The sequence below is a fragment of the Miniopterus schreibersii genome (assembly GCF_964146895.1).
Source record: "Miniopterus schreibersii genome assembly, chromosome: 1".
Classification (NCBI taxonomy): Eukaryota; Metazoa; Chordata; class Mammalia; order Chiroptera; family Miniopteridae; genus Miniopterus; species Miniopterus schreibersii.
Window position 1 is genome coordinate 72148190 of NC_138101.1, and position 288358 is coordinate 72436547.

General features: G+C 43.2%; 4 protein-coding genes across 12 annotated transcripts; 1 reads left to right on the top strand and 3 right to left on the bottom strand.

Annotated features, from left to right (window-relative positions):
* The first annotated feature begins 16245 nt into the window (after positions 1-16245).
* Positions 16246-79504, top strand: PFKP (phosphofructokinase, platelet). Of its 3 annotated transcripts, none has more exons than XR_013999232.1 (23): positions 16271-16459; positions 29004-29077; positions 43668-43745; positions 46479-46668; positions 47633-47798; positions 48448-48492; positions 48695-48803; positions 51679-51774; positions 54431-54523; positions 55283-55408; positions 57192-57256; positions 57734-57803; positions 58011-58157; positions 60026-60096; positions 61714-61801; positions 62386-62538; positions 70671-70835; positions 72538-72599; positions 72975-73086; positions 74073-74172; positions 77852-77954; positions 78078-78280; positions 78888-79504. XR_013999232.1 is itself a non-coding variant. In XM_081143367.1 (23 exons), the coding sequence occupies exons 1-23, from the start codon at positions 16345-16347 to the stop codon at positions 78220-78222; spliced, it is 2526 nt and encodes an 841-aa protein (XP_080999493.1). In that variant the 5' UTR covers positions 16288-16344; the 3' UTR covers positions 78223-78477. The 3 variants fall into 3 exon arrangements, 2 of the variants coding, with proteins under 2 accessions (XP_080999494.1, XP_080999493.1); XM_081143367.1 differs by lacking the exon at positions 78888-79504 and adding an exon at positions 66586-66738 and having other exon boundaries at positions 16288-16459; positions 78078-78477; XM_081143368.1 differs by lacking the exon at positions 78888-79504 and having other exon boundaries at positions 16246-16459; positions 78078-78477.
* PITRM1 (pitrilysin metallopeptidase 1) lies at positions 79495-114425 on the bottom strand. 3 transcript variants are annotated; one of them, XM_081143341.1, is made up of 27 exons: positions 114134-114425; positions 110156-110255; positions 107392-107498; positions 106937-107088; positions 106117-106231; positions 105941-106037; positions 104590-104750; positions 101682-101808; positions 100598-100686; positions 99660-99788; positions 98913-99026; positions 96408-96504; positions 95732-95866; positions 94873-95011; positions 89891-90007; positions 88346-88478; positions 86715-86835; positions 86539-86615; positions 86127-86292; positions 85685-85785; positions 84187-84307; positions 83348-83419; positions 82673-82785; positions 81750-81875; positions 80649-80794; positions 80142-80244; positions 79495-80040 (listed from the first exon to the last, which is right to left on the bottom strand). In XM_081143341.1, the coding sequence occupies exons 1-27, from the start codon at positions 114184-114186 to the stop codon at positions 79947-79949; spliced, it is 3105 nt and encodes a 1034-aa protein (XP_080999467.1). In that variant the 5' UTR covers positions 114187-114425; the 3' UTR covers positions 79495-79946. The 3 variants fall into 3 exon arrangements, with proteins under 3 accessions (XP_080999467.1, XP_080999466.1, XP_080999468.1); XM_081143340.1 differs by having other exon boundaries at positions 110156-110258; positions 114134-114210; XM_081143342.1 differs by lacking the exons at positions 86539-86615; positions 86715-86835 and having other exon boundaries at positions 110156-110258; positions 114134-114210.
* Positions 114426-122262: 7837 nt separating this feature from the next.
* On the bottom strand, positions 122263-149637 carry LOC308560119 (uncharacterized protein). 2 transcript variants are annotated; one of them, XM_081143747.1, is made up of 6 exons: positions 149542-149608; positions 146501-146680; positions 143643-143747; positions 142113-142219; positions 141653-141809; positions 122263-132143 (listed from the first exon to the last, which is right to left on the bottom strand). In XM_081143747.1, exon 6 carries the CDS (start codon positions 131629-131631, stop codon positions 129706-129708), a length of 1926 nt encoding a protein of 641 aa, XP_080999873.1. In that variant the 5' UTR covers positions 131632-132143; positions 141653-141809; positions 142113-142219; positions 143643-143747; positions 146501-146680; positions 149542-149608; the 3' UTR covers positions 122263-129705. The 2 variants fall into 2 exon arrangements, with proteins under 2 accessions (XP_080999873.1, XP_080999874.1); XM_081143748.1 differs by lacking the exons at positions 143643-143747; positions 146501-146680 and having other exon boundaries at positions 149542-149637.
* A 1001-nt stretch (positions 149638-150638) lies between these two features.
* LOC308560101 (uncharacterized protein) lies at positions 150639-178363 on the bottom strand. 4 transcript variants are annotated; one of them, XM_081143715.1, is made up of 5 exons: positions 178260-178363; positions 175217-175398; positions 171528-171634; positions 171068-171224; positions 150639-161564 (listed from the first exon to the last, which is right to left on the bottom strand). In XM_081143715.1, exon 5 carries the CDS (start codon positions 161050-161052, stop codon positions 158875-158877), a length of 2178 nt encoding a protein of 725 aa, XP_080999841.1. In that variant the 5' UTR covers positions 161053-161564; positions 171068-171224; positions 171528-171634; positions 175217-175398; positions 178260-178363; the 3' UTR covers positions 150639-158874. The 4 variants fall into 4 exon arrangements, 3 of the variants coding, with proteins under 3 accessions (XP_080999841.1, XP_080999843.1, XP_080999842.1); XM_081143717.1 differs by having other exon boundaries at positions 175217-175364; positions 178260-178329; XM_081143716.1 differs by lacking the exon at positions 178260-178363 and adding an exon at positions 175823-177318.
* Positions 178364-288358: the final 109995 nt, after the last annotated feature.

A 288358-nucleotide genomic window follows, 5' to 3' on the forward strand; every position in this document is an offset into this window, starting at 1 on the left:
CACAGGGCCAGAACTCTCCAGGCTCCATGCTTGCAGCTAAAGACCCTGAAGCTCTCATTAGCGAGAACCCCAAGAATGGATCAAAGTGACCCAGATACGGGATGATTCTAGGTCCCTTGCAGGGACATTCCCTATGGGAGGGAGTACCTGTCCTGGGTCTACACTGAGTGTCCAGCTAACTTAGAGTCCAGGCCCCTGTCACCCTTGACATCCCCATGTACAGCCCAGTCTGAGCTTCACACAAACTCAGGAAATCTTTGAAAGGTTAATTTTTTTTTTTTTAATGTATCTTTATTGATTTCAGAGAGAGGAAAGGAGAGGGAAAGAGAGAGAGATAGAAACATCAATGATGAGAGAGTCATTGATCAAGCCCACAACCCGGGCATGTGCCCTGCCCGGGGAATCGAACCCCGATCGCCTGGATTCTAGGTCGATGCTCAACCGCTGAGCCACGCCCGGCTGGGCTGAAAGGTTAAATTTAATATGTCTCTAAGATTAATTCACCCAGAAGTGACCTCAAAGGGATGTTCAATAATTCATTCACCAAATACTGATTTTACGCTACCAAGGGCCAGGTAACGGGCATATAAGAGATTAATAAGAGAGCCATCATACATCTTCCTGTCTGGGCACATTTGGGGCAATGCAGTCTAAAGCTGTGGTTAAAACCCCTAAGACCATGTAGTGTGAACATGCTAAACATCTCCTTCCTGAAACTGACCAAACAAGACAACTATTCTTCCTTGACTGCAAACACAACTTGATGTAGGATTTATAGACTTCCTGGAAAGAGTTCCAGAGAAATGTTTGTAACATTAGCAGACATGACGAACACATTGGGAAACTGTCTTGTGCGCTCAGTTTATGAAGAAATCCTACTTACTTTCCAGTACTGTAAGAATGATGTTGGTGTGATCTAAAATTAATATTTACCAAAGGACAAGAGGGCTAAGACTGAAAGAAATAATCCTAATTTTTTTTTATTGTTGTGGTAAAATATACATAACATAAAATTTACCATTTTAACCATTTTTAAGTGTAGAACTCAATGGAATTAAGTACATTCAGATTGTAGTGCAATCATCAGCTCCATCCATCTCCAGAACATTCTCACCTTCCCCAAACTGAAACTATCCCCATTAAACACTAACTCCCCATCTCCCCTTCTCCCAGCCCCTAGTAACCATCATTCTACTTCCTGTCACTAGTAACTTCACAACTTAGGTCCTCATATAGTGGGATCATATAGTATTTGTCTTTCTGCGTTTGGCTTATTTCACTCAATGCAATGACCTCAGGTCCCCCCACATCAGGATTTCCTTCCTTTTTAAGGCTGAATAATTTTCCATTGTGTGTACAGACCACGTTTTATTATTCATTCACCCATCAATGGACACTTGGGTTGCTTCCATGTTTTATCTATTGTGAATAATGCTGCTATAAACATGGGTTTACAAACATCTGTTCGAGTCTCTGCTTTGAATTGTTTTGGATAACTACCCAGTAGTGGAATTACTAGATCAATGGCATTTCTATTTTCAAATTTTTGAGGCAACCATCAGTTCCATCCATCAGCTCCACCATATGGTTTTCCACAGCAGCTGCACCATTTCACATTCCCACCAGCTGTGCACAAGGGCTCCAATTTCTCTACATCCTCCACAACACTTGTTTTCTGGGTCCTTTGGTCCTACTGTGTATGAAGTGGTATGCCACTGTGGTTTGATCTGAACTTCACGTGCTTATTGGCCAATTCTATGTCTTCTTTGAGAAATGTCTATTAAGTTCCTTCTCCCATTTTTAACTTGGGTTTATTTTTTGCATTGAGTTAATAATGGTAATCTGTTAACATGTATTAAGAACTTATTATTACATTCCAAATATTCACTTATGAAAGACTTTTATTTTTTAAAAATCTCCAAGAAGTTTAGGTGTGAGCTATGACAGCTTACCTTTATCCAGTGAGAACTGTGTAACCTCGAGCAAGTTCAAATGAGGGGATTTAGCACTGAGTCCATTAAACATGTAATTCCCTGTGTACAAGGTCAAACTTATTAAACAATTTTCCTGTGACCAGAAATGCTCTGTTTTGTAACATAGTCATGACACAGCAACAACGCCATTGTCTATAGTTTTCTCCTGATTCAAAACAAAAAAAAAATCAATACACATTTTCTGAAACAAAACCTGGCAATTTTTTTCCTAATTATCCTAATAGTGGAACTTCTATTCTGTCATACCAGGACAGTTAAAAGGCAGGCTCATACCATTTCACACAGTCTGTTTTAAGATGGGTTATGTGAGCCACACACACTCTCCCAGCCAGATGATATCAGAGTAAACACTCGAGCCCTCCTGTCAGTTTGACTATAGGTCCTCTGCCTGTCCCACTGCATTGTAGCATATGCTCGCTGCTGATTCTTTCTGTCATTCCTGTCCCTTTCCAACCCACTAAATACTACAGCTATCTTGTTTTTCTAAATATGTTAAATGTTTGAGAAAAGGCCAGTTTATTAGTCAGGGTTCCCACGAGAAAGAGAACCAACAGGATGTGTACGTATATTTTTTTCTCTGTGTGTGTGTGTGTGTGTGTGTGTGTGTGTGTATATATATATATATAGAGAGAGAGAGAGAGAGAGAGAGAGAGAAATATTTATTTTAAGGAATTGGCTCGTGTGATTGTGGAGATTTGGTAAATCTCACAAGGGAGGGGGAAGCCAGCAGGCTGGAGACCAGAGAAGAGCTGCAGCTGGGGTCCATTTGCTGCAGAGTCCCTACTTGCCCAGGGATGGTCAGCTTTGTTCTAGTTAGGTCTTCAACTGATTGGATGAGGCCCACCACATTGGGGAGGACAATGTGCTTTCTTCAAAGTCCACTGATTTAAATGTTAATCTTATGCAAAAACTCCCTCACAGGGACATCCAGAATAATGTTTGCCCAAACATCTATGCACCATGACCCAGCCAAGGTGATGCATGAAATTAACTACCATAACCAGCTAGGAGAATAGTCCCATCAGAGAAATCACATACAAGAGGGGAGAATGGAATATAAGAGGAATTCACACACAAACACGAATACATTGTGCTGTGTTTCATTTATCCACTTATTTCTGTGGCCTCTGATTCTCTTGGCTGGAATGAATCATCACAGGGAGACAAGCAGAGGTGCATTGGAAAGGAGAAAGAAATGGAGAACTGAAAACCACCAAAAAACCACACCCTTCAGTGTGAAGGGAGATGGTTTGCCCAGCCCATGAGTCTTCCTACTCCTCCCCTTCACTCCCCTCTCCTCTTCTGGTGCAGTGTTCCTTAGAATCAGGAAAGTGGAATTCAAAAGGGAAGAATAAGTATGGTGTTGGTTTTATTCGAGCAGGATGGGACAGGAGGGAAACGGGACGCAGGTCTGTTCCTGGCTGCTGTGAGAAGTTCAGGAAGAGCAGTAGGAATTGGGAAATCCCAATTCCAAGAATGGGAGGAAATTCCTGGCAATGCCACCTGAGGGCACTGTGTGATTCTTTGGCAAAGCACTTCCACCCCTGTAGGTGGGGAAGGAGGGGAAGACAGGATAGGGAAAAGCAGGAAGAGAGGGCCGAGCACTCCACACCATCAGCCAAGAAACACACAAAGTAAACCTGGACTTGGCCTTTGGTAACATTTGGAAATGCGAGAAAATAGTTTTCAGCCGCCTGAACCGAGCCAGCCCGGCTGCACCGTGGGCGGCACGGAATCAGCACCTGTGGCCTCCACTCCGGTTATTAGGCACAAAGACACACTAGCTCAGCTCTCACATCTCACTTAAATATTTAGTTTTTTTAACCAAGTAAGCCTGTTTCTTTCATTTTTCCATCAGCTGCTCTAGGAGGACAGGAAATGAGAAGGACATCCACAAGTTAAAACCAAAGAAAACACAGACATTCTGTATGTACAGACCTCCTGTGGGCCTGTAGATCTGGTGTGGACCTCAACTATCTGCACACCTAATGGCAGAAAGAATAATGCACCCTCCACCCCTAAAAATGCCCATGTCCCAATCCCTGGAACCTGTGAATATGTGACCTATAAGGACTTTCAGAGGTGATTATACTAAGGATTTTGAGATGGGAAGATGATCTGGGGATTAGGCTGAGCCCACTGTGATCCGAAGGACCCCATGGTTGGGAGGCAGAGAGGAGAGAAGCTACCCTCTGAGCTTTGACGATGTGAGGGGCCATGAGCCGAGGAATCCTGCTGCTTCTAAAAGCTGGAAAAGCAAAGAAAACAGATTCTCTCCTAAAGCCTGAGAAGCAGCCAGCCACGCTGACACCTTGGTTTAAACCCAGTGAGACCCATTTTGGACTTCTGATCCCCAGAGTTGCAAGATGGGTGTGTTGTTTTAAGCCTGTTCATTTGTGGTCATGTGTTAAGCAGCCAGTAAACAGCTTCCCATAGTCACTGGGTCACAAACTAGACCGGAACAAGGACTGCAAAGACCTTTGAGTGAGCCTGGCTCTAATCTCCACCAAAGGAAGCTAAAGTACATTTAAAAGATGATCTCAAATACCTGTTCCCGATAAGTGACTGATTCAAGGGGTAGAGAAAGAAGTAACAGGTACACATCCTCTTAAACTCTTTCATACAAGGGCTAGAGGAAGGTGGCCCTGTCCTTCTGGCCCATGGGAGATGGTCCGGTCTTCAGACTCAGGGCCTCCCAGTGCCTTCCTCCTGGGAGATGTGACATTCACTGTTGTTACATTGAGGGGGCGCTCCCTCAAAAATAGGGTTGGTGGTGCTCATTCAAGAGAAACTGCTTCTCTTAGAAAGTCACGTTGATTCTGTATTTCGATTTTATTTCCTAAAATGTTTGAAAATCTATCTTTGAAACTAATTTTAAAATACAAAAAATAAAATAAAATTATTGTAATAGAGATTTGTTCTTGCCGCCAGATCTTAGTTGGCTCTTAAAAGCCATTATATTATGTTTCAACTGTAAAAATGTTGAATGGCTATGGTCCACTCTAAAAAAATGCCAACTAGCCCTAGTGTTGACCCACTCACCGAAGGATCTTGGGTTCAACTCCTGATCAAGGGTATGTACCTGGGTTGCCTATTCAATCCCCAGCCCCCAGTTGGGATGTGTGCAGGAGACAATCAATCGATGTGTCTCTCTCACATGGATGTTTCACTCACTCTCCCTCTCTGTCTCCCCCTCCCACCTTCCCTCCCTTTCACTCTAAAAATCAATGGAAAAAATATCCTTGGGTAAGGAATGACAAAAAAAATTTTTTTTTAATGCCAATCACATATTTCCCATTAAGCCAGACAGGTAAGATTTACTAGGCTTTTCTGTATGTTAGCCTAGTAAACTTAATAGACAATTACCCATTACACCAGAATTTTATTTTTAAATATATTTTATAGATTTCAGAGACAGAGAGGGAGAGAGAGAGAAAAAAACATCAATGATGAGAGAGAATCATTGATTGGCTGCCTCCCGCATGCCCCCTGCTGGGGATCAAGCCCAAAACCCAGGCATGTGCCCTGACCAGGAATCGAACCACAATCTCCTGGATCATAGGTCAGTGCTCAACCGCTGAGCTATGCCAGCTGGGCTACTCCAGCATGTTAAATAAGTTGGAACCTAAGTGATTGTTTACAGAAGTGGTAATCTTATTAATCCTTTACAGATATAAATGAAATGCTTCTTAGCTTAAAATGTAGCTGACTGCTCCCTTCTCTTTATAGCCCTTTTCGTTAAGCCCAGAGGAGAGACTTCCACATTGTCGGGCAGGGCTATAGGCATGGACCTGACAAAACAATGCTCTTGAGGTTCGGGTTCATAAGAAGATTTAAGCGTTATTATCACCACCAGGGCCACACGGGCGGGCTTACTTTTACTTCCTCGATAAGAACACGGAAACCAAGGCAGTTCAATCCGCTTGTGAAGTTCACTGCCCGGCGAGTACGTGGCTGAGCTAGATCTGAACCAAAGTCTGAGTGCAAAGTCCAAGCTCGTTATCAAGTCACTTTTCATTATGTTTTAAAACACAAAACTGGCTGCTTACCAGGAGGTGCCCGAAAACCGCAGCGGAGAATGGGGCCAGTGTACAAGCCAGACTGTCTGGACCTGCCCCTCTGGTGTGTGACTGTGGGCAAGTCACCAAAGGGCCTGCCACTCAATGTCCTTGTCTAGTTACTGGGAACACTGATAGGACTTTCCTCATAAGGTTGTTAGGATGATCCCCTGGGTTAGAAATGTTTGAAAGGTTTAGAATAGTACCTGGCACAAAGCACAACACTCACTGATGGATGGATGGATTTTTCAATAAAAAGACTGTGCTCAAACCTAGATCATGTTCCTGAGGCCCAGGATTGGCCAGCGCGAGCTTCCTTAATCCAAGATTCCCCCAACTGACCAGTGTTATTCTGAATTATTATAAAAGCATCTGCATAGTATTTGTTGGAATGTGACTTATAAACATAACCTTTGGGGGAGAAAATAAAAGGTTGCAAAAGAGAGTGAACTCATGAATTTGTTTTTAACCATCTATAATAGATGAAGCCCCATGTTTCTGAGCACGCATGTGATTCCTGGTAAAAAGATATTTTAAGGATATAAATTGTTTCCTGGATCAAGTAAGTATGACAAGTATTTAGGAAAAATGCCAATAGATGAGGCATCTTTGTTCAACAGAGTGGAAACTAAGATACTGTCGAGTTTTATCTGGAAGTTCCTCTTTGTTACCGTATAATTTTTAAAATAGCTTTGTCTGAATCAGAAACTTTGAGGAACCCGAAGGAGTTGAGTGAGTCAAAATGACCCCATCATTCTGAGGATTAAGAAAAAGAGTAAAGAGCCCGGCCGGGCGTGGCTCAGTGGTTAAGCGTCGACCTAGGATCCAGGCGATCAGGGTTCGATTCCCGGTCAGGGCACATGCCTGGGTTGCGGGCTGCAGCCAATCAATGACTCTCTCATCATTGATGTTTCTGTCTCTCTCTCTCCCTCTCCTTTCCTCTCTCTGAAATCAATAAAGATATATTTAAAAAAAAAGAAAAGAAAAGAAAAAGAGTAAAGATATTTCTCTCCAGTCCTTTTGTTCAGCACTGAATCCCATTTTCTCACTGCAACCAAGAGACCTCAAGCTGAGACTTTCCTTTCTAAAAAAATAAAATAACCTAAAATTAACAAATAGCAAAATCCCCAGTGTTCTAAATGGTGGAATCAGAACCCAGTCACTCTTTTAACTGTTACACTGATTGTCCCCAAGACTTTGGGCATTTTCTGCATGTGTGGTTTTAAATCAAGTCATTCTTTTAGAAACCTTTAGCAATCTTTTTTTTCTCCCCCATCTTAATACTTAACAGGCCAAAGTTTTCTATAAACATAGGAACTTCATGTCCAGAAGAAACACTCAGCATCAAAAAACATTCCTCATGACTCAGCATCACTCAAAGAGCCTATTCAAAGGGCTCAGAGTAATAATTCATATCTCTCAAAAGCAAATATGGCCTTTATTAAATCTAGAGAAACACTTAGGACTGAGCCATGGCAATTTGAAAAGTAATGTGGTAACTTATATAATACAGCACCCTCGGTCAGAAAGCACCTTTCTAAAGTCCACATTCTTTTTTAAATCATTTTTCCTTTTTAAAATTTAAATATAGTTGGTATACAATATTATATTAATTATATTAGTCTCAGGTGTCCAATGTAGTGATTTGACCTTTTAATACCTTACAATGTGATCACCACACTAATTCTAGTAACCATCTGTCACTGTGCAAAACTATAACACTATCATTGACTATATTCCCCTTCATGTTTTTCACCCGTTCCCCCATTTTACACATAAATGAAATCATATGGTATTTGTGTTTTTCTGTCTCACTTATGTCACTTAACATAACACCCTCTAGGGTCATCCATGCTGTTGCAAATGGTAAGATTTCATTCTTCCTTATGGCTGCACAGTATTCCACTGTATGTATGTACCACATTATCTCTGTCCATTTGTGTATTGAGAGACACCTAGGTTGCTTCCAGAGCTTGGCTATTGTAAATGATGCTGCAGTGAACATGAGGGTCACATTATCTTTTCGAATTAGAGGATTTTAACTTGATGTTTTATATTCTTTGGCACCAGATTCTTCACTGTCAGGAAATATGAACCTAGCACATCTAAAGCAACTCATGAAGCTGAAATTCAACAAATTATCCAGAGTACTCAGTAGAACCTGAGCCATAGAGACATTCAATAGACTTTCATCCCGGTCACTCACTCCTGCTCAACAAGGAATGGGTGATCACTGTTATCTATTGTTTCTTCGGGAACAGTCTCTGCTGGTTCAAGGCTATTTTCTCTGAGTCCTGCTACACTCTCAGACCTTGTCCACACAGTTATGTCCATCTCTCCTTTCAAGGCTTTTATTCCAAAGTTCAGTCTCTGCTTAGAACTTGTTCCAAGTATAGTCTGTACATCGGTTGATTTCCACTAAATTGTGCTTCTCCCCTATCTGTTCTAAATTTGGAACAAAGCTTGTAGGAATGATGCATCTCTCATCTGGGCGTCTTCCCTCTGTTCCCTGTGGAGAATCTGTTTTCTTCTTTCTGCTATGGCAATGAGGGTGGGGTTTGAGGGCCATTTTTACCATGAAACCACTTCCTACCCAGAAGAGGAATTGAAAATAAATCAATTGTTTGAGTAGCACTGTGACACGTCCTCTCTCAACCTCTGTCTCTCTACCTCTGTCTCTCTCTACCTCTGTCTCTATATCTCTGTCTCTCTGTCTCTGTCTCTCTTACACACATACCAGCACCTACTCAAGAACATCACTGTTCCATCATTTCAAGCTCAATGTCATGTAGGTTAAACACGATTACATAACATCTGAAACTCAATGATTATGTTGACATATTGGCTGACCAGATGTACGATGAGAACCATTCCACAGAGGACTCGTGTGACATTATTATTTCCACCCTCGCCCTCACCATGATGGAAAAGGACTGTCTTAATAGGACAACACCATCCCTGCTGGGAATCAGTCCAGTCCAGAGCCAGGGAGAATGTTCAGCAAATCTCAGGGTCCCAAAAAAACGAACGAACTCTCAGAGCTGGTTACTATTTATATCGAGTCCATGGTACCTTGAAAAAGTATACTGTACTGAAAGGAAGAAAAGCCACACCATCCTATGGGGACCTATAAATCATTACACATGTGGCCAAGAACATTCCTGGGAAGGTGTCCAAATCTACTCCTGAGAGAAATTGTTCATTGTCTTCTAATTTTTTTATTGAGGTATAATTGATGACAATGTTGGTCAAAGGGAACAAAGTTTCAGTTATGAGATGAAGAAGCTCTGAGGATGTGAAGTCCAGCATGGCGACTCTATTTAAAGTGCTGCACTGTGTTCTTAAGGGTGGCTAAGAGTGGCCCTGCCGGGCGTGGCTCAGCGGTTGAGCGTCGACCTGGGATCCAGGCGATCGGGGTTCGATTCCCAGTCAGGGTGCATGCCCGGGTTGCGGGCTCGATCAATAACTCTCTCATCATTGATGTTTCTGTCTCTCTCTCTCCCTCCCTCTCCTTTCCTCTCTCTGGAAACAATAAAGAGATATTTAAAAAAAAAAAAAAAAGTGGCTAAGAGTAGATTTTAAGGGTTCTCCTAATTTTTCAATCTGGGAATAAATATGACTGTTGGGAGGGCTGTTCAGTCTCCTGTATGTGACTTGTCAACTGTCCAGAAATTAATAAAACTTCAAGTCAGATTGGGCAGGATTTTGCTTTGTCAGTACTGCAGCCATGGTAACAAATAAAACTCAGTTGTTCAAAATTACTCTTCAGATATGTATATGTTTCTAAATTCCAATGTTAGCTAGCTAGGGAAAAACAGAACAAATAAATGATTTTTTAACAGCTTTGCTGAAATATAATTCACTCAAACTATTCCACTAAAACATCTATGTGACCTGCATGCCCCTGGAATCAGGTTCAGGTAGCCACAGCTGTTCTTACTAAACGTGAGCCATTTGGACAGTTCCTATTTTCACTGTATTAAAGGAAACATGCTGATCATAGCCTGCAAAGCTGAGGTCATCACCAGGACACAGAGGACTTACAAATTACCCCAAACTTGTCGGCCCCTGCTAGTAAGGGACCCAGAGTGTCCTGCTTTGTGCCCACGGGGACTGCAGCCGAAGCCTGTGGGAATGCCCTTCTCCCTCCCTGCCCGCTCTGGCCTTTAGGGTCCACCCAACAGCCCCAGACAGTCTGAGAAGTCCAGGGCCTGCTCTCAGCCCATTCAGCTCACACCTCCTGCTCCAGGGCTTGGCCATACAGGGAAGTCACCTCCAGCCAGGATGACTAAGCCCCTGACCTACCAGAGGGTAGGCAGGGAGAGGGAGGACTGCCTTACTGTAAGCACACACCATGTTTGCTTTTACATGTCCTTTGGTGGAAGCCACAGGTCCTCACTCAGTGACCCAAGGTCTAGGAGAAGTGAGCTGTGAATTAACTTCAGCACCTACCCGTTGGCACTGAGGGGTTAAGAGTCCAGCTCTGTCCAGGCCCCCAGGGGCTGCTAACAGGGCATGGGGGCAACTCCATCTTCAAGGCGAGCCCCGACTCTACAGTGCACAGTGACAGGACAACCTCTCATCTCTAACTTAACTCTCTAGCTCCTGTGGACTCACAATAAATCTAAACTTCAATATCTCAGGGCCCCTCCTCATCCAGAGCCTGTGAGCCAGCTCTCTCCCCCTGCTCTCTCTCCACCTACCTGCAGCTTCTCCCCAATCTCTCCTGACACCCTTCCTGGCTACTACCCAGCACAATGTCCACACAAACCTTGCTTTCGCCTGACACACATCCTTCTTTCTCAAGGCCTCTGCTCAGAACATTTCAACCCTTACCTGTCCCTCTAGTGGACAGGTCACATCACTATTTCTAGAATTGGGCTTTAAGCCCCAGGGGACTTAAGCTGACTTCTCAAACATTGTGCCACAGGTTGTGTTCATCAACCCTGAGAGGAGGGTGACTAGACCCTTACAGACCCAGGGCTGGCCCAGGATCGCCAGCAGGGAGATGGTATATCAAATGTACAACATGGGAGTATATGAGGTGGAGGAAGCCAAGGCCCGGGAATGGGTGGGAGGCCCAGAAGAATGTCCCAGGTCCTGGGGACACAGGCTGGTCTGTGGCTGGGAACTTAATGTTAACTGATAAAGGATGCAGGCCAGAGCTCCCACTGAAAGCTGGCCTGATAAAGGATGCAGGCCTCATGAAAGCTGGGAACACAAAGGAAGCTTGTTTAATGTCCTGCCTACAGCCTGTGTGCATGTGTCTACACACCTATATAGTAACAAATAGGAAAAGACACTCAGCGGAGAGAGCTAACCTGAATGAGGTTCGGGAATTCATAAACACTATCTAAAATTAGCCATCTCTAGAAAGGATTCCAGAAGCGTGTCTCACAGAAAGAAATGGGGCCCATTTGCTAATAAATGGAAGTTGTTTCACCAGGACACAGATAACAAGGTGGGAGAACAAACCTGAATCACAGGAGCCTCATCTTTTTCAGATGGATGTAAGGAACAGAACCAGAACAGCCAGAGACAGTCATGTTCTAGAAAAGAGCTGCTGCCTTACCTGTGGCAGAGTCTCCCTAAAAATGTTCCCGGGGAGGCTCTGGATGGTTGCTGGTTGCCCGGGATCTCCAGGCAGAAGCGGCGAACCATCTCTCTCTCCCCTCCCCACCCTCCCCATTTAACACTTCAGTAGACAACTCTCTTAAGATAATCCAACAACATCCTCTGTACTCCCTCCATGTGTACCAAGCTGGCCTCTTCTCTGTACATTGGTTCCCTTTTCCTGCCACCAGGAAAAGCCCACACTCCTCCTAAGAGATCCTGTTGTATTATTTCTATGATTCCAAATCACTAGAAGTTGAGAAAAACACTCTGCAAAACCCCTTCACCAAAAAATGGGACCTTGAGAATCTTACCATTTCCTCTGTGTGTGTGTGTGTGTGTGTGTGTGTGTGCGCACGCACGTGTGGTTTGGGTGCTAGGAAGCTCTGAGCAGAACCGGACCTGCTGGTAGAAGCCATGCTGACTGTTAGCATCTGCGAATATACCATCTGGTCATCTAAACTCTCTACTCACATTTTATTCACCTTACTTTGGATATATATACATTTTATTTGCCTTCCTTTAAATGTGTTCTTTAATTTTTTCGTTGTTTGACTTTAAAAACAAATCTGAGAATAAGTGTACAAAGAAAGTTTCTGAACCTTCTACTGAGGTCAAAGTGTTGGCGGAGGTGGAAGACCAGTAGCCAAGCAACCTGAGAGGAGAGGGGCGCCTCCTGCCCCAGAACCAGGCGCCAAGGACAAAGGTTTCTATGTGCGGCTCCACTGTCCGGAGCCTTGGAAAGCAGTGTGTCTTAGCCAAAGAGGCAGAGGTCAAGTGAGGCAATGACATAGAAGGGACTTCTTCCTCCCAGGCCTCTGGGACTGGGTGTGGGAGCCGGGGAGGGGGTGTGGGGAGTCAGGGCTGGAATCCCTCAGATTCTCTTCATGGAAGAATTGACACTCCGTACCTGCCCAGCTGACCCTCCTCTCCCTGTCCCCATGTCCAAGAGGACTGTGGCCATTGTGAGGCTGGCTTATTTAAAGTTGTTGACAATATTGAATTTTGACATTTAACTAAATCCTCAGTAATTCTCATAGTTGGGCAAATTATCTTAACGTTTCTAGTGATCAATTACATTGTTTCCAGAACAATTCAGCTTCCTTGCTAACCGTAATGCTGCTTTAGTCTGTTACCTGACTTTTTGCCGGGTCTAAACTCAAGTATTCTAATATCAGATGTGAGATTAGGTGGCAGAAGAGAACAAACAGATGAGAAGCTATTGCTGTACTATCATCACAGAGTAAAGAAAGCAGGGACCACAACACTAAGACACTAAAAAGCAAGAGACACTTTGAGAGATATTCTAGTTAAAGTATTGGCTAGATCCTCCATCTTTGACCAGCAGAACTAGTACAAACTCAAGTCTTGGCACCAAAATTCTAGGCCTTTCCCTTACCCACCAGGCATGCCATTAACTTGGGGGGGGGGGATGCTAACAAAAGAAAATTTCATTTTTTACTACTGACAGACACTTTGCCAGATCTAAAGTAAACAAGGACAGCTATGCATGGAGAAGAAAGGAAAAGCAAGTGGGTGTCACCAGTACCGATAGAGAACATGTGTGAGAGCTTGTGTGCTGCCCAGTGGGCACTGGTGCCCGCCGTCCTGCTTCTGCTCACTACACAGGAGGTATGGGTTGAAGGCAGTATTTCCTAGTTTAGCAAATGGTTTCATTTATTCTTGGATTTTCCAAAATCTAGGGAAGAGGGAGAGGGAAAGAGAGGTGTCAGGAAAAAGGGGATGGAAATGTAGCTGGGCCTGCAAATTAGCTGAAAGTTAATTAGCTCCTGGTTGGAACGTAGGAAAAATGCCAAGATGAGAGACAAAGTTTAAGCCTGCAGCTGGTGAAGGACTGAGGCCCTCTGTCCAGCAGCACTCAGGGGATAAATCCTGCCCACAGCATGGGACAGAGTGCAGACCTTCCCTTCCCCTGATGAGTTTCAGACCCTGGGCCTGGGCTGACACCTGAGGGACCCTGAGCAGAGGATCCAGGGAAGCCCACCTGAACTCCTGACCCCTGGAGTAATTGTCCCTATGATGTGTGGGCTGGCATAAACCACACAAGTTTGGAGGAATTTATGAGGCAGCAATAGAGAATTAAGGCGCATCATGTCCTACTGGAGGTGAGCTGTATTGTACAGTTGACAGGGCATGCAGTTCTGCCCTCTGGTATCAGAGAGTTCTCTTCTAAGGCCAAAGTTAAAATACTTACGGTTGAACTATTAAAATGCATGTATTGCAAAAGAAAATGGGAGGAGAGATGGCTCTGTCTTTCCACAGATCTCTGTATATTATTCCCTGAGAAACTGAGCTCATGAGCTTAGTTGGGGCAGAATAACACATTTCCTATCTGAACCACAGCTCTGTGTAATTAGCTTTTTCTTTTTTTTAAGTGTTTGCAAAACATTCATAACCTTGGGAGGTCTGACAACTCTAAACTTTATTGTTTTTATTTAACTGTAACATTTTTTATACCAAAACAATACTAGTTCATTGGAGGAAAAAACAATACCTGTAATAAGCAAAAGGAAGGAAATAAAAATGTCTGTATTTATTTACAGGTATATACATACACATACACAGCAGGCCCCAATTATTTCTAAACTTGCCTCTTATTAATATTTTCTGAACATATTTCCAAGTCAATAGATATTTACCTTCATAACTGAAACAGAAATTGAAAACTGCATATATTTTTATCATAATTTATAAAATCCACTGTCGTGTGTTTGAACTCTTAGCTTGTACCTATCATCTTCTGTTACAGACAATTCGATGACAAACAACCAGTACTCTAAATTATAAAAACATCACATTTTTAAGAAGATAAAATTCAGCATGCACAACTTATCCAAGTGTAGTATGCTCTAGAAAGGGATGGATTCTAGAGCACAAATCTGGGGTGGGGGCACTGGAGACCTCTGAGTGGAGGAGCTTAGAGCCTCCAGTCCTTGGAGAGTAAGGGCCACCTGTGTGCCATCATCAAAACACTCAGTGTCCTTTTCAGCATCACTGGCCTTGCTGGGCTCAATCCATCAGCCAGCTGCTCTCAGACTCTGCAATTGTCAGAACAGCTGGGAGCTTGTTAAAAATACATATTCCCTGGCAGCACTCCAGAAAACTGGACTTCAGTGGTTCTGGTGGAGCCAGAAAAAAAGAGGCCAGGTGATTCCCAGAATCACAGGGCTTCAGGAATTCCTACATTAATCCTGACCGAGATCAGAGATCAGACCTCCAGGCTTGTCCATGGCAGGCATTTCCCCCCTCCTTTTACAATAAAATTTTTGTGCTCAGAGAGATGAGCTGGAAGATGAGGTGGAGGTATTTACGCAAGCACCCAACCTAAGTCTGCACACCCCACTCCCCTTCTATCTGGGATGGCCCTATAGCAAATAGCTTCACTGTGTTGTTATCACAGGCTTCTCTAGGTGGACAGAAGGACCCTTCTTAGTCTCCTTCCCTCTTATATCCACTCGACAAACATTTATTGCGCATCTAGCAGGTTCAGGTGTTGTGCCATCCCCACCGTGAACTGCGGATGGATGGGACCTGTATGAAACTATTGGGGTCACTGCACCCCAGCAGGGTGCTTCCTGAGACCACGTCCCTGATGGGCCCTTCTGGGTCAGCGGCAGGTAACTGGCACGAGGTTAAGCTCCGCAAGGAGTCAGCCTGTTCATCAATCCCCCTTCACACACACACTGGGTGCAAGTATGTTAGGTCTGGAGCTCCCAGCAGGGCTCAGCGCATCTGGCTGACTGCACAGGAACTCGGTTTCCTTAGGTAGGAACTTGGGGCTTATCTCCACCGCCAGACTTTCCTGCCCTCCTCCCGTCCAAGCCCGCGCTAGGGTGTCGCTAAGGTCCGCTCTAGAGTCACGTCCCTTCTCGTCCCCGCGTGAGGGCGCGCGCGGGGGAGGGCGCGCCAGGGCCCCTGTGGAGACAGGGGTCAGAGCTTGTCGCGGACCGCAGCGACGCCTACGTTGGCCCACGAGCTAGGGGATCCGCTCCGAGTCCTTCCTCTGCACCTGAGGCTGGAGGAGAAACCTGGGGCAGCCTGAGGAACCGCTAGGGTTGCCGCGGCTCCGGGCGCCGCCCGGCGAGGAATCCTGCGGGCATAAGGGCGCGCGCCACGGCTGGGGTTCGGTGCCCTCCACGCGGCGCTCCCGCACAAACGCGGCGCTCCGCCCACCTGCAGCGGCCCGCCGCCTCCCACCGCGGCGCTCTCTTCCACCTACACTGGTCCGTCCCCCCGAGGTGTGGCGCCCCCCCCCCGCTGAGATCCCCAACACGAAGGACCCACCCACCTGCGATGCTCCCACAACTGAGCTGATCCCGCTCACCTATGAGGCTCCTCCCTTAGGCGATCCTTCCCACACCCCGACGACGCCCCCCCTCCTCGTAACGTCCCCCACACACGTGGGGCTCCGTCTGCGTGCGACGCACCCGCACCAGCCGCGCGCCCCGCCCCGCCCCGCCCCCACCCGCACGCTCCCCGCGGAGCGGTTTGCCCAGGTCGGCGGCGCGCTGCCAGCAGGCCCCGCCCCGTGTGCCCGCCCCCGGCTGCCGATTGGCGCGCGCGGGGTGGGCGGAGCGAGAGGGTTCGAGCGGCGGCGGCGCGGGCGGGGGTACTGGCTGCCTAGCACCCGGCCCGGCGCTGTCTCCCGCCTGCTCGCCATGGACCCCAAGGATGTCCCCTTGACCCCCAAAGGTTCCTACCGAAAGTTCCTGGAGCATCTCTCCGGGGCCGGCAAGGCCATCGGCGTGCTGACCAGCGGCGGGGATGCCCAAGGTGCGCGACCACCTCCCCGGGCCGGGGCAGAGGGGGGACCCCGGGGGGAAGGGATGAAGGAGGGTAAATGTGGGGACCCGGGGCAAGCGATGGGGGTACGGGGAGAAGACAAGCGTGGGAGAGCTGCCCGGCTCCCGGGAAGCGCAGGGGTACCTTCCGGGGGCGCAGCGGGCTGTGCGGGCTCGGCAGTGACGGCGGGGCGCGGGAGGGGAGGGTCAGGTAGCAGAATCCTTCATCAGCAAGGTCAATTAATTTTCCACCTCCACGTTTATTTTTTAAATTGAACCTGGCGCCGGGGTCGCCTGGACCGCCCTCGTCGGTCATTCTGGATCCGACTCGTAGGATGGGGCGGAGGACCCCCTGAAACGGGGACAGCTCGGCCACCTCCAATGTCCCGGCTCCCACCCGGTGCCGTGGGAGGAAACGGCCGGTCCCCGGAGCCTGACCTGAGGACTCGTGCCCCCTGCGCGGCGCGGGCGGGGTCCCCGCTGCGGATTGTGGGGCGCGACAGGGGGCGCGGGGGTCCCCAACCGGAATTGCCGGGCGTCAGGCACGCTTTACAATGACACCGGGAGATTTTTTTAAAAGGTTTTCCGCCGCTCTCATCTCCTTTCCCCTTCCGGCTCGTGACCAAACCGAAAACTAAAATGGGTCACTAGGCCTCCCCGCCCGCCTCCCTGGAAGGGAAGGATCAGGAAGCGGGGGCTCCGGGACGCCCCCAGCGTCGGGCTCGGGCTCCAGGCTTCCCCCCCGCCAACGTGGAGGCGGATTGGGGGGAGATGCGGACCGGAGTCCGAGGCCCGCGGGCGCACCAAGAAAATATTTCAACCGAGTGGGGGAAGGAGTGACACGGCCACGCCCGGCAGTCGCCTTGGGTGCACGTGGGGGCTCAGGGGTGCGCAGGCAGTGGGCTTTCCAGATTCAGGCAAATCTCTGGGTGGTGCGAGCCAACCGCTAGAAAGGGGATCCACGTTTTCCAGGCGGATGTGTCCTTGGAGCCTTAAGGATCGTGCAGGCTGGAGACGTGTCCCGGAGCTGGCGTTTGGTTATATTTTCCCCTCCTTTGCAGCACACCCCCTCCCCAGACTAGTTAAAAGGCCCCGAGGCCTCATTTCCGCCTGTTGCGAGGCTACACACCAGGTGGAGGGATGCTTGGGTTAAAGGTCTGGCGCCCTCGCCCGTGCCCACCCTCCCCGAGACCTTCCCTTTGCCCTTGAGCGGGGCGGGGCTGCCCGGGTGCGGCAGGTCTGCTCCGTGGCGCGCGCCTACGTGATGCTCGGCCTGTCGCTGTCCGCGCGCCCCGCGCCCCGCGCCCTGTGCCCTGCGACCTGCGCCCTCGGCTCTGGGCACCTGGCCGAGGCGTCCCCTGAGCGTGTGTCCCAGACGAGACCCTCCCAGCCCTCTCGAAGGGGTCTGTCGCAGCGCCAGTCACCGCCCCCACCCCAGAGGCCCACGCTAGCCGGGCTGTTCTTATTTGATATCCTAGTGAAGTGACTCAGGGTATAAACATTTCAGAGAAAGAAAATGTTTGATATAGGAGAGGCTGGGATTGGGGAAATGGCAGGGTGAAATCGATGACATCACCCACGTTGCTTGAACGAACACCAGATGTGCCAGGTGGGGTGAGGTGGGGTCATGGTGCGGCTGAGAGTGGCTTCCCTGTCAAATGCTTCAGAAGCACGTGTGTCTGGAGATGCCAGCACAAATGAGGAAGCTTCTTAAATGAATGGCATCCTGTCCCTCCAAAGAGACTAAAACGTTGGCACAGGAAGGGGAACTGGTCTTTTTTTTAAAAAAAATAATGTGTGTATATATATATATATATATATATATATACACACACACACACACATATATATAATGTGTATATATATATAATGTATATATATAATGTGTGTGTGTGTATATATATATATATATATATATATCTTTATTGATTTCAGAAAAAGAAAGGAAGAGGGAGAGATAGAAACATCAATGATGAGATCGAGCCCTCAACCCGGTCATGTGCCCTGATCGGGCATCAAACCCTCGATCTCTTGGGTTCTAGGTGGATGCTCAACTGCTGAGCCACGCCCAGCTGGGGCTGGGGAACTGGTCTTAAGCCTCCAGGCTTCAAGGTCAGAGTTTCAAGGTTATTTTACAATTTAGGTGCTATGCCTGTTGAAGAAAAAAAACTATGGGTCATTCTTTTGAATCCTTGTCCAAAAGTTTGTTGAACTACCTGGTAGTTGGCCTACAGGAACTCTGGGTAATGGTGCAAAGGACAGAATCAGCATTTTCTGTTACTTATCCTGGCTCTGCCACTTGTGAGCAGTTATAAAAAGAGTTCATTCAGTTAGTCCACACCTCTTCTCAACGGAAAGTGTACTTTGAGAACAAAAATTCTATGAGGAGGTTGCTTGGTTGGTGTCATGTCAGGTTAATAGGAGATGGCAGTTCTCACCTCAGTGGGTAACATCACATTTGATGGCCTGATGCTCTCAACTGGTGTATCTGGGCTGTCCTACATTCCTGACAACCCACCATAGCCACTTGTCTCCGGCCCCTCCAGCCCCCTTCCAGGCAGGGCTTTGGCTGTTGACTGTTTTTTCTTGGACTTCATGAAAAATGCCAGATCTCCTATTTTGATTCCATGTTGGCTCTGCCTGAGCGTTTGGATGCATTTCTTTCTGAGGAAGCTCACCCAAGACATGCTCAGAGGGCCTGGTCTTGGCAGCTGCAGATTTTCTGACCCTTAGAGTAGGTTATTCCCAGAGATGTTTTGTACTGCCCACCATTCTTTCACCACTTGATCTTGATTCTAAATTAGATCAGTGTTGGATTTCCTCTGAGATAGAAGAATTTTACTCATAGCCATAGATAAAAAAGAGCATACTCACAACAAGAGCATGCTCATGTCTACATTTCCTGATAATGTTCTAATCAGCTGTGAAGTTATGGTAAAATTTCATACTGAGACACTATAGCTGCTGTATATTGGCATCTTTTATGTATTAGGGGTTTTACAGGTCTTGTTTCCAGGCCTGATTACATGGCTCTGAGACATACGTGTCTTCATTTTGGAGGTGGGACAAAGACCCATAGTGAGATAACTGACTTAGCTAAGGTTATGAGGCATTTAGGCGGCAGTGGCAGGATTTAAGCTGTTTTCACAAGATCTGAATCTAGAGGTTTTCCAGTCTGTCGTGCTCTTAAGGGACCTTTCTCAGGTGAGGTTGTAAAGTCTAGTTAATGCTCCAAAGTGAGCAAAACCCAGTTTGCTCAAAATTATACAGACAGTTTTTAAGCAGCTTTTTAGTGGAACAGAAAATGCCTTTTTACAGTGATAGCAATCACTTTAAAATACAGTGAGAGTGGCTAAAGTGATGTAACATTTGATTGCAAAGTGATGAGATACTTTTTATTCCCAATGGAATTTGCATTATATATATATTTTAAAAACATCATAAATCCCCCATCTATATTCCTGACCCCTTACCCCCACCCATTAGGGAAGAGTATTTCTAAGGCTAATTATTTTTTTCATTGTTTGGGTTTCTTTCGTTGTCACAGGGAATCTGCAAATTTAAACTGATTTTCATTTTAATCTAAAATAAATTCCACATTGCCAAATGGACAGGCTTAACCATGACTAAGTACCCACCCTCGAGCAAGATTGTGTCACGTACCAAAAATGACTCATCATCTCAGACACTGACTGTGGACTTCTGGAAGGTCTGGTAGGGCTGAGAGTTCTGAGCAATGGGGGTAAACCTTAAGGGCAGAGTGAACATGAAGGCTGAGTCCTTTTTTGCCCATGGCAAAATAAACAGAGCGTTCACATAAACCAAGTCTATATTAAGGCTTCCCATTAACAGTAAGAATAACTAAAGTTTAGTGATCATTGCTATGTGGCAGGCACTAATGCTTCATGTAGTAATTCATCCCCATTTGACACATGAGCAAGGGAGATTTGAGATAAGCCAAGTGTACTTTGTACATCTCAGAACTTTTTTTTTTAAATATATCTTTATTGATTTCAGAGAAAGGAAGGGAGAGGAAGAGAGAGAGAGATAGAAACATCAATGATGAGAGAGTCATTCATCGGCTGCCTCCTGCACGCCCCCAACTGGGGATCGAGCCCACAACCTGGGCGTGTGCCCTGACTGGGAGTCGAACCTGGATCTCCTGGATCCGAGGTCAATGCTCAACCGCTGAGCCACGCCCAGCGGGGCTACATCTCAGAACTTTGAGATGTCATCTGCTAAATAGTAGGGCTTCAGTGGAAATGGGAAGGGGAGGGTTGGGACACAGGTGTCCTTCCCCAGTGTCTTTCTGGTGCCCAGCACAAGGGCTGGCAGCTCACTAAAGAGTGTGGGCCAATTCCTTCCTCTAGGCATTCTGGCTGTTTTCTTTTCACATGAAGTCATGTAAATGAATTAAATCTCTGCTAATCCAAACCACTTTTTCATCTCCTGAGCAATGTCTGGGGATGATGAATTCCTAGAGATTAGCAGTCGGAAATGTGAGGTAATGTGGACAGGGCCCAGACGTCTGGTCCTTCGTTGAATGTGTATTTCTTGAACATTGTTTTGGGGCACCGCTTGGGTGTGTTCCTTCTGCACCTGTCCTGAGCTGTGCTGGCATTAGAGCCCAGTAAGATACAAAGGGCAACTGAGAACAGTGGGCATCTCTCCTCACGGCTCCAGCACCTTATGGTCCTGGAACTCTGTACCTCTACATTGTGTTTGCAGTGTAATAATTTAACAAAAGTGATTGGGCCTAGCAGGCAGTGTGTTACAATGATAGTGTTAACCTCATGTATACTTTGGGGAGCCTGTGCAATTGCATAGTTGTCTACAAATGCAAACACAGCTGTGTGTCATTTTGTCATCTTTCAAAAAAGTATGTTTTCCCCCTTGGCTACAGAAAACTAAGAGCTTTGATATAGAACTCAAACTTTTTATCAGGGATAACTTGGGCCGCATGACTATGCTGTACCCATCTGGTGGGCTGTCAGAAGCAATTATAATTAGAGATATAAAGATAGTGCAGTGCCATTCTAAAAGCAGACATCAGGATACAACATGGTCCATCCACACAATTGTAATTGTGCTGAAAAGGTGCCCTGGGATAAAGAACAGACGGCCATGTGTTAAGAAATCAGTTGAGTCACTTTTCCAGTTACTCTCTTCACCCAGCTTCCTAAGGTGCTGTATTTTTATTCATTACACAGTGTCTGCCAGCAGGCCCCTTTATTCCATGTGTCTTCCCACCGGATACTTAGTATGTTGGGGATCACAGTCACTGTGCTCGTCAGGAGGGAAGAGGCAGCAAAGCCCCTGGCGGAGCAGCACCCTGAGTTTCTCTCTACCAGCAGTGGGATGGGGTCTCACATCTTTCATTTGAAAATGAAAAAAGTAGAATCACTCAACTCCTATCTTCCTCCTTCCCTCCCCCCTCCTATTTCCCTTCTCCTCAGTGAAAGGCCTAAGGCCACAAGAAGACAAGGTCAAGGAGGTGTGCAAAAGAGAAAAGCATGTCACCGCTCTGCCTCTGGCCCTGAGCCCCAGGGCTCACAGCTTCCTCTCTGTCCTTGGTGTGGGCCTTGCTCAGACTCCGACTGTGGTTTAGAAGGTCAATTGGAGGCTCAGGGATCCACTCAAGCTGCTGGTCCTGCTGGTCAGCTGAGGACCACACTTCAGTCCTGGGTCCATGGAGCATTTTGAAATCCAGGCAGCTCGGACCCTTCTAGCAGTTTCCTACGATGGCTTTCTGGCCAGGAATTTGACTGGATTGTAGTATAGGACCCAGTCTATAGAAAGGTGGAAACAACTCATCCAGTCAGAAGTCTCTTTGGCTTAGAATCAGGGGTGGGGAACCTTTTTCTGCCAAGGGCCACTTGGATATTTTATAACATCATTTGAGGGCCATGCAAAATTATCAACTTAAAAATTAGCCTGCTATATTTGGTCAACCATTTAATTAACTCACCCCTAATGTGATGGCTGGAACTGTTTCTCTTTGGTGAGGCCCTGGCAGGACCAGACCAAAAGATTTCAGGCCAAATATTCCCTACCCCTGGCTTAGATGATGTGGGAAAGGGTGCCCTAGGGTAACCCATGCAGGCAATCCTCCCCATCTTTTTAGCTCTGCTTTAATATCCAAGATCTTCTCTCCCTTTTCATTTAACTGTTCCACAAATTAACAATGGCCTCCTAGGTGAAGGCAGACATGGCCCCTGCTCTTGGGCAGTGGCACTGTTGTGGCCTGGCGCAGATGTACATGAGAAGGAGGCAGACCTAGGGGAAGCCCTGGTCCTGAGAGGGCTCAGGGGCAGCCATTGTCACGTGCCCTCCACTTGACCTGGGGCAGCAATTTGGGGGGGTGGGGGTGGAGATGAGCCAGCAGGAGGCAGCCTGGTTCAGGGGCTTCAAGGAAGAGGTCAGGGACAGGTGGGCAAGGTTCCTGGGGAGGGGTAGGTGGTGAGGACTTTGGATTTAGCTTGTGTGACCAGGAAGCCATCTGGAGGCCTTGGCTGCCTCTAATAGGGGTGGTTTTATGGAGGAGAAAGGGGAGGGGAGAAGAGGCCAAGTCTAGGATATCATGAGGAGCAGGATTGGGCCTTAGGTGGAAGGTTTCAGGGGGGGATCTGGGCACCTGGCAGGACCCCCTCTGCATGGAGGAGGGGACAAAGGGACATGGGATGGGTTTGGTAAATGGAGGGTCTGGCCTCTGATAGGAGCTCTCTATGCAGCAGGAAGTACGCAGAGTATGGAGTGAGCAGAGGTAGAGGTTGGTCAAAGGACATTTTTTATAGCAGTGCTTATCCCAGTGACCCAGTGAGAACCAGCAACAGGAAATAGGCCACACTGGGTACTTGGAATGGAATATTCCCCGCCTTTCAGGAGGAGCTTTGTGCTAATGCATTTGGCAAGACTTACACAGAATGTTCAATGGTAAAGGGCAGGCTCCAGAGCGCACTGCGCAGTAGAAATGAGGCTTGGACGTGGAGCCCCTGCTCTACACATGACTTTAAACCGTCTAGTCACGCTAAAAAAGTAGAAGAAACAGGTGAAGTTAATTTAAATGTCTATTTCATTCAACCCAATATTCCTATCCATAGTCAATATAAAGAGTATTTAGATAGTTCACTGTTCTTTTTCCCATACTGAGCCTTTGAAATTCAGTGTGTTGGCCGTGGTCTGACATCTGCAGTGGAGGCTGGGACACAGCGCGTGGCAGGCACACTTCCACCGTGGCCTTGACAGGCCTGAGTTGCTCGTTTCCAGATGTCCATTTGGCTGGCCTCCCTCACCTTCTTTGATTCTCCCTCAAAGAGCCAGAGGCCAGCACCAGCTTCTGGCGGAGAGTTGCAGCCCCCCTCTGCAGCCCACACTCCAGTCCCCAGCCTTGCTCTGCATTTTATTCTTCCCCCTTCTACCCTCCGAGTGTCATGTGATTATCACGTTATTGTTTACCAGCCAGAAGGTGCCCCACCAGGGCCAGCAGCTTCCCCTGATTTCTCAGTGACGTAGACAGCAGTGCCTGGCCAAGAGAAGATACCCTTTGCATCTCGTGTGTTGGATGCATGGACAAATAAATGGATGAAATGGATGGATGAGTAAAAACCCCCTTAGGGATTTAGCTAAGTTTTCTGCTGACTTTGAACACAAGACCCAGCAATGTGGATTGTGAATGAGGAGGAGGCGATTCCTGACTTGGTACCTTTGATTCATGGGGAAGCTAGCATCCTTACACAGTTCTCCTTAGAACTTGTTTTTTTCTGCCCATTCCTAAATGATCAAAGAGGGAAGCTTTATGGAGAATTGTAGTAACAAGAGCTACTAGCAAGGTGTGTTTTAATGTTGTTTTCTAACACATCCTACAACTTTGCTTTGGTACAAAGATGAAAACTGCATGTATTCAGGTAGAAGCCAGTAAGAGAGTTGAGCAACCTGACTTTATTTTTCAAAAAGGAGATTAAATATCAAAATTAATTAGGAAATGGTTCTAAGTACTGAGAAATATGCAGGGAACGTGGCTAAATGGGACCCATAAGGAGGTTTATCATACTCTTCAGATCACATAGGAAATAAAAGAATGAATCCCAATTACTTTTATCAGAATCAACATATTCTTTGTTTCTTATAAATTACTCAAAGTTTAAATTTACCAGAATTGAACCTTAGGAAGCATTTGGAAAAGGGCAGTCCACCCACTCCCTGACCTCAAGGAAGAAATCACTTAGTGACCAGCTTACCTGCATGATGTTTTAGCAAGAAGCTGTTAATGTCAAGATAACAATCTAATAATCTACTCTTTCTATTTTATCTACACACTTCCTACTTAGCTCCTTTCTAGTTTTTTTCTGAGGTTTATTTTTGGTTCCTGTCATAGGACTGTACATCCCCTGAGGACTGGGGTTTAAATTTTTGCAAATGATGAAGACATTACTTTCCAAATATTAAGGTTTGTACTTGGTAGCAGGATTACATTGTCCCATGGAAACAATTATGAAAGTTGTTTTAATTCCCAGGTCTGGCTACCAAAACCAAAACAAAAGCAAAGTGAATGGACCCAACTATGTTGAGCTGTTACTACAAAGAGCAGCTTGAGAGCAGAGCGAGAGGTCCCCAAACTGCCTGTATTCTGCATGGATGACACCTGAGCCCCAGGACAGTACTCTGTGAAACAAAAACAAAACCTGTTGGCCCTGCTCACCCAGAAGACTGTCGGACCCCAATACAGGGGACCCGTGTCTTGATCCTGTGTCATGTGTGTAAGAGGCCATGGGTGAAAACTGGCTTTTTCTGTGTTCCTTGATGCTTGTCCTTCAGGGTCCCTTCCTCCTTGGAAGGCAGGTGCCTGCAGGGCCCAGCCTCTGCAGCAGGTTGGGTCCCAGCTGTGCACCTTGTTGAAAAGGAGAGCTGGCTAACCTATTAGGCCCCACCCCAAACAACAAACAGGAGTGAAGGCCCTGCAGGCATTTTTTTTTTTTTTTTTTAACATCCCATTTGGTGATTCTAATCCATAGCCATTGACCTAGAGGGAATTAAGACACCTTTTAAAGTAAAATAAAACGAAGACCAAGGTTTATACACCAGCTTCACCGTTTGTTAATTTTGCTGGCGTGGCTGTCAATTTATCTGCTCAGAGCCCAACTTCCATATCTCCCCGGGAGCACCCAGGACCCTGCAGCCTAGGCTGCCTTGTGCATCAGCCCAGATGCTGAGTTACTCCTACTGGGCTGTGAGCAGACAGAGGACGCCCCTTAGGCCCAATCAGGAGGCTGCTGCTGGCGCCCAGCTGTGGGAAAGGCCAGCTGATTCCACTAAATCACAGGAATTAAAAGGGAGTAAAGCCTGTGAGGCTGGGGCCTGGTCCTCAGAGTGCAGTTCGCTGCCTGGGAGCTTGGTGAAAAGGTGGTGCTCAGGGCCCTCCCTTGCCTGGGAAACCCCCCGGGGTGACGGGCAGGAGCCCCTACTGGAGGCCTGCTGCAGGAAGAGGGCCGACAGGCCGTTTTCCTGGTGAGTACAGGTTCACACCAAGAGACAGGTGAGATTGAGGCCAAAGGGCTGTCTTGAAGGTTGTCCAGACCTCCTGGGACAGAGGTCAGAGTTGGGGCAGGCTTTTACCCCACAGGGGATCTCCTGGGCTCACCTCTGGATCACGTCCCCCCGTCTCAGTTTCACACCTGCCATTTCTTATCCACTTCTAAAGCCCCCCAATTTGTCTTTTTTTATTCTGCCTTTAGGAAAATCTTCCTTTCCCCACCCCCTCAGGAACAAGGGCTTCAGGAAGGGGGCAGGGGGCATGTTAACTCTGGGAATCTCCTGGAGATGAAGCATTGGTGCGGTTCGGCTCTTGGTGGTTGATTTACCAGTTACAGCGGCCGCAGTAGAGTACAGGCCTAGACCCATGGAGCCTTTTGGGAAGGACCCATTTATCAGTTGAGGTCTGAGGGTGGGGGAGGCTCCTTGCACACCTGACCCTGTGAACAGGGAAGTTGTGTCAGCTTGTAAGTGCCATAAACTGACACAGGTGTGAGCCAGGGGCGGGGCATCTCTTTCCTTCCTGGAACCAGAAGAGTCAGGCAGGGAAGTGTCAGGAAACCGCCCTGGGTGCAGGAGCCCAGTCCTGGAGTTGGAGACAGGGCTCTGTGGCGGCTCTGACACTGGGACACGGGCAGTCCTTGGGCGCTGGGGGTTGTGCCAGGTAGCTGTAGCATGGGGTTCAAGGAGGAACGTACAGGGGGGCTTAGCAGGTGGGAATGGTCCCTTTGGGAGGAGATCTCTTCCTGAGGAGTCCGGTTTTATGCTGTCCCCCAAGGGCAGGCTGGCAAGTGGGGGAGAGAGACTTCTACCTGATCTGTGGTTGTGCTTTTAAGGCCTTATTTTTTTAGAGCAATTTTAGGTTCACAGCAAAATTGAGGGGAAGATAGAGTTCCCACATTCACCCTGTCCTCCCCCTGCACACAGCCTCCCCCATCATGAACATCCCCACCAGATGGAACATTTGTTATAGCTGATGAGCCTGCATGGACACGCCATCGTCACCCAGAGTCCATAGTTGACATTAGGGCTCTTGTACATTCTGTGGGTTTGGACAAATGTATAATGACATGTATTCAGCATCTCACAGAGCAGCTTCACTGCCCTAAAACTCCTCCGTGTTCTGCCTGTTTGCCCCTCCCTCCCCCCAACCCCTGGAAACCACTGATCTTTTACCTGTACCAGAATCTATAATTTTTTTTAACCAAAACAATGTAATTATAAATTACTTGTATAATAAACAAAAGAGAAAAGGCTGTTTTAATCATTCTGACTATAGTGAGGATAATGTTAGAGGAAGGAAACAGATTTCAGGGGAAGTGTTGGGAGACATTTACAGGCACAGCTCTTGAGAGCATTAGTAATATCCAGCTTGAGCAACAGAGAAGAGAGAATACAGGGGGAGGAAGAAAGAAGGGTAACATATGCCCGGCCGGGCGTGGCTCAGAGGTTTAGCGTCGACCTAGGATCCAGGCGATCGGGGTTCGATTCCCGGTCAGGGCACATGCCCGGGTTGCGGGCTCCAGCCGATCAATGACTCTCTCATCATTGATGTTTCTATTTCTCTCTCTCCCTCTCCTTTCCTCTCTTTGAAATCAATAAAGATATATTTAAAAAAAAAAAAAAAAGAAAGAAGGGTAACATACTGCATCTTAAAGTACTGGCCTTGAGGTACTGGAGAGACGACCACCAATGAATTAGTAGGCTGTTCACATTCTTTGTGTAATAAACTAGGTTCGAACGGGAAGTAATGAGACTACCAAATATAAATATGTCCACATGTACATAGATAGTAGATAGATATCAAACATGCATTTATTTCCAAGACGTGTACCCGCCTCCCCAAGGCTTCTCAGCTACATAAATATTGTAGCCTTTCAAAGTTGTCACCTTTCAGAGGCAACAGCCTTATTCTAGCATTTCAGAACTGGCTCAACATAATTTGATAATTTTTAACCACCTTCTGAGCAGGTTTGCCACACAAATATGTGCAAACTCAGTCTCGGTGTCCGTCGGGTGTACTCCTGGAGCCACAGTGCCTTTCTTTTGTTGTTTTTTATTCACCAAAAGTATCACTCAGTCGACGGTCCATGTTCAACATCCTTAGTCCTGACCTTTGTTTCCAAAATTTAAATTTATGAAGGAGGTGGATTGGAACCTTTGGGCGCCGCTTGGGAACCAGGAGCCGCTTGGGCGGAGTAGGCTTTGCTGTTCCTTCTGAGGCACAGGACAGCATCATCTCGGAAAGGAATGGCCCTCATTACTTGTCACATCTCTTCTGGCCTTAGCTCGTCAGCTAAGGTGATGATACAGAATTTGGCAGGTGTGAAATCTAGATTGTTCACTGAGCTTTGGACAGTGGTTCCGTGCACAGTGGCTGCTCAGATGGGGCTTCATCCGGGAGCAGGAGGGTGAACAGACTCCGATCACAGGCACTGCACAAAGCTGCTTTAATTTCCTTGAAGTCCTCTGAGAAAGTGTGGGAAATGTCCTAGATTTATCTTGATCAGGTGTCATTTATATAACGTTGGTTTAATTTTTCTTTTCATAAAATTGCATGACTTGTTTTGTACTTAAGGCCACTGGTGAAATTTTTTTACACTGGTAGCTGGTGATGAAATTGTCTATTTTTCACCTCCTCAAACCACAGACTGATGGTCCTTTTCAGTACTATTTTCTTTGAATTTGGCTAATATAAATGAATACACCTGTCCTTTATGTTGTTTTGTAACTAGAAGGAGTTGCCTGCAAATTAGTAGGCAGCTCCTGTCCGAGCCTGTGAGCAGAGCTATCCTCAGTTAAACCTGCGCCAGGCGCTTCTCCAGCAACGTTCACCTGTGGACGAGCCCACAAGCGCTGGGCTCTCTGCTTCGGGTTTTCTCTCAGTGCTGACACTAATCCTGGACACGTGTCAAGCCCATCTCTCATCTAGGAGCCTTCTGAGAGGTCGGGGTTTCCCAGGGTCAGGGCCAGCCGCATGCCTGTAACTGCTGTCCTGTCCTTTCCAGGTATGAATGCTGCGGTCCGCGCTGTTGTGCGCATGGGGATCTACGTGGGGGCCAAGGTGTACTTCATCTACGAGGTCAGTGCTGCATGACAGTCCTGCTTTCTCTGACCATCAGGCATCCCTGCCTCAACCTCACCTGGGGCGTTCATGCCTGCCGTGTCGAGCCCTGCTGACCCCAACCCAGGGTCAGCGGTGACAGCGTGCTCAGGGGCCAGCAGGGGATCCCAGGTCCCACCAGAGCTTACCTGGGAGGCCGTGCTCCCTGGGCCAGATGCCCCTCTGTGAGATCTGTGTTAGGGAGCCAGAGGTGGAAGGAGATGAGATGGACACAAAATGCTATTTTGATGTCAGCTGGTCTTGCAGGATTAATGATCTCAAACTGGTTTTATTTATTTGTAGCTCTCATTTCTTATAGAAATGATACAGTCACTTAAAATGGGGTTGAATTTGAATAAACTTGAGATAAATGGGAAAAAGGGGCCACTTTGAGCTTTTCATCATTAATGTATAACCCAGACCACCTCCCTAGGATCTGTGTATCCATTTACTTCAAAATGAGAAGTCTGAAATCCAACAGCAGTCTCGGCCCCTTATCTGCTACGTTTGAGGTCCTGGCCATTTAGAAGTGAGTAGGGTTTTGGGGGCAATGTACCGATATGGTTTGGGCCACATGATTTAGTTTAAAACTACTAGCAAAAATATAATTTATATTTAGATTTTAAATTTATAAAATGTAATAAAGCTTATAAAAAGGAAAGAAGAGAATATATTTTTAAAGGACTTAATTCCTTCAGGATCACTGTTAGTATTTGATACCAATTCCTCCCAGTATTATATATAGGAAAGACTGGAAGGAAATATGTACATTGCTAAAATTACAGCACATGTATTTTGTGTATTATGTTTCCTACCTGCCATTACATTATGATGGTTTTCTATATACCACATACATCCCACAACTATTGCTTTAAATGTCTATATAATATTCTATCACGTTGATGTCTCAACATTTACCTGACCTTTTATTTACTGGGTCATTCCATTGCCAACCACTGGACTATTTAGGTCATTTGCCCATTTATCGGCTATCATAACACAGCAAGATCCATATTAATATGTGAGGCTCTTCTATACCTTGTGTTATTATTGTGATCCCAAGGCACTGACTGAGTTAGAAGACATGGCCCTTATAATAGGTCTCGATGTAACTCACTAGTGACTTCTGAAACTTCTTCCATCCCACCCTGCACCCCGACGCTGCACCCAAAAGCGGCGCCAAACCCACCAGTTTTGTGTGTGTGGCCCTCGTCTGACTCGCCGGAGCTCGCACTGGTTCCGGGGCTGTTTACTAAAGTCAGTTTCTCCTTTCGTGATGTGGCCTTTCATGGTCTTTGCTCATTGGCCTAAATAACCATTTGCTTATTGTTTGCTGCAAAGATGATTTCTACTGTGCTTTGGTTTGCTTTTTTACATTGTGGTTCTGTGGGCTTAGGGTTGTATTCGTCTGATTTGGGCAGTGTTAAAATGATGGGTCCAATCGAAGCAGTCCCAGACTGTTTTTCTGTCATTTTCCATTTGGATGTATTTAGGGTCAAATTGCCCTTGGGAATGTCTGTCCTGGGCCCTGCCTGGCCCGGCAGCTGCTGTCCCCTGTTCAGTGATGTGGAATGAGCACATTAGACCCAGGGCCACGCTCACCACTTTGATGTTTGCGTTTGCACTCTGATGACTGTTCTGCTTCTGCTGAGGAGCATGTATGCATGTGCACGGCTTCCTCTGCCCTTTAGTTTATTTGAGGGAGGAGAGGGCATTGCATTCTGCCTTTGAACTTGAGAGAAAACACCACACCTAGCCTGATGGCAGTTCCTAACACATGAACATGGTTTTAAGAATCTCTTGGGGGTTGGAGCAGCCTCAGGTCAGGTTCTGTTATAATTAACAAAATGTTTTCAGCTTCCATGAAGATGAATTCACTTAGACGTGTGTGTCCCGCATGTTCCCCTGGGAAGCTTTGATTTTACTGGCTGCGGGCTCCTTCCATTTTTGTGACCCTCCCAGGTGATGCTGCAGCCAAGCTGAGGTGAAGATCCCGCACTACAGAGATGCACTTGGTCTTCGTGATGACTTTGCGGTGTGTGCAGGGAAGGAAGTCATTTCAGTTATTTCATAGTTAAAGGAATTGGCTCGTCCTCATGGACAGTTCACCTTCCCTGTGTCACTATTCATCATGGCAGGGCTGGGAAGACAGCTCGAATCCCACATCAACTCCCCCAAAGACATTAATGTCTGGAGACATTTTGATTATCCCATTATTGGGGAGGTGCTACTGGCATCTAGGGGATGGAGGCCAGGGATGCTGCTCAACATCCCACAAGGCACAGAACAGGACCCCAACAAGGAATTATCTTGCCTAAGTGTCAGTAATTCTGAGGTCCAGAACCCTGCACTAAACCAAAGGCCAAATCTGTACTTGGTGTGAATGGCGGCATCCTTGGTGCGGCTGGGGCTGATGGTGTATGCCTGTTGAATGTTTGGGTACTGAAACTGACAAAGTCACTGGTTATCTTCAAGTCCTCCTCAGATTTAAGAGTTTTGTTGTTGTTGTGTGTGTGTGTGTGTGTGTGATTTTTGAAATTAAAATTTTTTTCCAATTACAGTTGACATAAAATATTAGTTTCAGGTGTACAACATGGTGGTTAGACATTTATATAACTTAAACATGATCACCCTGATAAATCTATTACAAACTGACACGATGCATAGTTATTACAATATTATTCCCTTGCTGTACTTGACATCTCTGTGTACATTTTTATAACTGGCAATTTGTATTTCTTAATCCCTTCATCTTTTTCACCCACCGCCCAGCCTGCCTCCTATCCACAACCATCAAAATGTCCTCTGTATTTATGAATTTGTTTTTGTTTTGTTTGTTCATTTATTTTGTTTTTTAGGTTCCACATATACGTCAAATCATATGGTATTTGTCTTTCTCTGTCTGACTTACTTCACTTAGTGTAATACCCTCTAGGTCCATCCATGTTGTCACAGATGGCAAGATTTCATTCTTTTTTATGGCTGAGTAATATTCCACTATATAGATAGATAGATAGATGATAGATAGATAGATAGATAGATAGATAGATAGTGGTATGTGTGTGTGTGTGTGTGTGTGTGTATATATATATATATAGTGGTGTGTGTGTGTGTGTATATATATATATACCACATCTTTTAAATTTTTATTTATTTTTAATTTTTATTGAATTATTGGGGTGACTGGTTAATAAAATTGTATAGGTCTCAGATGTACAATTCTATAATACATCATTGTATATTGTGTTGTGTGTTCACCACCCCAAGCCAAGTCTCCTTCCATCACCATTTATCCCCCATGTACCACATCTTATCCATTTCTCTATCAATGGACACTTAGGTTTCTTCTATATCTTGGCTATTGTAAATAATGCTGCAATGAACATAGGAGTGCATATGTCTTTTCAGGTTTCTTTGGGTAAATACCCTAAAGTGAAATTGCTGGATCATATGGTAGTTCTATATTTAGCTTTTTGAAGAACCTCCATACTCTTTTCCATAGTGACCACCAATTTACATTCCCAACAGTGCACAAGGGTTCCCTTTTCTTCCCATCCTCATCAATACTTGTTGATATATTGATGATAGCTATTCTGACAGGTGTTAGGTGGTATGTCATTGTAGTTTTGATTTGCATTTTTCTGATTATTGACATTGAGCATCTTTTCATGCCTATTGGCCATCTGCATGTCCTCTTTGGAGAAGAGTCTATTCAAGTCTTCTGCCCATTTTTTAATTGGATTGTTTGTGTTTTGGATGTTAGTATGAATTCCTTATATATTTTGGATATTAGCCCCTTACCAGATGTATCACTGGTGAATATCTTCTTCCATTTAGTAGGTTGTCTTTTTGTTTCGTTGATAATTTCCTTTGCTCTGAAAAACTTTGCAATCCCATTTGTTTTTTTCTTTTGTTTTCTTTGCCTGAAGAGACATAAGCAAAAAAATATTGCTAAGAGCAATGTTGAAGAGTTTACTGCCTTCATTTTCATCTTGGACTTTTCGTCTATAGTTTTATGGTTTTGGATCTTACATTTAAGTCTTTAATACATTTTGAGTTTATAACAATAAACTTGCTGTGAGGGCTTCCCATGACTATATGGTGTAAGAAAGTGTTCTGTTTCATTTTTTGCATCTATCTGTCCAGTTTTCCCAACATCATTTATTGAAGAGACTGTCTTTACCCCATTGTGTAGTCTTGCCTTCTTTGTCATAGATTAATTAACTGTATAGGTGTGGGTTTATTTTGGGGCTCCCTATTCTGCTCCTTTGATTTACATGTCTGTTTTTATACCAGTACCATGCTGTTTTGATGACTATAGCCTTGTATAGTTTAATATCAGGGAGTGGGATATGTACAACTTTGTTCTTCTTTCTCAAGAATGCTTTTGCTATTCAGGGTCTTTTGTGGTTCCATATAAATTTTAGGATTATTTGTTCTAGTTCTGTGAATAATGCCATTGGTGTTTTGATAGGGATAGTATTGAATCTGTGGATTGCTTTGGGTAGTATGGACATTTTAACAATCTTAATTCTTCCTGTCCATGAACACGGTATATGCTTCCATTTATTTGTATCTTCTTCTTCAGTTTTGTTCTTCACTGTCTTATAGTTTTATGCTTGATGTTGTCCCAAAGGTCCCATAAACTTTCCTCATTTAAAAAAATTTTTGTTCCCTTTGTTGTTCTGATGGGGTGTTTTCCAATACCTTGTCCTCCAGACCATTGATTCAGTTCTCTGCTTCATCTAACCTGCTGTGGCTTCCCTCTAATGTATTCTTCATTTCAGTTATTGCATTCTTCATTTCTGACTTTTTTTATGGTTTCTAGCTCTTTGTGTAAATTCTCACTGAGTTTACCGCTAAGTTCATTGACTATCCTTATAACCACGTTCAACTGCATCTGATAGATTGCTTGCCTCCGTTTCACTTAGGTTTTTCTGGAGTTATGGCCTGTTCTTTCATTTGGGAGATGTTCTTTCATTCTCCACTGGTTTTCAGAGCCGGAAGTAATGGGGACTTCTCTTCCTAGCACTAACCATGAGCTGGGGGCCTGGGTTAGGGGTCCCTTGGCTGAGGAGGTCCTCCCTGAGGAGTGAGGGGTCCCAGGCCTCCCCAGCCCATGGTTAGGGGGGCCTGGGAGCCCTTACTCCTCAGGGGGGACCTCCACAGCCAAGATATCCCACCCAATTCTTAATCCCCACACACGAGTGTGGGACCAGCCTGTTTCGCATCTCTACCCTTCCTACCAGTCTTGACGTAGCTTCTTTAAATCCTTAGTTATAGGCCTTCTTTTCAGCTAGAACTTCAGGTCATTCTCAAGGGTGGTTTTTCTGTAATTTAGTTGTATTATGATATGGTCGTGGGAGGAGGCAAGCACAGCATTTACTTTGCCATCTTGACCGGAAATCTGTTTTTTATTTTATTTTTTATTGGCATCTGTCCTGAGGTTGTCCCTCTGTGTTCTGGGGATATTAAGATGTATTCCGACCTGTACCTACCAGACTCACACATTTCAAACTGAAAGAATTGAGACGGAGCACATCATCAGGTGTGCCTATGCCTACGAATCTTTGAGCTCCTTTGGAGGAGTCTTGACATAGAAAAGGAGGTTATTCTCTCTATTCTCAACTAGGAGAGGTGGGCTACAGAGTTTACTTCCCTCATAGGTAAAAGGGTCTTCCTCCTATGACTTTTGGGGGCTGCACTCTTCAGGTCCTTACTGAAGGCCGGGAGCTCTGCTTCCTGCCCCTTCCAGCAGGCAGGCAGTGAGGACTAGAGTCTGAGCAGATCCATCTCTGTTAGGAAAATAGAGGAAACTTATACAGTTTCTCCATTGGGAAGTTGCCATAGAGAATTCTTGTGTGGAGCTGTGTTAGGATGATTCTAATTTTCATACAACTGTTTTATTGGTAATTGGCACCTTTGACATCTCAGGGTATACCACTGATTACAGCATGTGTGACTTGGCACTAGGAGTGATCTGGCCTCTGACATTCTTGGATATGGAGGGGAAAGGGAACAGCTTGCAGACAGAGGCATCTGAACTGAAATCACCCGTCTGGAGATGATGCAATGCTTCTCATGACACCCATCCCCCCACCCTTAAAAAGAAATTCTAGTGAGCAGAAGGGTTTCTTAGTGTCCGCCCTACCTGGGGCTCACTCAGTCCCTGCTCAGACCCACAGTATTTTGCACTGGTGATCAGTATTATCTCATTGAATTGAAATAATTTGGGGTGTCATCATTTCTCCATGACAGATGTATCTGCTATTCTGAAATCCAAAAATGTCTAAATCTGCCAGTTTTTTTCTAAGTCATTTGGGTGACAAACCTTGGTGATGCTGCATGCAATCCTCTCTTGCCCACTCCAGTAACTGTCCCCCAAATGGGTGTCCTGCTCTTGACAGTGCCAGCTCACATATACTATATCATCTGTGGTGCTCAGGATTCCAATTCTGGCACATCTCCCACCCTACGAGTTTGGGGAAGTTATTACGAACCTATATACATATGCCCGTGGCAAGGGATAAATAAATGAACCTTTCTGGCCCTCTTTCCTCATCTGTCTAGTGAAAATCATATTCGCCCTTCCTGCACTTGGAAAGCTTTGAGCACAAGCTGGGCAAATGGGGCTGTGGGACTGCTGGGTGGGGGTGTAATGATGTGTATTCCTTTGACTCCAGGCATAGAATCAGGGGCATAGGGACTCTGAACTGAATTCACTTCTCTAAGACCTTCTCAGAACTGCAGATGTGTTCACATGTTCTGCTGTCTAGGTCCTACCCTGATGGACAGGGTTCCCTTCTACACCACACACCATGGCGCTATTGGCATTTGGAGGGGGTGACGGGAGGGTTTGTGTGTGTGTGTTGGGGGGGGGGGTCCTGCGCAGTGCAGGTTGCTTAGAGCATCCCTTCCTCTACCCACAAGGAACCAGGGCCACCCCCTACCTCACAGCAGTGACAGGAATGTCTCCAGACACCGGCCGGTGTCCCTGGGGAGCCAACTCTTCCTCCTTGGAGGCCACTCACTGCCCCAGACCTATTTGGCCTCAAACTTAGGACACGTTTGGTTTGTCTTTAAAAACATAATTTAGTAACTTATCCAACATGTCTGTCCATTTATAGTCAAGTTTTTTGTTTGTTTGTTTTTGTTTTTTATATCCTTACCCAAGGATGTGTTTATTGATTTTAAAGAGAGAAGGAGGGAGAGAGAGAGAGAGAGAGAGAGAGAGAGAGAGAGAAACACTGATTGGTTCCTCCCATGAGTGCCCTGACCGGGAGATCGAACCCGCAACCTTTTGCTGTAAGGTATGAGACGCTTCAACCAACTGAGCCACCTGGCCAGGGCCATTTATAGACTAGTTTTTAAGTCCACCTAGAGTTTTTAAGGTGACCCACATACCAAAACAGCGAAACAGGTCAGGATTAATTATTGATATGAAGGGGCTTGGGGTTTTTCCTGGAGCAGAAAATGTGTGGGAAGTGTATTGATCGGAAAACATGAGTGTTTCTGCTGGAGTCTGGCACCAGATTTGCTCTGTCTGGCTAGGCACGCAGTGAATCTGGGGCAGCATTATGTATGCTGCCTGCAGAGCCCTTGGGCACTGTTTAGGGATGGGCGGGGTGGGGTGCGGTTAACCCGTTCTTTCCACTTAACTGAGCCAGTCGTTGATTTGTTTTCCTCTCAGACCAGGACCTTTTCCCCTTAGAAACATACAAGTAAGTGCCTTTAGCTTCTTGCAGACAGTGACGGCAAGTACATCACATGCTTTTGCAAAAGGCTGCACTGGGGCAGCCTGCCCTGGGCCTAGGTGGACCTGACAGACAGGGTGGGAGAGCCCTCAGCTACCGGCTGGCGCTGTCTTGGCTGTAGGAACAGTTGGCTGGTTGTAATTTAGTGTAATGCCTGGTTCAGAATCCCATTAGCTAAAGGTTTTTCTACAGACTAGAAAAATCATTATCATTACAGCTCCGTAGATGTGACTCACAGAAAAGCCTTCCCTCTGTGAAATACCTCTCGACAGCTGGGCGCTGCTCAGGGACCTCGTTTGACAGTGTCAGCAGTGCCACTGCACTCAGCGCATTGGGTAGAAGAAAGGGTAGAAACAACGTCAGTCACTTTCAGCAGCTGCTCCTTTTGGGGTTAAAATAAGGCATCCTGCATGTTAGAGAGTCAGGACTTCCTACTGTTAAAGGGTAAGGGCATTAGAAGAGCCTCAGGGGGTAGTAGTCTGGTTTTCACAGGCTGCTCCAGGTGCCCAGGGCCTCGCTCAGTGAGCCAGTGGCTTTCTTGCTGGGGCTCTCCGAAGACTGCTTTGTTTTCTTCCTTTCTCTCTCCCTCTCTCTCTCCCTTTTCTCTCCCTCTCTCTCCCCCCCCCTCCCTTTTCCCTCCCTTCCTTTGTTGCAAGCTTGAATGACCACACTTAATCCAGGCTGCGCTGGGCTGGGACCCTGAGCAGCATGGCCTGACTTAACACACTAATAAATAAGCTTTAATTGTCAGTTAACAGATTGGTATCATTTCCCCCTTCCTAACAGAAACCGTCTGTTTGCCATTTGGCTCATTACTTTTCTTCTCAGATATGAGGAACCACCTGCTGTCACAGTTTTTATTGTTATTTTATTTACTTTATTTATTTTTAATCTTTACCCGAGGATATGTTTTTTATTGATTTTAGAGAGAGAGGAAGGGAGAGGGAGAGAGAGAGAAATAGAAAGACATCCATGTGAGAGGGAAGCACCTGTCAGTTGCCTCCCATAGGTACCCCACCAGGAATGAAACATGCAGCCTCGGTATGCGCCCTGACCAGGAACTGAACCTGCAACCTTTCAGTATACAAACAATGATCCAATTAACCGAGCCACACCGGCGAGGGCTGCTGTCACAGCTATTAAAGTGAGAAATGTTATGTGTCCAAACAAAAAAGCAGCAACAGGAAAAACCTCAGCCTTTTCCAAGAAGGGCAGCACTGGGAGACTCATGTCAGGCACTTCTCCCTGTGGGTGCTGGAGATCTGGGTTCCACCTGTGTCTTGGACCATGTGGGCAGAGACGGATGCTGATGTTCCCTGAAGGGACTGAGAACAGGGACTTAGAATGTCAGTGCTGAAGTTTGGGGATTCATCTGGTGTTGCCATTCTTTTCTCACCCCTCCTATCACCATCTTCACCTCCGTCAACAGTTCCCTGAAGGCCAAGCTAGGTGACAAGAATCACACTGTCTCCTCTCCTGGAGGTTTTACACATAACTGTTTCTGCATTTTAACTTCCTTACAGGCAAAGCTACTTAACCACCAAATGTCTGTCTAAAAATAGGCACAGTGATGCTCCAGTGTCCAGTTCAGTGTCTCTCTGGGAACTGAAGGGTAGATGTTTATGCTAAATTCCACCAGGCCCAGGCCCACCCTGGCCATGCACGCACATGACAAGGTGGGTTGAGTGTCCTAAGCTAATTCATGAAAGGCAGGTGACCTCGGTCCCTGCATTCCCTCCCTTTCCATGGGGATGTTGGCTGGTGCACACCTGGAACAATGAACACTATCAATGACAGCGCAAAGCTCCCAGCTAGACGCTTCCTGTGGGATCTGTGGCCTGGTCCTCACACCATCAACATGGTGCTCTTGACTTCAGACTATATCTAGTGACTGTCAACATGTTAGTGTTCAAATTGCAGAAGTGATCATCTCCCTCCCCTGCCTGTGCCTGCCCCCCCCCTCCCCGCCTTATCCCCATGGGGCTGATTAAGTACTTTACTGTGAGGTGACTGGGGACTGGCTCCATCCTGCTGTGGCTTTCAGTTTTATGACTTCCCTGCCATTGTGCATTGTTAGCTGTAGATTCAAGAAAACCAGGAATGCCAGCAGGATAGATAAGACATGTCTGTTTATTCCCATGTTTCCACAAGCATAGGGAAGTGCTAACAAGTTCTAACCTGTTCTAGGATTTTGGAGTTGATGAATCTCACCAAGGACAAATCCAAAGGCTATACAGCCATCTTCCCTGAAGTCATGAAATCAATGACCAGAGCGTTCATTCCCTTAGAACCTGGTGGGATTCCGTAGGCTCTGGGTGGGGAGAGAGGAATTGTGTGATCGGAGGTTCCACATATGAGTCTCCTGTGGACAAAGTGAACTCATAAATCCTAAACTTTGAAAACTGTTGACATGGAGAACCTTGGCCCGTTTCGTTTTTACGCACACCTAGTTGTGCAAGGTGGCATTTACTGCATCTGACACTTGAGAGTGGTTCAGAACCAATCTCTCCACATGCTTGCTCTCAAGTTCTATAAGTGAAATGCTGCAGTTTATTAAGGAATAAACCAGGAAAACCTTATTCCTACAGGAAACAAAAATACATATATACTTAGAAGCAGCAAAACCCCTGGAGAAGTCTCTGAATGCTGGTGATAACAATATCTAGAAAATAATTGTGGTGGTTGGAGTGTTTGCCATTTAAACAGTGAGTTATTGCCTGGAGAATGCAGGAAATATGATTTGGAAAAAAACACTGCAGAGATGACAAGACATGTGGACGCCTAGAACAGACACGTCCTGAAGGGGAAAAAAAATCTCTGCAGTAGCATGAGGCTGTAGCTTCCCTCTGGGCCTTCAGTTCAAAAAACAAACAACACACAGGTCTCTTATAAGAGAACGCCACCCACAGATGGACTAGCTCTTTTTTAGAATGGATTTAACAGGTGTCTGAAAACACAAGTCAAAGTGAACACAGTGTGATCAAATGACTTCATTTAAAAAATTCTGTGGGACAATGGATTTGATACATCTGGCTAAGGGGCACTTGGGCTCATCCTATGCATTGGGACCAATAAGAAACGTAGTGTTACTTTAGCTCAAATACTAAGCGTGGCTTTAAAATTTTTATGGTTTGTTTTTCTTACGTGAGTCATAGAACTGACTCTGAAGGCAAATTCCACAGAATTTTAGAAGATGCCTTGGGCTCTGGCAGTGTTGGAATCTGTTCAGCCTTCCAAGGAGGCTTCACTAGAGGAAGCTTACCTGAATTGTATAAATGACGGTACATTTGGGTAAAATCAGTTTTCCTGATTCAGTAACATCTTCCTCATAAAAAAACTGCCCCAAACTGCGGCTGGTAGTTATTTTTCAAACGTTACGTGAGTTGAACGGCTTTGCCAATGGAAGGTGAGTCATTTCCCCAGCCTGGCCCCGTGTGCAGGAAGGAGGGCGCTGCCTGCAGTCATCAGGAAGCCCGCCTTCTCCTCCTGGATTGCTTGCTTTGCCACACGTGTCTGTGCCACACGAAATAATCAAATATGTCTGGGGAACATTTTACTTTTGTTATGGTCTGTGAAACTGTTTTCCATGTTCTAACTCTGAAAACAAGAAGGATTTCTAAATGTTTTCTACCGAACCAGTATTTCACTTCTGAGGCATAAGAAGGGGAAGAGGTTTTGCCACTCCCAGGGTGGCATGTGCTAAGCGTCAGCCCGTCCGTGGCGTCTGACAGGGAGCACGTGTCCCAGGATAATCTGGAAGCTGATTCCGGCAGCCTGCCCAGGCTCAGGATCGTCAGCAACATGTGTCATCCCTGTAGGCTCTCTTCCTTTATCTGCTTAGTTACCTAAAACGTGATTAGCTACCTAACACGTGAACGTACAGAAACTGCCGCAGTGGCTGTTGGCGTGGGCTGGGAGGTCTCCCCTCTCTCTTCTGTCAGAGCCTGCGGTTAGTGCAGTTAGTTGGTTTTCCCTCCTCTCTGCCCTGGAACATCTGGTTGATTCCTGCTGTTCTGGCCTAATGTAATATTTTCTCTCCTCAGAAGTACACAGGTTTGGGCGATAAAACATCATCCCTGTCTGAGGGCTTGTTTCAGCGCAGGGGTTGAGCATCTGAAACTTGGACCTGGGCCACAGGCCTGCTCACGTGTGCCTCCCTGCCTCCCAAGCTTCATGGCAGCGAGGCCAGGAGTCGACACTGCCCCGGAGCGCAGTCTCTTCCTAATGGTCTCCTGCCTTCAGAATGGCGTGCTGTGCAGTGCTGCAGTGACAGGCACTCTTAACAGAGACCTGGGAGTGTGGGGGTGACAGAAGCAATTCAAATGGCAGCCCTAAGACTAGATATTCTGCCCCCCTCGCCACCCCGTCTCTCTCTCTCTCTCAATTTTCTATATATCATCTATCTCACCTATTATCTGTCCATTCATCATCTGTCATATGTTTATTATCTATTCATCCCTCATCTATCTATCTCTCTGTCATCTAGCTATCTGTCCATCATCTATCATCCATCATTCACCTATCAACCATCTATTATCTATCTACCTATCTATCTGTCTATCGATCATCTATTTTTAATATTCTGTTGAAATAAGACCCCTGGGCATCACTCAGAAGGAGAAGGGAGCTTGGATTTGCATTTGGTCCTGGAGCAGCCTCAGTTCCTGAGGTCACTCACATACCAGGAGGCAGCATAAATAGTGGCTCTGATAAGTGCTCCCCTCCCAGAGGGGCCTGGGTCCAGTCACAGTCTTGCTTATCACCACACCGTCCACAGTGACAGCCACACTGGCTCCATGCTTTAAATAGGTAGACTAAAACTGCGCACAGTGAGGCTTACACAAAAAGGGGGATGGGAGCAGAGAGCTAGAAGAGAGCCTTAAAGTTGGAAGAGGTGTGTTTGGAAGAAACTCCATGGCTGCTTCTTGCAGATAGCGGGCGGGTTGTGGGCCACCTGAACCAGCCTGTTCTGGGGGCTGGGGGCAGCAGGGCCAGCAGGGGCCAGGGGCCAGGGGCCAGGGGCCGGGGCCTCAGTGACCACAGCCTGCAGAGACACCTGCCGCTCCAAGGCAAACCTGCTCCCAACTTCTCTTTGTTCTGTGTCATTTCATGCTGGTTTTCCCTTTCCTGTTTGTCACATGTATGACATATGTGTATATATAACACTAGACTGTGGACACATGCACATACATATATGTATTTATGTATATTTATGTATTAGAATGTATTTTTATATAGAATACAATATATTATCTAATAATATGTGATAATGCATAATTATAATATACATTAATATACATTATAATTATATATTATACATGAATAATTAATAAACATAATTATATATTTTATACTATATAACATAAATGTGATTACATATATGTGCGTGTGTATAATAAAGTGTTATATATAATATAGAGTATTTCATCATAAATATCATAATATACTAATATATTAATAGGAATTTTACATGTATAAGTATACAAATTAATCATCTAGATGCCTGCACTATTAATTTATGCACAAGGCTCTATACTCAATGGGCATTTATTCCTTTTTTTTGTTAATTCTCACCTGAGGATATTTTTTCCAATGATTTTTTTTTAGAGAGAGTGGAAGGGAGGGAAGGGGTAAGAGAGAGAGAAACATCACTGTGAGAGAGACACATCAATTGGTTGCCTCTCGCACACCGGGGAACAAACCTGCAACCTAGGTACCTGCCCTTGACTGCGAATCAAACACGCCACCCTTCGGTCTGCAGACCGACACTAACCACTGTGCATGCCAGCCAGGGCTCTTTATTTCTTTTTTATTTCCTCTTGGCTTTCACCAGGTAGGGGACCTGAATTCACAATAATAGGCTATTATGATAAGCCTTACTAAATGGTTAAGGCCTATTCCTTTTTTTTTTCTTTTTTTCTTTTAATGTCTTTATTGATTTCAGGGAGAGGGAGAGAGATAGAAACATCAATGATGAGTCATTGATCGGCTGCCTCCTGCACACCCCCCACTTGGGATCAAGCCCGCAACCGTTGCGGGCATGTGCCCTGACAGAGAGTTAAACCACAATCTCCTGGATTATAGGTCAATGCTCAACTGCTGAGCCACTCTGGCTGGGCGGCCTATTTCTTTTTAAGGGTAAATGTCCTGGAAAGTGAGTCATCTAGATAAAGATGCAAATGAACATTTTTGTATTTCTCAATCTTGTATATTCTGTGGGTAAAAGAGAGATGCATTTAGAGTTGAAAGGTGATTATTTTGGGGTTCCAGGCAAAAGTGTGCACTTCTACCCTAATTTGCTCATAGTCTCCCCTTGGTATAGTAAGATGTCACCAATCAGAAGGAAGGAGGCTGAAATATTGGGGTAATATTCAGCAGTGCTCGTAAGTAATATTTTATATATATCAAAAGCAGTGTGGATTTGCCTGGGCAGATGGAGGCCCTGACAGGAGTGTTTCATGTTGTGTGTGATTGACACCATGTACGTCTGTGTTCAACGACAAATAGTTTTAGGGTAAGTGTGTCCCTTTTCAATCGCTCGGGCACCATTAGGCAACAGGCAAACCTTGTATTCCCCACAGTGCTCTGGATGAGTCTGGGTCGACATTTCAACTCTTAGAGATTAAATTCAAGGGCTCTTCCCCCCCCCCCCATGGCTACTGTGAGTGGCACTCGTCTGGACTGTACCTACAACCGCTGGGCTCCTAGGCACTTAGCTTCATCGTCACTTATATTTACATTTCAAGTAGTTTAGGATCAATTAATTCCACAACAACATTTACCCAGTTTTAAAAAGGTTTTGATTCTCTCCCCAGGGCTACCAAGGCATGGTGGACGGTGGCAACAATATCGTGGAAGCAGACTGGGAAAGTGTCTCAAGCATCCTGCAAGTGGTAGGTGCTGAATTCAGTAGATTGTTTATCTATGTAAGTAACTCCCTTAGTTTGAAACCTTTGGTCCTTATGCTCCTGGTCAGACTTAAAACAAATTTGTGTGCTGCCTGGCCTTATTTTTACCTGCTCAACAGGAAAGAAAACATTCTTAATGTGTCTTTTAATTAAATTTTGTAAAAACACTTTACATCATGCAACTGGAGGAATTATCCTTGCAATTAAAAGTTAGGCATAGCAGTTAGCGTTCCTCGTGGTACTTGCAGCAGATTTGGGGGTTTTACAGCAGATTCATGTTGAGGCAGCTTTGGTTTGTTGGTGCTGTGTGTTCAGAGGCAAACATATGTGCCTGTCGGGTTTTCTTGAGTTCTTTATTGTCAGGGTATCACAGCCTGGGAGAGACCCCAGCCAGTGGCTCTGAGGGCCGTGGATTCAGAGTGCACACAGACCCTGGCATGGCATGGCCTACTCCACATGGCATGGAATTCCTTGGCATGCCCAAGGATGGGGTCATCAGCACTTCAGGCAAAGAAACAGCTGCTTACTTTGAATTTAAAAGATACCTGCCTGGTTTTTTATGTTTATATTTCATTATGCCTGATAAATTTCCAGAACACTAGATAGGTTAGCAAAGGCTCCAAGCAGTTGAGAAATGGAGAGATCAAGTGGAAACGATGGGCTTGGTGAAAGGCTCCTGTGGCTTTACCTTTTATAGCATATGTATCAGTCTGTGACTCCTGTTGAGTACTTTTTAATAGAAAGAACCAAATGGGTACATTCCCGTGAAGGTGCTAGTACAATGGATGAATGGATGAAAAAATTATGAAAAAATATATGAAAAATAAATGGGGTATTATTTAGCCATATAAAAGAAGGAATTCCTGCTGTATGGGACAGCATGGATGGATCTTGAGGGCATTATGTTAAATAAGTCAGACAGAGAAGGAAAATACTGTATCATCTCACTTATACATGGGATCTAAAATACTGAACTCACAGAAGCGAAGAATAAATTGGTGTTTGTCAGGGGTTGGAGGGTCAGGGAGATGGGAAGATGATGGCCAAAGGTCCAAACTTTCAGTTATAAGATGAATACATTCTGGGATCACATGTACAGCATTGAAATGTATTAAGACAATAGATCTCAAGTGTTCGTCTCACAGCACACAAACAAGAGGTAACTATGCAGGTGAGGGATGTTTTACCTGATTGTGGTAATTATTTCACAGTGTGTACATATATTAAGCCATCATGTCACACACCTTAAAAATGTTAACAATGCTGTATTACATACTTGAAAATACAAAGAGGCTAAATCTTAAAAGTTCTCACCACAAAAAAGAAAGGTAATTATGCAAATTGATAGATGTATAAATCAGTCTTATTGTGGTAACGATTTAACGGTACATGCATATGTCAACTCATCACATTGTGCCCCTTAAGCTGACACAATGTTTATGTCAGTTATATCTCAGTAATGCTGGGGGGATGATAGTGGGCTGTATGTATTAATACCCATTGCAGATTCTAAAGTCTGTGCGTAGACCTTCACTCTGTTTCTCCTGGAAAGAGACTGAAGGAAAGTTTGATACCCATCAGTACTTAAGTAGAGTGATATTTGCAGAAAATCAGGACAATATTGTCTGAATTTCATATAGCAGAGGGCATGTCCTTCCTGCCATTGTGATTGTGCAGAAGACAGGAGATACAGAGTGGCTGTCGTGTGTGTGTGCGTGTACACTGCCTGCTTCTCTGCACCTTAGGCAATCCTGGCTTTATCCGTGAGGCCCTGGCCGTATTATCTCCTCACCATGTATTTGCTGCTGACTTAACTTCTGGTTGTTAGAAATCACATGACCATCTAGTTGCTCTAGGTGAAATCAAAGTCTAGAGAACCAGCTTCCCTTTGCCCTGCACCCTGCACCTGCCACCCAGGCTCACCTGTGCCGTACCAAGTCATGATGTCCCAGTCATATTGACAATTATTACACGGGATCACTGTTAATGGGTGACTCCATGAAGTGAACGTACATTTGAAGGATCGCATGGAGATTCCAGTTTTATATATGCATCCCTGACGTATGTGAGGGAACCCTGCATTTTTCTAAATAAACTAAGAATTCTCCATTTCTGAAGCACCAAGTGGTAAAGCTCCGGACTTACCTCTCTGGAAGCTGGGATGACCCAACTTAAGTTTTTTTAAGATTTGGCCTTTAAGAAGGGTTAGGACTGGGGAGATGTAGTTGAAAAATAAATCTGTTTGGTTCACAGATTCCTGTTTTGCCTGCATATATGCTGAGCTCTGAGTAACAGAAGGGGAGCCTTATTGCCTGGGGTCACTGGACACGGCTCTTCTCTGACCTAGGCTGATGACAGGCTGGGCCTGTCTTAGGCTCAGGGAACACAGGATCCATCTGCCCCATGCTGCACAGTCTCTGGGGTGGCTGTCAGCACCTCACAAACTCTTCTCTGCATGTTTAGCTGATGTTGATCCTTGCTTCCATACCCTACTTGACTTGCCCTGGGCATGGAGCCAGTCTCTCTATCCATTGAATTCCAGGAAGGAGCTAAAAATGGAAAACTACCAACTTTCCCAGTAGACTGACTCCAGATTAAAAGGAAGAAAACCTGACTTTGGGAAGTTGTGTGTCTGCACCAGCACTCACATGTGCCCACCTGTCCAGCTTTCTGCGCAGTTCTTAGGAGGTAGATAAACAGGATTTCATTCTTTTTCAGGGCGGGACCATCATTGGCAGCGCCCGGTGCAAGGTCTTCCGTACCCGGGAAGGCCGCCTGAAAGCCGCGCTCAACCTGGTGCAGCGTGGCATCACCAACGTGTGCGTGATCGGCGGGGATGGAAGCCTCACCGGGGCCAACCTGTTCCGGGAGGAGTGGAGCGGGCTGCTGGAGGAGCTGGCCCAGAACGGTGCGTCTGGGCCCGGCTGCGCCGCTCTCCTGGCTTTGCTCCCCACTTTCATCTTCTCTTCCCTGCAGAGAGCTTTGGCCTCATAGGCACTGCCTGTTTAGCTGTCGAGAGGTTTCCATGGGGCAGGTCTACAGTCACTGCCTCAGGACTTAAATTGGACCTCAAATAATAACAATAATAATAATATTTAGTTCACTATACTATGGTAAAAGTGTTGTTACATAATTGCAATTTAATACAAAGTATGACCAGAGGAGTCATATTGCTGGAGCTAATAGCCGCTTCATGGAAGGTGTAAACTTGCCCTGAAGTGAGTGGCCGTCAAATGCTAGCGGCAGGGGCCTCACAGCATCTCCTGCCCACCATCGACTGCACTCTGGTGTGATGCGGGCTGGGTGGTGACACTGAAGAGGAATAGCCACCTAAGTCCCTGCCTGGGCTGCCCCCAACCTTGGCCACTCTGACTGGCTTTAGGCAGATCTGCATACTATGTCAGTCTTTCCTAAGAGCGCTTAGTGACGCGACCGACAGACTAGCTCCCGTGGGCCTATAAGAAAACAATATGATGGTTGTATGATACTCTTAAGTACTTAATTCTGTGGTTGTGACATTTCCTCAATAAGAGCCACACTATTCTCCCTGGCCATTACCAGACAGAAGTCAGATTTTACCCACTGACTGCACTGTGCAGACCCTGACCCCTGTGATTTTTGCAGTCCATGCTCTTATCTGTTTTAGCTCCCACCTTGTCATCACCTCCGCCATGTCTGGCATTTATTTCCATAAGTGTAGAGAATTAGGTTGTGGAGAGTTCCAAGAAAACAAAACAATAGATAGAAAACACTTTCAGAGTTGAGTCGTGCACGGGTTTCTGTACCCATGGCCGGCCTGTCTCCCACTTCACGTGTCCGTGGGATCCACGGGCTGCCCCCAGTGACGGTGCGTGTGGCTGTGTCACTCGCAGGCCAGATCAGCAAGGAGGATGTACAGAAGCACAGCTACCTCAACGTCGTGGGAATGGTGGGCTCCATCGACAACGACTTCTGCGGGACAGACATGACCATCGGCACTGACTCGGCTCTGCACCGGATCATGGAAGTCATCGATGCCATCATGACGACGGCCCAGAGGTAGATGGAGGCGCCGGTGGGCAGGCAGGCGGCATGGGGCACACAGCATGCTGTGGTGAGATGCTCATGCTGGCCCTGGACGGTTCCACAGAGGCTGTTCGGGTGCAGCTCTTGTCACTTGTGTATTAGAAACAGTGCAAGGAAATTGCTCTCAGGGTCACTTTTTACTTTCAGTGTTATGAAGTTACTTCCCTCCCTCCCCCATTATAGAAGAAAAACCTCTTCATTGAAGAGAATTTAGGAGACAAAAATCATCATTATCCAAAGTCCTGCCCAGAGTTCTCCTGCAGGAAGAGCGGAAAGTACAAGTGTGTGTGACTGTGGCCACAGCCCTTGTTAGAGATGTGGGGAAGTGTCCCCGTCCCCGACTGTTCCGTTTCTAACCTGCCATGCACCCAATTGTGGATAAGCTTGCAAAATATGGAACTAGAAACTGAGCTTGCTGCCCAAGCCCCTTTACTCACAAGTCTGAAACACTCTTGCAATAGCGTTTGGTTCTGGAGAAAACGGGTCCCTTTTCGGAAGCTGGGTCCTGCTGTAATTATGGAGCAGCCTCTCCCTCTGACTTGGCTGTGGCAGCACTTGTCTCTGTGTATCCCACACTCTTCCCAGCCATGGTAAGTGGATGTCTCCTTTGTCTCTCTTGCAGCCACCAGAGGACCTTCGTTCTCGAGGTTATGGGGAGACACTGCGGGTATGTATGTGCAGACGTGATTTGGGTGGAAATGACCCTCACACGCCCCCTGGAGAGCCCTGCACCCCAGTGCAAATGCTCCAGGAGGGGTTCACCAGGGGCCAGAGGCTCCCACATAGGCTTGGTGTTCTGTCTGCCCTGCTGTCCCTGAGCTCTAGGTGCCTGGCGGCAACCTGACCGGATCCTTGCTATTTCCACGTAGGTACCTAGCCCTGGTGAGCGCCCTGGCCTGTGGGGCCGACTGGGTGTTCCTTCCAGAATCTCCGCCAGAAGAGGGCTGGCAGGAGGCGATGTGCGTGAAGCTGTCAGAGGTAACTCATTCTCTGCTTCCCTGCTGGCCCTGCGCTGGCCATGCCCAGTGAGCACCTTTAGGGTTTTCAGTTTGGACAGTTTTAGACAGGTGGAAGCTGTCGGGATTCTAAAGTGAATTTGAGCGGGGTGCGTAGGACTGGCATACTGACTGCTCACATGGGGCCTTCTTCCCAGTTCTGCAAAGAGGCGATAGAGAAGCAGCGGCAGCCCCTCTGTTTTTCATGCAAAGCACCAGTTAGTTTTACGTGGGGGGGGGGGGGGGGTACCATGAGATTGCAGCTATTGAAAGGTACCAGTGTTGGGGAGAAAGTCTGTTTCCTGTTTTATCTCCACATAACAGTGGGAAGGCCTGTGTTCTGACTCTAATCTGAATCTCCCACCACCTTAACACGTGTTACCGTGGTTCTCTCAGCTGTGTGTCCCCACTGCCCTGGGCTGGACATCAGGTTGGGAATTACTCCAAAGCAGGCTTTTCCCTCCTGTCTGTAGTTGGGTGTGTTTCACACTGTAGATCATTTGTGTAAGGCAGATCTAATTAAGGCACGTGAGGCCTCACTTAAAACGACAGCTTTCAGGACAGAAATCCCAGCATGTGGGGAGAATTTCCCAGGCTTTATTTTACAACCCTCTTATCACTCGTGTACAGGTGACGAATGTGAGCCTATGGCATAGACTAATTACGGTTGTATACAGCAAATGCATAAGCCCTGCCCACAGTGAGGACACAGGGGGAGTAAGACCTTGCCGTCACCTTCACGGTAACAGATTCAAAGACAGGAATTCAAGCAAAGTACCAGATAAGCTTTGCTGACTCAAACACTACATAAGAAACTACCAGCTGAGCTGCACCTTTGCTTGGAAGAGTCGGGCCCCTGTTTGAAGGTGGAGCTCTTAGCCGGAAATAGACCAGTGGTGACAGGGAATGTCCAAAGTACGAATACTAGCGTGGAAGTGATAAATGAGTCCACTGTTTCTCCGTCTGACCTGAGCACGTGGTGGCATTCTCTGCCAGCCAGCCGGTACTGGGAGATACGTGGCCGGCTGCGTGAGAGGAGGGTGGCACTCCTAGATGGGTACTTCTGTGCTGCTGGGGACGTCCATTTAATTACCATCACACAGGACATTGCAAAGGGCCGCAAGCCCCAAGAGGCTGTGCGTGTCTCGGGCAGCTTTCCTCTGCCCTGACAGTCCCTGGCCTGGCTCTGGATGATACTGTCATAGGCCAAGTACTGACGGCTGCTTTTGGGGACAGGGAAACACACCCTCCCTGTAGGCCGGAGGTCATGCGGAGGCTGCGGGGCTGAGGCGTCAGTAAGGGATTGGGCACAGATTTTAGGTTTGCCCATTATTTCTTAACTGTGTGGTCTTGTCTGCAAGCTCCTCGAGTTTCAGTGCAGCGCAGACTTTATAAGCTGCACTGCCAGCCAAGCATGAGTTAGAACGTGCTGGCCCCCTGAGTGCTCGCCTGTGTGTGAAAACACTTGATATTGTTATATCTGCAGTTCATTTTTGTTGGTTGATAATGTAGCACCAGGAGGATTTTTCCAAATGTCTTTCTGGATAAATTAGCCCAGGATGCAGGCCACAGGGTGCCCCCATCATGGGCATTTCAGTATAGGATTGGGAAAGACTGAGCGATCAGAAGGCCTGGGGTTGGATCCTGGCCCTGCCACCCCCAGGAGGACATCGGGCACCTTGCCTTCCCGTGGTTATAACGTGGGCAATGTGCTGCTCCTTAGCAGTTTTGTGACGAGTGAGTGAGTGAATGAGTCCGTCCAGATGGTGAGCCAGCAGGTGTCCAGTGACCTGTGTGGACAAGGCTGTCTCCCCACATAAGTGTGCAGACGATTCTGTTATTTCTCACCGCCTTGGAATATTATGTCATATGGGTGAAGGTAGCCAAGCCCATATTTATGGACATGTTATTCCTTCTGACTTTGGTTTTTCCAATGATGTTACAGTAAGCACTCTTGGAGTCACATCTTTATGCCTTTCAGAAAACTTCTGATGAATAATTCTCTAAAGTGGAGCACATCTATTACTATCTATCAAAAAACCCCCCCAAAAAAACAAAAACCAAAGGGCATATGTATTTGTGACCTCGGTCATGGGATGGGGCGGCCTCGTGAGAACAGCTCACTTTGGGTGATGTCCTCTGGGCTCCTGGCAGGGGCAGCTCCAGCACTGCCCACTTGGGGCCTCACTGCCCTACACAGCTTAAGGACCCTACAGGAGGGTCCTTAATGGGAGACTTTATAGAGAACAAAATCACAGAGAATGATTCCAGGGCATCCTTGGGTGACTGCCCCGAGCCTATGAGGACAGCAGAAGCCCGGGTGTCACAGCCTGTTCCTATGCAGGGCAGCTTCTCACCCAGCTAGGTCTGAGTTTTCCCACTTTCTCTCCTATGCCCTCCGGCCTCTTGCTTGGGCTTGGGGCTCTATCATCTGATCCCAATGGCCAAAAATTCCTGGGTTGGGGCAGGATTCCTGAAAGGTGGTGGGAAGTCTGGCTTCCAAAGGAGGTAGGAAGTCTGGTTTGCAATGGAGACTGCCTGGGGGAGCCAGCCTAGGGACACATGGATATCGGGATCACAGTCAAAGGTCAATCAGCACAGCCTCCCAACCTGGGGCTGCCTGGGTGCCAATAGCTGTGGTGACATCACCAGATCAAGCCCCACCCTCACCACACCACCTTCCCGCACCTGCTTTCCCAGAGCACCTTACCATCTTACTGCGTCCTTAGTAAACAGCGCTTGTGAAATTAGGTGAACATTTCTACCTGTCAAGAGGCCAGTTCAATTGGGGCAGACTGGCTTTGGTTTTGTTAAGAGCATTTTAGGCATTAGAAGATTTTAATTTTCTATTTCCTTAGAACCGGGCCCAGAAAAAAAGGCTGAATATCATCATTGTGGCCGAAGGAGCAATCGATACCCAAAATAAACCTATTACCTCAGAGCAAATCAAGGAGGTGAGTGTGTCCCACCGCCCCTCTACCACCTGCCTGGGAACGGGAGATGCTAACACAACTGACAGGGGCTGGGTTTGACAGGATGCATTATTATTCTGAAAACAGTTTTTTGTTCTTCCTGATAGTAAAAATTATTTTCACAATGACTCATAACTTACCAACATGAGAATCACATAGCTCCCAGCTTCTGGAGAGCCAGCGCTGCTCTGGTGACTGTTGGGGATATCCCCACGGGGCCAGATCTCTCCGACAGAGAGGGGAAATGGAGGGCACCAGCTGCCCCCGAGAGCCAGGAGGGTCAGCCCCCAACTGCGAGCCCTGTCCCCTGCTCTCCCTGGAAGCATGGGCTGAGCATGTATTTACAAAGAAAGCCCAATGTTGGATGTGAGTCACTGCCCCTCCCTCCTGCAGAGGGGCTGACACCACAGTTCTATTGCTACAGGGCTCCACTGCAGGTGCTGGCTTGTCAGGCCTGTGATGGTGATGGCAGACCCAAGGGGTCTGAGGCTGCCTGTCACTACTTGAGCCAAATTAAGCAGACACAGGATTGAATCATATGTAAGTGTTTATTTCAATAATGCCGGCAGTATGGGGAGAGTAGTCCGTCACCCTGGAAATTCTACTCTGACTCCCCTTGCCAGCTGGCTGATTATATATGGGTGAGGGAGAAGATAACTACATGCAGCTTCAGACTTCAGGTGTAACATGGAAAGGGGAGGGGAGGGTCTGCAGCCCAGCCTTCAGGAGCTCAAAGTGCAATAACAAGGTGGCTAATCTTCTATGATGTTACAAACAGCTCAGCTCATTCCTGGGACCTGATAATGGTCTGTGTTCCTGAGGCAAACTCCTGGAGGGAGTCAGAGTCTGGGCACAGCAACCAAATCAAAGTGTGTCCTGTCCTTTATCTTTTCTCAAAATGTATTTCTTTTCTGAGTGATGGACCCACCAAGGCATCTTATCTTTTACAGCCTTGTCTCATCCTCCAGTTTCCCAGGGTCTATAAGAAAACTTATCTATAGTTAGTAAGGTGAACGATCATTAAACAACTGTGGCTCTATTCTGATTATGTGCCCTTCCCCACTATCATTGGGATCAGCCAGGCTCCCCAGTTATGAAGACACCTGGGCATGTTCCAGACAAACCAGGGAGACAGACAGGCTCCGGTTGAAGCTGCCCATCAGGGCAAAAGATGCTATCAACTCTGCTTTGCAAGTTGCTTTCTCTGTTTTTCTTTCCTTATTCTTATACCAGCTGTGCACCTAAATCTGAAAATACTGAGAGATAGCTGTGAAAGATATCAGCCAATATTTCTAAGTGTTAATGGTGAATGGCACCAGATGTTAAGCCTCGGTCCTTGAGTTTGGGCTGAGAAAAAATTCAGAGCCAAGACTCAAATACAAGCAAAAGTTTGTTTAGAAAGTCACAGAGGTAGAAGAAGTGAGCCAGCTGGGCTTGGTGGGCTCCGAAAACAAGTTACAGAGGCAAAAGAAGGGTCCTTGGAGCTTAGGAGAAAGAAAAGGCAAAGAAAACGCATGAGTTGGGGAAAGAAAGGGGTGGGGAAAAGGTGCTTGAAACCTTGCAGCTTTTCTGGGCCTTGAGCTGAAACACAACTGAGGCCTAGATGTTATCTGTAGTTTGACCAAAACTGTCTCTGTGGTAAACAGATCTGAGGCTTGGTTCCTAAGATTATTTGATGTGGGTCATTGTCTTGAGGGCTTAATGCTTTAGGGAGTGGTCATGCAAGGGCTCGTATGGAAATCTTTTGAGGCTTTTCTCAGGCGCCCTTGTTCCTCCTCTAAGAGGAACTATAAATGTTCAGAGATATGCTAGGGGACAAAAGGTTACCCTGGGGGCCAGGTCTACTCTGCAGTTGTCTGTTGCTAGGCAGCCCTGGGTGACTTTCTGTACTTGGCCTTTCTTTTTACTCGGCTCATGACTGTCTAGCTACCTACTGTATCACAGGAAGCAATCTGTAAAGTGAGAGCAAAGAGTTTGCTTTCCCACTTTATTGAAGTTGAGACGGAACCATGGAATTCAGAGCCCAACCTCGTTCTTTGTGCAGAGGAGTGAATGAAGTCCAGCAGATACATGGCCTGTCCCAGCCACCCAGCTGTGTTCACAGGGGACAGCAGAGCCCAGAGTCCAGATCCTGGGTTGTTAGTCTTCACTGCAATTCACACCACAGACCAGACAGATCTTCCCCTCCCCTCCCCTTCGATCCCCTCCCCAGAACCATGGGACAGCAGATCTTCACTGCAATTCACACCCTGCCTGAGAGGGCACCTTGACTTACTGTGTGGTTCTTTTCAAACACTATACAAATGAAGGGTGGTTCAGAAATGTTCACATTTTTATAAAGTATTAATCATGCTTTTTACATAAGCTATAGAAACTTTTTTTAAAAATTATGTTATTTATGTTCATTTGCGAGGTAGGAGAAATTAAATTTCTATTTGATAATAAAAGTATTATTTAAAACCATCTTCAGCTAGCTATTAAACTAAGCATTCCTTCAAGAACCAAAATTTAAGAATTAGAACATTTCCCATGTAGATCTGAAGAAAGTAGAAAACTTTTTCTCCTGCACTGGCTCCCACTAAGGGACAGAGCTGGAGCTGAGAAGTAGTTTGTCCCCTGATGGAGGTATTTCCTGCAGCTGGTGGTGGCACAGCTGGGATACGACACACGAGTGACCATACTTGGACATGTGCAGAGAGGTGGGACACCATCGGCCTTTGACAGGATTTTGGTAAGTAGGGTAGAAACTGTCCGGCCAATTCACAATGAAGGGAGCACTTCTGGGAGCATGAAGAAAGCAACTTACTCCAAAGATTGACAGCTGTTCAGTAGCGCAATCCCGTAAAAGCATCTCCCTGCAGCTTGGGGTGGCTGTCTCTGAGATGCTCCAGCCCTTGTCATTGGGAGGCTCAGACTAGAACCAGGCTGGGTCAACCCAGGAACTAGGAGACCCCAACCCACATGGACAGGCAAGGGTGACAGGGACTCCAGGACAAAACCCAGAATGTGAGAAGGTAGCATTCACATGCAGGTTCCTAAAAACAGAACCAGGGGACAGCAGAGCCCAGAGTCCAGATCCTGGGTTGTTAGTCTTCACTGCAGTTCACACCACAGACCAGACAGGTCCTCCCCTCCCCTCCCCTCCCCTCCCCTCCCCTCCCCTCCCCTCCCCTCCCCTCCCCTCCCCTCCCCTCCCCTCCCCTCCCCTCCCCTCCCCTCCCCTCCCCTCCCCTCCCCTCCCCTTGCCTCCCTTTCCCTCCTGGCCAGTTCTTAGTGGAGACTAAATCTCTTTGTTGGAAGTGGGTTAAGCAGTAAGGACTTTGGTGCCTAACTGGGACTCAGTTCCCGAGAACAGAAGGGAAGTTGAGGACAGGCGTGTTTAAGATACAACGGGGCTGTCTGAACTGCCGAGGACAGGTGCTCATGGATGCATCTGCTTGGGGTCCCTGGGTGGTGGGCTGTCTCTGACTCTCCTGAATGTCATTTCCAGGCCAGCCGCTTGGGGGTGGAGGCTGTGGTCGCCCTTCTGCAGGCCACTCCAGAGACCCCAGCCTGTGTGGTGTCACTGAGGGGGAACCACGCAGTGCGCCTGCCCCTGATGGAGTGCGTGCAGATGGTAAGCATGGGAAGGGGGATACAGGAACCAGCAGGCACCTCTGTCCCCTGGTCTGTTGCTGACAAGCTGCACAGGATGTGATATGACCTTAATCAGGACACACAGAGCTGCCTTGTGTGCCTGGCAGTGGGCTCTGCATCACCTGGACCGGTTCCCTTTCTCAACTCTGCACATGTAGACTATACTCATTTCTACTAGGGGATGTGACACTGTCAGGAAGGATTGTGCTGGGAGGACCCATGAGGGTTTTTGTGAGGCAACTGTGGGGTGGGCTGCACAGGGCACATTTGGCCTCTGAAATTTCAGCCTCTCCTTCCATGTGCACTGGCATGACTAATTCAGGTGACATTTTTCCAGGTCCCAGGTTGTCATTTCCCACCTCAGCATCCACTAACAGAGATGGCAGTCAGCTGTATTAGATATTGTTCTTAGCTTGTATCTCTCAAAGTCTGTTCATGACTATCGTCCCACTTGTTCTTTCCAGCAGCTCTGAAGTTCATGCATTTGATAACATATACAGAGAGGTGGTTAAGTAATTAAGCCATGGGCTTGTTGGAAGTTACCTTAGACACATCACTTCAAAGCCTGTGTGAGGGAATTAAGCCGTGTGTGTGTGTGTGTGTGTGTGTGTGTTTCCGTATGTGTTTTTTGTTTAAGCATATGTGTGTCTGTATGTGTTTGCATGCGTGTGCATGTATCCATACATGTGTTTTTGTCTAAGCATGTTTGCCTGTGTTTTTTCATACAAGCTCATGTGTTCATGTGTGTGCATGCATGTATGTGCATGCATGCCTGTTTGTGTGTGTGTCTACGTCTGGGAGAGACTTGAGATGACAGGGTTAAGAGGATCAGGCTGTTGGGCTATGTGTAGCGGCCTGTCTTGAGCCTGTTTCTTATGGCGTGTATCTGTTCCTTCAGAGACAAACATGTAGGTATGATCTGGTTTGTCCTCTAAATGGCCATACACTGTGGCAAATTAGCCACAGTGGACCTTTCATTGGCACCTGCTGTTTGCCAGGTGTCTTCCTAATAGTCTGGCCTGTTTTATAAAATGGTTTTTTAAATTGATTTTCAGAGAGAGTAAAGCGGGGGTGGGGGGTGGGGGGGTGGCAGAGAGAGAAACATCAATCGGTTGCTTCCAGCACGTGCCCTGACCGAGAATCAAACTCACCACCTTTTGGTGTATGGGAGACGCTCCAACCAATGGAGCCACCCAGCCAGGGCGAGCCTGGCATGTTTTATAAGCAAAGATGACACTAGAGGTAGAGGATGCTCTCCTTATTGTACAGATGAGGAAACTATAACCCGCCTGAGTTCCTTGGGCCGAAGGGGCAGAGGCCAGGTCCCAGGGGGTGTGTCTTCTCCAAGCACTTCCCTCTGGCTGTGGTGACCCCATCCGGGTCCCCCAGCTCCTAGGGTGGGTGCTCCTGTTTGCTTTTTGCTCTCCAGAATCCAGTTGGGAATTTGTTAGATGCTTGTCTGAGACATGCATTTCCCCTGACTCTTCTCTGATGGAGCAAAAGCCCCAAGATCTCGGGACCTGCTGTCCTGGGACGGCTAGTGGGGGCACCTCAGCGTTTCCGTGAAGTGGCCTGAGCTAGTGTCCCCAGGTGTCTCCCTCATAGCTGGGTGACGACAGGCCAGCTGCAGCCCACTGTGGGCTGCTGAGCCCAGGCTGCCGGCCTGCAAAGTTGGGATGTGACTGGAACGAGGTGGAGGACCGAGCTGGGCGTGAGGCTGCGCCGAGTGCTGACCCTGCTTTCCTCCTCTTGTCTCTTTAAAGACCCAGGGCGTCCAGAAGGCGATGGATGAGAGGAGGTTCAAGGACGCCGTGAAGCTCCGAGGAAGGTGACTGTCCTGAAGGCTCTGGCGTGGGAACCTGCGCTGCCTGCCTGGCCCTGCAGAAGGCCCTTCGGGGTTGTACTTGTCTAATCTCCCTAGGAGGAGTCAGAACAGGGACGGCAGGCAGGCGCCTTTCTGCAGGTTGAGGGCCTGGGTGACGAGTTAGGGGGAAAGGGTTTATCTCTTTGTTTATTTTGGGCAGGGGGTCATCGGAATGTAATGAGATTAAGATAGGAAGTGACAAGTGGGTAGTGTGTGGGCAAGGAAACCTGAGAGGTACTGGACGCCCCTGTCCCTTAGCCCAATTACAGGATGTGGATCCTATATACCTGTGTCCCTGAGAGGGCACAGGGTAATGGTAGGACCCTGCCCCCAAGGGATGGAGCAGCGTTTGCAGACTGTCAGCTCCTGGTACCATTGTTCTCTGCACCCTGCTTCCCCTACACATTCTAAGTTTAGTCCAACAGCGTCATTTTCTTCTAGGAGCTTCGAGGGTAACCTAAACACCTACAAGCGGCTCGCCATCAAGCTGCCAGACTCCCAGATCCCAAAGGTGGGTGACGACGCTGCATGTCGGCTCCCAGAGGTGTTCCTGATGGTCCCTGCTGACCCTGCCCCCAGGCTGCCTTTCTGCCCTAGACAATGTCACAGCCTCCCCGCACTTGGCCATGTGCTCCTGGAACCTAGTGGTGGGCAGGGCCAGGTGTGCATGGAGCAGTGACACACCTGTGACAGGTGCCACACGCCCCCTGTCTTGCAGAGTGGCTTCAATGTGGCCATAATCAATGTGGGGGCACCGGCTGCCGGGATGAATGCAGCTGTGCGTTCGGCTGTGCGGTTCGGCATCTCAGAAGGACACAAGATGTTCGCCATTTATGACGGCTTCGAGGGCTTTGCCAAAGGCCAGGTGGGTCCCTCAGTGAAGGGATGTCTTGGGTGGGAAAGTCATGGGGAAACTGGGGACCTCGGGTTCCATCAGGAATACAGCAACTGCTTTTTAAAAAAAAAATAAAGTGTGTTTATTGATTTTAGAGAGAGGAAGGGAGAGGGAGAGAGAGAGAAAGAAACGTCTATGGGGGAGAGAAACATCATTCAACTCCTCCTGCACACACCCTGACTAGGGATCGAACCCGCAGCCTGGGTATGTGCCCTGACCAGGAATCAAACCTGCAGCCTTTTGGTGCACAGGATGACAACCAGCTGAGCCACCCGGCCAGGGCATAGCAACTGCTTTTTAAGGCCAACTTCTGCCTTAGGAGCCCATCCTAAGGAAGGGTCTTACTGCTCCTATGAGATTGACATGTGTTAACTGGTGTAAATCTCACAGTAAATCTGAGATACTATCCCTATTTTCCTTATGAGAAAACTGGACAGAGACATTAACTTGATCACGGTCGCACAACGCAGGATTGAAAACACCATGGCGAGGGTGCAAGTGCGCCCTGTCCACAGTGCTGGTTTACCTGGTTACTCAGCAACTGTTACTGAGTTCTCACACTGTGGAATTAAATTTGTGAAGAAAGCAGACAAAACTACTGCCTCCATGGAGTTCTCATCTTAGGGAGGGAGATGAGGGTAAATGAAAATAGACTGAGCATCTGTAGAGCACATGAGGAAGTGACCAGTGCTGGACAGACACACAGAGGGGGCAGGTGAGCCCTGGGCCCGGGGTAGGGTGTGTGGGGAGGAGTCTGTACTAAGACACTGAAGACAAATGCTGCTGGTAGGTGATCTCAGACTCAAGGTTGAAGGGCTGCGCGAGAGGCTGTCCCGGGCAGACAGAGGGCAGTGCCAAGGCCAGAGGGCCAGGTCCTTCGTAGGACTTGTAAGGAGTTTGGCTTTTATTCTGAGAAGACAGGTTTTGAGCAGGGGCCTAGCACATACAGATTGTAAGGGGCAGGAGTGGGAAGCAGGAGACTAGTTGGGGGGCTTCCTCAGTAACCCAGGCAGGAGGTTTGTAGGCTTGGTCCAGCCTGGCAACAGTGGAGTTGCTGAGACATCTTCTAGGGTCTTGGATATATTTTGAAGGCAAAGCCAATAGAATTTGGTCATTAAATATGCACAAGGGTGAAAAAAGGAGGTGAGAATGAATCTGTTTCTGGCCTGAGTTGCAGCTGATGGACACAAGGAAATGTAAGAGGCTCTGAGATTCCAAGATGGTAAGTAGGTGTCTGGTGGGCATCCTGGGGGAGGTGTCCAGTGAGCAGATAGAGATTGTGTTCTGGGTCTTCAAGAAGTGTGGGCTAAAGATGGGTGTTTTAGGGGCGTTAGAAAACAGATGGTGTTAAAAATTACGACACAGAGAGGCCCCCAAGGGTGTGAAAAGAAAGGATTTTGCTGTTAAGAGGAGAGAGGGGAGACCTGGCCCAAGAGACTGAGGCATGCTGAGGAGACGGTACATACACCTAGCTGGCATCTATCCTTTTAGTTTTCAAAAAATTTTTAATTAAGTTTCCTTTTAATCTTATGTCAATTAAAAAAACAATAATGTTAATTTTTCTTTTAATTCCCAGTGGTAGAGTTTGGTCAACTGAAGTGTCCATCGACCCTTTTGACGGGCTAAGCTGCAGGGGGGCTGCCATCACTGATGGCTGGGCCTTAGCCTCCGCTCTGTGTCTTGACTCCTTCAGCACAGTGGTGGAAGCTGCTTCCTAGCACGTCACAAATCCTACAGACAGGCAGCCCGCGGGAGGTGCTGACCTCTGAGCTGTTTATAAAACTTCTCATTCCCTTACTTTCTCACAGGAGCTGTTTCATTCTCTGTTTGCCCCTTAGATAAAAGAAATCGGTTGGTCGGATGTTGGAGGCTGGACCGGACAAGGCGGCTCCATTCTTGGGACAAAACGGTAATTTCCCTCCTTGATTCTGACCTGCTTTCAGGAGGAAAAAAAGGCCATATTCTAGAGGCGTGGCTGGTGCATATGCTGTAAAGGGGTCCCATAGGAGGGTGACCCTGGCCCACATCCTGGCCCCACCCCAGGAGGGCCCCAGGTGATGTGAGGAGCTGAGGCTGAGACGAAGTGCCCTTGGAAAGAAACTCAGTGGATCACGCATTATCTGTTTCCTCCCCAAATCTCTTCTACCCACGGGTTTGAAGAATCAGATGGTGGGCAGAAATCCTCCACCTCGTTTGAGGTGATAAAGATGAGCGACGTCACTGAGCTGCAGTGACCGTACCTGTAACCCGGAGCTAGAGCGTGGCTGCTGGTGGCTTAGCGTCTGGGCGCAGACCCGAGTGGCAGCAGCACCGGGGGCCAGTCCCAGCCCAGAGGTGTGCCCCGAGTGATCCTAGCACAGAGCCTGTGTTTCCCAACATAGCTGGGGGCAGAGTATGTATTTTAACCAGGCACCATGATTTAATATTAAGTCTGAGTCTCTTCATCTTCCATCTCAGGGGGTGCAAGTTAATATCAGTTGTTACTATACATCACATTTTATATGGAAGGAAAATAATTTGTATGTAAGTCTAGTAAATGTTGGGTCCAACACGAGTGTTAGCTCAGTGTCCTGTGCAATCTGTCCCACCCTCCATTCTGCTTTTTGCTTTGAAACAAGGCAGATGTGTCCCCCAGCTGCTGGGAGTGTCTGCAGGGCTGGTGCTCCCCAGTGGCTGGCTCTCCAGTCCCCCCGAGTGCCCACAGTGTTGGCAGAAAAGCCCTGATTCGAAGCAGCAGCACCTGCCAACGCGCCGCACAGCCTCTGCAGCCTGTCGGTGGCACCGCAGGCACCGTTTTCTTTATGTGCCATCCTGGCAGAGCCCTGGGTGAGCCGGCAAGCCCTCCTTACAGTGCTTCAAGAGCTTTACTCTAGACGCTGGGAGGAACCCTGTCGTTGACGTCACACCTACTGTGTGCCCTGACTGCCCAGGCCTGAATACGTTTGCCCTACGGCTTCTCATGAGCCTGCCAGCAGTGCAAACACTGTTTCCTCCAGTCTGCATGCCAGAGCAGTTGGGTGGGTGGTGGGTGGGCCCTTGAGACCGGGCCAGCTGTCATTTGTCTGACTTCACTTGTTGGCTGCATTTGAAACGCGGTAAAATAGGAGAATAATAGCAAATAGGAGTGGGTGTGACTTCAAAGGAAGTTGGGTAAGCTAAAGTATAAAACTGGAAGTTTCTATTTAAATGATACTTGTGAATAACTGCAAGTTATTATGATTAATTTGTTTTTCTAATGAGGCTGCAGAATTCTTTTGAAGTGAAGCTATTGGACAGCTGAAGTGTCTTCTCCCTGTTTTCTTTGGAAAATACACTCCTTTGGGACTTGATCCCTGGTCACTCCTGCTGTGGGTGTTTCCCCCACACTGCTGCCCAGCAGCTGCACAGAGGAGGTTGCAGGCCCTCCACAGCTCAGTGCCACTAGCTCCTCCAGGGAGGTAGGGCAAGGCGGCCGTCAGGGTGCTGGCAGATGTTTGGTCCACCTTGTGAGGCCTGTCTGGCCTCATCTCTCTCGAACTGTTTTTAGGATCCTCCCCAAGAAATACTTGGAGGAGATTGCTGCACAGATGCGCACTCATAGCATCAACGCGCTGCTGATCATCGGTGGGTTTGAGGTACGTCATCATTTCTGTTCACTGGTTGGCTCTTCCATGCTGTAGGCTTGCGTGGTGGCCTGGGCCAGCTCCACCAAGCTTCTCATGAACTGGGGTCATAGAGCCCCGGGCCCAGCCGCCACTGGACAACTGTGATGCAGAGCATAGCAGGTGGTGAGACTCACCCAGCGGGAAGTGACACCTGACTCCGTGACTGGGGCCCATCTGTCAGTGAGTCCTGGTGTCTTTCAAGTCAACAGAAATGATTCTCTCTCTTGAATCTGAAGTCCATTGGTGATTCAGGGAGGAAGGGAGTTATATGGCCAGATCATTTCTTTATCCCATATTGTATGGTAGGCCTTAATTTTTGTACTATTCAACCAAGATCAGTCCCACGATAACCTTATGGTTTCCTTTCAAGAAAATGCAAGTCTCAGCTACTCAGACTGAACCTACATGATGACATCCCATGGGTCCCTTTGTGCTTAAAGAATTGCTTGTCCCTGTTGTGACCTTAATACTTTCCATGTTGACTTTCTAGCAGTCTCGTCATTGCCCCCCTTCTGCTTCTCCCTGCCCCCCAACTGCACATGCTTGTCCCACAGGCCTACCTGGGACTGCTGGAACTGTCAGCCAGCCGGGGGAAACATGAGGAGTTCTGTGTCCCTATGGTTATGGTTCCCGCCACTGTGTCCAACAACGTCCCGGGGTCCGATTTCAGCATTGGTGCCGACACCGCTCTGAACACCATCACTGACGTAAGTCTGTGTGGCAGCAAAGTAGGGTCCGCAGATGCTAACCCAGGGCACCTGGCCCGTTTTTATCTACCAGTGCACTAGAGACGCGAGCCAGGCCTGATTCGTTTGTCTGTTTCCAGAAAAGTATTTTTAAAAAGTCTCCCCATCTCTGGTCCAGCTCCCAAAGATTTGTACCACTTCTTTTCTGGTGCTGCAGCCAGGCTGCTGTGCCCCTAAGTGGTGGTGAGCATCTGCATCTCCGGTGCTCAAGGTCACAGTCTTTTGTGATTTGGACAATCATCCAAATTAGTTTTGTGGGGTTTTTTGGCTGAACCCAATCTACTTCTAACCTGTCACCTTGCTGTGATGAATGCTGGGTTCTACGGCCCTGCTTTGATGCTTGAGGACAGAACCTGAGCTAAATGTTTTGTAATTTTGTTCATGGGCCTGATTCCGCCTTTAGTGTTCATTCCTCTTTGCCTGCGCCCATCAGCATCATCCTCCCCACTGTTGGTTGGGGATGCTAAATTATATCTATACAATATTGGTGCTATTTAAGGTTCTGTTTGTTTCTGCCTTTTTTGTTTGGCTGAAGGGCGATAACATAGAAATATATCTTTATTTTCTTATTTATAAGTCACACTTGGGAAATCGTATGGGAGTCTGAAGATCAGTATCTAACAGAATGCTTTTTTTTTTTTAATTCAGTGCCTAAATTTTTTCAATAAATTCTAAAGTTTTATTTTCCTTCTGAGACCTAGATCTTGTGAATGATTTTCTAAGATATTTTTTTCCTTAAACCCACGGCATCGGTTTTGTTTCTAGTGCTGGTAAATAAAAAGAAATGCTTTTAAAATAAAATTCAATAAGTAATGCTTACTGCTTGTCTGTTGCTTTTCTGAGAACTTCCTAACCTTTCTGCGATCTTTTTACTGAAAAGCCCTGCCCTGTGTCGCTGTGTCCCGCGTGGGAGATCCACCCCGTGTGCACTCCTAACTGCTTGCTGGCCCTGCTCCTGCTGCCCTGTGACTGTCATTCTTGCTTTCCCTGCTCCGGACTTTTCCCCTCCTGATGGATCTCCCAGCTGTGAATTGCAAGGTCCTGTCTGTCACAAAGTGAACTTCACCTTTGCTTGTATCGCTCTTTTCCCTGCCTTTGCTGAGTTTTGAATCTGATTATGCTGAGCTTGTAGTAGAAACAACTGGAAGTTAATTTTTCCTGTTACCGAATCAGAACCCTGGTGGTGGTGGTGGTTGGAGAGGGGAGTTGAAAGGGGCTTCTGCAGGTCCTGTCAAGGCTACGGTTTATTCCTCGGGGTATTTGATACACACTTTCAGGCATGAAGGCAGGGCTCTCCCTCCTTTGTGATTCCAGGCACCTCTCTCTGCTACAAAGAATATTTTTTCCATGTAATTTGGAACCCAAAATTTATAGGGAAAACAGTTCAAATTACCCACTCTGCTTCCCTTAGAGGGGTCTTTGAGGTTTATTATGTGGTCTTTTATTTATTTATTTTTAACATTTTTATTGATTTTTAGAGAGGGAGGAAATAAGAGGGAGAGAGAGAAAGAGAAACATCAATGCGAGAGCAAAACATCACTCGGCTGCCGCCTCCACGGCCCCTACCAGGGACTAAGCCCATGACCCGGGCATGTGCCCTGACCGGGAATCAGACCGGAAGCCTTTTGGTGCACAGGACGACATTCAGCCAACTGGGCGACATCGGCCAGGGTTATTACGTGGCCTCTGAAAGTCGGTGTTGTACTCATTCTGTTTCTTGAAGCTGAGGTAACCAGTCAAGACAGCGGTTTTCTGTTGGTGACGGGTCAGGCCACCTTTGCTGGGCGAGCCAGGTGGTCTTGGTGGTGCCATGGCTCTGGCTCTAGTTGGTGACCTGGGACAGCGGGAAGTCAGGAGGACCCCTCATGGGCCCTCTCAGTGTACCCTGAAGCTGCAGGGACCAAGGTACGGCACGGCGTGTAGAAACTGCTGTTTCTTCAGTTCTGTTTGTTAAAGATAAAATGAGGCTGAATGCTTCTCAGGAGGTTTGGGTTCAGGTTGGAACTCAGCTGGGCTGGCCATGGAAAGGAAAGGGGAAGTGCTGGGGGCAGGGGCCTGAGCCAGTGGGGCACGGTGCTCTGCATCCCTCGTGATCTGCCGGAGGATCCAGGAACTCTTGGGGCTCCAAGGCCAGAGTGGGTGTAGTAGCATCAGTTCATCCACCTTGCTCAGTCACTCTCCCCCAGAGAGGTCACCTGCAGGCCTGTATCCTGATGCCCTGATGACTACAATGTCACCTGCCTGGTCTTGAAAACCCTCAGGGGACAGACCTGGGGCATCTCCAGTACCGGCAGCTCCTTCTAGTCAGAGAGCTGGGTGGTTCTCACCTGGTGGCAGTTTTGCCCGCAGGGGACATCTGAGATGTCTAGGGACAGTTTTGGTCCTCAGAGCTGATCGAGGGGGTGCCCCTGGCATCCGGTGTGTAGAGCCCCCACGATGTAAGGACGTTCCCCAAACAAGGAGCTATTTGCCCAGAATGTCAAAGGTGCTGTGTGAAACCCTGAGACAGCCTCAGGTTATCAGCTATTACGTCTTTGCATGTTGAGTCATTGGTCTCAGTCCTTTGTTCCTGCCAGCGCTTAGCTCACAGGTGCATCTCAGGAAGCAGATCTCAATGCACTTACCGCATCAGAAAGGGGACGGGCCACTGGGACAGAGCAGGCATTGGGAGTCCCCAGGCTGTGGCTTTAGGTTTTCAAATGGATGCTGTCCACGCCCCAGAGCCAAACACTGTTCAATCAGAACACAGTGTGTGCTCTGAGCTCTGGGCAGCTATGAAGGCCTTGAAGGTAGCCGGGGCCACAGCCCTGCTGATGGCCCAGAATTGTGATTGAAGAGCTTGGAAACAAGATTGTTTCCCTATAAATCCATCTAGTTTCTTTTCTCGGAGTAGACAGCTCCTGTGTCCAGGGTCACTTCATGACATTGTCACATGTCTCCACTTGGACCCTGAGGCAAGACATGGGTGGGTGAAGGGGGTGATGGCAGAGGAGCTGTCAAGCAGGTGAGACCCCCTCCTCACCTTCCTCTTGGCTTCCTGGACTAACCCTCCGCAGGTCCACCATCCACCCACTCTCAGGCACAGGTACCATTGGACCTGACTCTTTTCAGAGAACCATGGGACAGCAGGGGGCACCACCCTTCCAGGAGGCCTGGGTCCCCACCTGCCTCCTATGACGTTCCTGCAGTAGGGTGTGCACTGACACATCAAGGGGATATATGAAGACCACACAAGGGCCTGTTTGCCCACAAATGTCTGCCAAATGCGCACCGTGTTTGGAGCTTCATGGGCGTGGGGTGGTGGACAGCGGGCCTGTGTACTAATGAACTGCTTTAACACTCAAGGCAGGTGATCCAAATCTCTGCCATGTCCCCAAGAACAGCTGACTTTTTCGACATAAGAGCCAAACAATTTCACCTTGGGGTTCCAAAGCAACTTGGGGCTCTAGCTCCTCTGTGCTGCTTTGTGTAAGCATTATAATGGGATGTGTAGTGGCTGTTCCCCCTACACAGAGCAGAGGCACCCAGACATGTGGCTGTGCGTCTCCAGCAGGACCACATGATGGCCACATCACTGATGGGGGTCGTTTGCAGAGTTCTAACAGGCAGGGCCCTTGCCCTGCTCACTGCAGGAAGTCACCAGATTGGCGTGGCTCTTAGATTCTCCACCTAATTGGCTTGCCTCACTTGGACATGCCTAGAAAGGCCAGCTGTTCGGCCACCACTAACCCTGATACCACTACCGGCCCTGCTTTGCTGCCTCCTGCTTGTGTTCCTTTGTGCTGGGCAGTGAGCACCCCTGCCAAAGCCCACACCCCACTCCCCCTGCACTGGAGGTCCCCATGCCAAGGTCTGAACCCGGACCCCATCAGATCACCCTGCTCCCGCACAGCACTAGCCCGCAGCTTTCTCTCCTCACTGACTGGCATGGAGGAGCTCGGCCACGCCTGCTGGTGGCAGGTGAGGTGCCAGATGCCTGCTGACCACCCACCCGCACTGCTGCTTCAGGCTATCCAGAGCTCAATCGTACTCGCCCACGCGCGGGGCAGCCACCAGGAGCTTTGCATCCCCATTTGTATCCTGCCTGCCACCATTAGCAACAATGTCCCTGGCACAGAACTGAGCGTGGGCTGTGATACTGGCCTGAATGCACTTGTAGAGGTAAGGATGTCCCCTGTGTCTGCTTCCCCATGTGTCCCTCCTTCCCAGGAGCACTGCTGCCCAGATGAACTGGGAGGGTCTTTCTCTCCCCCTCAAGTGGAAACCGAAAGGGGAAACCTGGCCAATCGTCAAGCATGAATGAGGCAAATTTATTATTCTTTTTTTCCATTATTGGGAGATTATATCACACTTTCCACAACAGGGTAGTTTTGCCCAGCTTCTCTATGGCAGGGGGAGCCCACCTTTATCTCTGCCAGTGCTCTGTGGGATGTTGACTCTGTCCCACCTGGACGAGGAACCTGGGAGTGCACAGGCCTGTGCAGGTGCCCAGGTGATGGCCAGATGCATGGTCTGTTAGGGGATCTCAGAGCAAGTCAGGAGGGCGTGAGACTGGGTTAGATGCTGGATAAGCGAGAAAATTCTAGAAGAGCAGGAGGCATCTTTCCTTGTGAGCTGGCCAAGCTGCAGGGGCTAAGACAGCGCTCTCCTGGAGGTGAGGGACCTGGTAGGCCCTGCACCTGGGCTGGTGTCCCTGTTCAGTCACAGGAACCGATGCCTCTCCCTGAGCCCCAACCCGCCTGGCACCCACTCAGTGCCAGACTCTGTTTGTGAGATCTGTGGTTGGTGAGTGGGCACGAGACTTCTGCTGTGGGGCATGGTCCTCCCCCACAGGGAAGGGAAAGTGGCCAGGCAGGGGCCATGACAGTGACTGCCTGGCATGGACGGATACCTCCTTTAGGCAGTCATGTCTCGTGAAAGCCCTGACTCTGTTGCAGTCCCCTATCCAGAGTGGCACAGCCTCTCTGAAGTCTGCCCTTTCGGTCCAGGCCCATTGTTGGAAATCTAATGAGGATGCAGGGAGAGGACAGGAAGGGCTGTAGCTAGGCACCCACCTGAGTTTCTCACTCTTGAACTGATGGGCGTGTCTGAGCTGCTTGCTCATTTCTCACTGGAGCTGCTGGTGGGAGGTGGGCTTGCTCTCAGTCTCCCAGTAGGGTGATGGCCTCGTTCCCAAATTAGAGGCTCCCATGGGCCTTGCACTTCACTTCCTTGCAGTTCTGCTGCTTTGCAGGTAAAATTCAGTCATAGACCCTTATAGCAGCCACTGGCCACTGGGTGCTAGAGATTCCATGTGTCCCCTTCACTCCTCCACGAGCACAGTCAGCATCTTCCCGCTGCTCACCCTGCTTCTGCCCATGGCCTGCACCTGGCATGTCACCCTAGCTTCATCACTGCTCTGTGCTTTGCGGGGGGAACCCCTTCTGGCCCTGGCCAGTCTGGTCCGGCCCCTCAAGTTCAGCCTACATTCCTCCTCCGGGGAACCCAAGTCATGGGAGGCTGATCTCCTAGCCCATTAATAGCACAGGACGGACCATGTCTCCACAAGTCCACAGGTTTTTTTCTATCTTTGCACCATTCTAAGCGCTACTTTATCTTTTCACATTCGACTTAGTTTTAAAACTCCAGTGTGGCAAAAGTTAGCAGCACTGGAACTGTCATTTGAGGTTTTTCCTCCAGTGGGACAATGCCTAAAATTTTTCTCAGAGAGTCGTCTGTTGGCTACTGGAGGGCGTCAGCATTCTCAGGAAGGGGCATCCCCACAGTGAACATGGCCTGTGAGGCCGGAGGGGCTGGTGCAGGGCTGCTGGGGGCATCTGGGTCAGGCAGGGCTATCTGCCCTCCCGGGTTCCTTTCCCTCACCTAAAGTCAGAGCCCTTCCCACCATATGCCACTAGCTGGGGGCAGGGGAGAATTTGCTGCTGTGGTCTCTCATTTGTCAGTACTGCTTTTAGTAACTGAATTCGATGGGCTGAAATAACATACTATTTTTAGAAGAAAGGAATTCGGACCCTCAGACACAACCAAGGGAATGCAGAGGGAGAAGTTAGGAATGGCACATCTAAGCTGCAAGCAAAGGCTGAGGGTGCCAGCCAGCAACTGCTGCTCTAACAGACAGTAGCTTACAGAGAACCGGGGCCTTGGCTCACGGTCAGGGTCACTCTGGCTCCTGACCTGCTTTGCAGGGTTGGTGCCAAGATGCACATATTCATACTGGCCTCACAGGAGAGCTGCTTTGTGGGCATCGTCTTCTGCCACTCAGTGGTTACAGTGCTGCTCTCTGCATTGGTGACAATAATCTCTGCCTCAGGAGGCCTGCTAGGGAGAACCCCGTGACTCTGCAGCTCTGGGGAGACCTGGGCATCCGGCCTGCAGTGCAGCCCTGTTCCATCTCACTCCCCCAGAATTCTTCTGAGACAGAGACTGTGCAGGGCAGTGTAAGTGCTGGGATGCCGCGTGCATCAGAGACCCAGAGCGTACACCACAAGCGCCTCAGAGCTTCATACCCGCCTGCAGCGGTCGGGAGTCTTCAGGCGCCTGTCTAGTTCCACCTCCCACCTGATTCAGAACCAGGAAGACAAGCATTGTCCTCATTGGTGCCTATTTCCTCTCCCATTTCAGCTCCTAGAGATTACAAAGTGGCCCAACTAAAGCACAGGCTGAGTTTGGAATGAATCCATCTAATTATTAAGGGAAGATGAGGCTCCATCCAAGAAATTGACAGCCTAGTTAGGAGTGACAGCAATTGGCCCTGTGTGTGAAAAATCAAAATGTTCTCACAGGTGATCCAAAGTACTCAAGTGAAAACGTCCAAATCGACATTGTACTTTTGTGTACAAACCTTCTCTTGCCCTCCCAAAAAGATCCGTGACCCCTGGTCTCGGAGCCACCATTTCTCAGCCCCGTTGTGGTTTCACTCCAGGTGCAGGACTGTTCAGTCCAGCGAGTCCTGTGCCATGGCCTTGACTGGCTGATGGATGGGTGGGTTGCTTTTATTCCATTCACTGCCAAGTATTTATTGAGTGCCAACTTTTTTCCAGGCATGGCTGAATGTGAGCCCGGCCTGTGACTGATGAGGGAGACACCCCAGGCCAATAGTTACACAGAAACTTGCAGGAAGGTGGACTGTGGTGGTTCCTGTGAAGAAAGGCCCAGCGGCAGGAGCTATCTCTTCCCAGGGATCAGGCCGTTTTCCCGAGGAAATGACACTTAAGTCTGGGTCGTGTTGACAAGACAGGAAAGGGCCTGTGCTGGTTGCTTTGTTGTTGGGCATCTGAGATGACTTCACTGGACTGAGGTCAAGGTGTCCACAGGCCATGCACCCTCTGTCGGCTCTGGGAGAACCTGCTCTTCTCTTCTGGCTCCTAGAGCTGCCTTGTGGAGTGCTTGGCCCCTGGCCCCTTCCTTATCTGCAAGGACTGCAGGTAGCATCTTGCTTGTGTCATGTGGCCTCTGTCACTGAGTCAGGCCTCCTTCTGGTGCCTCTCGGGGCCACTATCCAGCCCACCACAGGCAGTATGTGTGAGGGCCCTGGGGAGGACCAGGGTAGCTGTCCCTGAGCAGGGCAGTGCTGAAGTGGGCTGGCCCAGGGGGGTCCATAGAAAGGCTTTGAAATACTGGGGAAAGAAGGTGATGTTACTCAAGGCTGAGCAAGGCAAGGACTGCATCAGAGTGTTCCATAGACGGCTGGTTAGATAGGGGCTTGGCGGACTTGAAAAGAGGGGACAGCAGCCTGGACTGCAGTGTGTGGGTTTCTTCTTAGGAGACATGCTGTGTTTGTGTCTGGAAGATTCTTGGGGCCTATGTCTAGGAGCCACCGTCCATCTCAGTAGAGGTGACCTGACATGAGCTCACATTCAGGGATAGGTTGAGGGTGACCAAACTCAATGGTCACAGGGAGCCTTTTGGAAGAAAACCCAATAGAACTTCACAGTGAGTGAGGTCAGGACCGAGGTCAGCTATAGCTGCCCGTGTGGGTGCCAGGGTGTGACATCCGTGGCCACGTACTCAGGACCTGCCAGGCTCTTGGCTGCTCCTGTCCCAGCACCAGCCAGCCATGCATCTGAATGACCTGTGTCCTTCTCTGTGGCCAGACGTGCGACCGCATCAAGCAGTCAGCCAGTGGGACCAAGCGCCGCGTGTTCATCATCGAGACCATGGGCGGCTACTGTGGCTACCTGGCTAACATGGGGGGCCTGGCAGCGGGAGCCGATGCGGCCTACATCTTTGAGGAGCCCTTTGACATCAGAGACCTGCAGGTACATCGGTGTGCTCGTCACTGAGTCCTTCTTTTGATGGTATCGTACGATATGCCAGGCACTTCCAATGCCCCACCCTGAGTCCAGGTCGTGTGCAGACGCACTAACTCTGATGCTAGAGCTCCGTGCACAATGATAGCAGAATCCACAGTCCAGGGCAGCTTTCACTCACCAGGCTTATACAATTTTGTCTACTACACTATTTTGTCTGCTAAGCAGTTACCATTTCCTTAGGTAGGTCATCAGCCATTTAACAAGGACATCTAGTGTTTCCCGGGATGAGCCCTCAGGCTCACTGACGCCTCCAGTGCCCTGTGGTCTGGGCGTGGGCAGGTCAGCGGTAGTTGAACACCCTTCCTGGAGCCCAGAGGCCACCCAGGACAAGCAGCTCTGTCCACTGCAAATACGGGCTTTAATGAGGGAACATGCAGCTAGCCCTGCCCCCACCCCCGTCCCACCCCGTACACCTGCTGGGGACACAGCAGTGGGCTTAACGCACTTTGTGGGCACTGCCAACTATAAGCAAAATGGGAACCAAACTTACCTCCTGCCCTTCCCTGCAGCTCACTTCCTTTTTTATTACAGATTTTGCTTTTCTTAGAGCAGTTTTAGATTCATGGCAGAGATTTCCCATTTGCCCGCGGCCCTCACACAGGACAACCTCCTCACTCTCAGCACCCCTGCCAGAGTAGGACCATTCTTAGAGTCGATGGACCCCCACTGACATGCCATCAGCACCCCTAGTCCCATCAGGGCTGACATTAGGGTTCACTCGGGTATCGCTGCCTCTTTTAAGTCGTCACATAACTATGCCTACTCTTCTAAATCGATAAGGTGGAGGGCTAGTTGGGCAAGCACAGGTTAGTTGGGTCACTCAGCCCAGGGATGGACTGGAGGTCAGCCTGTTCAGGACGAGGCATTAGCCAGTAAAACACAACAGAAATACACAAAAACACAAATAAAACATAACTTTGTAAAAGTTACGATTTTGTTATGTTTCTGAACCAAATAAATCAAGCAGAGATATTTAATGTTTTTACTTATATGTGAAGTTTTATCTTGACCTATGAATTTCTCTCAAACATTAAATTAAATATTTATACTTCAAAACACCTACTGAAGATAGTGCCTGACCAGCTAGTGCCATCTCTCTTGGCACGCAGTAGGCATGTAATTAGGACTGGGATTTGCTTATATGTAAATACCTTTTTTGCATATTTCCTCTCTTGAGAGATACTATTCCTTTCCTTAGATAATTTGTGCACATGTTTCAGTCAATAAAAATTTATCTTGGCCTGAAAATGCTCATTAGGCAATTGTATATATGAGAGTCCATATAAACTGAGATGACAGATAATTTCCTCTGAGATTAAAAAACATTGTCATGAAAATAGGTAAGAACCAATAGATTATAAGCTTTAGGCAAGGACAGAGAATATGTGAATTAATGTCTTAGGATGGAAACCTATTTATTTTGGAAAGTGTTTCCCATGGAAGCTGAGCTCCACTCACTAAATATACCCAATAACATGTCCTTGTCTGTCATCTTCACTTGTCATTACCTGATGTATTTTCTGTTGTCCTTGCCACCCAAATGTAAACTCAGGGCACCTGCTACGTTGAGCACTTAGGATCGCATGGTGCCTGGAACACAGTAGGTGCTCAATGCTTCCTGTGTAACTGACAGAGCACTCTTTCCTAGTCCAACGTGGAGCACCTGACAGAGAAGATGAAGACCACCATTCAGAGGGGACTCGTGCTCAGGTAACAGGATCTCCAAGTTCTCATATAAGACCTGGCTTCTTAGAGCCCATTTCATGATCTGAAAACCAGGGAACCACCGCTTCGCAGCCGGGACCCTCACTGAGGACTGAGGGGATAAAGCAGCAGAGTAACTGTGCTTTGTGCAAAAAACTTTCATGCACTTAAATAACGGAGGGTGATTCTTAAAAATTCATTCTTGCTTTGTAACTTTGTTACGACATCTCCAAGACATTTAATGAAGCCACTGACATTTATAAAGGGAAGAAAACGTGTGGGGTCATGCTCGGGGATTAGGGCGGAGGCCGCCGTGAGCCTCCATCAGTGCCCACAGGGCAGACGCTTCCCCAGCCCTGAGCCCGGTGCTTTGTGTTCCAGAAACGAGAGCTGCAGTGAGAACTACACCACCGACTTCATCTACCAGCTCTATTCAGAAGAGGGCAAGGGGGTGTTTGACTGCAGGAAGAACGTGCTGGGCCACATGCAGCAGGTAGGGGCCGGCACCCCATCCCTCACATGTGGCCCCTGGGTCCCGCTAAACAGAAAGAGAAGCTGCTATTCATGTGACTTCTTTTTAGATGGATGTCTTACTTTAGCCATCATGGGAAAAATACTGTATATTCATAAATAAATTCCAAGATGATGAAAAACATCTGAGCGATGTTACAGTTCCATTTAGAAGTCACACCAGGTATCACTAGCTTTAGGGATTCTGTTGTGATATTTGGATCAATGGGTATTTTAAGGAAATGGTCAACTGTAATATATACCAGTTAATTGGAAAAACTTATTTAAATTAAGCCTCATTCAAAAATAAGCATTCAAATGGGAATATGGGACAAATGATGTATTTGAGATTTGCAGGGAATCAGAACAAGGTGGAAGGAACCTTGAGGTACGCTCTATAAGCAGGCCCCAGATGACAAAGCAGGAGGGGGTTGCAATCACAGGCCCAGCCTCCTGACCACGTGCCTGTCCTTGCTGGGTCACCATCAACCACTCCTGTGTCTTACAAACTCCTAACCTTGAGCCCGTAGTTCATTTCAGAGGGTCCCTGAATCTCTTGAACTTGTGATGAAATGCTAGGCAGGTGTGTATTTTGTGAAAGCAAGTCCACAGAGCTGATCAGACTGTTGAAGGAAACTAGGACCCCCTCCCCAAACCCAAATAAGGTTAAGGAATCCTGATGGGAGACTCTAAGATCATGAAGACCCGCAGGGGATGAAAGCACCTGGCCGCTTGCCTCGCAGGCTCAGCTTCCCCGCAGCAGCCACAGGGCTTGCTTTTGTCTGGCCCTAACTATACACGAGATAAAATTTGCAAATAAAACCCCAAAACTTAAAGCTCATATTTACAAATTTGATGTAAATTTTGTTAAATAATAGTAATTTTATTTCTACTTCGTTTAAAAAAAATAAACAGCAAGGAAGGTATTCCTGTGTAACTAACATTTCTTATAACTCTAACCACCAACAGGGTGGAGTGCCTTCCCCATTTGACAGAAACTTTGGAACCAAAATCTCTGCCCGAGCCATGCAGTGGATCACCACGAAACTGAAGGAGACTCAGGGAATAGGTACCGAGGGACATGTGGGGGCGGCCTGTGCTGGAGATGGGTCTGCATTTGGGAATGGGGCGCTGTTTCTCCTCTGCTTAAATCCAGCCTTGAGCTGCACCTGACAAAACGATTTTACTCTTACCCCAGACTCTGTGGTTGCTATTTACATCGTTCAAGTTTATCAGGTATAAATGTAATTACTACAAAATGCTTTATTCCTGCTTATTAGAGATGGGAGGCATCAAGTAATTTAGTTACATTCTTAATAAACAGAAAATTGCTCTTCACATACTGGGCTCCCCTGCAAGACCCTAAGATGTGATCTTTCCTTGTTTTCTTTCTTTGCCGCATGGAACACTTTGGACTGGCTTTTGATACTTAAGTAAATCCTTTGATTCATTCATGACTCTTCTTTTTAGAGAAGCCAAGGAAGCACCAGAAGTATCCTGGTGCCTGTTTCCTCCTACCTAAGTTTGCGCTTCTCCCATACTTCACTCCCCTCAGCAGAACCTCAGAATTCTGATAGCCATCCATCACTTCGCTTCCTTTAGAGTTTACCACCTGATTAAATCTTCCAGGATGTTACTTAGTCTGCTTTTGTTTTTGTGGTTGATGTGAATGGAAGTACAGTGTGCATTTCCCAGGACTGGTGTCACTGAGGTGGTGTTAGGTTTTGACAGCCACCAATCCTGACCCTCTAGCTGACCCAGCTTTGAGTGTCCTGGTGTCTGGCTGACAGGCAGTGCTTCAGTGCCCATGGCCATATGGACCCAGGGGCTGGACACTGGGTCACAGGGATGCGCAGGCCATGGCCTAGTTCTCCAGACCAGTCTCACCACCATGTGCTCACCTATAGGGCAACCCAGTCCCTTACCCCCCTGGGTGTTGAACTGCTGTGATGTGGGCCTCAGTCTCATTGTGGCTTTGAGAGGCAGGTTCTTCATGCTTATGTGACATTATTTCTTCTGTGGGCTCAAGTATTTTGGCTCCAAGGGTTGGTTATGTTTGTATTTTGCTTTGATTAAATCATTTTATAAGATTTAAAATTATTCTGATACTTTATAGGAATTTTTTTACATTTTGTTGTAGGAGATTAGTATTATATTCTGTCAATCCTGTTGCAGGTATGTGTCCCCCATCTGTGCATACCTTGTCACTTTCTGCAAGGCATCTTTTAATGAAGTGCTCTCAACTTTGATGTAGCCAATTTACTTTTTCCTTTAAGGTTGAGCTTTTTGTTACTAAAATGTTCTTTCACATTTAGTTCTTTAATTCACTTGAGTTGATTGAAGTTTAAGGTCTACTTTCATCTTCTTCCATGTGGGTGATCAATTATTTGAGTGCCATTTATTGAGAAAGCCATTGTTTTCCCCCCACTCTGCAGTGTAAGCTCCATCATAGAAAAGGAATCTATATACTTATGGGACTATTTCTCAGTTGTTTGGTTCATTTTTTGGCATGTAATCATCGATCTCTGCCAATACTACAATTTTACAAGCAATTACTGATGCCTGGTAGTGAAGATCCTACCTGGGCCTTCCAGTTGGGCGGGTCTCAGCCTTTCCTGCCATCATTGAAATAGTAGAATCAGATCATCCAGGTCCACCACAAAGTCTGTTGGATTTCTTGGGGGGATTACATTTCATCAATAAATCATTTGGAGGAAGAACTGATATTTTTAAAATGTCAAACTTCTAATTCATGAACACTGAATCTCTCTCCATATACTAAGACCTTTTTTTTCTTATTAAAGCACTTTTACTTAAAGATCTTGCATATTTTTTGGTATAAATTTATTCCTGATTCCTTGATCTTTAAAAAATATATTATTTTAAGTGGTAATAAATCTTTTTTCTTATTGTTGGCACACAGAAATACAATTTTTGCCAAGCTGATTTTCAATGAACAACTTTTTATGCACCTTGATTCTAATTATAGGTTCTTTTCTTTTGGGTTTTATATCCACATATATTATCACCTGTGTATGAGCTTTTGATTTTTTTCCTTGATAACTTTTTGTGGAGTATATTATTCCAGAGACATCCTGAATGGATACAGTGATGGAGAATGCCTGTCTTGTCTGGACCCTAATGATTAGGGAATGCCTTCAATGTTTTGTGACTACAGATTCTTAACATGTAACTTAAGTCCTTCTTTTCGCTATTATTTGCTGCTGCTCTGTTCCTTATTTTCAACCATGATAGGATTTTATACATTTTTTGCATCCAGTGAGGTGGTTAAGACTTCTTTAATTAATGGATTTCCTAGTGTTGAGCCCACCTTGCCTTCCTGGCGGACACCACCCTCCCAGCTGGGCATTCTCTCCTCACTGGTCCTGCTTTTTGCTCTGGCCATTTCGTGCTCCTCCTGTCCCTGTCAGGTGCTAGGTCAGCTTGTTCTAATTTACTAAGAAGTCAGGGAGTTCCCCCCAGAAATAATTAAGATGTTTTGATTTTTGGATGTTGATAAACTCCCAACCCTCCATCAAAGCTCCCCTCCTAGCCCCATGGTTTTCTTTGTAGGGGTAGGAGAGCTGACTTTGCTGAATTTCTTTACGGTTACTAGAACTACTCAAGGTTCTTTTTTGTTTGTTCATTTTTGTTGGTCTTTTTTGTGTTTGTTTCTTGCATCTCTTTTGTAAGTTATGTTTTCTATGAAATTTTTAAATTCATCTAAATTTTAAAAAAACTGACATGAAAATTTTCATATCCTTTTGGTTTAAATGCTGGCAGTACTTCTGATCCCTATTCATAGCAGGTTTAGGTTATTTGTGCCGGTATCTGTATGTCACTCCCCTCAGTTTTCTTCATCAGTTTTACCAGATCTGTGTGTTTATTTCCAGTTTATGACTTATATAAACACAGCGATATAAAGTTTCAACCTAATTTTAGTCTTCAAAGAACTGGCTTTTATTTTTTTCTACTAAGGTTTTTTACATTAACTTTTACTTTTATATTTCATCCTATCTTTTGGGTTTATTTTCTTCTTTTCACTGGTCATCTAAGGATGCTTACGTCACTAATTTCCAGCCGCTCACAGTATGTGCAGTCATGAGCACACTTTCTTACTAGTATATAACTGAACTCTTTCTACAGTTTAAGCCAATTTTTGTAGTCCAGTATTTAATGAGATACATATTTACCACCTTACTCCCCATGGGGAGTCTCACTGCCAAGCACAGGTAACAGCTCCTCTCAGGGTGAATGTGGAGTGAGGGTGTCCCATCATCTCTGCCTCTCTACCCCCTCATCTCGAAGGGGACTTTAGGGGTGTTCTCCATCCAACTCATCACAGCCCCAGGGGATCCTGGGAGTCTGGCTTTCCCCCAGAGTGTGAGGAGTCTGAATTCTTTTTTTAAAAAATATGTCTTTATTGATTTCAGAGAGAGGAAGGGAGAGGGAGAGAGAGAGTAACATCAATGATGAGTCACTGATCAGCTGGCTGCCTCCTGCACGCCCCCGACTAGGGATCAAGCCCGCAACCCGGGTATGTGCCCTGACCGGGAATTGAACCACGATCTCCTGGATCCTAGGTCGATGAGCCACGCCCACCTGGGCAGAAGTCCAAATTCTTAAATCTCCCAATAGTACTCTGCTCCCTCCCGTCAGCAAACCTCTCTCCCCTTTCACTGCCCATTTCACCTGACTTTCAACATGACCAAGTATCCATTCTCAGGTCATTTTTCTGTCCTTCATAGGAAAAAGATTTGTAACTGATGATTCCATCTGTGTGCTGGGAATAAACAAAAGAAACCTTCTTTTCCGACCTGTGGCTGAGCTGAAAGAGGAGACAGACTTTGAGTAAGTAAAATATCGCACACCTAAACCATACTGCAGGTAGAAGGAATGGAGGACAGGAGTCAAGGACAGAGGGACACCGCTGTTGTAGTCACTGTACTCACCTGTGCTGCCTCCTGTCTCCAGGCACAGAATTCCCAAAGAGCAGTGGTGGCTGAAGCTCCGGCCCCTCATGAAGATACTGGCCAAGTACAAGGCCAGCTTTGAGGTCCCTGACTCGAGCCAGATGGAACACGTTCACTTTGGCCACGGGGAACCTGCAGCCATCTAGATGACACTGCCCGCCAGCGATTCCCCAGACTTCCTGTTTACCGCCCGTTTTTTAACACGTATGTTATTTATCAGCACTTTATGTGAGTACTGTTGGTGTTAATCCCTAATCTCAGAGCACCCATCCTGTGCCCTTCACACCCCCACTTGATCCCAAGACTTCAGGGAGTTGTCTGCCATATCGCACACTCTGTCTCCTGCTTTACAATGTGCACTTCCAGTGGAATTAAACAGTTGGCTAAAACTCCAACCACAGTACTAAGCTTCTTTAATTTTTTTAAGTAGCCGTTTACACCTCAGGATCTGTGGCAGCTACCAAAGATTTGCGGCAGTTTTGTGGGCAGGTACTAGCAATGTATTTTTTATAGGAATCAGTGAACTAGGCCGCACGGAAGCACAGTCCTAAAGGGGAAAGGTAATGCTGTGACACAGACATGGGATATGTCAGGCATGCAGGGAAGGCCCCACACCAGGACATCAGGTAAGGTGAACCAACTCCAGCTACATGAGCTCCTTCTCAAGTGTAGAATTAGAAGCACCATGAACACGTGTGTCAGGAACAAGGCGAACTTACACACTTGACCTCAGTCCTCACTGTGCACTGAGGAAGGTAGGATGTGTTACTCAGTGTCTGGAGTGAAAAGTATTTCTGCCTCTTTCCTCCAGCCTCTGCTCTCAAGTCTGAGACGAGAGGAGCCAGCCAGTCCACCAGCCAAGGGTGGAGAAGTCGTGCATAGAGAAGGTGGATGGCGTGAAATACAGGACGACCACCACAATAGAGCCAGTGTCCCAATAAAGCGAGTTACAGATTTTGGGTTTCCCAGTGCATATAAAAGTTGTATTTACACTAAACTGTAGTCCACTAAGTGTTTGATAGCAGTATAAATGTACAAGACTTAACTAAAAAATACTTGATTGCTTCAAAGTGCTAAGGATCATCAGAGCCCGTTGGAAAATGGCACTGACAGACCTGCTCGACAGAGTGGCCACAAACCTCCAATCTTAGCACACGCAGCACCTGCGCAGCAGATGGTGCTCTGCCTGTGGGCTGTTCAGGAAATGAGGACCCAGTGAGAAGTTTACTGTCTGTAAGACGAAGACTAACAAAGAAGACAGAGCCCTTCAGTAATGATAAAATGGGAACAAGTTAACGCTTATTAACCTCAAACACACCAGTTCTCGAAAGGAGTCCCATCAGGCTGCCCTGCTGAAGTGCATCTGTCCAGAATTTTCCCCAGGTCCCTGGTGTAACACACTATTTTATAAATCAAGGCAGATGTTGGAATACCTTCATTGGCTTATTCATTCGCTCATTCATTTTTAGTAAAGGTCCTAAGAACTACTTAGCAAAATGTCATTTAAAATGACTAAAGCACAGGTTGGTCAGAGTTCCCTTTAATTTTAAATATTTAAATAAATGTTCTAGGATTAATAAGGTAATACAAGCATTTCTATCATTATTAGAAAGTCTTATGACAGCTGTGCATCTCTGGCATTTAATGCATGATTATTTCACTTTCTTCATGATCACCCATTTCCTTAAGACGGAAGACTTTGGGTCTGGCTTGACAGAATTTTGGCAAAGTTTTAAGACTGATATATGATCAAGATATTTGGGAAAAACAATCACTTTTCTAACCTTCCAAATTAAATTTGGCTCAGCTGACTTCTTAGGGGCCTGTGAGCCTATGTTAGCTGAGTACCGAGCACAGCTGGAGCTACTCGTCATCTGATGATCCAGGATGGGTCCTTGGCAATCTTTGTGTTCTCCGGTCCCAGCAGAGCCAGCCCGTGAGTGCTCCTCCCCACACCAAGGTACCTGAAAAGGCAGGTGCGGGAATCAGGACTATTTCCACGTCAGGCACCCTCTCAGGGTCCCAGGAAGTCTCTGAACACTTCAGGCCACATGGTCATACTCACTTGTTGCTCACATCAATGAGACCATCGCGATGGACGGCGAAGAGCTGCTCCCTGTGCACCTGCTTCAGGTCATCTGAGAGGCCATACAGGAAGTGGTCCAGCCCTGAAAGGAACGTAAGTGACTGGGGAAGAAGCTGGTGGCGGCAGCATGAGGCAGTTGCCCCAGGCGCTGACCCTGCTCCACAGAACTTGTTTCTCAGGTGCTGACCCTGACCCGGTCCCCTTTGAGGAAGATGATGGAGAGGAGTGAGGGCCAAGTCAGGATGGTCTCTGCCCCACTTGTCACATGGCCCAGGGCCCTCACAGGTCACTGAAGCTCCGAGATGGTGAAATGCGACCCCTTTCAAGTGGCAAACACCCAGATGCTCACTCTCAAGGTGGACCCTGGAGTCTCGCAAAGGAGGTGGCAGCGAGAGGTAGGGTGAGACGGGCACACAACTCAGGAGCTCAGCCCAGAGCTGTCTGGTCACAGCATCCACCACGGCGCTGGTTTTTCACTCCCAATACCTTTGTCCGAAGGCGCCACAGGAGCGTCCACAGCAGAGAACACGGAAAGCTTGGCCTCATCAATGTCCTGCTGTGAGAACTTCCCAGATTTGGCCCAGTCGACGGCTTTCGCAAAAGACTGGAGTGTTTCTGTTGAACGTGGATCCCTGGGAGACCCAAAGAGTTAGCTACTCACACGTGTACCAACGAAAAAATAAGCAACAATCATGTGCTGACTTCACAGCTTCAACACTTTATAGTTGTTAATGGCTCTACTTTAATGCCTAGTCCAAATCAACAATGCTCTGGAATTTAAATCTGGCGACACAGGCCATCTGACCCTCTCCCTCCCATTGGAGACGTGGTCTGTTCACCCAGCCTCACGACCAGGCCATTAAACGCCCCCTTGTGGCTTCCTTAGGAAGAAAAGTCCAACTGAATAAATGACTCGTGGAGAAACGCTAAGAAAGGTAAAATGAAAACCCTCACTCGGTACACACTGTGAGTACTTGAATAATCACCCATATCTGGGCCAATCTTGGGGAGCCTTCACTGTCTACGTGGAAAGAGCTGCAGAGGCCTGTGTTCACACTACAGACAGAGCACTGAGCGGGCTGGCAGACCTGGGGGCGTGCAGCTCAGGTGTTGTTTTTGTCCTTCTGCAGCTCCCAGCACCAACACCAGGCAGTGCTCAGAATCTGCCGCTGTGCGAAGCTAAGAGAAATGCCTCAGGGGCACAAACAATGTGTCCTTTCCCTAGAATATTCGAATATGTGTCTTCAGGCAGAAGGCCACAGAAAATGAAAAGGGCAAATGCAGCCTGTGCAGCAGGGAGCCCAGCCTCTGTCATCACATCAGCCAGAACGCCCAGGTCACCCTCTACTGAAATACGCTTGTCACCCAACGCCACGTTCATTTAAGGCACAGTGTTTCCTGTTCTCCTGCTGTCCCCGAATCCGAAAGGACAGTGCTAGATGTGGTTCAGTGCCAAAGAGGTGGGGAAAAGTGGGAACAGTTTTTCTCACGTTCACTCCAGTGTATGAGATGTGACAGTGATGACTGAACAGAGCCAGTGACATGACGTTGTGTCCACATGCAGGAGATGGTCGGAGAAAAGCTCACCTATATGAGTAAAAGGTGAATATTCCATTATGACTGAGCTTGGCGCCTCCACCGTAAGCACCACCTTTTTCTCGAATTTCTGTGTGCAAGAATTTAGCTGTCATCAACCGTGCCAGGATCTTCAGACTGAAATAAATGATCGAAACACGCAAGTTTAAAATATGGCTGGCAGGAAAGTGCTGTATATCACAGAAAGTAGTAATTTGAAAGAATGTTAAGTGTATAATTAAGTGAAAACAAAAATAAAGACACAGTAGCTTGGATGACGGGTGGGAGGGGACACACCTTCCCACACACTTCTAGCTCCCTCTTACCCTCTTACCACACAGGGAGCATGTTAAATCTGCAGCCACAACTTAACCTGCACATCAGCATGCGTGTGTGTCTGTGTGCATGTGGAAGGCTCTTGACCAGCTTTCCACAGGTGTCTTCCCTAGGGTTCCACTTGGTTGGAGCGCATGTGTTTTCTACATTCCCACTAACTTCCATTATGAATGCTCACAGGGACTGGGGTTTACCCTTCATGTGCTTTTCTTTAGAAATTTCTATTCTATGTTACCTAATGAATACACAGTCATTGTTGGAAATTATAAAATACAAAAAAGAGGCCAAAATATCAATCCTTCCACTCCCCACAGACACCTCTTGCACCATTTTTGTGATTTAACTCTACATTTTTCTAGTCGTTTTAACTAAACATCCCAACCCTGGTGGCATAGCACAGAGTATGTCTACTTCCTACAAATATGGAAATAAACCAACAAAAATGCTGAGCAACACACAGTGATTACATTTTCTACATGAACTTTTTCTGGAACATTTTCTGGCAGCCACCATGACATTTCCCTCCCTGACTCTCCTCTCTCCACGGCCACCCATCCCCTTCCTTGGAGTCATGGTTTTCACGCCCACCTCATTTGTACCTGGCATGGTCAGCATCTGTGTAGGGGGCAGTTCTGACACATTCACCGATGTAGTTCACAGGGAACGGAAGCAGGAAGTGCGTCTTCATCTGGCAAGGCTTGAAAGTGGGCTCCTGCAGAGGGAAGGTCAGGTCAGGCTGCGTCACAGTGAGGTGGCCCACAGGTGCTTCCCGTGTAGGTGCCACCTGGACGTCAGCATGTCCTACTTCCTGTGGGCATCACCAGCAATGGTCTCATTTTTGAGAGCAAGGCACTGATGACCGTGTCACACAGCTACAATGAAACAGTTCATTCTGCACCATCTCCATTGGTCACTGACTGTGCGAGCTTTCTTTTTCCCTCCATTTGTCTCCAGGAACATGGTCATCTGCTTTCTCAAGGACCAACCAAACCAAATGCCCAGATCACCCATGCTGAGTGAGTGGTAGGGACAACACTGCTCAGCTGGAGTTGAATTAATACCAATTCGGCAGCTAAGTTAAAACAGAGGCACAGTGATGAGACCACGTGGAGGAACAAAGGTCTTCATGGGCACTAGGACAAGAAACAGGACTCCCCTGGTCCTACATTCTGGCAGAGTGAAGCACCTGACTGGAATCTAGGATGGCCTCCAGCTTATCCTGGGGTCTAGCTGGGTTGTCTGGTTCTGAAGTGACAGGGGCTGTGTTAACTTACTGTGATTAGCTTCCTGATGACTTGGGAGCCACTGACGTGCGTATTTCCCCCAGATCCGTTAGGTACATGTTTCTGAAAATGTTTCCAAGAGAAATGAGAAAAATCCTAAACTCACTTGAAATAGCTAGAAGATACATTCAAAAAAATCCATTGAGCTAATAACAAGTGTTAGGGCACATTTGCTTAAGTGTTTTAAATAACAATGTTTTAACTACACACAGAATTTCCTTATGGATTTTCAGATGGTCTGGGAGCCGAGGCATTACATCCCTTCCATGTGGTTCGTGTGTCACACATGGGGCCCTAAGAGGGCAGGGAGAGGCAGGTCCATTTGGGGATAAGGGATGCATGGACACATGAAGGAGAAAGCAGAAGTCAGTCCTCTGCAAAATGTGCAAATTGTAAACCTGTGCGTAAGAAGTGAGGCTTCTCTACTGATCCAGGTGAGACTAAACCCACTTTGGAAGTTAATCCCATAGACTAAAATTTACTAGATATGATTATTCTACAAACCTATCATGCATTACTAGGTCAGGGAAAAGCCTCCTGGATAGCAGTGAGGCCAGCTTCCTCAGGTCACCAATTTTGGCTATTCTTATAAAAGCATATCCCAAACCCCAATGTCCTTCCTCATCAGGAGACCGGGCACAGCAGGGCTCCAGTGACAATAAAGAGCATAGGGTCAAAGGCCAAATAAGAGGATTTGAACTCACTTCTAACTGGGTCAGCACTGGGCTGCACCCAACCCTCCTGTACCTGGTCTCCTCATCAGCAATGGGGACATCGGCACCCACACACAGGACAGTCTGGGACCTGCCCCTCCCTGGAAGGGCTCTCACCTCCACCACGTGTGGGCGCACGGGCTTCCGCTCCTTCTTACTTCGCCCAACGCTTCTAAGGAAGTCTCCTACTGCTCGTTCCGTCTGAGACAGCTGCTGCGGGGTCGCGTTCACTGCACATCTGTTTAAAAAAATCACATAGGCACAGAAAACCCTTACTACATGGAGTATAAATAACAAAACTAAAAAGCTGATAATATATCGTTTTGTACAGAATAACGCTCAAACATTAAAAAGAAACAGTAGCCAAATGTGGAAATAACAGTAGATACTTCACCACAGTGCTTTCAAGTTCTCAGCCTGTCCTATCTTTCAGTGGGTTACAGCTAATAAACAGCCATCAAGACAGAAAGACAGCGTTTCTGACTCTAACTCCTGCTCTTATGAAGACGCAAGGAAAAGACGACTGCCAACACCTTCACACTCACACTTGTCACAGACTGAACACGGTAACTCCCGCCCAGAGGAGAAATCAACAGTGTGAACATGGAAACTGGTCATTAAAGTAGGAAACTATAAGTTGCTACCCATGCTCTCAAAAAAATACTTTTACATAACTCGCCCAAATTCTACAGAATCACAGATAACACTGTAATAGTTACTTGAACTCTACAGTAATTTGACAGTGTAGTTTTCTTCTTTTGGCCCTAAATCCTAAATTTATTTTAGTTAAATTAAGCACTATTATAGTAATATTAACTATATTCCAGGCTCGATTATCGACTGCATTGCATTTATTCTTTACTACTTTGGCATAAATCTGCAAAGTAGTGTTTTATGGAGGAGAAAAACAGAAGGTCCAAGTGGTTTAGCTGCCTAAGACACTATGGGTACAAAGTGTCGTGCTGGCCAGAAGCTGGCAGTCAGTTCTGCCTGGGTCAAGTCCCAGCACCAACCTTAGGGTTCCCCTCCTGTCACCCAGATGGTCTGGGGGAACCTCCTGGTAGTTCCAAGAAACTGATGAGGAAGGTATTGGGACTCTCCATGTAGAGCTACAAGCTAACCTAAATCCATGTCACTGATAATACAACACTGTCAATCATTTTCACATTCTGTTCACACTCACAAACCTGAGGGCTTATGGCCAGCTGTATATGGACAGCTGCACTGCTAGGTGTTTTCCTCAGACTATCGTGAAGTAATTAATCTTACAAGAACTTTGCATTTTTACTCTGGTCTTGAGCAAGCTAGCTGTACTGGGTCTCCCTGATGGCTCCTTTACAGAACATTGCTGTTTACTTTTAAGAACAATACAACCAAACATCTGCAGTAAATCCACCTCATAGTTCTAGGGTGAAATTTTCCCACATGAAATGATTTCTTAATTAGAACATCTGAAGTCTAGAATCAATTCTATAACTTACACCAAGCGTTCTTTCTGAATTGCAGGTAAGTTGATGTAAACACAACCTCACCCAAAAAGCATCTCCACACTTCACTTAATGAAGCTGGATCAATCGTTAAGATCTTTGCTCAGACACAAACCACGAACCCCTACCTCATATTGTCGCAGTTTAGTAAGTGCTTCTTGATGCGTGGGAGCTTTCTCAGGATGGGTCTGATGTCTGTCATTTCTGCAATTCTCTTCATCAACCTCACCTAAGACAAAGAAACCAACACATTGAGCCAGACGCTCCAAGTAGAGCAGGGAGCCCCTGGGGCAGAGCGGGAACCAGATACTCCTCTCTAGTTTGGAAACCAGACGCCCCTGACACAAGAACCATGACTCTGCCTGCGTGCGACATGCACCTGCCTGCCTTGGGGAGGGGTGGGAATGGGGGGAAGGGGAGTAGTCCACCATGAAAAGGGGAGTAGTCCACCATGAAATTTGGTCAGTTAGAGAGTTAGCTTTTCTGAGAAACAATTGAGTGCCAGAGAAGTTTAGCAACTCTGCAAGATCTGGCTAACCCAGAATAACCAATGTCCCCTCAGCTTGTCACCTGTTCCATCCCACTGAAGGTCTCCTGTAGGTCCCCTGCGGGCGTCAGGGTCCTGCTAGCTCTGATGGATGCATAGAGGTGCCCCGAGTCTGGGACTCCATTGGACAACTCTTGAGCGGTCATCTTAACCAACACTCTGAAGTGTTCTTCTTCTTCAAAGCAGGGGCTACGGTCAAAGAAAAGTACACCAAGTTCCTGGAGGCCCACAGACCCCTCAATAGCATAGAGAGTGTATCAAGTATTAAGTTTTCAGAAAATGGACACATCCTCAGAAATGTTACAAGTCCACAGGAAGGACAAGTAGAATTAGGCTCTGAAATCAACCCACTAGAGAGTAAAACCTCTCGTTAGCACACTTCAGACCAGATCTGTGATATAGCTCCAGGGTTAGTATCTCTGCAAATCAAGTTACCTGTTAAATATTTCACCCCACAGGTGCATCATGTCTGGCAGGTTTCTATCGAGGCAGAAAGATGAAAAAAACACACCCTAAATCAAGAAAGAAATTATGACATAATTTAAAAGAAAAAAAATGGGCACCAGAGAAACCAAGGTTTGAACACCCTGTGATGGAGACACAAATGCTACCTGCTCATAGGTGTCCAGGTGGGAGTCATCAGGGAGTACGTAGGGAGACACGGTCATCCCACCCGTCTTCAGTTCTATCTGCTGAGCCTGCTCCCTGTAGCTGAGGACGCCGCAGCCCAGCCTGTGAACAGCAGAGTTCCCGAATCACCAACACGATCTCCACCCATCATGCTGAATTGTGAGCTCGACTCAATCCAAGAACCACGGCCTACACATACCTCTTATACCTCAAATGTATACTGTGGGCTGTGTCGTCACAGGCCCTCTCCCCAGGAGAAACCAGGGTCTCCTGTTCAGGGTGTCACTCAGCATTGTACAGCCAACCAGACAGGTAGGCAGCTGCTGTCCAGCACTAAAAGTAAAATGCTGAACTGCTTCCCAGTGCTAGTCTTTCAAATGTTTAATATGTCTTGCCTATTCTGTTCTTCCAAGACATCAGACACAGACTATCTGCACAAATATTTGGTAGTGTTAGGAGTGAAATCTAAAAACTAAGCCTTGCCTAGCTGACGTGGCTCAGCAATTAAGCATTGACCTATGATCCAGGAGATCACAGTTCAATTCCCAGTCAGGGCGCATGCCCAGGTTTTCGGCTCGATCCCCAGGAGGGGGTGTGCAGGAGGCAGCCGATCAATGACTCTCTCTCACCACTGATATTTCTCTCTCTTCCCGTCTCCCTTCCTCTCTCTAAAATCAAAAATATATATATACATATTGAAAAGCAAAAAATCCACAAAAAACACCTAAGCCTTTTTGCATTTTAAGAAAAGCTGAAGTCATCTCAATGTTGATGTTGCTTTTGGTAGAAACACTCTAACTGCTGCTTCTAATGAGGCAAGTAATTTAAGCCAAGCGACACTCAGGTTTTTCTAAAACCACCACAGCTATAAAAGGATAAGCAGTGGGAGATGTATTTTCTAAAAGGGCAGAGAACACTGCAAGGTCAAAGGCATTTCCCATGTGATCTGACACTCAGCAGGGTGGGCGGTTCAGTGCAACTAGCTCCTGCACCTATCGGATATGGGGGCCCAGACGGTTTGCTGAGGTGATTTCTCTTCGAAGTCTCTATGTTCTGGGAACACAGGAAGGGGACCCAGCTGACAGCTCAACTACCTCACACTCAGCCTGTCATCCTCAGCCTCCAAAACCCAGCAGAGGAACAGGGGCACAGGACAGAGAATCACAGCAGTGCTGTGCCCCACCTGTACTCTTGAATCTGCTCACCCAGGATGACAGAATCACAAAACCAGCGCAGCAGACAAGGGCACACGATGTAGCCTCTCAAGGCCACCCAAGGCCCACATGTTAGACTTAATTACTTACATTTTCTCATACAAAAACCATCATTCTTTTCACAATATTAAAGAGCTTCGCAGCTGGGGTATTTTGTACATATTATACTCAGGGTTTATAAATATTTAATGTACTATATTTTAGTAAGAAAATATAATTTTCATAAGTAAAATCTCAACACATATAATACCCTTTATACACTGTAACAATCTATGGATTTTGAAAACAAATGAGTCACTGGAAAGCGATTCTGAATGCATTAAAACACAATAAACACACAGAGAATATCCACCAATAAAGCATACAAGCGCATGCTGAGTTGTACAAATGTGTCTTACTTAGTGAGGACACTGCAGAAGAGTGGCACGTAGGGCCGCAGCTCCTCGGGAAGGGTGTTCAGGCTGGAGAACGCTCTGAAGTAGACCACGCCATTGGTGGGCTGGGCACAGTACTGCACGGGGACGTCTCCAGCTGGAGAAACAGAGGTGCTTAACTTTCAAATTTTTACCAGTACAATTTTAATCATGCAGTCAGTGTTTAATATTTTTTAAATGGTAGTGTTTTTTAAGGGGGGGGGGTGTTTAAAATTTATACTGGCAAAGAAACACTATTCGTTTGCTGTAATTTAGACAAATTTCCCTATTGTACTTTTAAGGTAAAATTTAAACCATCTTCAATACTAAAGTACTCCTTGCTTTTGAAGAATCAGGTGAGAGAAACAGTGTGCTTCAGGTTCTAAAACTGCCCTGGCATTCAGGCTGGTCCCTGCTGGCCTCTGTATACCTCCCCTTCTACTCAGAATCTACTCAGAGTAGATTCTATTATTCCTCCAACACTGACCCCACTCTTCACCCAGCCCAAATGCCACTCATCCTCCCTAACAAGTCCATCCTCAGTGGTGAGGAAGCTGTGAAGCCCAGCTTCCTCAGTCCCAAGTCCCCCAGGGGGATGTATGTGTTCTATTTTACATCCCTAGCACAGTGCCCTGAGCCAGCAGAGGAACCAAGGCACTCACTGATAACTGACTTGTCCCCACTGATTCTGTAATAATCACTTGATGACCTTCACTCATAAACACAAACTGGGGGGACAGAAGATAGTGGGATGCTAACCCGCTTTCCAGAAGACAGATCTCCTTTGTGTGTTCACACGTATGCACACAAAAAACTCAGACATGGTAAACAAAACAGGCTCGTTACAAACAAAAGACAAGTGACAGATGCTTCACAGAAGCCAATGTGATACTCAAATACACTCTACACTCCTACACTGGAGGAGATGAGTCAAAGTGCAAGGCTGCCGTCAAAATTCCCTCAGGACAGAGCAGTGAAGTCAAGTCACACCATGTGGAAACTGAAGATCCACCCTGACAGGAGACATTGTTCTGGAGGCCTCTGTGCTTCCAACCAGAAGACAGTCCAGGAAGGAAACTCCAGGATGAAATGTGAGATGCCAGGGGCCTGCAACTCCCTTTGGTTCTCCACACCTCGGTACAAGGCACTGTGTGGCATTTCCGGTCCCTCCACATACTGTCACCTCACCTAGACTACTGGCTGGGCTGGAGAACATGGGTAACAGGGGCACAAAGGGTGCCTGTGTCCATTAAGAGCTGCATCTAATGCAGTTGCAGCATCAGACTGTCCTGACTTTAGAAGCGTGGGTCACAGAGCCAGGCCATAACCAAGGGGAGGAAAGGATAGGCCCCTCCTGAGTAGAGACGTCTGTTGTCACCGAGTGGCAACACCAGCTAAGGAAACATCAAGAACAGGACTACAAAGTCATAGGGGTGCTCCCAAGGTTTATAGCAAACGAGCAAACCCAATTCTACTCCTGCGACTTCAGCCATGGGCCCAGGCACCATGCCTGGCAGAGCTCACACTGACCTGCCAGGGCCACCGCCAGCTCAGTGAACGGAATTCTGGGCTCAATGTCTGAAACCTTCAGTGCCGGCAGACAGGAGGCATCCTGAGCTTTGCTTTGTTGAGTCTGTAATTCTAAACCTAGGAAAAAAGGGGGTGGGGGTGTATGAACATTAGGAGGATAATAACCAAAAGGTGTTAAAAATTCTTGTGGCGCAATGGTTGAAAATCGCTGATCTAAAGAACAACTGGGCTGATTGGGGCAGGACTTAGCTCATGCAAGGTTCCCACCCCCCAGGTTTTATACTAGATAGATATAACTCATTTTTAAGAGCTTTCAAACTATTTCTTGAATTGAAATTTAGAAACGTTTATAATTTATTCTTATTTCAAGTTCACTAACCCTAGCAAAAAGCTCTTCTAATCACATACACTGCTCAAATTATAAACATGCCTAAAAACATATGCTCTGGGCCTGCCTTCCGCTGATCTGACTGGAGGGGAGAGGCTCCTCTTTCCCAGAGTCTGCACAGAACCAACTGACTGTCAGAGGAGGGATCCAAACGGCTCCATGTGTGACTGAGGACAACTGAGTAGTGCACGAGTGAACAGACAGCACAATCTCAAGTCGTGTCAAACGCACAACTGCATCATGTCAAAGACAACTGATCCCCTACAGTCTGCAGAGCAGCCCTGCCCTCCAGGTCCTCCTCCCTGAAGTTCCCCGAGAGCCAGTGACCACAAAGCTGACAAGAGGTGGGTTTCTGGGTAGCATGTTACAGGCTCTGCCAGGGCTGGGCCCCAGGACCAGCACAGGCTGACCCACCTCCCCTCCGCAGCCCCATCCCCAGCTCATCCCATGACACAAGGAGGATGAGGCTCCATGCACCTTTCACTCCAACCTCTTGGATGTCCAAGGCCCTCCTTACCTGGTTCGCCACCCCCACCCCAATCAACCAAGTCACCCGACACCTTGCCCCTCAGACGCTATCTAATTCTGTGCATTTAGCCTGGAGGTGTTTTGCCTCTTTGCCTGTCCAGTCCTGGCAAGAGTTCAAGGGCATCTCCTCCATCCCATGAAACACCCTGCTCCTTTCTGAATGCACAGACACCTCTGGCATCATCTTTTTCTTTCCCAGGTGAAGCCCCTCCCAATGGCAGGGGCTACGGCCTTCACAGTACTTAATATGTTACATTACCTCAAAATGGAAGGTTAGTTAGAGTTTTTAATTAGATAATTTCCCATTCCCAATTTCCTTTGGTGCTTATCTTTAGAATGAACTCTGATTCCTCACCTAAAGTACATACGTAAGACTTACTGAGCTGAAATAATCACTAAGTGCACTAGCACTGTGTCCTACTTAACAAGCTCTGCAGTGATCTATAAAATAAAAGCACACATTTGTAATAGGGGCCCCACTCATTCACACATGGGTGTGGACTGGAGTAACTATTTTCTTAACACACATCTCCAGGGCCAGACCAGGAATCTGACCACTCAGGGAGTATCTGTTCTTTCACTTAGGCATGGAATTATCTCCTGTACAAATGGCCCTAAGTAAAAATGGAAGATGGTTGTTTCCATATCTTGGTTATTATAAATAATGCTGCAGTCAATATAGGGGTGCATATGTCTTTATGAATTAGTGTTTTCATTTTCTTTAGGAAAATACCCAGAAGACAAACTGCTGGATGACATGATAGATCTATTCTTAATCTTTTAAGGAACCTCCATGCTGTTTCCATGGTAGCTTCACCAATTTAACTGCCATCTGTGACTGCATGGGTTTATCTGGAGAGTACTATGCTAAGGGAAATAAGTCAGAGAAAAAAAACACACATATGATTTCACTCATACGTGGTATATAAAACAAGAAGGCAACAAACTAACAAAAAAACCCAAAAGACAGTCAAAGACACAGAGGAGGGAATGGTGGTTACCAGGGGGAAGGGGGTGGGGAGAAGACCAAGTGGGTAAAGGGTCAAATATATTGTAACAAATAGAAACTAGACATTTGGTGGTGAGCACAAATAGAATACATGGATGTGGAATTATAACGGTGTACACCTGAAATTTATATAATGTTATGAACCCAATGTTATCACAATAAATTTAGTTTTAAAAAATCTACAGCAATAGCAACAAAAACCAAACACAAAAAAATGGAAGATGGGTGGGACTCAAAAAAGAATCTCATGCACAGCAAAAGAAACCATTACATTACTAAATGAAAAAGCAACCAATGGAATGGAAGAAAGTATTTGCAATCATATATCTGTTGACAGTTTTACATCCAAAATAGATAAAGAATTCATAAACTCAGTAGCAAAAACCAATCCAATTAAAAAATGGGCAGAGGAGTTGAACAGACATTTTTCTAAACAGGACATACAGATGGCCAACAGAAACATGAAAAGATGCCCAAGATCACTAATCATCAGGGAATTACACATCAAAACCACAATGAGATACTGCATTATATCCATTAGGATGGCTACAATAATAAAACCCCTAGAAAATAATCAGTGCTGGTGAGGAAGTCTCTTGCACTGTTTGTGGGACTATAAATTGGTGCAGCTGCTATGGAAAACAGTATAGAGGTTCCTCAAAAAATTAAAAACAGAATTATCATATGATCTAGCAATCCCTCTTCTGGATATTCATTTGAAGAAAATAAAAACACTAATTTGAAAAGATATATGTACCCCTATGTTCATTGAAGCATTATTTACAACAGCCAAGACATGAAAGCAACCTAAGTGTCCATCCATGGACAAAATGATAAAGATGTGGGAAATATATACAATAGGAATGTTACTCGGCCATAAAAAAATGAAATGTGCCATATGTGACATGGATGGGACTAAAGGAAATTATGCTAAGTGAAATAAGTCACAGAAAGACAAATACCATATTTTACCTATATGTGGATCTAAAAAAGCAAAATAAATGAAGAAATAAAATAGAAACAAACTCATAGATACAGAGAAACTTTGACAGTCACCAGGTGGGAGGGACGATAAAAAAAAAGGTGAAAGGGATTAAGAAGTACAATTGGCAGTTAGAAAAATGGTCACTGGGATGTAAAGTACAGCCTAGGGAATATGGTCAATAATACTATCATAAACTGCATATGGTGCCCAGTAGGTACTAGATTTATCAGGGGATCACTTTGAAAGGTATATAAATGTCTGAACACTGTGTTAGACACCTGAAACTAACAGAGTCAACTGCAATTGAAAAAATAAATTTTAAAAATAAGTTTCAAAAGTTGTTAATGAAAATATGGTATATGTACATAATGGAATATCATTCACCCATTAAAAAAAAAATCCTGGCATTTTTGACAACATGAATGAACTGAGGGCATTATTCTAAATGAAAAGTTAGAGAAAAATAAATATCATATGATCTCAGTTATATGTGGTATCAAAAATACAGAAACAAAGGAAATAAAGAAAACCAAGATTATAGAGACAGAACAGATTGGTGGTTGCCAGAGGTAGGGGTGCATGAGTGAAAGGGGTCAAAGATACAAACTTCTGGTTATAAAATAAATAAGCCATGGGATGTAATGCATAGCACGGAAACTATAGTTAATAATACTATATTGCATATTTTAAAGTTACTGAGTAAAGCTGAAAAGTTCTCATCACAAGAAAAAAACTAAAACTGTGTGTGGTGGCAAATGTTAAAGAGATTTACTGTGGTGATCATCAAAGTACATATATATAATTTTGTTGTACACCCAAGATTAGTATGTCAAATATACCTCGATTAAAAACAAAAACAAAAAATAAAAAAACGAAAGATAGAACTTATCAACTGGCACTCACAAAACAAAAGTTTGTGTTTATTATTCAATTAGCATGTTAAATTTATGGGAAGACCTAAAATAGTTGTGTCTAAAGAATTAAGAGATAAAGAATAATAAGTTGCATGTTGATACTAATTTTGCCTTTACTAGATTAAATCACCTCAAACTTAGCTTGATCAAAATGGGGGGGTTGTATTTATGTGTGTACTATATGTATATTTTAATAAGACTTTATTAATACTTAATTTACATATGTTGAAATTCACAATTTTGAAAATATAATTCAGTAACTTTTGACAAATGTATAAAGTAATGGAACCACCACATCATGATACAGAACATTTCCACCACCCCAGGAAGTACTCTTGGCTCCCAGTAGGCTATTCCTTATCTCTATTCTGGTCTCACTTGCCTTCTGTCACTGTTCTTCCGCCATTTCTAGGGTTTCATATAAAGGGAATCACTCAGGAGGTATTCTTTGTGCCTGGCTAATTTCCCTTAGCAAAGGCTTTTGAGATTCATCAATAATGGATGTATCCAGATTTTGTTCCTCTTTATGACCAAGGAGTATTTCATTTTGTGGACATAGCATGTTGTGAGTTGTTTCCAGTTTTGTGTGGACACACACTTTCATTTCTTTTTGGAAAAGAAGAATAGGACCACAGGGCTTCACAGTAAGCGTATGTTTAATGCTGTTAGAAATTCTACAACTGTCTGTCTTTGCTGCACCTGCACCATCCAGACCCAAGTGTGGCTTCACCACAGCTCATGCCTTTCCCCATCACTGAGACAAGACCCACCTCCTCTGATCTCACAGCCCACACCGCCCACAGTACTGGGTGGACAGTTTACTCCACACTATAACACAACACTCACTTTGGTGGCATGTTACAGCACCTGATAAATAGAAGTACTTATAAAATTTGTGAAACGAATACACCTTCTAAAGGTGTATTCACTCATTTCCACTACTCCTGTCTTTCCTCCCCAAATACAGGATGAATTTTCCAAGACTAGCATCCATCCTATTGAGGTTGAACCCATCTCACCCAACACAGAACTTCACAGGTGCCCAACATATATCTGTTGGTTGAAACAAGACTTGCCTGCAACTATTTCCTTAGTAAGAAGTTCACCAAGATTGGGCAAAGGCTAATGAATGACTGGGAACAAAATTGAGCATCTGACCTTTGTCATAGATCTGCTGCTTGTCCTCCAGGGAAAGAGAGCTGACCTTTTGCTTCAGTTTTTCAGTTTCCATTTGTGCTTGTTTCTCAGAATACTTGTCATCTGGTTTCATTGATAAAGTCAACTTATGCTGATTATTCTGCAACAATAACCACAACAAAAAAGCCAAATTAAAACAAGATGTTATTAAAGCCCAGACATACTGAACCAGCCTCTTTCTGCCTGTGTGCTCTGGGTACTCAGTCCCACGTTCCATTTCAAATAGTGAGGATGACAGCACTTACCCTGAAGGTTGTCTTGCAAAAAATATGTGAGCCAGATAAAATTCTTCCAATCATACCTGCTATGTAGAAACTACTTCATTCATATATGCTGTTACTACTATTAGTGTGATTATTATTATGTTGCAACCATAAATGTATCAATACTCAACATTTTCTTTACACACCTTGGCTGTACAAGGAAACTGTCTACACTTAATATAAATTTTTGACTTCAGTCTAAATGGAAGACAACATAGAAAACAATTTAGCCTGGCCAGGCATAGCTCAGCGGTTGAGCATCCACCTAGGATCCAGGAGATCATGGTTTGATTTCCAGTCAGGGCACATGCCTGGATTTTGAGCTTGACTCCCAGTATGGGGCATGCAGGAGGCAGCCAATCGATGATGTTTCTCTCTTTCTCCCTCTCCCTTCCTCTCTCTGAAATCAATAAAAACATATTAAAAAAAAAGAAAAAAATTAGTCACCTATTCATTAACAGAAATTGATTTATAGAATGTAGATTATATTCCTAAAGTTCCTTTCATTATAAAATTCAACATCGAAATTATACACTTAAATTCTCCAATTTTCTTACCTTAAAATACTGTTTCACTTTTTCTTGCAAAAACTTTGGATTTTCCTTAAGGCACTGCCTAAACTGAGCCACCTGACTTCCCAGCTTCAGGAGCTCCACAGGGTCCCCATCATGGTTCCAGCAGGAAGCTATGTACTGGAGCAGAGTTTTAAATCCACAAAGCACATTACACAATGAACTCTACATCAGCTCAGTAATAAAACATCAAAGGCACGATGTTTTATTAAAATCTGTGTCCACGTTTAAAAATACCAAATGACTGATTATAATGAAAATTTAGTCATTCTTCGATTAAAAGACGAAAAAACTCATTTTAAACCTTTGTTCCTAATAAAATTTAAAAAGCACAGGTTGAAAAATTACTTTTAGAAAATATAATTACCAACAGATCAATAGTTACCATAAATTACTTTAAAGTGGTCTGTGTAAATCAGTTTTATGTATACAAACACAAGATACAAAAAAGTCAATTAAGTAATCTAGTAAAAAACAAACAAAATATTATAAAACTAAATTAGAAGTAAATTTTCATCAGATGCAAAACAGTGTAACATTCAAGGTTCAAATGAAAGTTGCTATAAATAGCAATCTCCATGCTATTTTCAAGAAACACTAAATCCAAAAGCAACAAAAAGAGAAAAGGAGGGAAAAAGGAGATGACTAAGAAATTACACACAGACGTCAGGGCGAGTCCAAAGCTCACAGACTGATGCTTCATTTGTATTTCAATTTTATGAAGTAAAGCTTCAATTCGATCATCTTCAAAACCATTCCTAAAGAAATATTAAAAACGGAGATGTTGAGAAGAAATGTTTTTTAATACAAAGCTGCAATAATCAAAACAGTATGTGATAGGCTGAAAAACAGACTTACAGCCCAATGGAACAGAACTGAGCGCCCAGAAATAAACTCACAAGTATATGGGCAACTAATTTTTGACAAAGGAGCCAAAAACACATAATGGAGAAAGAAAAGCCTCTTTGATAAATGGTGCTGGGAAAACTGGACAGCCACATACAAAAGAATAAAACTAGACTGCTGTCTGACACTGTACACAAAAAGTAACTCAACGTGGATTAAAGACTTAAATTTAAGACCTGAAACAATAAAATACATAGAAGAATACATAGCTACTAAACTTATGGACCTTGGTCTAAAAGAGAATTTAATGAACTGGAGCCCAAGGCAAGGGAAGTAAAGGCAAAAATAAATGAATGGGACTACATCAAACTAAAAAGCTTCTGTGTAGTAAGAAACCATCAACAAATCAAAAAGGCAACCAATCAAATGGGAAAAGATATTTGCAAACAATACCTTCAATAAATGGCTAATATCCAAAATATATAAAGAACTCATGCAGCTCCACACACAAAAAAAGTCAATCCAATTAAAAAATGGGCAGAAGGACCTGATCAGACCCAAGACGACATATAAATAGCCAACAGATACATGAAAAGATGCTCAACTTCACTAGCTATAATGGAAATACAAATCAAAACCACAATGAGATACCACCTCATACCTGTCAGACAGGCTATGATCAATTAAGACAAGAAATAACAAGCATTAGAGAAGATGTGGAGAAAAGGGAACCCTTGTGTACTGTTGTAAGAAATGTAAACTGGTATAGCCACAAGGAAAAGAGTTTGGAGTTTGTTCAAAAATTTAAGAATAGAGCTACTATATGAGTAATCCTTCTGGGTATCTACCCGAGAAATCTGAAAACATTTATTCATAAGGATATATGTACCCCTATGCTCACTCCAGCATTATTCACAACAGCCAAGACATGGGAACAACCAGTGTCCTTCCACAGATGACTGGATAAAGAAGATGTGGTACAAAGAAATGTTATTCAACCATAAGAAAAAAAAAAATACTGCCATTTGCGACATGGATGGATCATGAGAATATCACGGCTAAGCAAAATAATTCAGAAGGAAAAAAACAAGAACCATATGATTTCACTCGAAAGCAACAAAGGAACAAACTCACAGACACAGGTAACAGTGTGGCGGTTACCAAAAGGGAAAGTGAGTGGGGGGAGCATGAACAGGGTAAAGGGGGTCAACTATATGGTGTTGGGAGGAGACTAGACTTTGGGTGGTGAGCACACAATGCAATATACAGGTGATGTATTATAGAATTGTGCAGTTGAAACTTACCTAATGCTATTAACCAATATCACCCCAATAAATTTTATTTTTCAAAAAGGTACTTAGAAATTCTAAGAAAACAAAGGAGTAATTTTTCATAACCTTGTGTTAGGCAATGGTTGTGATACCAAAAACACAAGTCACTAAAGAAAAAAATAGGTAAATTGGACATCAAAAGTAAAACCTTTTGTACTTCAAAGGACACAATCAAGAAAGCAAAAAGATAAGCCATATAATGGGAGAAAATATTCGCAAACCATGTTATCTGATAAGGACCTTGAATCAAGAATATTTAAATAACTTTTACAACCATAGGAAAAAAACATAACCCAATTAAAAAATGGGTCAATAATTTGAATACACATTATTCCAAAGAACATACACAGTGGCCAGTAAGCACAAGAAAAGATGCTCAACATCACTAATCATTAGGGAAATGCAAATCAAGACTACTTCAAATTCACCAGGATGGCTATAATCATCATAAACCAGAAGATTAGAAGATCTGAGGATCTGATTGTCCTCAAGATTAGACAATTTGGAGCTCTCACATATTTTGGGTGGAGTTTAACATGGTGCAGCCACTCTGCAAAACAATTTGATTAAAAAGTTCCTCAAAAAATTAAACACAGAAGTACCAATTGACCCAGAAATTCCACTCTGGGTTATCTAGCCAAGAGAAAAGAGAATCTCTTCACACAAAATCTTGTACATAAATGTTCATAGCAGCATTATTCATCCTAGCCTCCAAAAATAGTGGAAACAACCCAAATATCAAGTGATGAATGGATAAACAATGTGGTATATTCACACATGGAATATTATTTAGTAATAAAAAGGACTGAAGTACTAAAATAAATGTTTCTGCAACAAGGGAGCAGAGATAATATTTAAGCAACTAAATGTGAAGAAATACATGTTTTATTATGTAGAGATGGCCCAACAATGCAGAAGGCCTGGCCCCTTGCTGTAAAGTATTCAGGAACCAAGGATGTTAGTGGATTGGTGCAGAGGGCCTTACGTACGTGATGACGTCATCAATTGTCCTGTCGATTATATCTCGGACTGTCTGAATGTCCTTCTCAGCGATCCCCTGAAGGCCCACACTGAAGTAGGCCTCTCTTGTGTAGCCATTGTATCTAGAATAGGAAAGTTGATGATTCATTAGTACCTATGGCTTCCTTCAGTCACTTACCATGTGCTTCATTTAAAGATCAATATGCTACAGAACAGAACTAAGAACATTAAAATACCAAGTCCTCCAGGACAAAGCCAATGAAATCAGTATCCTCACATACTTGCTTCTCAGACATAACTGGTCACAGTGACACCACATCTTTTGAACATTTCTAAACATCACTACAACTTAAACTTCAGAGTTGTGGCAAAATAAATCTAAAAATAGAGCACTGCTCAGTTTTATAAAACCTTAAGGCTTCAAACAGTATTTAATGACCTGACTTTCAAAACAGATAGCAGTATGCCATTCTGTGATCTTAAAAAAGCTGGCTTTTTCTAGGTACCCCCTGCAGGGGACATAAGTTAACCTGTACAGATACCATACTCTAGAGCACAGTTCTGTGCTGGGGCAGGAAGGGGCCATCCTCTGACTATGGGATTTGAAGCATCCTAGCTCCCTGGCCCACCCACCAGATGATAGTAACCCTCCCTCCCTCTCCAGTTGATACGAACAAAAATGTGTCCAGACATTGTCAAATGTTGTAACTGCCCCCAACTGCAAACTATGGATGTGATCTGACAATAAAACTTACCCAGCATCAGGAGAAAAGTCTGTGCCGAGTCCAGACTCAATTAAGGCTTTGTAGAAGGGAGAGTTGGGCCCACTGATCAAGAGTGAAGACAGAAGGTTTAACGTGAAGGCTTCAAATGTGTCAGTGATGCTTCAATTCAAGGGGGGCCAGAGGGAGGGGTGAGAAAAAAAGAGGAAACTATTGTCTCTTACAGATGTTTTCAAAATCATTAAAATCACTACTACACTGACACTATTTCCAAAGAAGCTGAAGTTCTATTAGAAATTCTTGCATTTCAACCCCTATTTTAATAGTTGTATCAGCAAGAGAGTAACTATTTTTTTTCACTTGGAAAGCTCTTGTATACTGGCACTTTTTTGTGAGTCCCAAACCATAGAGTCAGTTTAGCTACATATCAAATGCTATTGCAGGAATGTGTGCCAAGCACTTCGACTGATATGACTTCTGTTCTAATCGCAGCATCACAATAAACAGCAGACAAGAAACACTGAAGAGATGGGGCAACTCAGTCAGCTGTGCAGCTTGAGGGCAGACAACCCTGATGGATGGAGCGAGACAGGGTTCCTTCCTGCCCACACACCCTTCGTGTGTCTTGGCCTCTACAACGATGAAATTGTGTGTGCTACATATTTTTCTGAGGCAGTGTTCACAGTGCTCTTCTCATACTCAGTCACCTGTGACTCCAGTGGTAATAACTGCTGTTCTGAGCCAGTTTTTTCTCAAGAAGTGAGCTTATAATGCAGTGAGGAAGTTACTTTTCTTCTGAATGGCTACTCAAAGCGATTTCCCCTCAAACCATCCCAGGTGTTAGAAACTCCGCTGACATCCAAGACCTGCTGTAACCTGGAATCCTAACCACCCACCCATTCATACCTGACTGGAGAACTCACTCTGACCCTGCTCACCTGCATTTATCCCACTCTCACATGGATACTTACTCTGGTAAAAGGAAGCTGACACTGACGGTTGTTTGTTTAGAGGAACTTGTGGCCATTGAGTCCGGGGCACAGGTGATCTGAAATTCCCTCTGTAAAACCATGCAATGTGTGAAGGCACAGTGTATGAATGAACGGGTTTAAACTAGGATAGATTATCTAGATGACTAAAATGGTCCAAGAGATTCTTTTCACTGAATTAACTTCCTTTTAAAACAAATACAGTAAACCCTTGATTTTGCAGACCTCCAGTTAACAGACTTCAGATGTAAAGGACAAAATTACAGTTCCACATGTCATATGTGAAAAATAACACCCTGTTAATTTTAAAATGCTTTTAACCAAGATTTGCTTAGAATTTAATTAACTGGTTATTGTTTTTGTTATTAATTCACTGTTGTTGTTTTTTCAAATCTTAGCCAATAGGCCATACCTTAGAAAAAAACACTGCAATAATTTCACTGACATAAATAAATATTACATATCTACAACTATAGTCTACATATTTAAATTCAAGAGTCACCACTCACAAACAATTTTTGGCGAATAATTAGCACGTGATCACACGGAACCGAGTGTGTGGCATGACTTTCTGCGGCAGTTCTAACTAGTGCCAGCCAATGTTCTGAGCTAAGCTGTGCCCCAGCCATGTGCATTTGTTTACTTGAGGTGACTGGCGAATGCCCGCATTTACTAGACCTATTCAGTATAAATTTAAAATTAAGTAATACACAGAGAAAACTTTTTTGTAAAGTTAAACTTTTTATCCGTACTTGATTTTAATTACACAAATGTGTCTACATAAGTAAAAACAGGTAAACTAACTAATTTGTCAATTTTTAACATATGTATTCGGGAAACCGAACTTATTAAATAATGAACTTTCGGCTTTAAAGGACACCCCCGCACCTGAATTACTCCTTTATATCAAGGTTTTACTGTAACCATCTTTAGGCTTGATAAGATCTTACATGCACAGCAAAGCTCACAACCACCTTTTAAATCCTATTAACACAAGGTTGCAGTCTTGGTCTCCATATACTAACCGGTTGGTAAAACACTGATTATCCCCTGGATGGGCACTCACCGGTTTATCCCAAGGCTTCTGAGCTGGCACTGCAGTGCTTGGCTCAATTTTCTGAAATTTACTCAGAGCCTCTTCATGAATTTGTTTCAGATGCTGTTCTAGCGGAAAATTGCCGTAAGTGAAGAACCTAAAAATTTGAAAGAATATATTAGTCTATTTTAGTTTAAAAGATCAGAAATCAACACAGATGGCTTTGTTGTATGAAGCAGAGGGTATGCACATATATATATATAGCAGCCAATAACAAGCCAGCTTTCAAGCAGAAATGAACTTTACAGAGAAATACTCTTATTTTTCACTTAGTTTAACTATAAACACCAGAGGCTTCTGCTCTTTTTATAAGATAATTGGTTCAAACAAAACACAAGTTGTACAGGATGAATTAATTAAATTAAGTTTGGCAATAACTGCTCTTTATTTTAAATCTACTATAAAGGTGATACAAAAACCAAATAAGTTTTATGTTAAAATACTTTATGACCCTGGCTACATTAACACAATAATCCATCTAAGACAGAAAGATAAAGAATTTCACAAAGATCAATTTTAGGCTACAAATTTCAGGTTACACACGTTTTGAAACCCATACATTTATTCAGCCAGAAGGAAAAGGTTACAATGACAGAGTTGATATTCTTAATATTACATTGTCTAGACTATGGTTAAAACTTTGGGAATGAGTATCTTAGAGATCTTTAAAAAATTTCCTCAAAGGTTCAGAAAGTGATAACTGCACGGCTGGGTGTGGCTCAGCGGTTGAGCATTGACCTAGGATCTAGGTGATTGGGGTTCGAGTCCCGGTCAGGGCACATGCCCAGGTTGTGGGCTCAATCAATGACTCTGTCATCGTTGATGTTTCTGTCTCTCTCTCCCTCTCCTTTCCTCTCTCTGAAATCAATAAAGATATATTTTTAAAAAAAAAACAAACAGAAAGTGATAACCAGTAGCGGTGAGCACCCTGTGATGTGCACACACTGGTCTATAAATGCCTGTTCCCATGAGTCACAGGATACCTTGGGAAATGACTACCTGCACACCTGGAGCAGGATGAGTCTGGGTTTTGGGTGGAGGGACAGAAAACAAAGAAGTTACAAAACACTAAAAACTGTCAGAAAGACAAGATAAGCTTGATGGAGCTCCCTTGGGCCATAGTTGGGACCATGTAAGCATAAAAAAATGTAAATTAAAAAACCCATTTGAGCCCAGCTACCTTGGCTTAGTGGTTGAGCGTCGATCTATGAACCAGGAGGTCACGGTTTGATTCCCAGTCAGGGCACATGCCCTGTTTGCAGGCTCGATCCCCAATAGGGAGCATGCAAGAGGCAGCTGATTAATGACTCTCTCATCATTGATGTTTCTATCTCTCTCTCCCTCTCCCTCTCCCTTCCTGTCTCTGAAGTTAATAAAAACATTAAAAATAAATCCATTTGATCTCACACCTCAGATACATACATAAAAATGTGTATGAGGTCATAATAATATTAAAAAATAAAACAAACCAAACAAGGCTAAAAAGCATATCTTCATTGGAGGAGGAACTGCCACCATCTCTCTCCCAAAACTGGACAGCCAAGGGAAACAAGCACCCTGCCTTTCCCATCAGAATCCTATCCTCAGGATAACCCACAGCCTGTGAATGGGGAAAGCTCTTCTTTACAGAAGAGCCCAACTAATACATGTAACAGAATTCTTTAGAAAACTTTGCTAACACTACTTAAGGAATTGCTCCAGGCAATAATCATCAATGAATATGAGAACTATGAATACGCTGATGAGGGACACAATGTCCACAAGGTGCCTGGTAACCAACCCAGCACATGGCTTGGTCTGTTAGGAAACAGCTTTACTGTCATCCTGGAACCCACAAACCAGCTGCATCATCTCACTGCAGTAAGCAGGTCCAAGACATCTGGATGCAGCAGGTATACAGGCATCACCTATGAAGGTGAACCTAGTCTTTGGAGCCAAGTCTAGCTCTCAGCAAACACAAGAACACATACACCAATGTCATAGAGAGGCAATGAGATGTACCAGAAGGTGAGAAAACATACCTACTTTCTTCGATTTCAATGAAAAGGGGGGGGGACACAACTGTACACAAAAGGGCACTTAAGAGACACGCTGATAAAAGGCTATTTGTGGGCCTCGCTTAGACCACAAATTTGGGAGACAACTGTAAAGTGTGAATTTGAGGTATGTGGTAGGGGCCTTTAAGCAAGTCTTTTATTTTCTTAACTCTGAAAATGGTATCTTATATAAGAAAATATCCTTTTATTTTAGGGTAATAAATCCACATATTGGGGGTAAACCCTCATGTCTGTAATTTCCTTTAAATTATGTTGGTAAAGAAGATAGCCATGTGATAAGTGTATGAGAAATCAGTATTCTAGTCTCTCCACTTTTCTCTATGCATGCAAGGTTTCATAAAATTTGAATTTTTTTACACTTAATCTTGTAAATCTGACTTTACATTAGTGTTTAATTTGTAAATACAAGTATTAACATTTTATTTTTAGTGATCTCTAAAACAAGCAATTTACCAAAAAATAAGGATCCAAGGTTTAATACTTGCAGCTGCCATTGCTGAAGCACTGCTGGGACTGAGGGCATGAAGCTTTATGGGCGCCCTGTCACTCTGCCTACAAGGCGGGTGGGGCCCAGGCCCTCCTCCAGGAAGTGGTGTCACCACCATGCTAAGGTGCAAGAGTGGTCACTGTAGACTTTTACACTGAGGGTCCAAGTAAATCAGAAAAGCAATCTATGAAGTAAAGAATCTTGCCTTGATTTACTTGGTTCTTAAGCAAACATTTCCCTGCTACATGTAAGAGAAGCTTATCATTGTGTAAGAAAATGCAAACAAGTCAACTCCTAATCAAACCACAATTAAGCTTTAAAAACAGTATGTCACCTGGCATTACTGGGGTGATAATGCGTGGCATGGAACTGTTTAAGCTGCTCCCATGTGAGGTCTGGGATGCACAATGGGTCGCCACCAGAGATCACAGCATATGTGTGGTCAGGAAGGAGTCGGTTCTGAAGGTGCTGTGAGAATATCCTCTCGTTATCTGTCTTCAAATTTAAAAAATACACATATATGTAACATAACACACGTTATTACAACACAGCAAGTTAATCACATTCTGGGAGCAAATACCTGTAACACCTTGCAAGTAAAACCGTCCCAACAGTAAACAAGGGGGTGCACACAGATACCATTTAACAAAGCACTCAATTCACTCATGATCTGCGTGCAGGACCAGGGACTGGCTCTCTCGGAAGAGGCGGCACATCTTCTTTGCCATGTGCAGTGGGTGATGAACAACCGCACAGGCAAGAGCCAAGGGAGAGATGTCCTAGTTTCCCTCTACCCACGAGCTGAGTGGGAGATGTGGTTCTATGGGCATCTGGAGGGAAAGCAGTCACCCTAACTTGAGTTTTAAGGTGCTTGGAAGAAATTATGTCTAATCCAAGAACTGAAGATAAGAAATACCCACCAGCTGCAAGAGGTGGCCAGGAAGGGGGAAGGAAGGGGGCAGCATAAATGACATAAGCAGTACCACAGGTCAGGGCAGATCTCCAAAGTCAGGGGGCTGGGAGGACAGGGCCCGGGGTTCTCAGACTGTCTGACCCTTCACTCTCCCAAACATTAACAAGGTCCCCAAAGAGATTCTGATGACGGGAATTTCTTGACCATGTAGGGGAGTGTGTATAATTTTTCTGTATTAGAAATTAAAACAAACTTTATAAAACTACTTATTCATTAACTTAACCCACCATTCCATGTTAATCAATATTTTTTTAAAAACACTTTTCATAACAAAACAAAAAACTGTTGAGAAAATTGACACAGTTTTACATATTTTCTGAATCTCTTTAACATCTGGTTTCACAGAAGGGAGCTGGCTTCTCTATCTGCTTTTGTGCTGACACCACACACCATGTAACACGGTCTTGGGGAAACTCCTGCGTGCTCAGCAGGAATGAGGGTGGAAAAGCTTAGTTCTGTCATGAAAACAGTTCTCTCAGACCTGCAGATCATGTACAGGGTCCCCAGACCACAGACCTGCTCGTCTGCAAGAGCAGGTTCTAGGATGACCAGGCGCCTGCCCCTTCATTGTCCCCCAGCTAATTTAATTAATCCCATACAATGAGAATATTAAATGACATGACAGAATGTCCTCTATTTTCCAGACCTACTTATATTTCAATACTTTACAGAGTACAATGACTTATACACAACAAAAAAGGAAAAAACTCACAAACGCTCCCTTCATCTCATTGAAGACAACCCCTTTGAAGACCAAGGCTGTCTGGGGGTCACTTGGATTCTCGTGTTCCAGTCGCCATCCCTCCTGCCTAAAAAGTGACGAATAATTACATGATGATAGTGTCTCTAATATCAAAATTTTCAGTAAATTAATCACTCATTACATACCAGAAATCGAGTTCTCGCAAGCACGGGAAAAAGGCCGCATCCAAATACACGGACAGGAGATTCCGGAAGTCCTTGGGGTTTTGCGTGGAAAACGGGTACAGAGTATAGTCACTAGCTGAGTACAAACGAAAGGGAAGATTTTAAAACATCAGATTCCCACAGGAACTAAGGTCCAGCACCAGTTACCACAGGACTAGGATGGCGGCTCCTCTGTGAGGGGACCATTTAATCTGCTCTTTAACTGCACTTGTAACAGCACTTCTGTGCACACCGCCAGCCTGTTCACTCTCCTATTTCCCCCAAAATAAAACGCAAGTGCCACAACCATCAACACACCATGATGCTACAAAAGCCGAAGTTTACAGCAATATTCCCCAAAGAAAACGGTTTTGACCCTTTCCAGAAAAACCTCAGGTGACATTTTCCTAAAAGTCCAGTTTTGTGTTTGTTTTTTTTTAATCCTCAACCAAGGATTTTTTTTTAATTGATTTGAGAGAGAGAGAAAGAGAAACATCGATCAGTTGCCTCCTGTATGTGCCCCAACTGGGAATCGACCTGCAACCTAGGTATATGCCCTGGCAGGGAATCGAATCTGCAACCTCTCTGTGTATGGGGCAATGCTCCAAAAAAACGAGACACACAGCCAGGGCTAAAACTCCAGGTTTTATAATCCAACCACAGTGTGGCTTTCCTCAAAGATTAAATTTCTAACATTGCACTGGATCTGAGAATAAGTTTAATCTTGTTTCCGGGGTCTGAATACCATCCTTATCTTAGAAACAGACCCAACAGCAGTTTCAAGCCAGGATGTTAGTCTTACCTGTGAAGGCGTTCATAAAAGTGGAGAGCGACCTGTTCAACATTTTGAAGAAAGGATCTCTGCACGGGTATTTCTGAGAGCCACACAGGACTGTGTGCTCAAGAATGTGCGGGACCCCGGTACTGTCCATGGGAGTGGTTCGAAACTGCACGCTACAGCCAGAAAAGAGCCACGATGGGGCATGTTAGCTCACAGCGTCCAATAGCTTCCAAATGTGCCATCAGCTTGGATTACTGCAATTCACCATTTGAACACGGTAATCTCTCACAAAAATGTTTGCCAACTATAATGTACAGAATCACTGACTGCAACTGTCAACTTTACACAGCCGAGAACGTCAAGTCACTTTATCTTGTCTTTATATTTTCAGGGCACTGTCAGTACCATTACTTTAAACTATGGTGATGGCTCTAAGAAGAAACGTTTAAGAACGTGTTCTCAGGGTGCCCACTCACCTGAACAGGTTATTCGTGTCTTCTCGGGCCAGGTGCAAGTATCTCGCTCCTGTGCCATCATGGCTGAGCTTCACGGCGGTCAGGAACAGTTCAGGGACAGGCGATACCTGAATCAACAAGAACATGAGGCTAAACTCAAATGGAAAGGCATCCAGAACAGTTATGCTAAATCCACTACGGGACCTGGCTGGTCTGCCTTAAACTAGGACAATACTGCAACACCAGCCTATGGGTGCTGGAGGCACATCAGGAGCCACCTGTCCAAATCCCAAATCTTACCCATGAGGAAAGTAAGAGCTAGGGAGATAATAGTACACACCTTTCCTTTTTAGCATGCTTACTATTTACCAGACATTTTCTAAACAGCTCATGGTCACCCAGTGAGGGAGCTGTTCTCACCCATTACAGATGAAAACACTGAGGCTCAAAATGAGAACCACTCTTCAAGATTCAGACCCCTTCTGTCACACCAGGCCACCAGAGGAATGAGGGCTCTCACTTGGGATGTCAGAATGACACAACATAGGGACTTGGACCCGAGAACAGAAAATACCAGGTGGCCAGAAAATCAAGTTAAAACCAGGGGTTCAGAAGGTATTGGGATAAGTGACCACAAGAATGACCACCCCTCCACTCCCAACTCAAAACTCAGAGGTAGCGGATTTTACCCCCCTTCTGATTGCCTGTTTAAACCCCTAACCCACATGCCTAGTTGATCAACGTTTGACCTCTATACGACCTTGCTAGGGTGAAAGTAATGAGCAGTCTGCCCTCTTGCCTTTACAGTGCAGGCATGGAGACAGCTGCCAAGCAACCTGATTGGAGGAAGTCTCCCGACTCAGACTGGAAAATTCCACAAGTCAGCCTTTTTTCCAAAGAGCCCGCCTTTTTGCCCAAGCCCACTTTGTCCCTAGTTTATAAAAGCTGCCAAGCAGCGCCAGCTCCAGAGCCAGTTCAGAGGACTTTCCTTTCCACTGTGCTCCCTCCCTTGTGCTCAAGCATAAGCTTATTAAAATCTGTCTGGGAATGTCCCTGGGGTTTCCTCTCAAGTTCTATCTTGGGGAACCCATGAATCCCAACACAATAACAAGAACAATTCTGAGAAGTAAATGCTAAAAGGGCCTTAGTCTGGGGCAGCAGGGATGCTTGGGGACTGGGCTTGGCCTCATCTAGTTTATGAGAAGTTCCCAGCGCTGAGGTGGGAAAGTCACCAAGTTACTTGTTCCTAATGGGAGGGTCCAGGATGGTACAATAAAAAGGAACACACTCTCCCAGAAGGTGGCCATCTCTTTCTGTGCCGGCCTTCATGAAAATCTCCAGTCCTCAATACTGAAGCTGCCCTCTCGTCCAACTGCGCCAGGGTCCCTCTCCTTCAATCATATCACGGTGACACCCACACTGCTATCACCCCCACTTTTCAGAGGCCATGACAGTAACTTGCCCACACTGACACAGCAAGTTAGTGGGAGGACAGAGCTTAGAACTCGAGGAGGGAAGGGGGGAGCGCTGAGCCGTAATTTACAGCTATTAAATTATTTATATCTCAGAACTTACAATACTTTATAAGAGATGATCAATGTGTTAAATTGGTAGTACAGTCAGGTGTCTACCTCGTAACAGCTTTCATGGTAACTATTTCTCAAACAAAAATGGGTCAATGTTTCTCATTTTCCATAAAACTTGAAAAATAATATAGAAATTAACTGAACCTATTGTTATAATCATTTCACAATAACTGTAAATCAAACCATCATGCTGTACACCTTAAGCTTATACAGTGATGAATGTCAATTATTTCTCAATAAAACAGAGGAAAAAAACCTTGAAATATAAAAGAATCCACTCTTCTGAATAAAGCACTCCCTACCATACTGAGTAGAAATCCTAATCCCTTTGCATGGCCTTTAGGGCTCACCCTGTCATGACTCACCATTCCAGGGCTTTGCTTTGAACCAGCCCCACATCATTGGCTCTACCCATGCTGCCCTAGATAATGATGGTAACTTTCCTTCTGAACTTAACCACCCCCTTTTCTCTATAAACACTTCCTTCTCCAGGAACCTTCCCATCCTGCCACTGAGCAGCCACCCCCTCCTCCTGCTTTCCTTTTGATCTCTGCACTTCCACCAGGAATTTGTCCCATTATTTTTGTATTATGGTAGCACAAATCCTCTAGAATGTGAGTTGCTGGCCTTCGTATGTATCAGCACGTCAAGTACAGCAGGAAGCCAACAGCCAGCCCATTATGTGAAGAACACATTTCTCAATTATCGCATTAAAGAAAGAAAAAACAACACAAAAGTTTAAGCAAAACAAGAAAAAAATTAAAATCCATTTTAACGTAAGTAAATATAAGCTCACAATCTCTTTCCCATAATTCTGAAACCCAAATGGCTCAAAAAAAGAAAGTTTTTGGGTATGTTACAGCAAACTCATTTGATGGTAAAACTTGACCTCAATGGATGTGGGCACTCCTGGTCTTTATGCATCACACCCAGTGTGGACTGTCAGATGTCAGGGTGCAAAAACATTAATGAGTTTGACTTACTGCCTACAAATCTGAAGGGGTTCAGGGAAAGGATTGATTGGGAACCTGTACCTAACAAGTCCTTTCATTTGAAAACTCCACTCACTTGAGCACCTAACAGTGAAGCAGGAGGAAGCCAGGTCCCCCAGAAAACAGATGAAAACAGATGAAAACAGATCAGGGATCCACCCTGAAGGCCCTCACATGCTCTCATTGAAGAAGTAGGACAGGCCTTACCTGGCTCACAGTGAATCCATGGATCTTCTCTCCAACCTGGTATTGCAACGCCCTCTCACAGGCTTTGGTACTACTCCATCTCCATGCTCTGAGGTCGGCACTGCCACATTTATGGGAAGTCATCAAAGTTAGAGGCCTTGCAGGGAAACTGGCTCACATAGTTTAGCAACATAATGAAAACACTGTCATATGACAAAGATAATTCCAAGAAACATTAAACCTTGCATCTTCCAAACACATTCCAGAAAACTAATTTCTAGCAAAGTTCCAATTTTAATGATCTAAAAATTCATAACATCAACTAATAATTAAACATTGGAAACCTTCACTTGTACAGATTCATATATAACTATAATTATGATACCAACTTCCGTTAGTTGCATTAAAAAAACTCTCATGTCAAAATTTTTTTCCAACACAGTATCTCAGTGAACTCAAACTACAGTGAAGTCCAATGACATACCTACCAAATGGGGAAAAGTAAGAAGTACAGTATTACCCAAAATTCTCACAATGCTACTGGGAGTGAAAACTGGAACAGCAACTATGAAACAGCAGTTGGCATTACTGAGATAGCAGTTCACTCACCCGGACATGCAGGGATCCCGTTTTTCAAAGTTCGCTTTCTGCCACTTCACTTTAGGATACCTACATCAGTACCTGTTTCACTAACCAAAAGAAATCCCAAAGGGATTTTTGTTTTTGCTGGTGTGGAGGAAAAGATGCCACATGCTAAACCTGACAAGTCAGGGAAGGCCTGCATGGCAGTCTTGCAAATTCAGAGACCTAAAGTAACCACAACGATGGTATGATATTAAACTTTTTTAACTAAAAAGCTGTTTAAGGTGGGTAGTCATTTCCTTGGCTGGATCTTCCCTGACAAAGGTCAATCCTTACCTTATCTGATCCTGTCTATTGTCTTTTTGCATCTATGATAACATATAGTTGGAGTATCAAAGAAATTTTCCTTTTTCCAGACCCCTCAAAGCAGAGGCACTGCTCTGAGATTACAAATTCTCTCATTAATTGTTGACTGTTAACTATCCTGTACCCACCTAAGTAAAAGAAGTGTGTTCATCATTTTACTTTTTATCCAAACCCAGAGGTTTCCCAGCTTTGCTTTCTCCTGCCTCCCTAATCTATCACCAAAGGACTTCATGAAACCCACTTAAGGTCTCCTCTTTTGATTGTAATGTATAAAACGAAGTGCAAAACTGCCATTCTCTGGGGCATTAACACAATCTGTTGAGATTCTGCTTCCCAGGAATTGTCGTGAGGCTCAAATAAACTCACAAAAAACTTCTTCACAGGTTTGAATGTTTCTTATGTTAACACTGAAAAAGGCTAAAATGGGAAATAGCACTCTGCATTTGTTTTGCAGAAGCCATTAAGAGGCAACACCCACCCTGAGGGGGGAAAGTGGCCCCACCAAACTCCTTTCCTGGGAAACACGTTCAGCATCTCAGCATCAAGCCACCAGAGCTTTGAGCTGTGTCTGTGAGCATCTGTACTGTATCTTGACTTACTTTGTGCATTCTGGCTTTTACTATATGTTAGTATTATTTCAGGCTTTATGCGTTAATTGATATAACTTGGTACGTTATTTTGGGGGTTTGGGACAGCTCAAAAATTTTCCATATGAATTAACAGTAACTGCTTTTTGCTTTATGCCATTTTGGCTTAGGAACGGTTTCACAGGAACGTTCTACTTTAGAACCGCAGGGGGAACCTGCAGATGTCCTGGAAACCAGGACTGGAGCATCAGCACACATATATAACAAGGTTGGCACCATTTCTGAGTCCACCAACCCAGATGTCCACCAACAGAAAATGGATAAATTGTGCACTATTCAAACAATAAATTCAGCAACAAGAACAAACAGACTACAACTACGTGTAACAAAAATATGGGTCAACTAATGCTGAACCAAAATATAAAAATACAAAGGATAAACAGTCTTCTTCTAAACAGGTATTGTTCAAACAGGTAACACTGGATTGTAGGAGCATATATAGATGGTAAAACTATATAGGAAAGCAAGGAGCTACTTTCTGTAAACCAGGAGAGAGATTATATCTAAAAAGGGAGGGAGAGTTATAACCAATTAGGGGTAATCTTAAACTGGGTAATGGTGACACAACTTATTTTTAAATAAATTTCTCTCAACTGTATTATGTGTTTTATGAGATTTTCTATATTAACATATCTCACAAAAATATTTCTTTTAAAGATATGTACAGAAAAGAAAAAATACTCGGTCATTATCAGGCAATATTATGGAGATGCTATCATCAGCCAACATTTCCTTGTTGATTTCTAGAATTGTGGGATATTTTAATAAGTTATTTACCATCGAGAACCCAACTACCAAAAGCAAAAACAGCCAAGTGTATGACTGTCACGGCCAACATGGGCTCTCCTCCCATACACTTTCTAGTAACCAATTACACAGATGAACAATGCTCCAAGACCAGAGGACACCCAAACACATACTCCGGTATTTCTCACCTGTGCTAACAGTACCGTTAATTAAACAAGGTTTTGTAAATTAGCATGAAACTAAACTTAGCTTTTTTAAATAAGTAAAATGTTCCACTTTACAAACTCATAGGATATGACACTCATTCACCATTGAAAACTAAATGTAATCTTTTTCCATAAATATAGTCATTTGTAAAAGTTCAACTCCTGAAGGATACAATTTTATTAAAACATAGCAGCTTAAATTTAAGTACTTCCCCTGGAAGCCTCAGGTCTCTTAATGACTCTACGCCCACAACAAAAAAGGGGGGCAAACATATTAATGAGACCCATAAACTGCCAGTTACTGTCATTACACATATTAAATCCACATCAATGACCACCTTCACTTCAAAAGCCTTGACAATCTGCACATAGGGCCACCCACTCTGAGGTCCCAGAAGGAAAGGGGGTCACAGGACAGCTCTGTGGGCCTGGTCCTGTTTTACTCCACAGACTTATCTCCTTGCATCACCCCAAACCTGGTTCCTGGATAGGAACTCCTTTCCTTGGGGTGGGGAATAAGTTACTGGGCAGGGAAGACAATGGGGGGGGGCAGCACTCCCTTCAGGAGGGACTAAGAAGATCTGTCAATCAGGTCCTGAAATGGTTTTCAGGCTGGCGTCCTGGCTCTTGGCGTCCAGGAGCCCCAAGTGAGGGATCTAAGGGGCCCACAGTGAGGAGTCCAGGAGTACTAGAGCCCACAATGAGTGCTCTCTGGGTACAAGAGCGTCAGTGAAGGGGTCTAGGAGTCCAGGAGCCCCAGGAAAGGGGTCTAAAAATACAGGAGCACCTGGTTAGGGGTCTTAAGGTACTGGAACCCCAGGAGAGGGGGTCAGTACAGGAGCCCCGGGGTACAGGCGCCCCAAAAGAGGAGCCTTAGAAGCCTAGGAGCCCTAGGCGAGGGGCCTCGGTGTAGAGGAGCCCAGAAGCCCAGGAGAGTGATTTCAGGGTACAGGTGAAGGAATCTCAGGACACAGGAGCCCTGATGAGGAGTCTTGGGATAAGTGCTTCAGAAGAGGGTGTCAGGGTACGGGGACTCCAGGCAAGAGGTCTCGGGGTACGAGAACCCCGAGAGGGGTCTTAGAAGTCCAGGAGCCCTAGGCGAGAGGTCTCGGGGTACAAAAGCCCCAGGAAAGGGTTCCAGGGGTACATGAGCCCCCGGCGAGGAAGTCTAAGAGTCTGAAAGTCCCAGGCGAGGAGGTCCGGAGTCCTGGAGCCCCAGAAGATGGGTCTCGGGTACAAAAGCCGCGGGCGAAGGGCCTCGGAGTACTGGAGCCCACCGCGAGGGGCATGGGGGTGGGGGGGAGAAAGTCCCCAAAGCAGAGAGCTGTGGCGCGGCACCTTCAGCCCGGACGAGACACCGAAGCCTCCCTCCCCGCCCCGCCACCTACCGGCCCCCTCGCCGGCCCTCTCCTCCACCTCCCTCCCTTCCTTCCGCCCGCCCCGCGTCTCACCCGTAACTCAGCCTCCGCAGCGAGACCGGGACCCGCCCGCTGCAGCGCCACATGGCGTGTGACCGCCGCGGTCAGGGCTGCGTCTCACTTATCTCGACACCCTGCGCCGGCCGCGATCCCATTGGTTGGCGCCTAGGCGACGCCCACTCCGATAGGCTGGCGAGGAAGAGGGCGGGCTCCCGCTGCGACGGGGCGAAACTGCAGGGCCCGGGGCGGGGCTCCAGGGCGCAGGCCCGCGAGTTGCACCAGCTGAGCGAAGCTTCCACGGCCGACAAATGGCCCCAGGCTACGCGGGGAGGGGCGGGGCCGCATTGCAGAGCCCAGGGCTTAGGCTGATGGTGGGGCGGGGCGTCGAGGCGCAGCTACGGGTGGGGCTGAACGCGCAGCTCGGAGCGCACGAGGAGGGGCGGGGCCTGGCGAAAGGTGGGCGTGAGCTTGCGAAGGTTAGGGCTGTGCGGAGGGGAAGGTGCGGGGTGCGCGTGCGTGGCTGAGGGGCGAGCCAGTGCAGGTTTAGCCGGCTACTCTCCCCACCTTCCTTGTGTGCCTGGGAGACAACACGCATGACTTCTAAGATTTCCAGAGTAACCGCGGCCCTTCTTGAACCCCACGGAGAGCCTTAAGGAGGGCTGAGCATGAGTGGGTGGGCCGGCACCGCGCAATGGGCTGGGAGGGGCATCTGAGATGAACCACACCTGGGCGCTGCGGGAGGGGTGCTAGGAAGCAGGCAGCACCCAGGTCTGACTTAAGCTCTCAGAGTTTGGCCTCCTCTCCCCCTCATTTCTTCCCCTGGCCCACTAACACAAAGGGACTTCTTCCAGGTACCCCTTCTTCCAGGTTCCAAAGAAAAAAGGCCAAGTAGCCAGGTGCGATCGGTCTGAACTATAATATAAAACCTTTGGCAGCAATGTAGAGGTCCATACCGTGACAGAAAGAAACCAAGAGTTTACCAAAAACCGTCCACAGTGCAGCTGATTCTGCACCAAATACCTTTTTATCCAGAGGACCACCCAGCTGAACCAGAACAAACAGTGATGATAAGCTACTGATACAAACCCACTCCTTGCATATACCTTAATTCTAGTATGAATTCCTGTGATAATTGTTCCTGACGCACTACAGCAGTTCTGTGATCTTGGGGAGACTGTTGGGTATTATTAACCCTACAGTGGTTGTGCAGGAAGCTGATGCACTGGGTGGGAGGTTGGAGGGTTTTGATCTCTCTGAAGAATAGATGCTATTAGGTCCAGTAATTGCCACTAACTAGTATGTTCCCACAGGATATAACCTCACTGATGGCTGGCCTACACACACACCCCTACAAAAATAAGAAATTATAAATAACTATTTTGAGTAGCACCCAACATTTTCCCACCCCATGTAGTCTCGATTTACATAAACATAATTGCAATGTAAGATGAAAACTTGTCTATGCAATATCTTACATTACAAAAACATATCCTGTGTTATAATGAAACTCATTGCTTCGGGAAGATAAGTAAGCATTGGTTAGAATAGGTTGTGACTGGGACTTAGAAAGGCAATCACTATAGTGAATATTGGAGTGTTATGGTTGAATTGTGTCCCCAAAAAGATATGTTGGAGTTTTAACCCCCACAACCTCCAAATAAAACCTCATTTGGAAATAGGATCTTTACAGAGGTCATCAAGTTAGAATGAGGTCATTAGGATGGGCACTAATCCAATATGACTGATGTCTCCATAAAAACAGGCTATTTGGATACACTGAACATGAAGGAAAAGATGGCGTGATGCGTCTACACCCTAAAGTACACCATGGATTGTTGGCAACACCAGAAGTTGCAGGAAAGCCATGAACAGATTCTCCCCACAGCCTCAGAAGGAGCCAATATGCCAACACCTTCATCTCCAATTTCTGGCCTGCAGAGCTATGAGATAGTAAATTTCACTTGTTCTAAGCCACCCAGTTTGTGGTACTTATACAAAGATGTGGTATTTTAATGCAAACTTTAAATGCCTGTACTATTTCACCACAAATTTCACTTCATGAAAATTATCCTACAGTTAAATTCTCACAAGGGCACAATGATGTCTAAAAATGTTCCCTACAGCACTTTTTATTTAAACAAAATACCAAACAACCATAAAGCCTGCCTAAAAGGAGTTTTCTTAAAATATAACAGTCATATAACTAAATACTATTCAAACACTAAAAATAGTGATATACATACATATTTTTATCATAAATTAGTAAGAGGAAAGGAAGCCAGATGGAAACTGAAGCTGTCATGTGAAGGGGAAAAATATACTCCCATTTGAGTGGAATGAATGAAAATTAGATTTTAATTATGAACTTAACATAACACTTTAATGAAAGGCATCCAATGTTCATAGATAGGAAACCCAGTATGATAAAGATGTCATTTGTCACCAAAAAATGCAATGCAATTCCAATAAAAACCCCAACAGATCAGGAGCACAAAGTCATAGTGCAATACAGCTGATGGAAAGGAATAAAGAAAAGGCAAAAGGATATTGAGAAGGACAACATGGGAAACTTATTTTAGCAGAAATTAAGACAAATCTTATTAATCAGGACTTTTAGACTTACTGTTTTAAAACTACAGGAAATAGGACAGTGTGTATTAGCACAGAGAGAGAGTCAAAGAGGCAAAGGAGTGTATAGAAAGCCAGGAATAGACACCTAGAAGAAGGACAGTCAATAAATCTTGTAATTATATGGGTAAGAAATTGAATCGCTACTTCGAATAACTCTGTACCTACCCCAAGGCCATAGTAATGCTATATTTCTTCTAAGAATTGAACTTTTACTTTTCCCACTTGTGCTTTTAGTACACATGGTTTGAATTTTGTTCCGCTTTCTATAGTAGAAAATACTCAAGATTAAAATGACCTCTGAATACCTTGTTAAATTAGACCCTGCAATTCATGGCACAATGTTCAGGTTGGAGTCAAGGCAGAGAAAGGACCTCCAGCCATACATCATGTTTAGCACGTGTTTGCCGATGCCTGAAATACTTTAGCAGCAGATAGAACTGTGTTCCAAATTGAGACAAATGCTTGAAATGCAAATAATCATTTCCTTAAATTCGTGTTGAGAGTAAATGACTTTTATTGAATAATGTTGTGAGGAAAATTATTGACAGGGAAGGGGAGAGCAAGTGTCAGAGGCTATGGGAAAATGGTATCATCACCAGGTGGAAATGACAAAATGAAGAGGCGAAAAATAAAACCTGAAAGCTTCCAAAGACAATATTTATTTGCTTCAGATGTTTCTTTCCTAAGGCTAGCCATTACTCAAATCCTAAACATTTTGTGTGGTTCAGACATTTTAACAGCAACCACTACTGTTGCCTTGTGAATGACTTGGTAGCTGGTGTAACTAATCCACAGCTCACTCAGTCGGTTAAGACACAGAACTATTGCGTTTGACCTTGTATTTGCTCTGTGGTCATGCATTACAGAGTTCACGTGACAAAGCATTTTGTAACACTTGTAACAGTTTACACTTTGGTCATTGGTTTCGAAGTCGAACTTCAACGTGTTCAGAATCACTCCTCGGTTGGGTAAATAGAATGAGCTTCCAGGACAGGCTACATATTTTGCTGCTGCTGAGTTTTGGATAAAAGTTTAGAAACCAGCTCCTCAGGCAGAGATTAAAGGCTTGTTCTGGACATTTATAGAACCCTTGGTGTATCATGGGTTACAGAAAAGTGAATGGAAAATTGCTGTGCCCTGTAATGCAGTGCTCAGGGGAGCACTAAGGAAAAGATCCCGACACAAAATGATGGCTCAGCGAAGACTTCCTGTGGGAGTCAAAGGAGACGTTCAGACATGGTGAGTTAGTTACATTCAGACATGGTGAGTTAGTTACATGTGCCGTGTCCGTATTCCTTTCCTGTTGATGCCGCAACAAATGATCATGACCTGCTTGGCTTAAACAGCACAGGTGAATTCTCTCACAGCTCTGGAGGTCAGGAGCCCCTGACTGAAATCAAGGCATCAGCAAGGGCGGCTTCCTCAGGGAGCTCGAGCCAGAAGCTGTTCTCCTGCCTTTCCCAGCTTCGAGGCCACTTGCATCCCTAGGCTTGTGGCCTCTTCATCCGTCTTTCTTTTGTCCAGCCAGTCTTTCTCCAGATGCCCAATTTCTAGGCCTTCTGCTTCCCTGTTTAGTGACCCTTGTAATGACAATGGGCCCACCCAGATGATTCAACATAATCTCTTTATCTTAAAGTCATCTCATTGGCAACCTTAATTCCCCCTGCAGTTTTAATTCCTCCTTGTCTTGTATCATAACATAGTCAGAGGGTCCAGGGATTAGGATTTGGACATATTTGGGGGTCCTTATGCTGCCTACCATAATGTTAAAATAAATCTTCTTCCTGTATTATGAAATCCCAGGACAGTCTTTAAAAACAAAATATTTCCTTGATACCATTAATGTCTTACTCATCTGTTTTTAAAAATTTAGGGTAAAACTGTCAAGTTTATTGTCTATTGAATTAACATATATATGTATATATCTATATATATACATATATATGTATATACATATCTATATACATATATATAGATATATACACACTTTTTTTTCTAGCTTTTCCCTCAAGCTTCTTTCTTTAGTTTCATTTACTGATCAAAAATCATTATTTTACAAAATAAATGTGAAGTTTTATTGCCAACTTTTGGTTTTTGGCAAAACATTCTACAATATTCTAGTTTCTTTGTATGAAGGAGTTTTAACATGCTAGAAAGAAGGAAATGAATATTATAATTGAATTTTCAGACATCACATTTTGGACCTTTGAAACAGAATACCGCTCAGAGAAAACATAAATGGGTACATATCAGAGGACACAGAAAAGGAAAAAATACCCATGATGGCATTTACATAGCGTTGTTATGCATTATTGTTTGTGGCAGTGAAATAAATATTCATTAGCGAAATGTCTTTTTAGTGGAAAGAAGCCAGAAGCAATAGCATACTTATACAGCATAAAGCTCCATGGGGGAAAAGCTGTTTTTGTTACTTTTTAATTGATTCTTTTTTAAATTCATACAACATACTATTAAAGTAGATTGATTTCTACAACCTCTCAACATACTAATCATTAAAATTACTCTTTTATTGATGATATTGATAGAAAAGGTAAACTATTTACCATTGTGTCTTTTAGATAGTAAGAACTGAATAAATGGTACTTTAAAAGCTTTAAAGCCCAGCCCTGGCCACGTGGCTCAGTTGGTTGGATCATAGTCCCATACACCAAAAAGGTTGTGGGTTTGATTCCCGGGCAGGGCACATGCCTAGGTTACAGGTTCTATTCCTGGTTGGAACTCCTACAGGAGGCAACTGATTCATGTTTCTCCGTCACATCAATGTATTGCTCTCTCTCTAAAATCAATTAAAAACATAGTTTGAAAAATGGCTTTAAAGACCATATTACCAATTACTGCATTATGATGATAATCGCCATTCTAATAATCTAACTTACTCCAAACAGATTTCTTACAGGCTCTACTGATTAGTAAAGAAATCACTTTAGCCCAGCCAGCATGCTTCAACAGTTGAGTATTGACCCATGATCCAGGAGAACTCAGTTGTTTTCCTGGTCAGGGCACATGCCCGGGTTGTGGGATTGATCCTTGCTGGGGGGTTTGCAGGAGGTAGCCAATAAATGACTCTTTCATCATTGATGCTTCTATTTCTCTCTCTCCCTCTCCCTTCCTCTCTTTGAAATCAATAAAAACATATTTAAAAAAACAAAAATGAATTAAAACTTTTGAATATAATCATGTATTCTAAAAAAAAGACTCACATTCTAAACAGGTGTCTGTCCACAGATTCAGCTCTGAGGCTTCAACGGGAATTGAAACTGTTAGCCTCATCAGCTAGTTATTGACAAAGAGAGGGAGCAAATGGACCCAGGCATCTAATTAAGCCAGATTAACTAGGAAGCTGTAGCTTCCAGGCACTCCAGGGGGATAGCTGCGTTGCCCTGCAAAGGGGATTAACATCCCTCTGTTTTTCCCAGTGGGCTGGAAGAACTGGCTTTCCAGTCCCCCAGAGGATAACCAGTCCATTCCCCCAGATTACAGGGGATGGAAAGCCAGTAAACAGGAAGAAATTCCTCTGCTGGGTGCATGCCCAGTAGAAGCCAGGTGCCCAGGCATAACTTTGGGCAAGTGCAGTAGGAGCCAAAATGGACACTATAAGGGGGGAGGAGTCTAGCCTGCGAAAAGGAGAGGATAAGATTTACAATAGCTAAGATCTGGAAACAGCCCAAATGCCCATCAGGAGACAAGTGGACAAAAAAGCTGTGGGACATTTACACCATGGAATACTACGCAGCTATAAAAAAGAATGATCTCTAACCCTTTGGGACAGCATGGAGGGACCTGTAGAGTATTATGCTAAGCAAAATAAGCCAGTCAGAAAAAGACAAGTGTCACATGATCTCATTCATATGTGGAAACTAATGAACAAAATAAACAGATGAACAAAACAGATCCAGAAACAGAGAAGCAGGGAACAGACTGAGGATTCTCAGAGGGAAGGCCAGGGTAGGTGGGTGGGAAGAAATTAACCAAAGAATTTATGCACTTATGCATGACCCACAGACACAGACAATAGCCTAGTGAAGGCCTGGGGTGGGCGGGGAGAGGTCAATGGGGGGGAAAAGAGGACATCTGTAATACTTTCAACAATAAAGAAAACTCTTTGGAAAAACATTACACCGGAGTGAAAAAAATTCAGAAAAAAATTGTATCAAGGGGAAGAATAAAATACTAAACTAAGAAGAAAAAAGATTAGGGCAGGAAACCCCTAGAAGTTAAAGAAAAGGGATTAAAGAGGGGGCAGGCCCAGCACAAGCTAGAAGAGTGAGAAAGAGATTGGTTACTTTGAAAGAAAGCCTGCACTTTCCCAGGCCTGAGGCAAAATAATCAAAGTCTAACAAAGGACCGGGGTTCATTCATTTGTTCATTTATTCGTTTGCCTATCTGTTCACTCACGTTCTCTCTCTGTAGCAGATGCACAGGCCAAAGCAAGGGCCTGGGTGCAGCAGCACAGTTACCCACTGGGACACAGCCAGGAACAGACGCTAAACTAGCCAGAGGGGGACAGAGACTGAGCTGGACTACTGAAGCTGTGGCAGAGATGGAGCTGGACTCAACTGATCTACTGAAGCTTCAGATACCCTGCCCATGCCAGGCTAATGGCACAGCCCCTCTGGGCCCTGGCCCTTCTTCTGGGCTTGGGGAGGACAAGTACGCGTCTCAGGACCCAGAGGTGGACTTCTTCCTCAGAGAGACAGAGCTGAGCCAGCTGGTCCTGGATGAGACATCGGACACCTGGGGGCAGTCCTTTCTTTTTGTTCCAATAAACCTTGCCACAATACCACCCATCCTCCTATGCGTGTATCCTTGAAATGCCTTTCATGCAATGCCTTGAAAGAATCCTGTTTCCACCAGCAACACAACTACCTCTGATTATGGAGATGGGAAAATATTTAAGGACGATCTCATTCTTTTTCACATATGAGAGTCTGTTTCTGGGCACAGTGTTGCCAAATAGATGTAGAGTTTCATGCATTAAAGAGTTCCTTTCAGTTTAAACATTGATCAAACCATTGGCCATGTCAGGGCTGCCTTTGGTTTTTCTTTGAGATGCTGTAGAAATGTTCTCAAATCCTGGCTCCTGACAGTCAGCTTTACTTCAGCCTGCCTTTGTCAAAAATAACTATAGGATGAGACCTCCAACTGAAGTGTCACATCGTTCCCCAAGTTTACTTTTTGTTATCATTATTATTATTATTCATAACAAACTACTTGAATTTGCTTCTTGGCCACCTAGCCTCACCTAACACAAGAGAAACTCTCCAGCAGCCTCATTGTGCTTAGTTATCCTAGAATCCGATGGTTAGAAGGAACACCAGGGCTCATCTAATGTTACTTCCAAAGCCCTTCTCTCTCTAGGGTGTTGCTGGCCGAGCATCATTCAGTTTCTGCTCTACTGCCTCTGACTTTATTAGACAGTGATGCAAGTGGTGGGAAACTTTCTTATTATAAACCAAAGTGTATCTTTCTTCAACTTTTTCTATTAGCCTTTAAGTTACCTGCAAGTAACAACAACAAAAAAGCATAATTAAAAAGTACTATACTGTGGAAGACCAAGCATCTCCATTATTTCTGCTTTAGTTCTTTAAATCATCAGTCATATGATATTTACCCCAGAATCCCTCCAGACTCATTGTGAAACTTTTCAGGCTGGCTCCACAAAATTTTCTGGACATTTTCAAATACCTCTTTCAAAATACTCAGATGTTTTATGATATTCTTATGTGGTAGGATGACTTACCTCACCAAATATTTTTTAAGATACAAAAGAAATTCAACTTACATATGTTACACAAATAATTCATTTCTAGGAATAAATAGAGATTTCATTAGTAGGAAAAATCCACATACAATTTTTTAAATATTTCAGACACTCGATCCAAAGGCATGTTTACAGATATGTCACCTGAACTATGTGTTATCCATTGTTATTCCCCTTTGCACATAATATACTTACATACCCATAAACAATCAGCATTTCTGACCAATATTAGGTACTAATAGCAAATTTAGTATGAATCTATATATCAATAAAAATTTCTTTAACTTTAAAATTCATAATAAAAAAACAGAAATGTTTTAAAGATGAAAAAGACAAAAAGAACAGGCTATAAAATTATCAAAATTGTTTGCTTTCAGGGGAGAATCAATAAGCAGCAGCGTGTGGTAAAAGGTATCTTTGTGGGCCTCCTTCCATAGATATAGGAAATTATAGAACTTACCACAACATACCAGCTGTGGAATCTTGTGTCTCCATTTAATGGATAAAGCATACGGAAAATTTAAAAACAACCCTTAAGTATTCCAGGAATTGTGAGACAAAAGCAGAAAGACAACTTTTCTAAAGCCTCACTTTATCTCTGTACATTTTTATAGACAATGACTGCATTACTAAATCAAGATCTTAGCACTCACCAATGAAATGTGGCTGGACCTGTGTGTGCAGCTTCTACATCCCTGTCTACATAAAAAGTTGCTCGCCTGCTTCCCAGGTCCTTTACACCAGAACCCATGTGGGGCATAAAAACAACTTCAACCATACCCTAAGGCAAGGCATGCCCTTGGCAGAGCAAGAAGATGGGGGGAATCTGGCTTCTTGAATAACTTTATAAGGCAGAAGCAATTGTTTCTGTCTTTCTGGGCCACACATTATACATTTACCTTATTTTACCCATCATGTGTCTTTGCTGTTACACCAGCAAAGACTTTACCCTTCTTAATACAACAAGTATCCTGAGTTCTGAACTTCCACCCCTTATTTTTCTGTAAGTGGCTTTTGTTCAATTTTCTATTATTATTGTCATAGTTAAAGTTGGAGCTTTTAAAATCTAACCTCAATGTCTTTGGTTGGATTCATTTTCTAGGTGTTGCTGCCAATGTATTCTTGGAAACGCAGACATACAAGAGCACTTGAACTTCTTAAAATGCTCTAAGGGCTTCTTCCGTTCACATTTCACAAAAGAACACAGCTCACTTGATGTATGTGCTTTGAGTATGAATTTGTGACACATTTTTCAAAGCATTCACTGTCAATTCAGTTACCTGTCTGTTGTGGACTGTTTAATGGTGTCCATTTTACTCAGTCTGATACTTCAGTGGGTCCTAACACACACTGTTCACTGGGGAAGTCTAAACACTAAAGACACACAGGGTCGTCAATCAAGCAGCAAACACTTTCTGAGTTTCTACTAGAGGCAAGTTCTCTGATGGGTGAGAAACACTGAGAGAGGGTGAAACATGGTCCCTCGTATCAAGGAGACTGTGCTCTTCTTAGGGACACAGAACACACTCACCATGTGATAGGAGGTACATGATCACTGCCACTACATTCCAACAAAGGGCTGGAAGAGAATATTTTAGGGTGAAATTGATGCAAACATTTAAAGCTACCTAAACCCACTCGCAGACCCTCAGTACATACCAGTATTCTTTTTCACTCAGTTTGGGACCCTATCCCAGGTAAGTGCACTTAACTCCTCATATCTACCCTCTCTCTGGTCCTCACATCACGGATTGTTACCTAAAAGGGTTAAAAACAGCAAAGCCTTTTGTTTGGGGCTTTTTACCTGTTCCTTCCATAGTTCATTTTTCTGCCCTATAGAGATTTGGGCTCAAATAAGATCATGGTCTAGACAAACATATATGTGCTCTCATAGCTCAGGTAAAAGGTGTCCAGGAAATCCAGGAGTGTGAGAAAGAGAAGTGATATTCTAGATGGTGCGGGCAACTTGGCCTTGCTTGCAGAACCGTCTAAGCTCCTTTCTTCATTACAAGGGAAGCACGTACATGATCAGATCTCATTTACCTCTATGAAGCTTCACTAGAGTTGGCCAATAAGCAGCCCTGGTATGAGGATGCAATGCAGAAAGATGAGCTATTATTCTCGAGGGAGTTGCAGCCAGGTGTGTGGACAGACATGAGATTCCCTGTGGGTTCCGGGAGAGCCCTTGAGAAACATCCTTTGCTGTTGCAGACTGAGATCATTGGTGGCACTTCCCCTGAAATTCTACAGAGCGGCCACCATGTCCTGGAAGCACCTATAGCTATCCGCCTCAGACCGTGGCTGAGGCCTGTGCCCTTCAGTGTCAGCTCCCTTAACCTTTCCTCTTCCAGTTCTTCCTCCATCTGTGTAAGCCCCTCTTCCTTTACTAAGCCCTGCAACTCTGGAGCACATACAGTGGCATGGGTTTGCCGGGATGAAGCCTGACAGTCACAGGTGAGAATCCTTAGTGAGATGATGACGGGGTAGTGCTGGCCCTTTCAGGCACCCTTTCTCTGCAAAAAATACACACACTGCGCAATGCATGGGGAGGCTGGGAGAGATACATCTAATTCTAAATTCCATAACTTAAAGAAAGTAACACAGGAAGGTGGATCTGGACCAGGGCTAAACAGGAGGCTGGACATAAGTCAAGGGTTTAAAAGAGCCAGGACGAGATGCCCGAGAGAAGGCCAAGCAGGGAGGAGCTCACTGGAATATCATGAGGGACATAAGTAGACCCAAGGAAAGAGAAAAAGAAGACAAGAGTAAAATAGGGGCGTTAGCTCAGTTAAGGGAATCAAGTTACTTTTCAGAAATCAGTGTGAAGCCCTCGACAGGAGGCTTCGTTGGTTGGTGTCATCCTGTACACTAAAACGGCATGGCTTCAATTCCTGGTCAGTGCACGTGCCCTGGTCGCGGGTTCAAACCCCAGTCAGAGCGCTTATGAGAGGCAAGTGATTGATGGTTCCCGCTCACACTGATATTTCTCTCTCTCCCCCACCCCTTTCCTCTCTCAAATCAATAAAAATTATATCCTTGGAAGAGGATTTAAAAATAACTCAGAGTGAAAGTAGTTTCAATTTGAAACAGCTTCAACTATCTTGAAAGGATCAGAAATTGTTCTATATGAGGAATCGCAGCATTTCTTTCCCCATCCTAAGGAGCCTTGGCTCCTGTGTAGCTCATCAATGTCTGGATGGCAACATCTCAAGTTTCCATTTTTGATCTTCTTTCTTAATTCCATACATAATGTTTTTAAAAATATAAAAACCTAAGTTGTACTGCTGTCTGCCTTCTCTAAGCACTGCAGTGAAATGGACTTTAGAAAAGCTTCAGTGAACGTGAGAGGAGCCCACCTTAGTGACTTCATCTGATGAAACGTAGGTGACGAGTCTCCCAGTCCTGTCTGAATGGTACCATCCCTGAGGAAGCCAGTCACCTAAAATACAGGCAGTGTGTACATTTGTTAGGAAAATGTTTAAGATTTGTTCTGAACAGTATTGAACTACCATTCGAACAAAATTTTAAGTCAATCAGGCATGCAGCACATGTTTTTAGAAACTGGTATTCTAAAACAATAACCTCCCATTGCATTTGTGTATAAAAAGTCTACTTAGTGATATGAGTTTGCTTTGCAAAGAAGTATATTTTCTTGTGACGCAAAAACATCTTGAAACCTTACAATTTCAAGAATTTGTTCATTTCCTTATTTGGTATAAAAAAGGCCCAAATAGTAATAGTATTAATTTTTTTCAGAGTCAAAGGATGTCACCTCATTAGAGGAAGAAATGCAGTACAATATAAAGAGTCCATGGGGTTCACATTAATACCATTTACTATGTCAGGTTTTGTGCTTATTCATCAAAATTTCTAGATACCAAATAAAAATAAAGAATATCCTAACATACTTGAAATATATTTCTTTAGTGGAATTAAAAAGTAGTTATATTTTTAAAAATATATATACATCTTTATTGATTTCAGAGAGGTAAGGAGAGGGAGAAAGAAACATCAATGATGAGAGAGTCATTGATCGGCTGCCTCCTGCACGCCCTCTGCTGGGGATGGAGCCCATAACCCAGGCATGTGCCCTGACCGGGAATCGAACTCTGATCGCCTGGATCCTAGGTCAACACTCAATGGCTGAGCCATGCCCGGCAGGGCAACAAGCAGTTATTTTTAAACATTATTTTGTTGATTACAAACAAAGTAGGAATTTTTGCCTATGTTTTTCAATAAGAATTTCATTAAATTGAATAGAAATAGAAGGTCTTGCAACTAAATCTACTAGGAGAAAGCAAGAGAAAAAGTGCCTCTTTTTAAAAATTTCATTATGCTTTATTAATGAAAATAATAAGTTCACACATTTACTAAAAAGACATGACACACTGATTGTGTGACCATATGTAAAAATACACATTACAATTACTTAACAAGTGTTCCTCTACTTGTGATTTAATGATCTCATAGCTGGGTTTTCTTTGTTTTTTAAAATAGAGGCTAGTAACTTAGCAAAAATGGATGTACAATTACTTTATGCATTTAGGGATGAGTAATCTGTACTTTCTCACATATCCCTGATCATTTTTTTTGTTTTGTTATAACCACATCAATTAATGCTCATTGCTTCTATCTATGACTACTATGATGATACATCAGGATTTTAATGAACTGACATCACAGTTTCCTTAGAGTATTTGGAAAAAGTAGTTAAAACACAAAATGTCCCTATGTCTTCTATTAATGCAAGAAAATGTGTGCTGTCTGGTGACATACAAAAAAGCTCTAAGTCAACCACAAACAGCATCTCCATTTAGATTTCCTTCATACATTGTGAATTACAACGCCCTCAATCTTTAACGGAAAAGTAGATATGAGTGAAACCCACTTTATAGACTGGAGCTCACAGGTCTTTAAGGTAGTAAGAATCAACCCATCATTTCACACACAGACCAGGAAGAAAAACAAAACAGCATAAAGTAACATGAGAATGGAATCACACTTCTCAAAGTATCTCAAATACTGTCAATATAAAATAGGATACATTCTAAGTAATTGTACATATCCAAACATCCATCCCCTTGATATTTTTGAAGCACAGTATTAAAAAAAATTATCTAGTTTTTAAAACTTGAAAAAATTCTCTAGAGTAAGTTTTCTGATTTAGACTAATACTTGAAAACTATTAACATTCAACTATGAAATCTCTGATATTTTAAAATTAATTTTCTGTTACACACTCTAAATTTTTTTACATCTTTAGAGAGACTTTCAGGCATAAATTATTTGGGCTTTTGTGAAGTGTATATTGTGGACAAAAGATTTTCATTCTATGCTATGAACATAGAGATCCACCACAGTGTGAATTCCCTGATAGACAGTGACGGTGCAGGTCCAGGTACATGGTTTCCTACAATCTTCCTTTCTAAGGTTTTATTTTACTATGAATTCTCACACATTGAATAAGCTTTGAATGCTGAAACAAGGGTTTTCCACATTCTTTACATTTATATTGTTTCTCTTTAGAATGAATTCTGATTTTGAGTAAGGTTTGCATACTGGGGAGAGTTTTGCCACACTTTTTGTATTTGTTAGATTTCTCTCTGATATAAATTATCAGATGCTGAGTAAGGTATAAATAAGGATTAAAGACTGCCACACTTTGTACACTCTTAAGGCTACTCTTTAGTATAAATTCTTTAATGTTGAATCAGACTGGAATAATGGTTAAAGGTTTTACCAAAGTCTTCACATTTTTACTGTTTCTTTCCAGCATGAATTCCCCAATATTAAGTATCAAGCACAGGTTAAAGGCTATGCAACACTTTCTACACTTGTAACAATTCTGTCCAGTATGCATTCCTTCATGTTGGCTACGACACCATTGCCGAATAAAGGCTTTTGCACATATACTATATTAATAAGGTTTCTCTCAAGAATGAATGCTTCTTTCATGTATGGTAAGACATGAATGGCACTGAAAGGCATTATAACATTTTGCACATGCGTAAAGATTAACTACAGCAGGAATTCTCTGGTTTTGAGTATGTTCTGCATGCTCACAAAATCTTTGCTACATTCTTTGCAAGTTTTCTTCCTATTATAAATTCTTCGTGGTTTTTTTTTTTTATATATATATCTTTATTGACTTCAGAGAGAGGAAAGGACAGGGAGAGAGAGAGAGAGTAACATCAATGATGAGAGAGTCATTGATCGGCTGTAGGCCGCAACACGGGCATGTGACTAACCGGGAATCGAACCCTGATCGCCTGGATCCTAGGTCGACGCTCAAAGGCTGGGCCACGTCCGACTGGGCATAAATTCTCCTCTTATGTACAATAATCCATGAATGTCATTTAAAGGATTTGCCACATGCTCTAAATATATAAGGCGTCTCTCCACTATGATTTGTCTCATGACCACAAGATACCAATGATTACGAAAAGTTTTGCCACATTCTTAATATTTGAAACATTTCTCTTTAGATTGATTTGATTCTTAGAAAACTTGAATGTCAAGACTTTTCCAAACTCCTTTACATCTTTAAGATTTCTCTCCACTATGAATAACCTGATGATACATAAGCTTTAAGGAGTGATGAAAGGCTTTGCCACATTCACATTTGTAAGGATTGTTTTGAAAATGAATTATTTGTTGTCTAGTAAAATTCCAGTGCCAATCAGTTTTTATCACACTTATTACATCAGTCAAGTATCTCTCCAAAATGAATTCTCTCATGTACAGTAAGACATGAATGGTGTTTTGAGAATTTGCTCCATTTCTAACATTCTTAAAACTTACCTGCAAATTTTTTATTTATTTTAGACTTTTGATGTTGAATAAGTTTTGAGTGCTGGTAAAAGACTTTACCACGCAGTATGAATTTTCTTATATTCAATAAAAACTTAACAATGGTTAAAAACTGTCACATTTCCTACATTCATAAGACTTCTCCCCAGGATGAATTCTCTAGTGCTCAGTAAGTTTTAAGGACTGAGTAAAGGAGTTGTCACATTACCTACATTTTTATAGTTTCTCCCCAGTATGAATACTCCAATGTTTAATAAGGGCTGAGGATTGGTTAAAGGACTTGCCACATTCTGTATACTTGTAAGGCTTCTCTGCAGTATGAATTGTATGATGCTTAGCAAGAGTTGAGGACGAGTTAAAGGCTTTTCAACATTCTCTACACTTAAGGCTCCTCTCCAGTATGAATTCTCTGATGGTTAGCAAGAGCTGAGGACCAGTTAAAGGCTTTTCCACATTCTCTACATTTATAAAGCTTCTCTCCAGTATGAATTCTATGATGGATAGCAAAAGATGAGGACCGCTTAAAGGCTTTGCCACATTCTCTACATGTATACGGCTTCTCTCCAGTATGAGTTTTATGATGTTCAGTAAGGTATGAGGACCGGGTAAAGGCTTTTCCACATTCTCTACATTTATAAGGCTTCTCTCCAGTATGAATTCTATGATGGATAGCAAGAGATGAGGACCGGTTATAGGATTTGCCACATTCTCTACATGTATACGGCTTCTCTCCAGAATGAATTCTATGATGTTCACTAAGGTCTGAGGACCGGGTAAAGTCTTTGCCACATTCTCTACATTTATAAGGCTTCTCTCCAGTGTGAATTCTCTTATGGTTAGCAAGACTTGAGGACCACTTAAAGGCTTTGCCACATTCTCTACAATGATAAGACCTCTTTCCAGTATGAAAGCTCTGATGGTTAGCAAGACTTGAGGACCACTTAAAGGCTTTTCCACATTCTGTACACTGATAAGAGTTCTCTCCAGTATGAATTCTGTGATGGTTAGCCAGACTTGAGGACTGGAAAAAGGCTTTTCCACATTCTCTACACTGATAAGGCTTCTCTCCAGTATGCATTCTCCGATGGTTAGCAAGATTTGAGGACCAGTTAAAGGCTTTTCCACATTCTCTACATTTATAAAGCTTCTCTCCAGTATGAATTCTATGATGGATAGCAAGAGATGAGGACCGGTTAAAGGCTTTGCCACATTCTCTACATGTATACGGCTTCTCTCCAGTATGAGTTTTATGATGTTCAGTAAGGTATGAGGACCGGGTAAAGGCTTTTCCACATTCTCTACATTTATAAGGCTTCTCTCCAGTATGAATTCTATGATGGATAGCAAGAGATGAGGACCGGTTATAGGATTTGCCACATTCTCTACATGTATACGGCTTCTCTCCAGAATGAATTCTATGATGTTGACGAAGGTTTGAGGACCGGGTAAAGTCTTTGCCACATTCTCTACATTTATAAGGCTTCCCTCCAGTATGAATTCTTTCATGTATAGAAAGATGTGAATGCGATTTAAAGGCTTTGCCACATGCTTTACATTTGTAAGGCTTCTGCCCAGTATGAATTATCTGATGTTTCATAAGACCTGAAGGCCAATAAAATGACTTACCACATTCTTTACATTTGTAAGATTTTCCTCCAATATGTCTTGTCTTATGTCTATTGAAATTGAGCATTTGATTGACAACTGTATCCCTCAGATTATATTTGTAAGTTTTGTCCCAAGTATAATTGTTATCTTTCTCAATATGATTTGAAGATAGCTGAAATGAGTTGATCCTTTTATTTTCTTGGTTTGTATTATCCATATTTTGATTAACCTGATATTTCTTGTGATTTGAAATTTGGTCAAATGCTTGTCTACCTTTATAATGGTTCCCTGGAAGCTGAGTTCTCTGATGTCTCTTAGTATTTGACTCTTGGTGTAAGGTTTTCCAATGTCCATTGTATTCATAACTTCTGTCTCCATTACATGTACTCAGTAGTACTTTAGAGAACAAATCTTCTATTCCTGGCTTTTGCAATAAGGTTTGATTTTCTTCAGATGACATAGCTGGGGGGAGAGATATTGTTTTGTTTCCCTTCACATCCCAGTGCTCCTCTATCTGCTCCAAAAATTGGACCAGAAATGGCTTAGAGACAGCAAGACCCAAGGAGACCATGTTCCTGTAGTTTTCCAACATCACATCCACATACAACATCTGCTGAACAGGATACAAGCAATCCCACTCCTCCTGAGTGAAATATACAGCCACATCCAGGAAAGTCAATGGTCCCTGTGAAGCAGCCATATTGTCCTGTTCCTTGTCCTGCTCTGGATTTTCTCAGATGACCTGATGTTGGGAAGTCATGTATGAATTATAAGAATGTGTCTTGCAAGTGTCACCACAGGTCATTTATCTGCCTCAAGCACAGTTAGTCAGGACGACCTGAAAATGCTGAAAGGGCCACTCTCTCCTGTCCTTTGTCACAGAAGGATCAGAAACAATCAGCTCCACTGTAGGAGGCACAGTAAGATTTCAATGTCTGCAGTGACCCTCTGCTTTCATATGTCTTGGAATGTGGTCTGAGATGCTCAGGTTTAAACCAGAAAGACTGAAACCATGGAGTCCAGCTTAACCTTCAATGCTCCATAGCCACTTCTTGTCTCAGAAAAAAGCTTCTTGACATCACTCTTGACAATGATTTTGGAATCGACTCCAAGAGCTTAGGTGACTAAAGCAAATGTAGACATGGAGGGACTGCATGAAACTGAAGAGTTTCTGCACAGGAAAGGAAGCAATCAACCAAATGAAAAGGTAACCTATAAAATGGAACAAAAATATTTGTAAATCATACATCAGATAAGGAGTTCATATCTAAAATATATAGGAACGCATACAAATCAGTAACCAAAAAAGCGTAGTACAATAAAAAATTATAAGGAAATAAATAGATCTTTTACACAACACACAAATGACCAACAGATACCTGAAAAAATACTCATTATCATTAATCACCAGGGAAATGCAAACCAAAACCATAATGAGATCTATTACATACCCGTTAGAATGGTTATTATAAAGAAACAAGTGACAGTTCTATGTATATACACAAAGGAAGATTATTCATCCATGGAAAGGAAATTCTGCAATTTGCAATGATGTGTGTGGACCTGCTAGGTATTATATTAAGTGAAATAAGCCAAACATAGTACAAATGCTGTATGATCTTATAAATGGAATCTAAAATAGTCAAAGTTATAGAAGCAAAGACTACCAAAGCATTTTCCAGCGGCTGGGGATTGTTCAGGATAAAATGGGGAGATGGTGAAAGAGGATAACATTTCAGTTATACTGGATGAATCAAGTCGGGATATCTAATGTATAGTTTCATAACTATATTTAATAATACTGTATTTTGTACTAGAAATTTGCACAGTGGGTAAATCTTAATTGTTCTCACTGGCACAACTACGACAAAAAAAAAAAAAAAATGGTGTACTGGCGTAAATTGATAAAAATGTGAATTAGCTTGATTATGATCATTCCAAAAGAAATACATGTATCACAACAAGGTATACACCTTAAATACATGAAATTTTTAATTGGATCGGTGGTTTGGTGTCGACCTAGGAACCAGGAGATCAGTGTTCCATTCCCAGTAAGGGCACATGCCCAGATTTCAGAATCGATCTTCTGTAGGGCATGTACAGGGAGAGAGGCCAATCAATGACTGTCTCTCATAGTTGATGTTTCTATCTCTCTCTCCCCCTCCCTTCTTCTCTTCAATGAATAAAAACATATTTTAAAAAATAAATCTGAAAGTGTGCTCAAGAAAAAATTCCAAATTACCCAAGAGAAATCAACGAGTCATGGCAACTCTAAATTGTAGATAGAGCATCATAAAATCAAAATGAAAAGGGAACATGAGCAACAAATGTGAAATGACAGCCATGCCATCAGAAAGCCACATAGACATCAATTTCAGCTAGGACGAATGGGGAGGTTTACAGGTCACTCACCATCATCACCCTTATAGGCCAATTGTTAATCCTAGACCCAAGAAAATTTAGAAAACCATATTTAGGCAAGAAGAGTGAGGAAACATCTCTGCCAAGCTCACATATAACAGGTAAAAAAAACAATGGAACTATCACCCTTCTTTGGGAAAGTCTACTTTTTTATTGTATATTCTTAATAAATGAATGGTGGGGTGAAAGTCCGTTGAAACATACCATCCTACTCTGAAGTGCAAAATAAGGAATTAAAGTCAGCAGTTTCTTAGCACCCACTTCAACATTTATGTCTCAAAATGTCCAGCAGGGTGTGATTTCATTAAATAACCTATAAGTCTTCAAGATGAGAAAACCACACAAACACATACATGACTACTTCAATTTACCTAAAGAACACATTCATAGTACATGTCCTACTACCAAAGGCGTGGGCTGAGCACTGGTGAATGCAAAGATGAGCACAGCTCTCAGGGTTCTTACAATCCCACTGAAAGGCAAAATATCCATGAGTAGGACAAGGAAATGAGAGAACTCATACCTGGATGTGGCTTTATTATGAAAGTTCTCAGCCTTGTTTCCAAAACTGAGCACTTAGAGCCTCATCCCAAAGGTCAGATCTACCACATGTCCCAGGAAGCAAGTGAAGAAGCTGAAGGTTCTGAGTAAAAAATTAAGTTCATTTCACTAAACGCTTGGTCATAGAGATTTCTTACGCTACCAAAGATATATGCAAAACAGTGGGATAGACAGTGTATACTCAGGAATCTTAAAAGATATCAGGAAAACATTATGGAATGTTTTGAATATGGTTTCTACTAAAAATTAAAGAAGTTTTTAATATGCTACAGACTCAATAACAAATACAGTGAATAACTGTGAAGTGGTGGGTACCATTTCAATAGAGAAAAAAAGGAAAAAAATATGAACATAATCATAAATAAGTACTACACAACAGAAGTCATCAATAACAGTTTAGAGTTAAAAAGGAATATCAGGATCCCCATGGGGTAACTTCCTTATAAACAGTACCATGCCATATAATTTGACTCAATTATTAGCAAAGTGGAAATGGGAGGCTTTGTGGCTAGCATGGAAATGTGGGAAAACGTCTTACTGATCCACCCAATGGTTCTCACCCAGGTAAGACTAATTCATGGACACTCCACAGAGAGGAAAATACTGTGTCTTGTTTTGATTTGGTTTTTGTCCCTATCTCATCTGATAAGATTGGAGTGTAAAAGTTTGTTGGCAGTAGTAGTGATTAAGTGTCCTCTCTGCTTACACTTGTTTTTTCACAGATGTGAGCAAAAGCAAACAAAATATTATTTATGAGCAGCAAAATATGTACAACTAATCTAACTACAACATACACTACGGGTACAATCTTGCTCTGACATACTGTGTCTTAGGCTTTCATTTTTTTAAAAAGCAGATTAAGAATACAGGGGTTGGTCATCAACTTTCAGAAGTCTGCTTCAGTAAATGGTCTCTGTTTCCTTAAGGAAAAAAAAGAGAAGACATAGACCAGGAAAACGGTACTGAAAGCCATTTCTATTTCATGCAAGAACAAAATACCTCCTTTCCCAATTTCTTCACTTGAAGAGAATTTCTTCTGAAGTAATAACGGATTTCTTAGACTGCAATCTTTGGTGCTGCAGAATACCAAATCATCCAGCTACCAGCCACTGGGATTTACGTCCTATTTAACAAACTTGCATTACCACAAGCTTCCTTGTCAAATCGTATCAACACTTAATATAATGAAAGTCAAATAGCACTTAGGAGAATTGATTGCTCCTATCACAAAGCCAGACTGAGAAGAGAGAGGACATACTTGAATCCAACCAGCTGTGCATACAGACCTTCCAATAGGATTTTAGAGACTGAGGATGCAAAGCTTATATATTAAATGTTATCGTGAAGTAATTACATCTTTTATGGAAGTTATTTTGCCTTTTATTTCATGTAAAAAATTCAGTAACCATTTATTTTGAATGTATTTGAATTTTTTATTATTTTTAAAAGAGTTTTAGTATTATATATAAATGAACATTACATTCAAAAACTACAGGTGAAAAGAAAAACAATCTTTCATTAACAGTAGGAAAAAGCCAGGGTTATGTTCCTATGGAATCTTTTAATTCATAAAGAAAATCAAATCAACATCATTTGATAGACATATGTATGGATATGCAACATAATGTATGATCATAAAGATTTGGAAAATATGTAGATCATATCAAATTCTGTCTTTCAGTAACTTCAGCTCCATGTGATGAAAATTCCCTAATATTCTATGTATCCCTGGGATGATGATAATATCCTTGATGGGAAGGGAGCTGTTTAACCTATCACATATTAGTCCTGCTTTATCAGGTTTATGTATTTCAGCTGTTAAGTACTTCAACAGGGGTTGTTCAAAACTGTGAGCCCCAAAATCTCACTGGCACTCACTGTTAGGACTAGCCTCTGAAATCTGTCCTGATGTCTTATTCCCTGTCTGGGACTGAGAGAAAGCAAAAAGTGACTGATTCTGCCTCTGTCCCTGGAAACTTGGCCCAGAATGAAGCTCTGAGGGGACTAGAGCGCCCTGAAGCTCCCCTTGCCTTCAGATTAAATAATGGGAAAGTCAAAATGGGCTGAGAAACCTAGAGACAGAGTAGTGGTTGTGCATCAAACAAACCCAGGGCACAGGGAGGTTCATTCCATTCTTTAAAGATCCTCTTTGGGAAACAGAAATCCAGTGATACTCTTATATCAACAAATGTGAATAAAATGGCAATAAATACCTATCAACAATACTTTAAATAAAAATGAATTGAATGCTCCAATCAAAAGTTACATGGAGGTTGAATGAATAAGAAAACATGTCCCTTACACATGCGTCTACAGGACACACTCTTCAGATTGAAAGACACGCAAAATGAAAGTAAAGGGATGGGAAAATATATTTCATGAGAATCGAAACAAGCAATCAAAAAGTTGGGGTAACAATACTTTTCCATGTGTTTGAGTTAGGAAGTTACCAATCTCCTCAGCTGGAGCAACTCACATTGATATTTCTCTTGTAAGCAGTGGATAATGAACAGCAGTCCCCAAAATAGGTATCAGTATGTGTCTTGTTTGTGATTTAGGTGCATTACTTTTCTTCTCAGGTAGATTTTATGCATGTGAAAGGAATAAAATGTGGCTGATAGTTCTGCATTTACCCTGGAGAGCATCATCATGCAAACGCCTAGAGCATGCTCAGGAAATATTGGTGACTTGACATTGTTTTGTCAGCCTTGGCACTCTCTTCCTCAGCTTAGCATTGCTTTTGTTCTCACCTTGCTGTGTCTCACCTGCCATAGATTATACACCTGCGCCATGACTTTCTCTCTTTGTATATATAGGCTCTTCCCCAAAATAGCACCACAAATATTCCAATACTAATAGCTCCTGAAGATCTGAGAACTCTGAGAATGTTATTTCTACAAGCAGTTGTTTCTTTTGTCCTTCAGTCATTTTGCTCTATCAGTTTCAGTAATTACCTTCCACCCAAGTTTTGAAACCTACCGCCAATAACATATTATTAGACAGATACAAACTTTCCTAAAATAGATTAATGATAAATATTAAATTTTTTAAGAATTGAGAGATTATAACAATATTAAAAAATAGTGGTTAATATTTTAAGCATGACTAACCTGTACTAAAAACTGTTGCAAATATTTTATATGTATTATGTCATTTATTCCTAACAACTCTATGAGAGTATTATCCCCAAAGCAAAGATTAACAAACTGAAGAACAGAAAGGCTAAATAAACTTTCCCAAATTAACACATCTACTAACATTTGACAAAAAAATGAGTCATGTCTTTCTGACTCCAGGACCTGAGATATATGTTGATATGCATATTAGTGGGTATGTCAAGTAATAACCATCTTACAATTCAAGCAAGTGCCATAAATCACTCAAGAACCTGAGATAAGGCACCAGTGAAAGTTTTGTTCAAGAAAATGTTGACATTTTATTGTCATTAGAAAAAGAGCTGACTTTTCTATAAAAGCAAAATAACATATTCCACACATTTTGAGATAACGTTTGATCATAGTCCTTTGCACTCTATTAAAAAAAAAAAAAAGTCATTTAGATGGTGAAATCTGAACTGTGAAATGTAACTGAAAAAAAAATCCTGGTTATAAAATCTCTTTCTCAAGTTACTTATGAAAATTTTTGAAACTCCCCACCGTAAGACACTTGTGTTAGTAGATCAAGTTTTATCACATATGACAAAATGGTGTTTGAGTGTGAAGGGAATGGAGAAGTAGGGACTTGGAGAAAGGACAGAGGGAATATGTATCAGAAGGAAAACTGGTTAGAAAAATAACAGAGGAAGATAGAATTGCCTCCTAGATATCAAAGGAAGAGACATGGGGAAGTCTCTCCCTGAGAAAATTTCAGATGACAGGCAGCGTCTGCTGAAAAGTTTCAGAGAAGGCGGGAGACCCAAATACAATTGCCTAGATTGTTAACCACAGATGCAGCCCACAACCCAGAAAGAACAGGGCTTAGGACAATGACAGGGGTGCTCCTCAATGAGACTGTCCTCAATGTTGTACCCCTGACGAGCACCCCTGCAGTGCTGCCCAAACTCGCAGAAGAAGGTGAAAATCTGCGACTCCTTGGGAACACAAGGAGCCCACAGCCAGGAAAAGGGCCCTGAGATAAACACCTGGTTAAAAGTCTAGAGATGTGGTCCTTTGGGTCAATAAATTGACAACTTCTAAAATGAGCAGGAACACACATCATATTAACTCCTTGCTGTTAGTTATTGTTTCAATCAATTGCACGGGGTTTTGGGAGGTGGAGGTGGAAGATGGCACACAGGAGATAAATTTTGATGGCAAAACAATCATCAAAAAGCAAACTTTCTAATCACAAGATGCTCTGCAGTCCACGGTCTCAGGCTTAGGTGGTCAAAAGGCATGAGGCGCTTTTTGAAATGTTCAAATAGCATCCCCAAGTCCCCTTACCAAAGAACTTTCCCTTGGGCCTCCCTGTCACCAGTCTCAGATGCTTCAAAATCTGACAACTGCCCTGGCCGGTTTGGCTCCATGGCTAGAGCATCTGCCTGGGGACTGAAGAGTCCTGGGTTCTATTTCGGCCAAGGGCACGTACCTGTGTTTTGGGTTGCATCCCTGGCTCCAGTTGGGAGTCAAACAATTGATGTGTCTCTCTCACAGTTGTGCGTCTATCTCTCTCTCTCTTCCCCTCTTACTTTCTTTGAGAAGCACTGGAAAAAATGTCCTCAGATGAGGATTAAAAAAAAAAAAAAAAAAGACAACTTACCCAGGAGGGTTTTCTGCTCCATGAAACAGTATCTGCCTCAAAGCATGGGCTATACTGATAGTGCTGCGCCAACACTGGCTTTAGAGTCAGAATTTCAGAGCTTAAAGGGATCTTGTAAGTCACATAGTACAACTCTCTGGGGTCTGGAGGTTAAGTGACTTCCTTGAGGTCACCAGACTAAGCAGTGGAGAATCAGGTATATTAAGCCAAGTTTGCTGGTGCCTCGTACTCAATCTGCCTGTGCTGTGTTGGAAGGACTGGTATCAGGGAATCCTCTCCCAAAGAGATCAGGTGAAAGATAAGCTCTTTGCCTCGGCTGCCCTATTCCCCAGACTATTTAGGAAGCTCCTTGTGTAACTTGGGTAAGTGATGCTCTACAAGGTAGTTTCATGTAGTTGGGCTGGCAGATTTCTCTCGAATTTCACTTCCTGCTGGAAATGCAAGAGTCTCAGCACGAGACATACAATTTACCACAGTTCAAGCACATGAGTCAGGATAACATTTATGGGAAGGAGGTTTTTAAAAATGTCATCATGTGTACCTAACTGGGGTTTGATTTATCTTTTAGCCCTCACCAAGGATATTTGTTCATTGCTTTTCAGGGAACATGGAAGGGAGAGACAGAGAGAAACATCGATGTGAGAGAGGCACATTAATTCATTGCCTCTTTCACATGCCCAGACCAGTGCTGGGAATCAAGCCTGCAAACAAGGTCATGCCCTTGACCAGGATTCAAACCCGAGGCTCTTCAGTTGGCAGGCCAACCCTCTAAGCACTGACCCTAACCAGCGGGGACATGTGTACCTCTTCGAATGGCTAAAATCCAAAACACTAACACCACCCAATGCTGGAGAGAACTTGGAGCAACAGGAATGCTTATTTATTGCAGGTGGAAATGCAAACCAGCGCAGCCACTTTAGATAAGAGTTTGGCAGTTTCTAACAAAGCTAAACAGACTCTTACCCAACAAAACAATGAGCATGCTCTTTGGTTATTTGCCCAAAGGAGATGAAAACTTATTTCCACACAAAACCTGCACATGGATGTTTATAGCAATTTACTCGTAATTGCCCAAACTCTGAAGCAGCAAAGATGTTCTTCAGTAGCTGGTTAATAAATAAAGAGTGGTGCATGCAGACAATGGAATACTAATCAGTGTTGAAAAGAAGAGCTATGGAGCCATGAAAAGATGAGGAAGAACCTTAAGTACACATTGCTGAGTGAAAGAAGCCAGTCTGAAAAACATACATACTGTCTGATTCTAACTAGATGACATTCTGGGAAAGGCAAAATTAGAGAGACAGTAAATAGGTTAGTAGCTACCATGGGTACAAGAGGTGGTTAGGAGGGTCGAATAGATGGAACAAAGGTCATTGTTAGGATGGTACAATTACTCCCCGTGATACTGTCATGTCAGATCCAGGCATGAATCTGTGAAAACCCACAGTGAACCCTCAGGTAAACTACAGACTTCAGATAATCATGATGCATTGATATTGGTTCATCCATTGTAACAAGTATAACACAGGAAGGCAAGATGTTAATAATAAAGGACACAGTGCTGGAGAGAGTGGGTAAGTGGGGTTTCTTTATGCTCAACTTCTCTAGGAGCACAAAACTGCTCTAAAAAATGAAGGCTATTTTTTCAAAAGTAAACACTTCATATACAACAAGAATCTGGGTTGAATTCAACATAAATTGTTATTATGTTGATATATTTCTTGCTGTCACAAATTTCCAACGGAAAATTTTCTCATCGTTCAATCCAAGTCACTGAGGCCAGGTCCAAGGCTCCTGACTCACTATCCAGTGATTCAACAAATACTGTTTAAGCACAAGTCCATGCCTTTGTGGACAGTGCATTCTCCTGACAGCCTCACACATTTATGTTTGCCTGACATACTAGACAGTGTTTTAAAATGTTCCATGTGTTAATTCATTTAACACAATGAAACTTCAAGGAATGGGATATTCCTATCATCCATAAACAGATGTCAAAACTCAGGCTCCAAGAGGCTCAGTCACTTGCCCATAGTTATACAGACAGGAAGGTGTGGAAAAAACTGAGATCTGACTCCAGGCCATGTGGCTCCAAAGCACGTGCCCATCACCCCCATACCACGGCAGATAAAAAGTAAGGTAAAACTGAGGAATCCAAAGAGTGATTTCAGTTCTTCCAAAAAGCCCACAACTCGGTGGCAGAAACTAAGGAAACAAAAATGAACAGAATAAAATTAAATGCCCCAGGAATTCACTATGAACTAGCAATTGGCCCTGTGAGAAAGGGCTGGGAAGAGCAAGAAGGAAGCCTAAGTGAGACCCTTGGAGGTCACACTTCCCAGGAAGACTTCAGCTAAAAGATCCTTAATGGCAGAAGGTGGAGCAAAAAGGCTTTTGGAGAACTGAAGCTGGTTTGATAAACCCACCTGCATGTAAGGAAATGGTCCAAGGTCAGGCTTGCCTTGGTCAGATCAGAGACATTCCATACCAGGTGTTCTCCAGGTGTGGACCCTGGACCAGCAGCATAACCTGGGAACTTCATACTATGTAAATTCTCAGGTGTCTTTTTCCTAAAACTCCAGTTTTTGTGCTTGTTTTTTTAAATCCTCACCATAGAATTTTTTTATTGATTTTAGAGACATAAAGAGAAAACATCAATGTGAGAGAAAAACATCCATTGGTTGCCTCTTGTACATGCCCCAATCAGGGATTGAATCCACAACCTAGGTATATGCCCTGACAGGGAATCGAATTTACAACCTTATGGTGTATGGGTCAATGCTCCAACAAACCGAGACACACAGCCAGGGCTAAAACTCCAGGTTTTATAATCCAACCACAATGTGGCTTTCCTCAAAGATTAAATTTCTAACATTGCATTGGATCTGAGAATAAGTTTAATCTTGTTTCTGGGGTCCGAATACCATCCTTATCTTAGAAACAGACCCAACAGCAATTTCAAGCCAGGATGTTAGTCTTACCTGTGAAGGCGTTCATAAAAGTGGAGAGCGACCGCTTCAACATTTTGAAGAAAGGATCTCTGCACGGGTATTTCTGAGAGCCACACAGAACTGCGTGCTCAAGAATGTGCGGGACTCCGGTACTGTCCATGGCCGTGGTTCGAAACTGCACTGCACGCTACAGCCAGAAAAGAGCCAAGATGGGGCATGTTAGCTCACAGGGTCCAATAGCTTCCAAATGTGCCATCAGCTTGGATTACTGCAATTCACCATTTGAACACGGTAATCTCTCACAAAAATGTTTGCCAACTATAATGTACAGAATCACTGACTGCAACTGTCAACTTTACACAGCCGAGAACGTCAAGTCACTTTATCTTGTCTTTATATTTTCAGGGCACTGTCAGTACCATTACTTTAAACTATGGTGATGGCTCTAAGAAGAAACGTTTAAGAACGTGTTCTCAGGGTGCCCACTCACCTGAACAGGTTATTCGTGTCTTCTCGGGCCAGGTGCAAGTATCTCGCTCCTGTGCAATCATGGCTGAGCTTCACGGCGGGCAGGAACAGTTCAGGGACAGGCGATACCTGAATCAACAAGAACATGAGGCTAAACTCAAATGGAAAGGCATCCAGAACAGTTACGCTAAATCCACTACGGGACCTGGCTGGTCTGCCTTAAACTAGGACAATACTGCAACACCAGCCTGAGGGTGCTGGAGGCACATCAGGAGCCACCAGTCCAAATCCCAAATCTTACCCATGAGGAAAGTAAGAGCTAGGCTGACAATGGTACACACTTTTCCTTTTTAGCATGCTTACTATTTACCAGACATTTTCTAAACAGCTCATGGTCACCCAGTGAGGGAGCTGTTCTCACCCATTACAGATGAAAACACTGAGGCTCAGAATGAGAACCACTCTTCAAGATTCAGACCCCTTCTGTCACACCAGGCCACCAGAGGAATGAGGGCTCTCACTTGGGATGTCAGAATGACACAGCATAGGGACTTGGATCCGAAAATAGAAAATACCAGGTGGCCAGGAAGCCAAGTTAAACCAGGGATTGAGAAGGTACTGGGATAAGCTGACCATAAGAATGTCACCACCTCTCTACTCCCTACTCAAAACTCAGAGATAGCTGATTTTACCCCCCCTCCTAACTGCCTATGTAAACCACTGACCCACATGACCAGTTATCTAAGTTTGATCGCTCTATGACCTTCCTAGGGAGGTACAAGCAATGAGCAGTCTGCCCTCTTGCCTTTACAGTGCAGGAGTGGAGATAGCTGCCAAGAAACCTGACAGGAGGAAGTCACCTGACCTTGACTGGAAAATTCCACAAGTCAGCCTTTCTGCCCAAGCCCACTTTGTACCCAGTTTATAAAAGCTGCCAAGCAGTGCCAGCTCCAGAGCCCGTTCAGAGGGCTTTCCGTTCCACTGTGCTCCCTCCCTTGTGCTCAAGCATAAGCTTATTAAAATCTGTCTGGAAATTTCTCTGGGGTTTCCTCTCAAGTTCTATCTTGAGGAGCCCAAGAACCCCAATGTGATAACAAGAACAATTCTCAGGTAAATGCTGGAATGGGCCTTAGTCTGGGGCAGCAGGGATGCTTGGGGACTGGCTTGGTCTCATCTACTTTGTGAGAAGTTCCCAGCACTGAGGTGGGAATGTCACCAGTTGCTTGTTCCTAACGGGAGGGTCCAGGATGGTACAATAAAAAGAAACACACCCTCCCAGAAAGTGGGCATCTCTTTCTGTGTCAGCCTTCATGAAAATCTCCACAGTCCTCAGTACTGAAGCTGCCCTCTCATCCACCTGTGCTGGAGCCCCTCTCCTTCAATCACGACACCGTGTCACAGTGACACTCACACCGCTATCTCACCACTTTTCAGAGGCCGTGACAGTAACTTTTCCACATTGACACAGCAAGTTACTAGGAGGGAGAGGTTAGAACTGGGGGTCCAGAGCCATAATTTATAGCTATTACATTATTTATATCTCAGAACTTACTGTACTTCATAAGAGATGATCGTGTTAAATCAGTTAGTACAGTGAGATGTCTTCCTCGTAACAGCTTTCATGGTATGCCGGAGCCCGCCAGCAGAGTCGAAGGGTCTTGATGAAGGGGTGAGGATGGAGAAAACACAGACACAAAAAAGATGGGATCGGGAGGACTGCAGCTCCTAACTGCCGCAGCCCCGAGTTTATTTTCTCAGCTCAATATATACAGGCACTGTTGATTGTGCTGAATAGCACCCCGCCCCGCATTTCTTCCCCTTGCCCGATACAAAGTAATTCCTCCAAGGTCCTACGAATGCTTTTTCAGAGTAAACACCCTGCCTCCTGCAGGAGCTCAGGCCTTGGAAAGTATCCTTATCTCGGCTTCTAATGGGAACTTTTGGGGAGGATTGAGTCCTTGGCTTGGTATGTGGCTTAACTATCCTTTAACCCTTCAGGCCGGGGCCAGCTTCCTAATTAGCCTTTCTAGAATTTATGGCTGCAAGCTAAAGTAGTATTGCTTTGGTGCCTCAAGGACTGGGTCAGGGAGCAGGAGAGCACCTCTGCAGCTCACCCAGGCAGCTCCTCTGTGCCTGGGGCCACAGCAGCTCATCCACATCTCCCCGGGAGCAGGGGAGCACATCCGAAGCTCACCCAGGCAGCTCCTCTATGCCTGGGGCCACAGTAGCTCACCCACATCTCCTAGGGAGCAGGGGAGCACTTCTGCAGCTCACCCAGGCAGCTCCTCCGTGCCTGGGGCCACAGCGGCTCCCCACAATGGTAACTATTTCCCGAACAAACATGACATGCTTTCTCATAGTTTCTGATACCATTATAATTAACCTCGTTATTAACAACAGGAAGGGAGCTAAGGAAGGCCAAACAGTATAGACATGCCATTGTGCAGTTTTGCCAGGTAACTGCAGTTTCATACTCTCAAGGAAGCCACCAGTCTATTCCCTGCAGATGGCTGGGGAAGGGTCTGGACAGGGGGTGAACAGAGGCATGCCCAGTAAAGTCTGGGTGAAACAGGGAAGGTACCTGCCTGTCAGTCACACCTGGTAACCAGTCATTGGCCAGAGTAGGCGTGAAAAATTTGAAAAATTTAATCCCCAAAACAAGGGACCCTCAAAATCATTTGGTCTGGTCCTGCCAAGGCAGCCGCAGGCAGGGCTCAAAATTCAATAAATCTAGGAGGTTTTTTTCATAGCTAATTCTTAAGTTCATAATTTTGTATGGCCATGAATGGGACTGTCATCATAAATATCCAAATGGCCCTTGGCAGAAAAAAGGTTTCCAGGCCTAAACAAAAGAACTCACTCTCTCTTGAGCTCTTGGTGCACTCTTGGCTCCTGACCCCCTTGGTTAACACGCTCTTGGCTCCTGGCCCTTGGGCTTGCTCTTGGTTCTCTTGGGACTCTTACTGAAAGGGGCACACTCTCTTGGCTCCCCTGTATTTGCTCACAAGGCCCACAACCATGTGGACCCCATCACAATGGACTAATGAACTGCCATTAAACTAATGCTAAACCAGACCCAATTCCAATATGGAACGAAAACTTTGGACACTGGGTTTGTTTTTTAGCTCTACTGCATCCCCAGCTGCATTTCTTCTAGGACTGGAGTAAGGGAAATGGGACTTTGGAAACCCACGGATGTAATTCCACGCAAATAAAAATCACTCATCCCCCCATGCAAGTCTCAGAAAATTCTTTTTCTCAAGATACTGTAAGGACTCCAACCCCAATACTAAGTGGAAAAAAGGATACCCCACTTCCACTGATAACATTTCCATAAAACTTGAAAAATAATAGAAGACAGAGGTTTGAGGAACCTAATCATTTCACAATACGTGTAAATCAAACCATCATGCTGTACACCTTAAGCTTGGACAGTGATGGATGTCAATTATTTCTAAAATAAAACTGGGGGTGGGGAATAACCTTGAAAAATAAAAGAACCCACTCTTCTGAATAAAGCGCTCATGACCATACTGAGTAGGAATCCTAATCCCTTTGCATGGCTTTTAGGGTTCACCCTGTCATGACTCACCATTCCAGGACTTTGCTTTGCAGCAGACCTGCATCATTGGCTCTACCTATGTTGCCCTACAGAATGATGGTAACTTTCCTTCTGAACTTAACCAGCCCCTTTTCTCTATAAACACCTCCTTCTCCAGGAACTTTCCCATCCTGCCACTGAGCAGCCACCCTCTCCTGCCTTCCTTTTGATCTCTGCAATTCCATCAGGAATTTGTCACACCATTTCTGTATTATGGTAGAACAGATCCTCTAGCATGTGATCTGCTTGCCTTTGTCTGTGTCAGCATGTCAAGCACAGTAGGAAGCCAACAACCAGCCCATTATGTGAAGCACATATTTCTCAATTATTGCACTAAGGAAAAAAAGAAATTCCAAAAGTTTAAGCAAATGAAGAACAAAATTAAAACCCATTATAACATAAGTAAATATAGAACAACAATCTCTTTCCCATAATTCTGAAACCCAAATGGCTCAAAAAAAGAAAGTTTGGGGTATGTTACAGCAAACTCATTTGATGGTAAAACTTGACCTCAATGGATGTGGGCACTCATAGTCTTTAGGTATCACACTCAGTGTGGACTGTCAGATGTCAGCGTGCAGAAACATTAATGAGTTTGGCTTACTTTCTACAAATCTGAAGGGGTTCAGGGAAAGGATTGATTGGGAACCTAGGTAGGAAGTCCTTTCATTTGCAAACTCCACTCACTTGAGCACCTAACAGTGAAGCAGGAGGAAGCCAGGTCCCTCAGAAAACAGACGAAAGCAGATCAGGGGGTCTACCCTAAAGGCCCTCACATGCTCTCACTGAAGTAGTAGGTCAGGCCTTACCTGGCTCACAGTGAATCCATGGATGATCTTTCCAACCTGGTATTGCCACGCCCTCTCACAGGCTTTGGTGCTACTCCATCTCCCCGCTCGTAGGTCGGCACTGCTACGTTTATGGAAAGTCATCAAAGGTAGAGGCCTTGCAGGGAAACTGGCTCACAGTTTGGCAACATAATGAAAACACTGTCATATGACAAAGATAATTCCAAGAAACATTAAACCTTGCATCTTCCAAACACACTCCAGAAAACTAATTTCTAGCAAAGTTCCTTCAATTTTAATGATCTTTTATGTCAACTCAGCTAAAGCTTATAACAACAACTCATAATTAACCACTGGAAACCTTTACTTATACAGGTCCATAAATAACTATAATTATGACACAATTTCCCTTAGTTGCATTAAAAACTCTCATGTCAAAATGTTTTTGTCCATCACAGTATCTCAATAAACTCAAACTACAGTGAAGTCCAATGACACACCTACCAAATGGGGAAAAGTAAGAAGTATAGTATTACCCAAAACTCTCACAATGCTACTGGGAGTGAAAACTGGAACAGCGACTATGAAACAGCATTTAGCATTATTGAGACAGCAGTTCACTCACCCTGACATGCAGGGATCCCCTGTTTTTCAAAGTTCGCCTTCTGCCACTTCACTTTAGGAGACCTACACAGTACCTGTTTCACTAACCAAAAGAAATCCCAAAGGGATTTTTGTGTTTTTTTTTTGGAAAACTCTTAATTGGATAGCATCCTGCCTTTGTTCTGCAGGACCCATTACAGAGGCAGCAAGCAGGGAGAGTGGCCCCACCAAGCTCCTTTCCTGGGAAACACTCAGTATCTCAGCATCATGTCACCAGAGCTTTGAGCTGTGTCTGTGAGCATCTATACTCGACTTATTTTGTGCATTCTGGCTTTTATTATGTTAGTGTTATTTTAGGTTTTATGCGTTAATTGGTACAATTTAGTCGGTTATTTTGGGGGTTTGGGACAGCTCAAAAATTTTCCACATGAATTAATGGTAACTGCTTTTTGCTTTATGCCATTTTGGCTTAGAAAAAGTTTCACAGGAACGTTCTACTTTAGGACCGTGGGAGAAACCTGTAGATGTCCTGGAAACCAGGACTGGAGCATCAGCACACATATATAACAAGGTTGGCACCATTTCTGAGTCCACCAACCCAGATGTCCACTATCAGAAAATGGATAAATTGTGCACTATTTAAACAATAAACTCAGCAACAAGAACAGATTACAACTACGTGACACAAAAATGTGAGTCAACTAATGGTGAACCAAAATATAAAAATACAAAGGATAAACAGTGTTCTTCTAAACAGGTATTGTTCAAACAGGTAATACTGGATTGTAGGAGTGTATACAGATGGTAAAACTATATATATAGGAAAGCAAGGAAATACTTTCTGTAAAACAGGAGAGACATTATATCTAAAGAAGGAGGGAGAGTTATGGCCAATTAATGGCAATTTTAAACTGGGTAATGGTGACACAACTTATTTTTAAATAAATTTTTCTCAACTGTATTATGTGTTAATGGGATTTTCTACATTAACATATGTCACAAAAATATTTCTTTTAAAGATACGTACAGAAAAGAAAAAATACTCAGTCACTATCAGGCAATATTATGGAAATGCTACCATCAGCCAACATTTCCTTGTTGATTTAGCAAATTCTAGAATTGTGGGATATTTTAATAAGTTATTTACCATCGAGAACCCAACTACCAAAAGCAAAAACAGCCAAGTGTATGACTGTCACGGCCAACATGGGCTCTCCTCCCATACACTTTCTGGTAGCCAACTACACAGATGAACAATGCTCCAAGACCAGAGGACACCCAAACACACACTCCTTTATTTCTCACCTGTGCTAACAGCACCATTAATTAAACAAGGTTTTGTGAATTAGCATGAAACTAAACTTAGCTTTTTTAAATAAGTAAAATGTTCTACTTCACAAACTCGTAGGATATGACACTCATTCACTATTGAAAGCTAAATGTAATCTTTTTCCATAAATATAGTCATTTGTAAAAGTTCAAATCCTGGAGGCTACAATTTTATTAAAACATAGCAGCTTAAATTTAAGTACTTCCCGTGGAAGCCTGAGGTATCTTAAGGACTCTAGGCCCACAATAAAAAAAGGGGCAAACATATTAATGGGACCCATAAACTTCCAGTGACTTTCATCATACATATTAAACCCACATCAATGACCACCTTCACTTCAAAAGCCTTGACAATCTGCACACAGGGCCACCCACTAAGGTCCCAGAGGGAAATGGGGTCACAGGACAGCTCCGTGGTCCTGGCCTGCTTTAGTCCACAGGCTTATCTCCCTGCATCACCCCAAACCTGGTTCCTGGACAGGAACTCCCTCCCTTGGGGTGGGGTGGGGGATAGGTTACTGGGCAGGAGAAGCCATGGGCGCGGGGCAGCAGTCCCATCAGGAGGGACTAAGAGGGTCTGTCACCCAGGCCCTGAAAGGGTTTTCAGGCTGGGGTCCTGGCTCTTGGAGTCTAGCAGCCCCACATGAGGTGGTCTAAGGTTACTGGGGGCAGGGATGTGTATCTCGGGGTACAAGAGCGTCAGTAGAGATGTCTCAGGCTACAGGAGCCACAGGAGCAGAGTCTCGGGTTCCCGGAGCCGAGGAGAGTGGTCTCAGGGTACGGAAGCCCCAAGAGAGGGGTCTCGGGTTCCAGGAGCCACGGGAGAAAGGCCTCGGGGTACGCGAGGCCCCTGCGAGGAAGTCTAGTCGTCCGGGAGCGGCAGGAGAGTGGTAAGGGGGAACAGGTGCCCAGAAGAGGGGTCTCGGGTACAAAAGCCGCGGGCGAAGGGTCTCGGGTTTCCGGAGCCCACGGCGAGGGGCATGGGGGGGGGAGCTGTGGCGCGGCACCTTCTGTCCAGACGAGACAGTGAAGCCTCCCGCCCCCGCCCCACCCCGCCACCTACCAGCACCCCCACCGCCCCTCTCCTCCACCTCCCTCCCTCCCTTCCTTCCGCCAGCCCCACGTCTCACCCCAAACTCAGCCACCACAGAGCAACCGGAACACGCCCACTGCGGCGCCACGTGGCGTGTGACCCCCGCGGGGTCGGCGCTGCGTCTCATTTTCCCAGACGCAATGCGCCGGCCGCGATCCCATTGGTTTGCGCCAACCGGGAGGCCCACTCCAATAGGCTGGCGAGGAAAAGGGCGGGCTTCCGCTTTGACGGGGCGGAAACGCGGGGTCGGGGCGGGGCTCCAGAAGCCCTGGACAACAACAGGCTCGGGGTGGGCGGGGCACCCGGGCTTACTGACAGCCGAGCCCCAGGCTACTTATGGAGAGTCTGGCAGGGAGTCCTGAGGCTCAGGGCTTTGGGGGTCGGGGAGTCGAAGCAACTGGGTACATTCATGTAACAACCCAGTATGATGAAATGTCATGTGTCACCAAACAATGCAATGCAATTCCAATAAAAATCCCAACGGATCAGGAGCTCAAAGTGATCCTGCAATACAGCTGGTGGGAAGGAATCAAGAAAAGGCAAAACAATTTTGAAGAAGGGCAACGTGGGAAACTTGTTTTAGCAGAAATTAAGACAAATCTCCTTAATCAGGACTTTTAGACTTACTGTCTTAAAACTACAAGAAATAGGACAGTGTGTATTAGCACAGAGAGAGAGTCAAAGAGGCAAAGGAGTGTATAGAAAGCCAGGAATAGACACCTAGAAGGAGGACAGTCAATAAATCTTGTAATTATATGGGTAAGAAATTGAATCGCTACTTCGAATCACTCTGTACCTACCCCAAGGCCATAGTAATTCTATATTTCTTCTAACAATTTCGAGGTTTACTTTTCCCACTTGTGCTTTTAGTACACATGGTTTGAATTTTGTTCTGCTTTCTGTAGTAGAAACTGCTCACGATTAAAATGACCTCTGAATACCTTGTTAAATTAGACCCTGCAATTCATGGCACAATGTTCAGGTTGGAGTCAAGGCAGAGAAAGGACCTCCATCCACACATCATGTTTAGCACGTGTTTGCCGATGCCTGAAATACTTTAGCAGCAGATAGAGCTGTGTTCCAAATTGAGACAAATGCTTGAAATGCAAATAATCATTTCCTTAAATTCGTGTTGAGAGTAAATGACTTTTATTGAATAATGTTGTGAGGAAAATTATTGACAGGGAAGGGGGGAGCAAGTGTCAGAGGCTATGGGAAAACGGTATCATCACCAGGTGGAAATGACAAAATGAAGAGGCAAAAAATAAAACCTGAAAGCTTCCAAAGACAATATTTATTTGCTTCAGATGTTTCTTTCCTAAAGCTAGCCATTACTCAAGTCCTAAACATTTTGTGTGGTTCAGACATTTTGACAGCAACCACTACTGTTGCCTTGTGAATGACTTGGTAGCTGGTGTAACTAATCCACAGCTCACTCAGTCGGTTAAGACACAGAACTATTGCGTTTGTCCTTGTATTTGCTCTGTGGTCATGCATTACAGAGTTCACGTGACAAAGCATTTTGTAACACTTGTAACAGTTTACACTTTGGTCATCGGTTTCCAAGTAGAACTTCAACGTGTTCAGAATCACTCCTCGGTTGGGTAAATAGAATGAGCTTCCAGGACAGGCTACATATTTTGCTGCTGTTGAGTTTTGGATAAAAGTTTAGAAACAAGCTTTTCAGGCAGAGATTAAAGACTTGGTCTGGACGTTTGCTTCTATGACTACTATGATGATACATCAGGATTTTAATGAACTGACATCACAGTTTCCTTAGAGTATTTGGAAAAAGTAGTTAAAACACAAAATGTCCCTATGTCTTCTATTAATGCAAGAAAATGTGTGCTGTCTGGTGACATACAAAAAAGCTCTAAGTCAACCACAAACAGCATCTCCATTTAGATTTCCTTCATACATTGTGAATTACAACGTCCTCAATCTTTAACGGAAAAGTAGATATGAGTGAAACCCACTTTATAGACTGGAGCTCACAGGTCTTTAAGGTAGTAAGAATCAACCCATCATTTCACACACAGACCAGGAAGAAAAACAAAACAGCATAAAGTAACATGAGAATGGAATCACACTTCTCAAAGTATCTCAAATACTGTCAATATAAAATAGGATACATTCTAAGTAATTGTACATATCCAAACATCCATCCCCTTGATATTTTGAAGCACAGTATTAAAAAATTATCTAGTTTTTAAAACTTGAAAAAATTCTCTAGAGTAAGTTTTCTGATTTAGACTAATACTTGAAAACTATTATTAACATTCAACTTTGAAATCTCTGATATTTTAAAATTAATTTTCTGTTACATACTCTAAATTTTTTTACATCTTTAGAGAGACTTTCAGGCATAAATTATTTGGGCTTTTGTGAAGTGTATATTGTGGACAAAAGATTTTCATTCTATGCTTTGAACATAGAGATCCACCACAGTGTGAATTCCCTGATAGACAGTGAGGGTGCAGGTTCAGGTACATGGTTTCCTACAATCTTCCTTTCTAAGGTTTTATTTTACTATGAATTCTCACACATCGAATAAGCTTTGAATGCTGAAACAAGGGCTTTCCACATTCTTTACATTTATATTGTTTCTCTTTAGAATGAATTCTGATTTTGAGTAAGGTTTGCAAACTGGGTAGAACTTTGTCACTTTTTTATATTTGTTAGGTTTGTCTCCAATGTGAATTATCAGATGTTGAGTAGTTTTCAGGTTAAAGGTATTTTACGTCCTTGGTTAAGTTTATTCCTAAGTATCCTATTTGTTTTGTTGCAATGGTAAATGGGATTTTTTATTTTTTAGTTTCTCTTTCTGGAGAGTTCATTATTGGTGTTTAAAAGTGCCATTGATTTCTGGGTGTTAATTTTGTATCTGCTACCTTGCCAAATTCATTTATTAAATCTAGTAGTTTTTGGTGGAGTCTTTAAAATTTTCTATATATAATATCATGTCATCTGCCAATAATGAGTTTTATTTCCTCCTTTCCAGTTTGGATGGCTTTTATGCTTTCTTCTTGTCTGATCACTGTTGCTAGGACATCCAGTACTATGTTGAATATGAGTGGTGAAAGTGGACACCACCCTGTCTTGTTCCTGATCTTAGGGGAAATGGTTTTGCTATTTGCCCATTGACTATGATGTTGGCTATAGGTTTGTCTTATATGGCCTTTATTATGTTGAGGTATGATCCCTGTATTTCCACTTTGCTGAGAGTTTTTACCAAAAATGGGTGTTGGATTTTGTCAAATGTTTGTTCTGCATCTATGGATATCATCCTGTGATTTTTGTTTTTCAATTTGTTTATGTGATGTATCACAAATATTGATTTGCAAATCTTGTACCAGCCTTGCATCCCTGGAATAAATCCCACTTAGTCATGATGTATGATCTTTTTAATGTACTGCTGGATCCAATTTCCTAATATTTTGCTGAGGATTTTAGCATCTACTTTCATCGGGGATAATGGCCTGTAATTCTCTTTCTTTGTAGGGGCTTTATCTGGTTTTGGTATTAGACTAATGTTGGCTTCATAAAAAGAGTTTGGAAGTTTTTCTGCCTCTTGGATTTTTTGGAACAGTTTGAAGAGGACAGGTGTTATTTCTTGATTGTTTGGTAAAATTCCCTGTGAAGCCCTCCGGACCAGGGATTTTGGATGCTGGGAGTTTTTCTACTACTGCTTCAACTTCATCAGTAGTTACCTACGTATTCAGGTTTTCTGACTCTTCCTGATTGAGTTTTGGAAGGTTGTAGTTTTCTGAGAATTTGTCCATTTTGTCCAGGCCATCCAGCTTGGCGGCATTTAGTTCTTCATAGTATTTTCTTAAAATCTTTTGTATTTCTGTTGGGTCAGTTGTTACTTTACCTCTTTGGTTTCTGACTTTATTTGGGTCCTCTCTCTTTGTTCCTTGATGAGTCTGGCTAAAGGTTCATCAATCTTCTTTTTTCCATGAACCAGCTCATGCTTTCATTGGTCTTTCGTATTGTTTTTCAGTCTCTATGTCATTTATTATTCCTCTGATCTTTATTATTGTCCTCCTTCTACATAGTCATGGGGTTTTGTTGTTGTTGTTCTCTTTCTAAGTCTTTAAGTTGTAGGATTGCAAAATATATTAGAAAATATTTTTTGTTGTTGTTTTTCCAGGTAAGCCTGTAGTATTATCAACTTACCTCTCAGGATTGTTTCTTGGTGTCCCACAGATTTTGGGTTGTTGTGTGCTCACTTCCATTTGTTTCCAGGAAATTTTTTCTTTCTTTCTTCGTCTCTTTGAAAACCCATTCCTTTTTAAATAACATGCTATTTAGCCTCCATGTGTTTGAATGCTTTTTAGTGTTTTTATTGTAGTTGATTTCTAATTTCGTGCCTCTGTGGTCCGAGAAAATGCTTAATATGATTTCAACCTTCTTGAACTTGTAGAAGCTTGTTTTGTGTCCCAAAGTAAGATTTATCTTTAAGAATGTCCCATGTGCACTTGAAAAGAATATAAGTTCTGCAGCATTGGGGTGGAATGTTCTTTAGATGTCAGTTAAATCCATCTCATCTAGTGTGCCATTTTGGGTCACTGTTTCCTTGTTGAATTTTTGTCTGGAAACTCTATCCAGTAATGTCAGTGTGGTGTTAAAGTCCCTACTGTGACTGTATTGCTGTCGACCTCACACTTAAAGTCCTCCAGAAGTTTTTTTATACATTTAGGTGCTCCTATATTGGGTACATATATGTTTATCACGGCTACATCCTCTTGTTGGATGAATCCCTTAAGTATTATGCAATGACCTTTCTTGTTTCTCTTTGTGGTCTTCATTTTGAAGTTTTTTTTCATTTCCATTTGCATGGGAAAATTTTATTCATCCCTTCACTCTCACCGTGTTCTGAGATGGGTCTCTTGCAGACAGCATATATGACGGTCATGTTTTCTTATCCATCCACTTATCCTATGTCTTTTGTTTGGAGCATTTCCTCCATTTATGTTAAACGTTATTACTGGTAGTTATTTACATATTGCCATTTTATTTTTTTATGCGTATGATTCCCTTTCTATTTCAACTCCTTAATTCAGCAGTCCCTTGAACATTTCTTGGAATGCTAATTTGGTGGTGATAAAATCCTTTACCCTTTTTTTTGTCTGGGAAGCTCTTTATTTCACCATCTATTTTGAATGATAGACTTGCTGAAAATAATCTTGGTTTCAGATCCTTGCTTTTAATTACCTTGAATACTTTATGCCATGCCCTTCTGGCCTGGAGAGTTTCTGATGATAAATCAACTGACAGCTTTATGGGAACTCCTTTGTGGGTAACAGATTGGTTTTCTCTTACTGCCTTTAATAGTCTCTCTGTCTTGAATTTTTGGCATTTTAATTATAATTTGTCTGGATGGCGGCCTTTCTTCTTACTTGGGACTCTTTCTGCAACCTGAACTTGTGTGACTTTTTCCTTCACCAGGTTAGGGAAATGTTTGCCATTTTCTTTTTCAAAAAGGTTCCTAACCATTGCTTAATTCCTACCTCTTCTGGAACTCCTATGATGCGAATATTTACATTTCATGCTGTCCCACAGCTCCCATAAACTCCTCTCCAGGTGTTTTTTTTGTTTGTTTGTTTGTTTTTGGATCTCTGATTTTGTTCTACCCCATCTTCTAATTCACTGATTCGATCCTCAGCTTCCCCTAAACTGCTGTTCTTCCAATTTTTTATTTTTACTACATCATTCTTAATTTCCTTCATAGTTCCTTATATTTTCTTATGATGTCGAGCATCCTTATGATCAGTATTCTGAATTCTATATCTGCTACATTGCCTATCTCCATTTCATTCAGCTCTTCTTTGGGAGAATAATTTTCTTCTTTTCTTTAAGGCTTGTTTTTTGTCTCCCCATTTTGGCTGCCTGCTTGGAATTTGTTTCTATATATTAGATTTGCTAGAACTCCCACTCTTTAGGATGGTGTCTTGTGCAAACCAATGTCAGATGCTCTCTGTGACAGGCCTTGAGTACCCTGTTTGAAGCTTTCCACACTCCTCTTTTCTCGCTGGGTGTGCTTAACAATGCCTTACTATTAAAAGACAACTAACCAAACATTCTGATATAATGTCTCTCAAAGATATTGTTGAGACACTCAATGCTGAAAATATCCACAGTAACTAGTTTATCAAATGAGAACTATATTGTCAGATAATTACTCCATCAAATGTCTGAAGTATATCAAGAATGAATTAACATGAAGAATGTTGTAGGGTTTTTTTAAATTTACTGAAATGGTAATTCAACTAATCTTTTCCATTGTTATGAGAATTAGTTCCTTAATTAAAAAAGTTAAATAATTAGGAGGTTTCTTATTTGAAGAATTCTTAGAAATTCTAATTCTAAACAATAATAACCACCCATTGCAGTGTGAGTAAAAGTCTACCTAGTGACATGAGTTTCCTTTGCAAGGAACTGTATTTTCTTGAGAAACAAAAACATATCTTAAAATCTTACAATTTCAAGAATAAACTTCTTTGCTACTTAAAAAACCCTAAATAGTAATAGTCTAAAATAATTTTTTACAAAGTCAAAGGATGTCACCTCATGAGAGGAAGAAATGTAGTACAATATAAACAGTATAAGGTGGTCACATTAATACAACTTACTATGTCAGATTTTGTGCTAATTAATCATTATTTCTAGATACCAACTTAAAAAAAGAGTATCCTAACATATTCAAGATATATTATTTAATGGAATTAGCAAGTAGTTTTAAAATATCTTCTTGATTACAAATAAAATAGGAATTTTTGCCTCTTTTTCAACAAGTATTTCATTAAATTCAAAAGAAACAGAAAGCCTTGCAACTAAAACTACAAGGAGAAAGCAATAAGAAAAAAAAGCTTCTTTTTAAAAAATTCATTATGCTTTATTGGTGAAAATAAGTTCACATAAAGACTAAACAAACGTGACCAAACAATCATGTGACCATTTGTAAAAATACACATTACATTTAAATAAAAAGTGTTTCTCTACTTCGAATTTAATGACCTCATTGCTGGGATTTCTTCGTTTTTTTAAAATAGAGGCTACTTATTTAGCAAATATAGATATACAATTACATTATGCATTTTGGGATGAGTTGTTTATACTTTCTCACATATACCCTATCGCTTTTTTGTTCTAACCAAATGAAGTAATGCTCATTGTTTCTATCTATGACTACTGTGAAGACACATCAGAATTTTAATGAACTGAAATCATATTTTCCTTAGAGTATTTTGAAAAACTAGTTAAAATACGTAATGTCCCTGTCTTACATCAATGCAATAAAATATACCCTGCATAGTGTGCCATACAACAAAGCTCTAAGTCAACCACAAATGGCATCTCCATTTAGACTTTCTTCATACATTGTGAATTACAATGTCCTTGATCTATAATGGAAAAGTAGATATGAGTGAAATGCACCTTACAGACCAGAGCACACACATCATTAAAACGTCAAGAATCAACCCCATGACTTCACACATACACCAGGAAATAAAAAAACAGCAGAAGTAGGTAATATGAGAGTGGAATCACATTAATATTTCCTTCTCACAGAATAACAAATACTATCAACCTAAAATAAGATACACGCTAAGTAATTACACATATCCAAACATCCATTCCACTGATATTTAAAGCACACTAACAAGTAATTTTTTAGTTTTTAAACTTTGGAAAAATCTCTGTAGTAAGTGGTCTTAGAGTAATACCAGAAAACCATTATTTATTAACATTCAACTGTGTATTCTCTATTTTAAAATTCATTTTCAATGATGTACTTTCCTAAATTTTTTACATCTTTAAAGTTAATTTCATGCATAAATTATTTGGGTTTAGTGATTGTATATTGTGGACAAAGGTTTTCATCCTTTACTATGAATGTAGTGTTCTGTCCCAGGGTGCACCCCCTGACAGACAGTGAAGGTATAGATCCAGCTATAAGGTTTCCTAAATCTTCCTTTTTAAGGTTTTGCTCCACTACGAATTCTCACAAGTCGAATAAGCTGTGAAGGGTGAAAGAGCAGTTTTCCACATTCTAAATATTTGTACTGTTTCTCTTTAGAATAAATTCTGATTTTGAGTAAGGTTTGCATACTGGGGAGAGTTTTGCCACACGTTTTGTATTTGTTAGATTTCTCTCCAATATAAATTATCAGATGCTGAGTAAGGTATAAATAAGGACTAAAGACTGCCACACTTTGTACACTCTTAAGGCTACTCTTTAGTATAAATTCTTTAATGTTGAATCAGACTGGAATAATGGTTAAAGGTTTTACCAAAGCCTTCACATTTTTACTGTTTCTTTCCAGCATGAATTCCCCAATATTAAGTATCAAGCACAGGTTAAAGGCTATGCAACAATTTCTACATTTGTAACAATTCTGTCCAGTATGAACTCCTTCATGTTGGCTAAGACACCACTGCTGAATAAAGGCCTTTGCACATATACTATATTAATAAGGTTTCTCTCAAGAATGAATGCTTCTTTCATGTATGGTAAGACATGAATGGCACTGAAAGGCATTATAACATTTTGCACATGCGTAAAGATTAACTACAGCAGGAATTCTCTGGTTTTGAGTATGTTCTGCATGCTCACAAAATCTTTGCTACATTCTTTGCAAGTTTTCTTCCTATTATAAATTCTTCTCTTATGTACAATAAACTATGAATGTCATTTAAAGGATTTGCCACATGCTCTAAATATGTAGGGCTTCTCTCCACTATGATTTGTCCCATGACCATAAGACACCAATGATCACGAAAACTTTCGCCACATTCTTAACATTTGAAACGCTTCTATTTAGATTGATTTAATTGATTCTTAGAAAACTTGAATGTCAAGATTTTTCCAAACTCCTTTACATCTTTTAGGTTTCTCTCCACTATGAATAACCTGATGATACATAAGCTTTAGGGAGTGATGAAAGGTTTGCCACATTCACATTTGTAAGGATTCTTTTGAAAATGAATTATCTGTTGTCTAGTAAAATTTCAGTGCCAATCAGTTTTTATCACACTTATTACATCAGTCAAGTATCTAAAATGAATTCTCTCATGTACAGTAAGACATGAATGGTGTTTTGAGAATTTGCTCCATTTCTAACATTCTTAAAACTTATCTGTAGATTTTTTATTTATTTTATATTTCTGATATTGAGTAAGTTTTGAGTGCTGGTAAAAGACTTTACCACACAGTATGAATTTTCTTATATTCAATAAAAACTTAACACTGATTAAAGACTTTGTCACATTTCCTACATTCATAAGACTTCTCTCCAGGATGAATTCTCTAGTGCTCAGTAAGTTTTAAGGACTGAGTAAAGGAGTTGTCACATTACCTACATTTTTATAGTTTCCCCCCAGTATGAATACTCCAATGTTTAATAAGGGCTGAGGATTTGTTAAAGGATTTGCCACATTCTGTATATTTGTAAGGATTCTCTGCAGTATGAATTGTATGATGCTTAGCAAGAGTTGAGGACCGGTTAAAGGCTTTGCCACATTCTGTACACTGATAAGGCTTCTCTCCAGTATGAATTCTCTGATGTTTAGCAAGAGTTGAGGACGAGTTAAATGCTTTTCCACATTCTCTACACTTATAAGGCTTCTCTCCAGTATGAATTCTCTGATGGTTAGCAAGAGTTGAGGACCAGTTAAAGGCTTTTCCACATTCTCTACATTTATAAAGCTTCTCTCCAGTATGAATTCTATGATGGATAGCAAGAGATGAGGACCGGTTAAAGGCTTTGCCACATTCTCTACATGTATACGGCTTCTCTCCAGTATGAGTTTTATGATGTTCAGTAAGGTATGAGGACCGGGTAAAGGCTTTCCCACATTCTCTACATTTATAAGGCTTCTCTCCAGTATGACTTCTATGATGGATAGCAAGAGATGAGGACCGGTTATAGGATTTGCCACATTCTCTACATGTATACGGCTTCTCTCCAGAATGAATTCTATGATGTTCACTAAGGTTTGAGGACCGGGTAAAGTCTTTGCCACATTCTCTACATTTATAAGGCTTCTCCCCAGTATGAATTCTCTTATGGTTAGCAAGACTTGAGGACCACTTAAAGGCTTTGCCACATGCTCTACACTGATAAGACTTCTTTCCAGTATGAATTCTCTGATGGTTAGCAAGACTTGAGGACCACTTAAAGGATTTGCCACATTCTTTACACTGATAAGAGTTCTCTCCAGTATGAATTCTATGATGGTTAGCAAGACTTGAGGACTGGAAAAAGGCTTTTCCACAATCTCTACACTGATAAGGCTTCTCTCCAGTATGCATTCTCTGATGGTTAGCAAGAGTTGAAGACCAGTTGAAGGCTTTTCCACATTCTCTACACTTATAAGGCTTCTCTCCAGTATGCATTCTCTGATGATTAGCAAGAGTTGAGGACAGGTTAAAGGCTTTTCCACATTCTCTACACTTATAAGGCTTCTCTCCAGTATGAATTATCTGATGGTTAGCAAGATTTGAGGACTGGTTAAAGGCTTTTCCACATTCTCTACACTTATAAGGCTTCTCTCCAGTATGAATTCTGTGATGGTTAGTAAGGTTTGATGAATGGCTAAAGGTTTTGCCACATTCTCTACATTTATAAGGCTTCTCTCCAGTATGAATTCTTTCATGTTTAGCAAGAGTTGAGGCCTGGTTAAAGGCTTTGTCACATTCTTTACATTTATAAGGCTTCCCTCCAGTATGAATTCTTTCATGTATAGAAAGATGTGAATGCGATTTAAAGGCTTTGCCACATGCTTTACATTTGTAAGGCTTCTGCCCAGTATGAATTATCTGATGTTTCATAAGACCTGAAGGCCAATAAAATGACTTACCACATTCTTTACATTTGTAAGATTTTCCTCCAGTATGTCTTGTCTTATGTCTATTGAAATTGAACATGTGACGGACAACTGTACCCCTCAGATTACATTTGTAAGTTTCGTCCCAAATATAATTGTTCTCTTTTTCAATGTGATTTGAAGATAGCTGAAATAAGTTGATACATTTACTTTTTTGGTTTGTATTCTCCATATTTTGATTAACCTGGCATTTTCTGCGATTTGAAATTTGGTCAAATACTTTTCCACCTTCATAATGGTTCCCTGGAAGCTGAGTTCTCTGATGTCTCTTAGTATTTGACTCTTGGTGTAAGGTTTTCCAATGTCCATTGTATTCATAACTTCTGTCTCCATTACAAGTACTCAGTAGTACTTTAGAGAACAAATCTTCTATTCCTGGCTTTTGCAATAAGGTTTGATTTTCTTCAGATGACATAGCTGGGGGGAGAGATATTGTTTTGTTTCCCTTCACATCCCAGTGCTCCTCTATCTGCTCCAAAAATTGGACCAGAAATGGCTTAGAGACAGCAAGACCCAAGGAGACCATGTTCCTGTAGTTTTCCAACATCACATCCACATACAACATCTGCTGAACAGGATACAAGCAATCCCACTCCTCCTGAGTGAAATATACAGCCACATCCAGGAAAGTCAATGGTCCCTGTGAAGCAGCCATATTGTCCTGTTCCTTGTCCTGCTCTGGATTTTCTCAGATGACCTGATGTTGGGAAGTCATGTATGAATTATAAGAATGTGTCTTGCAAGTGTCACCACAGGTCATTTATCTGCCTCAAGCACAGTTAGTCAGGACGACCTGAAAATGCTGAAAGGGCCACTCTCTCCTGTCCTTTGTCACAGAAGGATCAGAAACAATCAGCTCCACTGTAGGAGGCACAGTAAGATTTCAATGTCTGCAGTGACCCTCTGCTTTCATATGTCTTGGAATGTGGTCTGAGATGCTCAGGTTTAAACCAGAAAGACTAAAACCATGGAGTCCAGCTTAACCTTCAATGCTCCATAGCCACTTCTTGTCTCAGAAAAAAGCTTCTTGACATCACTCTTGACAATGATTTTGGAATCGACTCCAAGAGCTTAGGTGACTAAAGCAAATGTAGACATGGAGGGACTGCATGAAACTGAAGAGTTTCTGCACAGGAAAGGAAGCAATCAACCAAATGAAAAGGTAACCTATAAAATGGAACAAAAATATTTGTAAATCATACATCAGATAAGGAGTTCATATCTAAAATATATAGGAACGCATACAAATCAGTAACCAAAAAAGCGTAGTACAATAAAAAATTATAAGGAAATAAATAGATCTTTTACACAACACACAAATGACCAACAGATACCTGAAAAAATACTCAATATCATTAATCACCAGGGAAATGCAAACCAAAACCATAATGAGATCTATTACATACCCGTTAGAATGGTTATTATAAAAAAACAAGTGATAGTTCTATGTATATACACAAAGGAAGATTATTCATCCATGAAAAGGAAAATCTGCAATTTGCAATGATGTGTATGGACCTGCTGGGTATTATATTAAGTGAAATAAGCCAAACATAGTACAAATGCTGTATGATCTTATAAATGGAATCTAAAATAGTCAAAGTTATAGAAGCAAAGACTACCAAAGCATTTTCCAGGGGCTGGGGATTGTTCAGGATAAAATGGGGAGATGGTGAAAGAGGATAACATTTCAGTTATACTGGATGAATAAGGTTGAGATATTTAATGTATAGTTTCATAACTATATTTAATAATATTGTATTGTGTACTAGAAATTTGCACAGTGGGTAAATCTTAATTGTTCTCACTGGCACAACTACGACAAAAAAAAAAAAAAAAGGTGTACTGGCGTAAATTGATAAAAATGTGAATTAGCTTGATTATGATCATTCCAAAAGAAATACATGTATCACAACAAGGTATACACCTTAAATACATGAAATTTTTAATTGGATCGGTGGTTTGGTGTCGACCTAGGAACCAGGAGATCAGTGTTCCATTCCCAGTAAGGGCACATGCCCAGATTTCAGAATCGATCTTCTGTAGGGCATGTACAGGGAGAGAGGCCAATCAATGACTGTCTCACATAGTTGATGTTTCTATCTCTCTCTCCCCCTCCCTTCTTCTCTGCAATGAATAAAAACATATTTTAAAAAATAAATCTGAAAGTGTGCTCAAGAAAAAATTCCAAATTACCCAAGAGAAATCAACGAGTCATGGCAACTCTAAATTGTACATAGAGCATCATAAAATCAAAATGAAAAGGGAACATGAGCAACAAATGTGAAATGACAGCCATGCCATCAGAAAGCCACATAGACATCAATTTCAGCTAGGACGAATGGGGAGGTTTACAGGTCACTCACCATCATCACCCTTATAGGCCAATTGTTAATCCTAGACCCAAGAAAATTTAGAAAACCATATTTAGGCAAGAAGAGTGAGGAAACACCCTGCCAAGCTCACATATAACAGGTAAAAAAAAAACAATGGAACTATCACCCTTCTTTGGGAAAGTCTACTTTTTTATTGTATATTCTTAATAAATGAATGGTGGGGTGAAAGTCCGTTGAAACATACCATCCTACTCTGAAGTGCAAAATAAGGAATTAAAGTCAGCAGTTTCTTAGCACCCACTTCAACATTTATGTCTCAAAATGTCCAGTAGGGTGTGATTTCATCAAATAACCTATAAGTCTTCAAGATGAGAAAACCACACAAACACATACATGACTACTTCAATTTACCTAACGAACACATTCATAGTACATGTCCTACTACCAAAGGCGTGGGCTGAGCACTGGTGAATGCAAAGATGAGCACAGCTCTCAGGGTTCTACAATCCCACTGAAAGGCAAAATATCCATGAGTAGGACAAGGAAATGAGAGAACTCATATCTGGATGTGGCTTTATTATGAAAGTTCTCAGCCTTGTTTCCAAAACTGAGCACTTAGAGCCTCATCCCAAAGGTCAGATCTACCACATGTCCCAGGAAGCAAGTGAAGAAGCTGAAGGTTCTGAGTAAAAAATTAAGTTCATTTCACTAAACGCTTGGTCATAGAGATTTCTTACGCTACCAAAGATATATGCAAAACAGTGGGATAGACAGTGTATACTCAGGAATCTTAAAAGATATCAGGAAAACATTATGGAATGTTTTGAATATGGTTTCTACTAAAAATTAAAGAAGTTTTTAATATGCTACAGACTCAATAACAAATACAGTGAATAACTGTGAAGTGGTGGGTACCATTTCAATAGAGAAAAAAAGGAAAAAAATATGAACATAATCATAAATAAGTACTACACAACAGAAGTCATCAATAACAGTTTAGAGTTAAAAAGGAATATCAGGATCCCCATGGGGTAACTTCCTTATAAACAGTACCATGCCATATAATTTGACTCAATTATTAGCAAAGTGGAAATGGGAGGCTTTGTGGCTAGCATGGAAATGTGGGAAAACGTCTTACTGATCCACCCAATGGTTCTCACCCAGGTAAGACTAATTCATGGACACTCCACAGAGAGGAAAATACTGTGTCTTGTTTTGATTTGGTTTTTGTCCCTATCTCATCTGATAAGATTGGAGTGTAAAAGTTTGTTGGCAGTAGTAGTGATTAAGTGTCCTCTCTGCTTACACTTGTTTTTTCACAGATGTGAGCAAAAGCAAACAAAATATTATTTATGAGCAGCAAAATATGTACAACTAATCTAACTACAACATACACTACGGGTACAATCTTGCTCTGACATACTGTGTCTTAGGCTTTCATTTTTTTAAAAAGCAGATTAAGAATACAGGGGTTGGTCATCAACTTTCAGAAGTCTGCTTCAGTAAATGGTCTCTGTTTCCTTAAGGAAAAAAAAGAGAAGACATAGACCAGGAAAACGGTACTGAAAGCCATTTCTATTTCATGCAAGAACAAAATACCTCCTTTCCCAATTTCTTCACTTGAAGAGAATTTCTTCTGAAGTAATAACGGATTTCTTAGACTGCAATCTTTGGTGCTGCAGAATACCAAATCATCCAGCTACCAGCCACTGGGATTTACGTCCTATTTAACAAACTTGCATTACCACAAGCTTCCTTGTCAAATCGTATCAACACTTAATATAATGAAAGTCAAATAGCACTTAGGAGAATTGATTGCTCCTATCACAAAGCCAGACTGAGAAGAGAGAGGACATACTTGAATCCAACCAGCTGTGCATACAGACCTTCCAATAGGATTTTAGAGACTGAGGATGCAAAGCTTATATATTAAATGTTATCGTGAAGTAATTACATCTTTTATGGAAGTTATTTTGCCTTTTATTTCATGTAAAAAATTCAGTAACCATTTATTTTGAATGTATTTGAATTTTTTATTATTTTTAAAAGAGTTTTAGTATTATATATAAATGAACATTACATTCAAAAACTACAGGTGAAAAGAAAAACAATCTTTCATTAACAGTAGGAAAAAGCCAGGGTTATGTTCCTATGGAATCTTTTAATTCATAAAGAAAATCAAATCAACATCATTTGATAGACATATGTATGGATATGCAACATAATGTATGATCATAAAGATTTGGAAAATATGTAGATCATATCAAATTCTGTCTTTCAGTAACTTCAGCTCCATGTGATGAAAATTCCCTAATATTCTATGTATCCCTGGGATGATGATAATATCCTTGATGGGAAGGGAGCTGTTTAACCTATCACATATTAGTCCTGCTTTATCAGGTTTATGTATTTCAGCTGTTAAGTACTTCAACAGGGGTTGTTCAAAACTGTGAGCCCCAAAATCTCACTGGCACTCACTGTTAGGACTAGCCTCTGAAATCTGTCCTGATGTCTTATTCCCTGTCTGGGACTGAGAGAAAGCAAAAAGTGACTGATTCTGCCTCTGTCCCTGGAAACTTGGCCCAGAATGAAGCTCTGAGGGGACTAGAGCGCCCTGAAGCTCCCCTTGCCTTCAGATTAAATAATGGGAAAGTCAAAATGGGCTGAGAAACCTAGAGACAGAGTAGTGGTTGTGCATCAAACAAACCCAGGGCACAGGGAGGTTCATTCCATTCTTTAAAGATCCTCTTTGGGAAACAGAAATCCAGTGATACTCTTATATCAACAAATGTGAATAAAATGGCAATAAATACCTATCAACAATACTTTAAATAAAAATGAATTGAATGCTCCAATCAAAAGTTACATGGAGGTTGAATGAATAAGAAAACATGTCCCTTACACATGCGTCTACAGGACACACTCTTCAGATTGAAAGACACGCAAAATGAAAGTAAAGGGATGGGAAAATATATTTCATGAGAATCGAAACAAGCAATCAAAAAGTTGGGGTAACAATACTTTTCCATGTGTTTGAGTTAGGAAGTTACCAATCTCCTCAGCTGGAGCAACTCACATTGATATTTCTCTTGTAAGCAGTGGATAATGAACAGCAGTCCCCAAAATAGGTATCAGTATGTGTCTTGTTTGTGATTTAGGTGCATTACTTTTCTTCTCAGGTAGATTTTATGCATGTGAAAGGAATAAAATGTGGCTGATAGTTCTGCATTTACCCTGGAGAGCATCATTATGCAAACGCCTAGAGCATGCTCAGGAAATATTGGTGACTTGACATTGTTTTGTCAGCCTTGGCACTCTCTTCCTCAGCTTAGCATTGCTTTTGTTCTCACCTTGCTGTGTCTCACCTGCCATAGATTATACGCCTGGGCCATGACTTTCTCTCTTTGTATATATAGGCTCTTCCCCAAAATAGCACCACAAATATTCCAATACTAATAGCTCCTGAAGATCTGAGAACTCTGAGAATGTTATTTCTACAAGCAGTTGTTTCTTTTGTCCTTCAGTCATTTGCTCTATCAATTTCAGTAATTACCTTCCACCCAAGTTTTGAAACCTACCCCCAATAGAATATTATTAGACAGATACAGACTTTCCTAAAATAGATTAATGATAAATATTAAATTTTTTAAGAATTGAGAGATTATAACAACATTAAAAAATAGTGGTTAATATTTTAAGCATGACTAACCTGTACTAAAAACTGTTGCAAATATTTTATATGTATTATGTCATTTATTCCTAACAACTCTATGAGGGTATTATCCCCAAAGCAAAGATTAACAAACTGAAGAACAGAAAGGTTAAATAAACTTTCCCAACTTAACCCATCTACTAACATTTGACAAAAAAATGAGTCATGTCTTTCTGACTCCAGGACCTGAGATATATGTTGATATGCATATTAGTAGGTATATCAAGTAATAACCATCTTACAATTCAAGCAAGTGCCATAAATCACTCAAGAACCTGAGATAAGGCACCAGTGAAAGTTTTGTTCAAGAAAATGTTGACATTTTATTGTCATTAGAAAAAGAGCTGACTTTTCTATAAAAGCAAAATAACATATTCCACACATTTTGAGATAACGTTTGATCATAGTCCTTTGCACTCTACTGAGGGAAAAAAAAAAAAAAAAGTCATTTAGATGGTGAAATCTGAACTGTGAAATGTAACTGAAAAAAAATCCTGGTTATAAAATCTTTCTCAAGTTACTTATGAAAATTTTTGAAACTCCCCACCGTAAGACACTTGTGTTAGTAGATCAAGTTTTATCACATATGACAAAATGGTGTTTGAGTGTGAAGGGAATGGAGAAGAAGGGACTTGGAGAAAGGACAGAAGGAGTATGTATCAGAAGAAAAACTGGTTAGAAAAATAACAGAGGAAGATAGAATTGCCTCCTAGATATCAAAGGAAGAGACATGGGGAAGTCTCTCCCTGAGAAAATTTCAGACGACAGGCAGCGTCTGCTGAAAAGTTTCAGAGAAGGCGGGAGACCCAAATACAATTGCCTAGATTGTTAACCACAGATGCAGCCCACAACCCAGAAAGAACAGGGCTTAGGACAATGACAGGGGTGCTCCTCAATGAGACTGTCCTCAATGTTGTACCCCTGACGAGCACCCCTGCAGTGCTGCCCAAACTCGCAGAAGAAGGTGAAAATCTGTGACTCCTTGGGAACACAAGGAGCCCACAGCCAGGAAAAGGGCCCTGAGATAAACACCTGGTTAAAAGTCTAGAGATGTGGTCCTTTGGGTCAATAAATTGACAACTTCTAAAATGAGCAGGAACACACATCATATTAACTCCTTGCATTAGTTATTGTTTCAATCAATTGCACGGGGTTTGGGGAGGTGGAGGTGGAAGATGGCACACAGGAGATAAATTCTGATGGCAAAACAATCATCAAAAAGCAAACTTTCTGATCACAAGATGCTCTGCAGTCCACGGTCTCAGGCTTAGGTGGTCAAAAGGCATGAGGCACTTTTTGAAATGTTCAAATAGCATCCCCAAGTCCCCTTCCCAAAGAACTTTCCCTTGGGCCTCCCTGTCACCAGTCTCAGATGCTTCAAAATCTGACAACTGCCCTGGCCGGTTTGGCTCCATGGCTAGAGCATCTGCCTGGGGACTGAAGAGTCCTGGGTTCCATTTCGGCCAAGGGCACGTACCTGTGTTTTGGGTTGCATCCCTGGCTCAGTCGGGAGTCAAACAATTGATGTGTCTCTCTCACAGTTGTGTGTGTCTCTCTCTCTCTCTTCCCCTCTTACTCTTTTTGAGAAGCACTGGAAAAAATGTCCTCAGATGATGATTAAAAAAAAAAAAAGACAACTTACCCAGGAGGGTTTTCTGCTCCATGAAACAGTATCTGCCTCAAAGCATGGGCTATACTGATGGTGCTGCGCCAACACTGGCTTTAGAGTCAGAATTTCAGAGCTTAAAGGGATCTTGTAAGTCACATAGTACAACTCTCTGGGGTCCGGAGGTTAAGTGACTTCCTTGAGGTCACCAGACTAAGCAGTGGAGAATCAGATATATTAAGCCAAGTTTGCTGGTGCCTCGTACTCAATCTGCCTGTGCTGTGTTGGAAGGACTGGTATCAGGGAATCCTCTCCCAAAGAGATCAGGTGAAAGATAAGCTCTTTGCCTCGGCTGCCCTATTCCCCAGACTATTTAGGAAGCTCCTTGTGTAACTTGGGTAAGTGACGCTCTACAGGTAGTTTCATGTAGTTGGGCTGGCAGATTTCTCTCGAATTTCACTTCCTGCTGGAAATGCAAGAGTCTCAGCACGAGACATACAATTTACCACAGTTCAAGCACATGAGTCAGGATAACATTTATGGGAAGGAGGTTTTTAAAAATGTCATCATGTGTACCTAACTGGGGTTTGATTTATCTTTTAGCCCTCACCAAGGATATTTGTTCATTGCTTTTCAGGGAACATGGAAGGGAGAGACAGAGAGAAACATCGATGTGAGAGAGGCACATTAATTCATTGCCTCTTTCACATGCCCAGACCAGTGCTGGGAATCAAGCCTGCAAACAAGGTCATGCCCTTGACCAGGATTCAAACCCGAGGCTCTTCAGTTGGCAGGCCAACCCTCTAAGCACTGACCCTAACCAGCGGGGACATGTGTACCTCTTCGAATGGCTAAAATCCAAAACACTAACACCACCCAATGCTGGAGAGAACTTGGAGCAACAGGAATGCTTATTTATTGCAGGTGGAAATGCAAACCAGCGCAGCCACTTTAGATAAGAGTTTGGCAGTTTCTAACAAAGCTAAACAGACTCTTACCCAACAAAACAATGAGCATGCTCTTTGGTTATTTGCCCAAAGGAGATGAAAACTTATTTCCACACAAAACCTGCACATGGATGTTTATAGCAATTTACTCGTAATTGCCCAAACTCTGAAGCAGCAAAGATGTTCTTCAGTAGCTGGTTAATAAATAAAGAGTGGTGCATGCAGACAATGGAATACTAATCAGTGTTGAAAAGAAGAGCTATGGAGCCATGAAAAGATGAGGAAGAACCTTAAGTACACATTGCTGAGTGAAAGAAGCCAGTCTGAAAAACATACATACTGTCTGATTCTAACTAGATGACATTCTGGGAAAGGCAAAATTAGAGAGACAGTAAATAGGTTAGTAGCTACCATGGGTACAAGAGGTGGTTAGGAGGGTCGAATAGATGGAACAAAGGTCATTGTTAGGATGGTACAATTACTCCCCGTGATACTGTCATGTCAGATCCAGGCATGAATCTGTGAAAACCCACAGTGAACCCTCAGGTAAACTACAGACTTCAGATAATCATGATGCATTGATATTGGTTCATCCATTGTAACAAGTATAACACAGGAAGGCAAGATGTTAATAATAAAGGACACAGTGCTGGAGAGAGTGGGTAAGTGGGGTTTCTTTATGCTCAACTTCTCTAGGAGCACAAAACTGCTCTAAAAAATGAAGGCTATTTTTTCAAAAGTAAACACTTCATATACAACAAGAATCTGGGTTGAATTCAACATAAATTGTTATTATGTTGATATATTTCTTGCTGTCACAAATTTCCAACGGAAAATTTTCTCATCGTTCAATCCAAGTCACTGAGGCCAGGTCCAAGGCTCCTGACTCACTATCCAGTGATTCAACAAATACTGTTTAAGCACAAGTCCATGCCTTTGTGGACAGTGCATTCTCCTGACAGCCTCACACATTTATGTTTGCCTGACATACTAGACAGTGTTTTAAAATGTTCCATGTGTTAATTCATTTAACACAATGAAACTTCAAGGAATGGGATATTCCTATCATCCATAAACAGATGTCAAAACTCAGGCTCCAAGAGGCTCAGTCACTTGCCCATAGTTATACAGACAGGAAGGTGTGGAAAAAACTGAGATCTGACTCCAGGCCATGTGGCTCCAAAGCACGTGCCCATCACCCCCATACCACGGCAGATAAAAAGTAAGGTAAAACTGAGGAATCCAAAGAGTGATTTCAGTTCTTCCAAAAAGCCCACAACTCGGTGGCAGAAACTAAGGAAACAAAAATGAACAGAATAAAATTAAATGCCCCAGGAATTCACTATGAACTAGCAATTGGCCCTGTGAGAAAGGGCTGGGAAGAGCAAGAAGGAAGCCTAAGTGAGACCCTTGGAGGTCACACTTCCCAGGAAGACTTCAGCTAAAAGATCCTTAATGGCAGAAGGTGGAGCAAAAAGGCTTTTGGAGAACTGAAGCTGGTTTGATAAACCCACCTGCATGTAAGGAAATGGTCCAAGGTCAGGCTTGCCTTGGTCAGATCAGAGACATTCCATACCAGGTGTTCTCCAGGTGTGGACCCTGGACCAGCAGCATAACCTGGGAACTTCATACTATGTAAATTCTCAGGTGTCTTTTTCCTAAAACTCCAGTTTTTGTGCTTGTTTTTTTAAATCCTCACCATAGAATTTTTTTATTGATTTTAGAGACATAAAGAGAAAACATCAATGTGAGAGAAAAACATCCATTGGTTGCCTCTTGTACATGCCCCAATCAGGGATTGAATCCACAACCTAGGTATATGCCCTGACAGGGAATCGAATTTACAACCTTATGGTGTATGGGTCAATGCTCCAACAAACCGAGACACACAGCCAGGGCTAAAACTCCAGGTTTTATAATCCAACCACAATGTGGCTTTCCTCAAAGATTAAATTTCTAACATTGCATTGGATCTGAGAATAAGTTTAATCTTGTTTCTGGGGTCCGAATACCATCCTTATCTTAGAAACAGACCCAACAGCAATTTCAAGCCAGGATGTTAGTCTTACCTGTGAAGGCGTTCATAAAAGTGGAGAGCGACCGCTTCAACATTTTGAAGAAAGGATCTCTGCACGGGTATTTCTGAGAGCCACACAGAACTGCGTGCTCAAGAATGTGCGGGACTCCGGTACTGTCCATGGCCGTGGTTCGAAACTGCACTGCACGCTACAGCCAGAAAAGAGCCAAGATGGGGCATGTTAGCTCACAGGGTCCAATAGCTTCCAAATGTGCCATCAGCTTGGATTACTGCAATTCACCATTTGAACACGGTAATCTCTCACAAAAATGTTTGCCAACTATAATGTACAGAATCACTGACTGCAACTGTCAACTTTACACAGCCGAGAACGTCAAGTCACTTTATCTTGTCTTTATATTTTCAGGGCACTGTCAGTACCATTACTTTAAACTATGGTGATGGCTCTAAGAAGAAACGTTTAAGAACGTGTTCTCAGGGTGCCCACTCACCTGAACAGGTTATTCGTGTCTTCTCGGGCCAGGTGCAAGTATCTCGCTCCTGTGCAATCATGGCTGAGCTTCACGGCGGGCAGGAACAGTTCAGGGACAGGCGATACCTGAATCAACAAGAACATGAGGCTAAACTCAAATGGAAAGGCATCCAGAACAGTTACGCTAAATCCACTACGGGACCTGGCTGGTCTGCCTTAAACTAGGACAATACTGCAACACCAGCCTGAGGGTGCTGGAGGCACATCAGGAGCCACCAGTCCAAATCCCAAATCTTACCCATGAGGAAAGTAAGAGCTAGGCTGACGATGGTACACACTTTTCCTTTTTAGCATGCTTACTATTAACCAGACATTTTCTAAACAGCTCATGGTCACCCAGTGAGGGAGCTGTTCTCACCCATTACAGATGAAAACACTGAGGCTCAGAAAGAGAACCACTCTTCAAGATTCAGACCCCTTCTGTCACACCAGGCCACCAGAGGAATGAGGGCTCTCACTTGGGATGTCAGAATGACACAGCATAGGGACTTGGATCCGAAAATAGAAAATACCAGGTGGCCAGGAAGCCAAGTTAAACCAGGGATTGAGAAGGTACTGGGATAAGCTGACCATAAGAATGTCACCACCTCTCTACTCCCTACTCAAAACTCAGAGATAGCTGATTTTACCCCCCCTCCTAACTGCCTATGTAAACCACTGACCCACATGACCAGTTATCTAAGTTTGATCGCTCTATGACCTTCCTAGGGAGGTACAAGCAATGAGCAGTCTGCCCTCTTGCCTTTACAGTGCAGGAGTGGAGATAGCTGCCAAGAAACCTGACAGGAGGAAGTCACCTGACCTTGACTGGAAAATTCCACAAGTCAGCCTTTTTGCCCAAGCCCACTTTGTACCCAGTTTATAAAAGCTGCCAAGCAGTGCCAGCTCCAGAGCCCGTTCAGAGGGCTTTCCGTTCCACTGTGCTCCCTCCCTTGTGCTCAAGCATAAGCTTATTAAAATCTGTCTGGAAATTTCTCTGGGGTTTCCTCTCAAGTTCTATCTTGAGGAGCCCAAGAACCCCAATGTGATAACAAGAACAATTCTCAGGTAAATGCTGGAATGGGCCTTAGTCTGGGGCAGCAGGGATGCTTGGGGACTGGCTTGGTCTCATCTACTTTGTGAGAAGTTCCCAGCACTGAGGTGGGAATGTCAGCAGTTGCTTGTTCCTAATGGGAGGGTCCAGGATGGTACAATAAAAAGAAACACACCCTCCCAGAAAGTGGGCATCTCTTTCTGTGTCAGCCTTCATGAAAATCTCCACAGTCCTCAGTACTGAAGCTGCCCTCTCATCCACCTGTGCTGGAGCCCCTCTCCTTCAATCACGACACCGTGTCACAGTGACACTCACACCGCTATCTCACCACTTTTCAGAGACTGTGACAGTAACTTTTCCACATTGACACAGCAAGTTACTAGGAGGGCAGAGTTTAGAACTGGGGGGGGGGGGCAGAGCCATAATTTATAGCTATTACATTATTTATATCTCAGAACTTACTGTACTTTATAAGAGATGATCAATGTGTTAAATCAGTTAGTACAGTGAGATGTCTGCCTCGTAACAGCTTTCATGGTAACTATTTCCCGAACAAAGATGACATGGTTTCTCATAGCTTCTGATATCATTGTAATTAACCTCATTATTAACAATAGGAAGGGAGCTAAGGAAGGCCAAACAGTATAGACATGCCATTGTGCAGTTTTGCCAGGAAACTGCAGTTTCATGCTCTCCAGGAAGCCACCAGTCTATTCCCTGCAGATGGCTGGGGAAGGGTCTGGACAGGGGGTGAACAGAGGCATGCCCAGTAAAGTCTGGATGAAACAGGAAAGGTACTTGCCTGTCAGTCACACCTGGTAACCAGTCACTGGCAAGAATAGGTGTGGCTACTTTAAGGTGAAAAATTTGAAAAATTTAATCCCCAAAACAAGGGACCCTCAAAATCATTTGGTCTGGTCCTGCCAAGGCAGCCGCAGGCAGGACTCAAACTTCAATAAATCTAGGAGTTTTTTTTCATAGCTAATTCTTAAGTTCATAATTTTGAATGGCCATGAATGGGACTGTCATCATAAATATCCAAATGGCCCTTGGCAGAAAAAAGGTTCCCAGGCCTAAACAAAAGAACTCACTCTCTCTTGAGCTCTTGGTTAACACTCTCTTGGCTCCTGGCCCTTGGGCTTGCTCTTGGTTCTCTTGGGACTCTTACTGAAAAGGGCGCACTCTCTTGGCTCCCCTGTATTTGCTCACAAGGCCCACAACCATGTGGACCCCATCACAAGGGACTAATGAACTGCCATTAAACTAATGCTAAACCAGACCCAATTCCAACATGGAATGAAAACTTTGGACACTGGGTTTGTTTTTTAGCTCTACTGCATCCCCAGCTGCATTTCTTCTAGGACTGGAGTAAGGGAAATGGGACTTTGGAAACCCACGGATGTAATTCCACGCAAATAAAAATCACTCATCCCCCCATGCAAGTCTCAGAAAATTCTTTTTCTCAAGATACTGTAAGGACTCCAACCCCAATACTAAGTGGAAAAAAGGATACCCCACTTCCACTGATAACATTTCCATAAAACTTGAAAAATAATTGAAGACAGAGGTTTGAGGAACCTAATCATTTCACAATACGTGTAAATCAAACCATCATGCTGTACACCTTAAGCTTGGACAGTGATGGATGTCAATTATTTCTAAAATAAAACTGGGGGTGGGGAATAACCTTGAAAAATAAAAGAACCCACTCTTCTGAATAAAGCGCTCATGACCATACTGAGTAGGAATCCTAATCCCTTTGCATGGCTTTTAGGGTTCACCCTGTCATGACTCACCATTCCAGGACTTTGCTTTGCAGCAGACCTGCATCATTGGCTCTACCTATGTTGCCCTACAGAATGATGGTAACTTTCCTTCTGAACTTAACCAGCCCCTTTTCTCTATAAACACCTCCTTCTCCAGGAACTTTCCCATCCTGCCACTGAGCAGCTACCCTCTCCTCCTGCCTTCCTTTTGATCTCTGCAATTCCATCAGGAATTTGTCACACTATTTCTGTATTACGGTAGAACAGATCCTCTAGCATGTGACCTGCTTGCCTTTGTCTGTGTCAGCATGTCAAGCACAGTAGGAAGCCAACAACCAGCCCATTATGTGAAGCACATATTTCTCAATTATTGCACTAAGGAAAAAAAGAAATTCAAAAGTTTAAGCAAATCAAGAACAAAATTAAAACCCATTTTAACATAAGTGAATATAGAACCACAATCTCTTTCCCATAATTCTGAAACTCAAATGGCTCAAGAAAAGAAAGTTTGGGGTATGTTACAGCAAACTCATTTGATGGTAAAACTTGACCTCAATGGATGTGGGCACTCATAGTCTTCAGGTATCACACTCAGTGTGGACTGTCAGATGTCAGCGTGCAGAAACATTAATGAGTTTGACTTACTTTCTACAAATCTGAAGGGGTTCAGGGAAAGGATTGATTGGGAACCTAGGTAGGAAGTCCTTTCATTTACAAACTCCACTCACTTGAGCACCTAACAGTGAAGCAGGAGGAAGCCATGTCCCTCAGAAAACAGACGAAAGCAGATCAGGGGTCTACCCTAAAGGCCCTCACATGCTCTCACTGAAGTAGTAGGTCAGGCCTTACCTGGCTCACAGTGAATCCATGGATGATCTTTCCAACCTGGTATTGCCACGCCCTCTCACAGGCTTTGGTGCTACTCCATCTCCCCGCTCGTAGGTCGGCACTGCTACGTTTATGGAAAGTCATCAAAGGTAGAGGCCTTGCAGGGAAACTGGCTCACACAGTTTGGCAACATAATGAAAACACTGTCATATGACAAAGATAATTCCAAGAAACATTAAACCTTGCATCTTCCAAACACACTCCAGAAAACTAATTTCTAGCAAAGTTCCTTCAATTTTAATGATCTTTTATGTCAACTCAGCTAAAGCTTTTAACAACAACTCATAATTAACCACCGGAAACCTTTACTTATACAGGTCCATAAATAACTATAATTATGACACAATTTCCCTTAGTTGCATTAAAAACTCTCATGTCAAAATGTTTTTGTCCATCACAGTATCTCAATAAACTCAAACTACAGTGAAGTCCAATGACACACCTACCAAATGGGGAAAAGTAAGAAGTATAGTATTACCCAAAACTCTCACAATGCTACTGGGAGTGAAAACTGGAACAGCGACTATGAAACAGCATTTAGCATTATTGAGACAGCAGTTCACTCACCCTGACATGCAGGGATCCCCTGTTTTTCAAAGTTCGCCTTCTGCCACTTCACTTTAGGAGACCTACACAGTACCTGTTTCACTAACCAAAAGAAATCCCAAAGGGATTTTTGTGTTTTTTTTTTGGAAAACTCTTAATTGGATAGCATCCTGCCTTTGTTCTGCAGGACCCATTACAGAGGCAGCAAGCAGGGAGAGTGGCCCCACCAAGCTCCTTTCCTGGGAAACACTCAGTATCTCAGCATCATGTCACCAGAGCTTTGAGCTGTGTCTGTGAGCATCTATACTCGACTTATTTTGTGCATTCTGGCTTTTATTATGTTAGTGTTATTTTAGGTTTTATGCGTTAATTGGTACAATTTAGTCGGTTATTTTGGGGGTTTGGGACAGCTCAAAAATTTTCCACATGAATTAATGGTAACTGCTTTTTGCTTTATGCCATTTTGGCTTAGAAAAAGTTTCACAGGAACGTTCTACTTTAGGACCGTGGGAGAAACCTGTAGATGTCCTGGAAACCAGGACTGGAGCATCAGCACACATATATAACAAGGTTGGCACCATTTCTGAGTCCACCAACCCAGATGTCCACTATCAGAAAATGGATAAATTGTGCACTATTTAAACAATAAACTCAGCAACAAGAACAGATTACAACTACATGACACAAAAATGTGGGTCAACTAATGCTGAACCAAAATATAAAAATACAAAGGATAAAAACAGTGTTCTTCTAAACAGGTATTGTTCAAACAGGTAATACTGGATTGTAGGAGCGTATATAGATGGTAAAACTATATATATAGGAAAGCAAGGAGCTACTTTCTGTAAACCAGGAGAGAGATTACATCTAAAGAGGGAGGGAGAGTTATGACCAATTAATGGCAATTTTAAACTGGGTAATGGTGACACAACTGATTTTTAAATAAATTTTTCTCAACTGTATTATGTGTTTATGGGATTGTCTACATTAATATATGTGACAAAAATATTTCTTTTAAAGATATGTACAGAGAAGAAAAAATACTCAGTCACTATCAGGCAGTATTATGGAGATGCTATCATCAGCCAACATTTCCTTGTTGATTTAGCAAATTCTAGAATTGTGGGATATTTTAATAAGTTATTTACCATCGAGAACCCAACTACCAAAAGCAAAAACAGCCAAGTGTATGACTGTCACGGCCAACATGGGCTCTCCTCCCATACACTTTCTGGTAGCCAACTACACAGATGAACAATGCTCCAAGACCAGAGGACACCCAAACACACACTCCTTTATTTCTCACCTGTGCTAACAGCACCATTAATTAAACAAGGTTTTGTGAATTAGCATGAAACTAAACTTAGCTTTTTTAAATAAGTAAAATGTTCTACTTCACAAACTCGTAGGATATGACACTCATTCACCCTTGAAAACTAAATGTAATCTTTTTCCATAAATATAGTCATTTGTAAAAGTTCAAATCCTGGAGGCTACAATTTTATTAAAACATAGCAGCTTAAATTTAAGTACTTCCCGTGGAAGCCTGAGGTATCTTAAGGACTCTAGGCCCACAGCAAAAAAAGGGGGGCAAACGTATTAATGGGACCCACAAACTTCCAGTGACTTTCATCATACATATTAAACCCACATCAATGACCACCTTCACTTCAAAAGCCTTGACAATCTGCACACAGGGCCACCCACTAAGGTCCCAGAGGGAAATGGGGTCACAGGACAGCTCCGTGGTCCTGGCCTGCTTTACTCCACAGGCTTATCTCCCTGCATCACCCCAAACCTGGTTCCTGGACAGGAACTCCCTCCCTTGGGGTGGGGTGGGGGATAGGTTACTGGGCAGGAGAAGCCATGGGCGCGGGGCAGCAGTCCCATCAGGAGGGACTAAGAGGGTCTGTCACCCAGGCCCTGAAAGGGTTTTCAGGCTGGGGTCCTGGCTCTTGGAGTCTAGCAGCCCCACATGAGGTGGTCTAAGGTTACTGGGGGCAGGGATGTGTATCTCGGGGTACAAGAGCGTCAGTAGAGATGTCTCAGGCTACAGGAGCCACAGGAGCAGAGTCTCGGGTTCCCGGAGCCGAGGAGAGTGGTCTCAGGGTACGGAAGCCCCAAGAGAGGGGTCTCGGGTTCCAGGAGCCACGGGAGAAAGGCCTCGGGGTACGCGAGGCCCCTGCGAGGAAGTCTAGTCGTCCGGGAGCGGCAGGAGAGTGGTAAGGGGGAACAGGTGCCCAGAAGAGGGGTCTCGGGTACAAAAGCCGCGGGCGAAGGGTCTCGGGTTTCCGGAGCCCACGGCGAGGGGCATGGGGGGGGGGAGCTGTGGCGCGGCACCTTCTTTCCAGACGAGACAGTGAAGCCTCCCGCCCCCGCCCCGCCACCTACCAGCACCCCCACCGCCCCTCTCCTCCTCCTCCCTCCCTCCCTTCCTTCCGCCAGCCCCACGTCTCACCCCAAACTCAGCCACCACAGAGCAACCGGAACACGCCCACTGCGGCGCCACGTGGCGTGTGACCCCCGCGGGGTCAGCGCTGGGCCTCTCACTTTTCCTGGCGCAGGGTCCCGGCCGCGATCCCATTGGTTGGCGCCAACGGGGACGCCCACCCCAATAGGCTGGCGAGGAAAAGGGCGGGCTTCCGCTTTGACGGGGCGGAAACGCGGGGCCGGGGCGGGGCTCCAGAAGCCCTGGACAACAACAGGCTCGGGGTGGGCGGGGCACCCGGGCTTACTGACAGCCGAGCCCCAGGCTACTTATGGAGAGTCTGGCAGGGAGTCCTGAGGCTCAGGGCTTTGGGGGTCGGGGAGTCGAAGCAACTGGGTACATTCATGTAACAGCCCAGTATGATGAAATGTCACGTGTCACCAAACAATGCAATGCAATTCCAATAAAAATCCCAACGGATCAGGAGCTCAAAGTGATCCTGCAATACAGCTGGTGGGAAGGAATCAAGAAAAGGCAAAACAATTTTGAAGAAGGGCAACGTGGGAAACTTGTTTTAGCAGAAATTAAGACAAATCTCCTTAATCAGGACTTTTAGACTTACTGTCTTAAAACTACAAGAAATAGGACAGTGTGTATTAGCACAGAGAGAGAGTCAAAGAGGCAAAGGAGTGTATAGAAAGCCAGGAATAGACACCTAGAAGGAGGACAGTCAATAAATCTTGTAATTATATGGGTAAGAAATTGAATCGCTACTTCGAATCACTCTGTACCTACCCCAAGGCCATAGTAATTCTATATTTCTTCTAACAATTTCGAGGTTTACTTTTCCCACTTGTGCTTTTAATACACATGGTTTGAATTTTGTTCTGCTTTCTGTAGTAGAAACTGCTCACGATTAAAATGACCTCTGAATACCTTGTTAAATTAGACCCTGCAATTCATGGCACAATGTTCAGGTTGGAGTCAAGGCAGAGAAAGGACCTCCACCCACACATCATGTTTAGCACGTTTGCCGATGCCTGAAATACTTTAGCAGCAGATAGAGCTGTGTTCCAAATTGAGACAAATGCTTGAAATGCAAATAATCATTTCCTTAAATTCGTGTTGAGAGTAAATGACTTTTATTGAATAATGTTGTGAGGAAAATTATTGACAGGGAAGGGGAGAGCAAGTGTCAGAGGCTATGGGAAAACGGTATCATCACCAGGTGGAAATGACAAAATGAAGAGGCGAAAAATAAAACCTGAAAGCTTCCAAAGACAATATTTATTTGCTTCAGATGTTTCTTTCCTAAGGCTAGCCATTACTCAAGTCCTAAACATTTTGTGTGGTTCAGACATTTTGACAGCAACCACTACTGTTGCCTTGTGAATGACTTGGTAGCTGGTGTAACTAATCCACAGCTCACTCAGTCGGTTAAGACACAGAACTATTGCGTTTGTCCTTGTATTTGCTCTGTGGTCATGCATTACAGAGTTCACGTGACAAAGCATTTTGTAACACTTGTAACAGTTTACACTTTGGTCATCGGTTTCCAAGTAGAACTTCAACGTGTTCAGAATCACTCCTCGGTTGGGTAAATAGAATGAGCTTCCAGGACAGGCTACATATTTTGCTGCTGTTGAGTTTTGGATAAAAGTTTAGAAACAAGCTCTTCAGGCAGAGATTAAAGACTTGTTCTGGACATTTATAGAACCCTTGGTGTATCATCGGTTACAGAAAAGTGAATGGAAAATTGCTGTGCCCTGTAATGCAGTGCTCAGGGGAGCACTAAGGAAAAGATCCCGACCCAAAATGATGGCTCAGCGAAGACTTCCTGTGGGAGTCAAAGGAGACGTTCAGACATGGTGAGTTAGCTACATTCAGACATGGTGAGTTAGTTACATGTGCCGTGTCCGTATTCCCTTCCTGTTGATGCCGCAACAAATGACCATGACCTGCTTGGCTTAAACAGCACAGGTGAATTCTCTCACAGCTCTGGAGGTCAGGAGCCCCTGACTGAAATCAAGGCGTCAGCAAGGGCGGCTCCCTCAGGGAGCTCGAGCCAGAAGCTGTTCTCCTGCCTTTCCCAGCTTCGAGGCCACTCGCATCCCTAGGCTTGTGGCCTCTTCATCCATCTTTCTTTTGTCCATCCAGTCTTTCTCCAGATGCCCAATTTCTAGGCCTCCTGCTTCCCTGTTTAGTGACCCTTGTAATGACAATGGGCCCACCCAGATGATTCAACATAATCTCTTTATCTTAAAGTCATCTCATTGGCAACCTTAATTTCCCCTGCAGTCTTCATTCCTCCTTGTCTTGTATCATAACATAGTCAGAGGGTCCAGGGATTAGGATTTGGACATATTTGGGGGTCCTTATGCTGCCTACCATAATGTCAAAATAAATCTCCTTCCTGTATTATCAAATCCCAGGAAAGTCTTTAAAAACAAAATATTTCCTTGATACCATTAATGTCTTACTCATCTGTTTTTAAAAATTTAGGGTAAAACTGTCAGGTTGTCTATTGTATTCATATATATATATATATATATATATATATATATATATATATATATATATGGCTCTTCCCCTGAACTTCTTTCTTTAGTTTCATTTACTGGTCAAAAATCATTATTTCACAGAATAAATGTGAAGTTTTATTGCCAACTGTTGGTCTTTTTGTAAAACATTCTACAATATTCTAGTTTATTTGTATGAAGGAGGAGTTTTAACATGCCAGAAACAAAAGGAAATGAATATTATAATTGAATTTTCAGACATCACTTTTTGGAGCTTTGGAACAAATACCTGTCAGTTAGAGGAAAAACAAATGGGTACATATCAGAGGACAGAGGAAAGGAAATACCCATGACAGCATTTACATAGCATTGTTATGCATTATTGTTTGTGGCAGTGAAATAAATATTCATTAGCGAAATGTCTTTTTAGTGGCAAGAAGCCAGAAGCAATAGCATACTTATACAGCATAAAGCTCCACGGGGGAAAAGCTGCTTTTGTTACTTTTCAATTGATTCTTTTTTAAATTCATAGAACATAGTATTAAAGTAGATTCATTTCTATAACCTCTCAACATACTAAGCATTAAAGTTACTCTTTTATTGATGATACTGATAGAAAATATAAACAATCTAACATAGTGTCTTTTAGGCAGTAAGAACTGAATAAATAATCTTTAAAAGCTTTAAAGCCCAGCCCTGGCCTGGTGGCTCAGTTGGTTGGATCATAGTCCCATACACCAAAAAGGTTGTGGGTTTGATTCCCTCCCGGGCTGGGCACATGCCTGGCCTGCAGGTTTCATCCCCCACTGGGACACCTACAGGAGGCAACGGTCCATGTTTCTCTCTCACATCAATGTTTCTCTCTCTGTCTCTCTCCCCCTCTTACTCTAAAATCAATTTAAAAACATGTCCTCAGGTGAGGATTTAAACAAAAAAGCTTTAAAGCCCATATTACTGATTACTACCATTATGGTGATAATTGCCATTCCAGTAATCTAACTTACCACAAACATATTTTTTATAGGCTTTACTACTTAGTAAAGAAATCACTTTAAAATATATATAAGCAGGCTCAACCATTTATAATCAGTTGTTTCTTCCCATTTTTGATAAATGATAAAAAGGTTTCTTTTCTTGGAAAGATTTAAATTTGAAATTTACATGTTAGAGGCCCTTTTAATTAGCCAAAGGAGCAGGTTACTGTAGCCCTCCCAGGACGTGTCGTTAGCCCTTTAAACCCCATTACATACAACTGCGCTGCTTTGTAGAATGAAACAGGGCTAGTCATCCAAGAACTCATCCCATCGAATTTTGCTAAAACGTAAGGAGATAATGTGTCTGAAGTGCTAACCAAAGTGCCCCAGGAATAGCTCTCGGAATGATACTTTATTTGTTACCCTGTTCAGAGTCTTTTGTAACCATCCTTTCTTCTAGTATTTTATCTTCTCTGGAGGGTGTCCACTCAATGAGGGCCTTTGCCAAGGCTTCAGAATTATTTTCTGATGTTTTAGTTATGATGTTAGCATACAGAGGGTATGTACCAGAGCCAATAAATTGTTTCCCACTAGGAATACATATGTAGCCGTGTATCCTCTACTAGACTCCACTAAATGTGTCGCCATGCTCATTGCTTTGTATTTATTTACTCATTTGTATTAGATAATCTAACCATTGACTTGGTATACCTCAGGATTTTCTCTTTTTCAACATAAATTGTGTATAAACTATATAAACTATTCATGAACTATTATGAATATCCAAATCCTTATAATCTTATAAAGAGGAACGTGAAACCAAATATTCAGAGAAAATATATGTGCTACTGGTGAACCTGTTGAGCTATCTTGGTTGTCATTATAAATGATTGGGACCAACTGATTGTTACTGAATTAATTTCCCTGGATTTTCTATGAATTCCAATAGAGTTCTCTGAATGCATTGTGAAGACAGCCTCCAAATCAGTATGCGGTAGGTTTATAGATCAATTTACTTCATTGGAAAACCTGATTAAGATTCCATTGCTGGTCTATGATCAGTTGTTATATAAAAGGAGACTGGATTTGAAATTTTTGATTTCTTTTCATTTAGTAGGTCTGGTCTCTGATTTAGACATGGGACCCTGAACCAATAACTGTCCCTTCACAGGCTGGCCTGGGGTCTATGGAAGGATTTGATGATAAAGGCTCCACCCAAAGGTTATTAATTGGCCATCACTAACAAGCCTAGCAGAAATCCTCTCCCAATAATTATATTGAATACCTAAGACTAAGTCAGTAGGAAGTAAGAAAAAGTGTGTTAAAATATACAGAGGAGCTATATTGTACAAATACAGAGTTAAGGCCCAGGGTCCCTCCTTGGACTATAACCCAGTTGACTTCCATATACTCTGGCCCTCTTATGATTTTTAAAAAAATTTTTATTTAAAATATTACAAATGTCCCTTTATCTCCCCAATGACTCCATTCCACCCCATCCCTCCCCCCTCCCCAGTCCCCTTCCCCACCATTGTCCATGTCCTTGCATTGTGGATATATGCATGTAAATTCTTTGGTTACTCTCTCCGCCTTCTCCCATCCGCTCTCCTCCCTCCCTCTGACATTCATCAGTCTGATCCATGCTTCCATGTCATTGAATCTATTCTGTTCATCAGTTTATTAAGTTCTTTAGATTCCACATATAAGTGAGATCATGTGATGTTTGTCTTTCTCTGCCTGGTTTATTTCACTTAGCATAATATTCTCCAGGTCCAGCCATACTGTCCCAAAGGGTACGAGATCCTTCTTCTTTACAGCTGCGTAGTATTCCATGGTGTAAATGTCCCACAGCTTTTTTATCCACTCATCTACTGATGGGCACTTGGGCTGTTCCCAAATCTTAGCTATTGTAAATTGCGCTACTGATTTTTAAAATATGTCTCTGAGATTTCATTTCTTTATTGCCTCTCACACATGCTCATGATAGACCCTGCCTTCCTTGGTACAGAGGGAGTGACTCTACTGTTTTGATCAACATAAGCAAATTGAACCAACTATCAAAGGTCAGCCCTTAGTCAAGGGCACAAGGAGCTATCCTCATTTTGGATGAAAGAGTTGCCATTTTTTTCAAAATAAAGGCAATGCAAATCATTAATTCTTTCTTCTTTATGAAATTTTTGTATGCCTTTAATAACAAAATATTTAGCCTGTTTTATAAAAACATAGATGGCAAGTCTATATGGATGGTGATCATATATTACCGGGTTCCTTACTTTCAGTGTCATTATATTTTATTTTCCATGAATATTGACTATGATAGGCTGTCTCTTTTCTGAAGAGATATTCTGTCACCTTTCCATGAGGAATATTTAAATATACCATGGGATAGTTGATAAGCAACAGTTTATGTAAAAATCTAATATAGGCAATTTAATACCAATAGATGTGTAATTTGAAATATTTTAACAAAACATTTAATAAGGAAAAGTACTCTGTTTGTGAACCATAAATTCCATTCAGTTTTCTAAAAAGTAAAGCTGTTCCATAAATAGTGTGTGTGTGGTCTGTGATTTCACAGGTAAACTCTTCTCTCCCAGGTTTTTGGCTGTCATTTTCTAAGTGTCAACTGAATGTTGACAAGGTCACACAAAATAAGGTCATGGACATAATTCCAGTATTGAATTGTAGTTGTCAGGGGGCAGCACAGTGTGCTTTCACAAGCACCGGGCACCTGGTTCAAATCCATGCACTGCTCCTGCAGAGCTATGTGGTTTTGGGAAATGCACATGCACTCTCTGGGCTTCAAGTCCATTTCTGCAAAATAAGAGATTCATGCAGGCCTTTAAGGTCCCTTTCTGTCCTAGCATTCTGTTATTCTAGGAACTCGTGCAGCCATGATTAGGTTGAGGGAGAGCCCCACCTTATAAACAAGCACCACTCTTATCTTTGGAAACTTTAGCAGGAAGTGAGTGGTGCATCCCTCTAACCTCCATAGTCTCTCCCGAAGCAGCTTTAATCTGGTTTACCATCAGACACAACACAAATTCTGCTGAGAAGTGGACTTGATGGATACACCTCTATTGTACAAATAAGTTTCATACATTATTATTTGTATATTTTGTATTATTTTAAAATCCTGACAATAATAATTTTGTTTCCTGATAATATCCCCTCACTCCATGACCTAAGAGAACTATTCTCTTGGTTTATTTTTTACACTTTTTTTTGGTCACATCTGTATGTGATCCTAAAATATATGTATTTCTTGTTTTGGCTGGTTTTAACCTTATTTTATGATGATATCATTTAAAATGATATCACATGGTAGATAAATTTCAGGAAATTGCCCTCTCCACGTAATATTATATTACTAAGACTTATTCCCTTGGTTAGCTAGCAAAGTCAAATCAGTGGTGGCATTATTGGAACAAATGAATGTGAATGACAAACATGGCTATTAGAGTCGGTTAAATGTAACAGTTGGAGACTTTTCCAGTCATATATTGGAAATTTCAGCCTTCAGAAGTAAGACAGGGACAGGGTTTAATTTATCACAGACACAATGAAATGACATAAAAATAGTTTCTGTATAACTATGACATCAGTGAATTTGCTCATGTTCTCAGTTATATCTCAGGTTTTCTTAGAGGCGCAAAATGATGTATACTCTTTAGTCATTTTGTTCCTTTCACTGATAAAATTATCCCCCCCCCCCCCCCCAGCTGAATTCCCAAATCCTCTCATTTGATTTTCAGCAACAATGTGACAGAGCATAGCCACTAGGTGGCACCTTCCCCTTTAACGTCAACAACATCTTTGGCAAGGATTCTGCCTTTGAGTAAATCTGGCCTTTATGTGGTTTATTTTTACTGAAATTGCTTTCATGACAGCTATTCAAACTTACAACCATGTCATGGTGCTTGGCTGGCCTTTTAAAAAGAGCGAGGAAACCAAGCAATTGTCCCTGCAAATAAATAAAAAGTGACAGGGGGATTGGAAACAACTAGGAACTTGGGTTGGGCTTTGTGGTTTGATCTTCTCTGATGGTAAATAAATATGCACATCTCGTGTTCGTGATGGAGAAACCTGGAGCTGAGGTCTGAAGGGACAACCCACTTGCTCCTGTTCCTCCCAGGATGCACCCCCCTCCCTTCCACCCACCCACCCACCCACACACACACACACACACACACGCACACACACACACTCATGATGCAGATAGAGGTTGTCCGTCCCCACATCCTAGGCCTGGCCAGCCAGAGCAGTTTACTTCTCCTGCTGCTACAGGACTTGCTAAAGAGCCAACAAACCACTCAAGCCAAGTCAGTAGGATCTCATTTTTCTCGTACAGTTTTTGGGGGGCTCTAAGGAAACACATTTCATTCTTCGCTTGGGTGAAGAGAACAGACTCAGGCTCCCTCAGTCAAGCTGGCTCTGATGTTCTTTGCACCCTTGCATTTAGCTGGGCCTGAGCAACTTCTATTCATGGCTTTTACATTTTAGCGTTTTACGCCAATTTTTTAAAATTCTCACCCTAGGATATATTTTGATTGCTTTTAGAGAGACACTAAGGGATAGGGAGAGAAAGAGAGAAACATCAATCAGTTGCCTAGGGTATGTGCCCCAACCTGGGATTGAACCTGTAACCTGGGCCTGCACCCTGACTGGGAATTGAACCTGAGACCCTCCAGTGCATGGGACCATGCTCCAAATAACTGAGCCACACTGGCCAGAGCAAGCCATTTTCTTTTCTCCTTTCTTTTTTGTTTTAAATCCTCACACAAGGATATTTTTTCATTGATTTTAGATAGCATGGGAGGGAGGGAGAGAGAGAGAGAGACATCAATGTGAGAGAGACACACCGACTGTTTACCTCCTACACGTGCCCCTACTGGACTGGGGCCCTTTGTTGCGAAAGGCTAATGCTCTAACCACTTAGCAACACCAGCCAGGGCAAGCCATTTTTTTTTTTTTTAATGGTAACCCAAACTCCTGGAGATTCAAAGTCAAAATCTGTTTTGTTGATTTTCTGACTACCTTCTTGCTGTGATTTTGAACAAACAGCTTTGCTCTTGGAAATGCCACTCCTTCCCATTGTCCCTCACTCACTTGTGTTTTCAAGGTCCCTGGTGTGTCCTGGGTAACAGAATGGGGCACCTAATTGTTGGGTGACGATTTCTGAGTAGATTCATGGAAACAGCTCCACCATCATCTCAGGAACCAGCGTGTCTGTCTCCATTCCCAGGGTGCGATCTGACCCAGGTGTATATGTGCAGTGCTCCCTCTCCTCACTCTGACAGCTTCATATCCCATAAAACATGGAGGGAAATAAAGAGAAATGAGAGTAGAGAGATTGAGAACATGTCTTTTGCATGTGGGGGAGCTTGTTTTCTGGAACCTCGCATCTTTATCTCATTAGCCCTTTATTTTGGTCATCTGACTGACACTTGAAACCCACCATCTGCATTCTGACTTGGTGATAGCCTAGAGTCATCAAACTAATTTTATAGGTAGATCAATATCATTGTCGAGCACACCCCACACTCAGGGCCCTCTGCTTGCTGTTTGCTTGGCCCAGAATAATCTTTTCCCAGATAACCACACCTCACTCCTTCACTATTTGGTCAGGACTTTACTAACCTGCAATGCATCCCTGGCCAACCTGGAGATATCACTACTCTAAGCCCTGACCCTCTTCTGCTTTTTTGTTGTTTGTTTCATCTGGGTTTCACCAAGAAAGAAAAGTGGGGAAGGAAGGGCCAGAGGTTGAGGGCACAGTGGTTTGTTTTAGTCCCATATTTCCGGGGGACGTCCTAGCATGTTGCCTGCCCCCACCCTCCAATCCAGTAGCTCTGACCAGGTCTTGCAGCCCAAGGCCTCCAACAACAGGTGTCTCCAGGCCTTCCAGAGAAAGGACACTAGGTGGCAGCAGAGGCCCAGCTAACTGGCTGCTGGCCAGGTGCCGGCAGGGAGATGCAGGGAAAAGCTCAGGTGGGACATCTGCGGTCTAACAAGACCAGCTTGTGCTAGGTCCTCCTTCAGGACGAAGGTTAATTCTTCATTAATCCTTTAGGAAAGAGCTGGAGGAGCTGTTCCTAGGAGGCTTGGAGCAACTGTGGCCCAGTATTTCTCCTAGGACTTTCTCAAAAGTGACTTACAAGGCATTCTCCTGTTTGGGGATTTCTTAGAGTTGAGACATGACAACTAATAAGGCTTATCGGGGACAAAGGTCTGTGTTTGGGGTCACCGGAGATAGGAAGGGAGGAAAAACCTTCAGAATGAGGCCATTCTTCTGTCAGCATGACTGGGGCAAATCCCACTGTCCATTCAATTGATTATATGATACAGACTCTAATCCAGGTGCTGGTTAAAAGGCCTCACAAAGTTGTCTCCAGCTAGTCACAATTCCCCAAGGATACTTAGGGCTACAGTCCCCACTGAGTGCGTATGCAGCAAATATTTATTTGAGAATGTGAAAATCTAGTCAATTGGATATTTGTGGGTTATTGATATAATTCAAATTTTATTTTCTTATTTTATTAAATTAAATTTATTGAGGTGACATTGGTTAATAAGATTATATAGGTATACATTTCTATGATACATGATCTGTACACAAAGTCAAATCATCTTCTGTCACAGTATATCTGGCCCGCTCTAAGCTTTACTACCCCCACCCCCCTTCCCTCTGGTAACCACCATACCATTGTCTGTGTCTGTGTGTTTTTGCTTGTTTCTCTTGTTTGTTCATTTGTATCGTATTTCCTTGTTTATTCTTTGGCACTGGTCTAAAGTACAGTTGACACTGCTATCTGGGAATGGAATAACCAGTTTTCAAATGAAAAGCTGAGGGCCAAGCTGGGCTCCAAGTAAGGTGGTTTTATCATGAAAATCATTACTTCGGAGGTGGTTGGTGGTCTCAGTCAGCTTAGGGGGACAAAATATCCCCCAGACTGGGGGGCCTTAAACAACAGACATTTATTTCTGACAGTCTGGAGACTGCAGTCCAGGATCAGGGTGCCAGCAGGGCCAGGTTCCTGATGAGGACCTGCTTCCTGGCTTGCAGATGGCAGCCTTCTCGCCGTGTCCTCACCTGGAGGAGAATTCGAGCATTATTCCCATGATGGGGCTCCACCTTCTGGACCTCATCACCTCCCACAAGCCCCACCTCCTAACACCATCAATTTGGTGTTAGGGCTTCAATGCATGGATTTTGGAGGGACACAAGAATTCAGTCCATGGCACTGGTGAATACTGAAGGATCGTGTAATGGGCTGAATTGCACATCCCCCCCCCCCCAAATTCATTTGTTGAAGCCCTAACTCCCAGTGGGGCTATAGTTAGAGATGGAGTCTTTATGGAAGTGACTAAGGTCAAATGAGGTCATAAGGTGGGGCCTTGATCCAATAGGACTGATGTCTTTATAGGAGGAGGAGATCAGGACACAAACATGTGCAGAAAATACAGATGTAAATAAGTTAGTTCCTGGTGTGCAATAGCTTACATTCTAGCAGGGAGGGGGAATGTGCTTTAGAAAATGAGATGATAATTGAGAATCTGACTGCGGCCACATTAGAGAGATGTGTGAAGTGCTTGGGAGTCCAGAGAAGGTTGTGATTAGCTTGGAGAAAGTCTCAAGGCTGAGACTCCTGCACAAAGCACTGATGGTAATGAGCTTTCTAGTTATGCTGATTGCTATATTCCAGCAGTGATGGCAATAGCTAGCTGCCCCTTCACAGCGGCCACATCAATCCTGTTCCACAGGTAACCTTCTATGGTGACAGCATCAGAGCAGTGACTGCACAGTGCATTTTCTTTAATGTGCTGCTCCAGGGCCTCAGCATAGTCCTCACTGCGGTCCTTAATTGGCTGTGACATGACAAGATTTCAGGCCAAGTGTGGATAGAATATCTGATATGGAAGCACAGGTGAACCTACATATTATTTTTAAACATGTTCGCCATGACATCTGAAATGCAATGATGCTCCAGTCTTCAGAGGATCCCGGGTAAACAGCCTGAGTGACTATCTGGATACTTGCAGTTAATGACATGTCAGTGATGGAAATGGGTGACGTACATGAGTCTGGGTGACACATGTTCAGACTTCAGTGCAGCCAAGCTCTCTGTTCCCAGACTCTCTTCACCTGCTTCTTAGAAGGTGTTTTGTTTTCTTGAATTCTTCTTGCCTGGGTATACTTCATTTTGGGGAATGGCCACCAAAAAGTTTGTGAAACAAAAAGATAAAAGAGCTGAATATCTCCTAGATTTCTTCCTTTGTGGAAAATTTCATTCTCCAGTGTCCCAAGTTAGGTACAAGAATGAGAATGTTTCTTTCAGGGAATAACGGTGGGATATCTGGAAACCCTTGACTGCAGCACAAACCCTGAGAAGATACAACCATGGGGGTAATATGAAAATCAGGCATGATTAACGTAGCATAATTAAAGGAGATAAGCCCCAAATGAAGAAGGCCATCCTCAGAGGCCAGGCCAGTCTGTTGACAAAACCTCCAGGAAGCCAGCTGCATATCTGCCCAATTTTCTCTCTGCTAATAGATGATTTTGTCTACTCCACCAGTCCACAAAAAGAATGTGAAGGAGCCAAATGCAGCAAAATATAAAATAACCTAGGGAGATGCTGAAGTCGACATAGTTTGTTCAGTTTTATGAAAAACAAATGTTTTGCTAACTAAAGCTGCAGACTTAAACACCTTTCTTAAAAACATGCAAAGTCCTAATCTCTATAAGAATCCAAGTAAGTAAATATTATACTAGAATATTATTTATAGCTTCTTTCTTAGGTTAGAAAATGCATTGAAAGCTCAGCTGGTTAATGATCCAGTTTCTCCCCCACAATCTCGTCTTCCATCCTGAGGGTATTTTAAGGACATAAATGGAAGACCTGAAACTCTGTGGTCACGAAAAAGATTCGGCAGCAGAAAACAGAACAAATTCTTCCAGAATCCCTGTACGCTCAGAGGGGAGCTGCGCAGAAGCTGGCTGCCCTGTGGGCACTTTCCCTGGGATGGCGACCTGCTCCCATGTGCAATGACTGAGGTCAGCAGAGTGCAAAACTCCAGCAGCCATGGTCAATATTTCAATAACTGTGTGATGCTCACAGCTGTAATTCTTGATAGCGGGTGGTTCTGACACCTCCCAGGCAACAGTGGAAATGAGGGTTAATTAGTGGGTAGTAACCAGCTAACAGTTTTTTGTAATCCACTGTTAGCCCACAAAAAACGATTTAGCAAAAATTTTCCTGAAGTTTTGTAGGGGGTTGAAATATATTTACTCAACTTATTTCAACATGGAAATCTCAAAAATTATTCAAGCTTCAGTGGACTTTGAACTTCCTAAAATTAGCTGCAATTATTTTTTTAATTTTTATTTTTAGCTTTTATTTATTTTTATTTTTTTAAATTTTATTTTTATTTAAAATATTACAGATGTTCCTTTTTCTCCCCAATGACCCATTCCACCCCATCCCATCCCCCGACCCAGTCCCTCTCCCACCATTGTCCGTGTCCTTGGGTTGTGCATATATGCACATAAATTCTTTAGTTACTCTCTCCCCCTCCACTCACCCGCCCTCCTCCCTCCCTCTGACATTTGTCAGTCTGATCTGTGCCTCCATGTCATTGAATCTATTCTGTTCATAAGTTTATTAAGTTCTTTAGTTTCCACGTATAAGCAAGATCATGTAATGTTTGTCTTTCTCTGCCTGGCTTATTTCACTTAGCATAATTTTCTCTAGGCCCATCCATACTATCCCAAAGGGTACGAGATCCTTCTTCTTTACAGCTGCGTAGTATTCCATGGTGTAAATGTCCCACAGCTTTTTTATCCACTCATCTACTGATGGGCACTTGGGCTGTTTCCAGATCTTAGCTATTGTAAACTGTGCTGCTATGAACATCGGGGTGCATATATTCTTTCTGATGAATGTTTCAGGATTCTTAGGATATATTCCTAGAAGTGGAATCACTGGGTCAAAAGGCAGCTCCATTTTTAATTTTTTGAGGAACCTCCATGCTGTTTTCCATAGTGGTTGCCCCAGTCTGCATTCCCACCAGCAGTGGACCAGGGTTCCCCTTTCTCCACACCCTCGCCAGCACATGTTGTTTGTTGATTTGTTGATGGAGCCTTTCTGACAGGTGTGAAGTGATACCTCATTGTGGTTTTAATTTGCATCTCTCTGATGATTAGTGACGTTGAGCATTTTCTCATGTGTCTCTTGGCCATCTCTATGTCCTCTCTGGAGAAGTGTCTATTCAGGTCCTTTGCCCATTTCTTAATTGGGTTGTTTGTCTTCCTCTTGCTGAGTAATATGACTTCTTTGTACACTTTGGAAATTAGCCCCTTATCAGATACATCCTTGACAAATATGTTTTCCCAGACTGTGGGGTCCTTTGTATTTTGAGGCTGTTTTCTTTTGCTGTGCAGAAGCTTTTCAGTTTGATGTAGTCCCATATGTTTTTTGTTTGTTTGTTTGTTTCTCTTGCCCTAGGAGATGTATCAGTGAAAATTCCACTATGTGGGATGTCTGTGACTTTACTGCCTATGATTTCCTTCCAGGATTTTTATGGTTTCGTGACTTACATTTAAGTGTTTTATCCATTTTGAGTTTATTTTTGTGTATGGTGAAAGTTGGTGGTCTAGTTTCATTTTTTTTGCATGTATCTGTCCAATTTTCCCAGCACCACTTATTGAAGAGACTGTCTTTACTCCATTGGATACTCTTGCCTCCTTTGTCAAATATTAACTGACCATAGTGGCATGGGTCAATTTCTGGGTTCTCTGTTCTGTTCCATTGATCTATATGCCTGTTACTGTACCAATACCAGGCCGTTTTGATTACAGTGGCTTTGTAATACAGTTTGAAGTCTGGTAATGTGATCCCTCCCACTCTGTTCTTTTTTCCTCAAGATGGCTGCAGCTATTCAGGGTCTGTTTTGATTCCATATAAATCTTCGAAATGTTTGTTCTAGGTCTGTGAAATATGCTGTTGGTATTTTCATAGGAATTACATTGAATTTATAAATTGCTTTGGGTAGTATGGACATTTTAACGATATTAATTTTTCTAATCCATGAGCATGGTATATTCATTCTTCCACTTGTTTAAATCTTCCTCTATTTCTTTTTTCAGTGTCATGTAGTTTTCCCAGTACAGGTCTTTTACATCCTTGGTTAAGTTTATTCCTAGGTATCTTATTTTTTTAGTTGCAGTGGTAAATGGTATTGTTTTTTTAGTTTCTCTCTCTGTAAGTTCATTGTTGGTGTATAAGAATGCCATTGATTTCCGGATGTTGATTTTGTATCCAGTTACCTTGTCAAATTTGTTTATCAAATCTAATAGTACTTTGATGGAGTCTTTAGGGTTTTCTATGTACAACATCATGTCATCTGCAAATAATGACAGTTTTACTTCCTCCTTTCCAATTTGGATACCTTTTATGTTTTCTTCCTGTCTGATGGCTATGGTGAGGACTTCCAGTACTATGTTGAATAAGAGTGGTGAAAGTGGACATCCCTGTCTTGTTCCTGTTTTTAATGGAAATGGTTTCAGTTTTTGGCCATTGAGTATGATGTTGGCTGTAGGTCTGTCGTATATGGCCTTTATTATGTTGAGGTATGATCCCTCTATTCCCACTTTGCTGAGAGTTTTTATCAGAAATGGGTGCTGGATTTTGTCAAATGCTTTCTCTGCGTCTATTGATATGATCATATGATTTTTATCCTTCATGTTGTGTATGTGATGTATCACATTTATTGATTTGCAGATGTTGTACCAGCCTTGCATCCCTGGAATAAATCCCAGTTGGTCATAATGTATGATCTTTTTAATGTATTGCTGGATCTGGTTTGCTAGTATTTTAGTGAGGATTTTAGCATCTATGTTCGTCAGGGATATTGGCCTGTCATTTTCTTTCTTTGTAGTATCTTTATCTGGTTTGGGGATTAGGATGATGCTGGCCTCATAAAAAGAGTTTGGGAGTTTTTCTTCCTCTTGAATTTTCTGGAATAGTTTGAATAGAATAGGTGTTAATTCTTCTTTGAATGTTTGGTAAAACTCACCTGTAAATCCATCTGGTCCAGGACTTTTGTTTGCTGGGAGTTTTTTGATTACTGCATCAATTTCATTAGTGTTATCGGACTATTCAGATTTTCTGCCTCTTATTGATTCAGCTTTAGAAGGTTGTATGTTTCTAGGAATTTATTTCCCTCATGTTGTCCAGCTTGTTGGCATATAGTTGCTCATAATATTTTCTTACAATCCTTTGTATTTCTGTTGCGTCGGTTGTTATATCACCTCTTTCATTTCTGATTTTATTTATTTGGGTACTGTCTCTTTGTTTCTTAGTGAGTCTGGCTAAAGGTGCATCAATCTTATTTATCCTTTCAAAGAACCAGCTCTTGGTTTTATTGATTTTTTGTATTTTTTTTTTTTTTAGTCTCTATGTCATTAATTTCTGTTCTGATTTTTATTATTTCCTTCTTTCTACTTCCTCGGGGCTTTTCTTGCTGTTCTCATTCTAGTTCTTTTAGTTGTTGTGTTAGATGGTTCATTAGCTCTTTTTCTTGAGATAGGCCTGTAATTCTATGAATTTTCCTCTCAGGACTGCTTTCGCTGTGTCCCATAGATTTCGGATTGTTGTCTGTTCATTTTCGTTACTTTCCATGAAGTGTTTGATTTCTTCCTTGATCTCCTTGGTAACCCATTCATTGTTTAATAACATGCTATTTAGCCTCCATGTGTTTGAATATTTTTGAGTTTTTTCATAGTGGTTGATTTCTAGTTTCGTGGCATTGTGATCCGAGAAGATGCTTGATATGATTTCAATCTTCTTATATTTGCAGAGACTTGCCTTGTGCCCTAACATGTGGTCTATTTTTGAGAATGTTCCATGTGCACTTGAGAAGAATGTGTATTCTGCTGCTTTGGGGTGAAATGTTCTGTAAATGCCAATTAAATCCATTAGGTCTAGTGAGTCATTTAAGGTCTGTGTTTCCCTGTTGATTTTTTGTCTTGATGATCTGTCCAATGTTGACAGTGGGGTGTTAAAGTCCCCCACTATGATTGTGTTGCTGTCAATCTCCCCCTTAAAGTCCCCCAAGAAATTTTTTATATATTTAGGTGCTCCTATATTGGGTGCATAAATATTTATAAGAGTTATTTCCTCCTGTTGGATTGATCCTTTTAGTATTATGTAGTGACCATCTTTGTCTCTTGTTATGGTCTTTATTTTGAAGTTAATTTTGTCAGAAATAAGAATTGCTATTCCAGCTTCCTTTTCCTTTCCATTTGCATGGAATATTTTAGTCCATCCCTTCACTTTTAGCCTGTGTGAGTCTTTTGTTCTCAGGTGGGTCTCTTGTAGACAGCATATATTTGGGTCCTGTTTTCTTATCCATTCAGCTACCCTATGTCTTTTGATTGGACCATTTATTCTGTTTACATTTAAGGTTACTATTGATATCAATTTATTTAATGCCATTTCCCCCCTTTATGCTGATGTACCTTTCTCTCACTATTCCTTCTTTTTCTTAGAGCAGTCCTTTTACCATTTCTTGCAATGCTGGTTTGGTGGTACTGAACTCCTTTAGCCATTTTTTACCTGGGAAGCTCTTTATTTCACCTTCAATTTTAAATGATAGCCTTGCTGGATAAAGCAATCTTGGTTGCATGTTCTTGCTTTTCATCACTTTGAGAACTTCATGCCACTCCCTTCTGGTGTGAAGAGTCTCTGTTGAGAAATCAGCTGTCAGCCTTATGGGGGTTCCCTCGCAGGTCACTGATTATCTCTCTCTTGCAGCCCTTAATATTTTCTCTTTGTCCTTGACATTTGCCATTTTAATTATGATGTGTCTTGGAGTGGGTCTCTTTGGGTCCCTCTTGTTTGGAACCCTCTGTGCTTCCTGAACTTGTGTGGCTTTCTCCCTCGCCAGCCTAGGGAAGTTTTCTATCATTATTTCCTCCACCAAGTTCTCTATCCCTTGCTCTCTTTCCTCCCCCTCTGGCATTCCTATAATGCAAATATTGTTTTGCTTCATGTTGTTCCAAAGCTCCCTTAGACTGTCCCCATGCTTTTTAAGTGTTTTTTCTTTTTGCTGCTCTGGTTGATTTTTTCTACCTTGTCTTCTAAGTCACTTATTCTATTCTCTGTTTCATTGAGCCTGCTTTTAATTCCTTCCAGTGTATTCTTTATATCAGATACAGCATTCTTTATTTCTGTCTGATTTTTGTTTATGTTATGTATCTCTTTTTTCATGTTTTCCCTAAAGTCCTCGATCTTATCATCTATTGCCTTGTTTTTCTCTTTAAGTTCCTTGAACATCTTCATCATCAATCCTCTGAACTTCGTTTCTGATAACTTGCTTAACTCCATCTCATCAAAGACTTCTTCTGGCGATGTTTCTTTTTCTTTAATTTGGGGGTTGTTTCTTTGTGTCCCCATTTTGGTAGGTCCTAGTGTTTGTATCTATATATTAGATATATTTGCTGTCTCCCAGTCTTGTGGGATGGGACTTTGTCTTGTGGGTCCTGTGGAGCCCAGAGGTGTGTTTTCCTTATACTTCTGAGCTCTTTTGTGGTTTCTTTATATTCTCCTATTGTGGTTGGGTCTAGATTGTCATTGATCCATCCTTGGGAGGACTCTCCTCTCAGGTTGGCTGTGTCTCAGACCCAACCTCATCATGTAAGCTGTTGTATGGGTGCTGGCAAAGCAGGGCAATACACAACTAAACTTCCAGGAAACAAGAGGTATCTTACAAAGTATCTTGACAGTTGCAATGAAAACAACCCTCATGAAAATAGAACTGGGAGAGTCAAGAGAGAACACGTACATAAACAAACAAAAAAAGGCTTAAAAAAAAGAAAGAAAAGTAACGCTTAGAGAGAGAGATGTATATTGTTGTTAATAGTGGTGAAAAATTATAAAATAATAATAAGCTAATATGTAAAAAATAGAGAAGCTACTGGGAGATAACAGAAGCAGTGAAAAGATTCTGAAAGAAGGGCCAGCAAAAAATTAAGGGGGAGAATGGGAATAGGATAATAGCTGAAAATGAGAAAATAAAAAGACAATAAAGAGAATAAGAGAAACTAACAATTGAACAAAAAGACAGGAAGACAGAAGGGAGGATAACAAAAGAACGAAAGAAAAGAAGAAAAGGAAAAAAGAAAAAGAAAAAAAAGTGATGCTAATGGATCGAGAGGAGAGAGAGATAAAGCCCAGGCAGGCAGGGAGTCTAGTAAGAGATTTGGGGGAAACTATAGAGGAAAGCAGTAAACTTGGTTATAATGATAAAGTCCCAGTTGTTAAGCAGGGATATCAAGAAAGTCTTGATAGTAGAAGCAAGGATAAAACAAACAAAAGCAAATAAATAAAACAAAACTAAATACAAACTAAGCAAGACAAAATTCTTTTATAAAAAAGAGAAAAAAATTTAGTTAAAAATGTTTTTCAAAAAAAATTTTAAAAAAATATTATAAAATTTAAAAAAGAAATAAAAACAAATAAATTTTCTTCCCTTTCTCTTCTTCCTAAGGAAAAAAGAGAAAAAACAAACAAACACACAAACAAAAACAAACAAACCAAAACCAAAACCAAACCAAAATGAAACAAAAAAAACAGAAGAAAAAAAGACAGTCAGCCAGGTGGGGTTCTTCTGGGCAGCTTATGTTGTCTGAGGCTCACTGTTTTGTATGCTGATTTCAATTCTCCTGGGAGGTACTTGTGTATCAGCCAAAGTGAGGAGCCGTCTAGGTTTGGCTCTGGTGTCCTTAGATAGATGGTTGATCTGAGACTCTCTGTGGGCCACCTCCTCTTGTCAGCTATTTTGCAACCTTGTAGTTGCCTGGTCTTGCTCCAGAGTCTTCTGTAGAGTCTTTAGGGTGCAGGGTGGCTAGTGTAGCTCAGGGTATCACCCCCTTAGAGGTGTCGCTGTCAGGCGCTCACTCTGCGGGAGTGAGTCTCTGCTCCACCGCCAGCTCCTCAGTCCCTACCCTGTCCTCTGATTCTAGCTCCCCAGGCTCTGTCCTGCTGCAGCTTCAGATTGATCTTAGCCTGTTGCCTTTTCTGTATGGGCCGTTTCAGCAGCCTGGGCTCAGTGGGTTCAATTAGAAACACATTCTGGTGGGCCCTTTGCCTGCCCAGCCCCCAGCAGGGGTTTTCAGCTTTCCTCCAGCTCCCAAACAACAGTCCCCGAGAGTCTTATTCTTGTAAAGTCCTCCTGTGAGCTGCTCTCCCCTCCCCCTCAGGATTGTGCCCTGCGGGGGCTGTCTGGGCCCTTAGTGAGCAGGACCCACCCCTTTCCTCTTGGGTGGGAGAGGCCGGCGGGCTCCGCCCCTCCCTGCTCAGCTCTGGTTGGCTGGTCGCACCAGGCCCGCCCCTCAGACAGTCCACTGTGCAGACCCCAATCCCAGCCTCCACTGGTCTGTCCATGCCGTCCACGCCGGGAAGGTGGGAGCCAGTTCCGCGATCAAATTCACAAACGCACAAAACAACACACCGGCAGAGAGTCCACCCTCCAGGGTCCCGCCGCCCGCACACCAAGGCCCCCAGCGGGAGGGGACCCAAAGTCAGCTCCACGAAGCTCCCCGCACCAGCAAAGCTAGGGCGGCTTCACACGCTGCTCTGCCGCCCCTCAGGGCTGGTCACAGATCCCAGCCTCTCGGCACCGGGAGCTCAGGGCCGGGAAGGCTCCTCCCCTTCCCCACTCCACTCAGATTCAGCACTTCCTGGGGCCCAACACAATGCCCCACAGGGAGGCAGAGGGTCCCTGTGTGCGGCTGCTCAGTCCCAACCTCTGGTCCCTTATTACTCGGGCGCCACACACCTTGGGACAGCCTTCCCTATGCTCGGCACCCTGAGCACTAGACACCGGTCGCAGCTGCCACTAGAGGCTTTGTTTCCTAGGAAGGAGCCGACCCCTCCGGGACTCACTGCTCCCCTGGGCCCCTTTGCCCTCTATGTGGGGCGCTCCTTCCCCTCTTGTCGCTCCGGGTGTGGGGTCCCCGCTTTTGGATGCCGTCCGCACTCCTGAGGGGAAGGAACTTTGCAGCCTCCAAGCCTCCGTGCTCGGAGCCCAGCACAGGCTTCAGGGGGACTCCCCCTTCCTACGCCCCCCTTCTTACCAGACTCTGTGATGTCCCTTCAGTGGTCCCCACTCGCACCCCGTCCACTCAGGTATGTTTCTCTGGTTTTTCCAAGCTGGCTCCGTAGGATTTTAGGAGGAAATCGAGTCCGTGTCTGGGAGCGGGGCCTCTGCTGCTTCTCACAGGGCCGCCAGCTTCCCTCCTTCTGCAATTATTTTTGAATGTGTCTGTAGCCTCATTTTTCTTTCTTTCTTTTTATCTTCACCTGAGAATATTTTTTCCATTGCTTTTCAGAGATAGTGAAAGGGAAAAAGAGACATCAATACAAGAGAAGCACATTGATTGCTTACCTTCTGCAAGTGCCCTGACCGGGGCTGGGGGTGAACCTGCCACCAGGGTGCATGCCCTTGGCTGGGATCGAACCAGGGGCCCTTCAGTCCACGGGCCCACACTCTAACCACTGAGCCAAACTAGCCAGGGCTATAGACTCATTTTTCTAAGGTGGTCAAATAGCTTTAATCATAATCTCTGTTACCAAAAATTAGTGCTCTTGAGACTCACTAGGATACCCTAGCAAAGACCACTAGAATGGCAACAGCTGAGCGCCTGTTAGCCTCAGGTTGCTGAGGTCCGAGGAAGGTGCTCCAGGTGTTCTGTGAGAACTGCTCCACTGCCCTGGAAGCCTTGCTGCCTCCCTGCAGAGGGCAGTGGAGAGCTGTTCCAAGGGCCCAGGGCACCTCCAGAGTGGAAGAGGGTGAGCGTTTTCCCCAAGTGGACACCTTCACTGGAAATCCCAGTGCAGGGAGGTCCCCAGTCATTCCTCCCCAAGACAGATGTTGATTGGCTCTTCAGGGCTTTCTAATGAAAATATTATGAAAGCGGAAGAGGGCACATTAGAACTCCTTAGAATGAGAACAGGCATATCAGGCCAAAGATAACTGGGAGTATTGAAAGAAGTGTTCAATAAATCCCAAATCAGTCAGGAAACCACATCTGTGTGACTGCCACATGAGTCAGATATGGCTGCGGAAGCCAGTTCTTTACATCCCAAACTGCACGTGGGATTACGCAGGCCCCACACTGTGTTCTGTTTCGAACACGTTGGCTACATCCCCTAGACAGAGACACACCTGGTCTCATGTGAGAGTAAGAAGGTATGTTGGTTGCTCTGTCTTCACTTCTGCCCCTTAATGCTCTATGTCCATCACATTGTTGACTGTTTGCTATGGATGTACCATTCAGCTTCAGGGTTCACCATAAAACGCAGCTCTTAGGTCGGCCCACAATAGAAAACACTGCCAAGCTTTATGCTCAAGGTTAGGCATAGCTTCTGAAGGCAAGGTTCTCCCCATTGAAATTTTGCCCAAAATTTGCTTTTTTTCCTGAGTTCTTTATGTGTTGAGAAGCACCAATATTGTGAAGCCTTCAAGGACCCTTTGTGGTCTACAAGTTGACCCCAGGGGTGCCCTGAAAGTCCACTTAGTTAGGTCCAATATCTTCAGTGTAAAATAGACCTTTGCTGAATCAGTTCTCACCTTCTCCGTGTTCATAGTGCCTCAGTTAATGGGACTGAATTCTCAAGTTCAGATTGGGTCTCTACATTCTAACAAAACCTTCTATATGGTCTCATCAGGCCAGGAAGGTCAACAGAACACAATAAAACCACAAACGAGGCCACTGCAATGTGTCAAACTCGCTGAATATGAGGCTAAACCTCAAAGCTTCCTTGAAATCCTGAGCATTTTCTTTTCTTTTAGAAATAACAGCGTAGCTCTAGATTGCTTGCAGGATATAGGACAACCGTGGTGAACTTATTAATCAATCTGTTTGTCTTCTAGGCAACCACACCCGTCAAGCATCCCATTCTGTTCTGCTGCCCCGCTCCAAGCCATGCCCAGGTCCACAAATACTTCTGCACCCTTCTATATTACTTACCCAAGCTCTGTTCTCTTGTGGTTGGCAGATGGCTAGTGATTTAGCTACTGGGTGCTCTACAGGCTGGGCCCACACCAAGCACTTTATGATGTTTATTTTAACAAGGGCCTTCTTTGCACTCACTGTAGCCCACAGAAATGAGATACAGTGAGGGCAGTTCAGGTTCTCTGAAAGGCTGGTGAAGATGATGCAGAGGCCTCACTTGACAGATCTTGGGTGTGACATGCACAGTTACAACTATCCGGGTTTCTTGTTCTTCGGAGCACACATTTATGGGTATCATGGGGAGTGCGGGGCTGTGTTCTCAATGAAGCTGTTCATAAACAAAGAATCAGCATTTTAGAAATAATTCTATTCACAAAACATTAAGAAAATATAGTTTCCCCTCTGAATTGCCAACATTATAAACATTATAAAAGGACACCCCAATTGTCCTATGATTTAAAAGTCAGAATTTGTATTACATGAGGCGAATAAAGTCAATAATCAAATGACTATATTCTAGAAATTCTTTTTTCTTTTTCTTTTTAAAAAATTTTTACCCAATGACATTCTTAGAGAGAGGAAGGGAGAGAGAGAGATGTGAGAGAAAAACATCGATCAGTTACCTTCCATATGTGCTGGGACTGGAGATCAAACCTGCAACCCACGTATGTGCCCTGACCAGGAATCAAACCAGCAACCTTTTGGTGCACAGGATGGTGTTCAACCAACTGAACACCATCTGGCTGGGCTAGAAACTCTTATGATGAATGTTTTTAAAAGATAAACAGAGTCACCAGGAAAAACCTTTGATTTAAGATATGTCACTTTTTTCGCCTCCAAAGTATATATTATTTTAATCTGATTGTGTTAATTAAAGAAGATAACCTTTAATAACAGAGATATTTTGGGTCCCATTAGCTTGTAGTTCAAGCTTGCCTTAAGCACTAAAGAGATAAAATATCCTCAGCATTGTTTTTGAAGAGGAATATATACCCCAGCCCCGCAAATTTATGCGGTGGTTACATCATTATTAAAAAATATTTTGGACTCCGGTGCCATGGTCCAAAGACACTTAGATATGAGCCTGGTATATGAGAATAAAACTGAGAACACTGCTTCTTCAATTAGATGAAAAAAATTAATAAACATTTAAATGCCTACTTGTGGCACATTGCCATCAATGAATAGTGTCTCTTAGCTCCACAAATTCACAGATCTTTTGAGAGCAGCCACCCTCCCATGCCTTCTGTCACATATTCATGGCATTCTTCTTCACAGCCTTTTAATACATATGTAACCTGTAGCTTAGTTGGTTTGGGCTGCTATAATAGAACACCACAAGCTGGGTGCTTATGAACAGCAGACATTTATTATGGTTCTGGAAGCTGGACATCTAAGATCAAGGTGCCAGCAGACTAGGTGCCTAGTTAGAGCCTGCTTTCTTGTTCATAGATGGTGTCTTCTTGCTGTAACCTCACTTGGTGGAAGGGGCAAGGGAGATCTCTGGGCAGAGTTCTCCAAAGGGACAGCCAATAGGGTGTGTACATGTATAGAAAGAGACTTGGGATAAAGAATTGGCTTATGCAAGTATGGAGTCTGGCAAACCCAAAATCTGCAGGGTAGGCTTGCAGGCTGGAGAGCCAGGAGAGTCGATGGTACATTTTGAGTCTGAGGGTATTTGCTGGAGGGTTCCCTATGCTCAAGGTGGTCTCTGTTCTGTTCCCTTCAAGTCTTCAACTGATTGGACAAAGCCCACTACATTAGAGAGAGCAATCTGCTTTATTTGGAGTCCAGCAATTTAAATGTTAAACTCATTCCAAAACACCCTCATAGAAACACCCAGAATAATGTTTGACCAGATACCTAGACACTGTGGCCAGGCCAAGATCACACATGAAATTAACTGTCACAGTCCACAACCATTGTGCTTGAGAGCAGATTCTTCCCAAAACCCAGGTGACACTTTGACATTGGCTGTGTAAGTCCCTAAGCAGAGAACCAGCCGAGCCCACCTGGACTTCTGGCTTGATAACAAGAGCTAATCAAGAGGCCTTGATTTAAGCCACTAAGTTTGGGGTAATTTGCTTTTCAGCCATAGAAAACAAACACACAGGCCCTGAGGCTTCAGAAGGACATCGGGAAGTCAGAGGGGGTTCCAGACATAGGGGATAGCAAAAAAGGCTCCGGTCTCCATGGGAGTGGTCAGAGACTACTCGGGAATGGCCAAGGTATGGGAGAAGAAGTCGAAAAGACAAGTTGAGGCCAGATTCTAAGTCTTGAAGGCTAGTTGAGCATGGCACAGGAAGTCTGTGAACATGCTCCTCCCGGGTGACAACCATGCTTTACCTTAATGAAAAGCTCCAGTGCCTGTCCTTCATGTGTCTTATCGAGCATGGCACTTATGGTCTCTGTAGATTCTTTTTTTTTTTTTAATATATCTTTATTGATTTCAGAGAGAGGAAAGGCGAGGGAGAGAGAGAGATAGAAACATCAATGATGAGAGAGTCATTGATGGAGCCTGCAACCCGGGCATGTGCCCTGACCAGGAATCGAACCCTGATCGCCTGGATCCTAGGTCGACGCTCAACTGCTGAGCCACGCCCGGCTGGGCTCTGTAGATTCTTTTGTGTGATGCTTCATTTAACCTGTACAAAAACCAACAGATAGAATATCTGTGAATGGTTCCCACTTTACAACTGGGAAAACCAAGGCTGTGAGACATCTCAGATACCTCGCATCCACTCAGTTTGTTGGAGGTAGAGTGGGAAACAGAGGAAGGAGATTCTGAATGCTGGTGGGCCTCTCGCCGGGGCGCTAGGAGGCGGCTCAGCTAAGGGGTTTCTCTATTGCCCCAACCTTTCAGTCCTGAACATCACAGCTCAGATGAAATGGAGGGGCTGCCAGACTACACACGGCGCCTGAGTCGACATCTAAGAGACACTGCATCAATGCTGTGCTTTTTATTTTCTTCACTTTCCAGATGATTAACTACTCATTTTAAATTTCAGTGAGTCATAGCCATCTCAGGCAGAGCCAAGCTGACGTAGGCCACCTGACCTCTCTCCTCTCCTCCTTTTTCTTTTAAAAAATGCTTGTAAAAATCTACTTGTGATCAGAGAGAAGAGCCTTTTGGGGAGGAGTAAGTGGAACAGAATTAAAATCTAATGAAGAGCCAAGTGCATAGGCCAAATAGGGATGTAAATTAGGCTGTGTTTGGTCATTTTAAACCAACTCCCAGACTCATCCTTCATCTCAGCCCTGGGCTGCGGGTTCTAGTGTCATAAAGCAGGGTTTCAGCTGTCTCCCTCTGACATGTTTATGGGTTCCTGGGGCTCTGTCCTTCAGGGTATTTCAAAGCCCTGCTCAGCTGTCCTCATAGCAAAGCAGAAGGCTGGATTTCTCTGAAATGGAAGCAACACTAACATGGCCTTCACCACTGTGGCTTAGAGCCCACCCTGAGCTGGCAACATCAAAATGCGGTTCCCTTGTTCAAGATGTGGACATCAGGGCCCTGTGACTGCTGAGGTCAAGGCCGGAGGCTGGCCCTGGTCCCTAGGCAGCGAGGCCGTGAAGCACAGCAGACACCTCTGGCCTGCTTGCCACATGGATTCCAGACCCCTTCTCTCTCCCTCTCGTTTGCATCCATGTACAGAGCTGTCCACTTGCAGGGGAACTGAGTGTGGGAAACCCTGGGTTTTGTGGTAACAACTACAGTCTTCCTAGGGGTGCAATCTAAGGAAGGGGATAACATCATAAAATATCAAAGAACCTGGGATGCAATCCACCCTTTGTATTAGTGATGGAGGGCCTGGGGCTCCAAAAGGAGAATCGATATCTCAAACTATTCCAGCCGGCTGGAGTATGAGCCTTCCCCCAGGGAACCGGAACTGTGTCTTATTTACTTATTTTTGTTTACTTATTTATAATTGTGGTCATACACATAACATAAAATCTACCATCTTGACCATAGTTAAGTGTGCCATCAGGAGTGTTTAGCACGTTCACATTGTTGAGTAAACATTTCCAGAATGTTTCCATCACCTCATACTGAACTCTGCACCCATTAAACAATAACTCCTCACTCTCCCCCACTCCCAGCCCTGGCAACCACTGCTCTACTTTCTCTATGACTCTGACTCCTCTAGGGACCTCTATGAGTGGAATTAGATAATACCGTCCCTTTGTGACTGGCTTATTTTACTCAGCATAGTGCCCTCCAGGTTCATCCATGCTGTTGTATGTGTCACAGTTCCCTTTCTTTGTAAGACCGATTAGTGTTCCATTGTGTGTTTATACATTTTGCTTATTCATTCATCTGTGATAGACAGTTGTTTTCACATTTTTATTATTGTGAATAATGCTGCTAAGAACATGGGTGTGCAAGTATCTGTTCAAGTCCCTGCTTTTTTTTTAGTATCCCAGTTTATTCAATCAACCTCATTGTGGCTGGAAATTTGATTGCTTTTTTCCTCATCATTTCAACCAAGATGTTCACCTGTCTTTTCTGGGCTGTCAGTGAAACCTGCCAGGTCCCCGGAGCTAGACCACCTTCTCAACTTCCTGCTTCTGCCTCTGCAGAGTCTTATTTATTTCTGCACGCAGGTATAAACACACATCAACATTTGTTGCATGATATATGAATAAATTAATGTCCTATAATAGCTGGTCTTTTTTTAATCTCTTAAAAACAAAAAAACAAAACACGATGCTGTCTTCACTTTAAGACAGCAGAAGAAAGACATCTGTATTTTTTTCTCCTTCATAATGTTATCCCCAGAGAATGAGAAGAACAAAAGCCAGACAGCGAGCCCTACCTTCCGTGAAGCTTATAGTGTAATTGTGAACGTCTGAGCATGTGCAAGGGCACCAAATGCAGGGAAGAGCAAATGGGGACCTGGACCACCCTGAGAGAAGGTGCCCCGGTCCAGGCCCCAGAGAGCCAGCAGCTGTGAGTTTTCTCATGTGATGCTGGGGTTTCAGGGTGGAAAGGGTGGTCTCTGTTTGGAAGAGTGGAATCTGATGTGAGGGAGCTGCAGGAATTTTCATCAGCACCACCCAGGAGCAGGAGATATTGCACAAAGAAAAAAAAAAGTATCTGCACTTTATGAGAATTCACCATGTGTTAGACATTTTGCTAAGCACTTTAGAAGTGACTTGAACAAATGACCTCTGTAGTGAGGTCAGGGGGACAAAGACTTCAGACTGTGAGCACTCCACAACCCTTATTTTCTGTTAGTTGGGGAGAAGTAATAACTAAAATAGTGCACACACACGTACACAGGCACATGCATGCACACACACACGCACATGCAAACACGAACACATGCACACACATGCACACACATGCACACACACAAACATGCACACACACACATGCACACATACATTTGCATACATATTTACATGCATGCATACACACACAGAGTTGAGTCGCAAGGAGTTTCATTTTGAATCAGGGGAAACTGTGACCTGGTCCTATTTGTATCTTGTGTAAATAGCTGGTCCTTTATTAAAAGATGAATATAGTAAGAAAGAAAAAAGAACAGGATCTATCAAAGACAGTATAAGAAAAAAAGAGGAAAGAAGGAAGAAAAAAGACAAAACCTGCAAGGCTGTGAAATAAATAGAAACAGGCTGAGGGTATTCCGACAAACTCAATTAAACAATCTCTTTTTAAAAGGCTACTACAAGACACAGAATTACAAATAATGGAAACTGTGAAAGAATAATGGTCCTTGCATAATTAACATGAGCTGATTAACCAATTAATTAGCTTTTATTACCCATCTAATATATGCTCACTCTACTGATTTTCATCATTATCAACAGACTAAAAAACAATATTCAAAAAAACAGGTTTTTATGGGTTAAAAGTATACAGCCTTTTAATTACATGGATTTCCAGATAACCTCGATTAGGCATCTTAATGGTGTGACCCCTGAGGCAGGGCCCTTAATATTACAGAGAGCTTGCTGCTGGATAGTCTGTTCATTTGTACAAGAAGGCTTGGCAGCCAGAGGTCATATGCAGTTGTATGGCCAGCAATGGTTACAGAAAGCCATCCTGCAAAAGCACAGATCACCTAAAGGAAAGGAAGGCTAATGTTGAAGGTAGACATTAATAAGAGGTTCTGATTGGCTTTGAAGAAAATTGACTGAAGTAATTCTTTCCAACTAGACAGATCTACCTTATTTCTTTTTTCTCTTAGAAAAGAAACACTTTATTATATAATTTTATAGATTGCTATAGATTATTCAGAGCTATAGAACATTGTCACTTTTCCCCTTTACATCTCCTAACCACACCATTGCCAAAAGTGAGATATTCTGGGAATTAGTTTCCTATCAGAGTGATTTTGATTTTTTTTTAAAGACTCTTTTTATAGAGCAGTTTGAGGTTCATAGCAAAATTGAAAGGAAGATACAGAGATTTCCCATCTATCTCTGCTCCTACACATATATGGCCTCCCCGCTATCAACATCCCCACCAGATGGTACATTTTTACAACTGATAAACCTACACTGACTCATCATCATCATCACTCAGAGGCCATAGCTGACATAAGAGTCACTCTTACATGTCGTACCTTCTCTGGGTTTGGACAAATGTGTAATGACTCACACCCACCATACAGAGTGTCATACAGATTAGTTTCACTGTCCTAAAAATCCTCTGTGCCCTACCTATGCACCCATCTTCCAAGTCTCTATTTTTTCTGTTAAAGTAGATTTTAAAAGCCATGAGGCTGCCCAATGGTGACTCTTTCATCATTGATGTTTCTCTCTCTCTCTCTCTCCCTCTCCCTTCCTCTCTCTGAGATCAATAAAGATATATTAAAAAACAAACAAACAAACAAAAACACCATGAGGATCTGAATTTACCAAGAATATCTGTGGTAATAGCTAACAGTGGTAATAGCTATAACTTAATCACAATTAATGTATTTATTAATTATTAATGTATTTTAATAATTTATTATTAAACTCAAGGATCTTTTGACTCAATAAATTTAAAATAAGCTGTCCACATACAAACTTGAGTTTGTGGGACTGAACATATTCGTGTAAACTGTTCAACACTCAGTGTGTTACTGAAATGATAACTGAACTTGATTCATCGCACCAGGATTGTATTTGAATCTAACTTCATGTCGCTTCCATTTGTGTACAGTGAAAAACAACACAGGGTTTTTATTGACCAGCAGCAGTGAATAGCAGTGATCCCATGCACCATACTCTCAGTGCTCTTGACACAGGAGAAATACACAGAGCAGTTGTGGTGGTCAGATCAAAAGAATAACTCAACCTAGGGGATGCTGGTGCCATGAGCCAGATAACAGTTCACATCTTTAAATCCAGTCTGGAGACTGAATTCTAGCCTCATCAGCCCACTGAGTCACAGTTATGGTCATTCATAATACTCCAGATAGATGAAAACAGGGCTTCCTCGACTGCAGTGAGAAAATGTATCTACTTGTCACCACCAGGGGAAATCACTGTTGTGGCAAAACAAGCTTTTCCTTTTGAATACCTGTGGTTTAAGAACACAAGGTCCATCCATCTGACCTTATTGTCTTGAATTTATGAAAACAATAAATTATTAAAATGCATTAATTCAGATTCCAATCACATTAATGCTTCATCAGCCCTTCATTAATAATGACACATAAAATGAAATGCAAATGAAAAGAAATGAAGTTAATCATGAATTGACAAAATTTCTCTGCAAAGTAGCTTCAGAAATGTAATCAATTTCAATTCATACATTCAGTTGACAACTATTTCTTTGGGTATCTATTTTATGTCAAGCAGAGTATGAGATATTGTGGATGCTTATCAAGAACTTATGAGATGGAAAAATAGGAAGAATTAACATTGTTAAATATCCTTACAACCCAAAGCCACCTGCAGCTTCAATGCAATCCCCATCAAAATACCAATGGCATTTTTCACAGAACTGGAACAAATAATCCTAAAATGTATATAGAATCATAGAAGACTCCAAATTGCCACAGAAATCTTGAGAAAGAAAAACAAAGTTGGAGGTATCACACTACCTGATATCAAACTATACTACAAGGCCATAGTAATCAAAAAAGCATGGGATTGGCATAAAAACAGACATAGATCAATGAAACAGAATAGAGAACCCAGAAATGAATCCATGACTATATGTTCAATTAACATATGACAAAGGAGACAAGAATATACAATGGGGTAAATATAGTCAGTTCAATAAGTGGTGTTGGGAAAATCGGAAGATACATGAGAAAAAATAAAACCAGACCACTTTCTTACACCATACACAGGAATAAATTCAAAATGGATTAAAGATTTAAATGTAGGACCCGAAACCATAAAACTCCTAGAAGAAAACATAGGCAGTAAACTCTCTGACATTGCTCTTAGTGATATATTTTGGATATGTCTCCTTGGGCAAGGGAAACAAAAGAAAAAAATGAACAAATAGGACTACATCAAACTAAAGAGCTTTTGCACAGTGAAATAAACCATCAACAAAACAAAAAGATAACCTACTGAATAGAAGAAGATATTTGCCAATAATACATGCAAAAAATGGTTAATTACTGCAATTTGTAAAGAACTCATACAACTCAACACCAAAAACCCAAAACAATCCAATTTAAAAATGAGCAGAGGCCCTGACTACACATTTCTTCAAAGAGGACATACAGATGGCCAACAGACATGAAAAGATGCTCAGTGTCACTAACCATCAGAAAGATCCAAATTAAAACCACAATGAGATATCGCCTCACACCTGTCAGAATGGCTATCATTAATAAATCAACAAACAAGTGTTGTTGAGGATGTGGAGAAAAGAGAACACTTGTGCCTGTTGGTGGGAATGCAGATTGGTGCAGCCACTATGGAAAACAGCATGGCGTTTCCTCAAAAAAAGTAAAAATGGAACTGTCTTATGACCCAGTGATTCTACTCCTGGATATTTATTTGTAGAAATTCAGAACACTAATTTGAAAAGATATATGCACAGCTATGTTCATTGCAGCACTGTTTACAATAGTCAAGATATGGAATCAACCTAGATGTCCATCAATAGACAATTGTATAAAAAAGCTGTGGTACATATATACAATGAACTATTACTCAGCAATAAAAAGAATGAAATCTTGCCATTTGTGACAATATGGATAAAGCTAGAGGGTATTATGCTAGGTGAAATAAGTCAGACAAGAGAAAGACAAATACCATATGATTTCACTTATATGTGGATGTAAAAGGAAAATAAACAAACAAAACAGAAACAAACTCATAGATGCAGAGAACACATTGATTGTCACCAGATGGGAGGGGGTTTGGGGGATGAGTAAAAAATGAATTAAGAAGTACAAATTGGCAGTTACAAAAACAGTCACAGGAATGTAAGGTACAGCATAGGGAATATAGTCAATAATATTGTAATAACTATATATGGTGCCAGATGGGTACTAGAAGAAGGAAGAAGAAATCATATTCTAATGTGGAATTTGCATGGATGACCATATAAAGATATCACTGAGCTGCCCTGGCCCGAGTGGCTCAATTGGTTGATGTCATCTTATGCACCACAGGTTTCTGGTTTGATTCCCTGTCAGGGCACATGCCTAGGTTTTGGGTTTGATCACCGGTCAGGGCACATACAGAAGACAGCCAATTGATGTTTCTCTCTTGCATTGATCTCTCTCTCCCTCTCTTTCTCTCTTTTATCTTCTCTCTAAGCATGCCCTTGGATAAGTATTTAAACTATTTTAAAACAAGATATCACTGACCTGAAGAAGGTAGATTATGGAATTCAGATTTCCACTTAACTTGGCAAATTAAAGTACACCACAGTGAGCACTAGCAAGGTGTACTTTATTATATTGTTTCTCTTTGGGCAAATAACCAACTTGTCCCTTTTCAGCCAATTGTTTTACTGCGATATTGAACTTGTACTGAACCTGTAAGCCATACACAGAGATAACAGCACTGATTTTCCTGGGCATGAAGTAAAGGCATCATGTGTTATCATAATGAGCTGGTGTGTCCTATGGCATGGGTTTGTATTTGCTTTGGGGGCCAGGCATAATGGTCTGCACATGCTTTCACATGTGCAGCATGTCTATGGGGGTTGGCATGGAGGCACTGCCTTGGTAGTCACCCATCTATTGACTTCTTTCAGCCCATGTTCCCACTATTGCAGGGGAGAGAAAGAATAAGGTGAATCAAGTGGCCCCTAAAACTTCTGCCCATAGGATACCCTGTGTCACTTCCACTCCCATTTAGTTAGCCAGTCACATGGCAGTGGCTGAACTCACATGTGCCAATGTTTGGAAGGAAGACAAAATATTTGTGAGACTGCTATGGCTTGTCTACCTGGGCATCCCCTCTCCATTAGGTAAACTGCGATGTGGAAGGATGTCACAGTCTCAGTGCTTTGGAGCTAAAGTCACCTTTCAAGGAGCCTGGCAAATTCTCCTAGTTGGTGTAGCATGACATCCCAGCTCTGTGTGCTGTTTAGGTCTCTTTGAAGGGGTAGTGACTGAAGCAATTCAGTTGAGTTGGAATTTTATCAGTAGTTATATTATGGAATATACTGTTTAATCACCTATTTTGTTGAAGCATCTATGAAGACATAAACTATAGACTGGTGTGCATCTGCTCTGGACTGAATATTTGTGAGTCTTCCTCCCCCAAATTCACATGCTGACAACTAACCCTCAGTGTCATGATTTAGAGGATTAGGCCTTTGGGAGGCAATGAGGTCATGAGGGTGGAGCCCCCATAATGGGATTAGTGACTTTATAAAAGAGACCCCAGAGAGCTCCCTCACCCTTCCTCCCTGTGAAGACATAGTGAGGAGAGGCCGTCACTGGACCAGAAAGAAGGTCCTCACCAGACATGGAAGCTGCCAGCATCTTGATCTTAGACTCAACCTCCAGAGCTGTGAGAAATAAATGTCTGTTGTTGATAAATCCTCCAGTCTGTGGTATTTTTAGCAGCCCCCGCTGAATAAGAATCTCTCAGAGGCAAAGAAAGGGAAAATGGATCTCCAGGGGCTTTAACATGTGGACCCCAGGCCCCTGGGAGAATAATAGAAACACCTGAGAAGACTTTCAAAATGGACTGGGTGTTTGGAAGAGCACAGCTGGGTGCAGGCTAAGGGACATAGTCATGAGGTACACTCAGAGCTTAGGTGGAGCCCAGCCAGGCCTGCTGGTCTGGCCTGCTGTGGAGGCTGGAGGTTAGGGGAAATGGAAAAACAGGTAGGGCATCTGTCACTTCAGCTAGCCCTTGCACAATGTCCCTGGGACTCTTGGGGACATTTTATTGGCCAGTTTTCTTATGTGTTGGACTCTGATCCACCAGCATGAGTTCATAAAACAGGAATGAGGTGAATCTACAGGTGAATAACTCTCTATGGCTTGGCCCCTATAGATAATCAGAAAAGCTTATTGAGTAAGTAAGGGAGTATGGGGGTGGGGGAGCCCTCCCTCTGATGGGACCAGAGAGAGAGAGTAAGACCTTCTCAGGGTCCCCTTACTATGGATACATATGGAACATGTATAGCTGGGGCTGAAGGTGTCCTCTGCCTGTCCCTTGAAACTAAGGGACCTGAGTGAAGACCTCCAGTTGGAGGAACAGGATGCCAGGCTCTCTCTCCTTCTGCAGGGCTCCCAAGGCCTGGAGCATCCTCTGGGCTGAGGGAAACACCTCCTTCCTCTAGCAGGATATTACACCCTTGAAGCAGATTCTGCTTACATCACCAAGGAGCTACTCCTGGGCTTCTGGTCACTTGGAGTTGGGTTAATATTAAATGATTTGAAGCCCTTGAGGCTCTCAAGCATCTTCTATTTGGAGAGCAAATCTTCCCTTTAATAATTTTCTATGAGCTTCTGGCAGTCCACACTATTCCTCATATTTATTTTTGCACTTGTTCTCAGCCCACAGATGTTGTCATCGCTGAGGTAAACCCCTGGTTTAGAAATTTGGGCCAAAAAAATTATGGTTTCTCTTTCAGCTGTTTAATGTAGCTTCAGAACTGTTTATTATTTCTAAATTTCTTGCTAAGATACCAATGGTTGGGGAGAAAATAGATCACTCTTAAATCAACTTTAAAATAGGTCAGTTCTGGTGCTACTGTAATTGCATTTGACATTTTTCCTTTAAACAAAGTCACACACTACTAACGACTTAAATAAACCTTAATCTTTGGAGATGAGATTGAAAACCGTACTCTGGCTCACTGTGTTGATGAGATGTGCTATTCAAGCTCAACTTTCTAATAGAAAGGGGTAGAAAGGAGCTTATCGAAATCGAGTAAGACTGGTCCCTACAACTGGTCGAATGGATGACCTTTCACTTAACTGAACAACTGTTGCCACTTTTTCTGTCTTTACTCATGTCCACAAAAGCAAGTTCTGGGCAGGCATGGTGTCTGTCAATTACAAGGTGAATGGGTTGGCTTGGACACCACAGTCCAGTTGCCTGAGGCTCAATCTTGTCTGCCAGTTGGTCCCACTTCTGTTGGCCTTTACTGGCCATTTTCTCTTTCCCTAAGGCAGCATGTCCATACTTATTCCATCTTTTAAAGAAAAAATTAAAAGTTTACATTAAAAACCATAACTTCCTATAAAATACTATTACTAATATTCTCCTGTTGTTGTCTTCATATAGAGTACTCTGAAATTTTGTGTCTCAGCATCAAAGCTCATGCCTGACTCCCTCACATGTTTGATTATTGAGATGTTCTAGTCCCACCTCAATGCCATGAACGGTGGTGACAATGGTGTCAGTGATGGTGATGCTGCTGCTGATTATGTTGGTGTTGGTGTTATTGATGGTGTTGGTGATTGTGTTGTTGATGGTGATGTTGGTGACAGTGTTGGTGATGGTATTGGTGATGTATTATTGATGGTGTTGGTGACAGTGTTGGTGTTAGTAATGGCAGTATTGATGGTGTTGGTGGTTGTGTTTTGATGGTGACATTGTTGGTGACAATGTTGGTGATAGTGATGTTATTGGTGATGGGTTGGTAGTAGGCCCTTTAGCCTAGGCCATTTCATAAAACAACACCCACAAGCAAAGAAGGCCAGTTGCCCATGAACATACCAAAAGTGATATATTTTAGAAGGAGTCTAAAGTTCATCACATGGGTTTGCTGAAGAAGGTAGAATCAATGATTACCTATATGTGCTACTGTTTGCAAACACCCTTCTCCAAAAAAAAGTTATAACCACTTAAAATTGCTTTGCATTCTGTATCTTTGTGTCATTAACTCTGCCTTTCTTGCATCCTCTCCTCCCGCTTCAAAGCACATTTCTCGAAAGATGAGATAGCCTCTTCCTCTCTCTAACAACAGGCTCTCAGGAGGCATTTCTCTCTGATCTTCTTCCAGGAATACTAATGTGTCTCCCAAGAAGCGAGTTTAGATTTATCTTTTGTGCCCTCCATGGCCCACCACTGGTATGTTTTCCTCTTTGGAGTGTCTGCAGACAGCTCAAAGCCCAGCCTGCAACTCACCTCTGAGGGATACAGAGGCTCTTTTGTGTGCATTTTGTGAGCTAAACACATTGCTGCCACTTATTTCCCTCATGTTCTGGTCTCATTACTCACTTCATTCGTTTTAAAGTCCATGCATTTTTGTAAGCCTCTTTAAACTCTTCTTGCAAAAGACAAAGATTAAGTGAAGAATACCTGAGTGAGATCTAAATTTAGCCAGAACAAAGACAGAGGAAGGAATGTGGTAGAAGCAGCGTGGTCCCTGCTCAAAGCATTTTGTCCCCACCTCCCTTTCATCTAGAAACGCGGTTATGTAACACACCACACATAGCTCCCCAGGGCCAGGTTTTGCCTCAATATTTACTTTTTGTTCCTGCAAAGGTAGTGGCATTGATTCTGTTCCTAATTTCTGTGTAAGTTGAGGAATCTGCTCAACAGGTCCAACTGATGTTAGGTCTTTCCCGCAAGACCCTGGTAGGCTCTGCTTCTATAGCTCTCAGCACTTCCATGGTAGCAGCCTGGTAGCAGTTGTTCTGCCGTGAAAATCCACCAACTCACTCCTCTCCTTCCCAGCCATCCTGATTCCTCTCTTCTCTTCATTTGGCTAAGAGAAGACATTCTTCTACCAACTATAAGAATTACAAGTTTCAGAAAGTTCATTTATGAAAAGAACATGGATTTGGGATAAACTACTTACAGTTAATGTTAGTAAAAGAAACAATTTTATTTTATTTTTTTGGCTTGTTGCCTAAATTCTCTGATGATCTTGGATGCATGAACACAGACTTCATTTTCTAATTATCTCAGGTACAGTGTCCAAAAGTTGCAGTGCCCCAGCTATTTCTGGAATTTAGATGGAATTCAGCAGTCTGAAAATTTGCTCTTACACATCATGATGGGGATAGATGGGATGTGTTGCCACCACAGGGGTGGGAGTTGTTGGCACTACTCCCGAGACAGATGTAAATATAAAATGACAACTTTTGTATAGAACATTTCGGATATATGCACAAGTAGACAGAATTATAAGCCCCATGTACTTATCAGCCAGTCTCTGAACTGTCAGTTCATGGCAGACTTTGTTTCACCCATGTTCAACCTATTCTTTCCTCCCCTCAATGGACAGCATTGAGATGACTTCAAAGGAAATCCCAGAGATGCACATTTCTGCCAAGAAGCAAGTCACCCCCTATAATGACCTGTGTTGCTCGTTTGGAGTCCCCAGCTCCCCTCAAACCGCAGTGCCCATCCTGGTGACACTGACTCATCTTCTACAGAGATGTGCGGGAACCTTGAGATTTATAGTGTGGGGTGGTTTTTCAAAACAGCACATTATTTCCAGAAAGTAAAGATCTAAGTTAAAAAATATCTTGTGAGACTTACGGGGTTTGGCTTAGAGGTCTAGGGGCAGAGGATTCCTCTCTGTGTTGGACAGAGAGACTGACATATGCCATGTTTTCTACAAAGAGCTTTGCACCTGGAAATGAGTTTGAATGAGATCCTACTGATCAAGCTATGGGCTCACCTTTGTGTTATGTAGTCACTCAAAAATGTTTATTGACCATCTACTGTGTCCCAAACATGGCAGGAGACAAGACCAGCAGGGTCTCTGCATCCACTGGGTTGCCATTCTAGTGGGAGGGGATGTGGGGCCTGGGTTGTTAGGGGGACATAACCCTTACATGCACCCTGGATATGTGGTAGTGACCATTTGAAGTGAAACTCAAAGTGCTTAGGTGTATGCAAATTCACCAAGTGAATGGACTTGGGGAACACAGGAAGCGAAACCTGTTTTCAAGAAGAGGCAGTGAATGAATTCCAGTTTTTGCACGGTGACCTAGAGCTACCTGGACATCCAGTTGGAGAGAGGTGACCTGCAGGTGCAGATACAGGTCGGGAGGAAGGTGAAAGCAGAGAGATTAAACATTTCCTAAAACTGTCATATTTAAGATTTTATAAAAACTCAAAAAATGCAAGTGCTTGGGGGGAAAAAGAGAAATGAGCAAAATGGCCATTCATCCTCTATTTTTTCCAAGTAGAGAACAAAGACTGCAGAGAGGACTAGAGCAGTGGAGGGATCCCCTTGTGCAGGGGTGCTCTTGCTCTGGGGGAGGTGGTAGGCTGGGATTGCAGGAGGTCACATCAGGGCAGAGGCCTTACTTAGGGAGGAAGGGGACCACTGGACAAGGGAGGAACCTTGTGGCTGGGAAGATGAAGAACAAAGCTTCCAGAGACCAGCAGGGAGGCCAGGCAAAAAAATAAAATAAAAAAATCAGGAATAGTGATCTTGTCTTTATTTAAAATGTTGATTTTTTTTTGTCATGGGTTTTTGCATTAATTTTGATTTTTTAACATACTGCATTAACATATTGTTACTTTGATGACAGATTCCTGTGCGTCACTCTCCTCACCCTATTCATGACTGGCCCTGCAAGAGAATGATCCTTGTGTCATGTTTGGGGGCATAGAGGCTCCCCCTAAGAGCCCCCCTTCCTTCTCCATTTAATCTTCATGGTGGCAGTAAGGAGCTCTGAGGTAGAGATAGCACCAGGGTTTTATCTGCACTATCCAGGGATCTGGGAGACAGAAAGCTGGCACAGAAATATTCATTCCTTTATTCATCATTGTTTCATTCATTCATGTGTTTATTTTTTAACCCAGTCATTCACTTATCATTTATCTTTGCATTTGTTCATTGTTTTATTTATTCACTTGTTCATTTACTCATTGGTTCTGCTGCTTTTTTTATTTACTCGTTCACTTAATACTTCATCCATTTACCCACTCATTTGTTCATGCACTCACTCATTCCTTCATTCACTCACTCACTCATTCCTTCATTCACTCACTCGTTCATTCATTCACTGACTCATTCGTTTGTTCATTCTCTCACTCATTTCTTCATTCATTCACTCACTCATTTCTTCATTCATTCTCTCACTCATTCCTTCATTCATTCACTCATTCCTTCGACACCTTTTACTGGTAAAGGTCAGGACCTGGTTCCTGGATGGCAGGCCCTGCCATTCCCTGTTGGGCCTCAGAGCCATCAGCAGGCAGAGCACCAGTGTCCACGAACTAGGCTGCTGGCTCTGCCTGTGGAGGGGTGGTGGCTTCCTGACCCAACTACTGGCTCCTGGTGGGCCAGGGTCACCGAGATCAGGCTGAAAGGGGCACCCTGGAGTGAGGGTTGGTAGAGCCATGATGGAGGGCAGGTGCTGGTAAAGTGCTCCCCTTTCCATGACTGCATGACCCCAAGTCAGGGGGCAGGCTGGGGTGGCAGTGTCACTGAGGGAGAAGACTTCCTGAGTGGGCCACCTTCCCTCTGAGGAGGGGAAAGGAAACACGGGAAGGGAATGAGTGTCAGCGTGGGGTGGATGACCTCGGGAGGAGTCAGGCTTGTTCCAAGCCAAGAATTAAAAGGGGATAGAGAGGACACTCTCCCTGTTGAGACCAGGGACACATATTCTCTGATCTGAAGGGCAGAGTGAAGCTCGTGCATCATTCATAACCCACACTCCAGGCTAAAGAACAGCTATTTATAGCATCTAACCCTTTTTACCAAAGGACACTGTTCAGGCTGCAGGCAGAATTACACGTAAGGCAAGGGTTCTGCTCCTGGTGGGACCCCACCAATGTCCCAAGACACGTATAACATATGCTTAACAATGAGTCTGTACCTGGTGTTTGCTGCATTTCTTCACCATGGGACAGATTTTAGTGGCAAGCTCCAGTAGTGATCCATCTAAGAATGGAAAGGCATGATGTGTCATCTGCTTATATCTATTTTAAAACAGCAAAAACACCCCTCAACCCTCCATCTTTACACCAGCATGATCGAGTGTCTGTATAACGGAAAGGGCTGTGCTGGTGTCCTTTGCTTCTCTGAAGTTTACTGTCTTAATGCTCCCCAGGTGTTCCAGCCACTGCCCTCAGTGGGCCACGTGTCCAGTCAATGACAAACTGGGGAGGGGGTTAGGGTCAGCGAGGTAGAGACCACTCTCAGGACTCAGGGCCACCTACGGCCCCCCCACATTTGCACTGCTGTGTGCAGATAGGTTCTGTGTATGGCCACTGGCATGATTGTGGGTGACCATTCAGGGAGGCCAAATTAGAACACAACAGATAGAGAGCTGGACTCAGGGCTGAGAGGTGGCCCAGAGCAGGTGAGGGGTTGAGTCCAGATCTAGACCAAGGCAGCTACATCCCAAGAAACCATCGTTCGGAATGAGCGGAGGGGACATTGGTGGTGGTGTGATGGAGTGGGGGAGTGGACTCTGTGCAGAGTGGATATAATGCAATTTTAAAAAATGCTTGTTTTTAGTTTTAGTACCAACTGAGAATACCTTCACTCTGCTGCAGACAGCCTCCCAACAGTCAGGATGGTCATAGTCCATTTTTGAAATGAGAACATAATGATGGCATGAATTTCATTTTAATTGGAGAATTAAGGAGAAATGGAGGATTCCAGTAGACATCTCCAGCCCTACCATGGGCCAGAGCAGGTGCCTGCTGCTGGACTTCTCAGCAATTCTGAGCTCCAGAGGATGGAAGGTTGGCCATGCTCCTGGGACACGGTGAAGCTCTGTCTCAGGCCGGCTGACATGACAGGAGCGAGTGTGCAGCAGAGCAGGCACCTGGAGATGCAATCAGCATGTGCTGGGCCTGGACTCCGCGATGTACATGGTCACAGCAGACCTGCCAGGAAGTGACTAGTGCACAGAAACCCCTGTGTCGGTCTGGAAGTAGAATATTGGCCTTACAGGAGAAAAGTGCTTTTACAAAAGACACTCCATGAAGTAGGGCATTCCTCCCACATCATTTTTCTCCCAGTGTCTGTCCTTTCAGAAATGGCAGGAGCAGAGGAGCTGCATGTGACACCTGCTGTTTCCAGCCATGTGTTGGTCCCTGGGAAGGTTTGCACTAGTGTACAGGTCTCCTGACTGCAGGTGTGGCTTTCATCACAAGCAGGGGGGCCCTTGAATAGCACCAACAAGACAGTCCCCAAAGGGCATATGACATGTGGTGCTAAGGGCAGAGTGTCTGCCAGAGCAGGTGACCTGGGACCTGGCTGCCCAGTCCTGCAGGTAGGGGACTAAAAGAGAGAAGGGATGGGCAGGCCATCATGCAGGACTTCTTCCTTAGAGCTAAGCAGATGCCACTGCTGGAAAACAAGGCTGATCTCGAGAAGAAATACAGAGGGAGTCATTCCTATACTTGGGTCCCCATGTTTCCTGTCACCCTTCTACAAACATAGCACCCACCCTGCTCAAGGCACCTTACCACAACCCCAAAGCTGCCCAAGAGGCTCTCCTGCTTTGCAGCTTTACCATCTCAGCCAGATACCCATCCTGGTCTTTTCATCACAAGATATCAATTTCCTTTTCCTTTTCTTTGGATGGAGGGGAAATGGATTCAACATACTAACACTTGTTTAGGGAGATGTTGAAAACACAAAATTCATTCTTTCCTCTCCATCGAGAATTCCAGGGCAGGAAGAAAAACCTCTTTTCCCACTTTAGAGCATGAAGGGGAACCAGGAGGAGTGCCTTCGCTGCCCCAGGACGCTGTGGGGAGATTCACGCTCATCCAGGATAGAGGGGAGAATGAAGCCAGGTTGTGAGGCAACCGTGCACGGAGACGGTCTGCATAGAACGGCCAAAGTTTCAGGGACCCAGGAGGAGCTTGTTGTCCTCTCTGACATGCACACTTGCACCTAGATGTTTACCTGACACAGTTAAATAATGTTGCCAGTGCCTCAGATTAAGGCAAGAGCTAGGACTGCGCTACGCTTTCCATGAGGCACCTCCAGCCATAGGAGATTGACGTGTTCCCCGGCAGCCCAGGAGGTGTCGCCATCGCCCTCAGAATGAAAGCCACTGACTCCCGAGGTACGTGCGCTTGGACAGGGAGAGAGATTTACTAGATTTCAAGGAAGCCAGGCTGATTTCCAATAGTAAAGAGATGGCAATAAGTAGGGGAAATGGAATAAAGCAATTCTATTATTTGGTAAAACTGATTCTGAACTTCAGAAAGCTGCCCTTTCCAAGCTCCTTTAAGGGAGCACGTGAAAGCATGCAATCTTCCACCCCTGCTTTGCTTAGTGGCCAAGCCTAATGACTGTGTCCTGTCCCCTTGCTGTCCTCATCTCTCATGATGCATCTGGGCAGATGTGGGCAGTCTCACCCCTCCTGGGCAGCCCCTGCCCCACCATTGCACCGACTCTCAGTGGCAGTTTGGGCAGATAAGAAAACACCACACAGAGTAAAACAAAGACCCACAGGGTTTCCTCAGTGAAGTGACAAGTAGGCTTATGACCACACTTCGTAGTGTGGTCAGGAGGGTGCATGCTTTTCTCATATCTCCAGGCTGCTCAGAATGTGGCAGCTCAGAGCAATTTAGTGTCTCACTCACAACCAAGCTCCAAGTCAGTGTGGGTTTCAAACATGGGGCCTATTTGACTCCAAGACCCACACTGTTTGCCCTGTACTCAGACTCCTCCCTGCTCCCCCCACCCCCACTCCCTGTCCTTCAGGTGGCTAGCTGTGACAGAATGAGAAAGGAAAAGCTGGAAAAACAGGAAGAATGATTCCTGGAAAACACCCACCGTGAGGGCCAGGCTCAGCAGTCCCTGCCACTGCAGGTGTCAGCTCCATTGTTGATGGAGGACTAGGATCTTGCACTGATGAGGGAAGGAAGCCAGTGGAGCTTCTCCAAATAGGATGTTTTCTGACCCAATCCAGGTGAAATGAGAGTGAGTTTGGGACAAAGGGCCATAGCAGGAGGAAGGTGGGGCGCGTACCTCCAGGAGGCATGAATCAGCTGGGAGTGCAAGCAGAGTCAGCCTAGGTGAGCCTTGCTCTTGTTTCCAAGCTGTGCCTTATGGGGGCTTCAGGTCACCCATACACAGGTACACAGACTCTGCTTCATCTTCCTGCCACCTCATGTTCAGAAATGATGGTCCAGGGTGACCAGAACTGGGAGGCCTGTGTAATTACTGGCCACAACTCTCAGACTTGGGCTGCTCTTCAATCAGCTTGCAAGTTGGAAACACTTGACCCAGGTCTGGAGAAATGCTACTGAAGGTTGCAAACATGATTTGCCAGAGAGCTTCTTATTAGAGTGATCACAAATAACTGTGGGCCGACTGTGCGAAGTGGGCACCAAGCCACTCTGCACAATAAATGGAGATTCCTTTCCTGCCGTTTCATTCTGCAGTTCAGTGCTTGCTACAGGAGGCCTTGTATTTCCAGGAATCACAGCCCAACATCAGTGAAGGAGGCATCATTTTGTGTTTAGTAGAGCACTAAATTGGTGATGTATCCTTGTGATGTTGGTGATCCACGTTACCATGGTAATGATAGTCCTTCGTGGTCTGTTGTCCCGCTGTTTCTGAGACCAGCCAGTCTCCAGCAGTCCTCATTTATTTGGAGACCCTAGCAGCCCATGCCTCTGTGCACAGAATAAAACCAGGCTTGTTAGGGCTCCAAATGGCATGTGTGCCGAGAATGCCTCCGACTCTGTTATTATGTCAATTTCCTGCACGTTCATGAAGCATTAGCATTAAAATAAAATAGACAATTAGTGAGCTGCAAATGACTCATGCACTGATATTGTACAAATCTGTCTTTTCATGTTCAAAGTGCTCGTGTGAGCCCCAAGTTCTATATACTCAGCCAGTCACCTTGGGATCTGCCTCTGAGACTCACGTACACATGCACACAGGCCCATACACTCAGGCACACACACACAGGCTGACACATGCTCATACACATCGGCATATGCACACACAGTCACACACAGATTTGTGAGAATCAGGTTTACATCAAACAGCCCTGCCCTATAAGCCACGTCTCATTGTATAAAGAACACTGTGGAACTTACCCGTGGTATTTTGGAAGAAAGAATGAGGGAGAGTGTCAATGTGTGGAGGGAGGAGGAGACTGGAGGGAGAGAGCCTGGCAGTCACTTTGACACAGGATTCGCTTCTTTTCTCCTCCTTTCCGAAACAGCCAGTCATCCATCCCAGCATTCTTTGAAAATGATGGCAGCCAGCTTGAAGAGAGCCTGATGTGTGTGTGGGCGTTGTAAGGGGGTATGTGGGTGTATGTGGGTGTCTTGTGTTGTGTGCGTTGCATGCATGCATTTCAGGTGAGGTGGGGAGGGAGGGAAACAACATGGGGAGGGGATAAGAGGAGAGACAAGGAGACATGAAGGAGGAGGGAGGTACTCGGGTGGGTGGGTGCGTGGTGTTCCCTGTGACTCTGAGAGAAGGACCCACGGACACGTGAGGAGAGCCCTGTGCTGCCCTTACCACACTCCATCACAGGCTCAGGGTATCATTTCCGAACCACAAAGCTCCAAATACTTACTGGCGACTTCCCATCAGGTTCAGCTGTCATCAAGCAGCAAGAACCCCTAGGAGAAGACCCTGAGTTCTGATGGGTGGGGATAGGATGGTCTGGACAGTGTCTTTAGTTATAATCTTGTGGGGAAAACCCTTCCCTGGTGATCTCCACCAGGCCTGAGCTCCTAGTGGAGGTTTTGTGCACGTGACCTTCTGCAGAGGTCCTTCACTCTGCCCACCAACCAGTTCCTGGAGACCCTAGTAAATGCCTTCACCTAAAGAAGCCGAATAAAGTGAACCATTTCCTCATCACTAACTTCAACATCAGTGAAAAATAAGTGGGACACTGTGCACTTTGAAATAGCACACTAACAGCTGACAGCATTCTCCTATAGTTCTAAAAAATATACATATTTATAATTTTTAATGTACTCTTGCTAGTAACCCAGGCTGGAAACTTCTGTGATCTCACAGGCACCCTCTATCCCTACCCCCAATGCTGTTTAGTGAATTAATGAACATGCAGATGATTTCCCTGGTGGCTCCAAGGCAATAGGAAGCTGATAAAATATCTAAACTGCTACAGGTTACACTGATTCATGGAGACACTTGACGTCTCAGTTAATAAACTAAGAGGGATTTAAATATGTGAAAGTGAAAGTTGAAGGAATGAAATAATTTGCTAAGATGATATAGTACAACTGTGTCTATCAATACGATTTTGAATGAGAACAGAAACACACATTCCAAACACCAATGTTTTGTCCACACAACGCCAAACACCTCAATATTTAAAATCATAAAACTTTACACAAGAAGTTGGCCTGAGTGGGAGTCAGCTACCCAGTGTAGCCTGAAATGCGCTTCCAGATCTATTCCTGATCTGGCTCCCTGCCACGTGCCCTGGTGCCTCTATTGTACACCTGGACACACCCACCTCCTGTGGATAAACAATACCATCCTTTTCTTTATAGGATGCTGTTTTCAGAATGGGATAAGAGGAAGCTCTGGTCCCTGTAAATGCCTGATATGTTTCTCACTGATAGAAGATGCTCAAGCCAGTAGGTACCCCATGGGTGTCTCTCAGGATGCCCCGTGATGACCAAGAAGGCACCAATCCTGACAGATCACCAACTCCTTATGCGTCTTCTCCTTCCTGAGTGTGACATTTAGGAAAGCCACCCAGCTGCCTTACAATTTAACAAAGGCCTTTATAAATAACACAGATGGACTCAATTCCTGGGTTAACCAACCTTCTTTGTTTGATGAGGTTTTATATTCACACATTCTTGTTATTACTTCCTTTAATGTCTGTAAATGAAAGGTATCCTCTCTTTACGGGTTAGGTCACTGCCTGCAGGGTACTTTCTGTAAGCTTGATGATTACTGGCTTCACCCTGCTCTCCACTTGTTTCGCTTGGTGATTATGGGCAATCTCACCATTCCTGCAGGGCATGAGTTCCTTGTTTATTTTAGCAAATGTTCCTAATAGCCTTAATCTGCTGTCAGGTCCATAATGTGTTCCTCAGCTTTTGAGATAAATGAAATCTTTCAACAGAAGTGCTGATCTCTAAGGACTTAAAGAGGCTACAGTGTTTTTTTTTAACCTTTTAATCTTGTTGTGATGCCTAGAACTAGGCCACTCTCTACCACTCAGTTTTGCAAAGCTTTCCCATTAGTTGACCTAATTCTTACACCCTATTTAAGAGGAGGGACCTTAACTGCAGAAACATTGGACTCTATAGAGCTAACCTCAGATGTACCAAGAGGTGGCAAGCTCCCATGTAGTCCTTTTGATGATGTTGAAAATCTACCTGCAAACATCTGCCAGACATTTCCACTAGATAATTTACCCAATTTATCCTTTGACCCAAAATACTAAGTCTTTAGAAAGTACAGTCCACGGCACAAATTGTTCACTAGATAATAGCAGCTACTGGGATGGAATTATAATCTTCCCTCTTCCATGGGGACCAGAAGAGGGCTGCGATGCTGTGGCATGGAAACCGGGTCAGGGAATTCCCATCAGTCACTGCGATGGGAAAACCTAGGAAAAGCACCCAAACCATGAAGCTCCAAGCCACCAGAACACAGAGGTCTAGTTATCAAAAGGCAGATGAAGACATGTGGGGCTAGATTACATCACCAAGAGAAAAGAGGTCCCGAGGAGAAGCTGGGAACTAAAAGTCACAGTTTGGGTGATAGCTCAGAAGACCTGCTGCTGTTTGCAGCCAAACATGAGTAGCTATTTGGCTTTGATGGTAATGAGCAGTAATGGTGCATATGGACCCAGAAAGAGTCAGCTTGGAGAACTAGGTCCTGGCTCAAAAATTGCAGAGCTGGAGGGGCTTCCTGACATCTTGAGCCACATAAAGGCATTAGGTGAGGGGCTTGGGGGTGGGTGTCAAGGCCAATCCAGCAGGCTTTGTAATTTCTGTAGGGCCAGTCTTGCTACCATAGACAGGATAAGTTGAATGGGTACAGGGATACCCGAGAGTGACTGCAGGTGACAAGTGAGTGATGATGGAACACAAATGAGAAGAGGGCTGGGCATCCAGCCCCTTAGCACAATGGACACAGAGGAAGGCGTGCACATAGCTATGGGGGCTGACTGGTTTGTGATATTCTCATTGCTACATTCCAGTTAACATTGGTCAACATTCCAACCTCATTGGCTGGCATTGCAATCTTTAGCTCACAGGAGCTGTAACTGGTGTGGGATTGATTTTTAGATTCAACATTAATAAAAGCTATTGCTCCCCAGAAAGCAAGAGCCAAGAGCAACCATGCCGAATATCCATTTTGTTATGTTATAGATGTTCACCTGATATCAGATAAGGACATTAAAAGACAGATTTTGTGAAAGAGTTGGGAATATGTATCTTCTTACTTTTTTTTTTAAAAAATATATCTTTATTGATTTCAGAGATTGGAAAGGAGAGGGAGAGAGAGATAGAAACATCAATGATGAGAGAGTCATTGATCAAGCCCGCAACCCGGGCATGTGCCCTGACCAGGAATTGAACCCCAATTGCCTGGATCCCAGGTTGATGCTCAACGCTGAGCCACGCCCAGCCGGACTCTTCTTACTTTTTTAAAAGGAATTTTAATTAAATTTATCGAACACATACTGGGCCCATATTATGTGGAATGTGCTGCTGTGGGGAATGGAGATATCTGTGGGGTGTGAAAAGATAAACCGTTCTTTCTCAGTAGGGGGGTTTATACTCATGGGAGGCAAGGGTTTATATGTGTATCAGACAGGGTTCTCCAGAGATACAGAACCAATAGCATGGATAGATATTGGAAGAGATTTATGATAGAAATTGACTTACATGGTTATGGAGACCCAGAAATCCCACCATCTGCCACCTGCAGCTGGAGACACAGAAAGCTGCGGCGTAGTTCAGTCTGAGTCCAAAGGCCTCGGAACCAAGACCACTGATGTTCAAGGGCAGGAGAAGCTGGATGTCCAGCTCAGAGAGAATCTTCCCTTTCTCTGCCTTTTTGTTCCATTCAGGCCCTCCTGGACTGGATGAGGCCCACTTCCTGTGGGAGATTGATCTTTACTGAGTCCACTGATTCAAATGCTAATCTCTTACAAAAACACCCTCCCAGGCACACCCAGAAACAATTTTATCAGCTCTTTGAATGTCCGTTATCGAATGTCAAGGTGACACATAAATTTAACCATTGCAGTGTGTTAAAATCCTAATGCAAGAGAAATTAGGATAAACGTAAGACTCTGCAGTACAAAGAGATTGTGGTGTGGAGAGATATTAGTTGTATTATTTCTAATGAGTTCATCAATTTAACAAACATATGAAGGACCCTGTTTGATCAGCTATGTCTCATTCACAAACAGAAAAGAAGCAAAACATCACAGGTGTGTTATGAGCTGTGATGGGGATAGTCCTTCGTGTTTCTATAACTGGCTTAGTCTTGATTTGACCTTTCCGATGAAAAAGGCAGTTTTGCTGTCCATCTGGATGTCCAGTAAACTCAATAAGTAAAGGTCAGAAGTCCAATGACTGTGGCCTAGATGAGAAACAGAAGTGCACAATCTCATTCCTGTCCCCAGGCAATGGTGACCACTCAGAACTGGGGCGCTGGCCTTCCCTCTTACTTCAGTGTTTTATGAGAACCAGGGATGGAACACACAGGATGGAGCAGCAGAAGGAATGTAAGCAGTTTCAGAAAGTAACCACACCTGTCCTTTGAGGTCATAGGAAACATTACCTGTCTTCACATGTGAGGAGAGCCCGGGTTTCTTCCCATCAGATTCACACTAAATTTTATTTCCTTAAGTCGGGGCTGTGTGAAATCTACAAACATTTTTTTTTTTTTTTTCTGGTCTCAATCCTCAATGAACTAAATGTGAAGAATATTAAAGTGTCATCTCTATGCAGTTTGCACAGCAACAAAATGCAAACATACCAAATGGCTTTCCTTCTGACCATATGAATCAAATAAATGTTTTTTCCCCAGCTTTATTGAGGTACAGTTGACAAAGAAAATTGTATATATTTAAAGTGCACAATGTGATGATTTAATATATGTATTATTGTGAAATGATTACCATAATCAAGTTAGTTAACACATCCATCACCTCACATAGTTAGCACTTTTTCTTTTTTTAATGGTGAGAACATTTAAGACCTGCTCTCTGAGCAAGTTTCAAGTAAACAGTACAGTATTGACAATCATCACCACACTGTGCATTGGATCCTCAGAACTTCTCCATCTGATAACTGGAAGTTTGCGCCCTCTTTATATCACATCTTCATCTCCCTTTCCACCAGCCCCTGGTGACCACCATTCTCTCTGGTTCTGTGAGTTCCACTGTTTTAGATCCTTATATGAGCGAGATCACACAGTATTGTCTTTCTGTGTTTGGCTTGTTTCACTTAGCATACTGTCCTCCAGGTCCATCCATGCAGAAATAAATGTTTTAGAAAACCACACTCACATTCATGTTTTTGTTCCACAGAAAGTTTTGTGGCTGTGTGCTCTGTGTGGAGCTGTGTGTGGCAGGCGAGAATGTGAGTGCTGGTGACCCATCTCCTCAATGAAGCACATGCCTAGGCCTGAGAGCTGGGGCCCATGGGGCTGCAGCACGAAAGCATTGCTCTTTGGGGTCTTGGAGTCTTCACGGTGACTTTCTATCTCAGATGGCAGCTGGGAGGGCACATGGCAGTCTCTATGCTGTGAGGTGGCTTTTCTGAAATAAATCTCATTACTAACTTCTGGATGTCCTATATACAAGAGAAAGTTTTGCCGAATACAGTTGCCCTGGATATGCAGGGCTGCTGATGTAGATAAGGCAGAGACAGGGCCAGGAGGAAGTCAGCGGGGACGCATCCTGCCCGAATGCCAAAGGCCTACTTTCCAGTCTGGGCCTTCCTTGAGTCCTTCCAGATGTCTACTAAGCCACCAACAGCCTAATAAATGTCCTTTTCATCTTCTGTGCCTCCAGTCTCTCTGCCTTTCCAAGGTGATCTGAGTTTTCCTAGTCCGCTCAGGGTTGGCTAGACCCCTGGAGAGCCTTGCACAAAGTCAGAGGAGGCCTATGCCTCCCTGTTGGCACACAGGCCACCACCAGCCACAGCAATGAATAATCTACATGTGGCTTCCTTCAGGTCAACGTTTCATTCAGTGGAGCATTTCTTAAATTGTGGGTCATGACCCATCAGGTTCATGAAATTAATTCAGTGGGCCTCTATGGGAACTGAGGAAGAGGGAAAGGGTAGGGGAGAGCAAAAGAGGAAGAAAGGAAACAGAATAGAAAATATTTATGTGCAATGACATAATAAAGTATTATCTCATGAACTTTTATATATGTGTGTGTGTGTAGTAATCCTGATATAAAACCTAATTAAAATGGTTTGACACTGATAATAATGCAATATATTCCAAGCTATGTATACATAGGGCTCTTACCTCTGAATAATTTTCCCTAAAAATAAAAAGTAATTGAATTGCAAATATTGTTAAAAATTTATGTAAAAATATGTAAAATTTATATTTACCTGAGTTACCTTTTACAATTTCAATAGGATTTTTTTCATCAACTTCTTTCCTTTTTTTGAGTGAAAATATTTATCATCTAATATGAGTAGCGTGTTTTTTTTAATCCTCACCCGAGTATATGTTTTTTAATTGATTTTAGAGAGAGAGGAAGGGGGCGAGAGAGGGAAAGAGAGGGAGAGAAACAACAACATGAGAAAGGAATATTGATTGGTTGCCTCCCAAATGAACCCCAACCAGCAATGAAGCCACAAGCTGGGTATGTGCCCTGACCAGGAATTGAACCCACAACCTTCCAATGTATGGGACTTCACTCCAACCAACTGAGCCATACTGGCCAGGGCAGCAGTGTTTTTAATAGTAAGGGCTAGCTAATGTTAGCACCTATCCAGTGAGCATCTCCCCAGTGAGGACTCATGCGGGCATGTGCAGGTTGGATTCTTTTTTTTTTTTTAATTTTTTTTTTTTCAGGTTGGATTCTGTGTAAGACGAAGTGGACAAGACACGGGACAGAGAGCAGTGAGTCAAGCAGTGGAGGGTGAATCTCGGATCCCATCTCCTACGTGATGTTCAGGAGACCGAGCTGCTGCATTGGTGCCTGAATAAATTAATGACTTTTTCTTCTACTTTCCTTTCCCTTTGCTAGGTAAAATTGTGTATTTTCAGTATATTCATCCCAGCAATGGGCTGTAAATTTATTCTTACTTTAAGAAAGAACCCATTTCACAAGATAGTCACTTGACACAAGCCTGTGATTAGAACAGTTTGCAAAGGTTTGTTATTTGATTCCCCCGCCCCCCCCCTCCCCGAGAGTGAAGCAGCAATCTGGAGAAGATAGGAGGGAAACTGTGACTCAGCTGTCTTTTGCTGTGGTTTGTGTTCTGTAATCGGCTGGGGCATCTGGTTGTTTTCATAGAAACCAAGGAAAGTGCTGGAAAAAGTGATGGGGAGGGTGTGGTGCCCCCACCGAGGTGTGCCAAGTCCAGCTGTGGTTTAGGATTATTGCACCTTGACAGCTACTGGCATGAAAAACAGTTTTTGTTTCCCAAAGAGTCAACGTTTAGTTCAAAAATTCAGATCCAGCTGGAGGAGTAAACGTTTTCTTACATAATTCTTTAATTCAATTTGGTTTCTCATGTTTGCACATAAGAGCCCCAGAGCAAAATAGTTCATCAAAAAGGGGCATAATCAAGTTTGCAGTTGCAATAATAAGATTTGTAAAGGACACAGTTTCATAGTGAATAATGAGATGAAGATGACGATAATGATAAAAATGATTGCTTATTTGATGGACTGATTTCGACACAAGTTCCCTGAAATAGTAAACCTGGCTCAAGTCATGTTAAGTAAAATACATTTAGCCTGAAACTCCTCAGAAATATTCCTATTTTGTAAGGTGAGGTCCAGCCTAACAGATTTGTCTTTCATGACTTGTATTAATTTAAAAAATAGAGCATCTGTGACATACAATGATCAAGTAATTTAGGATGAAACCCAAGCAATATACTCTAAACCACAAAAACAGAGGCCTTTTCTAGAGGGTAAAGTGACATGAAATTTGATGAGTCTGTAAAACCACCTGCATTTACTGGTTAACTTTAATTTTCTAAAACAACTCGGTGAGGCTTACTTAATCATATGTTTAGTCATAGGTTTCTTAGAGAAAAACAGAAAGTGCAACTGCGTTCTTTCTCTTCATTGTTATTTTCAGTTAAGAACTTCTTCCAGGTGCCAGTCTGGAAGTATCAGGTATAACTACTAGGACACGTATGGAGATTGGGAGTAATTAAAGGATTGGCCGAGCTTTGGAAATTACTAAAGTGACTATGTTAGCATTTCAAATCTAAAGATGTTCCGAGCTGCGAATGTCTGATTACAGCAGTTCCCACTTTAATCCATTTGAGGCTAGGAACCTTGTGGTGTAGTAACCAACTTACTGTAACTTATTTATGTTCTATATACTGTTATGTATGGTATAGATCCATATGTAAAACAGAACACTTGGTTTTTACATTGAGGCAAAGGTCAGGTTTTACTCTGTGACATGGATGTTTCATTATAATTTTTTCACCTTTGTCTGAAGCCTGGTGGCCTCTGAGATGATAAGCTCATTGGCAAGACTTCAGGTCTCACTCATTTTCTGCTCAATGCTGGGTAAGGACCGAAACCTGCCACATCACGGGCTGGGGCCACAGACAGAGTAAGGACAGTGTTAGCCGGACTCTGTGAAAGTGTCTCTGTCTAGGAAACACAATCGGGAAGCTCTCCATTAAGTCACTCTTCATGGTGTTTCTGCGTGGCATGAACCATCTTGGTCAGGCTGCATGACACTCGGCACCGAGGAGCAGACAAGGGGCAGATGGCAATGAGATAGTCTGTTTCCACTGAACTCTTCTGGTTCTGGTGCTGTGCCTGTGAATGTAATTAAGGGGGAGCAGGCAAAGAGAAAATAAGCATCATGCACCATTATTTTCCCTCCACTAATTGCACCACCATTCCTCAAAGCTTCTAGAGCTTCCACAAACACCTGTACTAATATTCCATTTCTCTTATTTCATCCCGGGGTGACATTCTCCGGGATCCCCTCTCTCGTCCACCGCTGGACTTGGCTATGGTCTCCCAAGCAGTTAGGCGGCCCCACGGCTTCCTTTGCTCTTGACTCCAACCCTCAAACCACAGCGGATGTGGAGACTCTTCAAAATGGACCGTTGCACAGCCTTGTTGGGAAGGTTTGGAAGCAGTTAGTCATTTCCAGATTCTGCTAAATCTGAAACAGGAATGGCTGGCAGGGAGGCACGGTGGATCTCTGTCTCTGCCGGACACAAAGTCAACCAAGAAAAGATGTCACCAGTGAAAAGATGTCTAAAGCTGGGGAGATTGACTAGTTTTGTGTTTGTTTGTTTTTGTTTTCTTCTATTTGAGATTTTTATATAATGCAGGCTCTCAGTCCAGTGCCCATTAACATCTGCAATTCAAACCTTACTTCCCAAGACTGAAGCATCTGTTTAGACAGGGACATAAAACTGGTCACCATGTCAAGAGTCCACAAGCCCAAGTGACACTCAGGGCAAGTGTACAAAAGTCTAGTTTGACAGTGGGCTTTATTTTTGGCTTGGTCTCACTTGGAAAGTTGATGACATCATTAATAGTAATAGTTTAATTCCTGCTTTGTTCAACTTTAAGTTTTTATAAGAGGTGAAATTTTGTTTTCAGAGGTACTTACGAGATTACAAAATGTGTCAATTCAATTCCCTAAATATTAGTCTCCTGAGTGTACAAACTAAATTGATCTTCACATACTACCAGAATTTAAATCTTGCATTTCTGCCCAGCCGTAGTGGCTCAGCGGTTGAGCATCAACCTATGATGCAGGAGATTGAAGTTCGCTTCCTGATCAGAGCACATGCCCAGGTTTCAGGCTCGATCCTGAGCAGGAGGCAGCCGATCAATGACTCTCAACATTGTTGTTTCTCTCTCTCTCTCTCTCTCTCTCCCTTTCCCTTATGCTCTCTGAAATCAATAAAAGTATATTTTAAAAAATAAAATAAAATAAATCTTGCATTTCTTCTAAATAATGAAAGCATATTTGTCAATTCATAGTTTCACCTTTGTATAGACCTGTGTGCCATGTCTTCGAAAAAATTATGCAAAAATAGAAAATAAAATCTCGAGTGCCAATTCCTAGTGAAAGAAATGTGAAAAAGGAATCCCCCATGGTCGGTCCTCCTTCCTTTCTCGTGCACTGGGAACCTCCGCTTCTATTGCCAAAGTGTGGCTCCTGACAACGTGGGCTTGGCAGTAGTCACTGTTACAGTAGAGTCCATTGCAAGGTCAGAAAATAATTTTGATGAAAAATGCACATTTTCACCCTGGCTGGTTTTGCTCAGTGGTTAGAGCGTAGACCCATGGAATGAGGGTCCTGTGTTAGATCCCGGACTGGGGCGTGAACCTCCGTTGCAGACTTGCCCTGACCGGGGCATGAGGGAGGCAGCCAATCGATATGTCTCTCTCACTGGTGTCTCTCTCTCCGTCTCTTCCACCCTCTCTGAAAAGCAATGGAAAAAATATCCTCAAGTTAGGATAAAAACAAACAAACAAAAACATTATCCTTTCTTCTTTCTAAGTGTTCAATTCTATCTATGCTGAGCAAAGTCAGATCCTTCAAACAGTCAAATATTATTATTAAAATTCAGTCTTCAAGTTATTCCTGAAAAATAGTTTTCTGTTATAGTTCTACCGAAAGTACACACCACCCTCCTCAAGCTGAGTGTGGTCATTCCCCGTTTGGGAATCTTAGCCCACGGATTGAGTGACTGGAGCAGACAGTACCCATGACAGAAGAAATATTTCCCATCCTCACAGGATGCTGATAAGCCCTTCATTAAAAATGATCCCCTTGAAATGGTGGGAGTGTAGTAAGAGGCTTTCACGTGCACAGTGATCTTTCAGACAAAAACAAATGCTTCAACATCTGTGAAAACTGGGTTAAAAATATCTGCAGTGTTTTCTTTTTAAAAGTATTTTAAAGAGAATTATTGGCTTGTTTTCTTTTTGTATCAGCTTATAATTAGGAATAATACCCTTAACATTTGGGATTTATCAGATATTGAAGTCTTGTAACTTCTTCAAGCATTGCAAGTCTTGAAGAAGGGTTGCTGACAGCTTTCCTTATGAATACGTATCATTCCATGGAGGAGGAATGAATGTTAGAGCTTACTTAACATGTCTGTTTGTCTGTCTGTCATCTAGCTACCTACCTATTCAATCATCTATCTATAGCTATCTATCATCTATCATCTATCTATCTATCTATCTATCTATCTATCTATCTATCTATCTATCTATCATCTATCTATCTATCTATCTATCTATCTATCTATCTATCTATCATCTATCTATCATCTATCTATATCATCTATCTATCTATCTATCTATCTATCTATCTATCTATCTATCTATCATCTATCTATCTATCATCTATCTATCATCTATCTATCATCTATCATCTATCTATCTATCATCTATCTATCTATCTATCTATCTAATCTATCTATCTATCTATCATCTATCTATCTATCATCTATCTATCTATCTATCTATCTATATCATCTATCTATCTATCATCTATCTATCATCTATCTATATCTATCTATATCTATCTATCTATCTATCTATCTATCTATCTATCTATCTATCTATCTATCTATCTATCATCTATCTATCTATATCTATCATCTATCTATCTATCTATCTATCTATCTATCTATCTATCTATCTATCTATCTATCTATCTATCATCTATCTATCTATCATCTATCTATCTATATCTATCATCTATCTATCTATCTATCTATCTATCTATCTATCTATCTATCTATCTATCTATCTATCATCTATCATCTATCTATCTATCTATCTATCTATCTATCTATCTATCTATCTATCATCTATCTATCATCTATCTATCTATTATCTATCTATCTATCTATCTATCTATCTATCTATCTATCTATCTATCATCTATCATCTCTATCAATCTATCTATCATCTATCTATCTATCATCTATCTATCTATCTATCTATCTATCTATCTATCTATCTATCTATCTATCATCTATCTATCATCTATCTCTATCTATCTATCTATCTATCTATCTATCTATCTATCTATCTATCTATCTATCATCTATCTATCTATCTATCTATCTATCTATCTATCATCATCTATCTATCTATCATCTATCATCTATCTATCTATCATCTATCTATCTATCTATCTATCTATCTATCTATCTATCTATCTATCATCTATCTATCTATCTATCTATCATCTATCTATCATCATCTATCTATCATCTACCTATCTATCTATCATCTATCTAATCTATCATCATCTATCTAATCTATCATCTATCTATCTATCTATCTATCATCTATCTATCTATCTATCTATCTATCTATCTATCTATCTATCTATCTATCTATCATCATCTATCTATCATCTATCTATCTATCTATCTATCTATCTATCTATCTATCTATCTATCTATCTATCTATCTATCTATCATCTATCATCATGTATCTATCTATCATCTATCATCATCTATCATTTATCTATCTAATCATTTACCTATCATCTCTAGCTAACCTATGATTTTCCTGTTTTTCAATCAACCCAAGCACCCAGCTCTTCCACGTTTTTGTGCTACAAGGGTTTTGATTTCTTTATATCTTTATTTACAACAAGGAAACACAACCTGAAAGAGAAATAACAGATAAATGCTGAGGGTTAGGTGGCTAAAATTAGAATCAAGGTCTTTTAACTCAATTATGCTACTTTGCATAAAATCTAATAAAATAATTAGAGTGCCACTGCTTTTCTGAAACAAACACACAAACAAACAAACAAACAAACATTTGATTCTCAGTTAGCTACAAGTAGATAATGAAGGTCTTAGATGCTCTTTCTATATTAAAAGCATGTGATTTGGAACGAGACAGTAATGGCCAACCCTTATGTTTTCACATCCAGAAAAACGATTGTTTAAATGCTGAAAGAAGAGCACCCTTTATTTGTTCCAAGTCTGCACTTTTATCTAGTAGCCTGTCCACTCTTTGCTGGTTATATAGAATAATACTTCTTGCCTTTTTATTATCTCCAGCTACTTCTGTTACTTTTTTTTTTAAATCCTCACCCGAGGATATTTTTTCCATTGCTTTTCAGAGAGAGTGGAAGGGAGGGAAAGAGAAAGAGAGAGAGAAACATCTACGTGAGAGAGACACATTGCTTGGTTGCCTCTTGCAGGTGCCCCAACTGGGCATTGAGCCTGCAACCGAGGTACCTGCCTTTGGCCTGAATAAAACCTGGGACCCTTCAGTACCAGGGCCATCGCTCTAACCACTGAGAAAACCAGCTAGGGCACTTCTGTTACTTTTTAAAGGGGTTAAAAGTTGTTTAACAATTTTGTTCTTTAGAAGCAATTTTCACTATATTTTATTCTTTCTGCAAATCACGGGAATTCTGGTCTCTCTGCTCTCTGTTCACATTTAAATGATTTTGTACTATTTTATATAGCCCTATGAATTGGCAGCAGGAGTTAACAAACGCACATACCTCCCACAGGATGAGGTTAGATTAACACTTCATATAATTAGCCAAAGGATGAAAATATTTACAAAAGAGATCTGACCTTGTGGATGGGAACAGATGCCACCTATTTCCAGGCAGCTTCTTGTGGCCTCAGTATTTAGAGTGGAGACCTACAGAATCAGGGCTGCCTCTGTCCACACAAGGTGGACAGGCCAACTCTGAGCTCCATTCTTGTGGTGACGATGGCCTTGGATGTGCAGGCCTTGCTGAAACATTCAGGGAAATAATGTGTCACCTACCTGCCCCTGCTTAAGAGTATGCTAATAAACATTATGTTCTTCGATTACTTAAATTCAATAAAGCCTGGTCAGCACCAGAGAGAAAGAGAAGCCTGGTCCACGGTGGAGGATCTGGCCTTCTACCTGCAGCATTCCAGCGCTCCATCCTCACACTCAGCCCTGGCCCTATCTCATGTCCTGGCAATGAGTTGTCCTGAGGAGCAAATCTATTTTCTGTAACCTGAAACATCTCTCCTACTTCATGAAATACACTCAATAAAATATATTTCCCAATATTTTGCAGTTTTTAAAATACCCAGTTTGTAAAGGGGGCCTTGGGAAGGGTGGGTTTCCTGTGCTCTCTTCTAGGAAAAGCTTGCCTCCTGGCCCAAGAGAGACAGGACAGCTAGGCTGGGGGAGTCGAGCCCCAGCGTAACCCCCGTGTAACCCCCGCATCCATGCCCACATCTATGTCCACGTCCAAGGGCAATCTTCCTTGAACTGACATTTTCATCAGCACCACAATGACAGATCTTTTAAAAAATGATTCCAAAGGTCTAATTTTTATTTCTGATCTTTCTGGAAGTACTTGTAGACAAAACTATTTTTAGCAAACTTTAATTCTGTTTTCAAAACTGAGGTTATTCTCTCAGTTTGATGTGTGTGTGTGTATTGTAAGGAAAGTTTTACCTTTCCCCTGTCTTTATTGCCTTCTTTATTTAATACACTATTTGTAAGGTGGTTTCTGTTTCTATTTTTCTTCCTGGTAATTTTGGGGAAAAGAGGAAAATATCTTTCCCTAAAATCCAGGTGAGAAAAGGAGGTGCTCACAGGTTTCTAGATTGACCAGTAGACACAGGGTCTCAGGACCAAGGGGTCTCTCTCCCAGTCTTTCATAGCCCTGCCCCCATTCTCTAGATATCCTGTTACTATGGTTACTCCTTGTCTGGTGGTACAAGGAGATAGAGAATTTTAATTCTGTTTCAACTTCCTTTCCAGTTTAATGAGGCATGAGTGACCTTCCCTCATTGTCACCAACTCAGCCACACCTTCTTGGGATGTGGGCTCTGTTCTCAAAGTTGGAATTCTGTGGCCAGAGCGAAGACATTTCCAGAGGGTTTGAAATGTGCCCTTTCAAATTACATCTTCTGGAGGGTGAGGCAGGAGGGATGGGAGAGACTCTATCTGAAGCATGGCTTTGCCTGCCAGAGAATGTTAAAAATACATGTGTACCAGAAGAGACTGACATTACCACATTGCACAGTGACTTTTACAATTTTACTTTGTCATCTGTGTGTCAAGTAACAGTGTGCCTTCTGGTAGGGGAAGCCTCCCCGGACTTGGTGTACCCCCTCTGTTGGGGCCAAACTAAAGTCTAGGTGACTTTCATCCTGGTTACTGGTGTGAATTCCTTCTTCGTGTGCAGGCTGCTCAAAGAAAATGTGAGTTGCCCTGTGCACACGTGGTTCTCTTATTAAATCTCTACTCCAATGCACAGCAAAGGAAGGACAGGGCCCAGAACCTAGGCACATGAGAACAAAGCAGACACACACCCAGTCACTTCCTCAGCTTGAGGCTTAACCCCTTCTGTTCCAGCCTACTTTTCCTATCCACACACTCCACTCCTCAGTTTGATTAGTGTTCCAAAAAGAACAATTAAAATGTTCCTCTTAGAATTCGAAGGAATTGTTTGGAGATACCTGAGCCAAGCAGATTACCTTCTAGATAAGAATGACAGAGAACAGAGAGACCAGAATTCCAGTGATTTGCAGAAAGAAAGAATCAGTGATGGTGCTGGCTCTGGGTCTGAGCTTGTCCTCCTAATCCACAGCCTCCTTTTCTACTGTAGATGTCAAAAGAAGTCCCTGATTAGAGGACCAGAGGTTTCAGAAGGCAGTAAAATTAATTCATATTGATATCCTTTATCATTCAATTAAAATAACTAGCAACTCCATGGGACTGCCAGGAAAATGTGGGCCCAGAACAAGGCAGGGCTTAGGGACACTATTCTTTTCTCCCAATTATAGCAGCTCTAAGAAGGAATTGGAAAGAAACCAGCATTGTTGGTCCTGAGCATCCACATGACACAGCAAGATGTCCTCAGCCTATCAGAGGACATTGGTGAGCAAGAGCACAGCTGTGCAGAGGACACCAGATACCAGAATATCACTCAGAATAAAGCTCTTTCCTTTTTCTCCAGCTGGATAGCTCGAGTTCTATTTTCATTCCTAATTTCTGCCCAATTCACTATTCAGTAGAGATACACCCTAAACCTCTTCGTTGAATTTGCCTCCAAAATTTTAAAAGGTCTCACTTATAGGGGTCTTCCTGGAAAATGGAACATGATGGGGAGTCGAGCTCCATTGTGGTGTGAGGTCCCCTGGGACCTTACTGGAGTCCTGAGGACCCTGCTTCATACAGCACCAGTTCAAGGGTGGTGTCATTAACCAAGGCAGGATGAACTGATTCCATACCAAGCCACATGGCTCCATTACTGAGTCTCAAATAATGCTTCTCCAAGCTGCCTGCATGACACTATAATTTTCAGCAGCTGGATGGATGAGATCCTGGGGGTGAGACAAGTCCTGAGTGTCCACCTCTCTCCAACCCACATCCTTGGAGGATGCTTTTTTTATTTTTTAAATCAAAGGATAGATAAACTCAAAGTGCACTTTTAAAAAGGTTAAACCCTACATATCCAGGCCGATATTTGTTTAACTACACTAAGCAAAAGATGATTTGGCCGAGGGACCAGGGAAAGACCTTTAGTTTGATTTGATTTTACATAAATGTTTCTGCACTCAGAGAGGAAGGGATGGTTCCAGAGCTTCATCATAACCATCATTAAAAGCCTACTTAGGTGTTGTTCATCTTTGCTCTGAATGTCATTTCTTAGACATTGACTTAAGGCCCACGGTGATAGCCCAGGCTTGTTTTATATCAGATGCACACATCTGGGCACATATCAAAGACCTGATGAGGGAGCGAGTTGAGTTGATCGTTCAAACAAGGGTTTGCAAATAAAAAAGATGTTGATCAAAGCTCTCTGCAGTGGAGGGGTATCTAGAGATTATTTATAGTTATCTAAAGAGAAACGTGGCAGCTGGAAGAAGCCATCTGTCTTGCATCTCCTTCCTTTAGCATGGGTGAGATACAAAGCCACATGAAAAATATCCTGCTCTGAGTAAGGGCTCTTCAGCAAGTGGCTGACTCTTATGTGTGTTAAGGGCTGAGATGAGATGGACATCTGTTCAAATAAACCAGACTCAACAGATCAGGATGATCAAGTAGCCCATGTGCTTGCTGTTTGTTGCATTCCCTGGTTAGAAGCAAGAGAAAATCCCAAGAAAAAATAGGTCACGCTGTGGGCTGATTTCAGGAACCATGTCAATATCCTCAGGTTGGTTCTTCCTAGAATAAACTGTTATTGGGGAAACTGGGGTACCCCTTCCCCCTTTCCCCACTGAGTGCTGGGGATGGAGTCCTTACAATATCTCAAGAAAAAGAATTTTCTGAGACTCTCACGGGAGAAAAAGTGATTTTTATTTGCGTGGAATTACAGCCCTGGGTTTCCAAATTCCTGTTTCCCTTAGTCCAGTCCTGGGAAAAGTGTAGCTGGGGATTCAGTAGAGCTAAAAGCAAAGCCAATGTCCAGAGTTTCCATTCCATTTTGCAGCTGGGTCCCGTTCAGCATGAGGCTAGTTGCAGCCCATTAGTCCACTGTGTGGGGCCTACATGGTTTTGGGTCATGTGGGCGAATGCAGGGGAGCAAGAATGTGAGAACCCCGCAAGCCAGAAGTCAAGGGCAACATGCCAAGAAAAACCAAGAGAGCAAACTCCTTTGTTTAGGGGATTAAATATACCAAATCTTCCAGCTCTTACAGTGGTCAAACCCATTCTAGCCAATGACCTCTGTTCTCAGGTGTGACTGACAGGAAGTACCTTAGCTAGTCCCCCAACTTCATTGGGCATGCATCTATCTTCCCTTTGTTAGACGCTGGAGAGGGTAAAGTTGTAGTTTCCTAGCAAAGCTGCTCAAAGGACATGCCTATAATAACTGGCCTTCACTTTGCTCCTTTCCTGTTATTAATAACTAGGTAATTACAGTGTTATCAAAACCCTTGTTTTCTATTTAATTTAAAGGTTGATGAGATTTACATTAGGAATGATGACCCACCGTATCAAGTAGTGTGCAATCGTTAAAGGAATGTCTGATTAGGCTCACTGGCTTCTGTTTATTGAGACAGAATAGAAACATAAGTTCATATTTTACAAAGAACTTCCCAAGTAAAAAGGAAACAATTTAGTGACAGTTAAGCAAGACTCTGTGGCTATCTAAGAATATCCCACTCTGTTAACCTGGTAAGAAATCAACTCTTGAGAGACAAGGCATAGCTTTGAGTTCCCTAAGGATATTTTATTAGAGGGAGGAGGCACTTGCCCAAGCCAGTAGGTTGTGAAGTGTGGATTTGACTTAGAGAGAGGCCACAGCATGTGCATGTGCTGAGCTCGACCACTCAAAAGAAGGAAGGAGAAGAGAAACAAAAGGCAAAATGCAGGGCGAGGAGGATTTGACAGGCGAGTGCCCAGGACTGTGACCTGATACTTCTGTGCCGTCTAACACATGGGCAGGGCTCAGGCACTCAGAATGAGGAAGTCAAGGTGCATCTCTGCTCACGTTCAGATCTGTCCTCAAACCCACATGAGAATCAGATGAGAGCAGTGGTGGCTTTGGGGTGAGACACAGCTAGTTTAGATCTTTACACCAGCAGCTTGCTGGTAACCCTGGCAAGTTACCTAAACTAAGCTGACTTCCCTCCCCGGGTTGTATGGGGATTAAACAGTTATGGACATGAAGCACTTAACACAGTGCCTGGCTTGTGTCTACACACAATAGATGTTAATTATTAGTTAAAAGACATAGAAAGTTGGATAGAAGAAGGAAAAGGGGGTTTGTCAAAGACTACTGGTTGCTATACAGAACGGGTTTTCCCTTTCTCCTTAGTAAAAGAAAGCATTTCCCAACCCTCCTTGTGGCTAGGTATGGCATGGGACAAAATCCTAGCCAATGTGTGGGACTTCTTTATAGATGTACGGGATTTCTTTAAAGGAGAGTATGAAAGCCTTCCCCTCCACCTATTTCCTGGCTGCAGGGTGGAAGTGATGGCTGATGCCTGGGCAACCATTTTTGGCCATGAGGCATGAGGCTAAGAATAGCAGCTAAGAATGGCAGAGCAAGATGAAAGAGCCTGAGGTTCTCTGCTGTCCAGGAATCCAGGAATCCTTTACCCTAGTCTTTACATGATACTTCTAAACTTGTTAGCGAGGGAAATAACTTTCCATCTTGTGAAAAGTAATCATTGTTGTTTTTTTCCTGTTTACCTGTTAGCAGAATCTAATTTTTTTTTTTCTTTTTAAAATATTGAGTTTTAGAGAGAAAGGAAGAGAGATGGAGAGAGAAATATCAATGTGAGAGTAGAACCTTGATCGGCTGCCTTCTGCATATCCCCTACTGGAGATCAAGCCCCCAACCGAGGCACATGCCCTGACAGGGAATCGAACCTGCAACTGTTACCTGGGAGACGATGAGGATACTTCGGTTCTTGTCTTCTTGGGGGAAAGATTTCAATTAAGAGAAAAAGTATAGACAAGAAAGCAAGAATTTATTGGCTGCAGCAAAAGTATACTTAAGATGGTGAAATAAGGAAGATGCATAGAAGTAACAGGAGAGCCTAGGGCTGCTTTTGCTCATTGAGATGTCAGAGAGAGAGAGAGAAGGGGACAGGTTTGGGGATCTTGGAGACAGGTTCAGGGGTAAGCCCTGTACAAGCTGATGCTACCTATTGCTCTCCTGGTCAGGGGATAAGCCCTGGATGAGCTGCCACTGCCCGTTGCTCCCCTGGTTGCAAGTCTCATGGGTTCCCCTCAGAGGGATGGAGATGGTGCTGGTGTGCTCCCCTGGGCGGGAGAGATGAGCACACTCTGGGTCCTTTGTCCTGAGTGCATTGATCTCTTTCTTGCAGGAAGGGAATCTTAGGGGAGGTCTCAGGGGAGTGTCTTAATAGAATATTCATCAGCTTTCCAAGTGTGCTCTTTCAGGGTCCTGGTCTCCACTGCTTGGTCGGTGCCAAGGCAGGGGGTCATTAGTCAATGTAGCTGGTCTTGTGTCAACCACAGAGCCAGTCATCTGTTTTTGCTTCTTATCTCGACCTGGAGCTAAAACACAACTGAGGCCTAGATGTCATCTTTAAGGAGGAATGCTCAGGGGATCTAAACTGCATAACCAGCCATATGTGGGGGAGGATATGTTACTCTGGGAGTGAGGTCCTTGTTTTCCCAGTTCAGCCCCTTGCTAGGCACCTGGGGCTTCCTGCCCTGGTGAATGTATGTAGCCTAATTTCTGTACCTGGGTTTCTGTACTTGGCCCATCTAACACAAACCATTTACTCAAGTGTCCTTGGTTTAGGGAAGATAGGATTTACTGGGTGGCTGCAAACTGCTGCTTAACAATCCATCTCAGTTTCCCTATTCCGCTTGTCCTGGAATTTTCCTAGCTTTTACTGTGCTGTAACACAACCTTTCAGTGCACAGGACAAGGCCTAACCAACTGAGCCACACTGGCCAGGTCCCTGATCTTATTTTAACTGATGTTCAAGATCCTTGATTTAGGGAGTTCAAGTAATTTCAGGTGGATCAGGTAGCTAGGTGGAGGCTGAACTCAGAGAGTAGAGTAACTTCAAAGGGACCCACCAGGAAGCTCTCTGAACCCTGTCCTCTTGGGTTTTTATGGAGGCTTTATCACTGAGACATGATTGATTAAATCATTGATCATTGATGATTCAACCTCTAGCTCTCCTCTCCCAGGAGATGGGAGTGGGGTGAGAATATAAATTTCAACCCTCTAATCACTAATCACGTGGTCGTTTCCTCTGGCAGCCAGGCCCCATCCTTAGTCACTTCAACAAAAACTCCACAGCGGCTGAAAGGGGTTCTTTTACATAACAAAAGACACTTCTTACACCTTTATCTCTCTTATCACTTAGGAAATTCCCAAAGTTTTAGGAGCTCTGTGCCAGGAATCAGGACAAAGACCAAATATATATTTGTTATTATATTGCAACACCACACAGAGAGGAAAAGGCTTTATGTCGAGAGGGTTAAGATGCCCTTAAACTCTAGGCCCACCAAAGGTCAACATCCTTAGGTTCTCCTGGAACTCAATTTCCTTCTTAGTCCTCCTGCCTGATCCCCTTTATCTCCTCCTCATCTTGAATTTGAGGACCTTGTAGTTAGGCTGGCTTTGGCACCTGTTAAGGTATGGCAGTGATTAGTGCATAGTCATAGCAGTACCTTGACGTCAAGCCCCACAAGTCTGGTGTTTTATACATAAACAGGTGCTATGTGATCTTGGGACAACATGAATGTCCTTGCAGCAACTGATCAAGTCAGTGAAGGATGTCTCTTGAGGACACAGGCACAGCCTGTCACCCTGCAGGGGAGGGGACATGCTGGCGGGTAGGAGAGGTTAACCAGAAGGATAGAGGAATGAACCAGCTCATAGGAACTTTCTCTTATCACTGATCCCCACCACACACAGGAAACCAAGGAGGAGCCAAGAATATATTAGCAAAAAGCACAGGCTACTCATCCCTGGGAAAGATCAAGGTATGTGGCCATCAGGAAAAAGAGGTCATGGGAAGCAGTTCAGGGCAGTATTGATCCAGATGTGCAGTATTGATCCTGATCTGCAGTATTGATTCTGTTCTATAGTACTGATCTTTATCTACAGTATTGATCCTGGTCTAGAGTATTGATACGTGTCTACAGTATTGATTCTGGTCTGTAGTGTTGATCTTGGTCTGTAGTATTGATTCTGCCTGGTCTGTAGTATTGACTGTGGTTTGCAATATTAATTCTGGTCTGCAGTATTTATCTTGGTCTGCAGTGATCTGTGGTACTTACACAGTAGATCACACCCCTGGTTAACTGACTGGAAGGGATGGTATAAGTTTCTTGCATTGTCCCTGATCTTCTATTGTTCTTGATACTCCCATAGTCTATTTTGGTGAAAAGAAGAGCTTTCAAAAACATCACCAGAACCCATATCAGCAGACCTGGGGACACCTCTGGCCCTTGGTGGAATTTGTGAGTTCTGGTAGATGGGTAGGCTGTTAGTCCTGTGATTTTATAAACCAGGAAGCAAGAGAGGGAGCAACTGACTGGCAGGCAGAGCACCTATGTCTTAAGAAGTCAATATTGAGATACTTTTGGTACCAGAGAACAGTGGGGCTCAGTTTTCATGCATCAATTCCAGCAAAATTAAGCCATTGGGTGCATTATGGACTCACTTCTGGTAAAATCAAGCCATTAACTGAATCCTCTAACTCCCAGCTTGCCAAACTTTTTGTTTCTGTGTTTTCCAGATCGATTCCTACAAAACATGCAGACTATTTGGTCCCAGTGGCCTTTTATTTTGTTGCTTTTAAGGGATTAGAATGTGGCTTTTGCTTACCCTCTACCACTTGTACTTTTTTATTTTTTTCTATTTTGCAACTTGTGGTTGCTACACACAACCCAGAAATGACTCATGGGGATGGTGGTACCACCTCCTTCTGACCCATTGGTTTAATTGCTTCCTCTGGCAACTCACACTTTTATGAACATACACTCGAGGCCTCCAGCAAGGTCCCTTCATGAAGTGTTGTTTTTTTGGGGGTGGGGGGTGGGGGAGTCACAGAACAATAACAGGATATAGAGTATTGACCTTTCTCAGAACCTTTTCTTTGTTTAATATTTCAACTCTTTTTCTCCTACAAAGCTTTTCCAAACAGAACCGACCCATGAAACCCAGCTCTCCACAATAAGGCAATGTCAGTTTTCTAGACGGGGCATAAATGGAAATTGATCCACATTAATGACACACAGCATGACTCTCTGAGGCTGTGTTTATACTGGCGGATTTTCTCCACATAAGGAAGGTCTTTTTACCTGCCAGCAGCTGTGGGCTCCAGGCCTGGCATGTGGCGGGACACTTGCCTTTCACGGTGTCCTTAGCATCTGTTTGTGGTCACATATCAGCCATGTCCTGAAAGCCTGAGGGAACCTGGGGTCAGTGACACCAGGTTGAGAATGTCATAGGCTGTGTGACTTGCAGGGAGGCACCTGGAAGCACAGGCTCACATTCTTCCTGTTTGTAAGTATCTATCTCTCCTTCTTGCTTTGAAGAAAAAAGAAGCTTTAAGGTTGATATCAGGGCTCAGTGTGGGCTTGGCCATATTTCTGAGAGGGGTAAGGACTGGGGGGCACAGCTGAAAGCTCCTCCAGCTTCCTCTCTCTCCTTTGTCAGCCCTAGGACATGAATAACTCTTTCAGTAAAGGTTCACCTTCTGGATTCAGGGTTATTGACTTCCAGATTCACCATTTTTAAGGTTTTAAAAATTGCAATATACTTGCTATAGATTTAAAAAATCAAACTTTATAGAGTTCAAAGTAAAAAGTAAAAAAATTCATTTTCTCGGTTTCTTAGTTTCTTTTCTTTCGCTCAGTGTAACCACTGCAAATATATTCATACATTCATTCAACAGTAATTACTGAATTTCTACTACATGACAAGAAGGCATGTTGGAGGTGCAGTGAACAAGTAAGGCTTTGTCCTCGTGGGGCTCACAGCCTTGGGGTTGGTAGTGGTGTGCACATTGAAGAGAAATCAGCAATTGAACAAATAGCCTGAAGCAGTGGAGTTAGCTGAGGTGGCTGGGGTAGCAAGTGATGGGGGAAGATGCTGTTGCTGTAGATAAGGTAGACCAGATGGCCTCTCTGGCAGGTTGACACTACACAGTGTGTCTTTTGACAAACACTCTGCATTCTGTACATACATCTCATCACTGTGACTTCTTCAAGAGCAGAAACAGGACTGGAAAGCATCTATACCTTGTAGGTGTGTGTTTATCTTTGGTCTTCATAGACTAGAGATAGGGACATGCAGGAGATGGTGCCTGCCAACTCAAGGAAGCATTTCAGGGACAAGAGGCAGAGACTGGGTGCACCCTCTCTGAAGAACATGTGTTTTCTGTGGTCATTTGAGAAGAAAAACTGCAAAGACACACACTAAGCATATGTGAGCATACCCTCAAAAGGCCTCTGAAAAACCAGCTTTGAATAAGTATTTCCCTTAAGAAGTATTTCCTTCTTCCCTGCAGTAAGTAGCATCTCCTAATCTGAATATGAGCAGAAAAAACACATAAGTGGATTTTAAGCAGTTCAGATGTCACGTTCTCGAGGTGCCCTGACGCCAGCCCCTCTGCTGCCTGTCTTAGCGTGATGAAGGGAGCCCCGTGCAGCTGTGCGCACCTCACCTCGCATCCCAATGGACTGATTTCTAAGCAGGCGTCCTTGGTGGGCTTCCTCAGGGCTGCAGGATGACCAACCAGCATCCCAACTTGTAAAAATGTCCTATGTTTAAGAAGTTCATCCAAGATCTTGAGAAATCTCTGAAATGGCATTAGCTTTTCCTCTTCATTCTGATGTCTATTTTTGCTCATTTTCTTTATAGAAATGAACTGTGATTCAGGGGGACAGGGCTGTGGTAGGCATGGCCGGTGCTGGACACCACTTCCAATGCTCTGTCCCTCCCAGCCAAGATTGCAGCTGGTGGTGGAAAAGGGACAATGACTGGAAGTACCTTGTGTCACAAAGTCATTTTCTGCTTTTAAGGACCCAGTGGCAGAGAACATCTGTGGCAACATGTGCTCTTCCCTGGACCGGATATTGAAGGAGCCGCCCGTGGGCCATCAGAGTGCACATTGATGAAGTGCACATTGCAAAGCTGCCTGCTGAATGTTTGTGTCCCCCCAGAATTCATGTACTGACATCTAACCTCCAAAGTGATGGGGTTAGGAGGTGGGAGGTGATGAAGACATGAGGGTGGATCCTCATGATGGGGTTAGTGTCCTTATAAAAGAGATCCCAGAGAGCTCCTTTGCCCTTCTTGCTATGTGAAGTCATAGCAAGAAGACGCCATCTATAAACCTGGGAGAGGGTCCTCACCAAACACTGAATCTGCTGGGACCTTGACCCTGGACTTCAGCCTCTAGACTGTGAGCATCAGTGATTAGCCCCCAGGCTGTGGTGTTCTGTTACAGCAGCTGGAATGCTGCTTCAATAGTATCTGAAATGCACAGCGAGCCCAGCTGGAGTCATGGAGGGAGGCTGGCAAATACAAATAATGTAAAACTTTAGAATTGGGAAACCCCCTCTGTGACTATCAAAGAGCTAACAATACTGTATATAAAATAGAGATTCAGTCACTCAATTATTATACATGAGGTGGTAGGAGGAGCAGAACAAGGATTAGAATTAATGAAAGCCTAAGAATGCCAAGTGAGAGAAAAAGATTTTCTTGGCTTGCCTCATGTGAACAATACTTCGTTCATGCAGCTTTTCTCTCGTCACTCCTGTTAATTTTTAAATTTTTATTGCAATGATACTTTGTACCTGCGTGTCATCTGTCTGACCTTGAGCGGGTACAAATTGAAGCTTTTTCTTCCCTTGTCTAAAGGGAGGGCTTAGACTTTGTGTTCTGGTGGTAAAAGTAGAAATATTCTTGTTGTGTTAAAATATACATCAAGGGCAATCTGGTGAGGTGGGGTCAGAAGTTTCTGGTCTAAGTGAATGAGCTGATGTTATTCCCCAAGAATGGTAGGATATTCCTGAATTACAGACGGACTCGCATCTGATTTTCATCCCTGCTCCACCAGATTAAGTCTGATCCGGTCCTGATCAGAGCTCTGGGCTTCAGATGAACCCAAACTTTACAAAAGGTGGGGACATGACCACTCACATGAATGTTTTCCCCTGTGCTCTGTGAGTGAGCATGGGACGTACAGTGCACGTGAGTGGAGATGTATAATTAGCAATTCCATTCAGCCTACACTCGTCTAATGCGTTTTAATATGGAAGGTGTCAAAATTCATATCTTGCATCTCAATCCAGTGCCTGCTTCCCTAGTATGCAGAAAGCAGGTTTGCTAAGTGAATAAATTAGTGATCTGACTTTCCAAAGCACCTGAAATAAGTATGTACGTATTTTGGTATTAAATATACATATACACTTGATTTCCTCACTAAATTTGAAGCTTCCTAAAGAAGTATAGACTTGTGCCATGAAAAATGAAGAAACTGTCCCTGGATGTGACATAATCAGCCTACCCAAGGTGAATCTGTCAGTGGAATCTTCGCTAAGTGGAGTCTGAGTTGTGCTGGGCTTGCTCAGTTCAGCGAGTGTTCCTTGCACGCTTTCCTGGGCTGGCTGTTTATAGGGATTAGGACTCAGTTCACTTTGGGAATCCCTTTTGTTATGAAATCATTTACTCCCAAGGAGACCACAGTTCTGACTTAATCATGCTTATGACAATATAGTAATCTGGTGCCACTAATAACCCATTTGGAGAGCTCAGGAGCAATTCTGACAAAATACAAGGACATTGGTCTTGTGGGGTCAAGTAGCTCATCCATCCACCAGCTGGACAAACAGGCTTGGTTTTTCCCACCCTCCTGTTGATTTGGGTTACACCACTGATGATCTGATCTATTAGGGGACTGCTGGTCATCCAAGACAGTTTTTAAAAAATTGAACCAACTGGGAAAGTCAGTGGTTTTAAATAGATGTCACCTTCAGATGACTTTGTGTTTTAGGAAACAGACTAATTTTCTGGGAGAGAAGATTAGGGTTAACCGAAAAACCTGGAAAACAGTCTTGGCAGTCGAGCTGCCCTATATGACCTCACAGTTGTAGGTGAAGGTCAGCATTGGTAACTCCCAGCCCCATAACAGCATCGTCTTCTCCATCTGCAAAGAATGGGGCTCCTAAGCTCACCCTAGAATGGAAAACCATGGAGTTGGAGATGGGTCGATGGGCCAGGAACCTCATACAACCACAGTTAAAAAAGTAATTGGCATTTCAACTGCAGGAAATAGAATATTGCATTCGCCATGGAACGGTTTTTATTTATGTGGTATTTCAGAGATTTATTCATGAGGGGACTCTGGAAATGCTATCAACAATGAGAAAATGCACATGTAGGATATTGAAGTAGTATGGGGGATTGAGCACCGTTTTATCGCAAGACTATTTGCCAGTTATAAAAACAATTTTCACTAATTTAAAATGGGCATTCTTCTGAGTCCCAACTTTTTCTGTTTGAAGCAGGTAATACTCAACCTGGGTTCAAAATGAGGATAAATATTCTAAACTTCATTATATCGTAAAATGCTATTAAGCTGATATTGGCTTATTCAAAAGAGAGTATAATTGGAGGCAATGGTTACTTTCTAGCTAAATAGATACCTTCTTATTTCTTAATTTGAACACTGAACAGTCAACACATCTTTCACTCAAAGATCATTTCCTCCCTGCATTTTAAGTCACTGGGATTTTACCCTCATGGCACAAGCCATAGTCTGACAAAAGATTTGCTTTGGAAATTATTTTTTGTATGGCAACCCAGTGTAGCCTGATTAAGAAATTTAAACACTGCTTACTGAGTTACCCTCTGGGGGAAAACATCTCATGTTAACGAGCCTCTTGGGAGTCCTGGGGATCATTCGGCCTAACTTTAGATTTTATGTTATGCTTCATGCTAAAAATAACACACAGAGCACAGGCTGCCATTATCTCCTAATGCAACCGTGGCGATCACAGTGTGGTGTCCTTTAAAAATGGCAAGGCTTCATTAGGTTAGAGTAAAATCCACATTTCTTCTTAAACACCCCCATCCTGTGATTACAGGAGCAGTGACACATCCCCGAGGCTGTGGAAAATCAGTTCTCCCCGATTCCTGCCTGTCCTGTGGTTGCCTCTGATTCTTTCTCCTCACTTTCTCCACCTTTCATTTATTAAGCATAATCTAGGAAAGACAGACTTTGGCCAGTCTTATTAGCTTTGAGCCAGTTCAGAGAAATGGCTAATTAAGTTCATAGTCAGGGTAAAAGTAAAGGGTCTGTTATTTCCATAGAAGCAGGGGTTCGGCCGGCCGGCGTGGCTCAGTGATTGAGCATCGACCTAGGATCCAGGAGATGGCAGTTCGATTCCCGGTCAGGGCACATGCAGGGCTGGGGGCTCGATCCCCAGCAGGGGGCGTGCAGGAGGCAGCCGATCAATGACTCTCTCATCATTGATGTTTCTATCTCTCTCTTTCCCTCTCCTGCCCTCTCTCAATAAAGGCATGTTTAAAAAAAAGAAAAGAAAAAGAGAAGCAGAGGTTTGTCGAGCACTGAATAATGTAACCAGCCTCTGGGGTACAATTCAATCTGTATGGATTTAGATATTCAGGCCACAGTGACTGAAGGCAGAGGTCTCACTGACGTGTAAACCCATCAGATTTTCATGTAGCCATGCAATGCTCTGGATTCTGGCTTAAGAGAGGTATCATCTACTTGAAAAACAAAGGCATGAGGAGCACCTAGCTAAATCCCAAAGGATTAGAATTGGTCATGTGGAGCATCACAGTGCTCCAGTGGAGGGAATTTCCCACCACCCACCCTTGTAATTCTTTCCTGGAGAAGCGACGCTCAGGATTCTGCAGAGCAGAGTCCATCCACAGGGCCTTCCTGGCACATGCATTACAATGTAAATCCGATCATTTCTTGTTACAGTCTTTTGTGGTTACATCTCATGCAGATTTCACTCATGACCAAACGATTTCATGAACAGAAAACTGAAATGCTGTTGGCTCTTGTTAATGGAGAGATCCTTGCGGATGGAGGCGGGGCCCATTGCCATGCCATTTGCGATGTTTTTGAGAGGGTTTCTTGGCTAATCCCTAGACACAAATGTTTATGAGCATCTAGGGACAGGCTGCAGAAGGGAAGGGAGAAAGAAATGTACATAAGAGAAAGGACCATTTGTGCAAAAGCAAACAATTGATAAGAGGCCAGAATCAATCAGAGGAATTATTCTAATGTGACTGGCATCGCTTCCCCTTCTTACTTGACCGCTCATGATTATCGTAAAAGGGTTGATGGCCAATATTCCTCCATTATTTTAATATTGTCACAGTAGAATGCTATTTGTACAATTTCTATTCTCTTACATTAACATTTTAAGTATTAGACAATAGGATGAGAGGGAATGAAAGTGAAGTCTTTTGAATTATTAATGGATGCTCTTCGCTTAATGCACATGTGATATCTGCAGAATAGTGACAAGCATAATATTTGCTTATAATAAATTCCCATTTAAAAGAATTATTATTAAAAACAGGCATGAGAGACACAACTCACTTAAATGATATTTAAAAATTATCAAATAAAAATAATCTTACACCTCATCTTTATTACATTTTGACCATCTCTCTCTCAGGCACACATGAAAAATCCTAACGTCAGAGAACTCCAATCATTAGTGCAAGGGACACTGAAGGCATATAAAGCTTTTCTTTGGTATAAAGCGCCTTTAAAATCTTTTGCTTCAAGTTGGCCTCGTAGGGGGATCACAGTGTGATAAGATTCTTTGGTGTTTCACTGATTTAAATCTCTTTTGCTACAGTCCTGCAACCTGAAGAGTTTTGACTCAAATTGTTCTACTGTGGTGAGTTTCCTATACATTTATCTCCAGGTATTTCTCAGGCACCCCCGTGAAATCGTTCTCTGTTGGGCGACGCTTGAGGACTCTTCAGTTTTAAATAAAGAAGCTGTAACTCTCCCATAGATAAGTACACAAAGGAATACACGCTTGGATCTTCCATGTTCTTATTTTTAAGAATTTATTTGCTCAATTCTCTTTGGAATCAGTCTTTTATTAAATAAATTTGCATTAACTCTTCAGTAAAAAAACATTTGGCTTTATAGCAGGCTTTTTCCCCCCCAATGGATACAAAGAACAAAACTGCACAGCGTGGATATATTATGTGCGTAAACCAATGGCTGCTCCAAAATCTGTAACATTATTTCACTCACTCTATGAATCTCTAAACACAAAACTGTCCCAGTGGTAAAAGTAACTTGCATAATATCCTATCTTTGCACAGCACCTTGGTCTTTGCCAAGGCTCTTTGTATTGTTATTTCATTGTGGTTTTACAATAGCGATCTAACATAGTTTAGAATGTTGTTAAGCCTAATCCACAGATGAGGAAGTTGAGGTCCAAAGAGAAGCTGCCTGAGGTGACAGCGTGAGTCTGTGGTGGGACAGGAGATACTGTGGCACACCCTCATCCAGGTTCTTCTTGGAGTCAAGCAAGCAGGGAGATGACAGATGTGTCACTCAGGGGCCTCCAGAGAAACAGACCCAGTAGGAGACATATTATATATATATATATAATTTATATACATATATTTTATATATAATATATATTTTATATATTTATATAATATCTGGAGATTTTATATATCTTATATATGATATACATATGATTTATTATGAGAAATTGGCTCACACAATTATGGAGGCTGAGAAGTCCCACAATCTGATGTCTGCAAGTGGAGACCTAGGAGAGCTGGTGGTGTAGTCCAGTCCAAGTCTGAGGTCCTGAGAATGAGACATCAGTTGTATAGGTCCTGGTCCAACGGCAAGAGAAGATGCGATATCCCAGCACAGACAGAAAGGGCAAATTCTCCTTCCTCAGCCTTTAGTCCTGTCCAAGCCCCCAAGGGATGAGACAGCGAGGGCTGTTTACTGAGCCCACTCGTGCCTATTCCCTACCTTGTTCCAGTTCTGCCTGAGGACTGCCAGAGACTGACTCAGGATCCTTGTTCTTCTCGTTTCCTCAGACACTTAGATCCTGAGATTACCCCAATTCTCTTCTTATTCTCTAATGGATCCAAAGAAGTGTCCTCCCTTGACCCTCGTTTCCCTATGGGCAGCGCACCATTTCTCCACTCCGCTTTCACCACAATCAACTATTTGTCTGTATTCAGTGTCCCTGGTCCCTCTGCCTCGTTTTTCCTGAACTCACTGCCATCATAGAAACTACCGCCAGGCCCCTGGGCTCTTCTGCTGCTGAATCTCCGTGGGCACTCCCCGGCCCCTTCCTGCGTCCCATGGTGGTGCTGACAGCAGTGGACCAAGTGTGCCTTCCTGACCGTGTCTTCCCTGCGGTTTCCTACCCGCTGGATGCTCCTTTGTAATTCTCTTGGTGGAATCTTCCTCTTCTCCCGAGAAACAATCGGTGGCTTGTGCAGGTTAACCTTGCTGACCAGCTATTTCCAGCCAGAGCTCACCCGTGCAGCCAGCTGCTTTTCCATTGTGACTGGATAGCAAGGTGTTTAAAATCACTTAAATTAATGTAAGTGCCGACACGAGTTATCTTGTGACCGGTCTGCAACTTCTTTGATTCCTCCCTTCTTTTCCACATGTTTTTCCAGAGAACTCACCTAAGCCCATGACTTTTAATTACCAAATACATGCTGAAAAATCCCAAATTCGTGTTCCTAGTCCAGACCCCTCCCCTGATTCTGAAACCCAGTGACAGAACTGCCTACTCAAGATCCACCTGATTTTAGTGGGTGACTCAGACAAAACAGAGGCCTTGGTATTTGCTTCTTCGCTATATATTCATCCCAATCCTCTCCACTTCTGTAAATAGTGTTATTGTCTATCTTTTACTGAAGACACTCACTTAAAGACCATTCTTGATTTCTCTGAGACCCAGCATACAATCAGTTAGGTCCCAGCCTGCCTTGCAGCTCTCGGGACCCCATAGCTGAACCCACTAGGATCCGGCTCCATCCCAGCTCCCTCTTCTCTCCTCCCAGCTTCCTCGCTTGCCTTCCTGGAACAAAGAAAGTGATTTAATTTTTTAAATTTTAATTAATTAATTAATTTATTTTAGAGAGCAAGGAAGGAAGGGAGGGAGGGAGAGAGAGAGAGACATCGATTTGTTGCGCCACTTGTTTATGTGTTCATTGGTCGATTCTTATATGTGCCCTGACTGGGGGATCAAACCTACAACCTTGGTGTATTGGGACGATGCTCTAACCAACTGAGCTACAACGCCAGGGCTAAGTGATATACTTCTTTTATTTTTATTTATTTACTTATTTATTTTTTAAACTTTTTTTTTAAAATATATCTTTATTGATTTCAGAGGGAGGAAAGGAGAGGGGGAGAGAGAGAAACATCAACGATGAGAGAGTCATTGATCGAGCCCGCAACCCGGGCATGTGCCCTGACCTGGAATCGAACCCTGATCGCCTGGATCCTAGGTCGCCGCTCAACTGCTGAGCCACGTCCGGCCGGGCGATATACTTCTTTTAAAGACATGTCTTGTGATATTACTCCCTTCCTCAAAATCCTCTATTCCCTTTTCTCCAAGCTAGGAACTCAACCCAAATTCCTCACAGCGGCCATCGGCATCGCCTTCTCCTGTCACTCTCCCCTCTCTCATTCTGCTCCAGTTTTGGAGTCACAACACTTGATAAATTCTCATTATTAATTCTGGTCCTTAAAACATTCTCTACATGCACAGTCAGGTGATCTGAAGAGGCGAACAGTTTGGTTCTCTTGCCGGTCCCCATGCTACAACTGTCTCCCCCTGACGCTGAGCAGACGACGGATGGTCCTGATCTGAAGGGGCAGATCTCAACACTGAACACTCACCGAGATTCTGCTGTAGGTTCTTGGTTTGCCTTTGTGTCATTTTGCTTTGTGCCTGCCCTTCGTCAGACTCCTGCCCCTCTCTTTCATTCCGAGGACAGAAGCTGACTCTGAGTTTCCTGGTGGGGTTTGTTCCTGGTTCACTCTCCCGTCCTGGGAATGCGGCCCTTCCTGCTGCGGCCTGAGGCGGGTGCGGCCTCCTGTGCAGACCCCACTTTCGCGCTCTCCAGCCTGGAAACTGCGCTTCACTTTTCCCTCGGTTCAGCTTGGACAAAAGCTGTTCTGCCCTTGGCCGAACCCCCTGGGTTCCAGGCATCTAGTCTGTCCTGATGATTTCTTATTAGCCTGTCAGCTTGTCAATAACTTTAAAATAAGCTTCTTTAGAGTTCAATCATCATTTTATTGCTTTCAAAGGGGAAGACGATCTGCATAACCCGGTGCCTTGTTTCTGGAAATGGAACTCTTTCTGTTTAGCTTCCAAAATGTAGCTGCTTTTCTCTCTTACCCCCTTTCTTTTAAAAAAAAATTATTGTGAGTTTATATCTTTTATAATTTTTTTTTTCATATTTTACAGTGAAAGTTCAAGAAAGGGCTAAAATAAATGAGTGTTATCTGCTCTTTATATAAAAGTCTCCCTGTCTTTTCTCACTGCACCGCAATGTTCTCCTGGCCAAGAAAAACAGATGAAGCTCCAAAAATAATACAGAGGTGGGGTGGGGAAAATCTCTAGCTGAACTGAAACCTGGAGAGAAAGCATTTTTTTTTTTTTAAAACTAAAGCAACAACAACAAAAAAAACCAAACAGGTAAGTTTTCTCAAGTATGTTTAATGAAATATTACTACTTTTCAATAAAAATAAAATAAAGCAATGTTTATGAATTTTAAAGGGACACACTCAAACTTACATACTAAAAAGTAGTTGTCTACTTCAAAATAATCCCATTGGAAAGGAAGGTACTCCCACGATGAGGGAGCCTGTGTCACAAAATGTATTTTTGGGGTTAATTTCTTTCCTTCTTTCTTCCTTCTTCTTTCTTCCCTTTTTTAAAAAAAATTTTAAAAAAATATATCTTTATTGATTTCAGAGAGAGGAGAGGAGAGAGAGAGAGAGACAGAAACATCAATGATGAGAGAGTCATTGATCAAGCCCACAACCCGGGCATGTGCCCTGACCGGGAATTGAACCCCAGCCTCCTGGATCCTAGGTCAACTCTCAACCGCTGAGCCATGCCAGGCCGGGCTCCCTTTTTAACTAAAGCTCAATCTCTTAAAATTTTTAACCCTGGCAGTGTATTATATGAAGGTGGAATTGATTTTTTGAAAACAGCCAAAAGTCAGACAATTGTCCAACTAGCACGTTAGCATTTTTGATAACCGTGTATGTGTCCATGGGCACATGTGTGTGTGTGGGTACAACTTTAAAGAAATACAATTACTGGTAGTTTCTTATATGACTGGGGGACATTCTAAAAGGAGGTCCTGATAGTCATGAAGAGAGTATCTGGGAAGCCAATGGAGATAAAAGGCTTCACCTTCAGAGGTGACCAATGCTAACAAGGTACATCTCAGGCTCCCTTAGGAAGAAAGCCACTGTGTTTACATCTGCCTCTCCCTCCTCACTGTTATGAATGTTTTTAACTCTGGTTTCACTATCTCCTGGATGTCATATTAATTTCCTATACTTTAAAAGAATCTGTTTTTTTAACATATCTTGCTTTGTTCCAGAAGTAGTTTCCTGATAAACAAACAAACAAACAAACCAACCACTCAGACTGTCTGGATTTGGTGAGAGTCTTAGCTTCCTAACGTTGCATCGGGTCAATTACTGGTTGATGCAAACTTTGTCAGAAATTCACTAGGTTGGTGTGAATTTCTAGCTGCATTATTTTGAGTCATTCAATAAAAGTGAAAAATAATCAAAAGCTCCACACAGGTATTTATTTCTTAGACACCCAAATTTCACTAGGAGATTTATTGTCATAGGAGAGATTATATACATCCCTCAAAAATGAAGGAAAAAGGATTTATCTTAATTTTAGTGTAAAAGAATATAAATTTTAAAAAACCATGGAGAAATTATCTATAAGCAAAAAAAAAAAAAAAAAGTAAACTCAACCTCGCACTTCATATAAAATTGACTAAAAATGAATCATAGATTTAAATATAAAACATACAAATAGACGATTCTTAGAAAATAACATAGGAAGCAGTCTTCAGGACCTAGATTTGGTGAAGAATTCTTAGCTACAACATCAAAGCACAATCCATAAAAAATGGATAAATTAGACCTTATCAAATTTAAAAAAATTGCTCTGTGAAGGACTCTGTTAAGAGCCTTAAGACCTGTCAAGACCCTCTTTAGACAAGCTACAGACTGGAGAAAATATTTGCAAACCACATGTCTGACAAAGATCTAATATTTAGAATATATAAAGAACTCTTAAACTCAATATTAAAACAAACAATCCAATTAGAAAATGGGCAAAAGACATGAGGAAACATTTCACTGAAAAGGAGATATGAACAGCAAAAAAATGCACATGGAAAGATGTACAACATCACTAGCTCTGAGGGAAATGCAAGTTTAAAAACCATGAGTTACTATTAACACACCAATTAGATCAGCTAAAATAAGAGTGTTGACATCGAATGCTGGCAAAGACATAGAGAATCTGGATCTCTCATACATGGCAGGTGGGAATATAAAATGGTACGGCCAACTCTGAAACATAGTGTGGCAGTTTCTCAAAAACTAAACATACTATATAACCCAGCAATTGCTGTTCTAGGCATTTGTTTCAAAAAATGAAAACTTATGCTTGCACAAATGAGGGTAGATAACTATTCAAAACAGCTTGATTTGTAACAGCCCAAACTGGAAACAACCAAAATATCCCTCAGTAGATGAATGGTTACACAACCACGGCGCATCCATATCGGGGAATATTACTCAACTAAAAAAAGTAACAAACTATGAGTGCATGCAACTTGAATGAATCTCAAGGGCATTACACCGAGTAAAAAAGTGCCAATTTCAAAAGGTCACTTATTGTATAATTCCATTTAAATAACATTTTCAAAATGACAAAATTAGAGAAATGGAAAACATATTAGTGGTGGCCAGGGGTTAAGGAGGTGGGGCAGTGGGTGTGACTATAAAGAGGTACACATTCATTTCTAAGGCTACCATAACAAATGACCATAAACCAGGGGGTTTAAACCAATGGGAATTTATTCTCTCACATTTCTGGAGGCTAAGAGTCTAAAATCATGGTGTTGGCAGAGCCATGATCCCTCTAAAGGCTCCAGGGGACACCTGGGGACTTGCCTTGCCTCTTGCAGCTTCTGGTGGTTGCTGGCAATCCTTGGTGTTCTTTGGCTTATAGATGTATCACTTCAATCTCTGCCTTCAAATTCATATAGTCTTCTCCCTGTGCGTGAGTCTCTGTCTCTTCTTATAAGGACACCAGTCATTGGATTTAGGCCCCACTCTAATTCCATATGACCTCATCTCATTATATCTGCAAAGACTCTATTTCTAAATAAGGTCACATTAACAGGTACAGGGGTGAAGAACTGGACATATCTTTTTTGGAAGACACAAGTCAACAGGGTAGCACCAGGGATATCTTTATGGTGATTAGATATCCTATTTATCTACAGTGGTATTTGCACAAATCTGCACAAATGAGAAAGTGACATACAACTAGTCACACATGTTGTACCCATGTCAATCTCCTGATTTTGATATTGAACTGTAATTATGTACGATGCAACTGTTGGGGGAAACTGAGTGAAGGGTACACAGCACCTCCCTGCATTATCTTTGCAACTTCCTATGAATCTACAACTATTTCAAAATAAGAAGTTAAAAAAGTAAACCAGTTCACACAAAAACCTGCTCACAGATATTTATAGAGCTTTATTCATAATTGTCAAAAACTTGGAGAAAACCAAGGTTCTCTTCAGGAGGTGAATGGATAAATTAACTGTGGTCCATGCAGACAATGTACACCATTCAGTGATAAAAAGAAATGAGTTATCAAGCCATGAAGAAAAAATGGAAAAATCTTAAATGCATATTACTAAATGAAAGAAGCCAATCTGAAAAGGTAACTACTGTATGATTCCAACTCTGTGATATTCTGGAAAAGACAAAACTATGGAGATAGTAAAATGATCAGTAGTTGCCAAAGGTAGGAGAGGGGAAAGGTAAATAGGGGGAGCACAGAGAATTTTTAGGGCAGTGAAATTACCCTGTATGAGACTATAATGGTGGCTACGTATCATTAGATATTTGTCAAAATCCATAGAATGTAAACTATGGACTTTGGGTGATAATAACATGCCGATATTGGTTCATCAATTGTACTAAAGGTACCATCTTGTGGGAAAGTTGATAGTGGACGAGGTTGTGCATGTGGAGGCAGGGTATATGGAAATTCTCTGTACTTTTCCTTCACTGTTGCTATTAACCTAAAACTGCTCTAAAAAAAATAAAGTCTTTAATAAATAACAAGTAAACAAAACATCTCATTTCTACCTTCCTCCTCTTACTGCATCCAAGGGTTGAATTAAATATGTAATCTTTGCTGTGTGGGAACACACACACACACACACACACACACACACACACACACACACCCCTATGTTTTTGGAGGGTTGACATGAATGTTGGGTATCTCTGGAGAAGAACACAGGTCTTCCAGTCAGGGAATCCCCAGCTCAGCTGAGGAAATGGTGAACGCTGACTAGAGAACAATTTCAAAGTACTTCACAAAACTGAGGCACTTTTCATGGTTTCTCACTTGCCTGTCATATGCCTATTTATTTCAACACCTGGTCAGCGGGTCATTGACCATTCACCTGACCGATCAAAAACTGGTTATGAGCTGTGTGCTTGATTGAGAAGCACTAAGTTTCTCTTGACTCTGTCAGGAGAGAAAATGTAATGTTGTTGGTGTTCTTGGTGACCCCAAAAGTCAGAGACTTTCAATATAACCTGGTCTTCCTTCAAAACCACTCACTTTTATTTTATTCTGAAATCTGAAGAAAAGCTGGAAGCTTTACCATCAATGTGCCACTGATAGTTAATGGTGTCTGTTTCTGATGGTGTTCTTTGGAAAGAAAATAGTAACCAACAAATTTATATGCCAAATATTTTTTCCTCGTATAATGAGACAGTGACTTTTATGTGGATCTTATGAAGAGTCTTTTTAAGCCTTATCATGTGGAAATTAAAGATATGGTTTTAGCAATAAATATGAAACAGCTTCAATGAAAAAAATACCTGAAATTGGGTGCATAGCATACAAAGTGCCATGCTCTGCCTTGACTATAAGGTGATATAATTATTTCCTGCCTCATTATTGACAAACGTGCTATGTGGCAAATACCTTAATCTCTGCTAGTATTATACAAAGGGCTGAGGCCGTAATAGGTAGTTTTCTTGAGCTGTGATGATCTGATTGTGCAGCCAAACTCACAATGTGGAAAATGGGACATTTTATGAAGTTCATACATTTTCAAAATTGCTCCCGCAATGATGCTTTCATTTTGTGTTAGGACTGGAATGATGGCCTCTGTCTGTTCCAGAAAACTTCAGTATTGCCTCAAGTGAAAAGGGAAACCTCATATTTCAAGGCCACTGACTGTAAGCTATTCACATTTCACAAGGGAACATATGCCAGTTCCTTTTATGGTAAAGAAAACAGTGATGTATTAGAATCTCTGCCCATGTCTCTCCATCAGTCTTCCTGGTTGGAAGATCGGCCAGCCTGGCTTCTGCAGCAGGATTAAAATGTAATGTGTCCCAGTGAGCTAGTGAATATCAACACACTTTCACTTTCTGTATGGAAACTGCCCTTTTAGTGGATAAAGTGATTAGCAGACAAAAGTATTGACATTTTTATGGGATTGTTTTTGGAAAAGACTAACATGTAACTCTAAATTCAGCATATGGTCGTGGTCAAATTGTGTTCCTACTGTGTAAAATGCTTGAATAATCACCTACTGCCTCCTCTTGGCCAGTGCACAGAGAGAAACATGATTAATTTCAGCCGTATCCCTTAATCTGCTTCCTTGGCTCTCCTCCCATCCTGCAAGGGCTGATAAATCTTACAGCCCCTGAAGATTATTACCGTTCCTAATAGTCTTATGACATTAGAAAGAAGCAAGGCTCCATGGACAAAATGTATCCAACAAATGAAATCACATAAATAATTTAGGCTCACAATTTAATTTTTATGGGGTGTTTTCTGTTGTTGTTGCTGTTGTTTATGAGGCATAATAAGGACTGTTGTCTTAGCCTGCAGCCAATAAAGAGGGAACATTTTGGCACCAAAAATTTCAACGTTGTTTTTGTCTGCCACTGCTGGCAATCTCCTTCTATCCAATTCCAGCCTAAGGTCATGCTTATGTTCATAAAAAATACCATCAGAGAGGCAAATACTCACAGACACAAAAGCACAGATACACACACACACACACGCACACACATACATGCCATTTTTTTTTAAAATATAAAATTAGCTTATCTGTTCCTTTTTTTTGTTGTTAAAAATCTTTTCCTTTCTTGAGCCTAGGGCAAATGTTACACACCTTGGTCTGCTTTGAAATGACCTGTGCTAACTTGCTATCATCAGTAAATGCTACTTAAATCCTCTGGCTCTTAACACATTTATTGAGTTCCTATATGCCAAGGACTCTGCTAAGTACTATGATGGCTGTCGACAAATTATGATTCATGCCCTTGTTCTCATAGAGTTAGTCTTTCTTACACATGTGAGCATTTAAGTGGAAAACATAAAAGTTTCTGAATCATGCAAGCACTGGTGCGAGACAGTACATAACTGACAAAGAAATACAGAAAAGTCTGACACTACAGATGTAGAAATTGGTTCAGGATTTTGCTTTAGAGTAGCTGTCCATGAGTCCAAATAAAAATATTTGTGGTGAGCAACATATAAAATTGTACATTGCATTCACAATGTAATTAATGGACAAGTAATACTTAAAGTTATGTTTATACAAGTCTTCTGTGTCAGCATGATTTCTCAAACTTAAGTTGATTGAAGGCCAGTCTGAACATTTAAACATAGCTTAAGGCTTAGTCTTTTTTACAGAGAGCTGAGTTGCTTTTGTTCAAACATCTTAGGATGCTGTGTGCAGTGCTAAAAGCTGGAGATAGAATGGGGAAACAACATATACATTTCCTGCCCTCCTGCTGAGTGTGGTCTTGTGTGTCCTAAGAATGGAAGGGAGAGGAACATGAATGACACTTCCATCCACTGAACATCGGCTCTCTGCCGCCAGGCAAAATGTTTCATGCACACACGAAAATCCCCAAACTTAAGGACTTTAAGCAAGAGTTTATCCATTCTCACTCCTGTGAGTGGACTGGAAGTCCTGCTGGTCTCGGGGTATCATTCACAAGACTGGTTCAACTGGCAGTGGGGCTGAGAGGAAAGGTCTAGAAAGGCCTCCTTTCCGAGTCAGGGCCCCAGCTGGGTCCTGCAGTTCCCCCAGGCCTTGAGTCTGTTTCTCTGGTAGACCAGATGGCTTTCCTCCATGGTGCTCAGGGGTTGATGAAAGTAAATCTGGGTTTCTTATGACCTGGCTCCAAAATGTCACAGGGTCACTTCTATTGCATCCTATTGGTCAAACTAAGTCACAAGGTGAACTGGATATAGGGAGAGAGAAATGGACCTTTCTTCAGTGGGAGGAGGGCTGCCCTGTGCAGTGATGAGGGAGCTGTTGGCAGCCATTCCTGTAAACATGCACACGTCTGCCTCCATACATCACCCCATATTGCCTTCATGCCAGTCTTTCAAAGGAAGGGCTTTCAGTATTATTATTATTATTTTAGGTGAGAAAACGGAGACTTAGAGATATGAAAAAGTTATTTCTTGGAATTATCTAAACATTCATGAGAGAGGCGAGTATTTGTTAAAAGTAAGGGGTTTAAAATAAGACACACTGGCGATTAACTGCTGCTTCTGCAATTTACTGTCTGTGAAACTGAGGGCAATTTATTTATTGTATCTATACAATAGGAATAATAATACCTCTCTCACATGGTTATTTGCAGAGCTGAATAAGATGGAACTTAGCATAATTGCTTAGGGTAGTGCCCAGTGAGCAATCAGTACTCAGGGTCTATTGCCGAACATGTTATTTTGGATTAAAAGAAAAATGTGTATTATGTGGTCTGAGAGGAGAAAAAAATAAGTTACATTAAGAATTGGCAGCAGAATAATTTAGGGAGAGAAATGACTATTGATTAGGGAAACTTAAGACATTTTGGCTATTGTGTTTGTAGGAAATTGCCTTCAGGTCATCAACAGGAAGGTCAAATGAGCCAGGAGACTGCGTCTGCATTGTGGTGCAAGGTGGTTAGTGAGGGTGTGGGGGCGGGAGGTGAAGGTGAGTGGGGGGGGGATGGAGGGAGAGGGAATGGAGAAGGCTGGGCAGCCAGGCAGGCTGGCTGGAGCTGGGGCCTGAGAAGAGGAGGGGACCTGAGCAGTTTCCAAGTTCCCAAGAAATAGAAAGAGAGAGTGGTGAGGACCTTTAAAAACTGGTAATTGTTATTAAGCCTTTTTTATGCCCCAGACCCACCCCCAATATTATCCCATGATCTTTCTTAAGAATTCTACCACAATCTGAGCAACTCAACCAATGAGTTCAATAATAGTTTCTCTCAACATCCCTTCCTTCTGTTTTTCAAAGCACGAGGTTTGTGCGACCAAACAGGGGCAAGAGCTGCTTTTCTTCCTAAATCAACCCCTCTGCCTGGCAGAACACCCAGCACATCGTGGGCTCTCAGTGAAAGTGGAGTACTTGGAAGGAGCTCAAGGTTTCATTTTGTTTATTTGTTTTTCAAATTTTTATGTAAGGGCTTAGGGTGTACAAGCAACTACACAATGTGACAGATTTTAAATGGAAATGAAAAGTCTGGGTCCTCACTGTTTCAGTTAATGAAGAGCAGGGAAGGGAACAGCTGAAAGACATGAGAATTCTACAGAAGCAGGAGATTAGAGACCCTGAAAAATAGCTTCAGCTGGTTATAGGTGGTTGGGTGGATTTCATATATGTTTTTTGAACTATATTTGGGATGGGGGCACTGAATCATTTTAATTTACATCTTGGGAAGCAGGGGCATCGCCACAACTGGAAAACCATCACCTGGGTTCCATTGAAAAATCACAGTTTTACACAATGCATGCAAGTCTTGTACTTTAAAGGAAAGCAAAGCAACACAACTTTGTAAGAAGAGCACTGACTTGGTGGCCAAGAGCTCTGAGTTCTAGTCCCAGTTTGTCACTACTTGGCTCTCAGATTTTGAATTATGTGAAGTCTCCAAAATAAAATGCCTCATTAACAATGTGAAGGGTTGAGATGTCTTGTAAGGTTTCTTCCTTGGACCCACATCCTTCCTAGTTTTATTTGCAAATCCATAGACAACTAGGGTACCATGGCAATTAAAATCAGAGTGGGGAAAGTACAAAAATTTGATAGTGTATAAAGAGCTATTGCCAAGCCAAAAGAAAAGCAAAAACATTTCAATAGATACATGGGGGAAATTGCCAATAATGACCATAATAAGAAATGAATGGAAGAATTGCAAATGGCCATCTGACCACTGCAAACATGTTTCACTTCAATAATAATAGAAGATAGTCAAGTATGAAAGAAGACGAGATATCAATGTTCTTATTAAGTTGGGAAATATTTTTTAAGTGCTTCACATTGAATGCTAAGTGTTCTATCAGCTTGTTGGTTGTTTAGTATCAAATTCTTTGGAGAGGTCAGTTTGGCAATATTTACCAAGAGTAGCAGGAATTTATCTTTGACACAATAGTCGCATCCTGTAGAAACTCAGAGGTGTCTACATCTGTGACAAACACATTTACTGTAGGATGATTCATAATGATGCAACCCTGAAAGTTACTTAGAAATCCACAAAGAAGGGGAGAGTTAAATACCTTAGGATACATCTGGTGACCATCTATACAATCACTGAACTCTGTACTTTTAAGAATACTTTATACTATGGGAAAATGCCTGCCATGTAATTAATGGTAAATGCAAAGAAAGAACTCACCCACACTGCAAATACAGTGTCATCCTAACAATGGCAAAACATAAACAGGTACCCAGAGAAAAACACTGAGAAAAATGGTCACCGCAATCGATAGAATGCTTATTTCAAAAGTGATTGGATAGCTGACAATTTTAATTTTGTTCTTCATACTATTCTGCATTTTCAAAACTTTAGTAAACATTGTGATTTAAACAAAACAAGAAACTTCAGCAACAAATGTGTTTTCCCCTTCAGCTATTCTCCGAGTCCCCTGAGCATGGGCACTCCGAAAGCATTTCCAGGTGTGATTTAGTGCAATGCACACCAAATAAATCAGAGATTTATTTTAATGGCTCCAATGCAGCGCCTAGTAGAGAATGTCCGATTTTGTCGTAAATGCTGCGCTCAGGGTTCCCCTCATCCCACCAGCAGCGAGGCAGCACACCCGTGCCAGCCTGTCCGCCGACAGGGCCCAGGGCCGACTGCCACATCAGCCGAAAAGGCAACCGGGGACCTGCCTGTCACTTCCCTGAGTGCTCTGTCACGTGGCTAAAGGGGCTGCTTTCAGGGGAGCTAAATGTCACCATAAATATTCATAAGGGATCTAGTGTTGCTGTGCCAGAGGGCAGTTTATTATTAGAAAAGTCACAAATAGAACTGAAAAACCAGAGGCAAATACATTCCAGCTGCATGTGTGTGTATGTTTACGCGCGTGTACACATATGGTGTTAAATCTGTGGATGCGATCCATGTACTTCTATAAGCCCCTCATTCTTTCTTTCTTTTTTAGCTTCCCACATAAATTTATCTGGCTTTGAAATTCAGCTTTTATCGGCGCTTGTGCTGCCTGTGGCCCCTGTGACATTTCCCCCGGGAATCCCAGCGTACGGTTTCCTTGTTGCCCTGCAAACCGTTTGGCAGACAAAACCTAAATCGCCGAGCATGCCGCGCCGGCCCTGGAGCTCGTGTCCCTATTAGGTTAGGAGTGCGAACTCTCCTCACACCTCCCCCTCACCCAGGTAGCAAGGGCCACGTGCAAACGTATACTTTGCAGACACCCGGGCAAGGTTCGGCAGCTGTTTTCAAGCTTGCGGGCCAGGCACATTGTCAGCGCGGCTAGGTGTGGCAGAAGGTGTGACTGCTATGAATGAAAACACCAAACTTTGCTGTTTGGTGACATAAAAAAATTAGTTAAAGTAGGTTCAAGCTATCTCTAAAACGCCGCTGCTCTCCCCCGCACTGGGGTGTGACGCTCTGAGTGGCAGAGGACGCGGTTTGGGTCAAGGCTTCTAGGAGGCAGGTAAGGCCCTGGCCAGGGCCCCCACCCCCTCCTACCCTGCCCCTCCCCGTCCAAGGCCCACGTTGTTCCTCCGCAGACATGGCCTTTTCCACTCACCACTGTCCTCCAGGACCAAAGCCAGGGGATGTTCTCAGTCCTTGTCTCCTGACCCTCAGTGCCATTTGACAAAGTCCCTGCTCCTTCTTAACACTGCCCACCTTAGCGTGGGAACCCATGTGACCCCTGTGTCCACCAGATGCGCCCATCAGCACTCCTGACCGGATTGTCCTCCTTCCCTGCTTGTAGACTTTGGCCTCTCACGGTCCATCTCTAGGGCCTTCCCTTAAGCGACTCTCCACATGTTCACCTCCACGTGTCTGCTCCAGCCCAGCGTCTCCTCTCAGCGGCCTGCTCAATGGCGCCACTTTATGTTTCAACTCAGGGGGTCCGAACCCCTGATTTTGCCTCCCCCCCAGAAAGCTGGCCTCTTCATCTCCCCAAGTTAATAAACAACCCCCATTCTTCCAGCTGCTCAGGCCTCAACCCCTGGAGCAGAGCAAAAATGAAAACCCCCTTGTTTTGGGCTGAACTGTGCCCCTAAATCCATGTAGTAAAGCCCCAACCCCCAGAACCTCAGAGTGTGACTATATGGGGAGGGGGGGGTCTTTAAGAGGTGATTAAGTTAAAGAGAAGTCATTAGGGTGGGCCCTAATCCCATGTGACCAGTGTCCTTATAAAAAAAGGAGTGTAGGACACAGACACTCCCAGAGGGATGACTGTGCGAGGACACTGGGAGAAGATGTCTGTCTACAAGCCAAGGAGACAGGCCTCAGGAGAACCAGCCCTGAGCACGCCTGTCCTCAGCTCCCAGCCTCTGAGACGGGGAGGGGACAGGTCTGTTGTTGAAGCCTCCTGGTCTTTCGTACTTTGTTACATCGGCCTGAAATGACTAATACAACACCTTTTGTAAAAATAATTCAGGATTTCCAGACAGTGTGGCAGAGCATTAAACCAATGCCGGGCCAGTCTGAACACAGACGCTGAGTGACTCCCTGTCACTCTTCTATGAGACCACCTGCCTGGCTGTCAACTTTGACTGTTCCCGTTCACACCCACATTCAATCTACCCACAAATTGCTTCCTGCCGCCTTCAGGACATATTCAGGTAGGGTCGTCCCCTCCACGCTGTGATCCCAGCATCATCCCTGTTTTCCACATGACAGTCATGGTGGCCCTTTTACATTACTGAGCAGCTTCCCCTCTCCTCTGTACGCAGCCCTTCGCAGCCTGGGCTGCCCACCTCACTCAGGATGAAACCCTGACCACTGTCCAAACACCTGCCTGAAGTGTCCAGCCCATCCTGCCTTCTGCCCCTCCGGCTACTCTCCTGTCTCCTGTGCTGGGCAGTGGTGGGATGAGGGTGGCTTGGGAGGACATGTGGGGAACCAGAGGATAACAACTTGCCAAGGTGACCCTTACATCAACCTGGGATGGGCGGACTTTCTGAGGGTGAACCCCAGGATCATCCTTTGCATTCTATGTGCACACCCACCCATTGCCTCAGCTTCTCCTTGTTCATCCCGAGGCAGGAGCCACCCACCCTCTAAAAGCCACCTCAAGGCAGAGACTCAGAGTCTCTCCCCAGGCCTCCTTCCCAGGAGCACTCCAGGCAGAAAAAGGGAGAAACCTTTAGCTCTGCAGCAGTTGCAGGCAGGTACATGGCTCCAGCAAGTGGAGCTCGCAGGGTTTTGCTCAAGGCAATAAAACATTTTTGTGAGAATGAACAAGCTTCCCCGTGGCCTTTGCATTTCCAGAGCCCTGGAAGGGGCCTTCCTGGCCTCGCAGGCTGGCTTTCAGCATCTTTGCAAGCCCCCACTCCTCTTATAAACCTCTTCATTCTTCAAAGGCCAGATTTCCTGACTAAACGAGAAGAGATAGTCAAGTTGCTGGGAACCACAGTATGAGCAGAGAAGAAAGCTCAGTCCACTCAGGTGCCAGCACCGGGAGTCCTGACTCTGTCTGAATCTTAGAATAAAATGGCCCATAATCCGCCATTTCAATGAGCCATTGAAACAGCCAACAAACCGAAGCATCGGAGACCATAACTTTTAATCCCAGGGCCATTATTATTAGTGGATCACTTTGGACAAATGACATGTTTTTTACAGTTTTTTTTCCTTTTCTATTATAGAATAAAATGAAGTGTTTTTCCTTTGTGGGAGTGTCAAAAGGAATGAATGAATTAAGGTTATTTGAAGACAATTTGGAATTTCCATAGGTAATGGTACAAACTTTTTCTGACTTTCCTTTATAATATAGAAAAAAAATGGATATGCACAGAATCTGGTTAAGAATACAGGTTCTAGAATTTCACTGCCCAGGTTCATGTCCTGGCTTTGTCATTACTAGCTGTGCAACCATAAATAAGCTAATTAAATTTCCTGTGCCTCAGTTTCCTTTGCTGTTAAGATGAATACCAGTACTTATAGAGTTTTTGAGAGGATTAAAAATTAATCCATGTAAAAAAGATATATTTAAAAAAAAATTAATCCATGTAAAGCTCACAATAGTGTCTAGCAAGTTGCCCTCATAAGTATCAGTTTCTACAATAAGTATTGCCCACCACTATAAGTATTTTATTACCGTTTATAAGTGTAATAACAAAGTCTAAGTGGTAAATATTACTGCTAAATGAAGAGAAATACAGTGTACATTTTTTATTTCACATTAACTGGTAAACAAAAAATCACTCTTCAGATCAGGGATAAAACCAACCAGATCAATTCTTCTAGTGTAACTTATTTGATGCCATAGTACCTGGAGTGTCTGATACACATGATTGTCCTGCTTCATTCAAAGCAAAGTAACAGTAAGCCTGACAATACTTGAATACAATTTATTTTATCAAAAAAATTTTAAAACCATTTATCTCATTGAATTGTCCACAGAACTTCATCAGGTAAGAGGAGCAGGTCTTATAAAGTCACGATTTATAGATGAGGAACATATTCCAGGAAGGTGTTTTGCAGATGTGACTAGAACTATGCCCCAGGCCAGTGTCTTTCCACTGTTCTAAGAAACTTCCAAGATCAATGTAATGCTTGGAATGAGAAAACCTGAATACCTGAGGTTACAAATGCTAAGTCAAACTGAGGAAGACTCTACTTCTCTGTTCATTCAAGGCTCTGTTACAGTTTGGATTGGGATGTGTGTGCGCTTGTGTGCTTGTGTGTGCGTGTGCGTGTGTGCGTGCACGCGTATTGTGGTGGGAGGGGGAGTGTGTTTGTGATTATTTTTAAGTAACATTGCCATAGGTGAATGATTTCTGTAAGCTTCCTAGTAAATGATGGGTTGGATCTATGTAATTAACTGTAAGCAGCGAGCAAACTATGAACCAAAGCAACATAAATAACAGTTACTGCTCTTCTACTCTGTAATCTGGAGGAAAGACATTTCTCAAGGCGCTTTCCTTGACACACACCAGTCTCTTATTTACCACTAAGGAGGCGCAAGCAGGGTGAATCCCAAGCATTTGCACATTGCAGAAGCCCAGGGATCGAGGGATCGAGGTGTCCTAATTGCAGGGGAGATAGTTGGACGTGATTGTTCTATTGCAAAATGCTGCCTGGGAAATGTGCTCCATCATGCTCACACGTTGTGCTCCTTTTTTTTCCAGCTTAGAAACCCATTTCCAGATCAGGCAAGCAGCCTGAATGGAGGCAATGAGGAAATTAATCAGCAAAATCTTCTGAAATTTGGTGTCTTCTTAAAAATTCACTCCCTTTACTCCTAGGAGCTGACAGGGAATAATAATTCTTTTCCATAAACAGCTGGCTCAGCACTCTCTTCAGCATCCTGGGGAAAAGAGCATTTAAGAAGAAATAACCTCACTGTGATTTCAAAGGCTTTCCTCTTAATGATATCTGTGCTGTATCTATCTTTTAAAGAGCAAGACATTACAGAAGAAACTCACAGTCTTGATCTACCAAATGCATTCTGTAAGGTGTCTAGATTTTGTAAAAGAAACACATTTAAGTTCCAGTTTGTTTTGGATCCTGGTTGCAGATGTGAGATAGAACGTGCAGGGAACTGGGCCTCTGGAGGCTGGAAGAGACTCAAGTCATCACCTGACGTTGGCAGTCTGTGAGATTTCTTCTAATAGGGTGCCCCTGCTCTCCAGTGTGGGGAAGGCTAATTTATAGTGTTCCTGGAAAGGAATGCTGCCAGGGGGAGATGGGGTTGAGGAGACACTGCACTGTAATCAGGCCATGTGGGGCTCCTGGGGTCATCCTGCTGACCCCACCAGGTGTGCAGGTAGGGCAGGTGCTTGTGTCTAGAGACACTGGATGTGCATGGGGCACAAGAGAAAGCTGTGACACATGGAGACCTGGCCCCCCAAGTCAGGCATTCAGTTGCTCACAGGCCCATGATTGGAGACCTACCAGCAGCCAGAAGGGCTAACACAGACCAGGAGACTGTCCTGCTACCTCAGTTTCCCCTGAGTAAAAGCGAATGACATCAAATAAGGAGATTGCATTTTGATGTCACTTTGCTCTGCTTATTTTTCCTCTGAAACGTTGCACATGAGAGTAAAGAAAGAGCAATTCTCTTAACTATGATAAAAAAAAAAAAAAAGGTATTTTTCAGGTAACGACTTTGTTGTTGCTTTGCATGGTAAAAGACAGAAAGATGCCTGAAAAGCCAAAAACAGCACTAAAGAAGCAAAACTCCAGTTCTGCTTACAAAGGGATGTGTCCCGATGGCTTTTGTGACATTCGTATATATTGTCCTTTTAAGTGCTTACCAAATAATCCTCTGCATTCATAACTGGTTTAGTTGTCTTAGTCCATGCGGGCTGCTCTAACAGAATATCATAGATGGGTGGCTTATAAACAACATAAGTTTATTTCTTACAGTTCTTGAGGCTGGAAGCCTGAGATGAAGGCACCAGCAGATTCAGTGCCTGGTGAGGACGCACTTCCTGTTTAGCGGTGTCTTCTCGCTGTGACCTCCATGGTGGAAGGGGGCAGGGAGCTCTCTGGGTCTCTTTTAAAGGACATTAATCCCATTTATGAGAACTCCAGCCTCATAACCTCATCACCTCCCCAAGTTCTCATCTCCTAACACCATCACACTGGGGGTTAGGTTTAAACATGAATTTGGGGGGTTGACACAAACATTTATTAACGACAGTCAAGTTTTCTACCCCCAAAATGTCCAAATGGACAGAGCAGTCACAACTCACGCCAGTGTCTCATGTTTAAGCAATGATTCTGCAGATTTCTGGAAACACAGCCCTCACTTTTTCCAGGATCCTGTGGAAATCGACGAACAGAGCAGCTCCACGCACAGAAGGTATAGAAACATGTGTCCCATAGTCTGACTTTTTTTATTGTCCAATAAAGGGGATATGTTCATTCTAGCTTTTATATAAAAGAACATGTGAATGGAGGAGACTTGTCAGATGAAAGAATAATTTGCAGGGAAACATTGCTACCCAGCCGTTGGGTGGGTTTCATGATGAACTCTAGGAAGCTAAACGTGGTGTCAAGAGGACTGGGCTCAACGCCAGTGTCCTTCTGCCCTTTTCATGGTAAAAGAGAGGATTTGCTGCTTTTAAAAGACAACTAAGGCCAATGGAATCATTTGAACAGCCATGGAACATCTAGGCTTGTTTATTCCCCAGAAACATGAAGGGCACTTTATGCTTTCAAACTGGGTTTTCCAAACTTCATTCAGAAAATGGGAGGATTGTCTGAGCTCTTTGTGTTTTATTTGTTCAGCTCATGAAGGATCAGAGTGACTAATGGCAATGAGTTTATTTGGGTACACATGCGCCCAGTGGGGACAGTGACAACCAGTGGAAACCAGGGGCAGACCTCACTCAAATGATGACAGAGGGAGGGAAAAGCTTCCTGAAGCAGCTGGGAAGGAGCACTGCTTTGCCATTAAGTAAAGTTGAGACACTCAACATTTTATGACCTGCACCTGGACATTCTTAAAAGCCTGGATGCCTGCTCTTCCAACCCTTCCTGGCATCAGCATCTTTTCTAGAATGCAGTTTCCATCATCACATGCCTAGTCTGAGCAGAAAAGACACAGGAGCCTTCCACTCCACTTACAACTTGCTAACTTAAACATAACTAAGCCTCAAATAACACCAGAGCTGGCCAGCAGGATGCAGTTAATCAGGGGAACAGGATTTAAATCATGAGCCCTGGTACCACGAACAAAAGATAGATCAATATTTGTGTGATATCGGCAGCCTCATGGATATTTACATCTATCCTTTTTATGTTGAGTCCCTTCCAAAAGAATCTGAAAGAACCAGCCGTGAAATGTGTGTATAACAAGAATTACTTTTCTATCCTAAAGTGCTTCATGGGCTTTCATTGTGACAGCTCCCCTGTGAGGCACGCAATTGAGAAAAGTAGAAAGCAAGGAAGCAGGTATTTTCCCCAAGTTCCTGTATGAACTTTAAAAATCAGAAAGAGAGACCAGGGATTGAGGTGTCCATGACATCCAAATGCTCTCTGAGACGATATTTGGGATGTGATCATTCCTATCCAATGGGGAGCACTGGCTAAGGGAAACATGAACATCTAAGGAACAGACTGATTTAGGGTGTATGACTCTAGGGGTCCAAGATCCTGCCCCTGCAATCCAGTTGCCCTGAGATGACTGAGGGATGGAGGAAGGGCATTCCTAAATGGACACACTAGCTCTAGGGAGATGCTTCCCAAGGCCTCTCCTTCGCTAACCCTTCCCCTCCATGGCCTGGACACACTAGAGCCACGGGAGCCCCAACATTCCGTGTCCATTTCCTTTATGAGTTTGTCTTGTGTGGTGTTAATGCTACTCGACTAATGAGAGAGTGGGGTGGGATTTAAGAGGACTTGACGCCTCATCCAGTGAAACAGAAATACAGCCTAGAGTGACGTGATCAATCCAAAACCAATAATAAGCTAAGACTCAGCGACATAAGCCTGGTGTTCAGAAGCATTGAGATAAATTCCAGCAGGAACAGCAGGAAGAGTGAAGACGACACTGGCTCTGTGAAAGGGGATGGGAAGGAGGAGTGGTACAGTGGCTGCTTTGAACATTTTAAGCCTGTCTATAATATTTTATTTTTTAAATTATGAGCACTTCTCATTTATGGAAGGAAGGAGGAAAGGAAGAATGGAGGGTGGGTAGACGGGAGGAAGAGAAAGGAAAATAGAACAAACTTGGATGTGAGGCATTTTCTCAGCATGGCAAAGATGGAAACAGGGTCAGTTGATGTTCAGTTAATTTTCCTGTCTGGGGTTGGACTTAGAGAGATAGGAAGCCTACAAGACAGGAAAGTAGGGAAAAAATGCATTTCAAAGGCACCAGCTACACAAAAGTCCCATGAAGACTTCGGACTCATGAATATCTTTTATCCTCAGGTTGACTTAAGCTGGTGGGTTATCTCCATTCTACAGGTTAGAAGATTAAAAACTAAGGAGGTCTATTGAACTATTAGAAGTATTAACAGACAGACCCAAGTTTGGCCAGAGTCTGGAAGGCTCCACTTGGTGCTGAAAACAGGGGTTTGTTCTCAGCTCTCAGTCTCATTGTTTGCTATTGAAACTGAAGTTTCCATCAACAGTGTAACTTTTGTATATTTTCTCCAGGAAGGCCCTGACAAGACACTAAGGAAACATTGTTTTTGTTTGTTTGTTTGTTTTTTAAAGCAGAACTGCGGTTGGGAAGTAGCTTTTAATACTTACTGAGCCATATTGGCTATTCCCCCCTTTTTTAGTCTTTGAGTTCAATATTTAGGATTCACTGTTAGGTCTCCTCATTTAGGAGAAAGAAGGTGAAATTTGGTCTCTAACATGGGGGTGGTGGGCTATGTACTGGTCAGATGGAGTCAGAGTGAGGGTAGGGACAGAGTTTCACAGTTGTCCAGTTTAACCCTCCAGGAGGAGGAGCTGCTCTCTATGGCACACCCCCTATATGGTGCTTCCTAGAAAGCTCTGTCATTAGAGAATTATGCCACCATTGAATCACAATAAAGACCATCATGAAGATGATGCATATTGCAAGGAAAAAAGTGCTTTCCATCTCTGTTTCCCCTAAGTGGAAAGAATTGGGAAGAATTTTCGCTTTGTAAAAGCAAAGAGAAAATATAGCGTTTTGAGGCAGAAACAGACTCTACAATATGCTAACAACATAGTAGCAATAATTAAAAGTTACCAGACTAATTAAAATGCCAAGTGTTTGACAATAAACAGTAATTACACAACCTCCGGGGGATGAGCCATCGCTGAGTGGGTGGGTGGGGAGTGAGATCATGTAGCGGTTTCCTCACTGCAAACCTCCTGACCAGGCACTGTCACTGGGGGCTGGGCCAGGGTAGGTGGCTCTGGTGGTCAAGCATGGAGGTGTTTATATATATAAATAAATGGAGCCACTTTAAAAAGGAGCCAGAGCTTCCATCCCAGAAGAACTGCCTTACACATCTTATATCTCAAACCTATAGAATGTCAAAACAGGGCAATAAGCTTTGGACTGGGCCTAAGCAACCTTGTTTCCCAAACAACTGTTTGCAAGGTTAATAAGAAAGCAGTTATTATGACTGCTAGGCTGATGGCTACTGAACTGAAAATTAAAAACATCGTTTAGAATTAGCGTCACTATGTTAGCTTATCTGCACTAATGGCAATGTCTTCCTTCTATAGATGTAATTGTTCCCTTTCCCCTTCCCATAAATACCCATTGCCTTTGTCTCCTAATTGGAACACTCTTTGGCTTTCTGCCTGAGTCAATACTTCCCGAATAGCTGTTCTTTTTTTTTTTTTTTTAGATTTCAAATAAATGCATGTTGTCTCTCACTTTGGTCTTTTACTTTTATTAGACTCACAGGTGCTATAGAGACAGGAGGCCTGCCCACCACACAGAGCCACATGGGGGAAGCACCAAGGTGGTCAGAAGACAGAGATGGGAGCGGGAAGACAACCTCAGCCACAGCCTTTGCTGAGATTTCCGCTAAAAGGAAAGGCAGGGCGGGTGAACAGTTTAGGGTGGGTTAGTTTGACTAACTCTGGGTTGCAGGGGTGGTCCCTGGTTGTGTGAGCCCGGGCCCTGGATGATGCAGAGGAATATTGCCTCCTGGGGTATGTGGGCCCACAGAAATGGTCTGGCTCTGGATGGGTAGTTTACTGAACATGGGGGTGCTTCCCTGGGCCCATCTGTCCTAAGAATTGACTCATCTAGGGAGGGGCAGCCTCTCTCCAGCCAGAAAGCTTTTTTTTTTAAGATGTCAAAATATCATAATATACTGAAAATTAAAAATATATTTAATACACTCCCCCATCCCCATCAGAAGGCCATTCCTCCAGAAGGCAGAGTGAGGGCAGGAAATAAAACTGTTAAGAATGCAATAGACATTTATACTCAGCCTCCATCTAAAGAAGATTTGAGGTGGATCGTAACGCTGTACCACAGCAGACATATAAAACAGACATCAAGCATAAAAAGGGCTTGCTTGTTTCCAGGGCTCTGCACATGTACAGCTTCTCATCTAACCAGGAGCCAGGGACAGTGTGATGGGTGTCAGGGAATGTGACAGGTAACAGGCAAAGGCATTTGTGAGGCACTAAATTCTAGGAGGAATTTGCCAAGTGTGTCACTGTTTGCACCTGCCTGGCAGAAGGCAAGATTTCCTGTGCCTCCTGTAGTCCCATATAACAGTGCTCTGCTCTGCTCCATGCACCTCCAGTTCCAATCTCTGTTTTGTTTTGTCTTGTTTTTTGGGGGGGGGGCGGGGGGGTCATACTTCTTGGTGTTGGTTCACGGCCCCGAGTGGGAGGCAGTAGAGAGGAATGAAGGTGAACTTTAACTGGAACAAAGGAGCATGAAGCACTCCCTCTGCTGACCTACACTGCCTCGCACACCGAATGAGCAGCGCCATTCAAGGAGAGGAAGGGAGACAGTGTGACTGTGTAAGCTCACTCATTCCACAAACAGCAAAGAGAAGGGGGTCTGCCCTTAGGCTGTCCTGACACAAGAACAGGTTGCTTTTTCCCCCACTACACTCTTCCCTCTAATTCAAAGTGATAATCAAAGCCACTGTCGTCTAGCCACACTTGCCATATGCCAGGCACCGTGTGAGTACTTCACTCATGCAGTTCTTACTTCCTCAAAGTCAGTGTTATCAGTATAAGCCCCATTTTATAGATGAGGAGACTGAGGCCCAGGGAGGTGATGGAGTTTGCTCTAGGCTACACAGATAGTAGTAGACGTGGGATCTTATTTGTGCAGCCAGAAAAGGACTCAGCTCAGTCTGTCACGAAGATCTGAGTCAATCTTAGGTGTCAGGGGTCCCACCTACACCTTCCCCTCCCTCCCTCCCTCCTTCCCTCCCTCCCTCCCTCCCGGTGGCTCCTGCTCGCAGTAAAACTTCTTGACCCAGGAGTTCCAGGACAGGAAGGCTGTTCTTTCTTGGTAACACTCAAGAGCATGAGTGCTCTTGTTCAAAGACAACCAGAAGTGTTTTTACAAGAAGACAAAGATCATTTAATTCTGATGCCATTAAATTAATAAAACTCTCAGGGCTTGGCTAGTGACAATCTAATTAAACTTACAGAATGTGGTTCAATTATGTAACAAAGTGGGTTGACTTTCAGGCAGATGAGTTCTGGATACACATCAGCCGGTTAATCACTTGCCTGCCATATAAGGTAAACTGGGATTAAATATTTCATCACACAGAATCCTAAACACATTCCAGCTCCCTGTCAGGGTGTTTTGTGGGCAGAGGTCAGCTCAGCTCACTCTGCTGCTGCGATTATTGATGAAGGTATGACTGCCACCTGCCAGTTACGATCTGGCCAGCCTGGAATTGGCAGTGTCTGCTTGGCCTGGATGCTTCTAGTCAGGCTAACAGATATTCACTAAGAGCTCACTGGGAGGTCCTGCCACTCCTTTGGAGAGCAATTTGGCAAAATTTAATACAATTGGAGGTGCACACCTTATGAACTCAAAGTCACCTTGCAGGTGTTGACCCGGGAGAAACTCTCACACATATAAGAGTATTTGCTGCAGCCTTACTTGTCCTTGAGAGAAACTGGAAGTACCTTAAGTGGCCATGGGCAGAGAATGAATACTTACATTTTGGTACATTCATACGGTGGAATTTTTCCATTGTTAAAACGAGTGAATTAGAACTTAATGTATCCAAATGGATACGTCTCAAAAAACAGTGAATGAAAAACATAAGATGTAGAATGACATTAGAGTATCATGCCATATATATACATTTTATGGTACTATTTATGACTATATTCCCTTACATATAGTAAAAACATCAAAGCATTATTGCAGTGAATTAACCACCAAAATTAGGACGTTATCTTTTAGAAAAGACAAAATAGAAAGAATTGGAGAAGCATATATTTAAACTATAAACATACTGATTTATTTCTTTGAAATAATAAGGACTGAGGTAATGATGTAAAATATTGTTTTTAACGATGCTAGGTTATGAGTGTTCATTTCGTTGTTCTCTGTGTTTTTTGTGATGCTTGAAATAGCTCCTAATATATAAAGAGCTTCCTGTGAGCTAAGCATTAAGACATTCAGTATGGTAAGAATTATACCTGCAAGGCAGGTACAGTCAGTACCATATAAAACATCCTTCTAACCGGTACCACAAGCAGCCAAGATGGGATAATGGCTTAGCATGAATGCTGTCTTTGATACGAGCAGGCTTATATGACAACCTTTCTCTTGAGCAAAATTTACTCCCAAAATAACTCACTCTCCTGAATTTTTCTCTTTATAAATGTGACATACATATGAACTAGCATTTCAAAGGAAGCAATATGGACCTGGAAAGAAGTACAAAATGATTGAGTCCTTGGAGAGACATCCTCGCTGGAGAGGATGCCTGGTTGCAAACCTTTTGATTTTATTACTAATTTAGAATTAATTTGGCTGGTTATGTTATGAGAAAGAAAAAATGCACAGGTGGCTCTGAGCACCTGCCAGACGTTTGATAGATTGAAATCTGGCCTAAGTGTGACACCATCTACAGCAGGTGACCATGGCAGACTCCACTGATGGCCCCTGATCCGTAGTTTTGCGTTCAGGTTTCTTCTCTAGCCATTTAAAAATTACTTGAAACTCCAGTTTTTCAATTCACTTCATGTTTAGATGAATTTGGGAAAAGCCAGAAAAACAGCCGGTAGCTAAACAAATGGGAATAATTTAAGCCACCTATCATAAGCTTCCAGTGGGTAAGGGCTAAGCTTTCACCTCTTCTCTAAAATATTCCACATCATTCAATAAACACTTTTAGATGCTGATTAGCAGGACTCCAAGGACACATTTAGGTCTTGCAGTGGCAGAACTACTCACGATGGAGAGAATCAGACAAACTTACTTTTGTGATTTTCTCTGGTCCTACCTAGAATGTTTCGATACATGTCCAATACAACATTCTTGTTACAGTGAGCAATGTACACTATTATTGATTATGAGACCCATTCTTCAAAATGAGTGGAGGCTAGGACTTTGTGAAGAGGTTCACTGTATACAGAGTTCTAAAATGATACTAGCAGGTTTTTTAAAATAACAATTTTTAACAAGGTATGTAGTAAACACCTCTGGTTCTCCGTGTCACATCTCCTTGGCCCATGTCTGAATTCCACTCAGCTTTGGTACACAGTTTACTAAGCTCACTGCTGTGGCAGCCTCCTACCTTGAGCACATGCTACATGTCTTTCCTTCTCACTTCAGCATCTTGTCCAGCATCAGGGGGGCTCATTGGCCCAATACTAGTACAGAGGGTTGCACGTCCTAGGTGAGCCTTCAACCAATGGCAGGTAAGTGCTAAGGCCTCATGTGCTTCAGGGAGATGATTCTGGTGGCCATTGTGCACTTAGGTGTGGTTTTCTTTTGATTTAATGTGGTTGGACTTTATATGATTCTGAGACTGTGGCTTGATGTTCTTGGTCAGCTTTAGAAAGTTTTAGAAAATTCCCCCTTTCTGTCTTTTTTACTTCTGGGATCCTATTTACACCCATGTCCCTTGGTGCTGCCCTCTGGATATTTTACTTTGACTAACCTTCTAGCTCACTGATTCTCTCACTCTTCCTTAGCTCCTACTAAGTCACCCATTGAGTTCTCAATTTCGGTTATTGTTCCTTTTTGTTTAGAATCTCTGTGGTTCTTTCTTGCTAGTTTCCAGTTCTTTAACTCTTCTTTTAGCTCCTGAAACACATTAATCAAACCTAATAACATTTTCATCTGAATTACCTGTCTGTTTCTATTGTCTATTGTTTTTCTGGTAAGTACTCTATCATTTTTGATTGAGTGCTAGACATTGTATATGACAATAATTAAAACTAATTTGATGCATAGGATGATGTTCCCTTTCTCTATAGAGATGCTCATTGCTTTTGACAAGTGGCTGGGGGCAGTAGACATCCTGGAACAACCTGATCCACTTGTGGAATTAATAAGATTTTAAACTGAACTTCAGTTCCTGAGAATGCTGACCTCTTTTTGGTTCTCATTATTATGTGAGTGCAGTTGTTTTGGCATCTGCTCTTTGTAGACAGTGGATTCTTATTTTGCTCACTATGTGTATAAGGTTGACAAAAGCTCTGCTCAGCTTCTGAGGGTCTCAATTCGATCTTTAGAAATCAGCAGAAGCCCTTGGGGGGAAATGCCCCAAATATCAGGTTCATTAGCATGGATTTTATATTCTCTTGAATCTTATCATTCTTGCCTTGTTATCTCTTCAATGATTTCAAGCACATTAAGTATATTTTGTTTTCTTCCTTTAGTTGTTCTGGGTGGGAGATATTACTTAGTTCTATGCTAGGGCTACCATAGACAAATACCTCAGATCATATGGCTTAAACAATGTAAATTTATTTCCGCATAGTTCCAAAAGCTGAAATTCCAAGGTCAAGGAGCCTGTAGATTCAGTGTCTGGTGAGGATGTGCTTCTTGGTTCATAGACATGATGGGAAGGGTGAAGGAGCTCTCTAGGGTCTCTTTTATAAGAACATTAAACCCATCATGAGGGCTCCATCTTAAGACCTAATAGCCTCCTAAAGGGATCACCTCCAAACAGCTTGGTGGTTAGGATTTCAACACATAAATTGGAGGGAGGGGACACATACATTCAGACTCTAGCAAGGTCCAAGTCTTAAGATTCTTAAGAACCTTTAAATTGCTTTCCTGAATAGTGTTACCTGCTCTTTCTAACAACAGCAATAACAGAAGCCTGAGAATTTCCATTTTAAAAAGTCCAGTCAAAAGAAATATTCAAATTGTGTTTAGGAAATCCATAAATAATTCACTAATTTTAATATTTAAAAAAATTAATTCTGCCTTTATGGAAATTAAGCAACTACTGAATGTCAAATTTACTCCTACATTGTTTACTGTAGATTTATTTTTAGTAGTTGTTTTATTTTCTGAAAAGCTATGCCAAAAATGTGGAAAAAACATTTTTCATTAAATTATATAGAAATAAAATGTGTTTGACAATTTCTACATTTTCTGTTTTCAAGAACAATTTATGCGTAAACCTAGATTCTTGTAAACTGTTAAAAATCATCTGTTATTTGTTTTATGAAGTCTTAGTGCTTATGGAAATACTCTTTAAAAACTATCTTTCGGTGTGCAGAGGAAGAGTGCCAGGCACACCCACAAAGACTGTTCATTTGTGGCAAACGTGCTTTGCTAAAGGGTAATCTACATTATTTTCCTCAGAAATGTTCAGGCTGGCAAACTAAAGAGGTTTACAGGGCTTGGAAATTGGCTGGTCCAAGCATAACAATGGATATTCAAAAACTTTAAGAAATGACAGTTCTGAAGAGTACCGTACTGGAAAACAATTAAAGTACAACAAAATATTGGCATCCCAAGAAAGGGACGTAAAAATAAGAAAATAAATGTTCTACTGCGGAGCCTGAATGGTCCAGTGCCATGGTGTTCAAATATGTTTTTAGCATGGAACCCTCTCTTCTGTGAGCTCTTACTTGGTATTCCAATATATGAAGCACGAGTAAGGCAGAAATTTGTGGGGTTTTTTTCTCCCTCTCTCCCTCTATTACTTTTTTTCTTTTTGCCCTTTCTTCCTTCCATCTTTCCTTTTTTCCTTCCTTTTTTTAATTTTCATTTTAGAATAAGTTGTCTCACATGCTCATGATTCTAATATTCCCTTGTTATTTATCATCCATTGGTAGCAGGATTTATGGATAGACAGAGTCTTCTGTCAACCTTAGCCTCCAAATTTTGTCTGCAATATATTGTGTTGACACTATATCAAGACAGTCATGATTCACCTGGGCACATGGTTACTTACATACTTGTTCTATTGTACAGTTGTCATGCTTATCTTAACACACACAAGCACATGTGCACAAAAACACACATACACCCTCTGGACAAAAGCTGTAAACTTCCTAATCAATGTCCTATTTAAGAGCTCAAAAACAGAAATAGAAACAGAAGAAAAGACTTACTCTAGACTGTGATTAATACTGCAAGATGAGAGCATCAGTCCACCAATATGTAAACTTTGGTGTGTAGAATATTCTAGTTTGTAACTCAAATGTGTGTATTTTATTATGAAAAAGTTTATATATACTTAAATATATAAATAAATGGAGAAGAGACAAATACTCTTACAGAAGAATGATAGAAATAGAAAATCACCATGAGGTGCCACACTAATAACTTCCACAGGCAAGCTGTACTAATGATGCCAAAATCTATGGGCAAGACTTTAAGGAGAAGCAGGATGCCTGCATGGTCTCAACTATGTCCTTCCAAATATTTATTAAATACTGTGGTGATTTTAACATATGTCCCCAAATTCCTGACACTCTTCAGTCAGTGAGAGCTCCTGAAACTTGCCCCTTGAGTGGGGGCTGTCCTTCATTACTCTAGTGAGGAGAACCTGGGAGGGAACAACAGTGACTTCACAGTGGAGGAACCTGGCCACACCATCTTCATCACAGTGGAGTCAACTTCATCAACCGTAAGCTGAGTCAATGTCTTGTACCCAAATACAGTGTGAGGGGGAGGGCTCCTTACCTCTGTAGGATTCTTCCCCAAACCATGTCCTCGGTCTACTGAGAAGACTGTAGAACAACCCAAACTGAAGGAGGTCCTGCAAAACCCCTGAACTGTACTCCTCCAAATTGTCAAGGTCATCAAAAACACGGAAAGTCTGGTAGAACTGTCACAGATGACAATTCTAGTCTCTGGACTGGTCTCTGACACATCAAAAGGATGTGAGTAGAAAACAATGAAGTCCTAAAGTCTGCAGGTTTAGGTTCCATAATCTAGCTTCTTAGATTTGAGAAATGGACCATAGTTATGGCAAATGTTAACATTCTGGGGCAATGTGGTCTATCCATACAACGGAATATTATTTGGCCTTAAGAAAGGAAAGAAATTCTGGCACATGTTATAACACGGATGAACCTTGAGGACATTATGCTAAACCACTCACAAAAGGACAAATCTTGTATGGTTCCACTCATTTGAGGCATCAAAAGTAGTCAAATTCATGGACACAGAAAGTAGAATGGTGGTGTCCAGAGGCCAGGGAGGGGGAATGGAGAGTTATTTAATGAGTTCTGAGTTTCAATTTTGCAAGATGAAAAAGTTCTAGAGAGCTCGTACAACAATGTGCATTAAGTTAACAATACTGCATTGTACACTTAAAAATGGTTAGGATGATACATTTTATGTTGCTTTTTTACCCAAGGAAATGTTATTATTTAAAAGTAGTCTCTTTTCCCAACTTAAAATAACTTTAATCTTGCTTCTTACCCTCCAAAGCTGTATATTGTGTAAGATCCATGAATACAAATCTTAGAGACAAATTATTGCATGTTGCCAGTAGAAAACACTGCACATCCTCTGCCTTGAGTTCCTGTTGAGTTTTTTATATTCAGAATAATAAGAACAGCGAAAACTCTTTGTCTTCAGCTCTGCAGCTGCACATTGTGTCCAGTGCTTTGGGATTTGTTATTCTCTGCAACAAAGCTGATGTCACCTTCTTGTCAACAGACTGGTGCACCTGCATCACCTACAGTCCTAATGCCCCTACCAGATACTTCCTGTTTTTCATCTTTGCTCCATTGTCCATTATCCCACTGTGGTCCATGTAGCTTTTTGTCTTTAATCTCATTATTCAAGGAGTCCTAAATTCAACTGTTTTTCTACTTTTTCAGGGAAGGTAAGTAACGTAATCCGGAATGCCAACAGCTTTCATCTTTTCTAGGGAGGAAACTATGGGGATGCAGATACAACATAAAAAACAACCATACGTTTCTTAGATGTTCAGATAAAGTAACACATCTGAGGGATCAAAATGTGGTTGGGAGATCTAACTACAAAGTGGGAAATATCCCACCTTCCTGTTTTTTGCCTAGGTGTATGAGTTTTTAAATTGCTCTTTGGCCTCTCTTCAGGTGTTCATGTTGACATTCCCAGGTGCTCAGACCAGGACTTGGGGAGATCCTGGAGCCTTCACCTATCCTTCCCTCCACAGCCAGTCAATTGGTCACTGATTTTATCAGCATGACTTCCTTGGTTCCCTCAGGCATCTCTGTCACTATTTCCACTATCTTGGCCTGCATTTAGTCACCCTTAGGATAAAGACGACAGCTTCCTAACTAACTCAGATCTCATGTCCTCAGAAGCCCATGCAAATCCAAACCATTCTCCCTGCAGAGCTGAAACAGTCTTCCTAAAATTAAAATTGATCCTGTCAACCCATTTCTTAAAATATTCCAATGAGTTCCCTTTTCCTTTTAGCAGAACCAGCATGAGACACACAAGTGCCCCCATTTAAACAGGTAATCTGGCAACACTTGAATGTACTTTCTTTCTTTCTTTTTTTTTTTTTAAATATATCTTCATTGATTTCAGAGAGAGGAAAGGAGAGGGAGAGAGAGAGAGATAGAAACATTAATGATGAGAGAGTCATTGATGGAGCCCACAACCCGGGCATGTGCCCTGACCAGGAATTGAACCCTGATCGCCTGGATCCTAGGTCGACGCTCAACTGCTGAGCCATGCCTGGCCAGGCTGAATGTACTTTCTTTAAAACTTGTACAACATTTTTTTAATGAGAAAGAAACCATGGCCTTTAAACAAAGATTATCTCCTGTTCTGTATACAATAAGGGATTTACTATATGCATTGAATATTAACAAATAATCATCTTATGCAGAATTCTTTGGTTTTTCAGTGTCCCCATATTCGCAAATAATGTGTCACCTTTCTCTAGTCCCCTTTTTAAAATTTTATTTTTATATTTGGCATGTCCTGCACTTGTATTGAAAACCCAGAACAAGGCACCACAAAGATGCTGCCCACATCTCAGTCTGCACTGGTGGAGCATGGGTTAACTGATGGTCCATCATGGCGTTTGGCTGCTTCAGGAGCAGTTTCCCCAGGTTTGCAAGGTGATAATGGCAGTCACTGGAATTAGTGGCCAGCCTGTCTCCAGTTATCCACAGACTGGCTCCTGGAGCAACTACTGCACTGGTCCAGCTTGTAATCTGCCTCCAGCCTGGAGGAGAAGCTCAGACTCTTCAGCAGGGTCATGGGAACCCCCACACTGCCTTCTGCCTCCCTCAGATCTGTGCTGTCTCCTGTGGGGGCCCTGAGCACTGGGAGCCCATTCCTGCAGGCCACACAGCCGACCTTCCCTGGCAGTGGAACAAGAGGGAGGAGGAGACGGTGGGTCTGGTGGGAAAACATCACCCAGCACGTTTCAGATCAAGTATGCTGTCCATAACGCCCATGTGTTCCCACAGGGAGGCAAAAGGCTCATCCATCATTGCAATTATACAAATGTGCTTGGGTGTTGACTTCTCCCTGGAAGGTAAATTCCTGGAGGGAAGGGCTGCACTCTTATGTATCCCTACGATGGCAGAGACAATGCCATCAGGCTGAGGGCTAGGGGAGCCCAGATATTTGAAGACTCTGCAGGGTGCTGGGAAAGACTTCGCCAAGGAGTGAGTATAAGAGTAGAGTCTTAAAGGGAAATAATTTTTCTGTCTAAAAACAAAGTTTGAGAAAAAGCTTTACAAGCCCTTCTAGAAAAGTCCGGTAAGTAATTTTTGCATAAAATCATTAGTTTAGAGATTGTGTGTGTAATATTTTACACACCTTAATATTTAAAGTCCGTATAAAATACACCTCTTCTTTCTGTGAGGTGTGTTTCTAATAAGTAGTTCCTGTGTTTTTTCCTATTTGAGTCTAGACTAGTTCACTTCCTGGCTTCTTCATGGTGTGTCCACATCACTTCATAGGATAAAATTAATCATGATTCATTGACTTTGCTAAAAAAAAAGCTCAGTAACCTCTGGTGCAAGTCCATTAAGAGAATTTCTTTGGTTAAATTATGAATCATTTTCCCCTGAATCCGAAGGCAGCTCTTACAAGGCACCAGTAACAGGAGGCCTCGCAAGGCAGATCTGGGAGTCCAGCAGCCAAAAATCAGGGTGTGCGTGGCAATTTCTGGATAAAAACATCACCATGGGAGAAGCCGTGGCATACGGCTGTCTGGTAGTGGTGTCCGCTTGGCATGAGCTGAGCTCCAAGGCTGGACTTGCACAGAAGGTAATTAGACTCCTGCGCATTGTGCTGGGACGTGCTGCAGAGAGAGTCCGTGTGAGCTAGTGACACAGCTCCGTGGAGGTCAGAGTGAGTCTGTTTTGTTATTATCCACTGAAGGATTGTAGGCCACTTATCTTCTGAGAGCCACTGTTGGGAAGATAAAAATTTAGATCTAAGACATTGCTCCTGTATCCCCTTTTCTTCCAAAATTAAAGGGAATTCTCCCCAATGAGATGATGTTTTCATACCTAGTTCCATCCCTCAGTCTCTTTTGCAGACATGGGACATTCCTGGTTACTACTCAGATGAGTTTATTAATATATGTTATTTATTGATACATTAATACATTTTATATGTAATAATACATTAATAGTAATATCAAGAATAACATGTATTTTTAAGAGCCACATGCAAACATCTTAAGGAAGATAGAGTTGGTTTTCAGAATACACATCACAAGGGCTCTCTAGGTGTCATTTGTATGCCATTTCTGAAACTTGTACCCTGACAATGTTTTTGCATTTACTGAAAAATGCACCATTTGCCCCTTGCCAAGTGTGTCACATGTCTGAATCAGAAGGTTATTTATTCATCAGATTTAGTGGGCCCATGGCTGCCAGCACAATGGTGGATGCTGCCAAGGGCACATGGAGCAGAGATGCTGTTGGGGGTGAGCCATGTCCCCTCCAGGGAAATTGCAGAGGATAGCCCTCCAGTAGAAGAGACACATCCCATCTGCTGGTCTCTGAATGTCCTCTCACCTCCTGCTCTTGAGTCCAGATCTGTCTCAAGGACTGCAGGGACCCTGCCCACACCCCGTGCTCAGCTGTTTTATACTCTGTTCTCCACCCTAGGTGGAACAGCTGACTGGGCTCTGACTTAGGGTGGGGCATAGTCCCAGAGGCCCGGAGAGGTCTGGTGAGTCATTTGGTAAAAGTTGCAGAAGCATTTGAATCTAGCAAAAAGTGGAACCTCAGAACAAGCTACCAAAGTATTTTCTCCAAAGTGTTACTTAAAATACATTAGTAAATAATGCCTGATGCCAAGGAATTGAGCCATGAAACAACCTCATGGAGCTTCAGGTGTGGCATTTCTAGTTGGTTTCAGAGCATCAGTTCTCACGATTCCTAAAAATAAAATTCACCTGTACATGTTTTTAAAATAAATACATTTAAATTATTTTCTCTTAATATTGTTTTGTTTTGCCTGACTGGCATGGCTCAGCAGTTAATCATCAATCTATGATCCAGGAGATTGAAGTTCAAGTCCCAGTCAGGGCACATGCTTGGGTTGCCGGCTCGATCCCTAGTAGGGGGCATGCAGGAAGCAGCTGATCAATGGTTCTCTCATCATTGATGTTTCTCTCTCTCTCTCTCCCCCTCTCCCTTCCGATCTCTGAAATCAATAAAGACATATTTAAAAAAAAATACATTGTTTTGTTTTAACAGTTTTATTGCAATACCATTGACATAAAAGATTGTATGTATTTAAGGTGTAAAATTTGATATTTTGACATATGTTGTGAAATGATCACTGCAATCAGGTAATTAACACACCCATCACCTCCCATAGTAACCTTGTTGGTGTATGTGTGGTGGGAACATTCAAGATCTACTGTCACAGAAAATTTCAAGTGTCCAATACAGTGTTATTAACTACAGTCACCATGCTGTGCATTAGATCTCAGAACTTATTCATCTGATAATAAAATTTGTACTATTTGACCTACATCTCCCATTTTCCTGTTCCCTACTTCCCTGGCAACCATCATTCTACTTTTTGCTTCTCTGAATTCAACTCTTTTTGATCCACGTATATGGTTACACAGTATTTGTCTTTGTCTGGATTATTTCAGTTAGCATAATATCTTCCAGATTCATCCATGTCACAAATAGTAGAATGTCCTTTTTTTTTTAACCTTTAAGAAGCTTTGAGCCTGATGGGAGTGGTTCAGTTCGTTGGAGTATCATCCTGTGCACCTAAAGGTTGCCAGTTCGATTCCTGGTCAGGGAACATACCTGGGTAGTAGGTTTGATCCCTGGTCCAGACACATAAGGAAGGCAACCGATTAATGTTTCTTACATCGATGTTTCTCTCTCTCTCCCTTCCTCTCTCTAAGCATGTCCTTGGGTGAAGATTAAAAAAATAAAGGAAGAAACTGAGATTGTAAAATGAGAGAGTTGGGGGGAGGGAGAAGAAAATATCTTTGATTTGATTAGCTTTTATAAATAGTATTAGTATCATTCATTTGGCTGTTCACATGTACTGCTTGTAATGTGACTCATTCTTATACTTTGTATTCAGATTCATTATGGAGTAAGAAGAAGTTGTAAAAATAGTTTTAGTTCTCAAGTACCCTTGACTCACCTTCCCCCCATGATGTCAAGGTACAGGATTGCAGTTCAAGTTCAAAACCAGGACACTGACAAGTCAGTGTTGGGACCCAGACCATGTAGACCCCATTCAGTGATCACTACGTTTCACATACATTAGTGTGTGTGTGGTCTCTCTCAGTATTATCCTGTGAATAGGCTTCTGTAACCATCAAAATGAAAACACAGAGCTGTTCATCACCACAGAGGAACCCCCTTGTTCTGCCCCTTTAAACCAGCACCCTTATGCAGTCTGCTATATACATCACAAGTTTATTTGTCTTTATGGCCAAACAGCATTCCATTCTAGGATGAGCCACAGTTGTGTAACTGTTATTGTCATAACTAGCTAGTTCATATTAATAATAATAAGAGAGCAAGGGGGATGCCGGACATTATAAGCATGGACATTTGGGCA

Coding starts and splice junctions, on each gene's coding strand:
- PFKP (XM_081143367.1), top strand. CDS start 16,345: ATGGACCCCAAGGATGTCCCCTTGACCCCCAAAGGTTCCTACCGAAAG. Junction 54,524..55,282: donor CGGCCTTTGACAGGATTTTG/GTAAGTAGGGTA, acceptor TGTCATTTCCAG/GCCAGCCGCTTGGGGGTGGA. Junction 66,739..70,670: donor GCCTGAATGCACTTGTAGAG/GTAAGGATGTCC, acceptor CTCTGTGGCCAG/ACGTGCGACCGCATCAAGCA.
- PITRM1 (XM_081143340.1), bottom strand. CDS start 114,186: ATGTGGCGCTGCAGCGGGCGGGTCCCGGTCTCGCTGCGGAGGCTGAGT. Junction 107,089..107,391: donor GACACGAATAACCTGTTCAG/GTGAGTGGGCAC, acceptor TTCTGGCTGTAG/CGTGCAGTTTCGAACCACTC. Junction 86,616..86,714: donor ACCTGGACACCTATGAGCAG/GTAGCATTTGTG, acceptor TTCTTGATTTAG/GGTGTGTTTTTTTCATCTTT.
- LOC308560119 (XM_081143748.1), bottom strand. CDS start 131,631: ATGGCTGCTTCACAGGGACCATTGACTTTCCTGGATGTGGCTGTATAT.
- LOC308560101 (XM_081143715.1), bottom strand. CDS start 161,052: ATGGCTGCTTCACAGGGACCATTGACTTTCCTGGATGTGGCTGTATAT.